Consider the following 258,286-nt stretch of genomic DNA (forward strand, 5'->3'; position numbering starts at 1 on the left):
TTGGTGGCCCTCTTGTGGCTGTGGCTGCTCTTGGGGATGCTGCGACTTTTTGGAATGGTGCCGCTCTTGGGGGCACTCTTGGGAATGTTTCCACTCTTTGAAATGGTGCTGCTCTTTGGGTCCCTCTTGGGGCTGTGGATGCCTCGGGGGATGCTGCGACTTTATGGTGTGACTTCATGGAAAGGCGCCGCTCTTGGGGATGCTCTTGGGAGTGTGGCCTCTCTTTCGAATGGTGCCGCTCTTGGGGGCTCTCTTGGGGCTGAGGCTGCTCTTGCGGTGCTACGACTTTTGGGAATGGTGCCTTGGCTGCTCTTGGGGATGCTGAGACTTCTTGGAATGGCGCAGCTCCTTGGAATGGTACCTGTCCTAGGGGCCCTCTTGGGGCTGTGGCTGCTCTTGGGAAAGCTGTAGCTTTTTGGAATGGCAACCCATTTGGGGGTGCTCTTGGGAGTGTGGCCGATCTTTGGAATAGCTATTCTTCGGGGAGCTCTTGGGAGTGTGGCGCCTCTGGAATGGAGCCGCTCTTGTGAATGTGGCCGCTCTTTGGAATGGCTCCGCTCTTCGGAGCCCTATTGAGGTTGTGGCTGCTCTTGGGAAAGCTGTAGCTTTTTGGAATGGCAACCCGTTTGGGGGTGCTCTTGGGAGTGTGGCCGATCTTTGGAATAGCTATTCTTCGGGGAGCTCTTGGGAGTGTGGCCCCTCTGGAATGGAGCCGCTCTTGTGAATGTGACCACTCTTTGGAATGGCGCCGGTTTTCTGTGCCCTCATGGGGCTGTGGCTACTCTTGGGGAAGCTGCATCTTTTTGGAATGGCACCACTCTTGGGGGCGCTCTTGGGAATGGTTCCGCTCTTTGGAATGGCGCTGCTCTTCGGGTCACTATTGGGGCTGTGGATGCCTCTGAGGATGCTGCGACATTTGGGAATGGTGCCTTGGCTGCTCTTGGGGATACTGAGACTTCATTGAATGGTGCCCCTCTTGCGGATTCTCTTGGGAGTGTGACCGCTTTTTGGAATGTTGCCACTCTTGAGGGCGCCCTTGGGGCTGTGGATGCTCTTTGGGATCCTGCGACTTTTTGGAATGGTGCAGCTCTTGGGGGGTACTCTTGGGAGTGTGGTCGCTCTTTGGAATGGTGCCACTCTTGGGGATACTCGTGGGTGTGTGACCTCTCCTTGGAATGCTGCTGCTTTTGCGGGCCTACTTGGTGTTGTGGCTGCTCTTGGGGAGGCTGCGACTTTTTGGAATTGTGCCGCTCTTGGGGATGCTTCTGCGGGTGTGACCGCTCTTTGGAATGGCACTGCTCTTGGGGGTCCTCTTGGGAGTGTCGATCCTCTTTGGAATGGTGCTGCCCTTGGGGATACCTTGGGAGTGTGACCTCTCTTTGGAGTGGTGATGCTCTTGAGGGCCCTCTTGGGGCTGTGACTGCTCGTGGGGAAGCTGCAGCTTTTTGGAATGCTGGCACTCTTTGTGGTGCTCTTGGGAGGGTGGCTACTCTTTGGGGTGCTCTTGGTGCTGTGGTTGCTGTGGCTTTTTGGAATGGCGCTGATCTTGGGGGCCCTCTTGGGGCTGTGGCTGCTCTTGAGGACACTTCGGCGTTTTGGCATGGCACCACTCTTGGGGATGCTTTTTGGAGTGTGGATGCTCTTTGGAATGGCTCCGCTCTTGGGGCTGTGGCTGCTTTTGGGGATGCTGCGAGTTTTTGAAATGGCGCCGCACTTGGGGATGTTCTTCAAAGTGTGGCCACTCTTCGGAATGGTGCTGGTCTTCGGGGCCCTCTTGAGGCTGTGGCTGTATTTAGGGATGCTGCAACTTTTGGGAATGGCGCCTTGCCTGCTTTTGGGGATGCTGGGACTTCTTGGTATAGCGCCTCTCTTGGGGATGCTCTTGGGAGTGTAGCTCTTTGGAATGGTGCCCTCCTGGGGGCCCTCTTGGGGCTGTGGCTGCTCTTTGGAATGTGCCGCTCTTTGGGGCACTCTTGGGAATGTTTCCACTCTTTGAAATGGCGCTGCTCTTTGGGTCCCTGTTGGGGCTGTGGATGCCTCGGAGGATGCTGCAACTTTATGCTGTGACTTCATGGAATGGCGCCGCTCTTGGGGATGCTTTTGGGAGTGTGGCAGCTCTTTCGAATGGTGCCTCTCTTGGGGGTTCTCTTGGGGCTGTGGCTGCTCTTGGGGATGCTGTAACTTTTTGGAATGGCACCACTCATAAGGGTGCTCTTCAGAGTGTGGCCGCTCTTTAGAATAGCGCCGCTCTTGGGTGCCTTCTTGGGGCTGTGGCTGCTGTTGGGGAGGCTGCGACTTGTTGGAATGGCGCCGGTCATAAGGGTGCTGTTGCTAGTGTGGCCGCTCTTTGGAATGGTACTGCTCAGTGGGGTTTTCGTGGGAATGTGGCCGCTCTTTGGAATGGTGCTGCTCTTGGGTGCCTTCTTGGGGCTGTGGCTGCTCTTGGGGATGCTGCGACTTTTGGGAATGGTGCCTTGGCTGCTCTTGGGGATGCTGAGACTTCTTGGAATGGTGCAGTTCCTTGGAATGGTACCTGTTCTAGGGGCCCTCTTGGGGCTGTGGCTGCTCTTGGGAAAGCTGTCGCCTTTTGGAATGGCAACCCGTTTGGGGGTGCTCTTGGGAGTGTGGCCGATCTTTGGAATAGCGACTCTTCGGGGAGCTCTTGGGAGTGTGGCCCGTCTGGAATGGAGCCTCTCTTGTGAATGTGGCCGCTCTTTGGAATGGCTCCGCTCTTCGGGGCCCTATTGGAGCTGTGGCTGCTCTTGGGAATGCTGTAACATTTGGAATGGAGCCCCGCTTAAGATTATGGCTGCACATGGGGGTGTTCTTGGGGCTGAGGCTGCTATGGATTTTGCGAATCGAGCTACTCTTGGGGATGCTCTTTGGAGTGTGGCCTCTCTTTTGAATTGTGCCACTCTTGAGGGCCCCCTTGGGGCTGTGCCTGCTCTTGGGGATGCTGTGACTTTTTGGAATTGAGCCTCTCTTGAGGGCCCTCTTGGGGCTGTGGATGCTCTTTGGGATCCTGCGACTTTTTGGAATGGTGCCACTCTTGGGGATATTCTTGGGAGTTTGGCCTCTCTTTGGAATGCTGCTGCTCTTGCGGGCCTTCTTGGTGTTGTGACTGCTCGTGGGGAGGCTGCGACTTTTTAAAATGGTGCCGCTCTTGGGGATACTCTTGGGAGTGTGACCTCTCTTTGGAGTGGTGATGCTCTTAAGGGCCCTATTGGGGCTGTGGCTGCTCGTGGAGAAGCTGCAGCTTTTTGGAATGGTGGCACTATTTGTGGTGCTCTTGGGAGGGTGGCTGCTATTTTGGGGTGCTCTTGGTGCTGTGGTTGCTGTGGCTTTTTGGAATGGCGCCGATCTTGGGGGCCCTCTTGGAGCTGTGGCTGCTCTTGAGGACACTTCGGCGTTTTGGAATGGCACCGCTCTTGGGGATGCTCTTAGGAGTGTGGACGCTCTTTGGAATGGCTCCGCTCTTGGGGTCCCTCTTGGGGCAGTGGCTGCTTTTGGGGATGCTGCGAGTTTTTGGAATGGCGCCATGGCTGCTCTTGGGGATGCAGTGACCATTTGGAATCGCACTGTGGCTACTCTTGGGAATGCAGCTACTTTTTGAAATGGCGCCACACTTGTGGATGTTCTTCGAAGTGTGGCCACTCTTTGGAATGGTGCCGGTCTTTGGGGCCCTCTCCAGGCTGTGGCTGTATTTAGGGATGCTGCGACTTTTGGGAATGGCGCCTTGCCTGCTTTTCGGGATGCTGGGACTTCTTGGAATCAGGCCGCTCTTGGGGATGCTCTTGGGAGTGTAGCTCTTTGGAATGGTGCCCCTCCTGGGGGCCCTCTTGGGGCTGTGGCTGCTCTTGGGGAAGCTGTAGCTTTTTGGAATGGTGCCCCGTTTGGCTGTGCTCTTAGAAGTGTGGCCAATCTTTGGAATGGAGCTGCTCTTGGGAATGTGGCCTCTCTTTGGAATGGCGCCGCTCTTCGGGGCCCTATTGGGGCTGTGGCTGCTCTTGGTGATGCTGCGACTCTTTGGAATGGCGCCCCTCTTGGGATTGTGGCTGACCATGGGGGTGTTCTTGGGGCTGAAGCTGCTGTGGATATTTGGAGTGGAGCTGCTCTTGGGGATGCTCTTGTGAGTGTGGCTGCTCTTTGGAATGTGCCGCTCTTTGGGGCACTCTTGGGAATGTTTCTGCTCTTTGGAATGACGCCCCTATTCGGGTCCCTCTTGGGTCCATGGCTGCCTCTGGGGATGCTGTGACTTTTGGGAATTGCATTGTGGCTGCTCTTGGGGAAGCAGCGACTTTTTGGAATGGGGCCGCTCATGGGGGCACTCTTGGGAATGTTTCCTCTCTTTGAAATGGTGCTGCTCTTGGGTGCCTTCTTGGGGTTGTGGCTGCTCTTGGGGACGCTGCTTTTGGGAATGGTGCCTTGGATGCTCTTGGGGATGCTGAGACTTCTTGGAATGGCGCAGTTCCTTGGAATGGTACCTATCCTAGGGGCCCTCTTGGGGCTGTGGCTGCTCTTGGGGAAGCTGTAGATTTTTGGAATGGTGCCCCGTTTGGAGGTGCTCTTAGGAGTGTGGCCGATCTGTGGAATGGTGCCGCTCTTGGTCTTGCTCATGGGAGTGTGGCCTCTCTTTGGAATAGCGCCGCTCTTGGGAGAGTGGCCCCTCTTTGGGAATGGAGCTGCTCTTGGAAATGTGGCCTCTCTTTGGAATGGCGCCGCTTTCGGGGCCCTTTTGGGGCTGTGGCTGCTCTTGGTGATGCTGCGACTCCATGGAATGGCGCCCCTCTTGGGATTGTGGCTGACCATGGGGGTGTTCTTGGGGCTGAGGCTGCTGTGGATTTTTGGAGTGGAGCTGCTCTGGGGGATGCTCTTGTGAGTGTGGCTGCTCTTTGAAATGTGCCGCTCTTTGGGGCACTCTTGGCAATGTTTCTGCTCTTTGGAATGAAGCCCCTATTCGGGTCCCTCTTGGGTCCGTGGCTGCTCTTGGGGAAGCAGTGACTTTTTGGAATGGCGCCGCTCTTGGGGGCACTCTTGGGAATGTTTCAGCTCTTTCAAATGGCTCTGCTCTTTGGGTCCCTCTTGGGGCTGTGGATGCCTCGGGGGATGCTGTGACTTTATGCTGTGACTTCATGGAATGGCGCCGCTCTTGGGGATGCTCTTGGGAATGTGGCAGCTCTTTCGAATGGTGCCACTCTTGGGGGCTCTCTTGGGGCTGTGGCTGCTCTTGGGGATGCTGTTACTTTTTGGAATGGCACCACTCATAAGGGTGCTCTTCAGAGTGTGGCCGCTCTTTAGAATGGCGCCTCTCTTGGGTGCCTTCTAGGGGCTGTGGCTGCTCTTGGGGATGCTGCAACTTGTTGGAATGGCGCCGGTCATAAGCGTGCTGTTGCGTGTGTGGCTGCTCTTTGGAATGGTACTGCTCATTGGGGTTTTCTTGGGAATGTGGCCGCTCTTTGGAATGGTGCTGCTCTTGGGTGCCTTCTGGGGCTGTGGCTGCTCTTGGGGATGCTGCGACTTTTGGGAATGGTGCCTTGGCTGCTCTTGGGGATGCTGAGACTTCTTGGAATGGCGCAGCTCCTTGGAATTGTACCTGTCCTAGGGGCCCTCTTGGGGCTATGGCTGCTCTTGGGGAAGCTGTAGCTTTTTGGAATGGCAACCCGTTTGGGGGTGCTCTTGGGAGTGTGGCCGATTTTTGGAATAGTGACTCTTCGGGGAGCTCTTGGGAGTGTGGCCCCTCTGGAATGGAGCCGCTCTTGTGAATGTGGCCTCTCTTTGGAATGGCTCTGCTCTTCGGGGCCCTATTGGGGCTGTGGCTGCTCTTGGGGATGCTGTAACTCTTTGGAATGGCGCCCCTCTTAAGATTATGGCTGCACATGGGGGTGTTCTTGGGGTTGAGGCTGCTATAGATTTTGCGAATTGAGCTACTCTTGGGGATGCTCTTTGGAGTATGGCCTCTCTTTGGAATGCACCGCTCTTTGGAATGGCACCACTCTTTGGGTCCCACTTGGGGTTGTGGCTTCCACTGGGGATTCTGTGACATTTGGGAATGGCGCCATGGCTGCTCTTGGGGATGAAGCGACTTTTTAGAATGGTGCCGCTCTTGGGCATGTGGCTGCTCTTTGCAATTGCGCCGGTTTTCTGTGCCCTCATGGGGCTGTGGCTGCTCTTGTGGAAGCTGCATCTTTTTGGAATGGCACCACTCTTGGGGGAGCTCTTGGGAATGGTTCCGCTCTTTGGAATGGCTCTGCTCTTCGGTCTTGGGGATACCGAGTCTTCATTGAATGGTGCCGCTTTTGGGGATGCTCTTGGCAGTGTGGCCACTCTTTGGAGTGGTGCTGCTTTTGAGGGCCCTCTTGTGGCTGTGGCTGCTCTTGGGGAAGCTGCAGCTTTTTGGAAAAGAGCTGCTCTTGCGGGCGTTGTTGGAGAAGTTGCTGCTCTCGTATACACTTCAACTTTTTGGAATGGGGCCGCTCTTGGGGATGCTCTTGGGAGTGTGGCTGCTCTTTGGAATGGTGCCCCTCTTCGGGGCCCTCTTGGGGATGTGGCTGCCCTTGGGGATGCTGTGACCTTTTAGAATGGAGCCGCTTCTGGGTGTGCTCTTGGGAGCGTGACCGCTCTTTGGAATGGCGCCACTCTTGGGGAATATCTTGGGGCTGTGGCTGCTCTAGGCGATGCTGGGACTTTTTTGAATGGTGCCACTATGGGGAGTGTGGCTACTCGTGGGTGTACTCTTGGGGCTGTGGTTGCTGTGGATTTTTGGAATGTCGCCGCTGTTGGGAATGCTCTTTGGAGTCTGGCCGCTCTTTGGAATGGCGCCGCTCTTGGGAATACTCTTGGGAGTGTGGCTGCTCTTTGGAGTGGCGCTGCACTTGAGGGCCCTCTTGGGGCTGTGGATGCTCTTTGGGATCCTGCGACTTTTTGGAATGGTGCCACTCTTGGGGGGTACTCTTGGGAGTGTGGTCTCTCTTTGGAATGGTGCCACTCTTGGGGATACTCTTGGGAGTGTGGCCTCTCTTTGGAGTGGTGATGCACTTGAGGGCCCTCTTGGGGCTGTGGCTGCTCGTGGGGAAGCTGCAGCTTTTTGGAATGGTGGCACTCTTTGTGGTGTTCTTAGGAGGGTGGCTGCTCTTTGGGGTGCTTGGTCCTGTGGTTGCTAAGGCTTTTTGGAATGGGGCCGATCTTAGGGGCCCTCTTGTGGATGTGGCTGCTTTTGAGGACACTTCGGCGTTTTGGAATGGCACCGCTCTTTGGAATGCTCTTAGGATTGTGGAAGCTCTTTGGAATGGCTCCGCTCTTGGGGTCCCTCTTGGGGCAATGGCTGCTTTTGGGGATGCTGCGAGTTGTTGGAATGGCGCCATGGCTGCTCTTGGGGATGCAGTGACCATTTGGAATCGCACTGTGGCTACTCTTGGGGATGCAGCGGCTTTTTGAAATGGCGCCACACTTGGGGATGTTCTTCGAAGTGTGGCCACTCTTTGGAATGGCGCCTGTCTTCGGGGCCCTCTTCAGGGTGTGGCTGTATTTAGGGATGCTGAGACTTTTGGGAATGGCGCCTTGCCTGCTTTTGGGGATGTTGGGACTTCTTGGAATGGAGCCGCTCTTGGGGATGCTCTTGGGAGTGTAGCTCTTTGGAATGGTGCCCCTCTTGGGGGCCTTCTTGGGGCTGTGGCTGCTCTTGGGGAAGCTGTAGCTTTTTGGAATGGTGCCCCGTTTGGCGGTGCTCTAAGGAGTGTGGCCAATCTTTGGAATGGTGCCGCTCTTGGTCTTGCTCTTGGGAGTGTGGCCGCTCTTTCGAATGGTGCAGCTCCTGGGGGCTCTTTTGGGGCTGTGGCTGCTCTTGGGGATGCTGTGACTTTTTGGAATGGCACCACTCATAAGGGTGCTCTTCGGAGTGTGGCCGCTCTTTAGAATGGCGCCTCTCTTGGGTGCCTTCTTGGGGCTGTGGCTGCTCTTGGCGATGCTGTGACTTTTGGGAATGGTGCCTTGGCTGCTCTTGGGGATGCTGAGACTTCTTGGAATGGCGCAGCTCCTTGGAATGGTACCTGTCCTAGGGGCCCTCTTGGGGCTGTGGCTGCTCTTGGGAAAGCTGTAGCTTTTTGGAATGGCAACCCGTTTGGGGGTGCTCTTGGGAGTGTGGCCGATCTTTGGAATAGCGACTCTTCGGGGACCTCTTGGGAGTGTGGCCCCTCTGGAATGGAGCCGCTCTTGTGAATGTGGCCTCTCTTTGGAATGGCGCCACTCTTCGCGGCCCTATTGGGGCTGTGGCTGCTCTTGGGGATGCTGTAACTCTTTGGAATGGCGCCCCTCTTACGATTATGGCTGCACATGGGGGTGTTCTTGGGGCTGAGGCTGCTATGGATTTTGCGAATCGAGCTACTCTTGGGGATGCTCTTTGGAGTGTGGCCTCTCTTTGGAATGCGCTGCTCTTTGGAATGGCACCACTCTTTGGGTCCCACTTGGGGTTGTGGCTTCCACTGGGGATTCTGTGACATTTGGGAATGGTGCCTTGGCTGCTCTTGGGGATACTGAGACTTCAATGAATGATGGCTCTCTTGGGGATGCTCTTGGGAGTGTGGCCGCTCTTTGGAATGGTGCCACTCTTGGGGGCCCCCTTGGGGCTGTGGCTGCTCTTGCGGATGCTGTGACTTTTTGGAATTGAGCCTCTCTTGGGGGTGCTCTTGGGAGTGTGGCTGCTCTAGGAGATGCTGCGACTTGTTGGAATGGTGCCGTTCATAAGGGTGCTATTGCAAGTGTGGCCGCTCTTTGGAATGGAGCCACTCTTGGGGGTTTTCTTGGGAATGTGGCAGCTCTTTGGAATGGTGCCTCTCTTGGGTGCATACTTGCGGCTGTGGCTGCTATTGGGGATTCTGTGACTTTTTGGAATGGAGCCTCTCTTGGGGATAATCTTGGGAGTGTGGCCTCTCTTTGGAGTGGCACCACTCTTGATTGCCCTCTTAGGGCTGTGGCTGCTCTTGGGGAAGCTTCAGCTTTTTGGAATGTTACAGCTCTTGCGAGCACTTTTGGGGATGAGGCTGCTCTTGTGTACATTTCGGCTTTTTGGAATGGTACAGCTCTTGGGCATGCTCTTGGGAGTGTGGCCGCTCTTTGGAATGGCGCCAGTCTTGGGGGCCCTCTTGGAGCTGTGACTTCTCTTGGGGAAGCTGCAGCTTTTTGGAAAGGCGCAGCTCTTGGGGATGCTCTTGGGAGTGTGACTGCTTTTTGGAGTGGCGCTGCACTTGAGGTCCCTTTTGGGGCTGTGGCTGCTGTTGAGGAAGCTACAGCTTTTTGGAATGGCACTGCTCTTGGGGATCCTCTTGGGAGGGTAGCCGCTCTTTAGAATGGCCAGGCTCTTGGGGGTCCTCTTGGTAGTGTGGCCGCTATTTGCAATGGTGCCACTCTTGTGTATACTCGTGGGAGTGTGACCACTCTTTGGAGTGGCGCTGCACTTGAAGTTCCTTTTGGGGCTGTGGCTGCTGTTGGGGGAAGGTGCAGCTTTTTAGAATGGCACCTCCCTTGGGGACGTTCTTGGGATGGTGGCTGCTCTGAGGATGCTCTTGGGGCTGTGGTTGCTGTGGCTTTTTGGAATGGCGCCGCTCTTGGGGCTGTGGCTGCTCTTGGGGAACCTACAGCTTTTTGAAAGGCGCCACTCTTTTGGGCGATCATGGGGATGACTACTCTTGGGGACGCTGCGACTTTTTGGAATGGCGCCACGTTGGGGGTGCTCTTAGGATTGTGGCTGCTCTTGGTGTTGCTCTAGGGGCTGGGGCTGCTCTTGGGGATGCTGCGACTCATTGGAATTAAGCGGTGGCTGCTCTTGGGGATGCTGCAACTTTTTGGAATGGCACCGCTCTTGGGGATCCTCTTGGGAGGGTAGCCGCTCTTTGGAGTGGCACTGCTATTGAGGACCCTCTTGGGGCTGTGGCTGCTCTTGGGGAAACTGCAGCTTTTTGGAATGGCGCCGCTCTTGTGAGTGTGGCTGCTCTTTGGAGTGGCGCCGCTCTTGAGGGCCCTCTTGTGCCTGTGACTACTCTTGGGGATGCTGCAACTTTTTGGAATGGCACCGTGGCTGCTCTTGGAGATGCTGCGACTCTTTGGAATGGTGCCACTCTTGGGCATACTCGTGGGAGTGTGACCACTCTTTGGATTGGCGCTGCACTTGAAGTTCCTTTTGGGGCTGTGGCTGCTTTTGGGGGAAGTTGCAGCTTTTTAGAATGGCACCGCTCTTGGGGATGCTCTTGGCAGTGTGGCAGCTGTTTGAAATGGCACCGCCCTTGGGGGTCCTCTTGTGAGTGTGGTCGCTCTTTGGAATGGCGCCTCTCTTGGGGATACTTTTGGGAGTGTGACAGCTCTTTGGAATGCTACTGCTTTGGGGGCCTTCCTGGGGCTGTGGCAGCTCTTGGGGATGCTACTTTTTGGAATGGTTCCACTCTTGTGGATGCTCCTGGGAGTGTGTCCACTCTTTGGAATGTCGTCGCTTATGGGGATGCTCTTGGGACTATGAATGCTCTTTGGAATGGCGCCACCCTTGGGGATATTATTGGGAGTGTGGCCGCTCTTTGGAGTGGTGCCGCACTTGAGGGCCCTCTTGGGGCTATGGCTGCTCTTGGGGAAGCTGCAGCTTTTTGGAATGGCGCCATTCTTGGGGGTGCTCTTGTGAGGGTGGCTGGTCTTCGGGATACGTGGGGTTGTGGTTGCTGTGGCTTTTTGGAATGGCGCCACTCTTGGGGGCCCTCTTGGGGCTGTGGCTTCTCTTGGGGAAGCTGCAGCTTTTTGGAAAGGCGCCGCTCTTGGGGATGCTCTTGGGAGTGTGGCCACTCTTTGGAATGGCGCCGCTCTTGGGTATACTCATGGGAGTGTGACTGCTCTTTGGAGTGGCGCTGCACTGGAGGTCCCTTTTGGGGCTGTGGCTGCTGTTGCGGAAGCTACAGCTTTTTGGAATGGCACCGCTCTTGGGGATCCTCTTGGGAGGGTGGCCGATCTTTAGAATGGCCAGGCTCTTCGGGGTCCTCTTGGTAGTGTGGCCACTCTTTGGAATGGTGCCACTCTTGGGTATACTCGTGGGAGTGTGACCACTTTTTGGAGTGGCGCTGCACTTGAAGTTCCTTTGGGGGCTGTGGCTGCTGTTGGGGGAAGGTACATCTTTTTAGAATGGCACCGCTCTTGGGGACGCTCTTGGGATGGTGGCTGCTCTGGGGATGCTCTTGGGGCTGTTGTTGCTGTGGCTTTTTGGAATGGCGCCGCTCTTGGGGCTGTGGCTGCTCTTGGGGAACCTGCAGCTCTTTGAAAGGCGCCACTCTTGTGGGCGATCGTGGGGATGACTGCTCTTGTGGATGCTGCGACTTTTTGGAATGGAGCCACTTTGGGGGTGCTCTTGGGATTGTGGCTGCTCTTGGTGTTGCTCTAGGGACTGGGGCTGCTGCGACTCATTGGAATTAAGCGGTGGCTGCTCTTGGGAATGCTGCGACTTTTTGGAATGGCACCGCTCTTGGGGATCCTCTTGGGAGGGTAGCCGCTCTTTGGAGTGGCACTGCTATTGAGGACCCTCTTGGGGCTGTGGCTGCTCTTGGGGAAACTGCAGCTTTTTGGAATGGCGCTGCTCTTGTGAGTGTGGCTGCTCTTTGGAGTGGCGCCGCTCTTGAGGGCCCTCTTGTGCCTGTGACTGCTCTTGGGGATGCTGAAACTTTTTGGAATGGCGCCGTGGCTGCTCTTGGGGATGCTGTGACTTTTTGGAATGGCGCCGCTCTTGGGGATGCTCCTGGGAGTGTGGCCGCTCTTTGGAATGGCGCTGCTCTTGGGGGCCTTCCTGGGGCTGCGGCTGCTCTTGGGGATTCTGGGATTTTTTGGAATGGCGCCACTCTTGGGGATATTCATGGGAGTGTGGCCGCTCTTTGGAGTGGTGCCACTCTTGAGGGCCCTCTTTTGGCTGTAGCTGGTCTTGGGGAAGCTGCAGCTTTTTGGAAAGGTGCTGCTCTTGCGGGCATTCTTGGAGAAGTTGCTGCTCTCGTATACACTTCGACTTTTTGGAATGGGGCCGCTCTTGGGGATGCTCTTGGGAGTGTGGCTGCTCTTTGGAATTGTGCCCCTCTTCGGGGCCCTTTTGGGGATGTGGCTGCCCTTGGGGATGCTGTGACCTTTTAGAATGGAGCCGCTTCTAGGTGTGCTCTTTGGAGTGTGGCTGCTCTTTGTGATGGCACCTCTTGTGGGGGCCCTCCTGCGGCTTTGGCTGCACTTGGGGATTGTGAGCCTTTCCGGAATGGTGCCTCTCGTGGGGGTGCTCTTGGGAGTGTGGCCGCTCTTTGGAATGGCGCCTCTCTTGGGGAATATCTTGGGGCTGTGGTTGCTCTTGGGGATGCTGGGACTTTTTTGAATGGTGCCACAATGGAGAGTGTGGCTACTCGTGGGCGTGCTCTTGGGGCTGTGGCTGCTGTGGATTTTTGGAATGTTGCCGCTGTTGGGGATGCTCTTTGGAGTCTGGCTGCTCTTTGGAATGGCACCGCTCTTGGGAATACTCTTGGGAGTGTGGCTGCTCTTTGGAGTGGCGCTGCACTTGAGGGCCCTCTTGGGGCTGTGGATGCTCTTTGGGATCCTGCGACTTTTTGGAATGGTGCCGCTCTTGGGGGGTACTCTTGGGAGTGTGGTCTCTCTTTGGAATGGTGCCACTCTTGGGGATATTCTTGGGAGTGTGGCCGCTCTTTGGAATGCTGCTGCTCTTGCGGGCCTTCTTGGTGTTGTGGCTGCTCTTGGGGAGGCTGCAACTTTTTGGAATGGTGCCTCTCTTGGGGATGCTTCTGTGAGTGTGACCGCTCTTTGGAATGGCACCGCTCTTGGAGGTCCTCTTGGGAGTGTGGATCCTCTTTGGAATGGTGCTGCCCTTGGGGATACTCTTGGGAGTGTGGCCTCTCTTTGGAGTGGTGATGCACTTGAGGGCCCTCTTGGGGCTGTGGCTGCTCGTGGGGAAGCTGCAGCTTTTTGGAATGGTGGCACTGTTTGTGGTGCTCTTAGGAGGGTGGCTGCTCTTTGGGGTGCTCTTGGTGCTGTGGCTGCTGTTGAGGACACTTCGGCGTTTTGGAATGGCACCGCTCTTGGGGATGCTCTTAGGAGTGTGGACGCTCTTTGGAATGGCTCTGCTCTTGGGGTCCCTCTTGGGGCTGTGGCTGCTTTTGGGGATGCTGCGAGTTTTTGGAATGGCGCCATGGCTGCTCTTGGGGATGCAGTGACCATTTGGAATCGCACTGTGGCTACTCTTGGGGATGCAGCGACTTTTTGAAATGGCGCCGCACATGGGGATGTTCTTCGAAGTGTGGCCACTCTTTGGAATGGCGCCGGTCTTCGGGGCCCTCTTGAGGCTGTGGCTGTATTTAGTGATGCTGCGACTTTTGGGAATGGCGCCTTGCTTGCTTTTGGGGATGCTGGGACTTCTTGGAATGGCACCACTCTTGGGGATGCTCTTGGGAGTGTAGCTCTTTGGAATGGTGCCCCTCCTGGGGGCCCTCTTGGGGCTGTGGCTGCTCTTGGGGAAGCTGTAGCTTTTTGGAATGGTGCCCCGTTTGGCGGTGCTCTTAGGAGTGTGGCCGATCTTTGGAATGGTGCCGCTCTTGGTCTTGCTCTTGGGAGTGTGGCCTGTCTTTGGAATAGCGCCGCTCTTGGGAGAGTGGCCCCTCTTTGGAATGGAGCTGCTCTTGGAAATGTGGCTTCTCTTTGGAATGGGGCCTCTCTTCGGGGCCCTATTGGGGCTGTGGCTGCTCTTAGGGATGCTGCAACTTTTTGGAATGGCGCCGCTGTTGAGGATATTCTTGGGAGTGTGGCCGCTCTTTGGAGTGGCACTGCTGTTGAAGGCCCTCTTGGGGCTGTGGCTGCTCTTGGGGAAGCTGCAACTTTTTGGAATGGCGCTGCTCTTGGGGGTGCTCATGTGGCTGCAATTGGGGGTGTTCTTGGTGCTGTGGCTGCTGTGTATTTTTGGAATGGCATTGCTCTTGGGGATGCTCTTGGGAGTGTGGCCACTCTTTGGAATGGTGCCACTCTTGGGGGTGCTCCTGGGAATGTAGCCGCTCTTTGGAATGGATCCGCTCTTGGGGGCCATCCTGGGGCTGTGACTTCTCTTGGGGATGTTGTGACATTTTGGAATGGCGCCGCTCCTTGGAGTGCTCTTGGGAGTGTGGCTGCTCTTGGGTGTGCTCTTTGGGCTGTGGCTGCTCTTGGGGACGCTGCGACTTTTTTGGAATGGCCCCTAGGTTGCTCTTGGGGATGCTGTGTCTTTTTCGAATGGCTCCGCTCTTGGGAGTGTGGCTGCTCTTTGGAATGGTGCCACTCTTGGGGACGCTGCGACTTTCTGGAATGGGTCTGCTCTCGGGGATGCTTTTGGGCATGTGTCAACTCTTTGGAGCCCTCTTGGGGCTGTGGCTTATCGTGGGGAAGCTGTAGCTTCTTGGAATAGTGTCACTCTTGGGTCTGCTCTTGGGAGGGTGGCCGCTTTTTGGGGTGCTCTTGGGGCTGTGGTTGCTGTGGTTTTTTGGAATGGCGCCACTCTTGGCGGCCCTCTTCGGGATGCTGCTGCTCTTGGGGATACCTCCGGTCTTGGGGTTACTCTTGGGGCCACAATGGGTCACTGAGCATGGAACTACTCGCTTGAGATTCGAAGTTGGAGCTCTGCAGAGGCCCTGAGTAAGACGAGCTCTTGGAATCCTCATGGAGGCCCAGCCAGGAGGACAAGGTCTGGAGTGGAGCCATGTAAGACTGGGACCTGGAGGGCCCTGAACTTGAAGTCTCCGATGGTGAGGCAGCCTGGCAAGGGCAGGGGGGGAAGAGTCATGCCGGGCCTCTGGGCCTGTGCCCAGCTGGCCTGACTGTCAGTCTCAGCCTCCCTATTACCTTGGACCGGTTTAGAATGCTGGAAATAATGCTGAAGAGGGTCCAGATGGTGATGCTGGGCTGCCCTGGGGGGATTTGGGACCGGGTTAGGCCTCTGGAAGAGCCACAAGCCAGAGAGCGGGGGAGCAGCGGGGGTGGGGGTGGCAGTCCTTTACTTTCCACTTCCACTATGCTCCCTGAGATGCTTCTCCTGAAAAGTCTGGGCTCTGATCTCGGGAAGCAACCCACGGGACTCTGGTGTGCTGGGTGTCCCGGACCAGCCCTCCCTCTCCTCCGCAGCCGGCGTGCCTGCCCCCCCTCCACCCCTTCCACTAGCACGCTTGGGGCCAGCCCCACTTTTGCTCCTCTACTTTCCTGACTGGGAGATTCTGCTAGGACCTGAAGGGCATGGCGGTGGCGCCTGCTCTCAACATCACTTCCGGGAGGACCGGGGCCGGTCGCTGGTCCATCAGTTGGGAGAGTTGCCCGGGGTAGCGCAGTGCTTTGTCCCAGGTCCAGCCTGGGCTCTCCTTGGTCATTGGGACGGGGTACTGGGGAGGGAAGGCCACCTCCTTCTGTTTTGGGGGTCCTCTGTGGAGGGACCAGAAGGGCCTCAGAAACCCAGAGCCCAGACGGAGGCTCCAGGGCAGGAGACAGGAGGGTTTTCTCACCCGCTAGGGACACTGGGGCACTCTGGTCCTGGGGGAGAGTAAGAGTGGGGGTCACGGGCCGCCTGTGCCACCTGCCCGGGAGTCAGAAAGGGCTCCGGGCGGCACTCACCTGGCCCCCCCCCCCCCCCGGCCGCCTCCCAGCCCTCCTCCCATCTCATCTCCTGGTCCTCCTCCCAGCCCGGCCCACTGCCCTGCCTGTGGTCACCTGAAAAAAGTTACTCTTGAATATGGACATGAGGGGCCCAAGGGTCGGGTACTTGCTCTCCGCCACGGCTCTCTGCAGCAGGCCAGGCTTGGGGAAGCACGATGGGAAGGAAAACTCAGCTTCCGGCAGGTGGAGCTCTCTGTGCGGGACAACTGCGAGCAGGGAGGAAGCAAGCCTGAGCTGGGAGCTGGCCGGCCCCTGCGGGCTCCCCTGCAGCCCTGCAGCCCCCCAGGCCAGGGCCCCACCTGGTGAGGGTTTCTGGGGTTTCATTGGGCTCAGGGAGTCTCGGTGAGCCTGAGGATCAGGGCTCCTGGGGTCGGGGGGGAGGGGGTTGCTGGAGGAGGGCCAGAAGACTCTGCAGGTAGGGTAGACTGGCTATGGCTCTCTGGGACAGCTGAGCTAAGAAGTGGAAGCCTCCTAGGCGGGTAACAAAGCCAGGAGGTCCCCATTATGACCTCATGCATGGGTCAGGAGGGTCAGGTGGGGCCAACTGGCAGCATTCCCTGGGTCCCATGCAAGGCAGGACAAGGAAGAAGGGGGCAGCACCCCCAGAGGAAGGCCCTCTAGAGCCCCTGGCCATGACCGGGTCGGGGGGACACTCGAAAGTTTGGGCCTGTCTCAGGAGACACCCGGGGGCCTTTGCCGCAGAGCTCAGAGCCAAAGCCCAAGGCCCGCTCCTCAGCTAGCTCTGCAGGGAAAGTGAAGTAGGAGATCCGGGCCCTGAGGGGCCGAGGAAGAAGGCACGCAGAGTATCCTGGGACCCTAGGCCAGTTGGGGAGAGGGAAGGACAGGCAGCCCACATTCTAGGCAGGGGCTCTGGGGAAGGCTCTGAGGTCTTTGAGCAGGGCTGTAGCTTGAGGCTGTTGCAGCCTCCCCAGGCCCCCTTCGCCTTTTCAAGGGAACCTCCAGGAGCCACCAAGGCCCCCTAAAACGGGACTCTGGAGAGCCGGGCCACAGGCTGTTGCCCTCCCTGAGGTGACTTTGGCTCAGCGTTGATCTCCATGCTCTGGGCCTGACTCTCCCTGACTAGTCCTGGGCAGTGAGAGGGTTAGAGTGCATCTGGAGCCCCGGAACCCTTGGCTTACCCTAGAGGTGTGTGAACCTTAAAAATTCTCAGACCCTACTTCATAAGTTTAGGATTGTAAACCTTAAAAAAATTCCCAGACCCTACTTCATAAAGGTTGGTCCATTCCCCATTGGGACCATTCACCATTTGGGCAGTGAAGGTACTTGATCAGGAATGTGAGAACTCTACTTCACCATACTTAAGCATGCCTTAGGAGAAGATAAAGTTGTAAACTCTTTGCTGAACAATGAAAAGTACTTAAACCCATACTTATAGTAAGACAAAAAGTTCTTAAGCTATGCCTATTTTTGGATCTAATACAAAAGGGTGCTAAGTACCTATAAAGGTCAGGCAACTTGTGAATTTACAAGGAGCAAAGAGGTGAGAAACTTAGAAGTTTTCTGGTGTGAACTTAATAAAAAATTTAAGCCTTCTTAGGTATGAACTAAGAATGGTCTGTCCTTTGAAAAATGTCTACTGTGATTGGTAGATGGAAGAACTTAGGGGAGGTGACATAGGAGAAAATTGCCTTTAAATAGGAGCTCAGAGACATTCAGATTCAGGACTGAGCTGGTGAAGTCAGCTGAGATGAAGCTGGCCTGATGTCACTAGAATCCTTGCTTGAACAAATCTTGTGGTGAGTGATTAAGGACTGACTGATCTTTCTCTTAGGGCTTAAGGCCTAGGTTGGCCAGGACTGCCCAGGGCCGGCCTATCCTTTTCTTATTATTTGCTTTTTCTCTCTTTCTTTAATTCCTCATTGTATGAATTATGAATTAATACCCAGTTGACTTGGGTATATTTCATAATTGGGAATATTTCCCTGGCGACCACCTTATACATTTGATTTTAAAACAAGGCACTGTCTTGAAACCATATTTTCTGAGGTCACAATTTACTCATCCACTCTTATATCTACAACAATTTATGTCTTCCACTATTTTAATCTTACAATTTATGGCTGACCACAAGGTTGGTGAGAAAACCCTCAGAAAGTTTCGGTGAAATCTTTTTCCTTTATCTCTTTGATTTATTACTTGCTCTATCAGTCAGTTTTGCTTTCTTTTTTAACTTGGCTTCAAAAATACAGCTGCAAGAACAGGGAAGTAAAAAACCTTTTTGATTCTCCTTAAATTAAGCTGTTTTAGATCTTCGCAACAGTGCCCAAAGGTCCTGGCTAGCAACTGCCTAAATTAGGACTAGAAAAACCTGGGAAAGCTTTTGGCCTTGTCCTGATTCCCACGTGTTTACTTTAGAAATATGTGGTTACAGCCAGTTCACAACATACTTAACAACTGGCTATTCAGCTCCATGACCAAGCTCATAAAATTCGCATGCTTTGTCTCTCTGAAATTTCTCATACCATGGGACTTATGGCAAAATATAATCGACACAGTACTCCCCCTTGGGATTTTGATTGTTATAGCTATAATATTGTTATTTCCTTAAAAAACCCACTTCTCAGTCAAACCAACGGAATGTTCCTTCTACCACTCAACAAAATGCAGAACTAAATACTCGGCTTGAGGTTATAGAGGAAAGTCAGGGAGAGATTGTAGCTTTCATAAGAAATATTAAGAGAGTTAAGAACATTATCAGAATAATCTCTGTCCCAACTTGCTCTGGACATTAACCCTCCTAGCCAACCCACTGCTCCTCCTGCTAACTCTACCTTAGAACCCTCTGCTCTTGACCAACCCACCCCTCCTCCTGCCCCATCAGCATCAGAAAACCCTACATCTAATCAAACCATCCCTCCCCCTGTCCCACCGGCCTCAGAAAACCCTACTTCTAACGAACTCACTCCTCCCACTACTCATGCTTCTGACCTCACACCCTCAACTCTAAGTACACACCCCACTCATGCTTCCAACCCCTCAATTCTAAGTACATACCCCACCCACGCTTCAGACCCTACACAATCCACTCTAAGTTCACACCCTACCCATACTTCTGATTCTAATGCCTCCACTTCACACCTTACTGATTCCTCCAATCCTAATACCTCTGTATCCTTTTACACTTCTCCCTTGGCTCCTCCTTCCCACCCTGCTCAATTCAATTCTCAGATCCTTCCTACCTCTGATCTTTCTGGCACGATGGGACAACAAAAAACCCTCTCCCTCAAGGTGCCCAACTCTTCTATTTCTCATACTTACCCCACTGAGAATGGAGCAAGAAGCCTAGAAACAGGAGTACCAAATAATTCAGATAGCTTATTTCCTTTAAGGGAAGTACACAGTTTTAATAAAAATAGAAACTTGGTATCTGTAAGACATCATACACCTTTTAGCTCTGAGGACTTAAATAAATTGAAAGAAGATATGCCATCATTTGAGGAAGATCCAATATTAATTATAAAAAAATTAGAGAACATATTCAGAACTTTTGACCCCACTTGGATGGATGTTGAGAATTTATTAGAAGCATTTTTGACAAAGAGAGAGAAAAATAATATCGTCTCTCTGGCTAATCAAAATCGAGGTAAAAAAGGACATTATTGGCCAACTGAAGATCCACATTGGAACCCTAATGTTGAATTAGATCACACAAAACTAAACCAGGCCAGAGAAGCATTCATTGACAGCCATGAGAGCTTGCTTGAATAGACCTGAAAAATGGTCAGAATTTGAAAGAACCCAACAAGATATTGATGAAACACCCTCCCAGTTTATGGACAGACTTATTGACATAGGGAATACATATATGGACCTTGATTTATCCAGAGAAAGAGACATTAGACAAATATGTAGGCAATTCGTTGAGAATTGTTGTTCAGTGGTAAAAGACTACTTTAAAACTAGCTGTCTAATTAGGACTCTTATGGACCTTGAAGAATTGAGGAGAGTAGCAACCTATGTTTATAAAGGATGTGTAAAAAGACCTGAGGAAGGCAATACGTTAGTGGAAGATTTAAAGAAGGAAATTGAAATGTTAAAGAGACAATTGAAAAATAAGGGAGGGACTGTAGCCCCTTTGCAGGAATTCACAAATAAATCACTAACCTGCCACTTCTGTGAAAAGAAGGGCCACAAAATGATGGAATTTAGAACCTTTCTTAAAATGATCGGAAGGAATACACAGTTTAATAACAACTTTATGTAGCATTCCAAGCATATACACATCTATGAAATATAAATGATTGTATGATTACTGTGTCTTCACACACAAGGTAATACTCTGATATTTGTGAGTGGAATCTTGACCCAGCCACATGGCTGTTGCCTAAGACAAACTCATTAACATTTTGGCTCGGAGTCGAAAGCGCAGGTTGATATGTACACGCCTATAAAGGTGGAACCTTCACCTTGCCATCCAATCTGAATTATCTATGCTTTGTATCGTGAGTGCTACGTGCTTGAAAGTGCTACGCACCTATACCCTACAATAAAAACAGAAGGCAGCCCCATGAATTTTCTCTTGTATCTTCACTCTGCACTAGGAACCTCTCTCTCTCTCTCTCTCTCTCTAGTAAAACTCCGAGGCTCTAGCCCCTCTCGGCTTGCATTCTCTGCCTTAATCTCTTCCTCTACCTCGTGTTCCATTGACTCTCATATTTTCCTTCCAAGGAGAATATCATAGGGGTTTGCCTGCCCTATTTAAACACTGATTTGTCTGTGTCTGTCATTCTTCACCCTGGTTCTCAGATTCCCTGCCTCTCCTTGGGTCCCTACCACAAAGGAGAACCCCTTCCCTTGTGGGCCCTGCAGATCTGGGACCCCACACGTGACACCCTGTAAGTGGGAGTAACAATCCTTTGTTACAGGCATTCGAGTGCGCACAACTCGAGATTCCTTCATCGAGGTACGGAGTCAAAAAGACGGACCCTGCAGGTGGCCTCTGAGGGTAAGAACTGCCTTTTATTTCAAATTTCTTATTTAAGAAATATTTTAGAACCTTGGATCAATCAGCCTCATCATATTCCTGTTATATCAGATTCTTAATGTCACTTATTGAAAAGAAAGGTGTTAAGATCTCTGAAGCTAAGATAAAAGTGTTGATTAAGCTAATAATGAAAGCATATCCCGAATTTCCAGCAAAGGGAGTGCTGAATGTGCAGGAATGGGATCTGATTGGTGACAAAATGAGGCAGTGTCAGAAAGAAGGAAAGAAAATATCACAAATCAGTTGGAACACAAAGCCATTTCAGCATTCTGATGATAAGGTAGAAAAAGCTTTACAAATTCCAGAGGATGTTACTTCCTCAAAGGCTTTTAGCTCTCTCCAGCCACCTTCATGCTTTAAGGCTTCTTTTCTTATGCATCCTGCCCCCTCCCCCACAGAACTCTGCTGACCAAAATAGCATTAAGGAGGCTACAGATAGTCCCTACATTACAGAAGCAGGATTTCTAACTTGTGCCATAGCATGCAAAACTATTGGAAGCTCTCAGCATTATAGAGCTGATTAAGACTATTTATCAGCAAATTTTTGACACCAGATGATTGGAAATTAAGAAAAATATTACCTGGGGTTAACAGCAAATGAATTCTAATGAAAATACTGCATTAAATGTGAAGAATTGACTTCTCTCTTAGTCTTTTGCCCTTCCTTTCACTAATGATACTAACAATATATTTAACTCACTTCCTTTAACTGACTTATCTATCCTTGCTATCTTTCCCCTGTCTGTTGCTGCAGAAACAGACAGAAATATTCAATGTCAACCTCTGCCTCCACCCATACTTAATGTAATATTATGATCATTTTAAATTTATAGAAATAAGCAGGTAGAAATGTTTCTCCTACAAAACTTAGAAATGATTCAAATAGTATAGACTCAAATTTAATTCAGGCTATGGCCATTGAAATCCTGACTTCTATAAAAATTCAAAGCAGAGTAATTCACTATGTTAATCAAGCTTCTAGCTAAAGGATACGGGGCTAGATAAGACTAAAACCAACAAGTCCTACGGCCAAACCATTCTTATCAATTAAATATAAGTTTATTACAAGAAATTTCTTTACTTAAAAATTGCTTATTTCAAAAGTTGTATAAGGAAGAAGCCAAAAATCATAAAGGAAACTCATGTGTCATAATTCTGTGTTATCTATCAAACATTACCTGGCACAGGTAAATTGTGAAAGCTTAATAAGCAATGCTTAAACTTAGAATAAACCTTAAATCACATTAGGCTAGCAGCTTAAGGTTAAAGAGTGCTTTGAGGGACTTCCAGGTAAACATGGCTGCAATCTAGACGCGACTCGCTTCCCTTCCCCGGCACTGAACGAAATAGACTACCTCAAAAGAGCATAAAAATCACCTTTGGAAGAACAGAGGGACTCACTATTACCCCACAGAAACGAAGGTACGTGTGGTTTGAACATTTCCACACTATAAGGAGGAGGAAAAGCTCGCACAAAAACTTGAACTGAACTGCCCCTACCCCCCCCCCAAACCAGAGTAAGCTATAAGAGTGCTCACTGGGACAGCGAGTGAGTGAGGAACCATCTCTGTCTGGGGGGGCACACCAGGGTCCTTGGGATCTAAAGACTGCAAGGAAACGACCTCTCAGGATGGTTTCACGGGAAAATCCTGCACTGAGCAAAGGGACGGCCGCGCTGAGCAAAGGGGAAACCATGCTGAAAGGCTGCACTGAGCAAAGGGGTGGCTGCACTGAGAGGCTGCGCTGAGCAAAGGGGCGACCATGCTGAGAGGCTGTGCTGAGCAAAGGGGAGGCTGCGCTGAGAGGCTGAGCTGAGCAAAGGGGAGCTGAGAGGCTGTGCTGAGCAAAGGGGCGACCGCGCTGAGAGGCTGTGCTGAGCAAAGGGGAGACCGCGCTGAGAGGCTGCGCTGAGCAAAGGAGCTGCCGCGCTGAGCACAGGGGCCTGCATTCTAAGAAACCTCGGAGGAAGGGAAGAACTAGTCTGAGGCAACCTAAATTCACAGAAAACCCTCCCACATCACCCAGACCCTAGACCAAAAAAAAAAAGGAAAGTAGAATAAAACCACCAAAGGGATGGCTCACATGTCCCAAAATCAAGCCTCCAAGAAGAAAGGGGGGGGGGAGAGTATTGAAAACTTTTATGGAGGGAGTACCTAAGGAAAAGAAGAGAATGAGGATGAAATCCAAACAAAATCAGAACATGCCTCCCAAAATGGAAACTATCCACAAGCTCTGGAAGATCTCAAACTGGAGCTTACCCAAAAGATGGAAACCTTTTGGAAAAAAAATGGGAGAAAGATATCATCAGTCTGATAGACAATACTTCACAATTGGAGAAGGAGCTGGAAGCATCTAATAGAAGGGCAGACAAAGCTGAAAAGCAAAACCAGTCCCTAAAGACCAGAATTAAGCAACTATAAGACAGCAAGTATGCCCAAAAGATGTAAACCTTTTGGAAAGAAAAATGGGAGAAAGAGATCAGCAGTCTGATAGACAAGACTTCACAATTGGAGAAAGAGCTGGAAGCATCTAATAGAAGGGCAGACAAAGCTGAAAAGCAAAACCAGTCCCTAACTACCAGAATTAAGGAAATGGAGGACAGTGAGATTACAAAATAGCAAGAATCAATAAAGCAAAGCCAAAAAAATTAATGAATAAGAAGAAAACATGAAATATCTCACTGAAAAGGTCACCAACTTGGAAAACAGAGGAAGAAGAGACAACCTCAGAATTATTGGTCTCCCAGAAAAACCAGAGATAAACAAAAACCTCGATGCTATTCTACAGGAGATTATAGAAGAAAATTGCCCACATGTTCTGGATCAAGGGGGCAAAATAGAAATAGAAAGGGTTCATAGAACACCCTCTATACTAAATCCCCAAAAGACAACTCCCAGGAATGTAATCGCCAAATTCAAGAGCTTCCAAGAAAAGGAGAAAATCCTACAAGAATCCAAGAAGAGGAGCTTCAGATATAGGGGGGCTCCCATAAGGATCACACAGGACTTAGTGGCTAAAACACTAAGAGACCGCAAAGCATGGAACACGATATTTAGAAAGGCAAGAGAGCTGAGACTCCCACCAAGAATCAACTACCCAGCAAAATTGACTATATACTTCCAGGGGAAAGAATGGGCATTCAACAAAATAGAAGATTTCCAAGCATTTGCTAAGAAAAGACCAGAACTTAGTGGAAAATTTGACATCCAATCACAGAAAGCAAGAGAAACATGAAAAGGTAAATATGAAAGAAAGGGAAAAGGAGATAAATCTTATTTTTTCTTTAAGTCAAACTCTCTTCTATAAGGACTACATTTATATCAAATTATATATATTAATATGTGGGGAAAATGTATTGTTTAACTCTCAAAAATTGTATGCATCATAAGAGTAGTTAGAAGAATCATGCATAGGGAAAGGTTGGGGCATCAAGAAGATTTGGTGAAAGGGGGGGAAATGAAAGAAAAAGGGAGGGGGGAATCGTCGATAATACTAACATTTACTTCAAGAAATGGGGGGGGACTAAATAGAATAATCTTTCCCATATAAAGATACACATGGGAAGGGGAGGGGGAGAACTCTCATATGAGAAGGAGGAAGAGAGCGTGAAGTGATATTACTTAAATCTTACTCTCAGTGAAATCAAATCTGAGAAGGAAGAACATCTAGATCCAGTGGGATCCTGAATTCTATCTTATCAATCAGGGTAAGAAAGAAAGGAAAATCAAGGAGGGGGAGGGTGGAAGGAGTATAAAAAGGGAGGGAAGGAGAGAGGGGAGGGGAAGGGAGCATATCAAGGGAGGGGACAAGGGGGACTGACCTACAGTAAATCACTGGTTCAAAAGGATATAGCTAAAGAAGAAAGGTCAGAACTAGGGGAAGTTATCAAAATGCCAGCGAATCTGCAAGTGACAATCATAACTTTGAACGTGAATGGGATGAACTCACCCATAAAACGTAGACAAATAGCAGATTGGATTAGAACCCCAAACCCTACCATTTGTTGTTGTCAAGAAACACATATGAGGGGGGTTGATACTCACAAGGTTAGAATTAAAGTTTTTGGGCCTCAACTGATAGAAAGAAGGCAGGAGTTGCAATCATGATATCGGACAAAGCCAAAGCAAAAATAGACTTGATCAAAAGGGATAGGGAAGGTAAATACCTCCTGATAAAAAGGGAGTATAGACAATAAGGAAATATCACTAATCAACATGTATGCACCAAATGGCATAGCATCTAAATTTTTAATGGAGAAACTAGGAGAATTGAAGGAGGAAATAGACAATTAAACCATATTAGTGGGAGACTTGAACCAGCCACTATCAAATTTAGATAAATCAAACCAAAAAATAAATAAGAAAGAGGTAAAAGAAGTGAATGAAATCTTATAAAAATTAGAGTTAATAGACATATGGAGAAAAATAAATAGGGACAAAAAGGAATACACCTTCTTCTCAGGACCACATGGCACATTCACAAAAATAGATCATAAACTAGGTCACCGAAACATAGCAAACAAGCAATAAAAATATTGATCAGAAAGGGTACATGGAGAGCCAAATCAAAAATTAATTGGAAAATTAAATAATATGATACTCCAAAATCGGTTAGTTAGAGAAGAAATCATATAAACAATTAATAATTTCATTGAGGAAAATGACAATGGTGAGACATCCTTTCAAACCTTATGGGATGCAGCCAAAGCAGTACTTAGAGGAAAATTCATATCCATGAGTGCATATATTTACAAATTAGGGAGGGCAGAGATCAATTAATTAGAAATGCAAAACAAAAAACTTGAGAACAAACAAATTAAAAACCCCCAGAAGAAAACCAAACTAAAGATTCTAAAAATTAAGGGAGAAATTAATAAAATCAAAAGTGATAGAACTATTGAGCTAACAAACAAGACTAGAAGCTGGTACTTTGAAAAAAAAAGACAAAATAGACAAAGTACTGGTCAATCTAATTAAAAAAAGGAATGAAGAAAGGCAAATTAACAGCATCAAGGATGAAAAGGGGGACCTCACCTCCAACGAAGAGGAAATTAAGGCAATCATTAAAAACTACTTTGCCCAACTATATGGCAATAAATATACCAACCTAGGTGATGTGGATGAATATCTACAAAAATATAAATTGCCTAGATTAACAGAAGAAGAAATAGATTTCTTAAATAATCCCATATCAGAAACAGAAATCCAACAGGCCATCAAAGAACTTCCTAAGAAAAAATCCCCAGGGCCTGATGGATTCACCAGTGAATTCTATCAAACATTCAAAGAACAACTAACCCCAATACTATACAAACTATTTGACATAATAAGCAAAGAGGGAGTTCTACCAAATTCCTTTTATGACACAAACATGGTACTAATTCCAAAACCAGGCAGGCCAAAAACAGAGAAAGAAAATTATAGACCAAGCTCCCTAATAAATATAGATGCAAAAATCTTAAATACGATACTAGCAAAAAGACTCCAGCAAGTGATCAGAAGAGTCATTCACCATGATCAAGTAGGATTTATACCAGGGATGCAGGGCTGGTTCAATATTAGGAAAACTATCCACATAATTGACCACATCAAAAAGCAAACCAACAAAAATCACATGATTATTTCAATAGACTCAGAAATATCCTTTGATAAAATACAACACCCATTCCTATTAAAAACACTAGAAAGCATAGGAATAGAAGAGTGGTTCCTAAAAATAATAAACAGTATATATCTAAAACCATCAACTAATATCATCTGCAATGGGGATAAACTAGATGCATTCCCATTAAGATCAGGAGTGAAACAAGGATGCCCATTATCACCTCTATTATTTGACATTGTACTAGAAACACTAGCAGTAGCAATTAAAGAAAAAGAAATTGAAGGCATTAAAATTGGCAATGAGGAGACCAAGTATCACTCTTTGAGGATGACGTGATGGTCTACTTAAAGAATACTAGAGATTCAACCAAAAAGCTAATCAAAATAATCAACAACCTTAGTAAAGTTGCAGGATACAAAATAAACCCACATAAGTCATCAGCATTTCTATATATTTCCAACACAGCTCAGCAGCAAGAACTAGAAAGAGAAATCCCATTCAAAATTACCTTAGACAAAATAAAATACTTAGGAATCTATCTCCCGAGACAAACACAGGAACTTTATGAACACAACTACAAAACACTCTCCACACAACTAAAACTAGACTTGAACAATTGGAAAAACATTAACTGCTCATGGGTAGGACAAGCCAATATAATAAAAATGACCATCCTACCCAAGCTCATCTGTCTATTTAGTGCCATACCCATGGAACTTCCAAAAAATTTTTTTACTGATCTAGAAAAAACCATAACAAAGTTCATTTGGAAGAACAAAGGATCAAGGATATCCAGGGAAATAATGAAAAAAAAATACAAAGGAAGAGGGCCTTGCAGTCCCAGATCTCAGACTATATTATAAAGCTGCGGTCATCAGAACAATTTGGTACTGGCTAAGAGACAGAAAGGAGGATCAGTGGAATAGACTCGGGGTAAGTGACCTCAGCAAGACAGTATATGACAAACCCAAAGATCCCAGCTTTTGGGACAAAAATCCACTATTTCATAAAAACTGCTGGGAAAAAAGTTTTTGTACAAACAAAACCAATGTAACTAAAATCAGAAGGGAAGCAACAAATTGGGAAACAATCTTCATAAAAACCTCTGACAAAGGTTTAATTACTCAATTTTACAAAGAGCTACATCAATTGTACAAAAAATCAAGCCATTCTCCAATTGATAAATGGGCAAGGGACATGAACAGGCAGTTCGCAGCCAAAGAAATCAAAAGTATTAATAAGCACATGAAAAAGTGTTCTACATCTCTTATAATCAGAGATGCAAATCAAAACAACCCTGAGGTATCACCTTACACCTAGGAGATTGGCTAACATGACAGCTATGGAAAGTAATGAATGCTGGAGGGGATGTGGCAAAGTAGGGACATTAATTCATTGCTGGTGGAGTTGTGAATTGATCCAACCATTCTGGAGAGCAATTTGGAACTATGCCCAAAGGGTGATAAAAGACTGTCTGCCCTTTGATCCAGCTATAGCACTGCTGGGTTTGTACCCCAAAGAGACAATAAGTAAAAAGACTTGTTCAAGAATATGCATAGCTGCGCTCTTTGTGGTGGCCAAAAATTGGAAAATGAGGGGATGTCCTTCAATTGGGGAATGGCTGAACAAATTGTGGTATATGTTGGTGATGGAATACTACTGTGCTAAAAGGAATAATAAAGTAGAGGAATTCCATGGAGACTGGAACGACCTTCAAGAAGTGATGCAGAGCAAAAGAAGCAGAACCAGGAAAACATTATACACACAGACTGATACACTGTGGTACAATCGAAGGTAATGGACTTCTCCATTATTGTCAATGCAATGTCCCTGAACAATCTGCATGGATCTAAAAAACACTATCCACAAGCAGAGGATAAACTATGGGAGTATAAACACCGAGGAAAAGCAACTGCTTGACTACAGGGGGGAAGGGGATACAACTGAAGAGAGACTCTAAATGAACACTCTAATGCAAATACCAACAACATGGAAATGGGTTCAAACCAAGAACACATGTGATACCCAGTGGAATCGAGCGTCAGCTATGGGAGAGGTAGTGGGAAGGGGGTGGAGGGGAGGAAAAGAAAATGATCTTTGTTTCCAATGAATAATGTTTGGAAATGACCAAATAAAATATTGTTTAAAGTGAAAAAAAATAAACATACATAAATTGATTACCATAAAAAAAGAAAGAAAACGAGCAAGTGACTAATAAAAAATTGATAAGATAAAATAAATAAATAAAATAAAGAGTGCTTTGAGAAGATAAACCCTCACAAAAGGACTATAAGATCATATCAAAGCATGAAAACTATTCCTCAAGAACCTAAAGGAAGACCCATTTAAAAAGGAGAGCACATGTTTGCCTTACCTAGAAAGCAAACAGACATTTTTTGAGAGCAAAAGGCTTTTTTATCAGCAAACCTCTCTACTAGTTTAGCACATCTAAAAGAAACAAGCTTTTTGAAGCACGGCCAGAAAATGCAAGAGGACTATTATTTAAATGTAAAGGTATAAACCTGATATGTTCTTCAAACAGATATTTGCTAAGAGATGGCATTAATATGAAGCAAGATTTAAAAATTAAATTGTATTAATTTGGATTGGACATGGCAGAATTATATAGGAAGGTCTAATTGTATTTCTTAAAAGGTAAAGCTAGAAAGTTAAAAATCTTTCTCTGACTTTTGTCATATGCTACAGAATATTAAGACAAGAGATATTTTATCTGTAATATTATTTTAAAATGAATTATAGTATAACTGTAGGTTAAATACCAAGGTATCAACACTATCTTTTCAAGGCTTTTAGAGGTAAATCCACATGGACTCTTGGGACCATGTGACCAAAACTATTTGGATCTGGAAAGGAAAGTTAATCCAGCAGTTTCATAAATTGATCCTGCCACATGGAGGGCAATACTCCTACACCTCAGGTTACAAGTTTTTATGACAAGTATTGAATATTATCAAAAGGAAAATTAATACTCAGTGCAATTGGTTAAATGACAAGCATGAATTGGTATATGCTCTAGAGAAATTTCTAATATATTCAAATTTTAAATATGTAGCAATCATTAAATTTTTAAACAGGACATAAAGTCAGCAAGGGTAGAAATTAGCAGACATTATTTAAAAACCTGAATGAAGTTCAAAAACTGTATGTAAGGCACATTATTGCAACTTTATCCAAAATGCAAATTATCTATAATTATTCAATCTCAAAATAATATAGCATCAATTCTAAACATGAGGCACATTCTCCGCATTGCCTGGCTTCAGAGTGAACACAGGGCTGGAAGGATTCAAATTGTTCATCAGTAGTCAATTATTAAGGTGATTAATTAATTTGTTAACCAGTAACAGTGACTTATGTGTGGTTTAGAATTGGCAACACTACCACTTACTCAAATGGCATATATTGATCCTGATCTTGTATCAGTCTAAAACCAATGATTAAGATACAAGCTCAAATATCACTTGCACAATATCTATGTTGGCAATGGAATTTGGCAAAACTTGTAGGAACAATTGATAGTTCCATTCACATTATCAAAATCTTTTCAATCATGAATTTAGATATGATAGTTTAAAAATAATAACATCAGTGCAATTGCTTCATAATGCTGTGCGTACTTTTACTGCATAAGACAGTACTGAAATATTAATGATTGCACAGAATAAATTCTTACAAAAAGCAAAATTGCATACAGATAGGCAAATACTTAAGAACACAGCACAAATTGGTAAAATCAAATGTGATTTATGGTACAATATTTTTATGATTACTGGTTTAAAAAGCAAATGGCCTTGAGGACTGAACAATTCTCAACGAATTGCCTACATATTTGTCTAATGTCTCTTTCTCTGGATAAATCAAGGTCCATATATGTATTCCCTACGTCAATAAGTCTGTCCACAAACTGGGAGGGTGTTTCATCAATATCTTGTCGGGTTCTTTCAAATTCTGACCATTTTTCAGGTCTATTCAAGCAAGCTCTCATGGCTGTCAATAATGCTTCTCTGGCCTGGTTTAGTTTTGTGTGATCTAATTCAACATTAGGGTTCCAATGTGGATCTTCAGTTGGCCAATAATGTCCTTTTTTACCTTGTTTTTGATTAGCCAGAGAGACGATATTATTTTTCTCTCTCTTTGTCAAAAATGCTTCTAATAAATTTTTAACATCCATCCAAGTGGGGTCAAAAGTTCTGAATATGTTCTCTAATTTTTTTATAATCAATATTGGTTCGTCGTCAAATGATGGCATATATTCCTTTAATTTATTTAAATCATCAGGGCTAAAAGGTGTATGATGTCTTACAGATACCAAGTTTCCATTTTTATTAAAAGTGGGTTGGCTAGGAGGGTTAATGTTTTTCATAAAAGCTATGAGCTCCCCCTGACTTTTTTCTATAAGCTCAAGCCAAGTATTTAGTTCTGCATTTTGTTGAATATTGGAGGGAGCAATTGGTTGGTTTGACTGAGAAATGAGTTCTTCAAGGAGATCCAATATTGCAACAATCAAAAACTCAGGGGAAGGTAGTATGTCGATTAGATTTTGCCATAAGTTCCATGGGATGAGTCCTGTCAGAAAGACAAGGAATTCTGTATTCATAAGATTGGTCGTGGATCTGATGAGCCAGTTGTTAAGTTAGTTGTAGACCAATGCTTGTACTAAGAAAAGAACAAAGTATTTACTGAAAGGCCATTTGTTAACTAAGTTCTGAGCTGTCTGTAACTCCATAATTCTAAAGTAAACACGTGGGAAGCAGGACAAGGCCAAAAGCTTTCCCAGGTTTTTCTAGGCCTAATTTAGGCACTTGCTAGCCAGGACCTCAGGGTCTTGTTGCTAAGATCTAAAACAGCTTAATTTAAGGAGAATCAAAATATTTTTTTACTCACCCACTCTTGGAGCTGTGTTTCTTCAAGCCAAATTAGCAATGTTTAAAAAACAAACAAACAAAACTGACTGATAGAGCAAGACAGAGCAAAAAGAGAAAGGAAAGAGATTTCACAGAAACTTTTTGAGAGCTTTCTCACCAACCTCATTGTCAGCCATAAATTGTAATGATTAAACTAGTTAAGGTCAGAAACTGTAAGAATTAAAATAGTGGAAGACTAAAATTGTGGCCGCTAAAAGAGTGGATGAGTAAATTGTGACCTCAGAAAATATGTTTTCAAGACAATATAAGGTAGTCGCCAGGGAAATATTCCCAATTATGAAATATACCCAAGTCAACTGGGTTTTATAGAGATTTAATTAATATAAATGAGGAATTAAGAGAGAGAGAGACAGAGAGAGAGACAGAGAGAGAGGGAGAGAGAGAGAGACAGAGAGAGAGAGAGAGAGAGAGAGAGAGAGAAAGGAAATAATGAGAAAAGGATAGGCCCAGGGCAAAGCCTTAAGAGAAAGATCAGTCAGTCTTTTATTACTCACCACAAGATTTGTCCAAGCAAGGATTCAGAGGGACAGAGTCTCCTCAGAGGGAGTTCCAGCCAGAGTCAGCCTCCCTCAGACTGTCTTCAAGAGACTGTCTCAAGACACTGTTTTTCAACAGACTGCTTTTCAACAGACTGTCCTCATTAGGAGACTGTCATCTCCTTATAAAGGGAATTTTCTCCTATGTAAGCTCCCCTAAGTTTTCCCATCTACCAATCACAGTAGACATTTTTCAAAGAACAGATCATTCTTAGTTCACGCCTAAGTAGACTAATCTTTTGAGTAATTCACACCTGAATAGACTAGAATCTCTGAGTAAGTTTTCACCTCTTTGCTCCTTGTAAGTTCACAAGTTGCCTGACCTTTATAGGTACTTAGCACCTTTTTGTATTATATTCAAAAATAGGTATGGCTTAAGAACTTTTCTGTCTTACTATAAATATGGGTTTAAGTATTTTTTCATTGTTCAGCAAAGAGTTTACAACTTTATCTTCCCCTAAGGCATGCTTAAGTATGGTGAAGTAGAGTTCTCACATTCCTGATCTAAGTTACTTTCACTGCCCAAATGGGGAATTGGTCCCAATGGGGAATGGTCTTAACCCAACCTTATGAAGTAGGGACTGGGAATTTTTTTAACATTCACAAGTCTGAGAAATTTCAAGATTCACAAGTGGGAGACCCAAGCCTTCCTCTATCAAATCTAGATAAATCAAACCAAGAAATAAATAAGAGAGAGGTAAGAGATGTGAATGAAATCTTAGGAAAAATTAGCATTAATAATTGTATGGAGAAAAATAAAAAGGGACAAAAAAGAATACCTTCTTTTTTAGCAGCACATAGTACATTCACAACGACTGGCCAACAACTAGGAAATAAAAACATTTCCAACAAATGCAAAAAAGCAGAAATAATAAATGCAACTTTTTAAGATCATAATACAATAAAAATTATAATTAGTAAGGATACATGGAGAGACAAATAAAAAATTTAACTGGAAATTAAATAATATGACTCTCCAAAATTGGATGGTTAAAGAACAAATCATCGAAACAATTAGTGATTTCATTGAAGAGACCGACAATGAGACAACATATCAAAATCTATGGGATACAACAGCCAAAAGCACTTCTCACGGGAAAATTTATATCCCTGAGTGCATATATCAACAAATCAGAGAGGGAAGAGGTCAAGAAATTGGGTATGCAAATTTAAAAAAAATAGAAAGGGAACAAATTAAAAAGCCCCAGATGAAAGCTAAATTAGAAATACAAGAGTGAAAAAGAGAAATTCCATTTAAAATCAACCTAGACAACATAAAATATTTAAGAAATTATTTGCCAAGACAAACACAGAAATTATATGAATACAACTACAAAACATTTTCCACAGAATTAAAACTAGATCTAAATAATTGGAAAAACATTAATTTCTCATGGTTAGGATGAGCTAATATGATAAAAATGACAATCCTACCCAAATTAATTTCCTTATTTAGTGCCATACCTATCAAACTACCAAGAAACTTTTTTACTGAATTAGAAAAATTATAACAAATTTCATCTAGAAGAACAAAAGATCAAGAATATCAAAGGAAATAATGAAAAAATGTGAAAGATGGGGGTCTATGTGAAAGGGAATGTTTTAATCTTAACTTATTCAAGTATTTGAAGTGCTTCACCCTTTTAATCCAGTCAGTCAGGAGCTTGTGAATCCCTTCAATGTAAGTTCACTCCCTCAGAGCATGGGAGGTTGATCCCACAGGCACTGCCCACTGGGCATAGCTTAGCTTTGGCTATGCTATCTTCTTGGCACCACCTCCCCAATTAATCCTTCTTAACCAAAAATCCTTTCAAAAGATCACTCATCCCAAATGGGAAGGGGCTGCCTTGGCAGGTGGACCATCCTCTTCAATGGCCAAATGCAAGAAAAATTTGCCTTGGTATTAGCAGAGGATTTGCACACAAAATTCAGGTCTAATTAGAAGGTTGACTAGATGACTTTTGTGATTAGCTTCAGGAATGTAAATCTGTAACACTGTTTTAAATTTTCACCTGAAGCTACCTGAAATAGAAGAGAGACAATTTCAGGAGCAAAAAAGTAAAGTCACAGCCTCCCATTACAGAATTCAAAGACTTTTTAAAGATTAAAATCAGGCAGGAGAACCCTGTGCAGAGATCAGCACTTTTGCTTTTTTAATCACTGACAACTAATCACAATACTCTACAAACTATTTGACAAAATGAGCAAAGAAGGAGTCTCACCAATTCTTCAAAATCATTTTATGACACAAATATGGTACTGATTCCAAAGCCAAGCAGACCAAAAACAGGGAAAGAAAACTCTTGACCAATCTCTTTAATGAATATATGCAATTTTTTGCAATCTTTAATGAATATGCAAAAACCTTACGTAAAATACTAGCAAAAAGACTACAGTAAGTAATCACAAGGATTCTTCACTATGACAAGGTGTCATTTATATCACAAATGCAAAGATGGTTTAATATTAGGAAAACCATCCACATAACTGACCATCTCAACAACCAAACCAACAGAAATCACATAATTATCTCAATAGATGCAGAACAAGCCTTTGACAAAATACAACATCCATTCCTACTAGAAAGTATAAGAATACCTGGGACCTTCCTCAAAATAATAAACAATATAGATTTAAAACCATCAGCAAGTATCATCTGCAATGGGGACAAGTTAGAAGCCTTCCCAATAATATTAGGAGTGAAGCAATTAGAGAAGAAAAAGAAATTCAGGTAGGCAATGAGGAAACTAACCTATCACTCTTTGTAGATGGTATCATGGTATGCTTAAAGAATCGTAGAAAACCAACTAAAAAGCTAGTAGAAATATCAACAACTTTAGCAAAGAGGCAGGGTACAAAATAAACCCACAAGAAATCAACAGCATTTCTATATGTTTTCAACACAACTCAGCAGTAAGAGTGAGAAAGAGAAAATCCATTTAAAATCACCTTAGACAACATAAAATATTTGGGAATATATTTGCCAAGATAAACACAGGAATTAGATGAGCCCAACTACAAAATCATTTTCAGACAATTAAAATTTGATCCAAACATTGGAAAAACTTTAATTGCTCAAGGGTAGGACAAGCTAATATGACAAAAATGACAATAGTATCAAATTTATTTAGTCAATACCGTCAAACACCAACAAATTTTTTATAGAATTAGAATACATTATAACATCTGGAAGAACAAAAGATCAAGGCTGTCAAGGGAATTAATTTTTCAAAATGTGAAGGAGGGTGGCCTGGCAGTACCAGGTCTTAAACTGTGCTATTAAGCAATGATCATCAAAACAATATGGTACTAGCTAAGAGAAAGAAGGATCGGGGGATCAATGAAATAGACTTGGGGTAAATGACCTCAGTAAGCCAGTGTTCCATAAACACAAGAATCCCAGCTTTGAGGATAAGAACTCACTATTTGACAAAAACTGCTGAGAAAATTGGAAAACAGTAGGGGGAAAATTAGGTTGAGATCAACATGTGCCAAGATAAATTCAAAATGGATAAATGATTTAAATAGGAAGAGTGAAATAAAAAATAAATCAGGAAAATATAGAATAGTATACCTGACAGATCTATGAGAAAGGAAGGAATTTAACCAAACAAGAGATAGAAAATATTACAAAATGTTAACTGAATAATTTTAATTACATTAAATTAAAAGGGATTTCTACAAAGAAAACCAATGCAACCAAATTTGGAAGGGAAGCAAAATCTTTAGAACTGAACCCTCTGACAAAGGTCTAATTTCCCACATATATAAGGAAATAAGTCAACTGTGCAAGAAATCAAGCCATTCCCTACTTGACCAGTGGTCAAGGGACATGAATAGGTACTTTTCAGATGAAGAAATCAAAACTCTCAATAATCACTAGAAAATGTGTTCTAAATCGGTCTGAGAGAAATGTAAATCAAAACAATTCTGAGGCATCATCACACACATAGCAGATTGGCCAATATGACAGTAAAGGAAAGTAATTAAGTTGGGAGGAGATGTGGTAAAATTGGGACACTAGTACATTGTTGGTGGAGTTGTAAATTGATCCAACCATTCTGGAAGGCAATTTGGAATTATGCCCAAAGTACTTTAAAAGACAGCATGCCCTTTGATCCAGCTGTACCACTTCTGGGTTTGTATCCCAAAGAGATAATTATGAAAAATGTTAGTAAAAAAAATGTATATCTGTGTTTGTTGTGGTGGCAAAAAATCAGAAAATGAGGGGGTATCCATCAATTGGGGGATGGCTAATCACACCAAGGTATCTGATGGCGATGGAATATTATTGTGCAATCAGGAATGATGAACTGGAGGATTTCTAGATGAACTAGAAGAATCTCCAAGAACTAATACAGAGTGAAATGAGCAGAACCAGGAAAACACTGTACACAGTAGCTGAAACCATGAGGGACGATCAAATACAATCTATTTTCCTACTAGCACCAGTGTAATGATCCAAGACAATCCTGAGGGACTTGTGAGAAAGAAGATTGTCCACATCCAGAGAAAGAACTGTCAAAATAGAACCTCCGAAGAAAAATATGTGATTTATCACATGGTTCTATGAGTATATGATTGGGGTGTGGGTTTTAAAAGATCACTATATTACAAATGTGAATAATAGGGAAATACATTGACATTTAATTTTTAGAACAGTTAAAATTAAAAAAAGAAACCAAAATGAAAATATTGAGAAAGCAATAGATTAGATAATCTTGTTAGGTTCAAGGTAAATGATTTCAATAGGAAAAGGAGAGACCTAAAGTTTCTGAATGTTAAGTGCACTCTAAGTTCCTGATAGTTTAATGATCATTTGAAAAGCAGACTTTTCATCCTCCCCTCCAATTCCCATCCTTTTTCTCCCACTAAAAACACACCTTTTCCTCTCTGTGCCCTCATCTGATCTTACCCCAAACTTCTTCCAAAGCCTCCCTGGCAGGCTTGACTGACCTGTCTGAACCCTAGAACCTGGAGATCAGGAGCAGAGACTTTCCCTAGGGCATCCTGGAATGGTAGGACACATGGCCATCCCCCTCTGATGGAATCTGTCCCACTCAAGGCTAGATGAATAAATGACTGCCCTGGGCCTGTCTCTCTGGAACCTCATCCAGGCAGGGGCTACATGTAGAGGCCCTGGAAACCCCCCAGAACACAGTTGTGTGATAAAGGATGGAAAGGTTTGCAATTTGCAAAACTGCAAAAACTGAAAAGTGCAAACCTAGGTATGATGGACAGTGACATGTGACCAAGGGTCACATGGGAGTCTGGAAGGAGGATCTGGGAAGACTCCATCTTGCCCCAACGGACTTTTCTTCTGGTCTCCTGAGGAAGTCAAGAGGAAAGTCTGAAGAGGATTTCCCTGTGTTGACCTGAGAAAGGGCTCCTGTATCCAGCTGCTGGCTGCCTTCACTCTCACTTGGACATCAGGACTTGCTTGGACATCTAACAACTACAGATCCTGGCTCTAACTGGTTTTGGACCCCTGCTGGGATATTTGGGTGTTCTGTTAAGTTCTTGTAGTTTAGTTACCTAGTTAGTAAGTTTTTAAAATAAGAATAAGCATAAGTAAATCTCGAAGCCCTTATTCCTTCCCCTTCCAAATAAAGTGGATTCTTATGTTTTTCCCTCTTGTGTTTTCCTTAGCCAAAACCCGATCCTAACAGTTGGGAATGTGGGTGACCGGTGAGGCCTCACTGACAGCAAGCAGTGATGGCTTGGGAAAGGAAAAGGTCTTCTTAGTTCCTGGGGGAGCTTGGCCAGGGCTGGGGATGGACCGCACTCACCTGGGAAGGGCGCCTCTGGGTCCCGGGGGCCATTCCCTCTGGCTCCAGGGTCTCTGCTTGGGCCAGACTGTGGTCCCTCAGGGGGTGGGAGCCCCAAGGTGGGGAGACTTCCTCTTGTGCACCTGTGGGGCATTAGAGAAGGGGAGGGACCAGAGGAGACCCCAGCGCCCCCCCTACCCGCAGGGGAGACTCCCCACAGGCGGGGACAGGGAGCTTCAGGCTTGGAAAGGACCTGGCCAGGAAGAAGCCTCCCCACCCCCTCTGCTGCTCTCTTTGGCTTCATTCCTTTCAGAGACTGCATTGGGAGGACAGGGTGGAATGGAGGAGAGGTTATGGGGAATGGGGGGCGGGGGGGCCCGGAGACGCTGGACGAGGGGAGGGGGCATCAGGCCGGGGTTGCGGGAATGTGTTGGCATTTGTCGGAGCTCCTTCCATGGCCGGTGGGCACGGGCACCCACCTCCCCCTCCCCAACCAGGCTCGGATTGGCTGCTTCTCCCCTTGGACCTTTGGGGAAGGACCTGGACCAGCCCCGCCCCCATCCTGTCACCAGTCGCACGCCCATCGCCCAGCAGAGGAGTGGAGGTGGGGGAGAGGAAAGGTGTGTGGGGGGGCATTCTTTTCTCTAGGGGAGGGCAAAGGCCCGCTATGGCTCCTGGTTCAGACAGAGCCGCCCCGCCTCATAGGGGCACCTCCGTATTTCTCCCTTTTCTAGGGTCATTGAAAGCGTTGAACAGACACAGACACACAAACAGAGACCTCGCCCTCCCCCAAACTCACACCGCCCCTGCCCCCTCTCTCTGGTCCAACGAGCACCGGAGCTTCCCCCTTCCCCCAGCCTGACTTCCAAGTTCAGTTACCCGCAACTGGTCCACCGGGATCTTCTCGCTCCCCAGGAGTTACAGAAAAGATGGTCTCCACTGCGGAAGCCTCACAAGAAGAAAGTCCCAAAAAGGATACCAGTGAGCTCTTCAGGAGCAGAGACAAGACCTCAACGGATTCCCAACATGCCCTGAGAAGGCGCAAGGGGCGGTGTCAAGGCTTGGGTGAAGTCAGGGTCCAAGCATTCTGGGAAATGGAGTCTTCCACCAGGAGAGTGCCAAAGCTTGCGGGACGTCATGGCAGAGGCATTCTGGGAAATGGAGGCTTACTTCCTATGTAGGCGGGGCCACGCACCAAGTGTTCCCAAGCTGTAGACCTGTCCTTTTAGTTTCTTCCCTTTCTGGTAGTTTTAACGTTCATCCTCCTCGGCCTTCTTCCTGTCATATGGGAAGTGGCTATGGAAAGAAAGATGGGGAAGTAATAAGTGTTGGAGGGGATGTGGTAAAATTGGGACACTAATATATTGTTGGGGGAGTTGTTAATTGATCCAGCCAACCATTCTGGAAGGCAATTGGGAATTCTGCCCAAAGTACTTTAAAAGACTGCCTGCCCCTCTAATCCAGCCATAGCACTACTGGGTTTGTACCCCAAAGAAATAATAGGGGAAAAAAAGGTGTACAACAATATCCATGGCTGCTTTGTCCTTCAATTGGGGAATGGCTGAACAAATTGTGGCATATGTTGGTGATGGAATACAATTGTGCTCAAAGAAATAATAAAGTGGAGGAACTCCATGGGAACTGGGCTGACCTCCAGAAATGGATGCAGAGTGAGAGGAATGTAACCAGGAGAACAGTGTATACAGAGACTAATACACTGTGGCACAATCAAATGTGATGGACTTCTCTACCAGCAGCAATGCAGTCATCTAGCACAATTCTGAAGGACTTATGAGAAAGAACAACACCCACAGCCAGAGGAAGAACGGTGGGAGTAGAAATACAGAAGAAAAACAACTGCATGAACACATGGGTCGATGAGTTTATGACTGGGGATGTAGACTCTAAATGATCATTCTATTGCAAATAATAATATGGAAATAGGTCTTGATTAATGACACAAGTAAAACCCAGTGGAATTGTTCCTCAGCAAGGGGGTGGGGGTGTAGAGGAAGGAGGGGAGGGAAAGAACATGAATCATGTAACTGTGGGAAAATACTCTAAATTAATTAAATGAAAATTTTCAATTAAAAAAAGAATAATTGGGTTTCTGAAATAAAACGCTCAACAGTTTTTTTTTAAGAAAAAAAACAGAAGCATTTCTGAGTAGAACACAGATTTCAGGTGAGAAAGGATCCAAGAAGCCCTGAGCTAGATCTCCTCATTTCAGGGAGGACCAAAGGGAGGCAGACAGGCTGGTCCTTGTCCTGAATGAGGAGCCAGAGGAGGGATGGTTCCGGTGCCATATTGATCCTAATAACAGGGCCCTGGAGCAGAAAAGCCCCAATTCCTATATTTTAGGAACAATGACTATGTATTTCTCTGTCAGACCCAGCTCTGAGATGCCATCTATTCTATGGCTTTTTGCACTTCCTTTGCCTTAAGCATCCCAAAGAACTTATTCCTCTTCAAGGGAGCAAAGAGGGTTTTCAGGGCTGAGAGCGAAGCTTCCCAAGTCCCCCTGAGTGTGACAAGGGCTGAGGGCTGGCTGGCCCATCTCCTCATCAGGTTTTCACCTGTTAGGGGTGTCTCAGGGTGCTCCAGGGAGGGGATGAATAATAAGCTCCTCAAAGTCTCTGTTATATCGCCTGAGCAAGCTCTGGGGTCTCTGGTCACTGGGGAGGTCCCTTACCTCCATGGCCCATCCCAGGGCTGATGCTGGGCTGACTCAGACACTGATCTAACCCAGAAACTGATGCATCTCTCCCCAGGTCACTCTCACGTGACTTCAGTCCCCCAGAGGAAGCAGTGGAGGTAGTTGGGAGCCCCAGTTTGCCAGTGCTGAGCCTGGCCCTATCCCTCCTAGCTCCTGCCTTCCTCTCCTCTTTCTCCAACATCTGTTTGCTTTAAACATGAAGCCAAACCTATACCAATAGGGTATGGATGGAGTGTCTTGTCCAAGTGTCTCAAGGGGGATTCCATGTCAGATCTTCTGTATTCCATCGATATTTCCCTTCATGGGGTTCAAATGAAGGCCATGTGGTTTTGAACCTGCTCTTGATAGCACCTCATGGAATGGCCCTCATTGTAAGTATCTTTGGACTGGGACAGTTACTGGTCTGAAGAGGGGGATCCTCAAGGTACAGACTGACATCCAACATTCAGGTACAGGAAAAAACTGAGGACTTATAGTTAAATCATCTTGTTTCCTTATGAGCTATAAGAGCAATTAAAATTTTATCCTCTTCTCCTTTATAACATCTTATTGGTTAGATGGACAGTAATTATTAGGAGTAATTAGGACTTTGTTCAATTGTAAAATTGGAGATTTGAACTTAGGACTTCAATCCCCAGAAGTCCTTGCTCTACTTCCCAGGATGCTTTGTAATCACACTGAATTCTCACCTGGGCGAGATCACAAATTATCATTAAAAGGAGTTCTCCTCCTACAGAGGGCCCTTTTCCTACTTCCACTTCCCAGCAGATGCATCTCTGATGATATGAGTGAAACTGAATTGGGCCTCTCAGCCCACCTAGCACCTTTCTTACTTATATTTTCCTAAATTCTCAAGCTTTAATAAAACTCTAGAAAAATAATACTCCTTGCAGAGAGAAACTAATTTCTACTTTGCCTCAGTTCCCCAAAATTTTAATCTTTACACAATTTGTACAACTGATTTTTTTTTTTGGCATTTAGACTTTAACCAATAAAAAAATATGTAGCTGCCTGCAGCCACAATATAATGGACTGAACAGTAGAGTGTTCAATAAACCCAAAGATCCTAGATTTTGGGACAAAAACTCAAAACAAAAACTGCAGTGAAAATTGAAAAACAGTATGGGGGAGCATAGGTTTAGATCAGCATCTCATACCCTATACCAAGATAAGTTCAAAATGGGTGAATGACTTAAATATAAAGAATGAAATAATAAATAAATTAGATGTATAACTGTCAGATGTAAGGGAAAGGAAAGAATTTAAGACCAAACAAGAGATAGAGAACATTACCGAATGTAAAGTGAATAATTTTGATTATATTCAATTAAAAAGCTTTTGTATAAATAAAACCAATGCAACAAAAATTAGAAGGGAAACAACAAACTGGGACAACAATTTTACAACAAAACCATCTAAAAAGTTTTAATTTACCAAATATATAAGGAAAAAAGTCAACTGTACAAGAAACCTCTTTTTCACTCTTGTGGTTGAGTTATGTTGGAAATATGTAGAACTGCTGATAATTTATATGAGTTTATTTTGTATCCTGCTACTTTGCTAAAGTTGTTGATTATTTCCACTAGCTTTTTAGTGGATTCTCTAGGATTCCTTAAGTAGATCATCATATAATCTCTAAAGAGTGATAGTTTATACTCCTTATCACCCATTTTCATCCCTTAAATTTCTTTTTTTCCTCCAGTTGCTACCAGTAATGTTTCTAGTACAGTGTTCAATAATAGAGGTGCTAATGGGTATCCTTGCTTCACTCCTGATCTTATTGGGAAACCTTCTAACTGATCCCTATTGCAGATGACAGTTGCAGATGGTTTTAAATATATGCTGTTAATTATTTTTAAGAATGGCTTCCCCTCCTATACTTCCTAGTGTTTTCAATAGTAATGAGTTATATTTTGTCAGTTTTTTCTGCATCTATTGAGATAATCATGTGATTTCTGTTGGCTTGGTTGTTGATATGGTCAATTCTGTGGATGGTTTTCCTCATATTAAACCATCCTTGCATTCCTAGTATAAATCCCACCTGATCATAGTAAATCATCCTTGTGATGACTTACTTTAAGTTCTTTGCTAGTATTGTATTTTAGGTTTTCGCATCTATGTTCATCAAGGCAATTGGTCTGTAGTTTTATTTGTGTATTTTTGGTCTGCCTGGCTTTGGAATCAGTACCACATTTATGTCATTAAAGGAATTTGGTAAAACTCCTGTGCTTATTTTGTCACATAGTTTCCATAGAACTGGGATTAGTTATTCTTTACATGTTTGATAGAATTTAGTTGTGAATCGATCTAGTCCTGGTGATTTTTTCTTAGGGAGTTCTATGATGGCTTGTTCAATTTCTTTTTCTGAGATGGGATTGTTTAAGTATTCGATTTCCTATTTTGTTAATCAAGGCAATTTGCATTTCTTTAAATATTCAGCCATTTCACCTAGATTGTCATATTTATTGCCATATAATTGGGCAAAATAGTTCCCAATAATTACCTTAATTTCCTCTTCATTAGAGGTGAGGTTGCCCTTTTCATTTTTTATACTTTTAATTTGACTTTCTTCTTTACTTTTTTTTAAAAATTAGATTAACTAGTATTTTACCTATTTTATTTGTCTTCTCAATGTACCACCTCCTAGTCTTAGTTATTAATTCCATAGTTTTTTTGCTTTCCATTTTATTAATTTCCCCTTTGATTTTCAGTATTTCTAATTTAGTTTCCATCTGGGGCTTTTTAATTTGTTCTGTTTCTAGTTTTTTAAATTTGTATGCCCAATTCATTGACCTCTTCCCTCTCTGATTTGTTGATATATGCACTCAGGGATATAAATTTTCCCGAGAAGTGCTTTGGCTGTTGTATCCCATAGATTTTGATATGTTGTCTCATTTTCGGTCTCTTCAGTGAAATCACTAATTGTTTTGATGATTTGTTCTTTAACCATCCAAATTTGGAGAATCATATTATTTAATTTCCAGTGAAAATTTTTATTTGTCTCTCCATGTATCCTTACTAATTATAATTTTTATTGTATTATGATCTTTAAAAGCTGCATTTATTATTTCTGCTTTTTTGCATTTGTTGGAAATGTTTTTATTTCCTAGTTTACAGCCAGTCGTTGTGAATGTACTATGTGCTGCTAAAAAGAAGGTATTCTTTTTTTGTCCCTTTTTATTTTTCTTCATACAATTATTAATGCTAATTTTTCCTAAGATTTCTTTAACATCTCTTACCTCTTATTTATTTATTTTCTGGTTTGATTTATCTAGATCTGATAGAGGAAGGTTTGGGTCTCCCTCTAGTATAGTTTTACTATCAAGTTCTTCCTTAACTCCAATAGTGTTTCCTTTACAAATCTGGATGCCATACCATTTGGTTCATACATATTGAGTACTGCTAGTTTTTCCTTGTCTATACTTCCTTTTATCAGGGTGTAATTACCTTCCATATCTCTTTTAGTCATATCTGTTTTTTCTTTGATTTTGTCAGATATCATGATTGAGACTCCTGCCTTCTTTTTCTTACTTGATGTCCAATAAATGTGACTCCAGCCTCCTACCTTTAGCCCATTTGTGGCTACTTGCATCATGTGTGTTTTTTGTAGACAACATATGGTTGTATTTTGGTTGCTAATCCACTCTGATCTCTGCTTCTGTTTTATGCCTGAGTTGATCCCATTCACAATGTAATATTGACAAATTAATATTATACCAAATGTAATATTTAGAAATTGGTTTGGAAATATAATAATAATAAAAATTGGTGTGGTCACCATTTACAAATAATTAACCCTTAAATCCTGTGGATGATAGGTTTTAACAATTTAATTTTAATATATAAGAAAAAAAAAGAATGAGGGAAAGAAATAGAAAAATATTTCCTAGCCTGCCACCCTAGTCCACATGAGTGTCTTCTGCCCAAGCTACCAACGCTGCATTGCAGACAAGCTCCCAGCCACAATTCTCCAGAGAAAAAGCCCAGCCTACTCTATGGTCTCATTTTTATCTTCCTCTTTTTTCCACATCACATCCTTTTCCTGTGTGTTCATCTAGCACATCTCAAGAACTAATCAAACTCTCCGGATCTTTCCAGCCAAGCTCATGTGAATGAGCAGAAAGTTCAGGAACCAAAGAGGAAGGTGTTCCTTTCACACAGAATTCAGAGTTACGATTCCCACCTGTGTATTCCCCATCATTTTGATTTCCTCTTTTAATCTTGCCCTTTCTTCTTCCAATATTTCCATCTACACCCATGTTTTGTTTTTAAGTAGTCCCACTATTCACCACCCTTATTTTCCTTTCCTTCTTATCCCCTCCCTTCTTATTCCCCTCTTATTTTTCTTTAAGGTCTATTTGATACTTCCCCACTAGTTTTCCTTCCCTTTTATTTTTTTAATTTTAATTTTTTTAAACCCTTACCTTCTGTCTTGGAGTCAATACTGTGTATTGGCTCCAAGGCAGAAGAATGCTAAGGGCTAGGCAATGGGGGTCAAGTGACTTGCCCAGGGTCACCCAGCTGGGAAGTGTCTGAGGCCAGATTTGAACCTATGACCTCTCATCTCTAGGCCTGGCTCTCAATTCACTGAGCTACTCAACTGCCCCTTTCCCTCCCTTTTAATATTCCCTGTCCCACTTCCCCTCTTGGCTTTTCCCTCCCAAATTCCTTGTTGGATAGAATCGAATTCTATATCCATTAGATCTGGCTGCTCTTCCCTCTTAAGAACTGATTCTACTAAGAATAACATTTAAATATTACCTATTACCACTCTCATCCTCTTTTTATAATAGTATTCTCTCCCTCCCTCCCCTGATTCACCTCTTTATGTGGAATAATTTTTCCAGTTTTTCTTATTCCTTCAAGTTTCTTTTGGTGTATTTTCTATCCCCCACTTTTTTTTACACATAATCTAAAACAACTTAGTACTCCAATCTTTGCCTATCCATAATTATTTTATCCACTATGATTATGAAAACAATTCTTGAGACTTACAAATATCATTTGTACATATAGGAATATAAACAATTTGACCTTACTTAAGCCTTAAAATGTTTCCCCCCATCTTTTTCTTTATCTTTTCATGTTTCTCTTGAATTTTGTATTTGGTCATCAAATTTTCCATTTAGTTCTGGTCTTTTCTTTAGGAATGCTTGGAAATCTCCTATTTTGTTAAATGCTCATTCTTTCCTTTCAAAGTATATAGTCAGTTTTGAGGGTTACTTGATTCTTGGTTGTAGACCCAATACTTTTGCTTTCCTGAATATCATATTCCAAGCTTTGAGGTCCTTTATTGTGAAGGCTTCCAGAACCTGTGTAATCCCGACTGCGGCTCCTTGATATCTGAATTGTCTCTTTCTGGCTGCTTGCAATATTTTATCCTTGGCTTGGAAGCTCTTGAATTTGGCCATTACATTCCTAGGGGTTGTCTTTTGAGGATTTAATGTAGTGGGTGCTCTATGTCCTCTTTCAATGTCTATTTTACCCTCTTGTTCAAGAATATCATGGCTGTTTTATTGGATAATTTCTTGTAATATGGTGTCAAGACTTTTATTTTATTCCAGGCTTTCAGGTAGAACAATGATTCTCAAATATTCTCTCCTCGATCTGTTTTCTAGGTTAGTTGTCTTTTCAATGAGGTATTTTATGTTTTCTTCTATTTTGTTATTCTTTTGACTTTGCTTTATTAATTCTTGCTGTCTTGTGAGATCATTAACTTCTAGTTGCCCAATTCTTGTCTTTAAAGACTGGTTTTCACCTATGATTTTTAAATTTTCCTTTTCAGTTTGGTCTATCCTGTTTTTTATGGCTTTCAGGAGGTCCATTCTGATCTCCAACTTCCTTATTCCTGTGATTTCTGTGCTTCTTTTTCCAAGTTGGAAATTTTGTCTTTTAAACTGTTATTTTCTTTTTGAATTACTTTAATTTATTTTCCTCGTTTTCCTTCTATCTTCCTTACTAGGTTCTTGATCTCCTTTTTTAGTTCTTTGAGAACTTGTGACCAATTTCCATTATTTTAGAAGTTTGGATGTATTTGCTTGTTTGTCACTCTCTGCTGTTGCTTCTCTATTTTGTAGTTTTTCACCATACAAATAATCCATGTTTTTTTCTGTTGTAGCTTATTTCTTTTGGTACTTGTGGATTGCAGTTCCTTTGTGTTGGTGGCCATTGCTATGCCAGTTTTATTTTTTCCTCTTTATTATCTTCCTTTCCCAGATAGATGTAATAAAAATATGGGTAATGTGTGGAAATATTTCTGGTTATAATAACTGCAGGTACTCTGGTTTGTTGCTAGAGAGAGCTACTAGGGAACCTGCCTATTGATTACTGCTGATGAATAATGTATTGATACTTTTCCTACCCTCCTCCTCCCTCAATGCCACCCTTCACCTTCTCGTTTTCACCCAGGCCTTCCTGTCTCTTTTCCCCTCCCCCCTATTGGTCAGCCACCTTTCTATGTAACTTAAAGGTGAACTTTAAGGTTTAGAGAGGATAATCTTGTTCTCTTTCTTAGGTAAGGAGGTTTATTGGAAAAGATAGGACAGGATAGAAATTGAGGTAAGATTGAGGGGAGAGGGATAGGGATGTCCCTAGCCTACAATGAGAATTAGGAGGGTTTGGGAAATGTCAGTCTAGACACAGTTGTGACTCAGAGATGATCAGAGAGATGGAGAACAAGTATTTTTCTTCTTTTCTTCAGTGAGATTATCTCTGCTTGAGTAACTCAAGTCCACACTCTGTCAAAAACCACCAAGGTCTCTCTGCCTAGGTCAGGAAAACTCAGTCTTTCCCCTTGTTCAGCAAAAACCAAGCCACAAGGTTCAGTCAGGGACAGAAGCTAACAGGGATCAGTTCTCAGCTTCTTCCCTCTTCATCCAGAAACCATCTTGGTCAGTCACCTCCCCAGAGAAAAAATCTCCGTTCATCTCTCCTCTGGCCAGGCTCCAACTGATTTTCTGGGAACATTCCATTTGGAATCTTCATTTCTTGATTGACAGATCATGTCACCAGCTTTGTTTTTCCAGCCTGAAATTCTCTCTTTCTTCATGCCTCTTCCACATAGAAGTCTGAGTGAATAGTCCAGGCAGCTCTTTGTGTAGTGAACTATCAAGTGTTTTGCCCTGAGGTTATTTTCCACTCTCTGTTGCATCTGTTGTAGGGAGCCTGGTTCTGCCCTATCTCAACACTCAGGCTCCATGCTTTCAGCCTTAGGTCCCAAGTCTCACTGCCAAGGTCTTGCACTGGCCTCTGGGATAAGTCTGCAGTGCCCTCAGTGAACCGCAGAGAGTTTAGAGATTGTTTTAGCCCTCCCTCTGACTCTGGCATGGTAGGTGGTGTGGTGGAGGGGTGATCAGTTCTGGCTTTGGTTGGTATCATCTTACCCTCTTATAGAATGGAATTGTCCAAACACTGCCTACTTTCAATGTTGCACCCCATGGCAGAGCCCCTTCATTCTTCTAATTTTGATTTTTGAGATGCTTTGTAGTGATCGGTTGAGGAGAGTCTGGACAATCCAGCTACTCTTTGGCTATCTTAGCCAGGAAGTCTTCCATATTGTTTTGATGATCACTGCTTCATATTACAGTTTAAGATCTGGTAATACTAGGCCACCATCCTTCACATTGCCTTTCATTGGTTCTCTTGATAATCTTGATGTTTTGTTCTTTCAGATCAATTTCATTATTATTTTTTCTAACTCTATAAAATATTTCTTTGGTAGATTGTTAGGTATAGCACTGAATAAGCAAAGTAATTTAGGCAGTATTATCATTTTCATTACCTCACCCTATCCAAGAGCAATTAACTTTTTTTTCAATTATTTAGATCTAGTTTTATTTGTGTGAAAACTGTTTGGTAGTTGTGTTCATATAATATAATTCCTGTGCTTCTCTTGGCAAATAGATTCCCAGATATTTTATATTGTCTAGAGTGACCATATAAAAAGCTTGGAAATTATAAGTTCTTTGAAAACTGGAAATCAGTATGGGGAAATTAGTTATATGTAGTTATATGGGGAAATTAGTTATACCCTATATTAAGATTAGTTAAAATGGACATGTGATTTAGACCTAAAGGTTACTGTTATATGTAATTTCAGGGAATATAGAATTGTTTACATGGCAGAGTTATGGAGAAAGGAAGAATTTATGACCAAACAAGAGATAAAGCATATTATATGAGGACTCTCAAAGGGCTAATAAAATGCATACTTTTTCATCCAGTAATAATAGTCAAAAAGAGTCCAAAAGAGATCAGAAAAAAAGGGAAGGGGTCTACTTGTAGGAAAATATTTGTAGGTGCTCTTTTGGTTGTAGCAAAGAAATGGAAATTGAAGGGATGTCTGTCAGTTGATGATTGGCTGAACAAATTGTGGTATATGAGGGTGATGGAATACTAATGATGAACAGGATGATTTCAGAAAAAGCTGGGATGACCCCTGTGAATTGATGCAGTATGAAATAAGCAGAACCAGGAGAACATTCTACACTCTAATAGTAATGTTATGGAATGTTCATCTGTCATAGCTTGGCTACTTTTAATACACTGATCCAGTACAGTTCTGAGGGACTTATGACAAAGAATGCCACCAGAGAAAGAGCTGTTGGAGTTGGAATGCAGATGAAAGCATACAATTTTTCACTTGTTTATTTGTTTTGTTGTTTTAAAGTTGTAGTTTTATAGGATCATTCACTTCTAAAATTAAACAATATGGAAATGAAATTTACAAAGATGTATGAATCTGTAGCTCACAGCCCCTAATTTTACCTAGTCTAGCAAGTTTATTTTATTCCTGCTTCATTCTTTCCTCGAATTCTAAGCCTGCTGATAAGATGAAAGTAAAGGCAATAAGCATTTAAAAATACCTGCTCTATGTCCTCTACTGGGTAAAGGAGATCAGGATTATTAACTTCATAACATCCCTGTGAAATTGATACTCTTATTATTCTTGATTCATAGTTGAGGCCATTGAAGTAACAGGTTAAATAACTTACCCTGGGGCACCCACTCACCATCTCTTTCAAGTTTTATTAAATTTGTTTTTTTGACTCCAAGTTCTGACCTCTTACCCCATTAATACCAACTGTGTTTAATTTCTAGATAATGGGGGTTGTGGAATGTGCCTATCCTTCCATTACAAAGAGGTAAATCAAGATGGAATTTTCTGATTGCAAATGTGTTCCATAATCTCTACCCTCCTGAGATGTCCCAACACTGAATACAAAAGAAACCATCCTTTAGGCCATACTTGAATGCCCCCTTGCCATTAAGAGGACCAAATTTTTTATTTTTCTCTCCTGATCCCTTCATTCTTCCTTATGCTCACAGCTTCTAGTTCTAAGAGAAAATTTTATCTCCTGTTTTCAGTGAGAGGAATTACCACGACTGCTAGAGCAAAAAGGCCCAAAGTTGTCCTGTCCAAGGGAGTGAGGTGAAAGCAGGCATATAAGGGATTTTACCCCAAAAGACTTTTATCTGTTGTAGTGAAAGGAGGGCTAGACTTGGTGCTGGCAGACCAACCCTGAATTATAGTTTATTTCCTAAGAGATGGACAGTGGATTCAGTATAGAGTATAAGACATAATATATGGTAGGTTGTAAAATAAGATGAATATTGACTATGTCTACACTGAATGGCATATCTTTGTATCTGTTGAGAGAGGAAGAAATCTAATATTCCACTTTGAGAATTACTGCACGAGAGTTGAAATGAGTGAAGTTCTTTCTTGGCTTAGCAAATGAATTATACCAAGAAGGGCCATGTGATAGTGTTTCCAAAATGATGGGAATGGAATATCTGGAAAGTTACCTGAGATTGACAAAATTATAATATTAATAAAAGAGTGGCTTTTAATAGAAATACAGAAAGGGCAATGGATAAAGATTATTCAATACTATGAGCAGAATGTTCTTAGGCCCAGGGTTTGAGTTCTAGTGCACTTGCAAAGAAGTTGGTCAGGTCACTTCTCCATTGTTTACTTATGAAAAGAGTTGTGAAGAATGATGAGAACCTTGGTCCTGTCTTTGTCACAGATCCATTTTGAGGGTTCGTTGTTATTTATTGTGAAAGTATTTCTAAAATGTTCCAACTTGCAGTTATGACCAAACGGTGTCTCCAAAGTCGGGTTCTGATTGTTTAAGTTTGAAAACTCCTTTTGTCCTTGGGAAATAGAATAAAAATCTATTTACTTATTACCATCAGAGGAAAGAATTTATATTGCGTGTGTGTGTGTGTGTCCTTTCCATCTGTATTTATATCATTTGTTTTCTTCAGAAGCAGAGACTAATCTTGAAGTGAAGGAGATGTCTCCAAAGCTGAGCTTTCTTGTGGAGTGATCTGGTCCTCAAAGAGGCATGAATAAGGATCTCTGTGACTTCAATTTCAGAGAAATCTGAGACTTTAAAATCAAGGTAAATAAAAATCCAAAGAATGACTATGAATTTGATGAAATTACAGAGAAATTCATCCACCATTGAGGCCTAAATCAGTATATGAAATTGAACTCAGGAAATTACTATTGTTGGGATAGTGAATACATCAAATGCTTTTCGGAAAAATTGGGATTTGAACAGACAAATGAGAAACCCGAAAAGTCCATGTACCAGTGTAACCTAAGGAGAATCTCTTATTGCTCAAGCTTCAACCTCAGAAGACATCCAAATAGTAAAAATACAGAGATGCTTTCTGTGAGTAATAAAGGAGTGAGATCGATCTTTCAGTCAGAATTCTGAGCTTGGTTCATATAAAATAATCCACTCTGAAGAGAGACCTTATGAATGTAAACAGTGTGGAAAGTCTTTCAAATGGAGGGGAAATCTTGCTCAGCATGAGAGAATCCACACTGGAGAGAAATGTCATGAATGTACACAATGTGGAAAGACTTTCACATGGAGTACCCACGTTTCTTCACATCTGAAAATCCACACTGGGGACAAATCTTATGAATGTACACAGTATGGAAAGACTTTCATACACAGGGAGAGTCTTGCTGCACATCAGAGGATACACACTGGAGAGGAACCTTATGAATGTACACAGTGTCGAAAGGCTTTCACACAGAGGGGAAATCTTGCTAAACATTAGAGAATCCACTCTGGAGAGAAACCGTATGAATGTAAACAATGTGGAAAGGCTTTCACACAGAGGTGCTCTCTTACTGCACATCAGAGAATCCACACTGGTGAGAAACCTTATGAATGTATACAATGTGGAAAGGCATTCAAATGGAGGGGGGGGCATCTTGCTGACCATCAAAGAATCCAGTCTGGAGACAAACCTTATGAATGTACACAATGTGGAAAGGCTTTTACAGAGAGGGGCTCTCTTGATAAGCATCAAAGAATCCTCTCTGGAGAGAAGCCTTATGAATGTAAACAATGTGGAAAAGCTTTCAGACGGAGCAGTCATCTTGCTGTACATCTGAAAATCCACACTGTAGAGAAACCTTTTGAATGTATACAGTGTGGAAAGGTTTTCACACAGAGGGGTGATATTGTTAAGCATCAGAGCATCCACGCTGGAATGAATGTAAACTATGTGGAAAGGCTTTCACACACAGGATGAGTTTTGCTACACATTAGAGAATCCACACTGGAGAGAAACTTTTAACACATATTAAAATAGCCGAAACCTCAAGTCTCACACATGATCAAGTCATTGTGTTTTCTTGTGCAGAATGTCATCAATCCCTGTAGTATTGCCTGGGTTTCTTTTACATTTTTAAGCTTGTTTGGCACTTTGTGGGTCAAGTTCTGTACTCCTTTGTTGTCAGTTTCTCCTTGGATTACACATACTGAACGAGCAAAAGTCTCATAATAGTTAAATAACTGGTGGCGGGTTGCCATAGTCCAAAGCTTTTTTGGGGGAATGCTTTTCATCTTAGCTTATTCTACTGCAAAAAGTCAAAATAGTAGAAATAAATGCTTGTTCAATACTAGTGACATGTTTCAAAGGCAAAAAAAATTAGAAAAGAAGGGGAAAAAATCAAATACTGTGTGACACATGTAGGAAGAAAACAAAATATAAAAATTGTGTATATTTCACAATTACAGAGGTAAAGCAGAGAGACTAGTTTCCAAAAAATAAAATTCATTTCCTCTTTGATTTATGATCCTCATTGTGAGTGCTAATGAGGTAGACAAAACAATGCGAGTGCAAATGAGGTTGATAAAGCAATAACACATTCAAAAAATACAAAAAAATACTTTAAAAGTCACAAAATGTCAAAAAAGGCACACCAGGTCAATAAAGGTCACTCATACAGATTTTCTTCTTTGAGTTAGTATATGTGTTTCCCTACAATGGAATTTGTGCAAATACAAGGATCAACCAAATAAAGTGCAACAAAATAGTACAAATCTAGCAATAAAGAAGTCTAATCACATTTAGTAGTCAAATACATTCAGTACAAGCAAGTATTCAACATCAACAAAAGGCACTCGTTTTACATGACTATAATGACTCCACGAGTCCCTCTCTCCAATTTTATGGCTGTTGGTGTAGTTACTGGGATCTGGAATGGTCCATCATACAAAGGTTAAGTCGACCCAATACATTTGAAATTCTTTATGTACACACTATCACCTAGGTTTAAATCATGAAATGAGAAGTCTATTGGCCCTGCTTGAACAGCAGCTCCAGAGTCATGGAGTTCTTTTTATTTTTGTTTATAATTGTCTGATATATGTAGCAATGGTTGTATCCCCTCCTTATAGTGAGGTGTAGGCAGGGGTAAATGGTTGTGCCTGAATAGGTGGATGTCCAAATAGCATCTCAAATGGTGAGATGTGTAAATCACCTCTGGGTCTGCTTCTGAGATAAAATAGGGCCAAAGGTAGAATTTCAGGCCAGTTTAAATGACTGTCCTTGCATGATTTGCCAACCATGGTTTTAAGTTCTTTATTCATTCATTCAAATTGACGAGCTCTGGGGATGATATGATGTATGAAATTTGGGAGTTATTCCCAAATATGAATAAATTTGAGATAAGCCAAAATCAGTGAAATGAGTTCCTTTATCCAAATCAATACATGCTGGCAGGCGAAAACATGGAATTATTTCTTTCAAAAGGACTTTGTCAACAAAAGCTGCTATGGCATGAGTAGTAGAAAATGTTTTAGGCTATCTGGTCAGTTGATTGACTATGATCAGACAAAATTTATACTGTCCAGCTTTTGGCATAGAGATAATATCAATTTGTGTATAAGTGAGAGGATGTCCCCCAAAAGCTTTTCCTTGAAATATGTATTCATTAAAGGCTTAGAAGGTAGAAGTTGTACATACTTTGGAGGCAACTGTAGTCATTCCAAGTGCTATCCATGCTCTTTTATCAGAATCTACAATGCCTTGGGTGCCAAAATGGCATTGTTCATGAATGTAGTGACAAATCTGTTTCTAGAAAGCTCTAAGGAGCAGAGATTTGCCATCTATTGATACCCATACTCCATTTATCTGTTTTGCTTTAAATTTCTGCTTCCAGTTTTCCTTATAACTTGTCGTTATAAGAAAGGAATAGATCCAAATTATCAGTAATTGTTAGTGGAATAATTAATTCAGGGCCTTCTAAGGCTGCTATTTTGGCTGCGATATCTGCTTGGCTATTTCCCCTGGAGAAAGAATCAGTGCCACCTGTATGTGTAGAGCAGTGAATGACAGCTATAGCTACAGGGAGCTGGATGGCAGAAAGAAGTTCAGTAACAAGGTTTGCATTGACAATACATTTTCCAAGGAAATAAAAGGAAAAGAGAACAAAACCAATTATTATTGGGTTGACAAAAAGCCAATTTGGGGGCAGTTCCCTTTTGCATAAGTGATTTCTCTATTGCAAGGCATCCACTGCTGACAAAATCCTGTTGCTCCAAAAATTGCCCTCAATTGCTTTTTAGTGGTAGGAGTGCTTAACTTTTGGATATTTTCTATATGCTTGGGAGAAATTAAATGGGACCCAGGAGTTAAAATGAAGCCTAAATATTGTACCTTGGGGGGACACCACTGAACTTTGTCTTTGGAGACCTTGTAGCCTCTCTTATGTAGCTCCAAAAGAAGATGTTTGCTATCCTCTTGGTACAATTCAGAATTTGGTGAAGCCAAGGGAAAATCATATACTTAATTAAATGGCTGCATTAAAATTTTTATGGCATCTGTATCAGCAGTTAAGAATTGTGTGAACAACGTAGGACTCTCCATGAAACTGTGAGGCAAAGGAGCCCATGTCCACTTAGAGCCCTTCCATGTGAAAGCAAAGATATGCCTGGAGTTCTCATGTATAGGCATTGAAAAGAAAGCTGAGAACAAGTCTACTATTGTAAAGTATGCAGCTGTGCTAGCAATAGAAGATATAATGGTATTTATTTTGGAAACTACAGGGTGTCTCTTTATAATGTGATTTTTCACAGCTCTCAGAATCCTGGACAAATTGATAGAGATGCTTGCCATGGGGCCCCAGTTTGGGCTTTTTAACAGGGAGGATGGGCGTATTGTATTCTGATTTACAGGGTATTATGATGCCTTGGTTAATCAATGAATTTATTACTGGTGTAATGCCATCAATAGCCTTCTTCTAAAGAGGGTACTGAGGAATGGAAGGAGGTAGGCTAGATTTTGTTTGATTTAGGGCAGGGACAACCAATTTAAGTAGACCAACAGGAGAAGATGATATGGCCCAGAGAGACTCAGGTCTATCAGTTGGGATCTCAAAAATAGGAGTCTCCTTCATCTCATGAATATCTGAGAGATGTACAAGGAGAAAAGTTGAGGATTCCTCAGGCAATTCCATTGACATAGAACCATCTGGAGAACAAGTTATTGTGGCCCTAAGCTTGCATAAATGATCTCTCCCCAGCAGATTTATGGGGGAGCCAGGCATTAAGAGGAAAGACTGTTTCACAGCAAAAGGTCCTATGGACACTATTCTAGGGGAAAGCTTAGGAACGTTTAGGGGTGTCCCTGATACCGCCATGACATTTATTGAGCAGTAGCACCCAGGGTGGTTTGGGGACAAGCTCTACTCAAGGTAAACTTCTGGGGGGTGGGGAATGAGCTGCAGAGGAGTTCTTAAAAAGCTCTCAGTTCAGATCCTTTGGTGGTTGCCAAATTGTAAAAACTAATATACAATACTCCCAAGTCTTATATTTAATACTATTTATTAAAATCAACTTAGAGCATAGGGAATATAAAAGCCAGCTGCTCCCTACCTCCACTTGCTTACAGCCCCAAGAGAACTAGCCTATGTGAACTTTAGATTACTCCACCCCACTTAGTCTAACAAAAACAGGAATGTCTACCCCCATACTTAAGGATTAAGTATTTAAGAGGATGACAGACATGTGCTAGAAAATGACAAATCAGAAACAACTGACAGACCCCTGGGCTTAAGCTACCATTGGTACATGTGAGACACAGGAAAGTGATGTAAAAATCTTCTATATATTTTGTGTCACTTCCTCTCTCTGGCCTCTTTGGCAGTGGAGAGGTGGCTGGCAGCAGCATGCTGAGGGTTTTGGCATGTTGGCATGGCAGCTGCTATTGTCCGGATTTAACAGTGTTTTCTTGGATACCATACTGGAGGGAGCTGAGTAACCTAGTTCAGGTGAGGCATCTTTACTGAGCTCTCTCATAGTTTAGGCTGATTCTTTCTCCTTTACCTTCAAAACACTATCCTCTTAGAAAGCCACAATCTTCAGAGACCTCGTGGAGGAGGACTTTGAACTCCCCCTGGCACAGACCAGGTGGGAGAAATCCTATGCTTTTTCCCTCTCTCTTCTCCTTAATTCCTTCCCTCTATATTAATTAAACCACCATAAATTTCCAAACTGACTTGGGTATTTTATTTGGGATATTCCCTGGCGACCAAAATTAATTTAGATTAGGTCTGCAATCATCTCTTATTGCCAAGGCGGAATTCCTTTTGGCTAGAAATCTTTTTCCTGTCATGAGTGAAGAGAGATATTGAAAAGGAAAGTCCAGAGCTTGTTCAGTATGATAAAATGTCTTCTGAACAGATCAGTTCCAGATGGATTCCCTGTAGGAAGGCTTTCAGTCTGAGATCATCTCTTCATATCAGGGAATTCATAGTGAAAAAAATACCTAATTGATGTGCTCAAGTTTATGTGTTTTCCTTAGGTGGAGGGTGATCACTATCATTTGAAGAAATGCAAATGATAACAAGTCTGAGGGTCCAGCCCACATCTTTTAGATTGGCTATTATGACAGAAAAGTGACAAAAGTTGGAGGAGATGTGAGATTAAAAAAGGAATGAACTTTGCGGTTGTGAACTAATTCAGCTTTCTAGAGAGATCAGTTTGGAACTATGTTTAAAGGGCATTAATAAACCAAAAGGAAAAGGACATCTATTAAAAGGTGCTTTTGGGGGGGATGATGAATCAAGAATTAAAAGGAAACTCAAAGTCACAAATGGCTGGGCAAATAGTGGTGTATGGTTATCATGGAATCCTTTTATTTTTATCAATGTGGATTTTGAAAAGACTACATGTTGGTATTACCTTCTCCAGCATGCCCCAAGATTCTCTGTCCCCTACTTCCAGGCATTGGTTTGGTCTATGAGAGGACCAATCTCACACTAGGGAGGGATCTGTAAAAATTAAAATTTAATCTCAAATAATAAAATATTATATTTTAGGAGATTTATTCATGATTATTAGAAATCAAGGAATAAAGAGGACACAAAATAAAGACCATGTCCCCATGGCTGATCAGCCAGTTCAAAAGCTCGCCTTACCACCACCAAGCTTGGGACAGGACGTAGAGAGGCAGGACCCTCCGTGTCCCCACCTAAAATCCCTTGTCTACAGGAAGTATGTAATGACAGGAAGTCGATGGGCTCCCGGGAAATGTAGTTTTTTTTAGGGTAACAGATTTTTAGTTATACATTCAACCCTGAGATCCATTGAAGACTAGTCTCTCCAGTGGATCTTGTAAACATAACCAACTTTGAAATTACAATAATTTGGGGATTAAAGGAAAAGAGAACAAAACCAATGATTGCTAGGTGCATTTACAGAAAGCAAGTTAGGGGGCAGTACCCTTCAGCATAAGAATATACATACAAAACAAATGTATTCAATACCACACAGTTCAAATCACCACATCCCAAAGTTCACTCTGGATCTTTTGGTGCAGTGTGTGGTCTGTGAAGGCATCTTAATGGTGCCTTCTCCAAACAGTTCACTTTATGGATTTGGCAAGGTAGCATATTTCTTATCCTAAAATTACTCTCAAAAAGAATTTATATTTTGAAATTCAGAGTAACAATAAAAATACATCCCCCTCCCACTGTGTCAGGCTGTGTCAGGCTCAGAATGTCCAACACAGGTGGAAGGGAGTCAGCTGGAGAGAGATCGAAGAGCTGGCAGTCTGGGTGGCTGGGTCCTTCCATTTGGCTCCAGACTTACAGAGGTTTTTGTCTTGGGCCACATCTACCCCAACCCAGCTGAACTTAATCCCACCAGGAGTCCTCAGAGCTCAGAGAGGCCAGGACCCCTCCCCCCAGAGTGCTGGGCCTCCAACAAGGACAGGAACCTCTGGGTAGGCAAAGGCACTGGACTAGAGGGTGTACCGTGCTGGCAGGGCTGTGCCAGACTCAGACCATCGAACACAGGTGGCAGGGAAGCAGCTGGAGAGAACTGGAGAGAGCCTGGGCGGCTGAGACCTTCCATTTGGCTCCAGCCTTCCAGGAGGTTTCAGTCTCAGAGCACATACAGTCTAACCCAGCTGAAGTTAATCCCATCAAAAGCCTCCAGAGGACAGGGAAGCTCAAACTCCTCCCCCAGAGACTGCTCCAAGAGGGGAGACTGACAGCCCCAAATCCAAAAAAATGAGAGGAGCAAGAGCACAGACAAATATGGGAAGCAAAGAAGGGGCAAATATGAGCAAACAGCAGAAAAAGGAGAAAGAAATTACAATAGACACCTTCTACACAGCCAACAGAACAGAGAGGAAGGGATCAGCAAACGATAAATCAGAAAGCCTAGTGAATTGGATACAAGCTGTGGAAGAAATCAAAATGCAATTCAAAACACAATTAAGAGAGGCTGAATACAATTGGGAAAAGAACTTAAAAATAAGAAAAGTCATTTGGAAACAGAAAATAGTGTCTTGAAAGCCAAAATCAACCAGTTGGAAAATGAGGCAAAGGAGATTAAAGTTGAGGTGAAGAAGATGGAAAGATGACCTCCAAAGAAAATCAGACCAGAAGGAAAAGGACGACCAAAAGCCAGGGAAGAAATCCAGTCTTTAAGAACCAGAATACAACAACTGGAATTAAGTGACCTCACAAGGCAGCAGGACACTATAAAACAAAACCAAAAGAATGAAAAAATTGAGGAAAATATGAAGCATCTCATTCACAAAACAGAGGATTTAGAAAATCATTTGAGGAGAGACAATTTAAGTATCATTGGTCTACCAGAAGACCACGACAAAAGAAAAATCCTGGACATAATACTACAGGAAATTATTCAAGAAAACTGACCCAATATCCTAGAACAAGAGGGAAAAGTGGAGATTGAAAGAATCCACAGATCACCTCCTATACTTAATCCCCAACTGACAACAACCAGGAATGTTATAGCCAAATTCAAGAACTATCAGACCAAAGAAATATTACAAGATGCCAAGAAGAAGTCATTCAGATATCACAGAGCCACAGTGAGGATAACGCAGGATCTGGCTGCATCCACATTGAAGGACCAAAAGGCATGGGATATGATATTCTGGAAAGCAAGGGAACTAGGTCTACAACCAAGAATCAACTACCCAGCAAAACTGACTATATTCTTGCAGGGGAAAGTATTTAAAGTCATTAAACAAAATGGAAGAATTCCAAGAATTTGTAAAGACCAGACCTGAATAGAAAATTTGATGTCCAAGCACAGAATTCAAGAGAATCATCCAACGGTAATTAAAAATTAAGGAAAAACGAAAAACAAAACAAAACAACACACACACACACAAATTTTAAGAGACTCAATAAGTTAAAATCATATGTATCCCTATAAGAAAAGTCATTGGCAACTCTAAAAAACTGTTGTTATCACCTGGGTAGCTAGAAGAATTACACTTAAAGGGAACAGTGACAAACTGTATAGGATGAAAGGACAAGACATAAATAGGTATATAGATATATCCATACATAAATACATATACATGTGTGTGTATATATATGTGTGTGTATGTATATAAAATTAGAACTAAAAAGAGGTTAATACTAAAAGAAATGGGAAGAGAAACAAATGGGGGTAAATTTGTACATCACAAAGAAGCTCATGGCAGAAGGGGGGAGAACATTGATACACCGGAAGGGTAAAGAGTTGAGAGATAGGAAATACTCAACTCTTATGTGCCTTGAAACTGACCCAAAGAGGGAAGAACAATCCAATCCATGGGGCAGAGAATAGATTTGTGCCCTATGGGGAGTAAAAGGGTAACAAAAGGACTGGTGGGGAGGAAAGCAGTACAAGGGAGGGAGAGGGTGGGGGAATAATTTCAGGAAGACTACAGGGAAAATAAGGGGGGGAATAAGAAGGGAGCGGTGTAGAAAGGGAAGTAAAATAAGGGTGGGAACTAGGGGGACAATTAAAAACAAATATTGGTGTAGAAGGAAATACTGAAAGAAGAAAAGGACAGACCAGGAATAGAAATCAAAATGCTGGGAAATACACTGCTAGTAATTATAACTCAGAATGTGAGTGGAATGAACTCACCCATAAAACGCAAGCAAATAGCAAGAGTGGATTAGAATCCAAAACCCTACCAATATGCTGTCTGCAAGAAACACACAAGAAGAAGGTAGATACGCATAGGGTGAAAGTAAGAGGATGGAGCCAAATCTATTGGGCATCAACTGATAAAAAGAAGGCAGGAGTCCCAATCATGATATCTGACAAAGCCAAAGTAAAAATAAATCTAGTTAAAAGAGATAGGGAAGGTAATTACATCCTGATAAAAGGCAGTATAGAGTAATTGACTTCTCCATTAGTGTCAATGCAGTGATCCTGAACAATCTGCAGGGATCTAAAAAATACTATCCACAAGCAGAGGATAAACTGTGGGAGTAAAAACACCAATGAAAAGCAACTGCTTGACTACAGGGGTGGAGGAGATATGACTGAGGAGAGACTCTAAATGAACACTCTAATGCAAATACCAACAATATGGAAATGGGTTCGAATCAAGAACACATGTGATACCCAGTGGAATCGTGCATCGGCTATGGGAGAGGTGGGGGGAGAGGGGGAGGGAAGAAAAGAAAATTATCTTTGTTTCCAATGAATAATGTTTGGAAATGACCAAATAAAATAATGTTTAAAAAAGGCAGTATAGACAATGAGGAAATATCTGTTCTCAACATGTATGCACCAAATGGCATAGCATCCAAATTTCTAAAGGAGAAACTAGAGAAGCTCAAGGATTAAATAGAAAAATTATACTACTGGGAGATCTGAATCTTCCTCTATCTGAACTAGGTAAATCAAACCAAAAAATAAATGAGAAAGAGGTAAGAGAAGTGAATGAAATCTTGGAAAAATTAGAGTTAGTATACATATGGAGAAAAATAAATAGGGACAGAAAGGAATTAACCTTCTTTTCAGCCACACATGGTACATTCACAAAGATTGACCATGTATTAGGGCATAAAAACATTGCAAACTGTAAAAATGGAGACTTGAATTCTGGACTCTAAACCCCAGGAGTCCTTGCTAGCTCCCAGAATGCCCTCTAATCTCACTGAGATTTCCACCTGGGCGAGGTCAAGAATTTCTATTTAACCTGGCTGTAAAGGCTATTGGCCCTCTTTCCTACTTCCACTGCGGAGCAGACATGTCTCATGATGTGAGTGAAATTTGAATGGGCCTCTTGGCCCACCTAACACGTGCTTCTCTTACTTGTATATTCTTAAATTCCTTATTTTAAATAAAACTCTAAAAATATAATACTCCTTGCAGAGGGAAACTAATTTCTACCTGTCTCAGTTTCCCCTAATTTTAATCATAATAGTTAATTTTTAACTGTTACAGTTTGGCTTACCACGTCAGAAAAATGAAATACTCTCAACCTTCAGATTCTTTTCTTTACTGATCTTTAGTTCAGCTTTTAATAGCTAGTGCCTAGAATTTTTTTTGGTCCACGTTTCTCTGGCCGAGGTTTTTTACCCTTGCAAAGCTGCTGCTTGTTCCAGCCATTGGATAGCTCACTGACTCCCAGCCTGGCCCTTTCCTGCCTGCCTGCCTGCTGCCATCCGCTTCGGACTTTCTTGAGCCTTTCCTGCTGGCCCAGCTGTACTCCCTTCTCACCTGGTGCCCACTCTCCTGGCCCTTCCCACTCTGGGTGCCCACTCCAGCTCCCAGCCCTGCTTGCCTGTGTTCCTGTCCCAGCCCTGCCCACCCCAGTGCTCTCTCTCACTCACCCGGTCCCTGCTTAATCCAGATCGAGATTTGTGACCTGCCTGCCCAACAAACTCTAGCCTTGGAGCAGATCTCTCAGGACTCATTTCTACCAGTTGATAACAAATGGGGTAATTTTCCCTTAGGCTAAGCCTCCATGTGGGCAGATCATAGGAGGGGAGAGAGAAAAATGGAAAGAAGAAAGGTTTTTTTCCAAGCAGAAACTTAAAAACATGCTATTGTACAAGGATATCTTTTAATTGCATTGATCCTTTTATTGACTTCACCTGCGTGTCAGGGGGAAAATTCAGCTCTGTACAACCTTTTAGCTAACTTTGGGGAGGCAGCTGGTTGTCTCAGTGGACTGAGAGCCAGGCCTAGAGATAGGAGGTCTTTGGTTGGAATCTGGCCTGAGACACTTCCTGGTGGTGTGGCCTTGGACAGAGCGCATAATCCCCATTTCCTAGCCCATATCAATTTGCCTTCTGACAATAGACACCTAAATGGATAAAAAACCCAAGGAACTTTAAAGAGACTGGAGGTTTAAGGCATTTCAGACTCAAATGGTTTATACAAATCTCTGTATTCTATTGCATTTTACTGTTTGCTTTGTTTAAGGTTTAACTTTGTGATTTTAAGTTCATATATTACTGCATTCAATATTATTCTGTTACACTGAATCATTTTAATGTACTGAGTTTTGACTACTGTTAAATTCTGTTGCTGTTCCCCTATAACCATACTGAACAAATATCATTGTAATTAAGCCCATATATGAAAAAACAGCTTTTCTATTTTGACTTTGTAAATTGTCACATAGAGGATAGATGGACTTATTCAGAACTGGTTACAATTGCTATAACAACCTTTGGAAAATTTAATGTGCTAAATATCTCAATTGATTTTAAGGGTTTTAAAAAAAACATGATTTTTAGAAAAAAAATTTTTAACAATCTTTGGTCATTTTTGCCTACTCCTAACATGAGGTGTAAGGCCCATTCTAGTAGCTGAAGTGAAATACATTTATAACCCACAACCTTCCCGAATTTCTAAATATGTGAATGAAAGTTGGGGCAGTTAATCTCAGGGCATCTGTATCCTTAAAAAGCCTCCAAAAAGGAGCACCCCTTATTTATACTCTTCAGCTCACTACTTTACTTCCACCAGAATAATATCTAGAATTCTTAATGATGTTCTAAACCCAAAATGAGTTTTACTTTGCTTAAACATGTTTATTAGCAAGGTTGAAAGAATTGCTATGTCTGTAAAAACTTGTGACAAGTATCCATTTTAAAAAATGCCATACAGCAACTTATGTGAAATATGATATTGTGCTTGTTTGCTAATGTAATTAATTGGACTATTGAGAATTTTGGGGATATTGATACCACATATTTGTACTACTGCTCAATTCATTTGCTCATACTTACAGTTGATCATGGCCAGATATGAAGAAGAAATGGATCTCATTTTTGGTGAGAAAGCCTTGTATTCTACATTTTCTTAGCTGACACAGTGTTTCAATGATTATAAGCTACGTTTTTATTTTTAAAGCTCTTTTATTATATTTTTCTTGCATGTGCAATATACTTCTTCTGTTTTTTAAATTTTTCTCTCCTTTTTATATTTGAAGCACATGTCACCAGTATTAAGATTTTCTTTAACTTTTTGATTTTTCTGTAATATAAGTTTAAAATACATTTGCTATAATGTCAATGCATGCCCTAAAAGCTCCAGACTATAAAAATGATACCACTAATTATTTAAAAAAATTATGGGACTCTACTTAATAATTTTGTCTGCTTCCAGGACAAGATACATACAAAAGAGCCATTGCATAGGGCCAATGATAAGCCAATCCAGGATGGATTGATGCACTTCTAAGCCAATACTAAGGACTTGAACCTAGTGTGAAGACTCGAGGTTACTGTGTTTAACATTTGTTAAAACATAGGTTTTCCTTGTGTCCACACTTACTCTGAAATTACTCACAGACGAGTATCCCCAAACTTGGCACTTACTTAGCTTTTATAATCTTGTCCCTTTTCTCTCTTTCATAGTGTGGTATCTTTCTGTAGTCCTGGCTACTGACTGGGTAAATGTATCATTGCTTCAATCATTTTAATTGGGCCCTGATTCAAGGACCTGTTATAGATTTATTTTTCTTTTACTTGGAGTTTTTTACACATAAGACTTTGATTGTCTATATTTTCATCCAGTATTATCTTTTTTATTCAGATTTTTCTGATGTCTTTTTAATTTATCTTACCAATTGATTCATATACCTCATAACTCAGCCATGCATCCCTAAGTGATCCTGTGTTTTTCAATCACCCTGTTAATGGGGGAATGTAAAAATAATATTATTTAAATTGCAAAGTTTAAATTCCTTTTAAGAAGAATTTTAGGTAAAGAAGATGCTATCTCTCTGAATCCAGAATCTGAACTGTTGGAGAAGACACCATGAATAAGCCTCCAGACCACAAGCTGCACAAGAATGAACTCTGGATGTAGTTGATTGAACATTTATTTTGTATGTATACTTTCATACCAAAGGGGACTGCCCCCTAACTGGCTTTTTGTCAATACGTCCAGCAATTATTGGTTTGGTTTTTTTTTTCTTATCCTCAAATTATTGTAATCCTTAAGTTGATTATGTTTTCATGACCCTTTGGGGAAAATCTTTTTCCCAAACGCTCAAACAGGGAAAGGTAAAAATGGAGACTTGAACTCTGGACTCCAAACCCCAGGAATCCTTGCTAGCTCCCAGAATGCCCTCTAATCTCACTGAGATTTCCACCTGGGCAAGATCAAGAATTTCTATTTAACCTGGCTGTAAAGGCTATTGACCTTCTTTCCTACTTCCACTGCGGAGCAGACATGTCTCATGATGTGAGTGAAATTTGAATGGGCCTCTTGGCCCACCTAGCACGTGCTTCTCTTACTTGTATATTCTTAAATTCCTTATCTTAAATAAAACTCTAAAAATATAATACTCCTTGCAGAGGGAAACTAATTTCTACCTGCCGCAGTTTCCCCTAATTTTAATCATAACAGTTAAAGTTTAACTGTTCCAAAACAAGTGAAAAAAAGCAGAAATAATAAATGCAAACTTCTCAGACCACAATGCAATGTAAATAACAATTAGTGTACATGGAGAGGTAAATCAAAAATTAATTGGAAATTAAACAATATGATTCTCCAAAACCGGTTAGTTAAAGAGCAAATCGTGGAAACAATAACTTCATTGAAGAAAATGACAATGGTGAGACATCCTTTCAAAACCTATGGGATGCAGCCAAAGCATTACTTAGGGGGAAATTTGTATCCTTGAGTTCATATATTAACAAATAAAGAAGGGCAGAAGTCAATGAATTGGGCATGCAAATTAAAAAACTAGTAAGCGAAGAAATTAAAAATCCTCAGATGAAGACTAAATTAGATATCCTAAAATCAAAGGAGAAATTAATAAGAAAGTCAAAGAACTATTGATTTAATAAATAAGACTAGAAATTGGTACTTTGAAAAAACAAAATAGACAAAGTACTAGTCAGTTTAATTAAAAAAAGGAAGGAAAAAACCTAAATTGACAGTATCCAAGATGAAAAGGGAGACCTCACCTCCAATGAAGAGCAAGTTAAGGCAATCATTAAAAACTACTATGCCCGATTATATGGCAACAAATATGGCAATCTAGGTGATATGGATGAATACTTACAAAATATATATTGCCTAGACAAACAGAGGAAGAAATAAATTACCTAAACAAACCCATATCAGAAAAAGAAATTGAACAAGCCAACAAAGAACTCCCTAAGAAAAAATCCCCAGGTCCAGATAGAGAAATTAATTCTATCAAACATTCAAAGAACAACTAATCCCAATATTATACAAACTATTTGACAGAATAAGCCAAGAAGGAGTTCTACCAAATTCTTTTTATGACACAAACATGGTATTAATTCCCAAACCAGGCAAGTCAAAAACAGAGAAAGAAAACTATAGTCCAATCTCCCTAATGAATATTGATGCAAAAATCTTAAATAGGATACTAGCAAAAAGACACCAGCAAGTCATCACAAGGGTTATCCACTATGACCAAGTAGGATTCATACCAGGAATGCAAATATGGTTCAATATTTGGAAAACTATCCACATAATTGATCATATTAACAAGCAAACTCACAAAAATCACATGATAATCTCAATAGATGCAGAAAAAGCCTTTGATTAAATACAACACCCATTCCTATTGAGAACACTAGAAAGTATAGCAATAGGAGGGCCTTTCCTAAAAATAGTAAACAGTATGTATCTAAAACCATCAGCAAACATCATCTGCAATGGGGATAAACCAGAAGTCTTTCCAATAAGATCAGGAGTAAAACAAAGATGCCCATTATCACCTCTATTATTTAACATTGTACTAGAAACACTAGCAGTAGCAATTAGAGAAGGAAAAGAAATTGAGGGAATTAAAATTGGCAATGAGGAGACCAAGCTCTTACTCTTTGAGGATGATATGATGATTTACTTAAAGAATCCTAGAGAATCAACCAAAAAGCTAGTCGAAATAATAAAAAAATTGAGAAAAGTTGCAGGATATAAAATAAGCCTGCATAAGTCATCAACATTTCTATATATCTCCAACCCATTTTAGCAGCAAGAATTAGAAAGAGAAATTCCATTTAAAATCACCCTAGACAATATAAAATACTTAGGAATCTATCTGCCAAGACAAACACAGAAACTATATGAACACAACTACAAAACACTCTCCACACAATTAAAATTAGATCTAAACAATTGGAAAAACATTGATTACTCATGGATGGGATGAGCTAACATAATAAAAATGACAATCTATCCAAATTAATTTACTTATTTAGTGCCATACCCATTGAACTACCAAAAAACTTCTTTACTGACATAGAAAAAACATAAAGGTCATTTGTAAGAACAAAAGATCAAGGATATCCAGGGAAATCATGAAAAAAATGCAAAGGAAGGAGGACTTGCAGTCCCAGCTCTCAAACTATACTATAAAGCAGTGGTCATCAAAACAATTTGGTACTGGCTAAGAGACAGAAAGGAAGATCACTGGAATAGACTTGGGGTAAATGACCTCAGCAGGACAGTCTATGATAAACCCAAAGATCCCAGGTTTGGGGACCAAAACCCACTATTTGATAAAAACTGCTGGGAAAATTGGAAGACAGTATGGGAGAGATTAGGTTTGGATCAACATCTCACACCCTACACCAAGATAAACTCAGAATGGGTGAATGACCTGAATATAAAGAAGGAAAGTATAAGCAAATTAGGCAAACACAGAATAGTATCCTTGTCAGATCTTTGGGAAAGACAAGACTTTAAAACCAAGCAAGAGCTAGAAAAAATCACAAAATATAAAATCAATAGTTTTGATTACATCAAATTAAAAAGCTTTTGTATAAACAAAACCAATATAACTGAAATTAGAAGTGAAGCAACAAATTGGGAAACAATCTTCATTACAAAAAGCTCTGACAAATGTCTAATTACTCAAATTTATAAAGAGCTAAACCAGTTGTACAAAAAATCAAGCCATTCTCCGATTGATAAATGGGCAAGGGACATGAATAGGCAATTTTCAGTTAAAGAAATAAAAACTATTAATAAGCACATGAAAAAGTGTTCTACATCTCTTATAATCAGAGAAATGGAAAACAAAACAACTCTGAGGTATCACCTCACACCTAGCAGATTGGCTAATGTGACAGTAAAGGAAAGTAATGAATGCTGGAGGGGATGTGGCTAAGTCAGGACATTAATTCATTGCTGGTGTAGTTGTGAATTGATCCAGCCATTCTGGAGGGCAATTTGGAACTATGCCCAAAGAGAGATAAAAGGCTGCCTGCCCTTTGACCCAGCCATAGCACTGCTGGGTTTGTACTCCAAAGAGATAATAAGGAAAAAGACTTGAACAAGAATATTCATAGCTGTGCTCTTTGTGGTGGCAAAAAATTGGAAAATGAGGGGATGCCCTTCAATTGGGGAATGGCTGTACAAATTGTGGTATATGTTGGTGATGGAATACTATTGTGCTAAAAGGAATAATAAAGTGGAGGAATTCCATGGAGACTGGAACAACCTCCAGGAAGTGATGCAGAATGAAAGGAGCAGAGCCAGGAGAACATTGTACACAGAGACTGATACTATAACCTGCCAGTCAGTGGCTATTATAAAAAGAATTTTCCTTTGTGGGTTGGGGCTCGAGAAGGAGTAAGGAGTCTGAGAAAATGGGTGAAGAATGAAGGAACACAGACAAGTCAATATTTCTGATAGGGCAGGCGTGAATCCCTTATGACATTTTCCTTGGAAGAAGAATTAAAGGAAAATGTGAAAGTTTGCAGACACATGGAAGTAAGGATTCTGAGATAGAAAGCACATGGCCAAGAGAGGCCTTAGAGAAAGACAGTAGTGAGAACTTCAAGGTTGCTGGAACACGAAGGAATCATGCCTTTACCCCAGGCTTTATTGAGGATTGCCAGGATCAATGAATACGTAACAAAGCATAGATAATTCAGATTGGATGGGATGGTAATGATGACACCTTTTGGACCTGTTGACTTCGTAGGAATTTGACTCCACACAAAATGTTAATGAGTTTGCCTTGAACAAAGGCAGCATGGCTAGGTCAAGAGTCTGCCCACAAATATCAGAGTTCAAACCTTGTGTCTGAAGACACAATATCCATACATCAATTATATTTCTTAGATGTGAATATGCTTGAAATGCTACAGATACACTGTGGTACAATCGAACGTAATGGACTTCTCCATTAGTGTCAATGTAATATCCATGAACAATCTGCAGGGATCTAGGAGAAAAAACACTATCCACAAGCAGAAGACAAAAGGTGGGAGTAAAAACACTGAGGAAAGGCAACTGCTTGACTACAGGGGTTGAGGGGATATGATTGAGGAGAGATTCTAAATGAACATCCTAATGCAACTACCAACAACATGGAAATGGGTTTGGATCAAGGACACATGTGATACCCAGTGGATTCATGCATCGGCTATGGGAGGGGTGGAGGGCCGGGGGGGGGGGGCAGGGAAAAATGATCTTTTTTCCAATGAATAATGTTTGAAAATGACCAATAAAATAATGTTTAAAAGGGGAAAAAAGGAATGCATGGTTGAGTTATGAGGTATATGAATCAATAAAAATATGAAATTTTGATATGAATACAAAATATGAAAAATTAAAATATGAAAAATAAAAAAATCCAAATAAAAGAGAAAATAATTTGTGTGTGAAATATAGACTCTCAAAGTCTTATGTGTAAAAATTCTAAGTATAGAAAATTTAAACCTATAGCAGGTCCTTGAATCAGGGCCGAATTAAAATGATTTAAGCAATTATGCATTTACTCAATCAACAGCCAGAATTGGTTGGTCTCTTTGACCTTGCTCTATTGACACTATACAGTTTAGCTTTGTGCTTCTTTAGCACTGTGCAATAGCTCTTTTTGTATTCCCTTCTCCTAGAATCAGACAAAATTATTAAGCAAAGTCCCATAATTTCTTTAAACAGTCAATGGCATCATTTTTATAGTCTAATGCTTTTTGAGTATGCATTAATATTAAAACAGATGTATTTTAATCTTATATTATTGCAAAGTCAAAAAAATTATGGAAAAATCTTCTAAATACTGTTGACATGTGCTTCAAGTACAAAAAGCAGAGAAAAAATAAAACTCAGATACTATATTGCACATGCAATAAAAATTTGTTTTTTACAAATATATAAGCTATAATATATAGCTTAAAATTGGTGACATACTGTGTTAGCCTAGGAGAGGTAGAATACAAAGGTTCTTCTCTAAAAAATGAGATCCATTTCCTTTTTAAGTTGAACCACAGTGTGGGTACATTATGATTTTCAGAATAAAACAGTAATACAGTAGATAAAGCACATTCACAGAAGTTCCAAAGTCCCCAAAATTCACAGTAGTCCAGTTCATTACAAACAAACCTCCTATCATATTTCATATAAGTATCTTTGTCACACACACACAAAAAAACCCCTATGAACTGGTGGATATATGTCACAATTTTTACAGATGTAGAAAATCTTTCAACCTTGGCAAATATATTTTTAAACAAAGTAAAACTTATTTGGGTCTAGAACATCACCAAGAAATCTAGATTGTTCTGGTGGAAGTAAATTAAACTGAAGTGTTTTGCAGGAGTGCTTTTTGGCATCCTGCTTCATAGAAACACCTTGGTAGGGAACATTTCTTTGTTTCTCTACCTTTAATACAACAGTCTTTATAATATGAATATTTTTTAAAATCATCCATTTTTAACCCACTAGTTAATTAAAATTACTTCTGAAGACCCCTTAGAATTACCATTTAAATTCTTAGCTCATTAAATTTTCAAAGGTTGTTAGCCTGGTTGAATCCATTCATCATCTATATGACAATAAATGCAAAATTGGGGAAAAAACTGTTTGTGGTCTTTTACATTATTTTGTTCAGTAGTCATAGGGGAAAGGTAACAATATATCTAATAGTTAAAACACAGTAGATTAAACTGATTCCATGTAACAGAATAGTATTGAATACATTCATATGTGAACTTAAAACAACAAAATTATATCTTAAACAATCAGGAAAATAAAAATAATGGAGTCTTAAAAGCTTTAAAATTTCATCTCCAGACTCTTTAAAATTCCTTTCTCTATCCATTCAAGATTCTTTTTATCACATTTCTGGAATCTCCCAAAGCAAGGGAGAACATGTTTTTGAGGAATCTCAAACTGGATGAACATTAGAGAATGGGCAGACCCAAATGGCAAAGGGTTTTAGGGAGATGAATTTCTCCCCTGAATCTCAAGCAAGATAAGTTAAAGGATTAGTGCACTCATGAATGTTAGAAGCTGTTTGAAATAGGCAAGGTACTGCTCTTTCATAGACTATGCCATGCTTGTAATTGACTTCTTGTTTGGAAGAGTAACTTCCTTCCCTTGCCCTGAGGTAAAACACTAGTTCCCCCAGCCACATAGAGAGTTAGGAAGCTAATCATTGCCTAAGGAAAATGCACCCCAGTTTTTACCACTTGCCCAGAGATCTGCTCCAAGTTTGTGAGTTTCGAAGATACAGCAGCAGCCCTGTGGGACTAACAATAGCCACTGGGGCCAAAGATCTGGGGCTGGGGTCAAATCAGGAGGATGAGCGTTTGGGATCAATAAGATCAGGAGCCTGAGCAGGAGGAGGAGCAGGAGCAGGCAGCAGCAAGGAATGAGGAACACAAACAAGGGCTCAAGAGGATGGGCAAGGGTTTTCAAACTAAAAAAAGCCAGGCCTATAGGGAGGGTGACCAGGCAAAAAGTAGGGAAAGAAAAAGGCAGCAACTCCAAAGAGAGTTTGGAGTTCTCTAGGAGTTTGCGAAATTTTGTAAAAATTAAAATTAAGTCTCAAATAATAAAATGTTATATTTTAGGAGATTTACTAATGATCATTAGAAATCAAGTAATAAAGAGGACACACACAAAAAAAAAAAAAAAACATGTGCCCATGGCTGATCAGCCAGTTCAAACACCCGCCTTACCACCACCAAGCTTGGGACAGGAAGGAGAGAGGAGGTATCCTCCACGTCCCCGCCTAATATGTCTACATATTACTACTAGATTACATACTACATCCAATACATAGACAGTAGTCCCTATCTACAGAAAATATGTAATGACAGGAAGTCGGTGGGCTCCCAGTTAATATGGTTCTTTTTTAGGGTAACAGATTTTCAATTATACAGACCATGCCCCTTTAATTCCTGGCATGGGATTGGTTATGAGTGGATCAATCCCATGCTTGGGAGGGACCACTCCCCCTTAATTTCTTGAATGGGATTGGTCTTAAAAGAACCAATCCTGGGCCAGGGAGGGACCTTTGAATCGGACTTGTTTCGGGGTTTGAGTGGAGGTAGTCAGTTTCAGTCTGGTAGAACTCTGGTTTTGCTTTAATAAAAGTTTTGTTAGATCAAAGATAGAGCATTTTCTTTTTTATGTCATCTTTAATGAGGAGAAGCTCAGAAAGATCTGGGAAGACTTGAGAACTTATGCAAACTTTTTATTTTAATCTAATAAAAATTATATAATTTATATTTTGTAATGTTTGATATCTTTTGTTTGCTGCATATAAGATTTAAATTAGTGTCCAACAACGCCAAGTATTAATTTTATAAAGTTTATTAATAATCACTAAAAGTAGAGGAAAAAAAGGAAATAGAAGTATAAAAATATAATAATCTAAGGAAATTAAGACCATGTAACTAATTTTTCCTTGCCAAGTCAAAAAGCCCAGTCCAGCAGCCTACATCGTGGGAAAAGAGCAAGGAGGGCTACGCAATTTATATCCTCCCTACGTCAACATGTAATGTGAGAAGGAATGTGGGATGCTGGGAATTGAAGTTTTAGGGTTCAGAAATTAATTACACAACCCCCATGTGATTTTCATGGGAAATGAGCATGTGGAAATTTCTTAGCTTTACATACCTAGTTTCCCCATTGAATCAGTATAGGTAACCAACATATCTCTAAAGATCTTTAACTTGAGGTACATATAATATTCCATTTTCTAAGTTGAAATGACAATAACTTGGGGATAAGAGGGACATAAAAAAGAGAACAAAACTAATGATTGCTGAGCACATTGACAAAAAGCCAATTGGGGGCCGTCCTCTTTGGCATAAGACTTTACATTCAAAACAAATGCATTTAATCCCCTATAGTTCAATTTCACTATATCCCAAAGTTCATTCTGTATCTTTTGGTGCAGGGTATGGTTTCTTCCGGCATCTTAATGGTGCTTTCTTCAAAGAGTTCACTTCATGGATTTGGGGAGGTAGCAGGTTTCTTATCCTAAAATTACTCTCAAACAAGAAAAATTTTATAAATGTACAATTATATTCCAATTATGCAATCTCCCCTAAAGATAGTGTTGACAAACACATGGATCACTCAGGGATACAACCAGGCTGAGTTATGAAGTATGTGAATCAATTGTTAAAAGGAAGTCATAGAACAACAACAAACAAACAGAAGAAAAGGAGAAGAAAAAGAAATCAAAATTAAATAGTATATAAAAATTCTGAGCAAGCAAGAATAAGCCCATAACAGGTCCTAGAATCAGGGCCCAATAAAGTGATTTATGTCCCATAAGCCTAGAGGAATATTGCAGCAATATGCACTTACACAATCAGCAGCCAGGGCTATAGAAAATTGCTACATTATGAAAGACAGTAAAAGGACTAGATTTTTGCAGCAATGGGAAATAATATTTCCTGGTCTGATTTTAACTTCACTTACAGGGATAGGTAAGCCATAATTGTATCCAAACTGAGGTACTTGATCTGAATCTGGCATGTGGAAATCCTGCATCTGACATTGTCACACAGCTACTTCCTCAAACCCTAAAACAAGTCCTCTGTCTTGAGGTAGATTCTCATTAATCATACCAGGATTGGTTAGTCTCCTTGAAAAGTCACTTCATCTCTGCCTCACTTTCTCCATCTGTAACTGGTGCATCAATCCAGTAAGGTGCTTGTGATGAATCCCTGAGGTCCATAGAAACACTGACTGTGAGGATTTCCTTTCCTGTGGAATGAGGGATATAAAAATACTGCCTGAAATCCAGGGAGAAGAAACAAGAGTGAAACTGGGCTCTAAAATGAAGCAGTGGACCGAGGGCCAAGCAGGACAGGGCTGCTTGGGACCAGGAAGGACTAGATGCCAAGGGCCTTGGGGTCAGGGGATTAGAAAGAGGATTGGAGGGTTTGGGGTGACCTGCTGGCCCCTCTTTGACACCTCTCTGACCTTCCCACCTCCTCATGGTCCCCCACCAGACACCCCTAGCCTTACCCTTTCTCCCCTTCCCCCTCCTATGTGTCCTGTTCTCCCCCCTACCCTGGAGCTCTTCTGAGGGAATCCCCAGGCTCCCTTTGTCCCCCCATTCCCAGGGAGTGGCCACCCTCCCTTTGTACTGTCCCTCCTCCCCAGGTAGGCCACCCCCCCCTCAGAAGGGGTCTCTCCTCCTCCAGACCAGGGAGGGGGTTGGACACCATCTCCAAGAAGAGCCAACATTTAGAGAAGCTTCCTGGGTGCAGGCAACGTGTTGAGGGCTTTACAATTCCCATCTCAGTGACCCCAGGCCAGTCATTTCACCTCTCCTCCCTGATGTTCCCTCTCTGCACAATGGGGTCACAGGAGCAGCTCTATCTCATTACTGAGGGGAGGATGGAGGGAGAAAATCTCTGTAAAATGCTGGGCCAGCCTTCACTCCCTGCGCATATGCTGGCTTCTGCAGGGAGGATTCTTCCTGGCAGTGCTCGTGTGCACTGAAAGCAGATGGAGAAACCCTGTTGGGTCTGGAGTGGCTTCATGTTTAATGCAAAGAGATGTTGGAGAAAGAGGAGGGGAAGGCAGGAGCTGGGAGGGGTCAGGCGGGGCTCAGCACTGGCCAACTTGGGCTCCTAACTCCGTGGCTTCCTCCTGGTAGGATTGAAATCTAATGAGGGAGTGATCTGGGGTGAGTCGGGTCAGTTTCTGGGTTAGATCCGTGTCTGGGTCAGGCCAGCATCAGGCCAGGCCAGCCCTGGGACCGGCCATGGAGGTCAGGGGCCTCCCCAGTGACCAGAGACCCCAGAGCTTGCTCAGACAGTTTAGCAGAGACTTTGAGGAACTCATTATTCATCCTCTTCCTGGAGCACCCCGAGACACAGAGGAGACGGTCCAGGCAGCCCTCAGTCCTTGTCATACTCAGGGGGACTCAGGAAGATTCCCTCTCAGCCCTGAAAACCCTCTTTGCCTCCTTCACTGAGTCACCAAATTCTATGGAAGAGGAAGTTCTTTGGGATGCTTAAGGCAAAGGAAGTGCAGCAAAACATAGACTATATGGCATCTAGGAGGCCGGTTTGACAGAGAAAAACAGTCATTGTTCCTAAACTACAGGAAGTGGGGCTTTTCAGCTCCAGGGCCCTGCTATTTGGATCAATACGGCACCGGAGCCAGCCCTCCTCAGGCCCCTCATTTAGGACAAGGACCAGCTTGTCTGCCTCAGTTTAGTCCTCCCAGAAATGCGGAGGTCGTGCTCAGGGGCTTCTTGGGTCTCTTTTCTCACCCTCGGTCTGTGTTCTCCTCAGAAATGCTTCCATGTTTTTTTCCATAGCGCCCTCCTATATCACAGGAAGGAGGCCCAGGAGGATCAAAGCTAAAATTATCAGAAAGGAAAGGAAAATAAAAGAACCCGGATGCAGCCAGGGATCCTGGTTACACTTGATGCGTGGCCCCTCCTCCACCAGGGATCCAGACCCACAGATCCAGAAAGTAAGACTCCGTTTCCCAGAATGCCTCTGGGAGGACGTCCTCCACGCCGTGGAACTTCCATTTTGGAAGACTCCATTTCCCAGAATACGTGATTCATGACGTCACACAATGGTTGGCACCTCCCCTGTGTTGTTCCAGGGCATGCTGGGAATTTCCGGGCTGTCTATTCTCCTAGAGTGCTCACAAGTGTCGATTTTGGAATTTTGTTCTTGAGAGAGGAGGAGACGGCGTCAATACAAAGGTTGCAGCTGGAGCTTCAGCAGAGGAGGCTTTCTTTTCTCTAACTGCTGGGGAGCGAGAAGACTCGGGTGGACTTATTAATTTCAGGTAACTGACCTTGGAAGTTGGGTTCGGGGGTGGGGGAAGCCCCGGTGCACATGCAACCAGAGAGGCGGGCCAGGAAGGGATTTAGGGGGCTGTGAGTTTTGCTGGGGGACCGGAAGGTGTCTGCTTGGGTCTCTGTGTCTGTTCATCGCCTTAAATTACTATAGATGGGGGACAAACATGTAAGTGCTGGTGTCCGCCGGGGGCAACTGTGTTTGGAGTAGGAGCCTAGGTGGGGCTTTTCCTTCTCGGGAGGAGAATGGGCCTCTATCGTTCCCCCACCCCAGCTGGGGAAGGGGCGTGCAGTCACCGGATGGGGGCAGGACTGGTCCGGGTCCTTCCCCAAAGGTCCTAGGAGAGAAGCAGCCTACGTGAGCCTGGTTGGATTGGGGTGATGCTGGTGCCCACAGGCCATGGAAGGAGCTTTGATGTTGGGCACAGAACAAATGCCAACACATTCCCCCAATCCCAGCTGATGCCCGTCTCCCTGTCCAGCGTCTCCTGCCCCTCCCCCCCATTACCCATAACCTCTCCTCCATTCCATCCTGTCCCCCCAAAGCAGTTTCTGAATCGAATGAAGCCAAAGGGAGCAGCAGAGGGGGTGGGGAGGCTTCTTCCTGGCCAGTCCAAGGTCCTTTCCAAGCCTGAGGCTCCCTGCCCCCTCCAGTGAAGAGAGTCTCCTCTGAGGCCAGGGAAGGGCCCTGGGAGCCCCTCTGAGCCCTCCCCTCTCTAATTCCCCGCAGGTGCACAAGAGGAAGTCTGCCCACCTTGGAGCTCCCACCCCCTGAGGGACCACAGTCTGCCCCAAGCAGAGACCCTGGAGCCCGAGGGAATGGCCCCCTGGACCCCGAGGCCCCCTTCCCAGGTGAGTGCTGTCCATCCCCAGCCCTGGCCAAGCTCCTTCCAACTGGAATCCAGCAGAACTCAGACCTGTGTCTTTCCCAAACCTCCAGGGGGGCCATCACTGCTTGCTGTCAGTGTGACCTGAAAGGTCACCCCAATCCCCAGCTGTCTTCTGGGGGGTTTTCCAGGGCCTCTGTGGCCCCTGCGTGGATGAGGTTCCAGACAGACAGGTCCAATTGCAGATGAATAAATATTCATCCATCCTCCAGTGTGACAACCTCCATCAGAGAGGGATGCCTGTGTGTCCCACAATTCCTAGAATGGCCAGGGTCAGTCTCTTCTCCTGATCCCCAGATTCTGCGGTGTCAGGCCTGCCAGGGAAGCTTTGGAAGAAGTTTGAGGTGAGATCAGGTGAGGGCACAGAGAGGGAAAGACGTGTTTTTAGTAGAATAAAAAGGATGGGAATTCTGGGTGAGCGCTAAAAGGTCTGCTTTTTAAATATTATTAAACTCAGGAACTTAGAGTGCTCTTATCTTATGGAATCTTTAGATCTTTCTTTTTCCAATGAGAACCTGACAGAATGATCTAATCTGTTTCTTTCTCAAAATTTTTCTTTTTGTTCCATTATTTTTTTCTTTTTTAACTTTTGAAAAAATGTACTTAGAATATTTTTTCTATGGTTGAATGCTTCCTATTGTCTCCCTCCCCTCTTTCCCTCCTGGATCTGCCAAACAATTCCACTGGGTCATCCATGTATTATTGCTCAAAACATATTTCTATAATATTCATATATAGAGCGATCTTTTAAAACCAAAACTCCCAATCACATATCCATAAACCATGTAATAAAATATATGTTTTTCTTCTGAGTTTCTCCTTCCACAGTTCTGTCTCTTCATGTGGATAACCTTTTTCACAAGTCCCTTAGGATCATCCTGGATCATTACACTGCTATTAGTAGCAAAGTTGATTACATTTGATCATCCCTCATTGTTTCAGCTACTGTGTACAATATTCTCCTAGTTCTGCTTATTTCACTCTGTATTAGTTCTTGGAGGTCCTTTTAGTTCATATAGAAATCATCCAGTTCATCATTCCTTGCTGCACAATAATATTACCAGTCCCAGAGATGGGAGATCCTGGGTTCAAATCTAGCCTCAGATACTTCTAGCTGTGTGACCCTGGGCAAGTCACTTAACCCCCATTACCTCACCCGTACCACTTTTCTGCCTTGGAACAAATACATAGGATTGATTCCAAGACGGTTGGCAGGGTTTATTTTTATTTATTTATTTTGGGAATTTTATTTAATAAATTTAGAACATTATTCCTTGGTTACAAGAATCACATTCTTTTTCTCCCCTCCCCTCACTTCTTCCTGTAGCCAGGGCACACAATTCCCCTGGGTTTTACATGTGTCCTTGATCAAAACCTATTTCCATGTTGTTGATGTTTGCACCCATGTGATCAAGCAGTTGTTTTTCTTTTTTGTTTCTACTCCCAGTTTTTCCTCTGTTCTTTCTTGTAAATCCCTCTGAGTTGTTCAGGGTCACTGCATTGCCACTAATGGAGATTCAGTTGTGCCAGAGTGTATCAGTGTCTGTGTACAATGTTCTCCTGGTTCTGCTCCTCTCACTCTGCATCACTTCCTGGAGATCGTTCCAGTTCACATGGAATCCCTCCGGTTCATTATTCCTTTCTTGAACACAATAGTATTCCATCACCATAAGATAACTACAATTTGTTCGGCCATTCCCCAATTGAAGGGCATCCCTTCATTTTCCAATTTTTTTGCCACCACAAAGACTCTGGCTATGAATATTTTTGTACAAATATTTTTCTCCATTATCTCTTTGTGGTACAAACACAGCAGTGTTATTACTGGATCAAAGGGCAGACACTCTTTTATCGCCCTTTGGGCACAGTTCCAAATTGCCCTCCAGAATGGTTGGGTCAGTTCACAACCGCACCAAAAATGAATTAATGTCCCGACTTTGCCACATCCCCTCCAGCATTCATTACTTTCCTTTACTGTCATGTTAGCCAATCTGCTGGGTGTGAAGTGATACCTCAGAGTTGTTTTGATTTGCTTCTCTCTGATTATAAGAGATGTAGAACACTTTCATGTGCTTATTAATAGTTTTGATTTCTTTAACTGAAAATTGCCTAGTCATGTCCCTTGCCCATTTATCATTTGGAGAATGGCTTGATTTTTTGTACAATTGGTTTAACTCTTTATAAATTTGAGTAATTAGACCTTTGTCAGAGGTTTTTGTTATGAAGATTGTTTCCCAATTTGGAAATATTTCACTCTTTTCTTAGTATTAATTCCCACCATCCAATACAAAACCTGACACACAGAAGGTGTTTAATAAATAGGTGATATGTTGATCTCTCTCTCTCTCTCTCTCTCTCTCTCTCTCTCTCTCAATCTCTCTCTCTCTCTCTCTCCCTCTTCCCCTCCTTTCTCTCCTCTCTCTCTCTCTCTCTCTCTCTCTCTCTCTCTCTCTCTCTCTCTCTCTCTCTCTCTCTCTCTCTCTCTCTCTCTCTCTCTCTCTCTCTCTCTCTCTCTCTCTCTCTCTCCCCCCCCCCCCCCATAAGCAGTGTCTGGATTTTTACCATCCACATTTCATTTCATATCCTCTTTTCCTTATCCCTCCCTGCATCTTGCTGTCTTCTCTAGCTTTCTGCAGCTGTCTCTCTCCTGGGATTCTGAGTTTGGTAGGCACAGGGAAAAGAGGAAGGACTTTGCACTGTTGGGGGTTGGGAGTGGGGACCAGCAAGGTCACACAGATTTCAGCAATCATAAGGTTTTGTCCTTTTTTTTAGGCCAAAAAAGCAGAGGCAGCTATCCCTGACCTTAGCAGGGATCAGTTTAAAAAAACCAAACAAACCCTTACTTTCTGTCTTGGAGTCATTACTGTGTATTGGCTCCAAGGCAGAAGAGCAGTAAGGGCTAGGCAATGGGGGTCAAGTGACTTGCCCAGGGTCACACAGCTGGGAAATGTCTGAGGCCAGATTTGAACCTAGGACCTCCCTACTCTAGGCCTGGCTCTCAATCCACTGAGCCACCAGCTGCCCCCTACTTTCTAGTATTTTCGAAAAGAATGGTTGTTGTATTTTGTCAAAGGCTTTTTCTGTATCTTTTGAGATAATCATGTGATATTTGTTGGTTTGGTTATTGAGATAGTCAGTAATGTGGATCCTTTCATTCCTGGTATAAATCCCACCTGGTCATAGTGAAAAATCCTTGTGATGACTGTAGTCTCTTTGCTATTTTATTTAAGGTTTTTGCATCTGTGTTCATTAAGGAGATTGGTCGTTAGTTTTCTTTCTCTGTTTTTGGTTTGACTTTCGAATCAATACCATATTTGTGTCAAAAAAAAAACATTTGATGAGACTCCTTTGCTTATTTTGCCAAAGATTTCGTAGAGTAGTGTGATTGGTTGTTCTTTGAAATGTTTGATAGAATTCACTTTTGAATCCATATGGCCATGGGGATTTTTTCTTAGGGAGTTCTTTGATGGCTTATTCAATTTCTTTTTCTTCTAAGATGGGCTTATTTAAGTATTCTATTTCCTCTCTTGTCATAGGAGTCACAATAGTGATTGGATAAGAATAAATGGGCTTACCATCAGGACAAGCGGATATTAGGGCTCAGGTGGTGGATTTCCCCCTTTGATGGCAAAAAGAAGTTTGCCCAAACCTCATTAAGAAATCTAGGATTGAAAGACTTTCATCCTGAGCTAGTAATGGATCAGGCATTCTCACCATTATATTCACTTAATATATCAATGAATAATGGAGTTAACAAGTTTTCATCAAGTAAATTAACCATAATAATAATAATAATGTCTGGCATAACAATTCTCATTGTACACAGTGATGTTCCAGTATCAATTACATCAAAACATTTACAGGAAATAACATTAGGTAAAGGAGAGTTTTATTAGAGATTATGCACTCATTTTCTGCTTCTTTCCCCACACCATCAGGATGAAACAACTTCCATATTTTGATTCCAGTTTTTAGCCTGAGTCTCAACCCATGTTATTGCTTGTTTGTTCCCAAAATCATTCCTTTCCAGATCTCTCTTTTTCTTAAATCAGTCTTGGGCATTATGTCCTCTGATTCTACAATAGTAACCACATCCTATCAAATTTATTCTACAATTTTGAGGTATTTGTTGCACAGGGACTAAGACTATTTTAATCTTTTGACCAGACTGTAATGTTACCCCCTTATTTTTCCCCTCATACACACAGAAAGCAATTGCCTTCAGCTCCCCAATATTCTTTTCATGCCATCCAGGACAGTATTTTAAAAAGTATTCCTTGATATTTGGAAGTGACTGATTTATAAAGGCAGCATTAATTATTCTAGAATCATTGGGTTATGTGAATCCTAAAAATTCTCAGACCCTACTTCATAAGATTTGGTTAAGACCATTCCCCATTTTAAACAATGAAGGGACTTAGTCAGGAATGTGAGAACTCTGCTCCACTCATACTTAAGCATACTTTAGGGGAAGATAAAGTTGTAAACTCTTTACTGAACAATGAAAAAGTACTTAACTCATACTTATAGTGAAGCAAAAGCCTTAAGCTAGGTCTATTTTTTGATCTAATACAAAAAGGTGCTAAGTACCTATGAAGGTCAAATTAATCACTAAAAGGTCAAGCAACGTACAAACTTGCAAGGGGCAAAGAGGTGTGAACTTACTTAGAAGTTTTAGTCTACTCAGGTGTGAATTAAGAATGGTCTGTCCTTTGGAAAACGTCTACTGTGATTGGTAGATGTGAGAACTTAGGGGAGGTGACATAGGAGAAAATTCTCTTTAAAAGGAACTCTCTCTGAGAGAACTGGGTGGCTGGCTGAAAATTCAGTTTGCCAAAGCTGAATTGGAGCTCAGACTAGTTGGAGTAGCTGGGTCTCTCTGAACACTAGAATCTTGCTTGGGACAAATCTTGTGGTGAGTGGATTAAAGACTGACTGATCTCTCTTAGGGCTTGGGCTGAGGCTGGCCTAGTCTGGCCTGGGCTGGCCTACCCCTTTTCTCATTATTTCCTCTTACTCTCCCTCTCCCTTTCATTAATTCCTTAATTTGTATTAATTAAAATCTCCATAAAAACCTAGCTGACTTGGGTATATTTCATATTTGGGAATTTTTCCCTGGCGACCACTTTATATTTGATTTAACTCAAGACAATATCTTGAAACCATATTTCTGCAGTCACAGTTTATACCAACCACTCTTTTAATTGTTACAGTTAATGGGATCCAATTTTGCAAACCTCTTAGCACTCTTGCACCATCTATCGTAAATCTCCTAGGGGTCTCATCTTTGTCTTCTGTGGTCTTTTGGAACTTGCTATAATTCTCTGGTCTATCTGAGAAAAGCTCCATTCTTCTAGTTAGGTTATCTCTAGCGTCTCTTAACTGAAATCTCATATCTCCTACAATATTAGGGTCCTATAGGGGTACTTCTTTGTTATTAGTTAGGCTTTCCCTAACTGGGAGTTATTTATTAAAAGGAAAGCAGAGGTTGGGATTGATTTCTGTTCCTCATTTCTCTCCTTCCACTGATCCTTCTTGGGCTTGTCATAGGAAGGAGAAGTCAAAGGGGCAATCTCATTTTTTTCTAGTTGCATTCTTTAAAAATCATAATAGGCAATTCTTTCTAATAAACCAAGTATTTTTACTGTTCCCATTTTTTTTGGTTAGTCCTTTCTAGAAGAGATTTTATTTTTTTTAAGAATACAAAGGCTAAAACTTCCACATTTAGTCCAAAAGTTCCTAAGAGTCTTACACCAACTGAAACATTCTATAGCTTTCTTTCTCTCTATTCCTTTACCAACTGGTAAATTCTCTTTGTAATTTTTTTTTCCAGTGGAGTCTCTCAGAGAGTCTCTTTTGCTATACCCAGTACTCGCTCTGAGCAGAGTGTCTCCCTGCTCTAGTGAGTGTAAAAATCCTGGAGAAAGGAGAACCTGTCTGGGCCTGACTAGACACTCAGGCCATACTAAAACCACCTTCTTGTTTTGGGGGTACTGAGTTAGACAGCTTATGCAAACTAGGTCAACATCCCTGTTGGCTAGGTCCACTGATGGACCCAAAGACCTTCTCCCTGCTCATCTTCACAGGCAGATTTCACTCTATAACAAGCAGCAGAAAAGCAGAAGTTAAGAGTGCAACTTAATGTGGGACATTCTAAATTTATGCTTTAAAATGAAGCTTAGGAACGAATGCCATATTTAAAATTCATGACTATTTTTAAAGTTTGAGGATAGTAGGATTAAAAAAAGGAAGAGAGAAAGGAGCAAATTTCAATCCACGAGTTTGAAATACACTCACCTGCTTGGATTCAGTCATTTGGTTCAGGTTGGCAAAGAATCTTAGTTCATTGATCTCTCCCTCAGGTAGGGCTTCTATCCAAATTAATTAACTTATTCATTACCATTGGAATCAAACTGCCAATAAAGTTTTTTATAGAATTGGAAAAAATTATAACAAAGTTCATTTGGAAGAACAAAAGATCAAGAATAGTAAGGGAAACAATAAAAAATGTGAAGAATGTTGGCCCAGCAGTACCAGACCTTGAACTGTACTACAAAGCAATGAACATCAAAATTTGGTACTGGCTAAGAGACAGAAGGGAAGATCAGTGGAATAGACTTGGGGTAAATGACCTCAGCAAAATAGTGTTAGATAAATCCAAACATTCTAGCTTTTCATTTGAAAAAAAACCGCTGGGAAAATTGGAAAACAGTATGGGAGAGATTAGGTTTGGTTCAACATCATAGCCTAATTCAGAATGGGTAAATGACTTAAATATAAAGAGAGCAATTATAAGTAAATTAGGTGAACATAGAATAGTATACTTGTTAGATCTATGGGAAAGGAAAGAATTTAAGAACAGACAAGAGATGGAGAACTTTATAAAATGTAAAATGACTATAATTTTGAATGAAAAAATAAAAAATTATAATTTTGATTATTATCAATTTTAAAAGATCTTGTATAAACAAAACCATTTGAGCCAAAATTAGAAGGGAAGCAACAAATTGGGGGGGAAATTTTTATAGCAGAAACCTCTGACAAAGGTCTAATTTCTCAAATTTATAAGGAGCAAAGTCAATTGTACAAAAAAAAACAACAAGCTATTTCCTAATTGATAAATGGTCAAGGGACATGAATAGGCAGTTTTCAGATAAAGAAATCAAAACTATCAATTATCACATTGAAAAGTATTTCAAATGTCATAGAGAGATGCAAATCAAAACAACTCTGAGGTACCACCTCACACCTAGTGGATTGGCCAGTATGACAGTGAAGGAAAATAATAAATGTTGAAGGGGATGTAGCAAAATTCAACATTAATGCATTGCTGGTGGTGGTGTGAACTGATCAAATCATTCTGGAAAGCACTTTGGTACTCTTTAAAAGACTGCCTGCCCTTTGATCCAGCAGTCTCCTGAATCAAAAACCACCATTGGGTTTGTACCCCAAAGAGATAATAAGGAAAAAACTTGTACAAAAAGATTTATCACTGTGTTTTTTATATGGGCAAAAAATTGGAAAATGAGGGGGTGTCCTTCACTTGGGGAATGGCTGAACAAATTTCTGATTCCTACTTTGACTTTGGAGGAAGCTGAGCTGGCAGACTTCTGTCTGAAGATTCTCAGGAAATGCACATGGTGATCAGGACTTAGGGGAAGTCAGTATGAGGGACTGAGCCGGACTTCACCAGAGAAGGGCTGGTAGACTTGTTAAAGGCTCTGACTCATCTTCATTTCCCACTTTCACTCTTTTCTACCTCTTTTTAAATAAAAACTGCTGAAAGTCAATTTGACTTAAGCCTAAATATTTCAAAATTGGTGACCACAATATTACTTTATTACTCTCCTACTGAATCAACAACCCCAATTTTAATCCTTACAAAAGCCTTAATTGTGGTAAATGAAAGCTGGAAATGGCACCTCACCCAGCCTGGAGCGAAGGTCCCATATAGGTGTGCAACAGCATGTTTTATGGTTTTTCACAGATCATTAGCATAAGTCACGAACAGGGCAGGGGACACATAGGATGTTAAGAAACAGGCAGTGGTGTTTGGTAACAAAGTTTTGGAGTATTGATACCATGTCTTAATTTCAGTACAAGGTAAGAAAATGTATTGAATCCTCCAGAAGTATCACAATACTTAGGTTAAAGTAACCTTTCTGGGCTACAGTGATTTGAGAAGCTTCTAGTTGGTAGAAATCCTGAAAGGCTCAAATAATACCTGAAGATGCCAGGGTAGTTTCTGTGTGATCTCATCAAGCCAGCTGGACACTCACCATTTGCAGTGAACCCGGCTCCTTCTGTAGGGCTTTTAGCTTCCTTAGATAACTACGTAGGCCTAAAGCTTTTATTCCTCCAAAAGCACTCATTGCTATTATGTTCTAATACACCAAAGTACATACATCCTTTTCAATATAATGACCAATATTCTACTATTATAATTGATATCTTATACACAATTACTGGAATAACTGAGTCTAACTTTAAAAATTGTAATTTCAGTTCCTTTTCTGAAGAATGATATGTGGTCACTTGTTTCATGATCAATACTATAAAAGTAATAAAACAATTTTCCCTTCAATATGTATCAGATAAAATGTAGGAAATCAAATGAAGATGGATTCATAAACGCTTCTTGCAGAAGATGAGATTTTATTTGTATTCTTTTTTAGTTTAAACTTTATTTTATTTTTAATAACAAATTTACACGTTTGACAAATTGATATGATTTGTATTGTTTCCCTCCTCCCCCCCTCCCTCCCCGGAACTGACAAAGGAAGTGAGATTTTTGTCCAGTCCTAAAGGAATCCACTGAACTGAGGCAGAGATTATAGGGGACAACAGTGAAGGTTGTAGGAGGAGACAGGGAAAATGCAAGGATAGGAGATGGAGAGCCTCTTGTGAGGGAAAAGAGAGAGCCCAGTGTCACTGCATACTTAGGGTATGGAAGGGAATAAGGGGAGAGGAAAATAAGTGGGGAGCTCTCAGGGTGACCAGCCTTGTAAGTGGCTGCCCAGGTGGAAATCAAGCCCTGAGATGGTGCAGATGCCTGGGAGGACTCTAGGGTGAAGAGGGTTCACTCTGCAGTGGCATTCCAGATAATAGAGGGCTGACCTTAGGGTGGAGAGGCAGGCAGGGTCCTGAGGGCCTGGCCTTGGGTGCCATTGGAGGTCAGCTGTGATCTTGGGACTGCAGAGGCAGGACAGGTGGGGCAGTGACAACTACTAGGACCCAACCAGTGTAGGTGAGTTCAAAACAAGAAGCTGCCAACTCTTCTTGGAACTGAGGTCTCTGCCTTCTTCCCTTTGAGCCCAGATTTCTCTGCTTTCCTTTTGGGCTGAGATCTTTCTGTCTTCTGGTTCTAGGTATGTCTGAATGAGGACCTTTGGCTGCCCTTTCCCTGGGCCTCATCTTTCCTGTCTGAACTCTTTGAATGCCCTTCAGATAGGTCAGGAGCAATTCTCCCTCCCAGCCCTGGCTCCAGGAGCTGATCTCTGCTCCTGCTACTATTGTGGGGGAGAAGTTTTATTGTGTGAGAGGAAATGCTGGTTGTGGCCCAAAAAATTGCAGCTCAGAGTCATTCCTCTCAAGCCGTGAAGGTGTCTACATAGTGTAGCCATAGGGTTGGAAAAAGTTATTGCAGGGGAATGCAATAGCCCCCAGATGTGTGCAGAGGATAGTGGAATGGCCCCTGTACAGTTTCAGGTGGGGAATTGTGTCCTCCCATGCTTGGAAGCTCAGCTTTTCCTCAGACTATTCCTTCCCTAGGTGTGCCAGGGGCATTCCAGGCTGAAAAGTAATGGGTTAGGAAGGGGTAAAATGGAAGTGCCTCCAATACCAGGTGTAGCCTGGATTTTCCATGCAACAGTAGAAGAGTCCTGCCAAGTAGCCTGTTATTGTTACATCTGGCCACTGACTTGTCAGTTATTTCTCAGTCTGCCTCTTAACTTCTTCTATTGACCCTTGTTCCCGAGGTTTCTATAGTCACTGACTTAGGCTTAGATCCTTTGTTTTTCATGAATAAACTTTTTGAAAATTAATGTTGAATTGTGAGATTTTTGTGGAATAAATGTCCCTTTAGCCTGGCCAAGGATAAAACTGCAGACTTTCTGTCTATTTCCTCCCAGATTATGAAACTAGGGGCAGCTTCCCTTTTATTGTTGTGATAAATGGGTTAAGGGTCAAACTGGCAAGCCATGGTGAACTTTGACCCATTTTGAGAATGTGCTGGGCCAGCCACAAGACTGGGGAAAGCTTGGACTGACACCTTCCTTGTATGAACAAGGATCTGCTTCTCCTGTGATGAAGTAATGAGGGAGGAGTTGAGGTCTCCAAAGTCCCCCTCCTCAGTGGTTATTTATGAATCTGAGATCTCAAAGGATGTCCAGGGGACAGGTTCAGCTGACCACATTAAATGACTAGTCAATTAATGAATTAATTTAAAATGAAGAAATTTTGCCTCTTGAGAATTCGAGTCATTACACTGTGAATGTGGTTCTTATGAATGAGCTCGACTAGTCCCCAACCACAGTTAATCAGTTGTTATATTTTTTTAAAAGGTGAACACTTGCTCCTTTCCTTATCACACTTACTCTTCTGTAACATATGATTGAATATTTTCTAGTAAGAAATGACATTCATCATAAAGCAAAGACAGGATGTTTGGGCACATCATACCCAATGTTTTGCCAATCTCTCCATATAATAAGAAAAGACTACTCTTCTTCACTTAGCTAGAATCAGTCTGATGCCATATAAAATCTATGTAATCCTCTTTAAAATCTATGTAATCCTCTTTATGCTTTCAGCTGGATAAAAGTCAGCCTTTTAGGAAATTAAGTAGAGAATTCCTTTTTCTTTGTTTTCTCCTTATTAATCATTGGTCATATTTTCTCCCCAATTATGCAGTTCTTGCTATCTTCTCACAAACTGAAAAATATGTTCTTACTAGATGAATTTTGAGAGTTGTGATGAGGAGGGATTTCAGATCGCCTTCCTCCCTCAGAGAGCACTTATCCTCTCCCTAATTCCATAGGGGAAAGCATTTCAGAGTGAGACACTTCTCCAGTCTTTAGTCTTCCAACTTGATTCTCACTTCAGACACAAAATGTCTTTGTCAGTATTCCAATGGGCTCTGAATGACTGGTGTCTAGTGTTGGCTTTGATACTCTTCAAGGTGAAGAAATTGGGGTGAGTCCCTTGTATGCTTCAGTTTCCTCCAGTCAGTTGAGGAGGGCTGGACAAGATGGATTCTGCAGGCTGAACTCTAAATTTTTTGACTTTTGCTGGTTTAGGGGTCAATAACATTCAAGGATGTGGCTGTGGACTTCACCCAGGAGGAGTGGTGCCTCTTGGACCATGCTCAGAAAGAGCTGTACAAGAAGGTGATGCTGGAGAATGTGCAGAATCTACTCTTCGTGGGTAAGGATCATTTCCTCAGTTAACTGAATCTGCCATTTGAGGGAATGTCTTCATTCCATGTCAAAGGAGCAGGATTTTAAGCCTTTGTCAGTGATTAAAAAAACAAAGCTGCTGATCTCTTCACAGGGTTCTCCTGCCTGGTTTTAATTTTTTAAAAAATCTTTGAATTCTGTAATGGGAAGCTGGGGCTTTACTTTCTTGCTTTTGAAATTGTCTCTCTTCTATTTTAGGTAGCTTCAGGTTAAAACTTAAAACAGTGTTACAAATTTACATTCCTGAAGCTGATCATAAAAGTCATCTCATCAATTTCCTAATTAGACCTGAATTTTGTGTGAATTTTCTTTTTTTTTTTTTAATTTTATTTGGTCATTTCCAAACATTATTCATTGGAAACAAAGATCATTTTCTTTTCCTCCCCTCCACCACCTCTCCCATAGCTGACGCACAATTCAACTGGGTATCACATGTGTTCTTGGTTCGAACCCATTTCCATGTTGTTGGTATTTGCATTAGAGTGTTCATTTAGAGTCTCTCCTCAGTCATATCCCCTCCACCCCTGTAGTCAAGCAGTTGCTTTTCATCGGTGTTTTTACTCCCACAGTTTATCATCTGCTTGTGGATAGTGTTTTTTAGATCCCTGCAGATTGTTCAGGGACATTGCATTGCCACTAATGGAGAAGTCCATTAACTTCGATTGTACCACAATGTATCAGTCTCTGAGTACAATGTTCTCCTGGTTCTGCTACTCTCACTCTACGTCACTTCCTGGAGGTTGTTCCAGTCTCCATGGAATTCCTCCACTTTATTATTCCTTTTAGCACAATAGTATTCCATCACTAACATATACCACAGTTTGTTCAGCCATTTCCCAATTGAAGGGCATCCCCTCATTTTCCAATTTTTGGCCACCACAAAGAGTACAGCTTTGAATATTCTTGTACAAGTCTTTTCCCTTATTAACTCTTTGGGGTACAAGCCCAGTAGTGCTCTGGCTGGATCAAAGGGCAGAGAGTCTTTTATCGCCCTTTGGGCACAATTCCAAAATGCCCTTCCAGAATGGTTGGATTAATTCACAACTCCACCAGCAATGAATTAATGTCCCTACTTCGCCACATCCCCTCCAGCATTCATTACTTTCCATGGCTGTTATGTTAGCCAATCTGCTAGGTGTGAGGCGATACCTCAGAGTTGTTTTGATTTGCATCTCTCTGATTATAAGAGATGTAGAGCACTTTTTCATGTGCTTATTAATAGTTTTGATTTCTTTGGCTGAGAATTGCCTGTTCATGTCCCTTGCCCATTTATCAATCGGAGAATGACTTGATTTTTTGTACAATTGATGTAGCTCTTTGTAAATTTGAGTAAGTAAACCTTTGTCAGAGGTTTTTATGAAGATTGTTTCCCAATTTGTTGCTACCCTTCTGATTTTAGTCACATTGGTTTTGTTTGTACAAAAACTTTTTAATTTGATGTAGTCAAAATTATTTATTTTACATGTTGTGACTCTTTCTAAGTCTTGCTTGGTTTTGAAATCTTTCCCTTCCCAAAGGTCTGACAGGTATACTATTCTGTGTTCACCTAATTTACTTATAGTTTCCTTCTTTATGTTCAAGTCATTCACCCATTCTGAATTTATCTTGGTGTAGGGTGTGAGGTGTTGATCCAAACCTAATCTCTCCCACACTGTCTTCCAATTTTCCCAGCAGTTTTTATCAAATAGTGGGTTTTGGTCCCCAAACCTGGGATCTTTGGGTTTATCATAGACTGTCCTGCTGAAGTCATTTACCTCAAGTCAATTCCAGTGATCTTCCTTTCTGTCTCTTAGCCAGTACCAAATTGTTTTGATGACCACTGCTTTATAGTATAGTTTGAGATCTGGGACTGCAAGTCCTCCTTTCTTTGCATTTTTTTTCATGATTTCCCTGAATATCCTTGATCTTTTGTTCTCCAAATGAACTTAGTTATGGTTTTTTCTAATTAAGTGAAGAAGTTTTTTGGTAGTTCAATGGGTATGGCACTAAATAAGTAAATTAATTTGGATAGATTGTCATTTTTTATTATGTTAGCTTGTCCCACCCATGAGCAATCAATGTTTTTCCAATTGTTTAGATCTAGTTTTAGCTGTGTGGAAAGTGTTTTGTAGTTGTGTTCATATAGTTTCTGTGTTTGTCTCAGCAGATAGATTCCTAAGTATTTTATATTGTCTAGGGTGATTTTGAATGGTATTTTGCTTTCTAATTCTTGCTGCTGAAATGGGTTAGAGATATAAAGAAATGCTGATGACTTATGCGGGTTTATTTTGTATCCTGCAACTTTGCTAAAGTTGTTGATTATTTCAAGTAACTTTTTGAATGATTCTCTAGGATTCCTTAAGTAAACCATCATATCATCTGCAAAGAGTGATAGCTTGGTCTCCTCATTGCCAATTTTAATACCTTCAATTTCTTTTTCTTCTCTAATTGCTACTGCTAGTGTTTCTAGTATAATGTTAAATAATAGAGGTGATAATGGGCATCCTTGTTTTACTCCTGATCTTATTGGAAAGGCTTTGAGTTTTTCCCCATTGCAGATGATGTTTGCTGATGGTTTTAGATATATACTGTTTATTATTTTTAGGAAAGGCCCTCCTATTCCTATACTTTCTAGTGTTTTCAATAGGAATGGGTGTTGTATTTTATCAAAGACTTTTTCTGCATCTATTGAGATAATCATGTGATTTTTGTCAGTTTGCTTGTTAATATGGTCAGTTATGTGGATGGTTTTCCTAATATTGAACCATCCTTGCATTCCTGGTATGAATCCTGCCTGGTCATAGTGGTTGACCCATGTGATGACTTGCTGGAGTCTTTTTGCTAGTATCCTTTTTAAGATTTTTTGCGTCTATATTCATTAGGGAGATTGGTCTATAGTTTTCTTTCTCTGTTTTTGACCTGCTTGGCTTTGGAATCAGTACCATGTTTTGTGTCGTAGAATGAATTTGGTAGAACTCTTTTTTGGCCTATTCTTTCAAATAGTTTGTTTAATATTGGGATTAGTTGTTCCTTGAATGTTTGATAGAATTCATTTGTGAATCCATCTGGACCTGGGGATTTTTTCTTAGGGAGTTCTTTGAAGACTTGTTCAATTTCTTTTTCTGAAATGGGGTTAAGGTAATTTATTTCTTCCTCTTTTAGTCTAGGCAATTTATATTTTTGTAAGTATTCATCCATATCACCTAGATTGCCATATTTGTTGCCATATAATTGGGCATAGTAGTTTTTAATGATTGCCTTAATTTCCTCTTCATTAGAGGTGAGGTCTCCTTTTTCATCTTGGATACTGTCAATTTGGTTTATTTCTTTCCTTTTTTAATTAGACTGACTAGTACTTTGTCTATTTTATTTGTTTTTTCAAAGTACCAGCTTCTAGTCTTATTTATTAAATCAATAGTTCTTTGACTTTCAATTTTATTAATTTCTCCTTTGAGTTTTAAGATCTCTAATTTAGTCTTCATCTGAGGATTTTTAATTTGTTCACTTTCTAATTTTTTAATTTGCATGCCCAATTCATTGACCCCTGCCCTTCTTAATTTGTTAATATATGAACTCAAGGATATAAATTTCCCCCTGAGTACTGCTTTGGCTGCATCCCATAGGTTTTGAAAGGATGTCTCATCATTGTCATTTTCTTCAATGAAGTTATTGTTTCTATGATTTGTTGTTTAACTAACTGGTTTTGGAGAATCTTATTGTTTAATTTCCAGTTAATTTTCGATTTACCTCTCCATGTTCCCTTACTAATTATTATTTTCATTGAATTGTGATCTGAGAAAGTTGCATTTATTATTTCTGCTCTTTTGCACTTGTTTGCAATGTTTTTATGCCCGAATACATGGTCAATTTTTGTAAATGTACCATGGGCTGCAGAAAAGAAGGTCTATTCCTTTTTGTCCCTATTTATTTTTCTCCACATGTCTACTAACTCTAATTTTTCTAAGATTTCATTCACTTCTCTTACCTCTTTCTTACTTATTTTTTGGTTTGATTTATCTAGTTTGGATAGAGGAAGGTTCAGGTCTCCCACTAGTATAGTTTTTCTATCTATTTCGTCCTTGAGTTCCTCTAGTTTCTCCTTTAGAAATTTGGATGCTATGCCATTTGGTTCATAAATGTTGAGTACAGATATTTCCTCACTGTCTATACTGCCTTTTATCAGGATGTAATTACCTTCCCTATCTCTTTTAACTAGATTTATTTTTACTTTGGCTTTGTCAGATATCATGATTGCGATTCCTGCCTTCTTTTTGTCAGTTGATGCCCAATAGATTTGGCTCCACCCTCTTACTTTCACCCTATGTGTATCTACCTTTCTCATATGTGTTTCTTGTAGACAGCATATGGTAGGGTTTTGAACTCTAATCCACTCTGCTATTTGCTTGCGTTTTATGGGTGAGTTCATTCCATTCACATTCAGAGTTATGATTACTAGCTGTGTATTTCCCAGCATTTTGATTTCTGCTCCTTTTCCTGCCTTTTCTTCTTTCACTATTTCCTTCTACACCAATGTTTGCTTTTGAACAGTCCCCCTTGTTCCCACCCTTATTTTACTTCCCTTTCTACACCGCTCCCTTCTTATTCCCCCCCTTATTTTCCCTGTAGTCTTCCTAAAATTATTCCCCCACCCTCTCCCTCTCTTGTACTGCTTCCCTCCCCACCAGACCGTTTGTTACCCTTCTACTCCCCTATAGGGTGCAAATCTATTCTCTTCCCCCAATGGATTGGATTGTTTTTCCCTCTTTGAGTCACTTTCAAAGCACATAAAAGTTGAGTATTTCCTGTCTCTGACCTCTTTACCCTTCCAGTGTATTGATGTTCTCCCCTCTCCCACCATGAGCTTCTTTATGACATATAAATTTACCCCCATTTGTTTTTTTCCCATTTCTTTTAATATTAACCTATTTTAAGCTCTAGTTATATATATGCATATTCATGCATATGTATTTTTGCATGCATATATCTATATACCTATTTATGTCTTGTCCTTTCATCCTATACAGTTTGTTGCTGTTCCCTCTAAGTATACTTCTTTTTGCTGCCCAGGTAAAAACAACAGTTTTTAAGAGTTACCAATGATCTCTTTTCTTATAGGGATACATATCATTTTAACTTATTGAGTCTCTTAAAAATTTTTTTTCCCTTTTTCCCCCTCTTTTTAAATTACCTTTTGATGATTCTCTTGAGTTCTGTGCTTGGACATCAAATTTTCTGTTCAGGTCTGGTCTTTTCTTTATGAATTCTTGAAATTCTTCTATTTTGTTGAATAACCATACTTTCCCCTGTAAGAATATAGTCAGTTTTGCTGGGTAGTTGATTCTTGGTTGTAGACCTAGTTCCCTTGCTTTCCGGAATATCGTATTCCATGCCTTTCTTTTTTTCAGTGTGGATGCAGCCAGATCCCGAGTTATCCTCACTGTGGTTCCTTGGTATCTGAATGACTTCTTCTTGGCAGCTTGTAATATCTTTTCTTTGGTCTGATAGTTCTTGAATTTGGCTATAACATTCCTTGGTGTTGTCAGTTGGGGATTAAGTACAGGAGGTGATCTGTGGATTCTATCAATCTCCACTTTTCCCTCTTGTTCAAGGATTTCAGGGCAGTTTTCTTTAATAATTTCCTGTAATATAATGTCCAGGCTTTTTCTTTTGTCATGGTCTTCTGGTAGGCTAATAATTCTTAAATTGTCTCTCCTTGAACGATTTTCTAAGTCCTCTGTTTTGTGAATGAGATGCTTCATATTTTCCTCAATTTTTTCATTCTTTTGGTTTTGTTTTATAGTGTCTTGCTGCCTTTTGAGGTCACTTGATTCTAGTTGTTGTATTCTGGTTCTTAAAGACTGGATTTCATCCTTAGTTTTTGGTCGTCCTTTTCCTTTTGGTCGGATTTTCTTTGGACGTCATCTTTCATCTTCTTCACCTCATCTTTTCATCTGCTTTGCCTCATCTTTCATCTCCTTTGCCTCATTTTCCAGCTGGTTGATTTTGGCTTTCAAGACACTATTTTCTGTTTCCAGATGACTTATCTTAGTTTTTAAGTTCTTTTCCCAATTGTCTTCAGCCTCTCTTGTGTTTTGAATTGCATTTTGAGTTCTTCCAAAGCCTGTATCCAATTCGCTGGGATTTCTGATTTTTCCTTTGCTGGGTCCTCCCCCTCTGTTTCATTTGCTCTTTGCTCATTACTTGTGCAGAAGCTGTCTATTGTAATTTCTTTCTTCTTTTTCTGTTGTTTGCTCAAGTTTAGCCCTCCTTTGTTCCCAGTATTTGGCTGTGCTCTTGCTCTTCTCATTTTGTTTTGGTTTTGGGGCTGTCAATCTCCCCTCTTGGAGCTTTGTCAGATCTCTTGGTACAGTCTCTAGGGGAGGAATGTTAGCTTCCCTGTCCTCTGGCGGCTTTTGATTGGATTGAGTTCAACTGGGTCAGTCTGTATGTGGTATGAAGCTCTGAGGCTCTGAAGACTCCTGGAAGGCTGGGCCACCCAGGCTCTCTCCAATTCTCTCCAGCTGCTTCTCCGCTGTCCGCAAGTGCCTTTGGTTTATGTGGATTTTGTTTTTAAAAGTCTGCTCTATTAAAAATGAATAATATAGAAATAAGTTTTGAGTGATAATATAGGTATAACCAAGAGCAATTGCTTGTCAACTGCAGAATGGGGGAGGGAAAAGGGGATGCAGACAACATGAATCATAACCATAGAAAGAAATAAAAAAATAAAATTTAAATTAAAAAAAAGAAAAGAAAAACCTGGATAAGATCTTCCTGGAAAGAACTGAGAGAACTCTATACATAGTAACAGTAATTTTGTATGATGGTCAAATGTGAAAGACTTTGCTCTACTCTGTAGTACAATGAGCCAAGAAAATTCTTAGGACTTGTGATGAAAAATGCCATGGACCTTTAGAGAGAGAATAAATGGGGTCTGAATGCATATCAAAGCACACTGTTTTTTACTTTATTTTATTTGTATGGGGTTTTATTTTAGGGCTTTAGCATTAGAGTGTTCTCTCACAATATGACCAATATGGAAATATGTTTTGCGTGATCATACATGTGTAACCTGAATCAAATTGCTTATCTGAGGGAGAAGAGAAGAAAGGGAAAGAAGGACACAATTTGGATCTAAAAAGGATTCATTTTACATCTTGCAATGTTCTCTCTCTCGCTTCATTTTAAATACTTCCCTTCTCCATTGATCTGACAGGGTTCCTATTTCTTGTTCACCTGTTTTTTTTTACTTTTTTCTTTTTTTAAAAATGTAAATATTATTCTTAAGTTTCTTTCCATAGTGTAATAAATGAGTTTTTTTGTGTGGGAAACTTCTTTATTCGAGAGAGAGAGAGAGAGAGAGAGAGAGAGAGAGAGAGAGAGAGAGAGAGAGAGAGAGAGAGAGATCACTTCTCCCCCCCCTCAGCTATAACTGCCCTTCACTCAGACTTGAGTCTCTTAAAGTTTGATAACAAGTTTATTCTAAAGCAACAGAGATGAAGGATAAGGTTGAAATGGCTGGTAGATTAGGGTCAGGAGGGAATAGGGAAGAAGGGATTCCTAGCTAGCTAAACCCTTCCCCTCAAAGTTAGGTAACTCAGGTTACCCGAGTCCCTGAGGGGTTCAGAGTGGTGAACCCTGGCTTTTGGCACAGCATCGCAGGTGTCTCAAGTCATGGTGAAAGGGAGATTGTGATAAGTCTTCTTGTGGACTCCTTTTCTCTCCAGGTCTCTGTCTACTCATTTTGTGGGATTGTGATCAGTTACAGGGAAGGAAAGATTTCTTGGATCAGGATCCAATCAAAAGTGAACCTTCTCCTTGGCAGTCTTAAACAGAGAGAGAGCAGACCAACTGACTCCTAGTAGGTTGTTCCCTTTCCCAAGGTTCCAAACCTCAGCCCATCCCCCCACTGCTGATGGAATTTTTGCAGTCTTTCCTTTTTTCATTTCAAAGGTCTCTGGATTTTTTCCCTCTCTCACAGTAGTTATATGATTCATGTTGTCTGCATCCTCTTTTGCCTCCCCCATCCTGTAGTTGACAAGCAATTGCACTGGATTATAATTTGATCATTTTTGTAGTAAAGCAATCTTTTAAAATCAAAACCAGTGATAAATCACATGTCTTATTCTGGATTTCTACTCCCACAGTTCTTTTTCTAGATGTGTATAACATTCCTTCTCATAAGTCCTTTGGAATGTCCTGGATTATTGCATTGCATTTAGTAGAAATTCCGTTTCTTTGTACAATGTTCTCCTGATTCTGTTTATTTCAACCCCCTCCCTCCCCCTATCAGTTCATTTTGGTCCTTTAAGTTCTTATAGAAATCAAACCATTCATTATTCCTTTTAGCACAGTATTATCCTATTGCCATCATATGGCACAATTTGTTCAGCTGTTCCCCAGTCAAGAGACACTCCCTCATTTTCCAGTTATTTGCTACCAGAAAAAGTGCAGCTATAAATATTTTTATACAAACAAGTACTTTCCCTTTTTAAAATAATTTGGGGATACAAGCCTAGTGGTATTGCTGGATGAAAGGGCATGCATTGTTTTAAAGCCCTTTGGGCATAATTCCAAATTGCCTTCCAAAATGTTTCGATCCATTTACAACTCTACCAGCAATGCATTAGTGTCCCAATTTTGCCATATCCCCTTCAACATTTATTACTTTCCTTTACTGTCATATTGGCTACTGTGCTACCTGTGAGGTGATACCTCAGACTTGTTTTGATTTGTATTTCTCTATTCAGGAGGGATTTAGAACATTTTTCATGTGATTATTGATGGTTTTGATTTTTTCATCTCAAAACTGCCAATTCCTATCCCTTGGCCATTTGTTAATTGGGGGATGTCTTGGTTTTTAATAAATTTGACTTAGTTCTTTGTATATTTGAGAAATTAGATATTTGTCAGAGAAATTTGTTATAAAAATTTTTCCAGTTTGTTGCTTCCCTTCTATTTTGATTGCATCGGTTTTGTTTGTACAAAACCTTTTTAATTTAATATAGTCAAAATAATTCATTTTATATCTTATAATGTTCTCTGTCTCTTGCTTGGTCTTTACTACTTCCCTTCTGCATAGACAGAGTTACTACTTCTCATTCACCTAATTTATTTATGATATCACTCTTTATGTTAGTCATATACCTATTGTGAACTTTTCTTCGTATAAGGTGTCAGAAATTGATCTAAACCTAATTTTTTCCATGCTACATTCTAATTGTCAGGAAATTTTGTGCAATATTGAGTTCTTATACCAAAAGCTGTGATCTTTGGGTTTGTGGAACACCAGATTGCTGACATTATTTACCCAGAGGGTATTCCATTGATCTGCACCCTTCTGTCTCTGAGCTAATGCTATATTGCTTTGTTGATCACTGCTTTATAGTACAGTTTAAGATCTGGTACTGCTAGGCCACCATCTTTCAGGTTTTTCATTCGTTGTCTTGATATTCTTGATCTTTTGTTCCTATGTATCAATTTTGTTATTTTTTCCAATTCTATAAAATGTTTTTTTGTTAATTTGTTAAGTATGGAACTAATTAAGCAAATTAATTTAGATAATATTGTCATTTTTATTATATTAGCTCATCCTGCCCATGAGCAATGAATGCTTTCCCAGTTGTTTAGATATAGTTTTATTTGTGTGAAAAATGTTTGGTAGTTGTGTTCATATAATTCCTGTGCTTCTCTTGGCAGATAGATTCTCAAATATTATATACTGTCTAGAGCTAACTATATAAAATGCTTGAAAATTATAAGAGCTTGGAAAACTAGAAAACAGTATGGCAAAAATTAGGTATAGACCACTAACTCATACCTTATATTGTGATAGAGACATGAAGAGAGAGAGGTTTTGCAGGACTTGTGGGCCAAGATGCAGGGTTGGAGATCTAGCTCTAGCTGTCAGTCAAGAGAAGATTCCAACAGAATGTTCCCAGGAGTGGGAGTTGGGGGTTTCTGGCCACACTGAGGGGAAGAAGCAGGATCTAAAAGGCTTTTGGACTTTGTCTCTGTCTTTGGACAGTTGAAGTGGACAAGAAGAAGAAACTTGGCTTTTGAGTTGGTGGTCTATTTGAGAGTTGAGCTGGCCAGGAGAAACTGAGAGACTTTGAACTTTGTTTTTCTCTGGGGTTAAAGCTGAGAAAGGAGACAAGCCATGCTGATTTTTGTGAAGAAGAAGAAGAAAGAAGATTTTGAACTGCTGTTGTCCTCCATCTCCCTAACTGTCTTAGAGTTACAGTTTATGATCGAACTACTTCCTCAAACCTTCCTAAAATTATCCCCATAGTTTAGGGAAATCCTCATCCCTCTTACCTCAGTTTCCCATCCTGTTATCACAATAAACCCCTTACCTGAGAAAGAAAACTCATATCTATTATAGTTCACTCAGGGCGGGAGGGACGAATTGGAAGGAGAGGGTAGCAGGAGGAAGTGGGTTGGTTAAGGGAGAGGGTGAGGGAGGAAGGAGGTTAGGAAATAGATTGATCCATCAGCCATCAGTAGAGATCAGTAGGCAAACCCCAGAGCAGACCCTAGAGCATTCCCTTGTAGGCAGTTCCCCTGTGAACCACAATCCCTATGTGGCAGTATCCCTGAGTGGTGGCATCCCTCAGCATTTCTTATTCCTACCTCCATTACAGATAAACAGCTTCAGGTTCCTGTAGCAGCTCTCTCTAGTCAAAGCCAGAGAACAGCAGTCATTGCAGAAGAAACAGTTTCCCTCAATTTACATTCTCTGTTTCAATAAGAAATAAGTTTCCTCAGTTTATTCTTCTATTTCAAGATCAAGATATGGTCAAAATAGACATATGATTTAGACATTTAGGGTGATGTGAGTAAATTTGGGGAACATAAAAGTGTTTACCTGGCAGATCTATGAAGAAAGAAAGAATTTATGACCAAGCAAGGGCACTTAATACCTTGCTATTGGATTTGTGAACTGATCCATCCTTTCTGGAGAGCAATTTTGAATGACTCTGAAAGTGCTACAAAATAATGCATACATTTTTTATCTTGCCATACCACAACTAGTTCTGTGCCCCGAAGAGAACATTAATAAAAGGGAAAGGACCCACTTAGAGGAAAATATTTGTAACTGCTCTTTTGGTGGTAGGAAAGAATTAGAAATTGAAGGGATGTCTATCAGTTGACTAATGACTGAATAAATTATGGTATATGAAGTTGATGGAATATTATTGTGCTGTAATAAATGACGAATAGGATAATTTCAGAAAGAGCAGGGATGACCTGCATGAAGTAATGCAGAGTGAAATAAGCAGAATCAGGAGAACATTGTACACTGTAGTAGTAATGTTATGGAATGTTCAAAAGTGATAGCTTTGGCTACTCTCAGGAATATATTGATCCAGTACAATTTTGAGAGACAAAGAATGTCTCCAGAGAAAGAGCTGTTGCAATTGCAATGCAGATGAAAGCAAACAAATTTTCACTTGTTTATTTATGTTTTTGTTTTGAGGTTGCTGTTTTATAGGATTATTCACTTCTAAAAATAAACAATTTGGAAATGAAATTTAAAAAGAAGTATGAATCTAAAGATCACAGCCCCTAATTCTCCCCTGTCTAGCAAGTATATCCTTATTCCTGCTTCATTCTTCCCTCAAATTCTAAGCCTGCTAATAGGAATGAAAGGGAAGGCAATAAGCATTATAAAAATACCTGCTCTATGTTCTCTACTGAGTGAAGGAGTTCAGGATTATCATTAACTTCACAACATCCCTGTGAGTTTGATATTCTTCTTGATATAGTTGATATAGTTGAGCCAACTGAAGTAACAGAGGTTAAATAACTTGCCCTGGAGCACCCACTTAAAATCTCTCTCAGGCTGCATTAAGTTTGTATTTCTGACTCCAAGTTCTGACCTCTAACCCCATCCCTATCAGCTGCCTTTAATTTCTAGATAATGGGGGGTGTGAAATGTGCCTATCATTGCAAATGTGTTCCATGATCTTTACCCTCCTGCAGATGCCCCAACAATGAATACAACAGAAACCATTCTGTAGTACTTGCTTGCAGGCCCTCATTTCATTAAGAGGACCAAATTTTTTTTCTCTCCTGATCCCTTTATTTTTCCTTATGCCCATGGCTTCTAGTTCTAAGAGAAAATTTTATCTCCTGTTTTCAGTGAGGGGAATCACCATGGCTGCTAGAGAAAAAAGGCCCAAAGATGTCCTATCCAAGGGAGTGAGGTGAAAGCAGGTGTATAAGCGCTATTTCCCCAAAAGATATATAAAACTCTTAAATGTAGTGAAGGGAGAGCTAGGCTTGGGGGCTGACACACCAACCCTGAATTATACTGTTTATTTCCCAAGAGATGGATGATGGATTCAATATAGAGTATGGGACATAATATATAGTAGATTGTAAAATAAGATGAATATTGAGTGTGTCTGCACTGAATGGCATAATATCTTTGCATCTGTAGAGAAAAGAAGAAATCTTATATTTCACTTTGAAAATTACTACTTGAGAGTTAAAAATAGTGAAGTTGTTTCTCAGTTTAACATATAAAATTTACCAAGAATGACCATGTGATAATGTATCCAAAATGATGGGAATGGAATATCTGGAAGGTTACCTGAGATTCACAAAATTATAAGATTAATCTAAGAGTGACTTTTAAAAGAAAGACAGAAAAGGCAGTGGACAAAGATTGTTCAGTACTATGAACAAAGTGTGCTTAATCACAGGATTTGAGTTCTAGTCTACTTACAAGGAAGTGGGTCAGGTTACTTCTCCATTGTTTACTTATGACATGAGTTGTAAAGTATGATGAGAATCAGGGTCCCATCTGTGTCATAGATGTGTAGTGAAGTTTCATTGTTATTGTATTTCTAAAATGTTCCATCTTGAAGTTATGACCAAATGGTGTATCCAAAGTCTGATTCTGATTGTTTAAGTTTGAAAACTCCTTTTGTCCTTGGGAAATAGAATAAAAATCCATTTAATTATTGCCATCAGAGGAAAGAATTTATATTGTGTGTGTGTGAATGTCCCCTTTCCATGTGTGTTTATATCATTATTTGTTTTCTTCAGAGGCAGAGACTAATATTGAAGTGAAGAATATGTCTCCAAAGCTGAACCTTTTTGTGGAAGGATCTGGCCTTTCAAGAGGCATGAATAAGGATCTCTGCGACTTCATTTTGAGAGAAATTTGTGACTTTAATATCAATGTAAATAAAAATCGAAAGAGTGACTGTAAATTTGATGAAATTACAGAAAAATTCAGCCACCATTCAGTCCTAAATCAGTACATGAAAGTGACCTCAGGAAGTAACTATTGTCAAGATAGTGAATACACCAAATGCTTTCTTGAAAAAGTAGGATTTGAGCAGTTCCATGTGAAACCTCCTGAAATGCCCATGTATCAAGGTAACCTAGGGAGAATTGCCTATGGATCAAGTTTAGACCTCAGAAGACATCCAAAGAGTAAACATGTAGAAATGCTTTCTGTGAACAATAAAGGGGTGAGACCTTTCAGTCAGAACTCTGAGCTTGGTTCATGTCAAATAATCCACTCTGGAAAGAGACCGTATGAATGTAAACGGTATGGAAAGACTTTCACACAGAGGGGAAATCTTGCTGCACATCAGAGAATCCACACTGGAAACAAATCTTATGAATGTAAACAGTGTAGAAAGACATTCATAAGGAGGGATCATTTTGCTTTGCATCAGAAAATCCACACTGGAGAGAAACCTTATTTGTGTATACAATGTGGAAAAGCTTTCACAGAGAGAGGCTCTCTTGCTGCACATCAGAGAATCCACACTGGAGAGAAACCTTATGAATGTAAACAATGTGGAAAGGCTTTTACAGAGAAGGGACATCTTGCTAAGCATCAGAGAATCCACACTGGAGAGAAACCTTTTGAATGTAAACAATGTGGAAAGGCTTTCACCGTACAGGACAATCTTGCTGTACATCAGAGAATCCACACTGGAGAGAAACCTTATGAATGTAAACAATGTGGAAAGGCTTTCGCTGTGAAGGGCAATCTTACTGTACATCAGAGAATCCACTCTGGAGAGAAACCTTTTGAATGTACACAGTGTGGAAAGGCTTTCACAGACAAGGGTTCTCTTGCTAAGCATCAGAGAATCCACACTGGAGAGAAACCTTATGAATGTACACTATGTGGGAAAGCTTTCACGTGCAGGGGTGATCTTCATAAGCATCAGAAAATCCACAGTGGAGTGAAATCTTATGAATGTAAACAATGTGGAAAGGCTTTCACAGAGAAAGGCTCTCTTGCTGCACATCAGAGAATTCACACTGGAGAGAAACCTTTTGAATGTACACAATGTGGAAAGGCTTTCACAGAGAGGGGCAATCTTGCTAAGCATCAGAGAATCCACACTGGAGAGAAACCTTTTGAATGTATACAATGTGGAAAGGTTTTCACAGTGAGGGGTTCTCTTGCTAAGCATCAGAGAATCCACACTGGAGAGAAACCTTTTGAATGTAAACAATGTGGAAAGGCTTTCACAGTGAGGGGCTCTCTTGCTAGGCATCAGAGAATCCACACTGGAGAGAAACCTTTTGAATGTATACAATGTGGAAAGGCTTTCACACGGAGTGGTCATCTTGCTGCACATCAGAGCATCCACACTGGAGAGAAACCTCATAAATGTACACAACGTGGAAAGGCTTTCACACACAGGGTGAGTCTTGCACATCAGAGAATCAATCCTGGAGAAAAACTTCATGAATGTAATAAATTTGGATAGCCTTTGTCTTAATGCTCTACAGTTGCTTCATGTCAGAAAATCCCCACTTTATAGAAACCTCATGAGTAAGGCTGAGTTTATAGTTGCCACTCTTAGCTTATTTAACAGAAGACGATCCATACTAGAGAGAAACTTTAGGAATATGGTCAATGTGTTAAGTCTTTCAAGCAGCAGTCATATTTTATTACCAAAGGGGAATTCGTTTTGGATAGAAATCTTATTTCTGTCATGAATGAAGAAAGACATTGAAATGGAGAGTCCAGAGCTTCTTCAGTATGAGAAAATGTCTTCTCAACAAACCAGTTCCAGATGGATTCCCTATAGGAAGGCTTTCAGCCAGAGATCATCTCTTCATATCAGGGAATTCATAGTGGGGGAAAAAAAACTAATGGATGTGCTCAAGTTTATGTGTTTTCCTGAGGTGGAGAGTGATCAGTTTCATTTGGAGAAATGCAAATTATAAATGTCAGGGACCAGCCCACATCTATTAGATTGGTTATTATGACAGGAAAGGAAAGTGACAAAAGTTGGAGTAGATGTGGGAAGACTGAAAAAAAGAATGAACTTTTGTGATTGTGAACTAATTCAGCATGCTAGAGAGATCAATTTGGTCCAAAGGGCATTAAAAAACAACAAACAAAAAAAGGAACTATATATATTAAAAATAGAAAACATTTAATGGTGCTCTTTTTGGGGTGACAAAAAATAGGAAATTAAGAGTTAATTTATCATTTTGGAAATTGCAGAACAAATGGCATATGATTGTAATGGAATCCTATCATTTTATCATTAATGAAGAAAAGGAGGTTTTAATATAATCACAATTATGCATTTTACATTTTGTAATGTTCTGTATCTTTTGTTTGAGATGTATTAGATTTAAATTAATGCCCAAGAATTGCAAGTATTAATTTTATAAAATTTTTAATACTCAAAGTAGAATAAAAGGAAATAGAATTGTGAAGATGAGATTAACTCTCCCCTTACTTCTAAATTAAATCACTATAAGTGTATACACCTTACTTGGTCTCTTAGACCTCATGCTTCTTAGCATTGTGCCGTGGCTCTTTTGTGATTCCTTCTTCTGAAATTAAAAACATTTATTAGTTAACTTTTCCATAATATTTAAATATTAATACAGGTTTCCATAGTCTAAAGCTTTTGGCTATGCACTGGTATTACATATTGTAAACTTATCCTTCAAAATAAAAACCAATACTGATTCTGTGTACTTAAATTACAAAAAAAATAAGACGAAATGAAAAATGAAATATCCAATTGCAAATATAAAGAAAAACAATTATAAAAATTATAAAAATCAGGAATTCCTGGTTCTGAACAGACAGTAATTTTTCAGCCAAACAGGCATAATACAAAGATATTTTTACTCAAAAGCAAGTTCTATTTTCTTTGTAACTTGGCCATGATCCACAATGTCAGTGTGCATTATTTTTTCACCAGATGAAAGCTTTTTATAAATAGTAGCACAGCTAAAAGCCAAAATGCAGTAACTGGAAGTGACATACATCATCCAATAGAATATTTTAGAGTAGATTAATATGTAAACTTATAAACAAAACTGAATCTTAGAACTGTTAGGAAATAAGTCCAGGTCATAGAGATGAGCAATTTGAAAAAAAAAATAAAGTGAAAAAGTCAAAATTTCCAAGTCAAGGCAGTAAGTTTTTATTGGAAGAGGGCCAAAGAAAACTGGACTGTTGCATCATGAGGTGCATGAGTTTTATCATAAGACATAGCATCATTTAGACCTTCTTAGGAAATGGTTACCCAACAAAGCTGATTGGTTAGTTCATTTAGGAAACCCCATATTTATCCAAAGGTTAAATCAGAAAGCAATAAATAACCTTATTAAGAGAAATAATAATGACTATTACCTAAGAGTCGTCTGATCTGGGGGTAGAAGGATATTACTTGTGGTTAATTCCAAAAAGGGAAGAGGCATTTGAACCATATCTCAATGTGAAACTCAGAGGGTCAGCATCTTATGACTAAGAGAAGTGCTTACTCTGTAATAAGGGAGAGGCTGAAAATCCCTTTACAAGCAGTTTTATACTTTAGAAAACTATAGTTAAAAAAGCCTTATAAAAATCATGAATTTTAATTGCAATTATGATTGTGATGGGATTATGCTAATCACTTTAGAATCACAATATTATTTTAAATATCACTATCACTTATTTGGATCCAATCAAGTATAAGGAGGTAGGGGTCTGTTTCTTCCACACACAAAAAAATAAGCAGCAATTACAATATATGTAACAGGATACAGCAAATCTGTGTCAATAGAAGGTACATGCTTTATGTGTGAGAAATGAATCCAAAAGTCCTTTTCTCCAATTTTGATAGCTGTTAGAGTAGTCCACAGGAAATTAAATACACCTTGTATTTAAAATTGCCTTAGAGATTTCTCCATTATGGGGAGGGGAACAAAATGAAACAGTTAATATCAGTAAGACAGTGGGGTCTGAAAGGGCTTAAAATTCACCTCCAGTCTCTTTGAGTTCCCTTCCCCTCCCGAGTACCATCATTCATCTAGATTCCTCTGGAGTCCCCCACACTTAAGGGGGTTGCCACACTGAGCACAATGAGGACAAACCACATATTGGATGTTTTGGTGTGGATTATGATTTGCTCTATTATAATCACTGATCCTGTTAGAGGATCTATTATTATTATTATTCCTCAAGCTTCTATTTTCCTGATTCCTCTTCCAGCAATTCATAGCCACATGACCTTCCTTTCCACAAAAATTACATATTAGCGGTTGCTTTGTAGATTGCTTTACAGGGGTGACCACCTGCTTTAATTGCTTTTTCAACTTTTTCCTTTAATGCATTTATTTCCTTCTTTAATGTTTCGTCTAATTTCTCCACTAATTTAGCATTCTATCTTTCCATGGCCCTCAAAAATGTAAACTGACACTCTTTAATTTATTGAGGTCCATAGAAGACCAGTTTGGACATGTAGTCATAAAATAGTTCTCAACCACCTTGCAGCAGTTGTTTTGTTTTTACAAATTGTGTCCTTATGTGTCTAACACCTTTTCCCCTAGAAAGATCTAGGCCCAGATATCTGCATTTCAGCTCAATAAACATATCAATAAACTTGAGATGACTCCTCCACATCCTTCTACCATAAATCTTTAAATTTTGTCCAAATACCTGGTCTGACAGAAAAAGTTTCTCATTGCATTCCTAGCCTAACAGAGTTGTAAGAAATCTTCCTCTGAATTTGGGTCCCATTCAAGCCTAAGGTTGACCAATGAATCGCCCCCTCTCCCTGGGCCTGATTAATAAGAGAAAGAACCTCATTTCTTTCTCTTTCCATTAAAAGAGCATGGAACAGATCAGTCACCTACTTATTCATGCCTACAATGGGCTCATCTTCAAAGGAAGGGGTTGTTGTTTTTTCCCCTTTGAATCTCTCAATGTCTGGTGGAGGGAAAGGTGCTTGGTGTCTAATGTTTACTAAGTTCCTTTTTTTATTATAAGTGGGAACATCCCTTAGAATAGGCCTTTATTTGAATTGTCTGTGATTACTACTGCTTGACTTGTTGCTCTGGTTGAGGCTAGTCAGGAGATGGGGAGGCAAGGCAAAAAGGGGGTAGAGGCATGAAGGAGAGGGGAGATCAGGGTTGGGGAGGGGAGGAGAGTGGGCAGAGAGAAAGGAAATTGAGCAGAGGTAGACATGGGGAAGAGAAGACTATATAGGATGGGTGGGGTTGGTCAGGGAAAGGATAGTAGGTAGGTAGAGGAATGGTGGAGGGGGGAGAAGGATGGTTGGGAAGGTGGGTGGGCACTGGGTAGTGGAAAGGGAGAAACTATGAGGTGAGGGTCAGTTGGTAAGGTACGGTACAGAGGTGGGTTGGTAGGAAAGGAGATGGGAGTGGGGTCTAATGGGGGAGGGACAAAAGGAGTCAAATCTTGGCCTGGGTTTAGAGAAAGAACCTTCTGACTGGAAGGCAATGAATGCACTTTGTGATGGTTTTCGTAGTCAGCCAAGCTATGTTCAGTGGGTTTGGTTGAATTTTCAACCATACTTGCCCACAATTACCAATAGGCATAGTCTTTAGAATTCTTATGGCCAATAGTTAGTTTTAGGTATTTCAAAACTTTAAAATCAAAAAGAACCATACCAGCTAAAGGACTTTTGTGTCCAGGCTTTGTACCATTTCTTTGCTTCCTTCTTTGACATATCATGTTCTTTAGGAAAATTAGGTTAGGATTGCTCCAAGAATTTAATAGTTTGGGCAGAGGTGCAATATTTCCCATAATTTCTAGGCTTTTTGTCCTGATCTGCCTCGGAAAATTCCTGGTCCTTTATATATATATGAATGAAGTTTCTTTAGCTGCAATTGTTGGGGAATTCAGTAGCTCTGATACAAGTATATTCTCAGTAAGGAGATGTTCTGACTTGCAGAATGGGCAATTTAAAAAATGAAAGGAACCTAAAACAAACAAAAAGACAAAATTTCTTTCAAGTTTTATTATAGAAAGCTACTATAGTAGAGCTAAATAAGAAACCAATGCAAGGCAATAGTACCAATAATAAATATAAATCATAATAATAATTAACATTATTGCTGAGAAGAAATATGATGTTTGAAATAATGAAGGATTGAATTAGTATATTAGATTAATTACTATTGCATTGAATTACATTTGCTTAATTTTATTTTCTTTGATTTTATTAATTTGGTTTTATTAATATTTATTTAATTTAAATTTTATTCCACATGATTTAATTTGATTTGATATATTAACTTATCTTTAATTATATTCATAAATTTATTAATTAAATTCCTAAATGCCTGCAGCTTTACTTCCTGTCTGTGGATGGTGCTACTCTAGTGTGTACTGGCTAGGGTCACCCAGGGCTAGAGAATGGGACATCCAAAAGATTAGGAAGGAAAATGGTGTGAGTGTAGGCATGCCGTAGTTTGACAGAATTTAAATATGGAAGGTTTGGGAGGGAAAAAATATTAATAAAAATCAAAAGCTTTTTATTTAAGGCAAAAGGACACACACACACACACACACACACACACACACACACACACACACACACACACACACACATACAACTTCCTTATAGGCAAAACCAACCCCCCAGGGAATGCCTGAGTTGTAGCTAAGATGTTAGGAAGACCTTTTTCCCTTCCCCTTCCCAAGGGCAAAAAAGCCAGTCACCACGTGCTTCCAGGTGGGATTACAGGGTTGGGGGATTGAGGCACTAGTTCTTAGAGGCTGGACCCTAAAGCTTTTCTGGGGAGTGGCTTGGCAGAGAGCCACTTCACTGAGCAGCCCTGGGTGGGCAAAAGGCATAGAGAAAGCTGTTCTGGGAATGTAAAAAGCCTGGATGAAGAGCTCAGGCTCTGGCCAAGGTCTCCTTCAGGGATTTTACCCTGAAATTCTCCTCAGGGTCAGGGGAGCAGAAGTTGAAGTAGCAGGGTCCTAGAACCCCCATAGTAATGAGGCAGCTTTGGGGATCTTGTTGCTGCTCTACCTAATTCTTCACTTTCCACATAAGCTAATGCTAGAGGCACTTTGGGGATCAGAAGGGAGATTGGAGCCTTAAAAAAAAAAACAAAAAACAAAAAAAAACGGGCTCCCAGGAGCAAGATAATCTCCTCTAAATGGCTAGAGACTGGAGATATGGGTTACACCTGTTTTTTTGGGTTAAGCGTTCCAAGTGGTCACTGTCTGGCAATCAGAATTTATTAATTCCCAAAATCTGCCTCTTTTGGGGAAAAAAACTAAAAGTTAAGTTTGCTACCCTCCCCCAATACTTAATCACTTTTCACCAGTCTGGAGCTCTGAGCCATGAGATTGTAGCTTTGATGAATCCTGATTGCTTGCTTTGGGTTGGAGTCTTGTTAACTGTTAATGACTTAAATTCATCCCTTTCATACAATGAAAAGGAAGTGGAAAATGGAAGCAAAAAAGTAAAGCTGAGCAGATAAATGGAGTATGGGTGCCATATGAAGGAAAACCCCTGCTCCCTAGAAGTTTTTAAGACCAAATTTGCCAACCCATACACAAAAATGGTCACTTTGGTACCCAAGACATTGTGGATTCTGTTAAAAGAGTATGGATAGTTCCTGGCATAACTACCATAAACTCTAAGGTATGTACAGCCTGCTGTACCTGCCAGCCATTCAATCAGCACTCCCTTCATGGCAAAGTTTTTGGTGGGCATCCTTTGGCTTACAGATCTTTTGAACACCTACAAATTGATTTTATCACTATGCCAAAGGCAGGACAATATAAAATTTGTCTAGTCATAGTGGATCAGTTGACCAGATGGCCAGAAGCATTTCCTACTACCCGGGCCACAGGGGCTTTTGTTGCGAACGTGCTCTTAAAAGAGATTATTCCTCACTTTGGTCTGCCTGCATGTATTGATTCAGACAAGGGAACTCATTCACTGATTCAATTTTATTTCAGATATATTCTTTTTTTTAAAAAACCTTACCTTCCGTCTTGGAGTCAATACTGTGTATTGGCTCCAAGGCAGAAGAGTGATAAGGGCTAGGCAATTGGGGTCAAGTGACTTGCCCAGGGTCACACAGCTGGGAAGTGTCTGAGGCCAGATTTGAACTTAGGACCTCCCATCTCTAGACCTGACTCTCAATCCACTGAGCTACCCAGCTGCCCCCTCAGATATATTCTTATTTAGGGATAACTTCCAAATTCCATGTACCCTATCATCCCCAGAGCTCAAATTGAGGGAATCAGTAAAGGCCTCAAAACTATGATTGGCAAACTGTACAGAGACTCATTTAAAAAATGGCCTGCCATTCTCCCTCTGACCCTATTTCATCTTAGTAGCAGGTCCAGGGGAGCTCTACACATCTTACCATATGAAATGCTTTTTGGACATCTCCCTATGCAGGCTAAGTCTTTCCCTCCTGCATATACATCATTGCGATTGTAATAGTTATACAAATTGTTGAGGATTGAAGAGGGAAAAGGGATAAGGAAGGTTTTGTAACAGGGAATGGAGGGATTGAAAGGAGAGAGGGAATATGGATGCTGGTGAGGTAAAAGGAGAGAGATGCCCTCTGCCAAGAAGCTATTTTTGAAAATTGGGGTTCCCGAGAAATGGGCCACCTATGATAGCCTGAGGGGTCTATCTTCTCTATTGATGGATGTTGAAGATACCCTGAGGAGATAAGAACCAATCCCCCTGAGGGACAAGCCTCCCCCTGGACCAAGGTCACCCAGCAAGGGTCTGATTAGGACCATTTATGGTTGAATAGCTGTCCTTGGGTTCAGCTCCCTCTATGTCCCCCTGAAATGATAGTCCTCTTACCTGACTGTGGTTATTTAAGTAAATTTGAATTTTAATAACAAGTTCAAATTGGGGAGGTATCAGGGAAGAGGGAATCAGGATTTCCCTTGATTCAGTTTGAGTCTCTCTTAACTTTCGAGTTGAGGCCAGGCCTCCTAGACTGGTGGAAGGTTTCTTTTATTCCTGTCTATGCTAATCTGTGCTAGCTTTCTTAAGTTCAAAGTCTTAACAGTAGACAGCGAGAGGAAGAAAAGGTTCTGACTTTCAGAGCTGCTTGGGCCTGTCTCTTCGGGCTGATGAACCTAAAGTCCAGCCTTACAGTTCAAACTGCTCCCCTTTAATCCTTTTGTTCAATGACATGATCACAGGAATCCAGGTAGAGCACGCAATTGGGGAAATCCAGGAATAGAGGCCCTTTTATCCCGAGTCAGGGAGACAGGCTCCTTCCAGTCCGAGGGACAGATAAGAGACAGTCCATCACGAGAGCAACTGACACTCCAAGTTGCCACTACTCCCTACCAACTGCCATTGCTGTCCATCAATTTCACTCTCACCTTCCAACTGCTGTTTGCTCCAACTCAGTGGCAGAAAGTCCAGAACTTGCTACAGTTTTCCTTTCCACACTATGGGGAGACAATCCTATTGCCTCATCTATACAGGATTTGCAAGTCAAATTGTGAGAACTCCATGAATATGGAGCTGCTATACAAGCAGGTCCTACAGATTTCTCGCTTCATGACCTACACCTAGGAGACAAGGTAGAGTGTAATAAGTAGAACCAGGAGAACATTATACACAGTAACTGAAACATCATGGGACAATCCGAGGTAACAGACTTTGCTACTAACAGCAATATAATGATCCAGAACAATTCTGAGGGACTCATGAAAAGGATGCTATCCACATCTAGAGAAAGAACCATTGGAGTGGAAATGAAGAAGAAAACATGATTTATCACTTGTTTTTATGGGTATATAATCTGGGGTTTTGATTGTAAAAGATTGTTCTATTACAAAAATGAACAATATGGAAATAGGTATTGAGTGATAATATGTGTAAAACCCAATGGGATTGCTTGTCAACTATGGGAGAGGGTTGTCAGAGGGAAAGGAGACAACATGAATCATGTAACCTTGAAAAATTTATGTGAAATTTTGCTAATGGAATATAATAAAATTTTAAATAAAATATTCCAATGGGGAAAATTGATCATGTATTATTATAGCAATCCTCCAGAAAATTTCAAGAAAAACGAATGCTTATTATATCCTTTACAAACCATAATGAAATTAAAATATATTCACAGATTGGTTATTAAAGAAAATTTTTAAATTATTTTTTCTTATGTCAAGAGTGAATCAAACTTTGTCTACCAATCAGCAACTTTTAAATTAATCAGTCTAAAACTTAAACACTCAACATTAAGTAAAAGAGTTTGCAAGTCACTTGCTAAAGTCAATGACAACTCCAAAGGCCACTGCCCTGCCCTTGGGAAGTACTAGGCAAATTGAAAGACTGTAATTGGTTCCTGTAAAGTGGAGGAAGGGACAGGAAGTGGTGTGGCAAAAGGACTATAGAAAGTCCTGAACTTTCTGTCTGGGGATTTTCTACCTTGGCTCTTGGACTGCTTCCTAAAGGACTGCTCCTGGATCTTCTCCTGTGCACTTTGGTGTTGGAGGTCTTCTTTGGAGTTTGTCTTGGGTGAGTGAGTAGCTGACCTTCATTTCCTGGCTTCTGGAGAGATTGGTTCTTGAGATTCCTGCCTTGGCTTTGAAGGAGGCTGCCTTGGTGGAACTCTAGCTGAAGACACCACCAGATATGGAGAAGCCCCTGTGAGGCTGAGCCTCACTTCACCCGAGAAGAGCTACGCGTCTAATGATGGTAATTGAGAGGATTGAAGTGGTACAGAGGATAAGGGAGGGTTTGTAACAGGGAATGGAGGAGTTGAAGGGTCCGAGGGAATATGGAGGCTGGTGAGGTAAAAGGAGAAAGGTATCCCTTGCTGAGAGACTGTCTTTGAAATTACCTCACACTCGACCATAGGTGAGCTACCCTTGGGTAAGGTTAGGTTAATGATTGACAGGACCAGTGTCCTTGAACTTTGGGGACTAGGGGAGATTACTTAGCAAGGCTTAACTAGTAGTTGAACCCCAGGGGTTCCCCTTATCTGGCAAACAGACTGTTACTGTTGGCTCCCATTGTTTCGCCTAGGCTAATGGCTAGGCTTAGCCACCAGCCTCACGTTCTTTGTTCTCCCTTCAATATGAATCTGACTGCGATTTTTTATGTATCAACTAGTTTAATAATTATAGTAAATCAAGAAAGGGGAGAGGTTTGAGGGAAGAAGAGACTTCAACTCATCTATCTTCTTAGCTACTCAGCGTCTCTCTCCTACCTTAACAAGTGGCAAGTGTACTTCTTGGGAAGGTCAAAGGATGGAAAAGATCTGACCCCTTGAAGTTAAGGGATCAGCCCCTTAGAAGCAGCTGTTGCTGTTTTTACTTCCTCTAATGGATGCTCTCAAACATAGAGGAACCTTCTTTTTCTTCTAGGTAAGGGAAATGAAGGCAAGGTTTTTCCTCAAGTTGGGATCTAGAGCTCCAGGTCTTTGCTCCACACTCAAAAGAGTTCAGAGGGCAAAGGCCCTTCAGTTAGCAGTTTTTCCCACAATCTTCTTTTCTCACTCCAACTGCCACGCCCCCTCCTAATCACATTCCAACCACTGTGCTCCACCTCAGTGGACAGAAATTCAAAAGCTTGATTCACAGATATCCTTTCCACAGTAGGCTTGTTAAAACCTGTCTCTAGCAACCTTTTTCCATTTCCACTCAAAGCTACCAAAAGCTATTTTTGAACTGTTATAATGTCTTTAGAGCAACAACCACAATATTACTATAGAATTCTCATATTTAACATAAAACCTAAATTTATATTCTCACATTTAATACGGCAATACTACAGAATTGTGTAAATGCAAATCAGAAGAACAATAGACGATTCCTTCAAAAAATAGCAATATTGAGAGATCTAAAGTTTTAGGAAGTCAGTGTGGTATTCAAAAATAAATTCTTATCTATGAACATTCACAAAAAAAAGAAAGATCAGATTAGTAAAATGGACATACAACAAAAACAGTCATAGTAACAAAAATAGAAAGTCAAACCATTCCAATTAAACTTCAACTGAAAATGGCATATGTGTGTATTTATATATATATCATAAAACTAGTTTAAAAATTGCTAAACATTAACTAGTTTCATGTATCAAAAAGGGGAAATCCAGATTGTTGGCATAAAGAATGAAAACAGAGAATTGATAACAAATGAAGAACAAAGAAAATTATTACAAATTATTTAAACCAATTATAGGCCAATAAAACAAAAATATTAAAATAAAAAAGGAAAGAATTGCTTTTTTTTCCCCTCTGGCACATAGTAAGCTGGTACTTGTTGACTGTTTTATTTCTGCCCTGGTATGCCAGCACCTGGCCCAGTACCCAGCAGATCAAATGATTGTTGGATTGGATTCAGTGGCTGCTGACCTCCAGGTACTTTACCTTATTACTATCCACTCTAGAGTGGATTCTAGAAATCACAGATTCACAGAATTTCATCTCAGGCCAGAGAGTAGATTGGCTCAAGTGGCCACTTGGATGCTGTTTCCAGCTGGGCTCATAAGGTGACCCCCCAGGTGCCCTTGGCTTGGCATGTCAGGAACAGCTGGACCCTGGTACTGGGGTTTGGGCTGCATTTAGGGCTGCAGGCCTGAATGCCCCCCCCCCCTTCCGCCCAGGATAAAAGGCAGGAAAATGGGAGGAGGGGCTGGAAAAGAAATTTTAAAAGACTTGAGTGGTGGGAAGTTTCTAACTATCAGGGCTCCTCACCACCAGCCTTAGCTGAGGGGTAGTGGCAGAGCCACCAGAGAAATCTGACCTCCAGAGTGAACTGACTGGGATTGCTGATCACTCCCAGAGGCCCAGCTAACCAGGTAGACCCCTGTTGGCCAGGGGGAAGAAAATCTTGCTGCTCTACTCCAACCTGCCTTTCCTAAGCTAAGGCTGCACCCACACGGGGACTCTAAATGGCTCCCAGGAGCAAGATAATCCCCTTTAAAAGGAAATAGAGCTTATTTTAGCAGTAGCATTGGGGGGCCTAGAGCAAGTTTACTGGGGTCAGGTGGGGAAAAAGAAAAAGGAAAAATTCCTGCTGGAATTTGGGGGCTGCAGGCTTTATTTAGCAGTGCTGTGTGGTCACTATCTGGTTACCAGAGCTTGTTCCTCACAATCCTTTGGTTGGAGCTCTGGGCTTTGTGACTGATTTTGGTGTGGTTGGTTATTTGTGGTTGCAGTGGGGCTGGGGGTGGCTCTGATCACTGGCTCTGGTGTCCCTGCATTTCAGCTAATCTGACTTAATTTCTAAAAAACTACTCTTTACAATAATTTAGAGAAATTAAAAGAGTGAAGAAAATAAAAGTATTCTCCCTAGGTATCATGATCTGCCAAACATTTAATAATGAAAAATTATGAGAATGGCTTAGTCAGAAAGATCCCATTTCTGCGGAGGCTGAAACTGCCTCTCCAACCCTGTTATGAGTGTTCACCTGTAACAAGTCATATTCCTCTAAATGCTTCCTATTTCCTTCTCTTAAATGATGTTTTAATCATCAGACAGCCATTTCTGAACAGCTTTTCCTCATCAGCTCAGAGAAGTTCTGCTCCTCTTTGTGTCAGTTCCACTATCTATACATCTCCAAGAACCCAAACAAACTTTTTCTCATTCTGCAGGTTTACAGTAGGGATATTTGCCCTTTTAACTTTTAATATGCTACAGATTTAACTGAAAATATTTCTCTAAAACAGTTACTGCTTATATTTCTTAGTCCCTTCAGGTATCATTTCTCCTTGCTATTTGTATTGGCTTTAAAAGCCCAAATTACCAATCTTATTAATAACTACACTATCCCCATAAATACTATATCTTTTGCGTATCTTCATATCCAAATTTATCTCAAACCTTATTTTTAGCTCACAATATGAATAAAAAATCCTTTGCAAGTAAACAAAATCAGATTGGACTTAAACACATGGTCACATTAAATACACACATATTTTAGCAGCTATTTTACCTATTTTGGCAATAATTAACAGCACATCCAAAAGTAAAGAATGGGTGTGTGAAGTTGGTTAACTTCACAAACTCTCATTACTTTACATTACATTATGTTATGGTATACAATACATTAAATTAATTTAACTGAAATTATTTTAGTTTTTAGGGCCTGAGGCTCCCTTTCATAAGAATTTTCCTCGTATTAGGAAAGGAGATAGTTCTTAAATTCCAAAAAAGAACAAATACAGACTTAGATAAGAGATTCTTACACTTTACAGTTGTCAGATCTCTTTCTGGAAACTCCAAGTCTGCCCCTAGTCCTTCAGGAAATGGCTTTGAGGGAACCACCTCTGACCTGACCTAACCTACCTCTGAACTGAACAATAGACTTCAAGGTTCTTAAGAATTCCAGTTTAGAAAGGACTAATAGTCAATCAAGCCTTAGGGATCCTTATTTAGTATTAAAAGTTCATCAACCTTAATGGGGTAGTCCGACCTCTGACTGGAAACATCTTTCTGCAGCTAGTACAAAGCATCAGGCTCTTCCTGTCACCCAAGCCCTGGGCTCCTCCTCTCCTTGTATGCAGTGTAGAGCTAGTGTTGTGTAATTTTTTTCTAACCACAAGTATGTAAATGATAAGCAAAATATCCAAGCCATAAAGAAAGAGATTTATGGGTGGGCTGGTCCCACAACAATGCTGGACCAACCAGAGGATGCCCAGCACTGAGAGAGACCTTTTTTACCCCAAAGAATCAGGCATCCTGATGTAGAATGGATCACAAGTTAGGGTGCCTGATAGAGCAACTTTGAAGGGTGATGCTGGCAATAAGGCCTTTCAAAAGCAGTTATTTCCTTAATCCAAAACAATTTTTATTCCAGAATATTCACAAAAGCCTGCTACACTCACGACTTATGCTAACTATCTTAGAATTACAACTATGATTATCTCAAGACTACTGATAACATTAAAATCTAATCTTCACATACGGGGATAGGGGGATTTTTCTCTCACGTTATCCCTCCTCTGATCCAAAGAAACATGTGAGCAGGTTTCTGCTGGATCATCATAATCTAGGGGCAAAACAATTTGGAACCAGCACAATAGTAATGCAAGTGAGTGAGTTCAACTTAAGTAAAGAAACAACATACCATCTCTATGTACAATAACAGAAAGTACAATAGGACCTTGTTAATGTTCCAGAAAATGAAAGTTATTGATTTTACAGTCTAGGTGAGGTTAGACACATGACCAGCATGTGAGCAAAAGGTAAAGTTCATTGTAGCTGCAAGCTAGCTCAGAAAAGTCTGTTCCAAGGGCTGGAGATGAAAGACTTGTTTGTAGGGGTGCCTGTCGCCAGCTGAGGTGTTCCATTCATGGTCTTAGCTTCTTCAGAAGGACCAACAATACTAGGAGGCAGGGAACTCCACCAGTCACTAGAGTCCGGGGAGTCCTTGCACTGTGTTCACTTCCTGCAGATGATTTGCATTCTGAGGGGCTCCATGTTTGAACAGAGCCATAAACTCTGCCCAAATTCTACTGTTGTGGATCCAGTATTAAACAATACGAGTAGTGGAATAGTAGTGGAATAGGAAGATATTAGAGGCATCTTTGAAAGTGTTCATGCCTGAAAAACAATCTGTAATATGTGCTCAGGATCAAGCTAACATTTAGATAGAGTAATACAACAGTTTATAATTATAAGAATAATACTTTTTTAAAATGAGGACCCATTTTAGAATGAATTACAATAAGCCACCACTATTAAACCATGCGGCTGTTCATGATGATTCCCAGCTAGATGTAATATCCTCATTTATATGAGTGTGTTGTGCTATTTACAAAGGATCATTTCATACCCACATGAGCAGAAATTTGTCCTGCAGTTACAGAGTACCAGATGTATATAATAGTAGCTATTATATTCCGAGCCAATCCCTCAAATTAAAAGAATGATTTCCTTACAGAATCTATCACTGGTGTCATTCTGAGTTTTGGAATTGTAAAATGGAGATTTGAACCCCAGACTTCAATTCCCAGAAGTCCTTGGTACTTCCCAGAATGTCCTAAAATCTCACCAGAGTCCTTACCTGGGCCGAGAACAAAATGGGTATTTAAACTGACTGCACCACCTACTTGTGCTCTCTCTCGGCTTCTGCTTCTAGGCACACATGGCTCTCTACCTAGCAGGCAAGATGTAGGTCACACATGCTTTCTTATTTTGTATTTTCTTTATTGCTTAATTCTAATAATCTTTAATAAACCTCATAAAATATAATACTTTTAGTAGAGAAACTAATTTTAACTGTTACAGTTTTGGCTAACCACCTTGGTTGTGACAAAATACCCTCAATCTTAACTTTCCTAAATGTTTTCTCTACTATTACTAAGTTCAGCTACTGCCTATATTTTTTTAAGCCAAGTTTCTCCAAGACTTTTTAGCAAGCCTCTTGACTCATCTCATTCCCGACCCCGGCTCCCTGCTCTGGCTCCTGCTCCTGGCTATTGCTGCTCACCTTGTCCGAGCCCCGGCCCAGCAATTCTGGATCATCTCCCCAGGCCCAGGACTCACTTCCACTGGCTGGTAAAAGCGGAGGTGATTTTTCCTTAGGCTACGATTAGCCTCCACGTGGACTGGGAGCAGGGGATAGCAGAGGGGGAGAAGGAATGAAGGAAGAGACTTTTCCAAACCAGAACTAAACCATAGCTACTTTAAAAGGATATCTTGTGACTGTATTGATTCTTTCATTTATCTCATCTGGGAGTCAGGAGAAAAATCCAACTCCATGCAACTCTTTAGCCAAATTTGGGGTTCCAAAAACCCACCCTCACTATGGGAGGGCAACTCAGTGGCTCAGTGGATTGAGAGCCAGGTCAAGAGACGGGAAGTTCTTGGTTGAAATCTTGCCTCAGACACTTCCTGGCAGTGTGGCCTGGGGCAGGTCATTTAACCCCCATTGCCTAGTCCTTACCAATCTTCTGCCTTCTGACAACAGGCATCTAAATGGATAAAAAACCAGGGAACTTTAAAGAGACTGGAGGTTATATTTTTAAGGCATTTCAGACTCCATTTTATAAAAATCTCTGTATTTTATTGCATTTTGCTGATTGTTTTAAGGTTTAACTTTGTGATTTTAAGTTCATATATTACTGCATTCAATACTATTCTGTTACACTGAATCAGTTTAATGTACTAGGTTTTAACTACTGTTAAATTCTGTTGCTTTTACCATTGCAAACCTTAAAATTTCTTAGACTTATGAATGTTGGAAATTTCCCCATTGGGAAATTTCATACTTGAAAAAATGTCCTACTGAGAGTAAGAACTCTATTGGAATATGAAACTCCTTGGCATGGGAGGATCCTTCTCCTCCCTACTTAAGACTACTTTAGGACAGAAACCTTTTGCTAAACAATGGAAAGGGCTTTGACCTATGCTTAAGCATAGAACAGGAAGTTCTTTGAGTCATGATTGATTTTAGAATTGATACAATAGAGATACTTGGAATGACAGAACCAGGTCTTGGAAACTACAATCTTCACCCTACTCAGAGTAACAGGATTTAGGAAGGGCTGCAGCAAAGATCAAGATTTAATTATTTGAGAATATGACCTTCAACAGACATGTGTAAAGGGGACAGACCTCTGGGCGGTCCTGGATTAAGCTAGAGCCACCATTGGCACAGGGGAGACATGGACAATGATTGGTAGATGGGAGAACTGAGGGGAGGGAACTTAGATTTTTGCTTAAAGATAGCGAGGTCTGAGGACTGGGGAGGAGAGAGGTGGATGCTCTGAAGGAGGGCTGAGAGGAGAGAGGTCCTGGAGGGAGAGCTCCTGGAGAGGTCTTGAAGGAGGCTGTGGAAGGAGAACTCAGGAGGAGTCAGGAGGAGAATTCTCTGGAAACATTTCTTGAAAGGAGGCTCTCTTGAAGGTGGAGCCTGAGGTTGGCATGAGAAGCCTAACCTAGAGAGATCTGGGGTGAGTGATAAAACCAACTGACTGATTTATCTCTTAGGACTAAGGTCTAGGCCTTATTGGCTTGAGGCCCTTCATTCTTATTCCTTTCTTACTTTCTCTCTTTTTCTATTGATTAATCAGTGTATTATAAATTAAATTTCTCTATAAAACCCAGTTGGCTTGGGCATATTCATAAATTGGGAATAAATATATTCCCTGGTGACCATCTTATATTTATATAAAACCAAGACACAGTAGAAAACATTTCAGCGCTCATAATTGTTATATATTTCCTTTGCTCCCAAACATTTTGATTATCACATTTTATGGCTCCCACTCTCTTATCTACAACTATTTAATGCTCAAAACTATTTTAACTCTAACACCCTATAACTATACTGAACAAACATTACTGTGTAGGCCCATATAAAAACAGCTTTTCTAGTTTTTACTTTGTAAATTGTCACATAGAGGATAGATGGACTCCATCAGAAAATTGCTATAACAATCTTTGGAAAATTTAATGAGCAAAATATCTCAAATTGATTTTAAGGGTTCGTTAAACATTATTTAAAAAAAAATTTTTAATCTCTGGTCATTTTGCCTGTCCCTAACACAAGGTAAGGCCCATTTTAGTAGCTGAAGTGAAATACAATTAGAATCCTAACTCCCGCATTTATAAAAATGTGAATGGAAGCTGGGAAGTTAATCCCAGGGCATTGTACCCCTAGAAGCCTCCCCCCCCAAAAAAAGGGAGCATCTCTCATTTATATTCTTCAGCTCACTTTACAGAAGTTTGAGTTTTTCCTAGACTCCTCTACCATGATTTTGTAATGATATCTAGATTTCTTGATAATGTTCTAGTCCCAAAATAAGTTTTACTTGGTTTAAAAATATTTTTACGAAGGTTGAAAGTATATATCCATCAGTTCATAGGTTTTAAAAATGCCATACAGAAACTTGTGTGAAATATGATAGAGGGTTTGTTTGCTATTGTAATTAACTGGACTATTGAGAATTTGGGGGATATTGGGGACACATATATTTGTACTACTTTTATATATATATATATATAACTCTTACCTTGTAAAATTCATTTGCTTGTACAGATATGAAGAGGAAATGGATCTCATTTTTGGTGAGAAAGACTTGTATTAAGCTACATTTTTGAATTTTTAAAACTCTTTTATTATATTTTTCTTGCATGTGCAATATACTATTTCTGTATTTTTTCTCTCCTTTTTATAATTGAAGCATGTTACCAGTATTAAGAATTTTCTTTGACCTTTTTGATTTTGTAGTAATATAAGTTTAAAATACATTTGCTATAATGTCAATGCATGCCCCAAAAGATTGAGACTGTAAAAATGATGCCACTAGTTGTTTAAAAAAAAATTATGGGACTTTGCTTAATAAGTCTGTCAGATTCTAGAACAAGATATACAAAAGAGCCATTGCACAAGGCCAAGGATAAACCAATCCAGGAAGGATTGATGCACTTCTAAGCCAATACAAAGGACTTGAACCTAGTGTGAGATTTGAGGTTGCGACACTTAACATATGTTAAGATGTAGGCCTTCCTTGTATACACACTCACTCTGAAAATACTTACAGATGAATATCCCAAATTTGACTCCTATAATCTAGTCCCTTTTCTGTCTGTCATAGTGTGGCAAACTTTCTGTAGTCCTGGCTACTGACTGGGTAAATGCATCATTGCTTAGATCATTTTAATTGGGCCCTGATTCAAGGACATGTTATAGATTTACTTTACCTTTACTTGGAATTTTTACACATAAGACTTTGATAGTCTATATTTTCATCCAGAAATTTTCTTTTTTATTTGGATTTTTCTGATGTCTTTTTAATTTCTCTTGCCAATTGATTCATATACCTCATAACTCAGCCATGTATCCTTAAGTGATCTTGTGTTTTTCAATCACCCTCTTCAAGGGGGGAATGTAAAAATATTATTATTTTAAATTGCAAAGTTTAAATTCTTTTTGAGAAGAATTTTAGGTTAAGAAACATGCTACCTCTCCAATCCAGAAACTGAACTGTTTGGAGAAGACACCATGAAGATGCCTCCAGACCACAAGCTACATGAGAAGATCAAAAATGAACTTTGGGTGTGGTTGATTGAATTGAAATGGGGGCAGCTGGGTAGCTCAGTGGATTGAGAGCCAGGCCTAGAGACAGAAGGGCCTAGGTTCCAATCTGGCCTCAGACACTTCCCAGCTAGGTGACCCTGGGCAAGTCACTTGACCCCCATTGCCTAGCCCTTACCACTCTTCTGCCTTGGAGCCAATACACAGTACTGACTCCAAGATGGAAGGTAAGGGTTTAAAAAAAAAACAAAAAAACAACTAATGTCATGTTCGACATCCTGGACATGCTGCAGACTGATCAGGAAGATGACATTCTCGATGCCATTCACACCTGTAGCTGACTCTTTGGGGCCCTGCTGGAACAAGGGGAGCTCTTTTTGGGTCATCTGCCTGAAGAGGTGGCAACGATGGCAGTATGTGGTGGAAGGCCTAATTCCAATGGAGGCTGATTCATCTCTGCTGATCTCCCGGTTCCAGGAATACCTGGAACATGATGATATTCGTTACCATATGATGCAGGCCACTGTGGATCTGGTGGCCAGGGTCACAGACACATACCAGCAGGGGGTGCCCCCCATGTTCTGGAACAACACCTTCACCCTGATCTCGGCTGTGAGCCTACCCCTCCAGCAGAGTGACATCTCTAATTTTTATGTGAAACACAAAGAGATGCTGGAGACGTGGAAGGTCACCCAGCTAAAGGAGCACAAGCATGTCTTCGAGAAGATGTGGTTCAGTTTTCTTATTTTCTATTTTCTTTATGTCTTAATTCTAATAATCTTTAATAAAGCTCATAAAATATAATGCTTTTAGTAGAGAAACTAATTTTAACTGTTACAAAATCAACACCTAAAAATTCATACACAAAGCTACTTCCATGTGCTGCTACTGGATTAGAATTTTACCGAATAGAACTCTTTTTTCTATGTCCTCATACAACTAAATGTCTTATAAAGCTGACTCTTATCAAACCTGCATGATTCTGTATGGTCACAGTATGGATCAGATAAGCTACTCCACAGGTGCCATCCTAACCTGAGGGAAGAGAGGGAAAAGCTTGACCAAGACAGACAAAAAAATTGCCCGCGGTTACTAATCGGCAGGATTATTGTTTGGGTTGTAACTGACGGTCACAGAAGTCAAATTGGTTCTCCTTTTTCCTGAGATATGTATAACAGCAAAGCTTAAGCAAGTCAAACTGCTTCCTGGAGGGACTTCAAAGCTAAAACCTAAATTAATGGTAGATGGAAGTCCTCTACCTAGACATTTACAGAGTGAAACTTGGTAAAAGACTCAAAACATTCAGAGGAGAAATTCTGAAAAGCTGACTTAAAATGGACATAATTATGGCTACTAAGAAACCTGCATAATGAGGCATAAATGGCATAATGAGGCAAAAAGACCAAAATATGTTCAGTTTAATCCAAGTATTGAATGGATTCTCCTGAACTCACAGGGACTGCCGCTCATTTCTGTGAACTCTTTTGGTGGGTTGATTAATAAATCTAAACAACCTGAGGGCACATCCCATTGCCTTTACACAACCTGTGACCTCATAAAGTGACTAGAAAGTCTCTCATTTCTATGTGCTCATGACTAAAGTGAGGGCTCTGTATAAGATGGTGGGATGCTCATATGGTACAGTTTAGCCAGGTGTAAAAATAAAATTTTAAAAATGATGAGCTACCCAAAATAAAATATTTATATGGAAAAACTGTTCCAATATAGGTTCAAAAGTGTTTGGATACTTTCAAATACTTTTGATAGAGGTAAACAAAAGTATCCTCAGTGATAAAGTGAAGCTCAAATATGAACTTCCCTTCAAGGCCAGGCGCAAGGATGCTAAAAAGACTCATTAGAAACATTAGAAAATATTTATTGAAATATATAAGGATAAATAAAGGATTTCTAATTCTGAGAGATTCTAAATCCACCCAAATAAACTCCCAGGATCCTCAAGGAACTGCTTCTCCTGTGTTTTACAGACTACACTACTCCTCCCTGACCCGACTAACCAAAATTTATACTATCTAAGTAAAACTACCATTATTATCCTTATAAATCTTAACTTCACCTTCAAATTATAAAATAGCAAAGGCTGCTGGTTGAATCTCAACAAGAATCCAGTTAGGGTTAGGGTTAGGGTTTTTCTTTGGTCTTCTCAGAGTTAAAACCATCTATAAAAACCACAATAGTCACTAGTATTTCCCAAGTTGGGAAAGGAAAACACTGAGTTCCTTCACATCTTTCCCTCAGACAGAGAGAGGCAAAGATGTTACCTCTATAAAAATTAAATTTAGTCTCTAGTAATAAAAGTATTATATTTTATGAGGTTTATTAAGGATCGTTAGAAATCAAAGAATAAAGAAAATACAAAATAAGAAAACCACATGCCTAAGGCTGTTTAGCCCATTCAAAACCCCCGTACCCACTAAATCACTGCAATGGAAGAGAGAGCATCTGAGGCAGAGAGCCAAATACTCATTGTGATCTTGCCCAGGTGGAGACTCGGGTGAGATTATAGGGAATTCTGGGAAATACCAAGGACTTCTGGGGATTGAAGTCTAGGGTTCAAATCTCCATTTTACACCTCCTCCTTCCCGGAGAGAGAGTCTCTGAGTGTGTCTCTACCAACTGCCAGAGAGAGTAATTGACACAGAAAATCGGTTATAACTGTCACATCTGAAATTAACAGTCTCTCTCAGCTCTGTTTCAAACTCCGATTCTTTCTCAACCAGCCACTTTATTTCTTATCCCTAAATTAATAAAACAATATTTATTTTCTAATATCATCCTTACACAGGAAAGCCTGAACACCCCCCAATGAATACTGTCCAAAGGCTGAACAATCTATTTTCATGTAGAATGTATGTCTATTACATAGTCCTGGATGACATAATTCATGACAGCACTTGGGAAATGCGTACCTTGGCATGTTCAGAAGCTCAAAATGTCAGAGAAGATCTAGGCAACAGGCTTTCTGATGTGTGGGAGGACAAGGAATCGATTTTCATTGGATAGTCCTAGATTTCATATCCTGATAGAGATATTCATCCTCACTATTTCTTTTACTATCAGTTTTCCCATTATCAATATCTAAAACATTGAGTTCACAATATGTTCCTGATTCCCTATTGATAGTCAAAATAAGATTCTCTTCTGTAATAAGTTCTCGCTCTATAGGTACTATATTCTGAACTACGAGTCTATTACAGAGATTTGGTATATTCCTTCTCAGTGCAGCAATGGGAAAATCCCTAAAACAAAGGAGAAACATCACTGACTTAACATAATTATCAAAGAAATCCACATGAAACCAGAAGTTTTACTTTTTCTAAAAGATGGAGGAAGCACAATCTCCTCTTTCACACTCCCATTGCTCAGCACTTACCACTGAGGCTCTCTTATAGCCAGAGGGGAATGGTTGTCAAAAGTGAATTTTGGAGGGAACAAAGTTGACTGCTTTGGATGCTACCTTTGGGATTATTATAGACCTTCTTAACAGACCTTCCTAATTCCAACTCTAAATTCTCATCCTTTTTCTTTCACTAAAAAGGTGACTTTCCCTCTCCAGGACCCTCAGCTGACCTGACCCCAAACTTCTAAGTCTCCTTCCCAGGCCTGACTGATGTATCCAAACCCCAAGTCATGGAGGTCATACTTTGAGTTCATTCTGACAGCAAGCAGGGATGGAGCCCTCAGAGGAGTTGGGGGGAGAGGGAGTGGGAGAGAGAGAGAGAGAGAGAGAGAGAGAGAGAGAGAGAGAGAGAGAGAGAGAGAGAGAGAGAGAGAGAGAGAGAGAGAGAGAGAGAGAGAGAGAGAGAGAGAGAGAGAGAGAGAGAGAGAGAGAGAGAGAGAGAGAGAGAGAGAGAGAGAGAGAGAGAGAGAGAGAGAGAGAGAGAGAGAGAGAGAAAGAAAGAGTGACAGAGAGAGGAGGGGGGAAGAGAGAGGTGGAGAGAGGGGAGGGTGGGAGAGAGTGGGAGAGAGAGAGAGAGAGAGAGAGAGAGAGAGAGAGAGAGAGAGAGAGAGAGAGAGAGAGAGAGAGAGAGAGAGAAGAAATCCCCAAATGGGGTCACAAAGGGGCAGGCACACCTGTAAGGAGTGAACAACAATCCCAAAATACCAACAAACAGAACAGGGGATCTCTAGAAGCGGGGGACCCAAGTGTCCATCACCCACCCAGCACATGGGTCACCCTCCTGAGTGGACACAAAAACAGCCCAGGGCTTGTCTGGCTGTCCCCAGCAGTGTCAACCTTAGAAGCAGACAATTCCATGCTCTATGGGAACCCTGGACACAAGGTCCCTGACAAATATCCCCACAGGACTAAATACCATCATACTGAGAGGGCTGGTGTCTCAGAGCAGACATCTAACAGTCAGCTTTGAACCCCCTTTTCCAGGCCTTCCTGCCCTTCACCTCCTCTCTGACCAGGCTCACTGGCCTCCTGGATCATCCCTGGCCAAGACCCTCCATCTCCTCACATTCTGTCCCTTTCCAAGCTTTTTCCTGGTCCTCAAAAGAGCAGATTCTGACTTCTACTTGTGTTTCTCTCTCCTGGGGCCTCAGTGTATTCTTCTGTGAAACAAAGGAGTCAGCCCAGGTGACCTGCAGCATCCCTTCCATGTCCAATTCAGTGACCCCAGGAGATGGCCAGAGTCCTAACACACACAGCCACGTCCACTCTCATCCTCATTATATATTTGGGAACTGGCAGAGTGCAAAAGCAAGATCAATGGGCTTAGACTAATTAGTCCTGGGTTCAAATTCTGTCTCTGTCTCTTATTATTGCCTAACTAAAGACTGGCAGGATGGCAGGCAGGATGCTACACATGGAACAAGCTTGGCTAAATATTCTTTCCCCAACATTTCATGGTTTTATTCCCGTAAAATGAGGGGTGCTAGCAAGAGTAGGTTGGAGCCCACCGGGCCTTGATCTGAACCCCTGGAAGAAAGGGAAATAGGGATGGAATAAAGATCTGAGGTGGAATTGATATGGGACCTTATATCCCCCCGTAGTGAGAGCGGGCCCCAATAAAACCAGAGCCATCAGCTAGCAAGAGCCAGGCACGTATGATCTCTCCCAAAGCACCTGACAAGTTCAGGCTGTCCCTGGCTGTCTGAGTCCTTGTTCTACCCCCCGAAGCCCACCATTTCCCTGAGAATCGGGACTAGATGGTTACACGTTACCTGTGATCTATAACCTGTAGAAACTCCTGCTGAGAATCCCTGAAGTAATTCAGATCCATTATCCTTACCTTGTAAATCATTACTCGTCAGTGTTTCTGTATGACGCTTACCTAGTCCCTTTCCATATGTCAGATAGCCGATAAACTGTAGACCCCAACTCATTAAACAGCGTCACTGCCCAGCAAGAGGATGTCTGCGGGGAATTTCTGGGTCAAGATGGCTCCAGAGTAAAAGCAGGGCTCTACCTCTCTTCTCCATGTAAAATTGAGATTTGAACTCTGGACTTCAATCCCCACAAGCCCTTGCTACACTTCCCCAAAATGCTTTGTAATCTCACAGGAATTCTGAGGTGGGCCAAGATTGAGGAAGGATTTAAGCTGGTGGCAAAGGTTTTTGGGTCTTTTTTTGGACTTCCGTTTTGGAGCAGATGCGTCTCTTCCATGCTGTGAGGTTATCTGGCTTAGGCCTCTGGCCTAGGCACGTGTTTTTTTCTTATTCTGTATTTTCTTTAATCTTTAACCTTTAATAAACCTCTAAAAAAAAATATAATACTCCTTGCAGAGAGAAACTAATTTCTACCTGCCTCAGTCTCCCCATATTCCTAAATTTTAACTGTTACATCTACCAATCAAGACAGAGTGCCTCAAAACGACAAAACCAAAACCAAACGAGCGAAGGAGTTCCACGCTAGGACACAACACAGAAGGTAGGCAAAATTAGGGCATTTCCAGACTAAAAGCAGGCGAGCTCATCACCCCTCCTCCACTTCACCTACCTTTCCAGAGTCTGAGCAAGCACGGGACAAACTTCTAAGTTCTAGGAGGAAGTCTGGCTGAGATTAACACAGACTTACCTCTAAGAGAAACTAGACTCAGAACACTGGGAGGCTGAGGAAATGTAGAGATAGGGTATTGCAGAGCTTGGGGAGAGGGGGCAGCTCACAGTAAAATACCACAGAAAACCCCCAAAAAGCCCTCAGGCTAAAACCTCTCCAGTGCTCAGTACAGAGACTTCCCTACACTCCACACCCAGACCTCTTTCAGGCAATCTAAGTTCTTAGGGGCTGGAGGTGCCCTAAGAACAGCAAGGCTAGGGACCCCAGGAGGCTGAGGAAATGTGGAGATAGATAAAACAATAACAAAGTTTATTTGGAAGAACAAAAGATCAAGGATATTCAGGGAAATAATGAAAAAAAAGTGAAGGAGGGTGGCCTAGCAGTACCAGATCTCAAAATATACTATAAAGCAGAGGTCATCAAAACAATATGGTACTGGCTAAGAGACACAAAGGAGGATCAGTGGAATAGACTTGGGGTAAGTGACCTCAACAAGACAATCAATGATAAGCCCAAAGATCCCAGCTTTGAAAAAAACTGCTGGGAAAATTGGAGAACAGTATTGGAGAGATTAGGTTTAGATGAACATCTCACACCCTACACCAAGATAAACTCAGAATGGGCGAATGACTTGAACATAAAGAAGGAAACAATAAGTAAATTAGGTGAACACAGAATAGTATACATGCCAGATTTTGGGAAAGATTTTAAGACCAAGCAAGAATTAGGAAAAAATTACAAAATGCAAAATAAATAATTTTGATTACATTAAATCAAAAAGGTTTTGTACAAACAAAACCAATGCAATCAAAATTAGACGGGAAGCAACAAATTGGGAAACAATCTTCATAACAAAAACCTCTGACAAAGGTCTAATCACTCAAATTTTTAAGGAACTAAATCAATTGTACAAAAAATCAAGCCATTCTCCAGTTGATAAATGGGCAATGGACATGAATAGGCAATTTTCAGTTAAAGAAATCAAAACTATTAATAAGAAAATGAAAAATGTACCAAATCTCTTATAAGCAGAGAAATGCAAATCAAAACAACTCTGAGGTATTGTGAGATTTAAAATGGTTGAGGTCTTAAACTGTAGTGGTTAAAATAGTGGAAGATATAAATTGTGATAGATATAAGAGAGGGTGAGTAAATTTGACCGCAGAAATATGTTTCACTACAGTGTCTTGGGTGTTAAAATCAAATATAAGGTGGTCGCCAGGGAAATATTCCCAATTATTCAAATACCCAAGTCAATTGGGTTTTATAGAGATTTTAATTAAAATACAATGAGTAATCAAAGAAAGAGAGAGAGAGTAAAAAAAGGAAAAAGTATGAAGGGCCTCAAGCCAATATGGCCTAGACCTGAGTCTTAAAAGAGAAATCAGTCAGTTTTTTATAACTCACCATAAGATCTGTCTAAGTAAGGATTTCTAATGACACCAGGCCAGCTGCATCTCAGCTGCTTTCACCAGCTCCTTCCTCCATCTGAATGTTTCAGAATCAGTCTCCTCAGAATGAGTCTCTCCAATCTGAATGTTTCAGAATGACTTCCCAGCTCTTCCCTGAGCTCTTATTTTTAAGGGTAAAATCTTCTCTGTTACCTCCCCGAAGTCCTTACATCTACCAATCACTGTAGATGTTTCTAAAGGACCGCCCATTCTTAGTCCACACCTAAGAAGGTGTGGATTTTTGAGTAATTCACACCAGGAAAGCTCTGAGTAAGTTTTCCAGTTCTTTGTTCCTTGTAAATTCACAAGTTGCTTGACCTTTATAGGTACTTAGCTTAAGAAAAGTATGGGTTTAAGTACTTTTTATTGTTCAGAAAAGAGTTTACAACTTTATCTTCCCCTAGGGCAGACCCAAGTAGGTATAGTAGAATTCTCACATTCCTGCTTTAAGTAGAGTTCACTGCCCAAATGGGGAATGGTCTTAATCCAGTCTTATAAAGTAGGGTCTGGGAAATTTTAAGGTTTACAGTATGTAAAAATAAATTTTGCAAGTTATAAAAACAAAATATTTAGATGGAAAAAGTGTTCCAATATAGGTTCCAAACTGTTCAGATACTTTAACTCACCAATCAGGTTCAAACTGTTTGGATAATTTTGATAGATGTAACTTGTGAGGATTTTGTTTCCTGTGGAATGAAGGATACAAAAATACTGCTGGAAACCCAGAGAGAAAAGGGACAGAGAGAAGCTGGGCTCTAGAAGGAGGGAGTGGACAGAGGGCCAAGCTGGATAGGGCTGCTCAGGACCAGGAAGGACTGGATGCCAAGGCAGTGACCAGCACCCTGTGGTCAGGGGATTAGCAAGAGGAGAGCAGGGTTTGGGGTGATTTGCTGGCCCCTCCCTGATACCTCTCTTCGCTTCCCACCTCCTCATGGTCCCCCACTAGACACCCCAGCCTTACCCATTCTCAGAGCTGATCTCTCCTCCTCCAGACTAGGGAGGGCGTTGGGGTCCATCTCCAAGAAGAGCCAACATTTAGAGAAGCTTCCTGGATGCCAGGCAACGTGCTGAGGGCTTTACAATTCCCATCTCAGTGACCCTGGGCCAGTCATTTCACCTGCTTCTCCCTGATGTTCTCTCTCTGCACAATGGGGTCACAGGAGCAGCTCTCTCTCAGGGCTGAGAGGACGATGGAGGGAGAAAATCTCTGTAAAATGCTGGGCCAGCCTTCACTCCCTGCCCACACGCTGGCTTCTGCAGGGAGGATTCTTCCTGGCAGTGCTCCTGTGCACGGAAAGCAGATGGAGAAACCCTGTTGGGTCTGGAGTGGCTTCATGTTTAATGCAAACAGATGAAGAAAGAGGAGAGGAAGGTAGGAGCTGGGAGGGGTCCTGTGGTCTCAGCACTGGCCAACGTGGGCTCCCAACTACCTCCGCTGCTTCCTCCTGGTAGGACTGAAGTCACGTGAGAGAGTCATCTGGGGTGAGCCGCGTCAGTTTCTGGGTTCGATCCTTGTCTGGGTCAGGCCAGCATCAGCCCTGGGACGGGCCACGGAGGTCAGGGGCCTCCCCAGTGACCAGAGACCCTAGAACTTGCTCAGGCAGTTTAACAGACTTTGAGGAGCTCATTATTCAGCCCCTCCCTGGAGCCCCCCTGAGACACTCCAACTGGTGAAATCCTGAGGAGGAGACGGTCCAGGCAGCCCTCAGCCCTTGTCACACACAGGGGAACTCGGGAAGGTTCCCTCTCAGGCCTGAAAACCCTCTTTGCCCCCTTCACTGAGTCACCAAATTCTGTGGAAGAGGAAGAAGCTCTTTGGGATGCTTAAGGGAAAGGAAGTGCAACAAGCCTTAGACTAGATGGCATCTCGGAGCCGGATGTGACAGAGAAATACATAGTCAGTGTTCCTAAACTACAGGAAGTGAGTCTTTTCCGCTCCGGGGCGCTGCTATTACAATCAATACGGCACCGGAACCATCCGTCCTCTGGCCCCTCATTCAGGACCAGCTCCAGCCTGTCAGCCTCAGTTTGGTCCTCCCTGAAATGAGGAGGTCGCGCTCAGGGGCTTCTTGGGTCCCTTCTCACCGTCGGTCTGTGTTCTCAGAAACGCTTCCGTGTTTCTTTCCATAGCAGCCTCCTATATGACAGGAAAAGAGGCCCAGGAGGATTAAAGCTAAAAGTACCAGAAAGGAAAGGAAACTAAAAGGACCTGGCTGCAGCCAGGGAGACCGGGAACACTTGGTGCATGGCCCCGCCTACACCAGGGCTCCAAACCTAGAGGTCCAGGAAGTAAGACTCCATTTCCCAGAATGCCTCTGGGAGGACGTCCTCCAAGCCTTTGTACTCCCATTCTGGAAGACTCCATTTCCCAGAATGCCTGGGTCTTGGTCTTGATGCCTCTCCCCGTGCATGTTGGGTATCCGTTGGGGGCTGTTTCTGCTTGTGGAGTGTTTACTCGTGTACTTTTTGGGACGTTGTTCTTGAGAGGGGGCGAGAGTAAATGAGGTTTCTTCAGTGGAGACTTTCTTCGTAACTCCTGGTTGCGGGTAATTGAACCTGGAAGTCGGGGTTGGGGAAGGGAGAAGCTCCGGTGCTCGTTGGACCAGGCTGGGAGGTGTGGAAGGGTGTGAGTGTGTGTGGTGGGGGAGGTCCCTGTGTCTTAACTGTCCATATGTGGATTCCTGTTTCTCTCTGTGTCTGTTCATCGCATTAAACTACCATAGAAGGGGGAAAAGTGCTGGTGGCAGGCAGCCACTAGGAACCTGGGCGGTGCTTTGCCCTGCACCTGAGGAGAAAATGGGCCCCCACCCTCCTCTTACCCCTCCCCGCTGGGGGAGGGGAGTGTAGTCACCGGATGGGGGAGGGGCTGGGCCGGGTCCTTCTCCAAAAGTCCCTGGGGAGAAGCAGCCTACTGGAGCCTGGTTGGAGTGGGGGGTGCCTGTGCCCGCAGGCCATGGAAGGAGCTCCGATCTCTGGCACAGAACAAATGCCAACATATTTCCCCCTAACCTCCAACTGATGCCCATCTCCCGGTCCAGTGTCTCCTGTCCCTCATTACCCATAACCTCTCCTAGGAGTCTCCCTCAATCCACCTGTGCACCAAATGCAGTTTCTGAATGGAATGAAGCCAAAGAGAGCAGCAGAGGGGGTGGGGAGACTTTTTCCTGACCAGTCCAAGGTCCTTTACCAGCCTGAAGCTCCCTGTCCCCTCCTGTGGGGAAGAGTCTCCTCTGAGGCCAGGGAAGGGCCTGGGAGCCCCTCTGAGCCCTCCCCCCTCTCTAATTCCCCACAGGTGTATAAGAGGAAGTCTGCTCACCTTGGAGCTGCCACTCCCTGAGGGACCACAGTCTGACCCAAGCAGAGACCCTGGAGCCAGAGGGAATGGCCCCCAGGACCCAGAGGCCCCCTTCCTAGGTGAGTGTAGTCCATCTCTAGCCCTGGCCAAATTCCCCTTAGAACTAAGACCTGTGTTTTTCCAAACTCTCCCAGGGTACCATCACTGATTGCTGTCAGTGTGACCTCAAAGGTCACCCACAATCTCCAACTGTCTTCTGGGAATTTTCCAGGGGAGGGCTAAAAAGTCTGCTTTTCAAATATTATTAAACTATTATCATACAGAAACTTTAGGTCTTTCCTTTTCCTATTCAGATCATTACCTTGAACCTAACAAGATTATCTAACCTGTTGCTTTCTAACTATTTTTCATTTTCATTCCTTATTTTTTTAATTTTCAACTTTTCAAAAAATTTATTTAGAATATTTTCCCCTGGTTACATGATTCCTATTGTCTCCCCTCTTCCCTCCCGTGGATTCTACTGGGTCATACATATATTATTGCTGAAAACCTATTTTCATTATATTCATATTTGTAATACAGGGATCTTAAAACCCTCAATTATATACCCATAGAACTATGTGATAAATTGTATAATTTCTTCTGAGTTTCACTTCCACAGTGTTTTCTCTAGATGTGGATTGACTTCTTTTTCCCAAGTCCCTCAGGATTGTCCTGAATCATGTTATCAAACTAAAGCTGATATTGATATAGCTAAAGCTGATATATTGAACTGTTATCCAGGCGGCAGATTGAAGACCTGAGGCAGTTGATCCCACCCTACTTTGTTTATAGTTGAGGTAGGGAGAGGAGATAGGAGACTAGAAACTAGGAATGGGATAGGAAATCTCTTATATCAACCTTATACTACCATGTCTAAATACAACTCACAAGTGTCTTTTTGTTTGCCAAGGCAAACCTCCTTAACTATTCTCAACTATCTTAAAATATTCTCTTAACTAGCTAAACCTATTCTAATTTATTAACTCTTCTTTATCCTCCTTAAATATATATATCAACTTAAATTACTCATGTATCTCTCAGATTCTCTAGACAGAGAATCTGAATTCAGCTCCTCTGTCTCCCCCACTCAAATCCAAAGGTTAACCAGCCTGTCTCAGGTGCCACAGACAGAGCCCTCTGACGCCCCCTCTGGCTCTGAGGGGAAAATCTCTCAGTAAACAGGTTCTTAATTACAAGTAGGAATTTCTCTTTATCTTCTTTAAATCAAAATCTTCTTAACTTTCTTATGTCTCTTTTTCTTCAATCGCCACCAAATGTCAGAGAGAGAGCCTAAACAGCCACCCCTGTCCTCTCCAATTGCCCGAGAAGACGGAGCCCCTAGTTCTTTCCTTCTCACTGGAATTCATGCTATTCCCTTAAGCCCCTAGTTCTTTCCTTCTCACTGGAATTCATGCTATTCCCTTAAGCCCCTAGTTCTTTCCTTCTCACTGGAATTCATGCTATTCCCTTAAATGGCCAGCACCCAGCTTTCTATGTTCCATCTCTTAAAGGGGACAGTGTAAAAGTCACAAACCCTTTCTCTGACCAAAACCCTGCTCATAAGGAGACAACTAATTAAAACTCATTATAATCAACAATCATTACACTGCTATTAGCAAAGTCGATTACATTTGATCATCCCTTATTGTTTCAGCTACTGTGTACAGTGTTGTTCTGGTTCTGCAAATTTCACTCTGTGTTAGTTCTTGGAGGTTCCTCTAGTTCATATACAAATCCTCCAGTTCATCATTCCTTACTGCACAATAGAATTCCATCCCCATCAGATACCACATTTTATCCAGCCATTCCTCAATCAATGGACACTCCCTCATTTTCCAATTTCTTTACATCACAAAAAGCACAGATATATTTTTTTTGTACAAACATTTTTCATTATTTTCTCTTTGGGCTACAAACCCAGTAGTAGTTATAGCTGGATCAAAGGGCGTACAATCTTTTAAAAACATTTAAAAAATTTTTAGTTTAGTTTAATAGTTTTTAAATTTTCTTTTCTTTAATATTTAATATTATATATTCATTTTGTTTTCTGTTTTAATTAATTTTATATTATATAAGCATTAATATATTATGTAAGCTTTTAACATTTTTATGTATTATATATTTATTTTTCTATTTTATTTTAAAATTTTTAATTTAATTTAGAATATTTTTCCATGGTTATATGATTCGTGTTCTTTTCCTTTCCTCCATCTTCCCTCTTCCCGGAGCCAAGGAGCAATTCCGCTGGGTTTTATATGTATCATTGCTCAAAACCTACTTCCATATTATTATTTGCAGCAGAGTGATCATTTGAAGTCAACATCCCCAGTCATATCCCCATCAAACAATGTGATCAGTCTTATGTTTTTCTTCTGCCTTTCTACTACCACAGAACATAGATCTAGGGTTAGATGGGACCCAAGAAGCCTCTGAGCCCAACTTCCTCATTTCAAAGAGGACCACCCTCTGCCATATGGATTCTAATAGCAGGGCCCCGGCGTGGAAAAGCCCCACTTCCTGTAGTTTAGGAACAATGACTATTTCTCTGTCAAACCCGGCTCCGAGATGCCATCTAGTCTATGGCTTGTTGCCCTTCCTTTGCCTTAAGCATCCCAAAGAACTTCTTCCTCTTCTACTGAATTTGGTGACTCAGTGAAGGAGGCAAAGAGGGTTTTCAGGCCTGAGAGGGAACCTTCCCGAGTCCCCCTGAGTGTGACAAGGGCTGAGGGCTGCCTGGACCGTCTCCTCATCAGGCTTTCACCAGTTGTGGTCTCTCGGGATGCTCCAGGGAGGGACTGACTAATGAGCTCCTCAAAGTCTCTGTTAAACTCCCCGAATAGCTTCCAAAGAGGTTAGGCCCCAAGGAAAGGCAACAACCAGCTTATATGGGGTTTGATATGTGCTGAGGGTATGGCTGAAGGTAGGGGACAGAAACAACAGTCTGGACTGGAGACAACTGGCCATCCTTGTTTAAAAACCAGAGGAGGAGAACCCAGACACTTCTAGGTCAGGACAAAAGGGAGGAGTGAGGCAGAGAGGACTGTTGAGGGGGAGTAGGAGGTGGTGATGGTCCTGGGATCCAAGGCCAGAACCCAGCAGAGGAGGGAGGGGGACAGGGGGAAATACTGGATGGGCAGTAAATAGTTTGTATGAAGGGAAACTATCAGGCAAGAAATAGAGATGGAGGGAGAAGGAGGGTTTAGCTCTGAGGCCATTGTTACAGGCCCATTTCTACATGGCAAAGCTTAAGATTATGCTTCTACAGCTTACGTCAGAGATCTAGGTAGACTGCTCATTTCTCTCTCTCAAATAAATAATTATGAATTTAATATGTTTTCAAGGTTAATTATAATAATATGGGGAAACAGGCTTTCTTGGACACCCCAAGTTTCTAAAGACGTCCCATTTCAAAGAATACATGAGGAATTCCCCTGCAGTGCTGCCTGAAAAAAACCAACCTTAAAGCAACAGAAACTATATAACAGAAGGAGTTTCTGAGAGATAGTCTGTCAGCCTTTCCCCAAGCTTTTGGTAAGCATCAACTCTAGGTATTCTTAGCTGATAAGCCCAGATATATCCCTTCCATTTACAATCCTTTCCTTGTCTTTTAGAATCAATATGAAGTATGGTTTCCAAGGCAGAAGAGTGATAAGGAGTAGTCAACTAGGAGGACAGATTTGAACCCAGGACCTCCCATCTCCAGGCTTGGCACTTTATCCATTGAGCCACTTATCTCCCCCTCAGAGATCTTTCTGTGCTTCTCTTTTCTCCCTAGGATGCTCCCCCTCTTGCATCTAGTGGCTTCCCTGCCTTCTGCTTTCACTCAGATTCCATCTTTTATGAGGAGCCTTTTCCAAGACCTTCTCTCTTCTAGTAACTCCCCTCCATAATTATTTCCCATCATTCTTTACTGGTATTTGTGGGCGAGTTTGCTTCTCCATTAGATCATATGCTACCTGAGGAGACACTTTCTTTTACACCTCTTGTATCCCCAATGTTTAGATCAGGGCTGGCAAAGCATGATGCATTTGAGTGCAGTTTGAGATTATGCTAGACCAGCCACCAGGAGGATTGGTCAAGAGGAATTCTGAAGGCTCAGCTTTGAATCTTGTGACTTTTGCTGGTTTAGGGGTCATTAACATTCAAGGTGGTGGCTGTGGACTTCACCCAGGAGGAGTGGCGCCTGTTGGACCATTCTCAGAAAGAGCAGTGCTTAAAGATGATGCTGGAGAATGTGCAGAATCTGCTTTCTGTTGGTAAAGACAATTTCCTCTGCTAACTTTGTTTCTTCCATTAACAAAGCAAGTGCTTTTCTCTGCACAGGTTCCTTCTGCTGCCTCGTTTTCATTTTTAAAAATGACTTTGAACTCTATGATGGGAATCTGGTACTTTACTTTGATGCTCATGAAATTGTCTCACTTCTAATTTAGGTAGCTTCAGTTCAAATCTTAAACCACAGTTACAGATTCCTATTCCTGAAGCTAATCTCAGAAGTCATCTAGTCTACCCTCTAACTGGACCTGAATTTTGTGTGCAAAATCTCAGTTAATACATACGCAGACAGCTTTTCCTTTCAGATGGGCATCAGAGTCAACCCTGTACCTGCCAAGGAGCCTCTTGTCTCTGGAAGATATCATTAACCAAAGTGGGAAATTCTTCACTGCCTAAGGAACTATTAAAGACTTTTTAGGTGTGACTCCTTGGATATCATCCTAAACTTCCAGAGGTTTCAGAACTGTGAGTGAGAAAATACCCCTATTGTCTTATCCATTAGATTTTAATGTAGTAATAGTTTTAAGATAATTATAATTATAATTCTAAGATAATTAGTATAAGTCATGATTTTAGAAGGCATTTTACATAAATATATATATATATATATATATATATTTTTTTTTTTTAACCCTTACTTTCTGTCTTGGAGTCAAGACAGAATTGTATTGGCTCTAAGGCAGAAAAGTGGTTAGGGCTAGGCAGTGGGGGTTAAGTGACTTGTCCAGGGTCACACAGCTAGGGACCAGATTTGAACCCAGGATCTCCCATCTCTAGGTCTGACTCTCAATCCACTGAGCCACCCAGCTGCCCCCTTTACTTATATTTTTGTTAAGCTTTAAAACTGTTTAACTTAGGCCTTAGTGATTCTCACCTTTCTCTTAGTTCATGTAACATGCACCCTTACTTGAAGGAGAAAATCTCTGTAAAATGCTGAGCCAGGCTTCACTCCCTGCACACACGCTGGCTTCTGCGGGGAGGATTCTTCCTGGCAGTGCTCCTGTGCACGGAAAGCAGATGGAGAAACCCTGTTGGATCTGGAGTGGCTTCATGTTTAATGCAAATAGATGTTGGAGAAAGAAGAGAGGAAGGCAGGAGCTGGGAGGGATCCTGTGGTCTCAGCACTGGCCAAAGTGGGCTCCCAACTACCTCCGCTGCTTCCTCCTGGTAGGACTGAAGTCACGTGAGAGAGTGATCTGGGGTGAGCCGCGTCAGTTTCTGGGTTAGATCCCTGTCTGGGTCAGGCCAGCATCAGCCCTGGGACGGGCCACGGAGGTCAGGGGCCTCCGCAGTGACCAGAGACCCCAGAACTTGCTCAGGCAGTTTAACAGACTTTGAGGAGCCCATTATTCAGCCCTTCCCTGGAGCCCCCCTGAGACACTCCAACTGGTGAAAGCCTGATGAGGAGATGGTCCAGGCAGCCCTCAGCCCTTGTCACAGAGGGGGTATCGGGAAGGTTCCCTCTCAGCCCTGAAAACCCTCTTTGCCCCCTTCACTGAGTTACCAAATTCTGTGGAAGAGGAAGAAGTTCTTTGGGATCCTTAAGGCAAAGGAAGTGCAAAAAGCCATAGACTAGATGGCATCTCGGAGCCAGGTTTGACAGAGAAATACAGTCATTGTTCCTAAACTACAGGAAGTGGGACTTTTCCAGGCCAGGGCCCTGCATTTAGGATCAATGGGGCACCAGAACCATCCCTCCTCGGGCCCCTCATTCAGGACAAGGACCAGCTTGTCTGCCTCAGTTTGGTCCTCCCTGAAATGAGGAGGTCAAGCTCAGGGGCTTCTTGGGTCCCTTCTCACCCTTGGTCTGTGTTCTCAGAAACACTTCCATGTTTCTTTCCATAGTGGCCTCCTATATCACAGGAAGGAGGTCCAGCAGGATCAAAGCTAAAAGTACCAGAAAGGAAAGTAAAAGGACCCGGCTGAAGCCAGGGAGACTAGAAACACTTGGTGCGTGGCCCCTCCTCCACCAGGCTGCCAAACGTAGGAAGTAAGACTACATTTCCCAGAATGACTGGGTCCTGACAGCACCCAAATCTTGACATCTCCCTCTGTAGTCCCAAGGCATGCTGGGAATCTCATAAGGGCAGTCTCTGCTCCTAGAGTGCTCTCACACATCTGCTCTTGGGGACTTTCCTCTGTGAGAGGGGGCAGGGAGGAAGTCAATGCAAAAGGTGGTCCCGGGTTCCCCACTCAGTCAGAGAAGACTTTCTGCTCCCTAATTCTTGGGGAGTGAAGAGACCCTAGTGGACTAGTTGTGGGTAAGTAGGCCAGGAAGTCAGGGTTGGGAAAAGGAGAAGCCCTGGGGCTCCTGCAACCAGAGAGGTGGGGGAAAGAATATGTGTCTTGTGAGGGAGGGGTGCATTCACAGAGTTGTGGGCAGGATGGTGTTGGCCCTTCCCTGAAGGTCCAGGGGGAGAAGCACCAAACATGAGCCTGGTTGGGGAGGGGGGGGAATGCCAGTGCCCACAGACCATGGAAGGAGCTCTGATCTCGGGCACAGAACAATTGCTAACACATTTCCCCCCATTCTCCACCTGATGCCCATCTCCCTGTCCAGGGTCTCCTGCCCCCCATTACCCAGTAATCTGTACTCCTAGGAGTCTCCTGCATTCTACCCTATGCACCCAATGCAGTTTCTGAATCGAATGAAGCCAATGAGAGCAGCAGAGGGGGTGGGGAGGCTTCTTCCTGGCCAGTCCAAGGTCCTTTCCAAATCTGAGGCTCCCTGTTCTCTCCTGTGAGAAGAGTCCCCTCTGAGGCCAGGGTAAGGATCGTGGGAGCTGCCCTGAGCCCTCTTCCTCTCTCATTCCCCATAGGTGGATCAAGAGGAAGTCTTCCCACCTTTCAGCTCCCACCCCCTGTAGGACCACAGTCTGGCCCAAGCAGAGACACTTGAGGCAGAGGAAATGGCCCCCAGGACCCAGAGGCCCCCTTTCCAGGTGAGTGAAGTTCATCCCAAGCTCCCCCAAGGCCAGGTGTGGCATCATTGCTTGCTGTCAGTGAGACCTCAAAGGTCACCCACAATTGCAGACAGGCCCAAGTGCTCTCATTTATTCATCCAACCTTGAGTGTGACAGATTCCATCAGAGGGGAATGGCCATGTATCCCACAATTCCAGGGATAGCCCAGAGACAGTCTATTCTCCTGACCTCCAGGTCCTGGGAGTTGGACAGGTCAGTCAGGCCTGCTGGGAGTCTTTGGAAGAGGTTTGGGGTGAGATCAAGTGAGGGCACAGTCAGGAAAAGGTGTCTTTTTAGTAGGAGAAAAAGGATGGGAATTTGAGATCTGCTTTTCAAATATTATTAAACTCATGAACTTAAAGTACACTTACTATACAGAAATTTTTGGTCTTTTACTATTCAAATCATTTACCCTGAACCTAATAGGATTATCTAACCTGTTGCTTTCTCAATATTTTCATTTTGGTGCCTTTATTTTATTTTTTTTCCTTAACAAATTTGTTTAGAATAATTTTCCATGATCACATGAATCCTATTCCCTCTGTCCCCTCTTTCCGCCTCCCTCCCAGAGCTGACAAACAATTCCACTGGGTTTTATCCATGCATTATTTCAAAACCTATTTCCATATTATTCATATTTGGAATAAAGTGATCTTTAAAAACCAAAACCCCCTATCATATACTCATAGAACCAGGTAATGAATCTGATTTTTCTTCTGGGTTCCTACTCCCATAGTTCTTTCTCTGGACGTGGATTGCCTTCTTTTCACAATTCCTCTGAATTGGCCTGATCTTACACTGCTATTAGTAGCAAAACAGATTACAGGTGATCAGTCCACATTGCTTCAGTAATATTTTTTCCCCAGAATACATAGTACTTGCTACCTTCTCACAAACTTCAAAAAAATGTTCTTACCAGAACAATTCTGACACTTATGATGAGGAGGGATTTCAGAACCCCTTCTCTCTTCTCCATGGAATCCTTTGTCCCTCAAAGAGCACATACCCTCTCCCTAATTCCATAGAGAAAAGCATTTCAGAGTGAGACACTAGTTCAAGTTTTACTCCTCCAACATGATTCTCACTACAGACCCAAAATGCCTTTGTCACTATTCCAATGGTCTCTGAATGACTGGTCTCTAGTGTTGGCTTTGACACTCTTCAAGGTAAAGAGTTTGGGGTGAGTTGAGTCCCTTGTGAGCTTCAGTTTCTTCAAGTTAGTTGATGAGGACTAGATTGGATGAATTCTGTAGGCTCAGCTCTAAGTCTTGTGATTTTTGCTGGTTTAGGGTTCAATAACATTCAAGGATGTGGCTGTGGACTTCACTCAGGAGGAATGGTGCCTGTTAGACCATTCTCAGAAAGAGCTGTACAGGGAAGTCATGCTGGAGAATGTACAGAATCTACTCTCTGTGGGTAAGGACCATTTCCTCAGTTAACTTTGAATCTGCCATTAAGGGAATGTCTTCATTCCATGCCAGTGGTACAGGACTTTAAACCTTTGTCAATGATGAAAAAAAGCAAAACTGCTGATCTCTGCACAGGGTTCTCCTCTTGCTTGATTTTAATGAGAAAAATGAACAAACTGAATTCTGTAATGGGAAGCTGGGACTTTCCTTTCTTGCTCCTGAAATTGTCTCTCTTCTGTTTTAGGTAGCTTCAGGTGATGAATTAAAACAGTGTTACAGATTTACATTCCTAAAGTTAATCATAAAAGTCATCTAGTCAGCCTCCTCATTAGACTTGAATTTTGTTTGCAAATTCTCTGTTACTATACCAAGGCAGATTTTCCTTGCAGATGGCCATTGAAAGGGAAATGCTACTTGCCATGGTAGCCCTTTCCCATTTGGGATGTGTCTCATCTTTAGAAAGGATTTCTTGTTAAGAAATACTCATGGGAGACACAGTGCCAAGAAGGCAGCATAGCAGAAGCAAAAGCTGGAACCATCCTCAGAATCTCAGATGAGCCTTAAAAGAGTGCTTCTAAAATTCTAGTCACAGAATGAAGAAGGATCAGAGTAAGGTGAGCCTCTTGAGGAAAATAAGTTGAAAGGTAGGCAGAAAGGGTCCTTTTCTAAGGACAAAGAGGAATTGGAAGTAAAACTGGGCAAAGGGGAGTGCATAAAATCCATCCTCTACACACTACTCCATATCCCGTACCTGGGCAGAAGCCAACTTCTGTGAATTTCAAAACTATTCCACCCTAATCAGACAATTCTTTAGTAGATGTGATTTAGGTATTTCCTGATGAGTAACAATCAAGCTAAGTCCTCATTGGTACAAATGAGATGTAGAAAAATGATGTAAAAAATGTCCATATAAGGCACGGCACTTCCTGGCCCCTCTCTCCTTAAATTAGATAGAACACAGCTGTTTTAAATCTTTGCAAAAGGGCCCTAAGCTGGGAGAGGTCCTAGTTGGGAGAGCTTATTCTAAATCTCCTTTCCCTTAGGAAACAACTGCCTAGATTAGGAGTAGGAAAAAAAGTGTAGAAAGTTTTGGCTTTGTCCTGCTCCCCACTTGTTTTGTGAAGACCCTTAGAAAATAATTACAAAATATATATATAAAAAAGAATACTACATTCTTCTACATTTATATGGCAGTTGAAGAATTAGGGACATTGAGGAATACAGCATACCTCCAATTTTTTATATTAATAGGTAATGTCATTTTTGTACTCCTTAATACTGTATTTAGAGATGCTAAAATAAAAAAAAAATTGAGGATAAAATGCAAGCCCAATTAGAAGATTTTAAATGTTTCTTACAGGATCAATTGACAAACATCCACTCTACCAGAAACAGACCTGTTTCTGAACCTTTGAATGAGGAAATTTCCTTTCCTGAAATAGAGATGGAAAACATCTTTCCTATAGCTCAGCTAACAGACTGCTTCTCTCAGCTAATAGACTACTCCTCTCGTGGTCTGCAAATTTTGGCTGAATTTAATCCCCCAAACCCTTCCCAGTTTCTTATGTTCCTTCTCCTACACAAAACCAAATTCCAGCCTAAAGGAGATCTTGACCTCCTAGAGAAACTCTTCCTAGTTGAACTGACCCACAAGTACAAAATTCAACTAGAGGCCTGTTTCCTCTAAGAGAAGTACCTGAAATAGGACAACTTGTTCAGCCATTCCCCAAATAATGGATATTCCTTCAGTTTCCAGTTCTTTGCCACCACAAAAAAGAACTGCTATAAATATTTTAGAATATATAGTTTCTTTACCTTTTTCCTTGATCACCTTAGGAAATAAACTTAATAGTAGTATTGCTGGGTTGAAACATATTTTTATTATTTTAGGAAGGAAAGTGTTAAAAAATTCAGTTGAATGAATCCTTTGTACTTTGGATATTCTATATGTTATTCCATGTATTAAATTAAACAATTATGGATTAAGCTCCTACTATGTACATGACACTGTTATAGGTGCCAGGATTTCAGAGAGTCAGGAGGGAAAAGAATATCCCACCTTTGTAATACCTGAAGATATACCAGAGTCTCTTTGGGCCATATCTTCTTCCGATGTAGGCTTACTCAAGTCGGCTGTTCCTGTGCAGATGAAAACTAAATCTAGCCCACCTCCTTCCATTCCTCAGTATCCCCTCTCAAAAGAGGCAATTGAAGGAATTACCCCAGTAATTAACTCATTAATTGCACAGGGAATAATCCTTGTAAATCTAAATACAACACGAATATCCTGCATGTTAAAAAACCAAAAAGAGAGCCTGATGGCAAACACCTCTATAGATTCCTACAGGATTTGAGGGCTGTGAACAATCACGTTATAAAGAGACACTCCGTAGTTAACAACATCAATACTGTTATTTCTTCTATTCCTAGCACAGCTACATAATTTACAGTAGTAGACTTGTGCTCAGCTTTCCTTTCCATACCCATACATGAGAATTCCAGGCATATCTTTGCTTTCACCTGGCAGGGCTTTCAGTACTCCTGGAGTCATCTTCCTCCACAAGGTTTCGTAGACAACCCAAGCTTATTTGCGCAAATTTTGAGTCAAGTTACAGATAATATAAAATTTAAAAACAACAAATTAATCAAATGCGTAGATGACCTACTATTGGCTTCAGATGCAGAAGCATGTCAGGAAGATAGTAAACACCTTCTTTTGGAATTGCACAAAAGAAGGCATAAGATCTCGAAGGATAAGGTTCAGTGGTGCCTCCCTAAAGTAGAATATTTGAGGTTCATCCTGACCAAGGGTGCCCGCTTTATTTCTCCCAAGAGAATTGAGAATATTCAAAATTTAAGCTCTCCTACTGTAAGAATTAAAATTGGAAGGGAAACTGATGCAGGTAGAAATTAGTTTCTCTCTGCAAGGAATATGATATTTTTAGAGGTTTATTAAAGGTTGAGAATTTAAGAAAAATACAAGTAAGAAAGGCACATGCCAGGTGGGCCGAGAGGCCCAATTCAATTTCACTCACATCATGAGACATGTCTGCTTGCCAGCAGAGACAGGAAGAGAAGAGAACCCCAAAAGCCTTTCCAATCAGGTTAAATACCCCATCTCGATCTCGGCCCAGGTGAGAATTCAGTGATATTACAAAGCATTCTGGGGAAGTGGAGCAAGGACTTCTGGGGATTGAAGTCCTGGATTCAAGTCTCCATTTTTACACTACCACTAAGAAACAGTTGAGAGCAATTTTGGGAGCAACGGGGTTTTGTAGACAATGGATTCCTTGCTATGGGGAAATTACTAAACCCCTTATAGCACTAACAAGGGATTCGGTCCCTGAGCCCCTAAAATTAGAGCCAGAACACCTGTCAGCGCTATCAGATCTAAAAAAGGATATCCTGCTCTAGGCATCCCAAATTACAACAAGTCATTTAGTTTGTATATACATGAGTGAAGAGGGGTAGCTTCAGGTGTTTTAACTCAGGCTTTGGGGCCTTCTCAGTGCCCAGTTGCTTATTATTCTGCCTAACTGGACCCAGTAGCATCAGGAGCACCATCATGTCTTAGAGGAGTAGCTGCTACAGCCTTACTAGGGACAAAAACTGTTGATCTAGTATTGGGATGCCCATTAACAATTATGTTCCCACATGAGGTAGAAGCATTGTTGTTAAGACATAGAACACAGGCATTTTTCTGATGAACGAATTACAAGGTATGAAATAACCTTATTAAACAATGAAAACATTACCTTGAAACTCTGTTCAACCTTTAACCCTGCCACCTTGCGTCCAGATTTACCAACTTCAAGAGAACCATTACATAGTTGTGAAACACTAGTGTCCATGGCAGAAAAGCCTTGAGATGATCTCTTGGACACTCCCTTAAACAACTCAGATCTGGTCTTATTTACTGATGGTTCTTCTTTTATGAGAGATTGTATACGCTACACTGGAGCTGCTGTAGTCACAGAATTTGCCACTGAGTGGTCAGCTTCACTGCCCTCTAACATTAGCAATCCAGGGGAAGAACTCATAGCTCTGAAACATGCCGGTACAATTGCCAAGGGTAAAAAGGCAACAATTTATACGAATTCTAGATATGCTTTTGGTATTTATCACTCAGTCGGGATGCTATGGCTCCAGAGAGGATTTTTAACCTCAGCTGGAAAATACATAGCTAATGCAGAAATTATTAATGAAGTTCTTTCTGCTCTCAAACTGCCTGATGCCCCAGCTGTAGTTCATTGCTCTGCCCATACAGGTGGCACTGACCCTGTCTTTAGGGGAAAAGACAGAGCAGATACTGCTGTAAAGCTAGCATCCATAGAAGGGCCTGAATTAATTTTAACATTAACAACCACTGATGATTTAAATTTATCACTTTCCTATAATGAAAAGGAAGTAGGAAAATAGAAACAAAAATTTAAAGCAAAACAGATTAATGGAGTATGGGTGTCATCTGAGGGAAAACCCCTGCTCCCTAGAAGTTTCTATCACCAAATTTGCCAATCTGTTCATAAAAATGGTCACTTTGGTACCTAGGGCATCGTGGACTCTGTTAAGAGAGTATGGATAGCCCCCGGTATAACTACCATAGCCTCTAAAGTGTGTTCAGCCTGCTCGACCTTCCAGGCATATAACCAGCACGCCTTTCATGGAAAAGCCTTTGGTGGGTGTCCTCTGGCTTACACATCTTTTGAGCACCTACAGATAGATTTCATAACAATGCCAAAGGCCAGACATTATAAATTTTGTCTAGTCATAGTAGATCAACTGATCAGATGGCCAGAAGCATTTCCTGCCACCTGAGCCACAGAGGCTTTTGTTGCTAAGGTACTTTTAAAAGAAATTATTCCTTGTTTTGGTCTGCCAGCATGTATTAATTTAGATAGAGGAAGTCATTTTACTGATTCTGTCTTAAACCAAATATATTCTTGCTTGGGGATAACTCCCAAATTCCGTGTTCCATATCGTCCCCAGAGTTCAGGCCAAGTTGAAAGGATGAATAAAGAAGTTAAAACTATGGTTGGCAAATTATGCAATGAGACCCATTTAAAATGGCCTGAAATTCTCCCTCTGGGTCTATTTTATCTTAGAAGCAGGCATAGAGGAGACCTACACATCTCACCATTTTAGATGCTTTTTGGACATCCACCTATAAACAGGCTAAGCCTTTCTCCCCGGCATATACATGACTATTAGGGGGAGATACTACTATTGCTTCCTACATACAGGAATTACAGCACAAACTACGTGAAGTCCTTGAATCCGGAACTGGAGTACAAGTCGGACCACTAGACTTTTCTGTTCATGACCTGAACCCAGGAGACAAGGTGTATATTAAGAATTTCCAGCTTACTGGAGCAACTCAGTCTTCCTGGAAAGGACCATTCCAAATATTGTTAACTACTCCAACATCTATAAAGGTTGGAGAGGACTCTTGGATTCATTGCTCACATGTAAAGAGAGCATCTTCTGTTGAGACTTGATTGACTGTATCCTATCACATGCATTAAAGATAATAATCCACTGACAAGTGGATGCTATTTTTCAAGAACACATTGAATTCCTGATTTTTTTCTTTTTCCCTTATTTTTTATTATTGCTTTTTTATTTTGATTAGAATGTTTGATTTTTTCCCCTCTTCCTCATTTCTTGAACTAAAGTACATACAATTAAATATGTTTTTTCTCTCTCTGCAATAATATAAGTTTAATATATATATATATATACTTGCTATAATATCAATACATACCCCAAAGCTTTAAACTGTGGGAACCTGCCATTAATTGATAAAATGTTATGGGACTATGATTAATGTTTGTGTCTGATTCCAGGAAAAGGGATAAAAACAAGGAGCACAGACTTAACCTGAATAGTGCCAAAAGAGGACACAGGAAATACTAATGTGGAATCGAGGTTGCGATACTTGACATATGTTAATTCGTAGGACTTCCTTGTATCTACACTCTTTGTAAGGTACTCATACAAGTACCAAAATTTGCTGGCTCCCTATATCCCTGAAAATGACTAAAAATCAGACCAGGGAATGATGCTTCCCTATCAAAATAGAATTCTGGTTCCTTTCCTTCTTATAGTATGGCTTGTAGTCTTGGCTGTAAATGGGTAAGTGAAATATTACTGCATTCTGTCCTACAGACTTGTGGGATAGAAATTACTTTAAATTGGACCAGTATAAAAGGCCCATTATGAATTTATTCTTGCTTACTCAACATTTTATATACATAGATTTTGGTATTTTGATTCTGATTTTGAATTTTATTTTTTCTTTCTCCCAAAAGTTTAACTTTCTTCCATATTTTTCCCTTTATATAATTTTGTTTTGTTTTTTGTTTTGTTTTTATTGCTTTTGAATTCTTTTAATAACTAACTCATACACCCCCATAACTGAACAATGCATCCTGAGCTGAACTAAATGTTTTTTTTTAATAAAAATTCAAGATTTTGAATTTTTTTTTTGTTCGAGAAAGATCTTCAAGGAAGAAGCTTGCTAACTACTAAATCCAGAGAATGAACTGTTGCAGAAAGATGCAAGAAAACCTACATTACATCAAGATCAAGAATGAACCTTGGGGTGTGGTTGATTGAACATTTATTTTGAATGTACACTCTTCTGCCAATGGGGACTGCCCCCAATTGGCTTTTGTCAATGCGCCCAGCAAAACATTGATTTTGCTGTCTCTCTATCTCTCCTATTTCCCCCTTATCTCTAACTATTGTAACTTCATAGCTGGTATGTTTACAGGACCCATCAGAGAGACTAGTCTTCCTCGGGCCTCAGGGAGGTTTTGTGAATTTCAAAACTATTTCACTCTAATCAGACCATTCTTTAGATGATGTGATTTAGCTATTTCCTGATCAGTAACAATGGAGATACTTGGAATAATAGAATCAGGTCTTGGAAACTCAAGATTTAATTATTTGAGGAGATGGTCTTCAATGACATGTGCAAAAAAAAGGACAGACCTCTGGGCTGTCCTAAGTCAAGCTAAGTCCTCATTGGTACAGATGAGATACAGAAAAATGATGTAAAAGACATCCGTATAAGGTACGGCACTTCCTGGCCCCTCTTTCTCTGGAGAGATAACTCTGGTTGGCAGCATGCTATGCGTTCTGACATCTTGGAGTGTTGGATGGTGAGTTTTGCCCTTTTGCCCTGGAGCTGATTTCAGGTTTGGGCATCTTAGCTGAGCCCCTTTGGAGGTCAAGCTGATTCCTTCCTCCTTCATACTCCAAATCCTTACTCCCTTGTCTCCTGATTTCCCTGGCAGATACTAATCAGGTGGGGGGAGAGGGAGAGAAAAAAATCTACCCCTTCTTCCTTCTTAATCTTCTCCACTATCAATTAAATCACCTTAAAATTTGGCAGCTGACTTGGGTATTTTATTATTTCGGATTTCCCTTGGCAACCACTTAAATTTAGATTTTTTTCAGTCTCAACCATAATTTCACTCTTTACACTTCATGACCCCAGACACTTCTTAAGCCTTCATTAACTCATCCCACATTTACCCCATGAAGGTAGAAATAAAGAGAGTAAAGGAAGGGATAGAGGAGAAACTGTTGGGCTTCAACTAAAACAAGAAAAGCAGGAATAGCAATTATGATCTCAGACACAGGTAAAGCAAAAACAAATCTGATTAAAAGAGATAAGGTCAATAATTACATCTTGATAAAAGATAGTATGGACAATGAATCTATATTGGTTCTTAAAATATATGCATCAATTGTAATAGCCTCCAGATATTTAAGGTAGAAAACAAAGGAAAATATGGAAAGAGGAATAAGAAATAAGGAAAGGGGAAAGTGGAAATAGGAAGAAAATATGGAGGAGAAACCAATTAAACTATACTTGTGGGGGATTTCAATCTTCCCCTATCAGAACTCTCACCAAAACATAAGCAAGAAAGGAATTGTATGAAAATTTAGAAACATTACATTTAATTGATATCTTGAGAAAACTGAATGGAATAGTAAAGGAATATATCTTCTTTTCAGCTGCACATGAAAAAAAAAACACAAAAGACCATGTTCTGTAACAGTTAAAATTAGTTTCTTTTCTAAAAGTATTATATTTTATGAGGTTTATTAAAGATTATTAGAATTAAGAAATAAAGAAAATACAAATTAAGAAAAGCATGTGCCTAGGCCCAGAGCCCATTCACAACCACTTACTCTACATCTTGCCTGCTAGGTAGACAGCCACATGTGCCTAGAAGGGGAAGCAGAGCGAGAGCTGAAGTGGGTGGAGAGTCAGTTTAAATACATTTGTGTTCTTGCACTCAGGTGAGGACTCAGGGTGATATTATAGGGAATTCTGGGAACTACCAAGGACTTTTGGGAATTGAAGTCTGGGGTTCAAATCTCCATTTTACAGTTATGGGGTATAAAAACTTCACAGTGAAACGCAAAAAAGCAGAAGTAATAACTGCACCCTTTTAGATCAAAATGCAATAAAAGTATCAATAAGAACTTATGGATAGAAAAATCTTAAATTCATTGGTTAAAAGGGATGGGTCAACAAATAAATGATGTCAAAAGAAATGACAGTGAGGAGACAACATATCAAAAGTTGTGGAATATAACCAAAGCAGTACTTGAGGAGAAAATTTATATCCATGCATACTTATATCAATAAAATAGAAGGAAAATATGAAAAAAAGCAAATTAAAAATCCTTCAAGTAAAGACTGAATTGGAAATCCAAAAAAATATCAAAGGCGCAATGAATAAAATTGAAAGTAAAATCTTTTAAACTAATAAAATAGATTACGAGTTCATTAAAAAAAAAAAAAGCCAGTACGATAGAGCATTACTCTACCTATGATTTTAATGATTTGGCAAAATGGGAAAAGGAATCCTAAGAAATTTTTAGTGTAATGCAAATCAGATGCTGATGAATAACGGGGAGGAAAAGCAGAGACAGAAAACTATAGGCAAATTTCCCTAATCAATCTTGATGCAAAAATCTTAGATAGCACATAAAGGTTATTCTCTATGACCAGGTGGAATTTATACCAGGGATGCAAGACTGGTTTAATATTAGGCAAACTATCAGCATAATTAACCATATCAGTAAGCAATCTAACAGTATAGTGACCCCCCTCGGGAGTCCTATAACATTTGTCTGTAGGTAATGACCTGAGGTGGAAAGAGGAGGCTAAGGAAATGGGAGAATAATAATGACTCAAAGACAAAAGTAGAAACACATGGGGAGTAATGTGAACTCCGAGGAATAAGAGAACAGGTGGGGAGTATCTACTCCTTGAAGAGAGTCTGCTTTGGGGGCAACAACGTAGCTAGAAAAGATGGGAGTTGCAACTCCTGGTGCCTCCTCTAGCAATAGTAGGCACTGGGGTGACCACATCGCTAGGAAAAGGATATAGTGAGGCAAGAGAGTAAGCAGAGAGGAGGGAACAGAGGGAGAGAGGAAATGAAGGGTGAGAGAGCTAGTAAGAAAGAGCTGGTAAGAGAGCGTTAATAAGAGTGAGTTTCACACTGGCTCTCCAGTATTTATTGAAGGTTTTAGGAACGTATATGTAACATGACATAGGTTTTAACATTGGTTGAATTGATAATGACGAGATCAAAGAGGTGGAGTTTAATCCATCCCACACTTTGCAAATGAGTGTACTCTGCGCTGAGGGCTCTAATAGAACCGCGCTATGTTAATGAGCACTCTGAGCTGAGGCAGTGTGGCCCTGAGGCAGTGTGGCCAAGACCCAGCTCATGAATTTGCCCGTCCTTTGCTAGTGTTTCCGCCTGTCCCTTTTCATACAATAACCATCAAGAGGTCTGACCATGTGTCTGGTAATACAATATCAGTACATCAATCATACTTCCCAGATGCCAACATGCCTGGTATGCTACAAACAGAAATCAAATGATTATCTCAGTAGATGAAGAAAAGACCTTCAATAATATACAATACACATTCCTCTTAAAATCACTAGAAAGCAAAATAGTAAAAGGGCCATCCTTTAAAATAAGTAGTAGTTGTTTAAAACCCATCAGCAGGTATCATATGCAATGGAGATTAGTTAGAAGCCTTCCCAGTAAGATCAGGATTGAAGGAGGGATGCACATTATCATCACTATTATTTAATATTGTACTAGAAATGTAAGCTTTAGCAATGAGAGGAAAAATACTTTTTTCCTCTAATTGCATGTAATAATAATTTTTAAACTTTTCTTCAACATTTTGAGATCCAAATTTTGTCCTTTGGTTCAAGTTATACATGTATGATCATGCAAAACATATTTCCATATTTGTCATGTTGTGAGAGAACACTCCTATAAAGCTTAAAACCCTAAAATAAAAACACATACAAATAAAATAAAGTGAAGAACAGTCTGCTTTGATCTGCATTCAGACCCCATTTGTTCTTTCTCTGAAAGTCTGTGGCATTTTTATTACAAGTCCTTCAGAATTTTCTTGGATCATTGTACTATAGACTAGAGCAAAATCTTTCACAGTTGACCATAATACAATATTACTGTTACTGTGTATAGAGTTCTTCGGTTCTTCTCATGTCACTTGTATCAATTGATGTAGACCTTTCTAGGTTTTTCTTTCTTTTTCTTTAAAATTTTTTTATTTCTTTCTATAGTTATGACTCATATTGTCTCACAACTATAAAGGTTAAAAGTATGGTTGAGATTGAAAAACATGTAAATTTAAGTGGTTACCAAGGGAAATCCCAAATAAATACCCAAGTCAGCTGCCAAATTTTATGGTGATTTAATTGACATAGTAGAGAAGATTTTAAGAAGGAGGAAGGAAGGGGCTAGTACCGGGCAGGAAGATAGGAGATCTAGAAAGTAAGGTTTTGAGTGTGAAGGAGGAAAGAATCAGTTTGATCTTCAAAGAGGCTTAGCTAAGGTGCCTGAACCTGAAATCAGCTCCAAGGCAAAACTCACCACTGAACACTCTCAAGATGTCAGAATACTTAGCACACTGCTAGCCAGAGTCATCTCTCCAGGGAAAAAAGGAGGGGCCAGGAAGTGCTGTGCCTTATATGGATGTTTTTACATCATTTTTCTGCATCTCGTCTATACCAATGAGGACTTAGCTTGACTTAAGACAGCCCAGAGGTCTGTCCTCTTTTTTTTTTTTTGCACATGTCTTTTGAAGGCCATCTCCTCAGATAATTAAATCTTGAGTTTGATGCAGACCTTCAAAATCTTGTTAAACTGTGTAGGATGAAGAATGTAGAGTTTCCAAGACCTGATTCTGTTATTCCAAGTATCTCCATTGTTACTGATCAGGATAAAGCTAAATCATATCTTCTAAAGAATGGTCTGATTAGGGTGGAATAGTTTTGAAATTCACACTCCCCTCTTTCCCCATTCTGGTGAAAATTACTGCATGAGAGTTAAAAAGAGTGAAGTTGTTCCTTAGCTTAGCATATAAAATTTACCAAGAATAACCATGTGATAAGGTACCCAAAATGATGGTAACAATAGCTGGAAAGTTAGGAGAGATTGACAAAATTATAAGATTAATCAATGAGTGATTTTTAAAGGAAAGACACAAAGGACAATGGATAAAGATTGTTCAAAGAATGCTTAGGCACAGGGTTTGAATTGTATTCTACTTGCAAGGAAGTGGGGCAAGTTACTTCTCCATTCTCTACTCATGACATGAGTTGTGAAGGATGATGAAAATCTTCATGCTGCCTGTTATAGATCCATTGGGAGGTTTCATTGTTATTGTATGTGAAAGTATTTCTAAAATGTTCCATCTTGTGTTGATGACCAAATGGTGTATGCAAACTCTGGTTCTTGATTGAGTTTGAAAACTTTTTTGATCTTAGGAAATAGAATAATAATCCGTTTACTTATTGCCATCAGAAGAAAGAATTTATATTGCATGTGTATGTATGTCCCCTTTCCATCTGTGCTCATATCATTATTTGTTTTCTTTAGAGGCAGAGACTAATTTTGAAGTGAAGGACATGTCTACAAAGCTGAGCCTTTTTGTGGAAGGATCTGGCCTTCCAAGAGGCATGAATAAGGATCTCTGTGACTTCGTTTTGAGAGAAATCTGTGACTTTAATATCAATATAAATAAAAATCAAAAGAGTGACTGTGAATTTGATGAAATTGCAGAAAAATTCAGCCACCATTCAGTCCTAAATCAGTATATGAAAGTGACCTCAGGAAATAACTATTGTCAGGATAGTGAATACACCAAATGCTTTCTTGAAAAAGTAGGATTTGATCAGTTCCATGTAAAACCTCCTGAAATGCCAATGTATCAAGGTAACCTAGGGAGAATTGCCTATGGCTCAAGTTTAGACCTCAGAAGACATCTGAAGAGTAAACATGTAGAAATACTTTCCGTGAGTAATAAAGGAGTGAGACATTTCAGTCGTAACTCTGAGCTTGGTTCATATCAAATCCATTCTAAAGAGAGACCTTATGAATGTAAACAATGTGGAAAGGCTTTCACAGAGAGGGGCTATCTTCCTGCACATCAGAGAATCCACACTGGAGAGAAACCTCATGAATGTAAACAATGTGGAAAGGCTTTCACACAGAGGAGTAATTTTGTTAGACATCAGAGAATCCACACTGGAGAGAAACCTTATGAATGTAAACAATGTGGAAAGACTTTCAAACAGAGGAGCCATCTTGCTAGACATCAGAAAATCCACAGTGGAGTGAAACCTTATGAATGTAAACAATGTGGAAAGACTTTCAAACAGAGGAGCCATCTTGCTGGACATCTGAAAATCCACACTGGAGAGAAACCTTATGAATGTAAACTATGTGGAAAGGCTTTCACATGGAGTAGTGATCTTGCTAAGCATCAGAGAATCCACACTGGAGAGAAACCTTATGAATGTAAACAATGTGGAAAGACTTTCACACGGAGTGGCCATCTTGCTACACATCACAGAATCCACACTGGAGACAAACCTTATGAATGTAAACAGTGTGGAAAGACTTTCAAACGACATAGCCATCTTGCTGTACATCAAAAAATCCACAGTGGAGTGAAACCTTATGAATGTAAACAATGTGGAAAGGCTTTTACATGGAGGAGTGATCTTGCTAAGCATCAGAGAATCCATACTGGAGAGAAACCTTATGAATGTACAGAATGTGGAAAGACTTTTACAGAGAGGGGCACTCTTGTTGTACATCAGAGAATCCACACTGGAGAGAAACCTTTTGAATGTAAACAATGTGGAAAGGCTTTTGTACACAGGGCAAGTCTTGTTGCACATCAGAGAATTCACACTGGAGAGAAACTTTATGAATGTAATAAATTCGTACAGCCTTTCTCTTAATGCTCTATAGTTGCTTCAGGTGAGAAAGTCCCCACTGGAGAGAGACTTCATGAGTGAGGCTGAGCCTATCATTTCCACTCTTAACTTATTTAACAGAAGAGGATCCACACTAGAGAGAAACTTTAGGAATGTGATCAATATGGTAAGGCCTTCAGGTAACAATCATCTCTTATTCCCAAGCAAGAATTTTTTTGGATAAAAATCTTATTTCTGTCATGAATGAAGAAAGACTTTGAAATGAAGAGTCCAGAGCCTGTTAAGTATGAGAAAATGTCTTCTTAACAGATCAGTTCCAAATGGATTTCCTGTAGGAAGGCTTTCAGCCAAAGATCATTTCTTTATTTCAGAGAATTCATAGTGGGGGAAAAAACATAATGTATGTGCTCAACTTTATGTGCTTTCCTCAGGAGGAGGTTGACCACCATCATTTGGAGAAATATAAATGATATCAAGTCTGAGGGACCAGCCCACATCTATTAGACTGACTGTTATGACAGAAAAGGAAAGTGTCAAAAGTTGGAGGAGATGTGGGAAGATTGAAAAAGGAATGGCCTTTTGGGGTTCTGAATTAATCCAGCCATTCTTGAGAGATCAGTTTGGAACTATATCTAATGGGCATTAAAAAACAAAAAGGAAAAGGGCTTAAAATATATATTAAAAATGCAAAATATTTCAAGGTGCTATTTTGGGAGTAACAAAAGAATTGGAAATTAAGAGGAAACTCATCATTTGGGAAATGGCTGATCAAATGGTGGAGTATGATTGTAATGGAATCCTATTATTTTATCATTAATGAGGAGGGGGAGCTCAGAAAAACCTGGTGTAAGATTTAAATAAATATCAATAAATGCCAAGTATTAACTTTATAAAGTTTATTAAGAACCACTTGAAGTAGAAGAATTAATTTTTAAAAATAGAAGTACAAAACCTAATTATCTAGCTAAAGTAGGACTACATGAGTAAATTCTCTGGCCTGGCTCAAAGCCAGCTTCCACAGCCCCAATCAGGGAAAGAGAGAAGCAGGTTCACATCAAAACTTTATCCTGTGTACTTATGCGCACAGTGTATGCATTCAACATGAGTACACAAATGGGATACTGGGCAAGAAAGTCCTGGGGAACACATTCTATGCACACACTGGAAAGACAAGAACTGATGCAGACTTTTTAATTTAATATAATCAAAATTATTCATTTTGCATTTTGTAGTGTTCCGTATCTTTTGTTTTAGGTAGGACAAATTAACCTAAACCTAATTTTTCCCTTATGTTTTCTGATTTTCCCAGCAGTTTTTGTCAAACAATTGGTTCTTGTCCCAAGAGCCGGACTCTTTGAGTTTATTGAACATTAGCTTGCTGAGGTCATTTACCCCAAGTCTAATCCATTAATCCACTGATCCTTCTTTCTCTTAGCCAGTACCATATTGTTTTGATGATCACTGCTTCATGGCACAGTTTAAGATCTGGTACTGCTAGGTCACCATCCTTCACATTTTTTTTAAATTAGTTCCCTTGATAGTCTTGATCTTTTGTTCTTCCAGATCAACTTTATTATAATTTTTTTCTAGTTCTTTAAAAAAGTTTTTGGTAGTTTGATAGGTATAGTACTGTATAAGCAAATTAATTTGGGTGGAATTGCCATTTTTATTATATTAGCTCATCCTGCCCAAGAACCGTGAATATTTTTTCCAGTTGTTTAAACCTAGTTTTATTTGTGTGAGAAGAGTTTTGGCAAAAAGATTCTCAAATATTTTATATTGTCTAGAGTGATTGTAAATGGAGTTTCTTTTTCTAATTCTTGTTGCTGATTTTTGTTGGGAATATATAACAATGCTGATGATGTATGTGGGTTTATTTTGTATCCTCCAGTTTTGCTAAAGTTATTATTTCTATTAGCTTTTTAGTTGATTCTCTAGGATTCTCTAAGTATATACCATCATATCATCTGCAAAGAGTGATAGTTTAGTTCTGAATCCATTTTTGTTCCCATCCAAAGGCCTGATCAAATGTTTTGTGTTCATTCAAATCACTCTAGATGTATAAAGTATAAGAGTTTTATGATCAATAGTGAACAACATTCTTTCTGGAATGAATGGGTATACAGGGAATGATTACAGGAAGAGCTTCACCTTGAGCTCATACTTGAGTATACACTGGACACATAATGCTGGAGATAAGATTCAGTGTCTAGGAAAGGTGTTTTGTTGTAACCCAGTCTTCATCTACTGTCCCACAGAGAAGCCATCATTAAACACTCCAAATTTCATACTGTAAAAAAAAAATACTGCAATGATAAGAACTTTTTCTCTGGAATCCTAATTGTCGGAGTCCAGGCATATACTAATCTTGATAATATTTTAGGGGTGCTCAAAAGCTGACTCTTATGATATTTCTAATGATTGGTTTCTATAACCTTGAGTTAAGTTCTTAACCTTGTCTAATTGCAACCCAGCCTGGGAGCTACATGTGTATGACCAGTTATCTCAGTCTCTTTGTCTTACCAACAACAACCATTTAACATATCAGGTCATAGGAACTCCTATTCTGGGCATTGACTACATCTATTGTTTTAGGACCTGGTTACTGTATTTTGTGATGATTGCCTCAGAATGTTACCAATCTCCTGTTCCCCCTTTTCCTTTTTGTTACCTCCCAATGAAAATCAGTATGCCCAACCACGAGGAAGCCCAATTCCACCTAGAACCTACTCCCTGTAAGGCTTGCTACAATTCTCATGTCCCCTCACTCTTCTATCCAAACCCCATCAACGATCTTTGCACATCTCCAACTTCCCTTCCCTACTTTGTGGCCGCTGGCAGCTACACTAATACTCATCATTCTTCCTCACTATTTATTGGCATTCATCTAATACAGTTTTCTTAGCCATTGTCTAGTGTGACAGAGGCTGGCCCTAGGGGGAAAGTGCCAGGCTGAAGAGTGTATGGATCTGATCACTTCGATGGGGAAGGGGCCCCAGGAGGATGGAATCTTGAGGAGCCAGGAAGGTTCCCTCTAAAGAGCAATTCGTCTCTCAGTCTGGACAAGCTGAAGAGGGAGGGGTGAATAAGACTTTCTTCTGAGGGTTACCCATCTTTTTCCTGCTTGTGACTGGAAATCCTTCCCCACCACATTTCCCAGGTGAAAAGACTATTGAAGGTTTCTACCTGAGAAAGGCATTTTGAATCTTTGTCAGCTCCTGGTGCCCTGGGTCTGAACTGTGGCCAAGGGGCCAAACCCAGGGTCAGACAACCTGACTATCTCTCGGGGGGCTTAGGCTGCCAACCCCCCCCCCCCAACTCGAGGAGGGAGGAAACAGCGTTTTAGATAGAGACAGGGACGCCCTTTCACCCCACTATCTGTTCCCATTCTTCCTGTCAGTTATTCCTTTATATTACCCTGATTGAGTCAATTGACATTAAAGTAATTATCTTTTCCCCAAATTTTGAATCAGGTGTGAGTGAACAGCTTCAAGGGGGAAAGACATCTTAAGAAGAAACATCTCAGTCTCTAGTAGTGAAGGGGGGACGAGAGCAAATCTGGGAGAGCAGCCATAGCTAAGGAGGAAAATCTTCAAACCCCTCTCCTCTCTTTGAGCCAACCCTAACCATCAGCTGTCTCCTAGATCCTGTTTGCTTTTACCAACCCCAAACCGTTTCTCCGTTACACTAGTTAACTGGCACTCACTAGTTTCCTGGTTTTTTGCTCGCACATACAGGTCTGTCCAAGGACTCGGGCTCATGATGCAGTTGGCTGATTTCTGAAACTGAGCAAAAGTTCCACCCCTTTGATGAGGGAGGATTTGAGGTGTGCAAGTGCACTTTGTCTCTCAAAATATCAACACAGGTTTTTAAAAAAAAGTTAAAACTAAAAATTTAAAACTTCAGATTTCTTAACCCTTTCTGGCTCAAGAAAAAAGAAAAAGCATATGAATTGGGAAACATCCAACAAGTATTATTAGTTTTTTGCTGAATTTCTTAACTATTTTGTAATTCTTTTTATTGGAATTCAAGAACTATGTGTTTCTCACTAGGAAAAGGAAAACATTGGAGGGGCTGAAAGGGAACAAGTCGATGTCCCTGAAAACTCCCATTTAAATAAATTGATAGTCTGGGGTAAAATCCTATCAATGAGATCCAGTGTAGAGTATTGAGATTCTATGTGTACTAAAATATGGAAAGAGAATAAAGAAAATAAAAAGTGGGTGATTACTGCATGGAAAGGTTAAAGGGGAAAACTTTTTCTCTGTAAACTTATGACTAAGAAGTCAATTGAGTGGAAAAAGCAATCAGACTTGCCAAACCAAATCTTGTTTGGGTTATAGGATTTCTAAATAAGGAAATGATATCATTAAGGATGTATTCATTTGACTCTGGTGCTGCAATGATTCGTAAGAATTAATCTTTATTCCAGGATGAATTCTAACTTAAAGAAAATAAAACAATAGAATGAAATCTCTGTGAATCCTGGAAATTTTTTTGCTCTAAGCTGTGAGTGGTAAGATTTGCCATTTGAGGTAAAAGTTTTTGGGGCTGCAACTAACATTTCGAGTCTTGAGTTCAGATTTAATTGTCTGATGGATCACTGATCATCAAGTCAGTAATATACCTTTCCAGAGAAAAGCCACCAGTTACTCAGAAGAAATGTGATCCCAAGCACTCAGAAGTGGAGAGCTTTATCTGGCAGAAGTCAAAGGGATAATTCTCAGTTCATGTAGAGTAGGATCCCTTTTTGATTCAGAATCTCCACTATTTTCACATTTGAATGTAGTCAACAAGATGTACGACCTACTATGGGCAACTCAACAGATATACAGTTGTCTATATACAATAGGAAATTATTGCAGTATTTGTACCCTATCCACATTTTTGTTTTAAAATGTGAGAGAGAAAATCCAAAGACTTTTGAAATTAAAAGTCTGGAGAAACTGCAAGGATTCCATCAGCAGTGGGGGGATGGGCTGAAAATGTTTGGAACCTTGGGAAAGGAAAGAAAAAAAAAACAAGATGGGAGGCAGTTAGTCTGCTCTCTCTTTCTCTCTTTGAGACTGCCAAAGAGAAGGTCCATTTTATTTTTAAACCCTTACCTTCCGTCTTGGAGTCAATATTGTGTATCGGCTCCAAGGCAGAAGAGTGGTAAGGGCTAGGCAATGGGGATTAAGTGACTTGCCCAGGGTCACACAGCTGGGAAGTGTCTTAGGTCAGATTTGAACCTAGGACCTCCTGTCTCCAGGCCTGGCTCTCAATCCACCGAGCTACCCAGCTGACCCCAGGTCCACTTTTTGACTGGATCCTGATCCAAGAAACCTTTCTTTCCCTGAAAGTCTCTGGATTTTCTCTCACAAACTGGAGCATAATTGGTCTCTTGTAAGTTAATTCATTTGTGGAATCACTGCACCTGGGAATAGAGAAATCTATTCCCCTAAAGGCATTATTGCTTAGATTTATATCTATAGGACTAGAACCCTAATTACATCTCATTCTTCTAACAGAATAAAGGAACCAAAATGAAAAATATTGAGAAAGTAATAGTTGAGATAATCCTGTTAGGTTCAAGGTACAGGATTCTAATTGAACAAGGGAAGAATTAAAGTTTCCATTTTGTGAGATTTAAAATGGTTGAGGTCTTAAACTGTAGTGAGTTAAAATGGTGGAAGATATAAATTGTGATAGATATAAAAGAGGGTGAGTAAATTTGACCGCAGAAAATATGTTTCACTACAGTGTCTTGGTTTTTAAATCAAATATAAGTGGTCGCCAGGGAAATATTCCCAATTATTCAAATACCCAAGTCAACTGGGTTTTATAGAGATTTTTAATTAATAATATAATGAGGAATTAGAGAAAGAGAGAAAGAGTAGGAAAGGAATAATTATGAAGGGCCTCAAGCCAATATGGCCTAGACCTGAGTCTTAAGAGAGAGAATCAATCAGTCAGTCTTTTAATACTCACCACAAGGATTCTAGTGACACCAGGCCAGCTCCATCTCATCCGACTTCACCAGAGAGCCTTCCAGCCAGAAACTGTTCCAAAAGGCCTCTCTCCAGAGCCTCCAGAGGGACAGAATCCCCTTAGAGGAGCTCCAGCGAGACCTCCTTAGAGATTGTCCTCCAAGAGCTTCCCTTCTCCAGAGCCTCTCTCAAGAGATTCTTCCCAAGCGATCCTCATCAGAGATCCTCCAAAAGGAATTCCTCCAAAAGGATATATCCTCAAGAGATTCTGCTTTTTCTTATATAGGGGTTTTTCTCCCATGTCACCTCCCCTATGTCCCTACATCTACCAATCACTGTAGATGCTTTCCAAAGGACTGCCCATCTAAATTCCTGCTAAGTCGACCAATCTCCTCAGTAAGTCTGAATCAGAAAAAAATGCTGCTGTGTCGACCAATCTCCTCAGTATGTCTGAATGAGAGAAAACACAGCTGAGTCAACTAATCTCATCAAGAGAAAACTTGCCCGACCCTTTTAGGTACCTAGCATCCCATTGTATCAATTCTAAAAACAGACCTGGCTCAAAGAACTCCTTGCTTTATCATAAGCATGGGTCCAAGTACTTTCATTGTTTAGTAAGGCGTTTTCTCTCCTAAAGCAGTCTTAAGTACTGGTAGAGTAGGGGTCCTCCCATAGCAAGGAGTTTTCTCCCCTAAAGCAGTCTTTAGTATGGGTGGAGTAGAGGTCCTCCCATTTCTGATCCTGGCGAGTTCTCACATCAAAATGAGGAATGTTTCTCAGTAGGGAATTTGTTCCAATTAAGAATTCCCCGATGGGGAAATTTTTAACATTCACAAGCCTAAGAGATTTCAAGATTTACAATATGTTAAGTGCATTCTAAGTTCCTGATAGTTTAATAATATTTGAAAAGCAGACCTTTTTTACCCTCACCCAGAATTCCCATCCTTTTTCTTCTGCTGAAAACATAACTTTTCCTCTCTGTGCTGTCACCTGATCTCACCCCAAATGTCTTCCAAAGCCTCCCTGGCAGGTCTGACCGACCTGTCCAAACCTGAGGTCCTGGAGATCAGGAGCAGAGACTGTCCCTGGTCCAACCCTGGAATGGTGGGACACACAGTCATCCTGCACTGACAGAAGGTATAACAATGGAGGGTGGAAGAATAAATGACTGTACTTGGGTCTATCTGTCTGGAACCTCAGCTGACTCATCTAGGCAGGGGTTACAGAGGCCCTGAAGAACCCCCAGAACACAGTTGGGGATTGTGTGTGACCTTTGAGCTCACACTAACAGTAAGCAGTGATGGCACCCCTGGAGGCTGGGAAAGACAGAGGTCTTAGTTCCTGGGGGAGCTTGGCCAGGCCTGGGGATGGACTGCACTCACCTGGGAAAGGGGTCTCTGGGTCCTGGAGGCCATTCCCTCTGGCTCCAGCTTCTCTGCTTGGCTCAGACTGTGGTCCTTCAAGGGGTGGGAAGACTTCCTATTTGTGCACCTGTGGGGAATTAAAGAAGGGGAGGAATCAGAGGAGCTCCCAGGGCCCTTCTCCCAGCCTCAGAGGAGACTCTCCCTACAGGAGGGGACAGGAAGCCTCAGGCTTGGAAAGGACCTTGGAATGGTCAGGAAGAAGCCTCCTCACCCTCTCTGCTGCTCTCTTTGGCTTCATTTCATTCAGAAACTGCATTGGATGCACAGAGTGGATTGAGGGAGACTGCTAGGAGGAGAGGTTACTGGATAATGGGTGGGGGGACACTAGAGGGAGACGGGGATACATTCTCTCCTCTGGGGGAGAGCAAGGCCCCTTGATGGCTCCTGATATCCAGACAGAGTCAACCCACCTGACCCAGGAACTTCCCTTCTTGTCCTTTATTCCTCAAAAGGTATAGAAGACCCCAAGTTCTTCAGTTCCTTGGAAAATCCCCCTGGGAGTTGCATGTTCTCAGAGACAGTGTTGCCAGAGTCCCAGAGCCTATCTCTGTGTGGAGGCCAGTAGAGCATTGTCTTCATTGTCCTGTTTATATACTTGTTCTTTCTAACTACTTAAGGGTTTCTGTTTTTTTCAAGGTTGACAAATGTTTGGTGGAAGCTTTGATTGGGAGTTTAGCCATTGTATTGGAGTGAGGTTGTTAAACCCAAGACATTTCATCTAATTTTCGACCACTGCTTTGGACCAATTAAAATAGAGAAAAACTCCACATGGCATGAAATGCTACAACTTGGGGGGTTATGGTTTTAACTGTTTGTAAAAAAGCTTCTCATAGATGCTTGAGAACTTGAGCTCTGCTTTTGTTCTTGATTTTGTCTACATTGTATTTCTGGTGTGTTTCTTAAATTAACATTTCTCTCAAACTTCATTGCTTGCAGTTTCAATGTTGGCCGATAAGGTTTGAAGTTGTACTAACTGTTGATCCCCCAAGCTAAAAATTGAGGAGATTGTGATCTGGGTGTCAGCATCTTCAGAGGGAGCCAAAGGAAAGGCCCAGGATTCTTCCCTTTATGTTTTAGTGTTTTCCTTTACAATTCTGACATGGTGAATGGGACAAATGTGAATAGTAGTTAAGTTTTTAACGATCCCAGTAACAAGATGTGTTTTTATTCTACTTATTAATGCTTTTGACTTGATCGCTGTGATTTCACATATTTTAAGTGTGAATTTTAAAACTATTCCACCCTAATCAGACCATTCTTTAGAAGATCTGATTTAGCTATTTCCTGATCAATAACAATGGAGATACTTGGAATAACAGAATCAGGTCTTGGAAACCCACATTCTCCACCCTACTCAGTGTAACAAGATTTCAAAAGGTCTGCATTAAACTCAAGATTTAATTATCTGAGGAGATGGCCTTCAACCGACATGTGCAAAAAAAGAACAGACTCTGGGCAGTCCTAAGTCAAGCTTGAGCCACCATTGGCACATGTGAGACACAGGAAGTAAAGTAGAGAACAGTCTCTGGAGTTCTTGTGACTTACTGGGGAGAGGGCTAGAGTTCAGTTTGATCCTGGAGCTTGAGCTTGGAGGAGCCCCGCAGACAGCTTTCCTTCAGACCGGTCATGTGAGTGATAAGGACTGGCCCCTGACCCCTTTCTCTGCCTTGGCTCTCCAAGTCCTTAATGCCTGCTTTGGCTCAGCCTGAGCCAGAGTGGTTCTGAGTTAAACTCCTTTCTTTCTCTCCCTCTTTCCTTCTCTCTCTCTCTCTCTCTCTCTCTCTCTCTCTCTCTCTCTCTCTCTCTCTCTCTCTCTCTCTCTCTCTCTCTCTCTCTCTCTCTCTCATATTTTCTTCATCCTGTTGCAATTAAATCACCATAAAATTTGGCAGCTGACTTGGGTATTTTGTTATTTGGGATTCACCCTTTACATAAGTTATTACGTATTCTTTCTAGAGAACATTCACCTTTTCTGATTAACAAGCATTGCTTCTGGTGCATGAGAATCTAATTGGAGTTTGGTAAGTTGCAGACCTGACTGGATATTGAAAATGAACAAGAAGAATTTGGGGATATGCCTTGTGATAGATGCAGAAGGGTCTAAGCTTTTTCATTGAACAACCAAAGTTCCACTTGGAAGTTGGCTTCTGTCTTAGCCCAAGAGAGAGATGTTTGGAGTGGAACTGCTTCTAATGCCATCTTTTCTTGGAGCCATTGGTGAGAGTAGAGTGAAAAGACAAAATATGGGGATGGACAGCCTTTGTAATGGAAGTAATCTATTGAGATTTAAAGGTCATCTTAAGCTTTTCCTTACTAATCCTGTTAAGTTTTTGTGTTTTGTGAAAATCCTTATGGATTCTGCTTTACTAAGAAGAGGAACCACTCATTGCAGCCCAATTTTGGGAGATTTTAATGTAAATTTCCAGAGTACAATCATTGCAGAGATAATTGTTTTTGTTTTTAAAGACTATTAAAACCTGATGACTGCCTTTTTGTATTGGATTCCATTCATCTCTTCCTCTTTAAGTCTGGTAGTGGCATGGGATTCAGGATTCTCCCAGGATACCTCAAAATCCCAAAGGTATCCCAGGTCAAAAAATACACGAGGAATTCCTTTTCTCCTTGCATTTGTGAAGTGTTGACTCTAGAAAGGTGACTTTGAGCTGAGAGCAACACTCCCTTTGTCCTCTCCCAAATTTTTGATAAGCACAGTTAGGCACCTACCAGTTTGCTTCTAAGAAGCATATGTTTTGTATCTCAGATCTATCATCTTCCCCTGAACCAGATAGTTCACTCCCTTTTTACTTTGAGGCATAGGGTATAGCCAATTGACCCGATCTCAGAGCATATATTCCCTAAAAACATCATCCTATCACCCCATCTCTGGTCATGTAATATCACATAATTCCATCACCCCATCTCTACTCATGTAGGCCCTGTTATCAGAAAGGTATAAGAATCCTTTTTGCTCTTCCTTTCATTCCCTTTTAGATTTTTCCCTGAGCCGAATCTAGAAGCTGTAATTTGTAATTCCCCTGGGAGTTCTAATGGTACCAACACTGAGCAAGGTCCATTTTAAGACTGGCAAAAAGCTAGTCCTCTCTCTAACTAGAAGAGAACAATTTCACCTAAGTTGTGTTTTATTTTGTTAGCAGTTTTAATATAATATCTGTCCATTTGAATATTTTCAATAAAATTTCTAGAGAGCTTTTCTAAGTTTACATAACTCTTATGTTCAGTATCTATTTCAAACTGAAGAATGTAATTATTTCTCAAGGTGATTTCAGGAGCATTTAGAAATGGTGCAGCCTTCAATCAGGATTACACAGGATCTGGCAGCTCCACACTAAAATCCACAAGGCATGGAATATGATATTCAGAAAGGCAAGAGAATTGGGTCTACAACCAAGGATCACCTACCCATCAAAATTGACTATATACTTCCAGGGGAAAGTATGGGCATTCAACAAAATAGAAGACTTCCAAATATTTTAAAAGAAAAGACCAAAACTAAACAGAAAATTTGACATCAAAATACAAAAACCAAGAGAAACATGAAAAGGTAAATAAGAAAGAGAGGGGTCTTTTTCTTTAAGGGCCTCAATAAGACCAAATTGTTTATATTCTTATATGGAAAAATGATATTTGTAACTATCAAAAATTATATTCATTATTATAGTAATTAGAAAAATTATCCATAGGTAGAGATTGGAGTACTAAGTGGTTTAAAATCATATATAAAAGAAGAAGAAGAAAGAAAGGGGGGGATAAGATGGCACCAAGAGAAACTTGAAAGAATAAGAAAATTAGGATAATCTATAATACCCAAAGTAGGAGGGGAGGAATACAACTATAAGAAGGAGAGGAAGAGAGTGCTAAAGGATAATACTCAAACCTCACTCTCAGTGGAATCAATTCTGATAGGGAAAAGAATCTAGATCCATTGGGGTATCAAATTCTATCTTATCCTATAGGGAAATTTAAAGTGGAAAACTAAGGGGGAGAGTTAAAAAAGGGGAGGGAAAGAGAGGGGAAGGGAATTTAATAGACCCTAAAAAATAAAAAGGGAGGGGGCAGAAAGGGAGGATGGGGAAAGAAGCAATATAAGGGGGGGATTGTGGGGGGTATCTTAAAAAGACCCTAAAAGAAAAATGAAAGGAATAAGGGGGAGAAATAAAAGAAAGTAAATAAGGGTGGGGATTAGAAGGACTGATTAAAAACAGAACACTGATGTAGAAGGAAATAATGAAAGATGAAAGGGCAAGACAAGGAGAGAAAAATCAAAATGGGGGTGAGTAAACATATAGTAATAATAACTTTGAATGTGAATGGGAAGAACTCACCCATAAAGCAGAAGCAAATAGCAGAGTGGATTAGAAACCAAAATCCAACCATATGTTGTCTACAAGAAACACAAATGAGGAAGGTAGATAAGCATAGGGTAAAGGTAAGTGGATGGAGAAAAATCTATTGGGCATCAACTGATAAAAGAAGGCATGAGTCACAATCATGATATCTGACAAAGCCAAAGTAAAAATAGATCTAGTTAAAATAGATAGGGAAGGTAATTGCATCCTGATAAAAGGCAGTATAGACAATGAGGAAATATCTGGACTCAACATGTATGCACCAAATGGCATAGCATCCAAATTTCTAAAGGAGAAACTAGTGGAGCTCAAGGATGAAATAGATAGAAAAACTACACTAGTGGGAGACCTGAACTTTCCTCTATCAAACGAGATAAATCAAACCAAAAAAAAATAATAATAAAGAAGTAAGAGAAGTAAATGAAATCTTAGAAAAATTAGAGTTAGTAGATATGAGGAGAAAAATAAATAGGGACAAAAAGGAATAGGCCTTCTTTTCAGTAGCACATTGTACATTCACAAAGATTGAAGATGTACTAGAGCATAAAAACATTGCAAACAAGTATAAAAGAGGAGAAATAACGCAAACTTTTCAGATCACAATGCAATAAAAATAATAATTAGTAACGGTACATGGAAAGACAAATCAAAAATTAATTGGAAATTAAATAATATGAAACTCCAAAATTGGTTAGTTAAAGAACAAATCATAGAAACAATAATTTCATTGAAGAAAATGACAATAATGAGGCATCCTTTCAAAATCTATGTGATGCAGCCAAAGCAGTACTAAGGGGGAAATGTATATCCTTGAATTCATATATTAACAAATTAGAGAGGGCAGAGGTCCATAAATTGGGCATGCAAATCAAACTAGAAAGTGAACAAATTTTAAAAACCCAGATGAAAACAAAATTAGAGATCCAAAAAATTAAAGGAGAAATCAATAAAATTGAAAGTCAAAGAACTACTGAATTAATAAACAAGACTAAAAGCTGGTACTTTGAAAAAAAAAACAAATAAAATAGACAAAGTACTAGTCAATCTAATAAAAAAGGAAAGAAGAAAACCAAATTAACAGTATCCAAGATGAAAAAGGAGACCTCATCTCTAATGAAGAGGAAATTAAGGCAATCATTAAAAACTATTTTGCCCACTTATATGGCAAAAAATATGGCAATCTAGGTGATATGGATGAATACTTACAAAAATATAAATTGCCTAGACTAACAGAGAAAGAAATAAATTACCTAAACAACCCCATATCAGAAAAAAATTGAATAAGCCATCAAGAACTCCCTAAGAAAAAATCCCCAGAGCCTGATGGATTCACAAGTGAATTCTATCAAATATTCAAAGAACAATTAATCCCAATCCCATACAAACTCTTTGACATAATAAGCAAAGGAGTTCTACCAAATTCCTTTTATGACACAAATATGGTACTGATTCCAAATCAAGGTAGATAAAAAAACAGGGAAATAAAACTACAGATCAGTCTCCTTAATTGCTGGGAGCCATGAGGAAACAATGCCTTGACAAAGTCATTCGTGGTAACCAAAAGGTCACAAAGTGGCTTATTGGCAGGATGGACTTGCCCACTAAGCCCCCTCTGCATGACATCTCTCATTAATATCCCTTACTAATGGAATTGACATGATTGTTATCCCTTCCCTAGCCTCAGACAGAATAATATAAGAGCAAAATACTTGCACTCTATTTCCCCAAAATATCACCAAAAGATCAGACTCCAAGATCCAAACCCCAAAAGATTATCATGAGTTAACTTTTGCCCTGGTACCTCATTCTCAGCAAGATAACCACAAACCTTGCCCAGAATGTCCCTACTCCCCCTTCATAGAAACTTGTGAATCTTAAAACTGCTCAGACTCTACCTTCGAACATTTGGTTAAGGCTATTTCCTTATTGTAACAAATGGAGGTACTTGATCAGGAATGTATTGGGAATTTTAACATTACTCCACCCATACTTAAGCATACTTTAGGGGAAGATAAAGTTGTAAACTCCTGATGGAACAACAACAAAAAAATCCCTAACTCATACTTATAGTAAGGCTAGAACCTTAAGCTAGGACTATTTTTAGATCTAATACAAAAGTGTGTTAAGTACCTATAAAGGTTAAATTAATCACTAAAAGGTCAAGCAACTTACAAAAGGCAAGCTTACCAAAAGAGGTGTGAAGTTTTAGACTATGCAGAGAAGGTGAGAACAAAAGAAGATGTGAACTAAGAATGGACAGTCCTGGGGGAAAAGTCTACTGTGATTGGTAGATGTGAAAATTTAGGGGAGGTGACATAAGAGAAATTTCTCTTTAAAAGGAGCTGGCTCTCTGAACTTAGCTGGAGTTTTGCTTAGGACAAATCTTGTGGTGAGTGGATAAAAGACTGACTAGTCTCTCTTAAAGCTCAGGCCTAGGCCCCTTCCTACTATTTCCTCTTACTCTGTCCCTCTCCCTTCCCTTAATTCCTTCATTTGTACTAATTAAAATCTCCATAAAAACCCAGCTGACTTGGGTATTTCATATTTGGGAATTTTCCCATGCCGACCACTTATTTTTGATTTAAATCAAGACACTAAAAATTATTTTTACAGTTTTGGCAATTCACAGTCTTGAAAACCATATTTTCGCGGTCACAAACTTATTTTCCTAAATCCAGTATATAAATCAATCATAAAGGCTCATACAAAATGTACAAGTACACCAAGCTTTACCATGCCTCAGTGACTCAATTTCACTAACAAGAAACTCCCCTTGGTAGAAACTCCCTGCTAACCCTGAAAAATGATCAGCCTAATAGTTAATTTGAATTGTGTTCTAAATGCCTATCTGATCTTTCAACCTCAATGTTATGACTGTTGAATTGTCTTTAAGAATTTCTGATTGATTAATTTTTTATTAAAAGTCATAGTAAATTTCCTTGATTATTTGTAAGCTCAAGCTCCTCATAGGTTAATGAGAAAGTTAAGCCACCTGTGATGAAATCATTTATCTTAAGTAGAACTTTTATTCATTCTGTCAAAATCTATAATCACAATACAGGAATTTAGAATGATCTCAGAATGTTAATCAAGTGATTTGTTAAAAGTTTATGTATCACTTTTCCAATTATCTTTGCTTGTATACGTGTGTTGAAAGATGTATCTGTGTGCCAAGAAAATGGATATAAAAATGGACCTTGCTCATGGCACTTAATGAAAATAGATGCAAAAATCCTAAGTAGAGTACTAGCAAAAAGACTCCAGTAATTGATAACGAGGGTTATTCATTATGATAAGGTAGGATTTACATCAGAAATGCAAGAATGGTTCAATATTAGGAAAACCATCCACATAATTGACCATATCAACAAGCAAACCAACAAAAATTACATGATTATCTCAATAGATGCAGAAAAAGCCTTTGACAAAATACAACACATTCCTATTGAAAACACTAGAAAGCATAGGAATAGATGGGCCTTGTCTAAAAATAATAAACAGTATATATTTAAAACCATCATCAAGCATCATCTGCATTATTAGATGAATTAGAAGCACTCCTAAGAAGATCAGGAGTGAAACAAGGAGGCCCATTATCACCTTTATTATTTAACATTGTACTAGAAACACTAACAGTAGTAATTAAAGAAGAAAAAGAAATTAAAGGGATTAAAATAGATAATGAGGAGACCAACTCTTTGTAGATGATATGATGGCCTACTTAAAGAATCCTAGAGAATCAACTAAAAAGCTAGTGAAAATAATAAACAACTTTAGCAAAGTTGCAGGATACAAAATAAACCCACACAAATCATCAGCATATCTATATACTTCCAACTCATTCCAGCAGCAAGAGTTAGGAAGAAATATTCCCTTTAAAATCTCTATAGACAATATAAAATACTTAGGAATGTATCTGCCAAGACAAACACTGGAACTATAAGAACACAACTACAAAACACTTTCCACACAATTAAAAATAGATTTAAATAATTGGAAAAGCATTTATTGCTCATGGGTAGGATGAGCTAACATAATAAAAATGGCAATCCTGCCCAAACTAATTTATTTATTTAGTGCCATACCCATCAAACTACCAAAAAAACTTTTTTACAGAATTAGAAAAAACAATAACAAAGTTTATTTGGAGGAACAAAAGATCAAGGATATCTAGGGAAATAATGAAAAAAAAAGCAAAGGAAGGTGGCCTTGCAGTACCAGATCTTAAACTATACTATAAAGCAGTGATCATCAAAACCATATGGTACTGGCTAAAAGACAGAAGGGAGGATAAGTAGAATAGACTTGGGGTAAGTGACCTCTGTAAGACATTCTATAATAAACCCAAAGATTCCAGCTTTGGGAACAAAAAATCCACTATTTGACAAAAACTGCTGGGAAAATTGGAAAACAGTATGAGAGAGATTAGGTTTAGATCAACATCTTACACCCTGCACCAAGATAAACTCAGAATGGGTGAATGACTTGAACATAAAGAAGGAAACAATAAGTAATTTAGCTGAACACAGAATAGTATACTTGTCAGATCTTTTGGAAAGGAAAGATTTTAAGAACAAGAAAGAGTTAGGAAAAATTACAAAATGCAAAATTAAAAAAAATTGATTATAAGAAATGGTACAACCTGACAAATTTTATGGATATTATTAACAACAGGAGACAGTTACATTCTAAACATGATTAGAGATTTGTAAATGAAGATTTTGAGAAGTGACAAATTCATCTGCAAAAGGAAAAGGAGCTCAGAACTTTGTGAAACACCAGTCAACTGAGATGGGAAGAGAGAGAGACCTTTGTGGTTTTTGACAGAGTTTGGACTTGAATTACTCAAGCAGAGATTATCTGATTGGAAGAAAGAAGATTTACCAGCTGTCCTCCATCTCTCTGATTGTCCCTGAGTCACAGCTGTAACTGGACTGACATTTTCCATAATACTCCTGATTCTCCTTATAGATTAGGGACACCCCTATTCCTCTCACCTCAATCCCCATCCTGTTGTTCCCAATAAACCCCCTTACTTGAGAAAAGAAAAGAAATGAGTTTTTCCTCATAAATTTTACAGTCCATTCAGGGGGAGGGGTGAAGCCAAAAGGGCTTCAAGAAGAGGGTGGTGAAGGGAGGAGTTGAAGAGAGGAGAAGGGTAGGAAATATTTTGATCTATTAGTTATCAGTAGTGATCAATAGGCAACCCCAGAGTACCTCTCTAGCAGCATCTCTCTATCTCTCATTATCTCTATTACAAGTAGGCACCCCCAGGGAATCCCCTAGCAGTTTTCTAGTCACTGCCAGAGTATCCAGCTACTGCAACCAGAAATAGTTCCACAGATTATCTTTTTCTAATACTCTATTTAGACCTGACATTAATTAATACTTCTAATTGGGGGAACACTTCTCATTTACTGTTGTCAGGTCCCTTTTTTCTCTGTTAGGGCAAGTTTTCTATAATCATGAAAGGTCAAAATTCTGAGATAGGCTAATGCTGAAATAGATGGGAATTGAAGATGCAGATATGTAGAATTTTAGCCATTGAAACAATCAAGTGGATGAATATTGAGTTTTACTTTCTCTGGAGTTGGGTAGCATTTTTCATCCTATGTCCTTCAGAACTGCCTTCTATTACTGTAATATTGAAAGTAGCAAAGTCATTGACAGTGTGAGAAGGAAATTAACCTCCCTTTGTGTTAATTTAATTAATCAGGGACCTGGAGGACTTTTACTGTTGAGATGTGCAGGAATACATATGCCCACAGTGAAAGAAAGTTGGAACCAAAGAGGCAGAAAATTGATCCCATAAGTATTGCCCCCCTGGGTGGTGCCAGGCAAATTAAGAAACTATGATTGGTTCCTATTGTGGAAGAGAGAAAGTGAGAAAGCATGAAAGAAGGCAGGGATGGCTGAGACTGATGACCTGTCATTCAAACAATAGTATTCTGATTTGGAATCTGACTGGGAGAAGCAGTTGGAGGCAAACCAACTAATGGCTGGAACTTTCTGGCTTGAAAGAGGGAAGGAGTCTGTTCTCTTGATGTTGGAAACTAAAGACTCTCTCTCTCTCTCTCTCTCTCTCTCTCTCTCTCTCTCTCTCTCTCTCTCTCTCTCTCTCTCTCTCTCAGTTGCCCTGTTGTGATAGTGACTGAACTTCCAGACCTATCATCCATTTCTCTCAATTGAACTATATTTCACCATCCTCCAACCTAAAACACATTGCAGTATTAGGGAAATCCCCACCTCTCTTACCTCCATTTCTTATCCTTTCCTGTCTTCCCCAAATAAACCCCTTACTTAATATAAAGAAGAGAAAGAGTATTTCATTTGAGACATCATAAATTCACCCTGAGTTTATTTAGAAGAAGAGAGAAGGGAGGAAAAAGGAGGCTAAAGGGAGGAAGGAAAGGGGAGGAAGGGGGGGGAAGAAGTAGGTAACAGTCTGATCTTTAGTTATCAATTACCAATCAAAATAGTCCCTTATTACAAAACTCTGGTAAAGATAAGGTGTAGAAAGGCCATTTCTCTTATAATCTGGATGCTAGATTATGAACTAAACTTTTAAGAAGGTAAAAAAAACATACATTTTGGAAAATTTATTAATTTTATCTGCCTTGTTAATTATGTGTTTTAATCATAGAATTTTAATTTAATCTTCATATTGTGAAGATTAAATTTAACTCTCCCCAATTGTGAAAATGAAATTAACTCTCCCCTGATTGTGAAAATTAAATTAACTCCCCTGTGCATTTTTAGATGTAATCACCAAAAGTGTAGACACGCTACTTACAATTGAGTGGAGAGATCTGCCCATTTTTAGATCTAGTCACCAAAAGTGTAAACATCCCACTTACTCATTTACTGGCAGAGGTCTGTGATCTATGTGTGCAATCGTGGGTGACGAATCAGAATCAACTGACTGCATCCTGGGCAATTCTAAGAAAGGCTTTAGACTATGATTTGTCCATGTAAAAAAGTGGAGGAAGGCACAAAATGTGATGCAAAAGAAAGTGTCTTTAAAAGGAATTACAACTTTCTGTGAGAGAGAGTTCTTCATTCTTTGGAGTTGAGACTGGTGAGGAATCTGCTGACTGGACTTGAGACTTATTGGAGTGACTGTTCTTAAATCTCTCCCTCTGGACTGACATGTGGTGAGTGAAAAAGGCTGACTCCTTTCCTGTATTTTCCTAAGAGACTGACCTCAGGAGGGACCTATCCCCTTAAGAGAGGCTCCCTGTATCCATCCCCAGGTCCTCAGCTACAAAGGCCAAGGCCTCTCTGGGTAAGGACTAAACTCCCCTGCCTGATTTTGAGCCAAGGGTTGGAATTAATTTACTTAGTGCTTAGGCTAGATATCTTACCCTATCCTCTCTCTGATTTTCTAACTTCATTCTTTCTATATTTTATAAATAAATCTCATTGGAATAAATTAAATTACTGGAGACCCTATATTAAAATAATCCAGTCCAACCTTTTATAAATTAACCCCTTTTCCCCCTTACAATATTGATGGATTTTTTTGCTATCCTTATGAAAATTGTGCCCGAGAAAATATGGGTTTCAAGACTGTGAATTGCCCACATTGTAAAGATAATTTTTAGCATCTTGATTTTATATCAAAAATAAGTGGTCGCCATGGGAAAAATTCCCAAATATGAAATACCCAAGTCAGCTGGGTTTTATGGAGATTTTAATTAATATAAATGAAGGAATTAAGGTAAAGGAAAGAGACAGAGTAAGAGGAAATAGTAGGAAAAGGCTAGGGCCTAGGCCTTTCTCTTTAAGAGAGAAACTAATTCAGTCTTTAATCACTCACCACAAGATCTTTCCAAGCAAAACTCTACTGTTCAGAGACCCAGCAGCCTCCTCTGACTCCTGACCTCCAATTCAGCTACCAAAGCTGAACTAATTCCAGAGCCCTCCAGCTCCTTCCTTTTAAAGAAAATTTTCTCTTGTGTCACCTCCCCTAAATTTCCACATCTACCAATCACAGTAGATGCTTTTCCTAATACAGTCCATTCTTAGTTTTTAGTTCTCACCTTCTCTGGGTAGATTATATCTTCTGAGTACTTCACACCTCTTTGCTAAGTGTGCCCCTTGCAAGTTGCCTGATCTTTTAGTGATTAATTTGACCTTCATAGGTACTTAGCACCCTTTTGTATTAGATCTAAAACTAGACCTAGCTTAAGGTTTTGGCCTCTCTATAAGTATGAGTTAAGTACCTTCATTGTTCACTAAGGAGTTTTACAACTTTATCTTCCCCTAAAGTATGCCTAAGTATGGGTGGAGTAATTTTAAAGTTCCCAATACATTCCTGATCAAGTACCTCCATTGTTTAAATGGGGAATAGCCTTAACCAAATGTTCCAAGATAGAGTCTGAGCAGTTTTTAAGATTCACAAAATGATAAAATAGTTTGTTGGGTTTTTAAATAATTTTAACAATATTGCATCACTGATTGTAATATATTGTATAATATAGCATTACAATACAAATTATATGACAATTTTTAATAAAATTATTATATAATATTATTTTTAACATTCTACTATATTGATAATGTTAAAAAACAGTCAAGTATTTAATTGGCTATATTTGAGAGGAAAAAATTGATATATAGTTAAATCATCTTGTTTCCTTATGAGCTATAGAAGATTAGATGGACAGTAATTATTAGGAGGAATTAGAACTTTGTTCAACTTATTTTATACAACTTTTTTTTTTGTAGCATTTCAACTCCCTTGAAAACAAAGGGCAACACACAATCTTTATTCTTGGAGGGCTGGTGAAGGAGCCTCATTTTCTGTTCATTGGAATCTCATGCCCTTGTTAATAAACCATGATACCCTTGGAGAAGTGCCTTCATATTTTTATATTGATTAAAGTGTCTGAGGCCAGACTTGAACCCAGGACCTCTATTCTCCAGGTCTGGCTCTCTATCCCCTGAGAGACAGATAGGCAGACAGAGACAGAGAGACAGACAGAGAATAGAATGAAAGTGAGACAGAGACAGAGAGAGACTGGGCCAAGGCCACAATGCTCTTTGCCCTCCCTGGCCTGGGTCTCCTCTCTACTTCTGGTACCTGATTCTACCCCCCCCCCCTTTTTTAACTCTTACCTTCTGTCTTAGAATAAATACAATGTATTGGTTCCAAGGCAAAAGAGTGAGGTCTAGGCAATGGGGGTGAAGTGACTTGCCCAAGGTCACAAAGCTAGGTGTATCTGAGTCCAGATTGGAATCCAGGACCTCCCATCTCTAGGCCTGGCTCTCAATTCACTGAGCTACCCAGCTGTCCCCATGACTTTCCCTTTTTCTAAAAAAACATACACAGACACACACACAGACATATGCAGTCACACAGCTACACACAGACATGCAGACACACAACATAGGTACTCTCACATACAGATAGACACAAACACACATACACACTGGAGACCACAGGGAGGAAGTTCTCACAGGCTGGATGGAGGATTGGGAAACTGGCTGGGCCTGACCCTACCTCTAGTCTTTGCCTCTCAGTTGTTTTTTAAAAATATTTGTACCCTGGGGACTAATTTCCCAGCATTCTTTACTTTTCCCGGGGTTCCCTTGTTTCATGTCCCTATGTTGAGCCTTCTAGTTTTCAAGCAGATGTTTTTAAGCTGAAGCTGTTTATAAATTTGCTGAAATCCAGGCTTCAGGGGATTTGGGGCTTTTACTTTGACTCATGAGTGGCAGGCTTGTGGTCTCTGGCTCTTTGCTCTGCTCACTCGTGGAAGGAACACTCTTTCTCTCTCACTTTGTTGTTATTAAATCCTGTAAATTTAAATACTTGGAGTATTTATTCATTTTTAGTCTTACACAGTCTTCACCAAATCCTGGAACCACCATATCCCCATTGGCCATTATCTTCTGAGCTTGGGGACGTGGGAAGGAGATCTGAGCTTCTGCAGGGTCTTGGGAGCCTCCCAGCTGAAAGAGCCACCAGAGACTGAGAGTTCCAGCCTTCCTGGTACTGTTCATGCCATGTAAAGAAGTGAAGCCTGAGGGTCAGAGAGAGTAACTGACTTCTTACAGGTGGGGCAGGGACTGGAAAAGAACCCATGTCTTCTGCCCAGCTGGCAGTCCTCAACCTCTAGGATTTCTCCCTCTTTCTTCTCAGCATTTAGCAAAATACTGGTCCATTTGTTATTGTTGAGTTGTTTCAGGCATGTCTGACTTGCTGTAATCCCATTGGAGGTTTTCTTGGAGTGGTTTGTCATTCCTTCTCCATCTCCTTTTATGGAAGAAGAAACTGAAGTAAACAAGGTTAAGTGACTTGCCCATAGTTACACAGTCAGTGTCTAAAACTGGATTTGAACTCATGAAGTTGAATCTTCTCAACTCTAGATCCAACACTATCCACTGCACTGCCTACCTGACCAGTGTTTGTTGTCGTTCAGTCATGTCTGATTCATTGTGACCCTATTTGGGGGTTTTCTGGGTAGAGATACTGGAGTGGCTTGTCATTTCCTTCTTCAGCCCATTTTACAGATGAGGAAATTTAGGCTAACGGAATTAAGTGACTTGTCAAGGATCACAGAGCTAATAAGTGTCTGAGGTTAGATTTGAACTCAGGAAGACTGTCACAGATTGATAACTCTGGGTCCATCTAAGATTAAGGCCTGAGAACCCTCGTCAGAGGTTGACATCTCATGGTCTGTCTGAGAAAAGAATCTTAACTCCACAAATGCTTTACATATTATTAAGGACCTTGGCAAAGAGCCGCTGGTCATGATAGACAGATTGTTCCGTGTTTTACTTCCAATGCCTTCCCCTTCCCCTCCTTGAGGGTGAGTCCCTTACTTGTGATTCTTTGATGCATGAGCTCCACACTAGTTGTTTTGTCACTGAGGTCCCTGTCCTGGGGTCAAAAATGTTAATGCCCCAGAGGGTGTTAGGACTGGTACCAGAGTTCTGCAGGTAAGGTTGGGGAAAATAATAAGAGGAAATGCAAAGGTAGAAATTAGAAGGGCCTCTCCTGTAGGTAAGGATGAAGGAAAAGATAAAAATCAAAAGATAACAGATGCAATGTAGGGTCAAAAGGGTTCTGGTTGCAGGTGAATACAGTTTATTGCAAGTTGGTAATAACTTTTAAAGGTAAAAGCCACAGGAATTAAAAACAATTACCCATGAGGAAAGTGTAACAAGAATGTAGATAGGGCAGCTGGTAGGATAATGGTTGATGCAAGATAATAGTTCCAGGATTCATCCAGGGTTCGTGGGCAATGTGGTGTCCAAAAGGACTACCAGAGAACCCAGGAGCTTTTGGGAAAGGGTGGGTGTGGGGGTCTGAGATGAGGGTCGAGAGTGATGGGGAAGGGGGTCCTTTTACAAATGAGTATTTAAATTTCCTTGTTTTTGTTTCTACCAACCTGCTTTCACTAGATCTCTACTTGTGAGTGTTAGATTAAAATTAGTATTTCCAAGTTCTTATTTTCCATAAAGTTTATTAATAATAACTCAAAATGGAAAAGATAGATAAACCCATATATTTAAAGTCTCTTTCCTACTCTAAGTCTGACCACATGTAGCTCATCCTGCAGGATTCTCTGTCCATCTCACCTGCCTGCTCAGGGAAGTGGAGAGCCTGGTGTGGTCCACCCACACCCTTTTATTTACATTGATGGATGCAGAACTGGCATGTAAAAAATGAGATGAAATGGGTCAGCAATCAAGGAGGGGGAGGGGATGAAATCCCCTCTTCACAATCCCCGCTGTGATCCTTGGAGCTCCCCAATGGATCATTTAAACATAACTATCTTATAATTCTAAAGATCTTCCACCTAAAAGTATGTACAATATTACACATTTTAAGAGGAATCTACAATGGTTAGAAATAAGAGGAAAATTAAAGAAGAGGGAGAGAGCAAAACCAATGTTTGCTAGGCACATTGACAAAAAGCCAATTAGGGGGAAGTCCCCCAGTTCACCTCATTTTTTACATGCAAGCATTGTGTCCATGAACGTAAATAAAAGGGTATGGGTTGCTCTCTCTAATTCCCTGAGCAGGCATGTGAGACAGATGGAAAATAAGAACTTGGAAATATTAATTTAAATCTAACAAGGTTTCTCTCCAGTGTGGATTCTCTCTTGTGCAGCAAGATGGACACTCCGTGTGAAAGCCTTTCCACATTGTTTACATTCATAAGGTTTCTCTCCAGTGTGAATTTTCTGATGTTTAGCAAGATTTCCCCTCTGTGTGAAAGCCTTTCTATATTTTTTACATTCAGGTCTCTTCCAGAGTGGATTATTTGATATGAACCAAAATTAGAGTTCTGACTGAAAGGTCTCACCCCATTATTACTCACAACTGTCCAGTGTGCTGCTACACTGGCACCTCCCACTACTATCTGATTCAAGTCTCTGTTCAGAGGGTGAGATACCCCCAATCCTTTCAACTCCCTACCCCCAACATGGGCTTTCAGACTGTCCTGGTGGTTTTTTTTTTACAGTGTGAAATGAAACTGCACTATTTCACCCCCACCCCTTCTAATTTTCAAGCAGATGTTTTTAAGCTGAAGCTAAAGGTTTGTTGTTGTTGTTTTTTTTTTCCCACAGGGAGGGCAGTTAGTCCAAATCAGTGGATTTAAAGTCAGTTTTGGAGAATAAGCCTGCTTTTTCCTTCTTTCTCTTGACCCAAAACATCAAGGAGGAGTACTCTTTCTCTCATATGCAAATACACTATTGTTGTCCCTCACAGTTTTGCCCCTACAGTAGAGAGCACAGGAAAATAACTCTTAAAAGCCCTTTAGCAAAAAACCCTTAAAAAAAAGTCTCTACCTTCCAGGCAGTCTCCTTTTGTTTAACCTAACTCACACAGCCAGTGTCTAAAACTGGATTTGAACTCATAAAGATGAATCTTCCTGACTCTAGACCTGACACTATCCACTGCACCACAGAGCTAATAAGTATCTGAGGTTAGATTTGAACCCAGGAAGATGAGTCATCCTGATGCCAAGTCCAGTGCACTAGCCCCACCTGGCTTCCCCTACCTGGCCTAGAGAAAGCACTTAGTCTTTTGACCAAGGCTTTGGTGGGGTGGATGTGTTGACTAATGTGATTGAGATCTTCTCTGGCAGGATTGTGGCTACATCAGTGGATTAGAGTCCAGGAGGGTGAGTGTTCCTCACCCCCAGCCCAAAGTTCCCCTGGACCCTTATGGAGGCCCAACATAGACTGAACAGAGTGAGTTGGGCTAGGAGGATAGTCCAGCAGCTGGGAGGAGCTCACTGACCTCTAGCTCTCACCTCTGCCAGGGACACTAACCAGACCCAGCCTCAGGCCAATCCAGGACCTATGATCCCTCAGAAGAAATCTGTCATCATCAGGTACAGGGATTTCCTGGGGCTGAAAAGTATCTTCTGAGGAGAGGAGGCTCTCAGGACAGAGACGTGTCCACAGCTGGGACAGAGGCCAAGCTCCCCATCTCTTCTGGGACTCCTGACACATTGAGGTGTTACCACTGCCTCTCCATAAACCAATCTCATTGGTCAAAGCCCAGTGAGCCCTTGGAGCTAGTGATGGCAGGTGGGAGCAGATCCCCAAGCACAGCTCAGTTTCTCCTCCAGGACGGGCCTGGGTCTCCTGCTGTATAAATGGATTTTGAGCCTTTGGACTTTATCCCCTAGAAGTCCCTTAATATTTCCCCAAATTTCACTTTCCTGCATCCTCACATTTTGCATGTTTGTATTTAAGTGGTTGTAACTCCTCCCTTTTCCTCTCTTGGACCTGCAACCAGGCTGAAGTCAGGCAGTTCTTTTTATTATTATTATTAATAAAACTTTATAAAATATATTTAGTTATTGATTATTAATTTTAAAACCCACACTGCACAGTCTGTCCCATCCCAACCCCTCCCCCCCTGCCTGGCTCCCAGAGACCTCTCATTGGAATATAGACTTGTAATATAATACAGGCAATCTATGTGGAACCCTAGCATCTATGTGGAAGACTGGAGGGGCACTTGCTGGCAGAAGACAGAACTATCTACTCTGGGTGGGGAGGCCAGATGGTATCCACCCCCCCACCCCTGAGATAATGGGGAAGGAAGAGGGAAGGAATAATCCTGACACCCCTGCAATAGCCTCCCAATATGGTGGGCACTGTAGGGAATGGTCCATCTGCCCCAGGCTGGTAACAGCTCTAGTCCTGGGCTTCCCCTCCCTGGTTCAGCCTCTCTCCTTCTTTCCAACCCTTAGCTGAGGCTGGTCCTTCCTTAGGGAATCAGAGCCCACCTTGGGGATGGAGAGGAGTTAGCCCTCTCAGCCTGGGCTCCCTGGGATGGGGAGAAGGGGTCCTACCAGTTCTTGTGTCCCTCTAAGCCAGATCAAAGAGAAAGGAGCCATAGCTGCTCTTTTGCTTGTCAGAGTTCTGCCGGTGCAGTGTGCCTGGAAGGGAAGGTCAGACCCACTGTCATTGAGGTCTCTTCCTTTCCCAGATGGGTAGGATAAACCCTCCCTCTCAGCCCTGCCCAGCTTAGAGGAGGTCTCTGGAGAGAAGGTTACCCTCCACTGTTGCTCCCAGCAGTGGTTTGAGAAATACAGGCTCCGCGATGAGGTTGGGGCCGTTTCCAAGAGCCAGGGAGGCTGGTTCCAGGCTGACTTCCTCATCCCTGCAGTCAAGGCTGCTCACCAAAGTTTGTACAGATGCCACAGCCTTCACAGAGAGGCTCCCTATGAGTGATCAGCCCCCAGTGATTCCCTGGAGCTCAGGATCAGAGGTGAGGGAGCTCCAGTCGAGGGCCCATTAACTTAAAGGGCAATATGGTGGCCAGAGGGACTGTCCCAGGGAGCCCGGGAGCCTTTGTGGTAGGGACAGGGTGGGGGTTTGCAAAAGGGAGGGGAGTTTGGGGATGTGAAGGGATGAATTGTGTTAGGTCAGTTTCAGAATATTATCTATGGTTTGGGAAGGCCAACCAAACCCAGGCAGGCAGAGCCTAGTCTGAAACTACACACACAGACCACTCAGTGAAATGGGAAAGTAGGTTTAATTAAGGAGAATAGATAAAAGGTAATAGGTAAAAGGGGCATGGGATAGCTTTAGGGTTAAAGCTAAATTTCTAACACCCCAAAGATCTAATGTCTCCATTAGAAGATTCTTCAGAGTGCTTTCTCTACACTAATCCTCACCTCTCTGAGCTAAAGAAAATCCCAGTCCCTGCTCTACCTAAATCTTCACTAATTCCCCCCCACTCCAGCCCCCTTAGGTAGTATTAGGGGTAGCAGTCAAATGGCAGTTAGGCAGGGCCCAAGAAAATATCCGGGATCCAAAAGGATCCCAGACCTGATCTTACAGTCAGGTTGTTCAGGATCAACAGGAAACGCAGCAAATAACAGAAAGGCAGCAAGGTGAGATGGAAAATCAGGGTGGGAATGAGGATAGAGTAAGCCACCAAGGACAAGCAGCTACACTCCCAGATATCTCAAGAGAGAGCCGACAAGACCCAACTCTCTCTCTTAGTAACAGCTTAACCCTTCCTGCAGAATCTTTACTCTGCTGTCCCATATTTCTGACCTCTGCAAAACCCAACTCATCTTTTCCTTATAACAGGTCCAAGGTGAGGGTCAAGAGAGTAATGGGGGAGGATGTCCTTTTACAAAAGAGTGCTTGAATTTGTTTTTGTTTCTACCAACCTCTCTGCTTTCACTAGACCTCTACTTACATTACATTCTCCATAACCATTCCACTTAGAATTCTTTTTTTTGCTTCTCAGCCCTTAGGGACAAGTCTAAGTGGGAGTCATCAAAGAACAGACTCGACCAAATGACATATTTATCTAGCCCTGACCACAATACCTGGAACAAAATAAGCATTTAATAAACACTTATTCCAGTTGTGCTCTAAGATTGTGATGGTGTATTATTAAGTTTTAAGAAACAAAGAGCAGCAAGATTAGGAGAAAGCAGAAAATTTGGGAAAATATTTTATAAACAGGTTATGATAGAGGTCTCCCATCTAAAATATGTAGAGAACTTTATCAAATTTATAAGAACAAGAGCCATCTCTCAATTGAGAAACAAACAAAAGATATGAGTGGATAATTTTCAGGGGGAAAAAAATCAAAGCCATATGCAGGTAAAGGGAAAAAATGCTCTAATTCACTATTTGATGTGGGCAATGCTAAATGGGTCTTGTCCAAAGAAGAAATTTATGGCTCAAGTGGACTCTGATGCGGGAAACAAGCTTTATTATAAGAGAATATCCTAACAGAGTAGATGGTATAGTGAGTAAAGATAAAGATTGTGAAAAAGGAATTATATTCCCTTTATTTTCTTTAATATAATCAGTTAGAAACTTGAAGATCCTTTAGTATTGATTGCAAGTACAGAAATACCCTCATCTGAACTGCCTTCCTGGGTGGTGCCAGACAAATTAAGGAACTATGATTGGTTCCTGAGATGTGATATGGGAGGGCAAGGGTAGAGAAAACTGCTTATAAGCCAGGGACCCAACCATTGCTCAGTAGCTCTTTTGCTGGTGGCCCTTGCTGAAGGGACTTTCAGACTTGGATTCAGATTCTTGCATTGTGACTTGGGCTGAAGGGAGACACTTAATCTGGGGACTCTTGCTGAAAAGTGTCTCCCATTCTTCTTACTGGAGACTGGAACTTTGTTAGGGGCAAGCATTTCATCAGATTGGCAAGATATTTAGCTAAGCTGCTCCCTACCTCCTTCCTACATTTCCCTCTCTTTACTATCTCTACTTTGCTGTAATAAAGCTACTAAAGCTAATAAACAGCCTCATAATTTAATTTTTAATTATTATAACTGGCAACCACCTTTTAAAAATTATAACAAGATAAAAATAAGTAAGAATAAGATTAAAGTAAGAGTAAGAGTGGGTGGTGGCTCTTAGAAAGGCTTTTGATTTATCTTGGTTAGTCACTGAGGAAGGGGTCATTTGCTTTGGCAGTTGTTGCTGTTTCCAGGAAACTTGTAGTTTTACCCACGGTCCATTTTGTTTGATCCCTAAGTTACAACTGTAATGTAAATGGGATTACATGTTAAATACCCTGGGGTACCCTTAGGTCAAGGTTTGCTCTTTTCTACCCAACATCTATGAAAGGCAGTGAGTGTGGAAATGGAGCATTATTGAATCTAGTCCTTTTTGACTATGAAACTGAACCACCTTAACTTGCTATTCAGAGACTCCAACCAAGGACCAAGATTGTATCTAAAGATTAATGAGAAGAATTTTCTCATAATTCTAAATGTAAACAACTTACATGTCTTATATGAAAGTTAGCCCCGTTCTAATCAACTAATCTTTTGATAGTGTACAGCTACTTGGCAGGGTCTGTGGGACATTTCAGTCCCCAACCTATGAATTACAGAAATTCAAGCAAATATCAATCAATGAGATATCATCTCATACCCATCAGAGTGGCTAAAATGATAAATATCAGAGGGGATGTGGAAAAATGGGAACATTAATACACTGTTGGTGGAGCAGTGAACTGATACAACCATTTTAGAGAGCAATTTGGAATTATAGAATTGCATTTACTCTTAGAGCCAGGAATACCATTGTGGGATCTATTTCCTAATGAGATTAGGAGAAAAGGGAAAGAACCTAGATGTCCTCAAATATTTATAGCGCTCCTGTTGTGCTGGGAAAGAATTCAAAATTGAGGGGAATGGCAAGCAATTGGAGAATAGCTGAACAAACTGTGGTATATCATTGTAATGGAATACTACTGCCCCATAAGAAGTGAGAGGCAGGCTAATTTTGAAAATCTTGGAAAGAATTACACAAGATAATGAACAGTGAAATGGGGAAAACCTAGAGAACATTATATACAGCTACATTATACACACTTCCTTAGTGTGGGGGACTCCAGAGTTATGGCCAGAGGAATCTAGATGAATGATGGTTCTCAGGAGGGGAAGGGACCTCAAAGAGTCTGGAGGTGAATTTTAAGCCCTTTCAGAATGCATTGTCTTACTGATATTAACTGTTTCAGTTTGTTCCCCTCCCCATAGTGAAGAAGTCTCTGTAAAGCAATTTTAAATACATGATGTTTTTAATTTCCTGTGAATTACTCCAATAGCTATAAAAATTGGAGAAAAGGACTCTTGGATTAATTGCTCACATGTAAAACAGGTACCTTCTATTGACATTGATTGACTGTATCCTGTCACATTTATTATATTTGTTTTGTTAGGGAAATAGTTCCCCTACCCCCTTATTCTTGATTGGATTTTCATGATAGTGATAGATTTAACATAATATTGTGATTCTTATCTATAGTTTTCTGAAGTACAATACTGCTTGCAAAGGGATTGTCAGCTGCTCTCTTGTTAGTTAAATACTTCTCTTAGTTATAAGATGCTGACCCTCTGAATTTCATGTCCAGATATGGTTCAAACGCCTACACTCTTCCTTTTTTAGAATTAGCCACAAGTAACATCCTTCTCCCCCCAGATCAGATGAGTCTTAGGTAATAGTAATTTTCTCTTATTATATATATTTCTCTTAATAAAGATATTGTCTTTTGATTTAACCTTTCAACAAATATGGGGTTTCCTAAATGAACTAATCAGCTTTGTTGTTGGGTAACTATTTCCTAAGATGGTCTAAATGATGCTATATCTTATGATTAAACTCACACACCTTGTATTGAAATATTCAGTTTGTTATTGTAAGACTATTTAAACTGGCCTCAGCCATTTTGACTTGTTTTTTGAGGTGGATTAACAATGTAATGCAAGTCTGATTTTCTTGGAAGACTTGGCTCTCTTCCAATAAAATTGAACTTATTACTTTGATTTGGAAATTTTGACTTTTTTATTTTATTTTTTCAAATTGCTCATCTCTGTGAGGTGGATTTATTTTCCAACAGTTTTAAGATTCAGTTTTGTTTCACTTTCAGTTACTGTATTTTGGCTTTTACCTGTGCTACTGTTTGTAAAAACCTTTTACCTGGCGAAAAAATTATGCACACTCACACCATGGATCATGGCCAAGTTAGAAAGTAAATAGAACTTGCTTTTGAGTAAAAAACCTTTGTGTTGTGCCTCTGTCTGACTGACAGATTTTCATGTGGAATGTGAACTATGAAGTACATAGAATCAGTATTATTGTTTTTGATTTTGAAGTATAAGTTTACAATATCTATTAGCTCTAATACCAATGCACACCCAAAAGGGGTAAGACTCAGGAGGGTTGGTGGAAATCAAGTGCCCAATGGTGTCTTTATTGAGAGGGAAGGGATGATACTTATAGGAAACTTGAGTCATAATGAAATTTAGCAAACCATCATACTGAGTTGTTACCCCAAACATACCCATCCACATGGTTACAGGCAAAACAGGTATCCATAAGACACATGAACACAAACTCAAGGTGATATCTCTTCTGTCAGGATCTCCATTAGGATATGATACACAAACCTGGAACTCGGTTCTGTAATATATGAAGGTACTAGAGAGGACTGAAGAGATACAGAGGATAAGAAACGGCTGGTAACAGGGAATGGATGTGAATTTTAGATTTACTCTACCCTGCTTAGTCTAACAAAACAGGTATATCTACACCTCTTCTAAGGATTAAGTGTTGAGGAGGATGGCCTATGACCAACATGTGCTATCAAGTGACAAATCAGAAACAACTGACAGACCCCCTGAGCTGTCCCAAGTCAGGCTTAATCTACCATTGGTATATGTGAGAAGGAAGTGATGGTAAAGTGATGTAAAAAAAAAAAAGTCTATATATTCGTGGCACTTTCTCTTGCCAGCTCTTTTGGCGGAGAGGTGGCTGGTGGCAGCATCTTGGCATGGCTGCAGCTATTGTTCGGGTTTGGCGGTGAACATCCTTGATACAGTAACTGGGAGAAGCTTAATATCTTAGGTCAGGTGAGGTGTCTTCATTGAGCTCTCTCGGAGTTTAGACAGATTCTTTTTTTTCCTTTACCTTTCCTAAAAACGCCATCTCAGAGAAGGCCTCGTGGCTGGAAGGTCTCTGAACTCCCCTTGGCTCAGGCAAGGCCGGAGAAATCTTATACCCCTTTTCCTCTCTCTTCTTCATAATTCCTTCCCTCTATATTAATTAAATCACCATAAATTTCCCAAACCGACAAGTATTTTTATTGGGATTTGAATTAATCCCTGGCAACCAACTAAATTTATATTTCACTCAAAACCCCCTAAATTTACCCCTTACATGGAGGAGTTGAAGGGGCAGAGGGAATATGGCTGCTGGTGAGGTAAAAAGAGGGAGAGACTGTCTTTGAAATTTCTTCTTTTCTCTCAACCCACAAGAGAGGTTATCCCTGGGTAAGGTTAGGTTAAGGATGACAGGACCAATGTTTCGAGTGACTTCTGGGAAATAAGGGAATTTACTCCTCAAGGCTTGACTGGTAGTTGAACCCCAGAAGTCCCCCTTGTCTGTCAGGCAGATTGTCACTGTGGCTTTCATTGTTTTATGCTAGGCTAAAATCTAGCTTAGGCACCAGCCTCTCTTTCTTTGTTCTCCCTTCAAAATTACTCTGATTGCAATCTTCTATTTTTCTGGTAGTTTAATAATTAGTGTAAATCAAGATGCACCAAGATGGATCAGCTTCAGCTTTCTTTGTCTTCTTCCTAGCTAGTCACTATCTCTATCCCACCAAACAAAAGGGGAGTGTCTCTTTTGGGAAGGTCAAGGGTTGGAAAGGATCTTCAGAGTGACCCCCTGAAGTCAAGGGATCAGCCCCTTTCAGCAGCTTACTTTTGTCTTATTCTTCCTCTAATGGATGCTTTCACACAAACAGGAGCCTTCTTCTCTGGGGTAAGGGAATGGAGGCAAGGTTTCCCATAGGTTGGGATATAGAGCTCCTGGACTTTGTTCCACATTCAGCTGAGTTCAGAGGGCAAAGACCCATTAGCAGTTTTCCCCACAATCCTCTTCTCTCACTCCAACTGTCACTCTCCATCCCATCACCATTCCAAACAGTCTGCTCCATCTCAGTGGACAGAAATGCCAAAACTTGATTCAAAGTTTTCCTTTCCATAGTTCACACCTAGGTCAGTCAGGCTATTCAATGTACTATATTCCTTTATGTAGGACCCAGGGGTCCAGCAACTCAGGGGTCTATCAGATGGGGAGGGAGTCAATGCAAAAGGTGCAGCCAGGGCTCAGGAAGAGGAGACGTTCTGCTCCCTGACTCCTGGGGAGTGAGAAGACTCAAGTGTACCAGTTACAGGTATCTGATCCTAGGAGTGTGGGTGATGGGGGAAGGGGAAAGGGGGAAGCTCAGGTGCATGTACAAGAGACCAGGCAAGGGCTGTGTGCTGGGGTGTAAATGTGTGTTGTGGGGAGAGGGTGATGCTTCTGTGCGTGTCTGAGTGTTGCTGTCTCATGTCTGTCCATTGGTTTAAAGGACCACAGAAAAGGTACAAATATGGAAGTGCCTGTTACAGGCCACAGAGGCTCTGTCTAGACCAGGAGATATGGCAGGGCTTTGCCCTCTTGTAGGGGAGAGAATGTTGCCCCCTTCAGAAAATTCCATCATTATTTACCTCTTGTAATAGCAGGATAGGCACATTCCACAATCTCCATTATCTAGAAAGTAAATGCAGACAAAGGTCTAATTTCTCTAATTTATAAGGAGCTAAATCAATTGGAGAAAAAAAATCAAGCCATTGCCCAATAGTAGTGAAGGGGTAAGAGGTCAGAACTTGGAGTAAAAAAAAAAAAACAAATTTAATGCAGCCTGAGAGAGAAGGGAAGTGGGTGCCCCTGGGTAAGTCATTTAACCTCTATTTGCCTCAATTGCCTCAACTATGAATTGAGTACAATAAGAGTATCAAACTCACAGAGGTGTCGTGAAATTAATGATAATTATGAACTTTTTTACCTAGTGGAGGATATAGAGAAGGTATTTTAAAATGCTTATTACATTCCTGTTCATTCCTATCACCAGACCTGTAATTTGAGGGAAGAATGAAGCAGGAATGAGGATAACATGAGGCAGAATTAGTGGCTATGAGCTACAGTTTCATACTTCTTTTCAAATTTTAATTAAAATGACAATACTACCTGAACTAATTTACTTATTAAGTACTATACCTATCAAACTACCAAAAAACATTTTTATAGAATTAGAAAATAATATAACAGGGGGCAGCTGGGTAGCTCAGTGGATTGAGAGCTAGCCCTAGAGATGGGAGGTCCTAGGTTCAAATCTGGCCTCAGACACTTCCCAGCTGTGTGACCCTGGGCAAGTCACTTGACCCCCATTGCCTAGCCCTTACCACTCTTCTGCCTTGGAGCCAATACACAGTATTGACTCCAAGACGGAAGGTAAGGGTTTATAAAAAAAAAAGAAAGAAAGAAAGAAAATAATATAACAAAATTCATTTGAAAGAACAAAAGATCAAGACTATTAAGGGTACTAATGAAAAAAAAAGTGAAGGATGGGGGCCTCACAGTACCAGATCTTAAATAATACTATAGAGCTGTGATCATCAAAACAATATGGTACTGGCCAAAAAACAGATGGGAGGATCAATGGAATTGAAATTGAGTAAATGATCTCAGCAATATAGTATACAATAAATCCAAAGAGCCCAATTTTGGGGACAAGGACCCACTATTTGAGAAAACCTGCTGGGAAAACTGGAAAATAGTATGGGAGAGATTAGGTTTAGATCAACATCTCATACACTATACCAAGATAAATTCTTGGGTAAATGAATTAAATATAAAGAAGGAAATATATGTAAATTAGGGAATATAGATTAGTATGCCTGTCAGATCTATGGAAAAGGAAAGAATTTAAAACAAAGCAAGAGTTAATAGAATATTACAAAACATAAAATGAATAATTTTAATTACATTAAATTAAAAAGCTTTTATACAAACAAAACCAGTCCAACCAAAATTAGAAGGGAAGAAACAAATTTAGGAAAAAAATCTTTATAATAACAATCTCTAACAAAGGTCTACTTTCTCTAATTTATAAGAAGCTAAATCAATTGGAGAAAAAAAAATCAACCCATTGCCCAACTGATAAATGGGGAAGGGACAGGATTAGGCAGTTTTCAGATAAAGAAATTAAAACTATCAATAAGCACATGAAAAAGTGTTCTAAATCTCTCTTTTTTTAAAACCCTTACCTTCCATCTTGGAGTCAATACTGTGTATTAGTTCCAAGGCAGAAGAGTGGTAAGGGCCCCAGTGACTTGCCCAGGGCCATACAGCTGGGAAGTGTCCGAGATCATATTTGAACCTAGGACCTGGCTAGGACCATCCCTAGATCTGGCTCTCAATCCACTGGGCTACCCAGTGTAAAGATTAAAATTTTGGGGATACTGATAGAGGTAGAAATTAGTTTCTCTCTGCAAGGAGTATTATATTTTTAGAGGTTTATTGAAGATTAAGGATTAAAGAAAATACAGGATAATAAAGCACATGTCTAGGCCCAGGGATCTAGACAACCTCACCTACATTATGAAAAGAGGCGTGTCTGCTTGCAAGCAGAAACAGGAAAGACCCCGCAAAAGCCTTTCCAATCAGGTTAAATACCCCTTCTCAATCTCGGCCCAGTTGAGAATTCAGTGATATTACAAAGCATCTGGGGAAGTGGACCAAGGACTTCTGGGGATTGAAGTCCTGGATTCAAGTCCATTTTTACACAGCTGCACCCCTAAATCTCTCTTAGAGAAATACAAATCAAAAGAACTCTGAGGTACCACCTCACACCTAGATGAGGAGCCAAAATGACAGCAAAGGAAAGTAATAAATGTTGGAGGGAATGTGGCAAAACTGGGACACTTAACGCATTGCTGGTGGAGTTGTAAATTGATCCAACCATTCTGGAAGGCAATATGAAACTATGCTAAAAGGATTTTACAAGAATGCTTGGCTTTTGATCCAGCCATACCACTTTACCTTTATACCCCAAAGAGATAATAGGGAAAAATATATGCACACAAAAAAATGGAAAATGAGGGGGATGTTCATTGATTGGGGAATGGCTTAACAAATTATGGTATCTTGATGGTGATGGAATACTATTGTGCTGAAAGGAATGATAAACAGCCTAGGTTGAAAGATTGACTAGATCTGGAGAACTTGTGACAAGTATCCATGAGCTTCAAAGGTTTGCTTTTTTTTTTAAGCCACACAGGAACTCATGGGAATCCTATATGATAGCAGGTTAGTTTGCTATTGTCATTAACTGGGCTCTTATGGTTTTGAGGATTTTGGTACTTCTTGGAATGTGCACTGGCTGCTATACTACTGTTTTGAAAAGCTGTTATCTGGCATAAATCATTTGCGCTCACACTGTGGATCACAGCCAAGTTAAAAAGGAAATGGAGCTCATTTTTATTGTGTCTCTCCTTGGGCAAACAATTCTCAGCGCAATAGAGTATTTTTCTTTTTTTCCTCTCATTTTTTTGTACTTGAAGCCCATGTTATCAGTATTAATAGTTTTTAATGCACACCCAAAAGCTTTAGACTATGGAAACCTGTCATTGATTATTTAATATTATGGGACTGATTAATGATTGTGTCTGATCCAGGAGAAGGGATCACAAAAGAGCCATTATAAAATGCCAAGAAGCACAAGGTCAAGGAGACCAACCAATCCCATTGGGATTAATGAAAATCTGCCCCAAGAAAGAGGACTTGTTTTGGGGTTCAAGGAAATGGCTATGTGATGTCAGATGCAGGATTTCCCCATGCCATATTCACACAAAGTACTTGAGTTTGGCTACAATTATGGCTCTTCTATCCCTATAAATGAAGCTAAAATCAGTCCAGGGAACCCATTTGCTGCAAAAATCTAGTCCCTTTTCTGTCTTTCATAATGTGGCAATTTTCTGTAGTCCTTGCTGCTGATTGGGTAAGTGCATATTGCTGCAACAGTCCTACAGGCTTGTGGGACATAAATCACTTTATTGGGACCTGATTCTAGGAACTGTTATGGGCTTATTCTTGCTTACTCAGAATTTTTATATGCTATTTAATTTTGATTTCTTTTTCTTCTTTTTTTCTATTTAATTTTTTTTTGTTTCCTTTGAACAATCGATTCACATACCTCATAACTCAGCCATGAATCCCTAGGTGATTCATATGTTTGTCACACCGTCCTCAAGGGAGATTGTATAATTGTCATATAATTCTAGATTTATAAAAATGTTCTTGTTTGAGAGTAGTTTTAGGATAAGAAGCCTTCTACTTACCTGAATCAAAAAATGAACTATTTGAAGAAGGCACCATGAAGATGCCTGCAGAAACCACATACTGCACCAAAAGATCCAGAAGTAACTTTGGGATGTAGTGAACTTGAACTGTGGGGAGTTGAATGCATTTGTTTTAAATATAAACTCTTATGCCAAAGGGGACTGCACCCTAATTGACTTCTTGTCACTGCACCTAGCAATCATTGATTTTGTTTTCTTTCTCTTTAATTTCCCTCTTACCCCCAAGTTATTGTAATTTCCCCTTAGAAAATGCAGTATTGTATGTACCTCTAGTTAAAGATCTTTAGAGATATAAGTTGGTTATGTGTACAGATTCCATGGGGAAACTAAGCAGGAAAATCTGGAAGATTTCTATATGCTCACTTCCCATGGGAAATCATAGAAGGGGGTAGTATAATTAATTTCTGAACCCTAAAATGTAAATTCCCAGCATCCCACTTTCCTTCTGACGTTACATGCTCATGTAAGGAGGATATAAATTTTGTGTAGGCACTCCTCTCTTTTTCTGTGATCAGATGTTGCTGGGGCAGGTTTTTGAGCTGGTAAGAACTTAGTCACGTGGTCTTAATTTTGTTACAGAATTATATTTTTATATTTCTATTTCCTTTTTATTCCCTCTCCTTCAAATAAATGTAAATAAACTTCACAAAATTAATACTTGGACTTGTTGGACATTAATTTAAATCTTACACACCTCAAACAAAAGATACAGAACATTACAAAACGTAAAATGTATAATTTTGATTATACTAAAATAAAATATCTGCATCAATTCTCAGGTCTTTCCAGGTTTTTCTGAGCTCCTCCTTCTCCTCATTAATGATGAAATGAAAAAAAAAAAGAAAAGAAAACTATCTCTGATCTAATAAATCTTTTATTAAAGAAAAAGTGGAGTTCCATCAGACTGAAACTGACTCCCCCCTTCCTTCAAACCCCAAAAGAAGTCTGATTGAAAAGTCCCTCCCTGGCACAGGATTGGTCTTTTATACACCAATCCCACACCAGGAAGTGGAGGGGGGGATGGTCCCACCCTAACACAGAATTGGTCCACTCATAGACAAATCCAATGTCAGTAAGTAGGGAAGGAGGGGATCATGGGAAATATAGTTCCAGCATGTAGTCTTTTCAAAACCCACATTGATAGAATAGGATTCCATTATAATTATATGCCACCATTTGCTCAGGCATTTCTCAAATGATGTTTCCTCTTAATTCCAGATTCATCATCCCCAAAAGAACACTTTTAAGTATTTTGTATTTTTAATATATATGTCCTTTCCTTTTGGTTTTTTAATGCCCTTTGGACATAGTTCCAAATTGATCTTTCTAGAATGCTGAATTAGTTCACAACCCCAAAAGTTCATTCCTTTTTCAATCTTCCCACATCTCCAACTTTTGACACTTTCCTTTTCTATCATAATAGCCAGTCTAATAGATGTGGGCTAGTCCCTCAGACTTGTTATCCTTTGCATTTCTCCAAATGATAGTGATCACTATCCTCTTCAGAAAAACATATCAACTTCAGCATATCCATCATTGTGTTTCACTATGAATTCCCTGATATGAAGAGATGATCTCTGGCTGAAAGCCTTCCTACAGGGAATCCCTCTGGAACTGGTCTGGCCAGAAGACATTTTTTCATACTGAACAAGCTCTGGACTCTCCATTTCAATGTCTTTCTTCATTCATGACAGGAATAAGATTTCTATCCAAAAAGAATTCTTTATTTTTTTTTTAATAAACCCTTACCTTACATCTTGGATGTATTGGTTCCAAGGCAAAAGAGTAGTAAGGGCTAGGCAACAGAGGTAAATTTGCCCAGAGTCACACAGATGGAAAGTATCTGATGCCCGATTTGAACCTAAGACCTCCTGCCTCTAGGTCTAGCTCTCAATCCACTGAGCTATGCAGATGTCCCTCCAAGAGGAATTCTTGCTTGGGAATAAGATGATTGTTGCCTGAAGGCATTACCACATTGATCATATTCCTAAAGTTTCTCTGTAGTGTGGATCCTCTTTTGTTAAAGCTAAGAGTGGCAACTATGAGCTCAGCCTGACTCATGAGGTTTCTCTCCAGTAGGGTTTTTCTTACATAAAGCAAAACTGTGGAGCATTAAAAGAAAAGCTATCAGAATTTATTACACTCCTAAAGTTTCTCTCCAGTGTGGATTCTCTGATGTACAGCAAGATTGCACCTCACAGTGAAAGCCTTTCCACATTGTTTACATTCATAAGGTTTCTCTCCAGTGTGGATTCTCTGATGTTTAGCAAGATTGCCCCTCACGGTGAAAGCCTTTCCACATTGTTTACATTCATAAGGTTTCTCTCCAGTGTGGATTCTCTGATGCTTAGCAAGATTGCCCCTGTCTGTAAAAGTCTTTCCACATTGTTTACATTCATAAGGTTTTTCTCCAGTGTGGATTCTCTGATGCTTACCAAGATTGCCCCTCACTGTGAAAGCTTTTCCACATTGTTTACATTCATAAGATTTCACTCCAGTGTGAATTTTCTGATGTACAGCAAGATGGCTCCTCCTTTTGAAAGTCTTTCCACATTGTTTACATTCGTAAGGTTTGTCTCCAGTGTGAATTCTCTGATGCTTAGCAAGAGAGCCCCTCTCTGTGAAAGCCTTTCCACACTGTGTACATTCATAAGGTTTCTCTCCAGAGTGGATTCTCAGATGCTTAGCAAGAGAGCCCCGTTCTGTGAAAGCCTTTCCACATTGTGTACATTCATAAGGTTTCTCTCCAGAGTGGATTCTCAGATGCTTAGCAAGAGAGCCCCTCTCTATGAAAGCCTTTCCACATTGTTTACATTCATAAGGTTTTTCCCCAGTGTGGATTTTCTGATGTACTGCAAGATGATTCCTCTGTATGAAAGTCTTTCCACATTGTTTACATTCATAAGGTTTCTCTCCAGTGTGGATTCTCTGATGTGCAGCAAGATGAGTCCTCTGTATGAAACTCTTTCCACATTGTTTACATTCAAAAGGTTTGTCTCCAGTGTGGATTCTCTGATGTGTAGCAAGATGGTCCCTCCGTGTGAAAGCCTTTCCACATTGTCTGCATTTATAAGGTTTCTCTCTAGTGTGGATTCTCTGATGCTCAGCAAGATTTCCCCTCCATGTGAAAGCCTTTCCACACTGTTTACATTCATAACGTTTCTTTCCATTGTGGACTGTTTGATATAAACCAAGCTTAGAGTTATGACCAAAAGGTCTCACCTTTTCATTATTCACAGAAAGAATCTCTACATGTTTACTTTTTGTATGTCTTCTGAGGTTTAAGCTTGAACAATAGGCGACTCTTCCTAGGTTACCTTGATACATGACCATTTCAGGAGGTTTCTCATGTGACTGATCAAATCCTACTTTTTCAGGAAAGCATTTGGTGTATTCACTATCCCCACAATAGACATTTCCTGATGAAAATTTCACACACTGATTTAGGATTGAATGTTGATTGAATTTCTCTGCAATTTCATCAAATTCACAGTCACTCTTTGGATTTTTATTTACCTTGATTTTAGAGTCACAGATTTCTCTCAAAAGGAAGTCACAGGGATCCTTATAGCCTCTTGGAAGGTCAGATTCTTCCACAAAAAGGCTCACCTTTGGAGACATCTTCACTTCAAAATTAGTCTCTGCCTCTGGAGAAAACAAATAATGATATAAACACAGATGGAAGGGGGACTTATACACACATGCAATATAAATTCTTTCCTTTGATGGCAATAATTAAATGGATTTTTATCCTATTTCCCGAGGACAAAAGGAGTTTTCAGATTTAAATAATCAGAACCAGACTTTGGATACACCATTTGGTCATAACTGCAAGATGGAATATTTTAGAAATACTTTCATGTACAATAACAATAAAACCTCACAATAGATGTGTGACACAGATAGCACCAAGAGTCTCATCATACTTCACAACTGATGTCATAAGTAGACAACGGAGAAATTACCTGACCCACTTCCTCACAAGTAGACTACAACTCAAACCCTGTGCCTAAGCACATTTTGTTTATAATATTCAACAATCTTTGTCCGTTGCCCTTTCAGTCTTTCCTTTAAGAGTCACTCTTGGATTAATCTTATAATTTTGTCAAATTAAGGTAACCTTACAGATATTTCATTCCCATAATTTTGGATATACTATCACATAGTCATTCTTGGTAAATTTTATATGTTAAGCTGAGAAACAACTTCACTCTTTTAAAATCTCATGTAGTAATTTTCAGAGTGGAATATAAGATTTCTTCTTTCCTCTACAGATTCAAAGATATTATGCCATGCAGTGCAGACATACTCAATATTCATCTTATTTTACAATCTACCATAGATTATGTTTCATATTCTATACTGAATCCAGCATCCATCTCTCAGGAATTGAACAGTTTAATTCAGGGTTGGTCTGCCAGCCCCCAAGCCTAGCCCTTCCTTCACTTCAACAGATAAAAGTCTTTTGGGGTAAGAGCCCTTATACACCTGCTTTCACCTCACTCCCTTAGACAGGATATCTTTGGCCCTTTTATTTCTAGGAGCCATGGCGGTTCCCCTCACTGAAAACAGGAAATAAAATTTTCTCTTAGAACTAGAAACCTTGGGCATAAGGAAGAATAAAGGGATCAGGAGGGGGGAAAAATAGTTCTCTTAATGGAAAGGGGGCATGCAATCAAGGCCTACAGAATGGTTTCTTTGTATTCATTGTTGGGACATCTGCAAGAGGGTAGAAATCATGGACACATTTACAATAAAAAAAAAAAATTCATCTTGATTTACCTCTTGTAATAGAAGGATAGTTACATTCCACAACCTTCATTATCTAGAATTTAAAGGAAGCTGATAGTGATGGGGTAAGAGATCAGAATTGGGAGTCAGAAAAACAAATTTAATGCAGCCTGAGAGAGATGGTAAGTGGGTGTCCCAGGGTAAATTATTTAACCTCTGTTTCTACAGTTGTCTGAACTATCAATTGAGAATAATAAGAGTATCAAATTTACAGGGATATTGCGAAGTTAATGATAATCCTTAACTCCTTTACCCAATAGAGGACATAGAGCAGGTATTTTAAAATGCTCGTTGCCTTTCCTTTCATCCCTATTAGCAGACTTAGAATTTGAGGGAAGAATGAAACAAGAGTAAGGATAAACTTGCTAGACAGGCAGAATTACTGGCTGTGAGCTACAGATTCATATTTATTTTTAAATTTCATTTCCATATTGTTTATTTTAAGAAGTGAATAATCCTATAAAACCACAACCTCAAGACAAAACCCCAAATAAACAAGTGAAAAATTGTATGCTTTCATCTCCATTCCAACTCCAACAGCATTTTTTCTGGAGGCATTCTTTGTCATAAGTCCCTCGGGGGCAGCTGGGTGACTCAGTGAATTGAGAGCCAAGCCTAGAGATGGGAGGTCCTAGGTTCATATCAGGCCTCAGACACTGCCTAGTTGTGTGACCCTGGGAAAGTCACTTAACCCACATTGCCTAGCCCTTGCCACTCTTCTGCCTTGGAACCAACACACAGTATTGATTCCAAGACAGAAAGTAAGGGTTTTTAATTAAAAAAAAGTCCTTCAGAATTTTACTGGATCATTGTATTGCTGAGAGTAGCCAAAGCTATCAAGTTGAACATTCTATAACATTGCTGTTATAATGTATAATGTCCTCCTGGTTCTGCTTATTTCACTTTTCATCAGTTCATGGGGGTCATCCCAGCTCTTTCTGAAATCATCCTGTTCATCATTTTTATAGTACAATAGTATTCCATTCACCCTCATATACTATTTGTTCAGCCATTTGTCAACTAATAGACAACCCTTCAATTTCCAATTCTTTGCTACCACCAAAAGAGCAGTTACAAATATTTTTCTACAAACAGGTCCTTTCCCTTTTTTTCCAATCTCTTTGGGGTACAGACTGTTATTACTAGATCAAAAGGTATACATTTTTCTTAGTCTTTTGGGAGTCATCTTATAATGTTCTTTATCTCATTTTGTCATAAATTCTTCCTTTCTTCATAGATCTGCCAGATAAACAATTATATGTTCCCGAAATTTACTAACATCACCCTTTATGTCTAAATTGTATGGTCATTTTGACTACATCTTGATATAGGGAATGAGCTATTGGACTAAACCTAATTTGAATCATGTAACCATGGAAAAATATTCTAAATAAAAATAATTAAAAAAAAGAAAACATTGGAATAAATGTAGTTTTCATTTTTAAAAAAGTGAATAATCATATAAAACTACAACCTCAAAAAAAATCCAAATAAACAAATGCAGAATCGTTTGCTTTCAATCTGCAGAATTGTTAGCTTTCATCTGCATTACAACTCCAAGTGCTCTTTCTCTGGAGGCATTCTTTGTCATAAGTCTCTCAGAATTGTACTGGATCACTGTATTGATGAGAATAGCCAAAACAATCACAGTTGAACATTACATAACATTACTCTAAAGTAAAAACACGTAAAAATAAAATTAAGTGAAGAACATTCTGCTTTGATCTGTATTCAGGCCCCATTTGTTCTTTCTCTGAAGGTATTTCTCATCACAAGACCTTCAGAATTTCCTTAAATCATTATACCACAGAGTAGAGTGAAGTCTTTCACAGATGACCATCATATACTATTACTGTTACTATGTATAGAGTTCTCCTAGTTCTCCTCACTTCACCTGTATCAATTCATGCAGATCTTTCCAGGCTTTTTAAAAATTTATTTAAATTTAATTTTTTGATTTCTTTCTGTAGTTATGATTCATGTTGCCTACCTCCCCTTTTCCTTCCCCCACCTTGGGGCTGAAAAGCAATTGCACTTGGTTATACCTATATTATCACTCAAAGCTTATTTCTACATTATTTTTTTTTTGTAATAGAGCAGTCTTTTAATACCAACATCCATATAAACCAGTGATAAATCACATAGTTTTATTCTGGATTTCTACTCCCACAGTTCTTTTTCTAGATATAGATAGCATTCTTTTTCGAAAGTCTCTTGGAATGTCCTGGATCATTGCATTGCTTTTAGTAGCAATTCATTTTCTGTGTACAATGTTCTCCTGGTTCTGCTAATTTCGCTCTTTGGTCTTTTGACTTTTTATAGAAATTAATCTATTCATTATTCCTTATAGCACAGTGTTATTACATTGAGTTCCTCTTTGTCCTCAGAAATGACCTTTTCTGCCTATCTTTCAACTTATTTTCTTCAAGAGGCTCACTTTACTCTGACCTTTCTTCGTTCTGACTCTAAAATTTTAGAAGCATTCTTTTAAGGTTCATTTGAGATACTCAGGGTGGTTCCAGCTTTTCCTTCTGCTATGCTGCCTTCCTGGCACTGCCTCCCCCATGAATATTTCTTAACAAGAAATCCTTTCTAAAGAACAGACTCATCCCAAATGGGAAGGGGCTGCCTTGGCAGATTGAATGTCCCCTTTAACGGCTCTATGCAAGGAAAATCTGCCTTGGTATTAACAGAGGATTTGCACACAAAATTCAGATCCCATTAGGTCTACTAGATGACGTTTGTGATTAGTTTCAGGAATGTAAATATGTAATATTATTTTATGTTTTCACCTGAAGCTATTTAAAATAGAAGAGAGACAATTTCAGGAACAGGAAAGGAAAGTTCCAACTTCTCATCACAGAATTCAAAGACTTTTTAAAAATTAAAACCAGGCAGGAGGAGAACCCTATGAAGAGATCAGCAGTTTTGCTTTTTTTAACCATTGACAAAAGCTTAAAATCCTGCACCTTTAGCATGGAATGAAGACATTCCCTCAATAGCAGATTAAAAGTTGACTGAGGAAATGGTCCTTACCCACAAAGAGTAGATTCTGCACATTCTCCAGCATCACCTTCCTGTACAGCTCTTTCTGAGCATGGTCCAACAGGCACCATTCCTCTTGGGTGAAGTCTACAGCCACATCCTTGAATGTTATTGACCCCTAAACCAGCAAAAGTCACAAGTTTTAAAGCTGAGCCTAGAGAATTCATCTTGTCCAACCCTCCTCAACTGACTGGAGGAAACTGAAGCACATAAGGGATTCACTCCAAACTCTTCACCTCAAAGAGTGTTAGAGCCAGCTCTGGAGACCAGTTTTTCAGAGTCCATTCCACTATCCTCTGTACCCATCTGGAAGCTATGCTACTCCCCTGCAATGGCTTTTTCCAACCCTATGGCTATACTATGTAGACACCTTCATGTCTTGAGAGGAATGGGTCTGAGTTGCAATTCTTTGGGCCAGAACTAGCATTTCCTTTAACACAATAAAACTCTCTTCCACAAAAGTAGCAGGAGCAGAGAGCAACCCCTGGAGCCAGGGCTGGGAGAATTGCTTCTGACCTATCTGAAGGGCATTGAAAGAGTTCAAACTATGAATCTTAAAAACTACTCAGACTATACTTTAGAAGATTTTATTTAGCTATTTTCTTATTGTAACAATGGAGATACTTGGTCTAACAAGAATCAAGAATGTCTTGGGAACTTTACATTACTCCACCCATACTTAGACATACTTTAGGGGAAGATAAAGTTGTAACCTCCTGATTGAACAATGAAAGTCCTTAACTCATACCTTATAGTGAAGCTAGAACCTTATTGGGTCTATTTTTAGATCTAATACAAAAAGGTGTTAAATACCTGTAAAGATTAAATTAATCACAAAAAGGTCAAGTAACTTACAAAAGGCAAGCTTAACAAAGAGGTGTGAAGTACTCAGAAGATATAATCTAACCAAAGAAGATGAGAACTAAGAATGGGCAGTCCTGGGGGAAAAAGCATCTGTGATTGGTAGATGTGAAAATTTAGGGGAGGTGACATAAGAGAAAATTCTCTTTAAAAGGAGGTCTAAGGAACAGTTCAGAGGGAGTTTGGAGCTGAATTGAGTTAGATTCTGAACTTAGTTCAGGAGATTCAGTGGAGGACTGGAGCTTGCTTGGAGATGGTCTTGTGGTGAGTGATAAGACTGACTCCCTCTCCCTTAGGCTCAGGATAGGCCTTTAAATACTGCTTGGTTCAGCCTGAGCCAGAGCAGTTTAAATTAATTCTCATTCTCTGTCTCTCTCTCCTTCCCTTAATTCCTTCTCTCTTTATTAATTAAAATCTCCATAAATCCCCTGGTGACTTGGGTATTTTCATATTTGGGAATTTCCTATGGTGACCACTTATTTAGATTTTAAGTCAAAACACTAAAATTATCCTTTACAGACAAGAAAGATGAAGCCTAGGTAAAGGGCAGTCACCACCATTAGCAGGAGCGGCCAAAGGTCCTCATTCAGACATACCTAGAACCAGAAGGCAGAAAGATCTCAGTCCCAAAGCAGAGAAATCTGGGCTCAAAGTGAAGAATGCAGAGAGACTTCAGTTCTAAGGAGAGCAGACAGTTTCTTGTTTTGAACTCATCTACACTGGGTGGGTTCTCATAGCTCCCACTGCCCCTCCTATTCTGCCTCTGCAGTCCCAAGATCACAGTTGTCCTCCAATGGCACCCAAGGCCAGGACCTCAGGACCCTCCCTGCCTCTCCACCCTAAGGTCAGCCCTCTATTATCTGGAATGCCACTGCCATCAAAGTGAACCCTCTTCATCCTAGACTCCTCCCAGGCACCTGCACCACCCCACGGCTCGATATTCCACCTGGGTAGCAACTTACAAGGCTGGTCAACCTGAGAGCTCCCCATTTACTTTCCTCTCCCCTTATTCCCTTTCACACTCTAAGCATCCAGTGACACTGGGCTCTCTCTTGTCCCTCACAGGAGACTCTCCAACTCCAAACCCTGCATTTTCCTTGCCTCCTCTGCCTCTTCTCTCAGCCTTCACTGTTTTCCCCTTTAATCTCTGCCTCCTCAATTCACTGGATTCCTTTAGGAATGGACAAAAATCTCATTTCCTTGGTCAATTCCAGGAGGAGAGTAGGAGGGTAAGAAGGGAGGGAGACATGATAAATTTATCAAATTTATGTGTATTAAGGTAGGATTAACTCTCCCCTTGCCTACTTTTAAATTTAATCAAACAAAAGCTTAGACACTCCTACTTAATACTAAGTAGGGGAGGTTCAAAAACCAATTACTAAAGTGAGTGACAACTGATCACCCCTTGGGCAGTGCTAAGCAAATTAAAAGACTGCAATTGGCTTCTATAAAGTGGAGGGACAGGAAGTGACATGGAAAAAGGACTTTTAAAAGTGCTGAACTTCCTGTCCCAGGGAGCTTACACTTGAATTTGGAGGAGCTTCACTTGGGACTTTGGCTCTTGGACTGTTCTGGTAAGACTGCTCCTGAATCTCCCTTTGTAGTTTGGCTTGAGTGAGTGAAAAACTAACTCTTTTCCTGACTTCTGGAAAGGTCAGTGAGGTTAGTTAAGGAGAGGCTTTGCCTTCTTGGAGAAACCCACATTGATCGAATGCTGGAACCCTTGTTTGTCACCGAGCTCTCCAGTCGGGGATAATGAGCCCTGCTGGAGTTGAACGGGTGCTAGAGCAAACATTTAGTGTGATAGGATAGACATCTTCTCTACCCTCTTTTTCATTTCTCTACTTTCACTCTTTCCACCTTTTTTTTCGTAAATAAAAGCTGCTAAAAGTCATTTGATTTGAGCTGTATTAATTTTAAAGTTGCCAACCACACTATTATCTTATAATTCTCATATATTTAGTCATAACCATAAATTTAATTTCTTACATTTGTAAATTTGTTATTAAAAATAAAGATTAAGATAATAAAAAGATAAAAATAAAATCTCATCTTCTACAAGAAATGTTTATGAATCCATCTTCATTTGATTTCCTACATTTTATGATACTTATTCAAAGGAAAATTGTTTTATTGCCTTTACATTATTGATCATGAAACAAGTGACCACATATAATCCTTCAGATAAGTAACTGCAATTAAGAGTTAGACCCAGTTATTGCAGTAATTGTGTATAAGATATCAATTATAATAGTAGAATACTGGTCATTATATTAGAAGGGATGTGCTTTAGTGTATTGGAATATAATAGCAATGAATGCTATTGAAGTCTTCTTTTGGAGGAATAAAAGCTTTAGGCCTATGTAGTTGTCTAGGGAAATTGAAAGCCCTGCAGAAGGAGCTGGGTTCATTGGGAATGGTGCGTATCCAGCTGGCCTGATGAGATCACACAAAAACTACCCTGGCATCTTCAGGTATTAATTTAGCCTTTCAAGATTTATGCCAACTAGAAGCTCCTCAAAGCACTGTAGCCCAGAAAGGTTACTATGACCTAAGTAGTGTGACGCTTCTAGAGGATTCAATACATTTTCTCACCTGAACCTTGTACTGAACTTAAGACTTGGTATCGATATTCCAAAACTTTGTTACCAAACACCACTGCCTGTTTCTTAACATCCTATGTGCCTTCTTCCTTGCTCATGACTTATGCTAATTATCTGTGAAAAACCCATAAAACATGCTGTTACACACCTATATGGGACCTTTGCTCCAGGCTGGGTGAGGTGCCATTTCCAGCTTTCATTTACCACAATTAAGGGCTTTGTAAGGATTAAAATTGGGGTTGCTGACTCTGCAAAAGAGTTATAAAGTAATATTGTGGTCACGGATTTTAAAATATTTAGGCTTAAGTCAAATTGACTTTGAGCAGTTTTTATTTACATAGAGGTAGAAAAGAGTGAAAGTGGGAAATGAAGATGAGACAGAGCCTTTAATAAGCCTACCAGCCTTTCTCTGGTGAAGTCTGGCTCAGCCCCCCACAGTGACTTCCCCCAAGACCTGATCACCATGTACATTTCCTGAGAATCTTCAGCCAGAAGTCCACCAGCTCAGCTGCCTCCAAAGCCAAGGCAGGAATCAGAAATTTGTTTAGTCATTCCCCAATCAAAGGACAACCCCTTATTTTCCTTTTTTTTTTTTGCCAGTATAAAAAAATGCAGCTATAAATATTTTTGCACAAGTATTTTTTTCTTATTATCTCTGGGGTACAAACCCAGCAGAGGTATTTCTGGATCTAAGGGTATGCATTCTTTTAAAGCCCTTTGGGTATAGTGCCAAATTGCCTTCCAGAATGTTTGGATCCAGTCACAACACCAACAGAAATGCAAAAATATCCCAATTTTGCCACATCCCCTCCAACATTTATTATTTTCCTTTACTGGCATACTGGCCAATCTGCTAAGTTATGATGAGGTGGTACTTGAGTTGTTTTGATTTGCATTTCCCTAATTATGAGAGATTTGGAACATTTTCCACATGATAATTGATAATTTTGACTTCTTTATCTGAAAACTGCCTATTCATGTCCCTTGAGCATTTATCAATTAGAAAATGGCTTGATTTTTTTCATACAATTGACTTTGCTCCTTATACATTTCAGAAATTAGACCTCTGTCAGAAAACTTTTTTCATAAAAATTTTTTCCCAATTAGTTGCTTCCCTTCTAATTTTGATTGCATTGGTTTTGTTTGTAAAAAATGTTTTAATTTGGACTTCCGGTTAAGATGGCGGCTTAGAGAAAGCTAAAGTTCAGATCTCCGGAAAACCCTTCCCGACCGATCTCAAACTATAAGCTCCTAAGGCGCCGAAATTCAAAACGATCAACAGCACAGACCCTGGGAACCCTCCTCCTGGACTTGGACCCGGTTCAAAAGGTACGGCCCCACTCAAAAGCCAGAACCCGAGATCACTCGGACCTCAGGGGTAGGAGCGCAGAGTCCAAGGCTCCCGGAAGCCACAGCCCGGCCCGGCTCAGAGAGCAGGGTCCTCGGAACAACAACCCTCAGGGCCTTCTACCCGAGTCCCAGTGAAAGTTATTGCCTGGGGCTCCCGCTGCAGAGAGCGGGGGTCGAAACAACAGCAACCCTCAGGGCGGGCAAGACAGCCTCACCGGCTGGATCCTGCTATCCAAGTCTCAGTGAAAGTCCTTGCCCTCGGAGCTTGGGGAAGCTGCAGCCCATCCCCCGCAGGCCGACGAAACAGCCTCACGGCCAGCGATTCTGAAGGCAACTTCCGGAAAGCGAGCCGGGGGAGAGTGTGGCCTCGTGGTCCGACCCTTCCATTCCAGTTCCAGTGAGGCATATTCAGTTTAACCCAGGGAAAGCTCATAGAACCAACATCTGCCCAGGACTAAAGCCTCTGAACACCAGACAGAGATAAGAAAAGCTAATCCTCCCCATTCAGAGATGGCAAACTCCACAGAAGCACAGAAGCCCCAAAATACCAAGAAAAATAAGAAGAAAGGGGCGACTTTGGACACATTCTATGGAGCCAAAATACAAAATACAGAGCAGATAGAAGAAGATATACAAGAAAATGCTCCAAAATCTTCCAAAGGAAATAGAAACTCTCCACAAACCCATGAAGAATTTGAATCAGAAATGACCAAAAAGATGGAAGCCTTCTGGGAGGAAAAGTGGGAAATAATTCAAAAGAAATTCACGCATCTACAAAACCAGTTTGACCAAACTGTAAAAGAAAACCAGGCTTTAAAGCAAGAACTAATAAAGCAAAGCCAAAACACCAAGAAATTAGAAGAGAACATAAAATATCTCACCGACAAGGTGATAGATCTGGAAAATAGAGGGAGAAGGGATAATTTAAGAATAATTGGACTCCCAGAAAAGCCAGAAATAAACACCAAACTGGACATGGTGATACAAGATATAATCAAAGAAAATTGCCCAGAGATTCTAGAAAAAAGGGGGCAATACAGCCACTGACAGAGCTCACAGAACACCTTCTACACTAAACCCCCAAAAGACAACTCCCAGGAATGTAATTGCCAAATTCCAAAGCTATCAAACAAAAGAAAAAATCCTACAGGAAGCCAGAAAAAGACAATTTAGATATAAAGGAATGCCAATCAGGGTCACACAAGACCTTGCAAGTTCTACTCTGAATGATCGTAAGGCATGGAACATGATCTTCAGAAAGGCAAGAGAGCTGGGTCTCCAACCAAGAATCAGCTACCCAGCAAAACTGACTATATACTTCCAAGGGAAAGTATGGGCATTCAACAAAATAGAAGACTTCCAACTTTTTGCAAAGAAAAGACCAGAGCTCTGTGGAAAGTTTGATACCGAAAATCAAAGAGCAAGGAATACCTGAAAAGGTAAATATTAAGGAAAGGGGAAAAATGTTATCTTCTTCTTTTACTCAAACTCTCTTCTATAAGGACTACATTTATATCAATCTATGTATACTAAAATGTGGGGAAAATGTAATGTATAAATAGGGGGTAAAGAAAGACCAAATAGAATAATGGTTCTCACACAAAGATTCACATGGGAAGGGGAGGGGAAGAAAACTCCTATAAGAAGGAGAGGAAGAGAGGGGGGTGGGGTTACTTAAACCTCAATCTCAGGGAAATCAACTCTGAGAGGGAAAAACATCCAGATCCATTGGGATCTTGAATTCTATCTTACCCAACAAGGGTAAGGAGAAGGGAAAACCAAGGGGGGGAAGGGGGAGAGGGAGAACAAAAAGGGAGGGAAAGAGAGGGGGGAGGGGGAGGGAAGAAAAAGGGAGGGACTAAAAAGGGAAACATCAAGGGAGGGGACAAGGGGGACTGATTCAAAGTAAATCACTGGACTAAAAGGTAGAGCCGAAGAAGAAAAGGTTAGAATTAGGGAAGGCAATCAAAATGCCAGGGAGTCCACAAATGACAATCATAACTTTGAACGTGAATGGGATGAACTCACCCATAAAACGTAGACGAATAGCAGAATGGATTAGAATCCAAAACCCTACCATATGTTGTCTTCAAGAAACACACATGAGGCGGGTTGACACCCACAAGGTCAGAATTAAAGGATGGAGTAAGACCTTCTGGGCCTCAACTGATAGAAAGAAGGCAGGAGTGGTAATCATGATATCTGATAAAGCCAATGCAAAAATAGACCTGATCAAAAGGGATAGGGAAGGTAATTATATTTTGTTAAAAGGGACTCTAGACAACGAGGAAATATCATTAATCAACATGTATGCACCAAATAATATAGCACCCAAATTTCTAATGGAGAAACTAGGAGAATTGAAGGAAGAAATAGACAATAAAACCATACTAGTGGGAGACTTAAACCAACCATTATCAAATTTAGATAAATCAAATCAAAAAATAAATAAGAAAGAGGTAAAAGAAGTGAATGAAATCTTAGAAAAATTAGAATTAATAGACATATGGAGAAAAATAAATAGGGATAAAAAGGAATACACCTTCTTCTCAGCACCACATGGCACATTCACAAAAATTGACCACACATTAGGTCACAGAAACATAGCACACAAATGCAAAAAAGCAGAAATAATGAATGCAGCCTTCTCAGATCACAAGGCAATAAAAATAATGATTAGTAATGGTACATGGAAAACCAAATCTAAAACCAATTGGAAATTAAACAATATGATACTCCAAAACCGTTTAGTTAAAGAAGAAATCATAGAAACAATTAATAATTTCATCAAGGAAAATGACAATGGCGAAACATCCTTTCAAACCTTTTGGGATGCAGCCAAAGCGGTAATCAGAGGCAAATTCATATCCCTGAAAGCTTATATTAACAAACAAGGGAGAGCAGAGATCAATCAATTGGAAATGCAATTGAAAAAACTCGAAAGCGATCAAATTAAAAACCCCCAGCAGAAAACCAAATTAGAAATCCTAAAAATTAAGGGAGAAATTAATAAAATCGAAAGTGATAGAACTATTGATTTAATAAATAAGACAAGAAGCTGGTACTTTGAAAAAACAAACAAAATAGACAAAGTACTGGTCAATCTAATTAAAAAAAGGAAGGAAGAAAAGCAAATTCACAGCATTAAAGATGAAAAGGGGGACAGCACCTCCAATGAGGAGGAAATTAAGGCAATCATTAGAAATTACTTTGCCCAATTATATGGCAATAAATACACCAATTTAGGAGAAATGGATGAATATATACAAAAATACAAACTGCCTAGACTAACAGAAGAGGAAATAGAATTCTTAAATAATCCCATATCAGAAATTGAAATCCATCAAGCCATCAAAGAACTTCCTAAGAAAAAATCCCCAGGGCCTGATGGATTCACCTGTGAATTCTATCAAACATTCAGAGAACAGTTAATCCCAATACTATACAAACTATTTGACATAATAAGCAAAGAGGGAGTTCTACCAAACTCCTTTTACGACACAAACATGGTACTGATTCCAAAACCAGGCAGGTCAAAAACAGAGAAAGAAAACTATAGGCCAATCTCCCTAATGAATATAGATGCAAAAATCTTAAATAGGATACTAGCAAAAAGACTCCAGCAAGTGATCAGAAGGATCATTCACCATGATCAAGTAGGATTCATACCAGGGATGCAGGGCTGGTTCAACATTAGGAAAACCATCCACATAATTGACCACATCAACAAGCAAACTAGCAAGAACCACATGATTATCTCAATAGATGCAGAAAAAGCCTTTGATAAAATACAACACCCATTCCTATTAAAAACACTAGAAAGCATAGGAATAGAAGGGTCATTCCTAAAAATAATAAACAGTATATATCTAAAACCAACAGCTAATATCATCTGCAATGGGGATAAACTAGATGCATTCCCAATAAGATCAGGAGTGAAACAAGGATGCCCATTATCACCTCTACTATTTGACATTGTACTAGAAACACTAGCAGTAGCAATTAGAGAAGATAAAGGAATTGAAGGCATCAAAATAGGCAAGGAGGAGACCAAGTTATCACTCTTTGCGGATGACATGATGGTCTACTTAAAGAATACTAGAGATTCAACCAAAAAGCTAATCAAAATAATCAACAACTTTAGCAAAGTTGCAGGATACAAAATAAACCCACATAAATCATCAGCTTTTCTATATATCTCCAACACAGCTCAGCAGCAAGAACTAGAAAGAGAAATCCCATTCAAAATCACCTTAGACAAAATAAAATACCTAGGAATCTACCTCCCAAGACAAACACAGGAACTATATGAACACAACTACAAAACACTCGCCACACAACTAAAACTAGACTTGAACAAATGGAAAAACATTAACTGCTCATGGATAGGACGAGCCAATATAATAAAAATGACCATCCTACCCAAACTTATTTATCTATTTAGTGCCATACCCATTGAACTACCAAAATACTTCTTCACTGATTTAGAAAAAACCATAACAAAGTTCATTTGGAAGAACAAAAGATCAAGGATATCCAGGGAAATAATGAAAAAAAAACACATATGATGGGGGCCTTGCAGTCCCTGACCTATAACTATATTACAAAGCAGCGATCATCAAAACAATTTGGTACTGGCTAAGAAACAGAAAGGAAGATCAGTGGAATAGACTGGGGGAAAGCGACCTCAGCAAGACAGTATACGATAAACCCAAAGATCCCAGCTTTTGGGACAAAAATCCACTATTCGATAAAAACTGCTGGGAAAATTGGAAGACAGTGTGGGAGAGACTAGGAATAGATCAACACCTCACACCCTACACCAAGATAAATTCAAAATGGGTGAGTGACTTAAACATAAAGAAGGAAACCATAAGTAAATTGGGTAAACACAGAATAATATACATGTCAGACCTTTGGGAGGAGAAAGGCTTTAAAACCAAGCAAGATATAGAAAGAATCACAAAATGTAAAATAAATAATTTTGACTACATCAAACTAAAAAGCTTTTGTACAAACAAAACCAATATAACTAAAATCAGAAGGGAAACAACAAATTGGGAAAAAATCTTCATAGAAACCTCTGACAAAGGTTTAATTACTCATATTTATAATGAGCTAAATCAATTGTACAAAAAATCAAGCCATTCTCCAATTGATAAATGGGCAAGGGAAATGGATAGGCAGTTCTCAGATAAAGAAATCAAAACTATTAACAAGCACTTGAAGAAGTGTTCTACATCTCTTATAATCAGAGAGATGCAAATCAAAACAACTCTGAGGTATCACCTCACACCTAGCAGATTGGCTAACATAACAGCAAAGGAAAGTAATGAATGCTGGAGGGGATGTGGCAAAGTAGGGACATTAATTCATTGCTGGTGGAGTTGTGAATTGATCCAACCATTCTGGAGGGCAATTTGGAACTATGCCCAAAGGGCGACAAAAGAATATCTACCCTTTGACCCAGCCATAGCACTGCTGGGTCTGTACCCCAAAGAGATAATGGACACAAAGACTTGTACAAAAATATTCATAGCTGCGCTCTTTGTGGTGGCCCAAAACTGGAAAACGAGGGGATGCCCATCAATTGGGGAATGGCTGAACAAACTGTGGTATATGTTGGTGATGGAGTACTATTGTGCTAAAAGGAATAATAAAGTGGAGAAGTTCTATGGAGACTGGAACAACCTCCAGGAAGTGATGCAGAGCGAGAGGAGCAGAACCAGGAGAACATTGTACACAGAGACTAATACACTGTGGTATAATCGAACATAATGGACTTCTCCATTAGTAGTGGTGTAATGTCCCTGAACAACTTGCAGGGATCCAGGAGAAAAAAACACCATTCATAAGCAAAGGATAAACTATGGGAGTGGAAACACCGAGAAAAAGCAACTGCCTGAATACAGAGGTTGAGGGGACATGACAGAGGATAGACTAAATGAACACTCTAATGCAAATACTATCAACAAAGCAATGGGTTCAAATCAAGAAAACATCTAATGCCCAGTGGACTTACGCGTCGGCTATGGGGGGTGGGGGGGAGGAAAAGAAAATGATCTATGTCTTTAACGAATAATGCTTGGAAATGATCAAATAAAATATATTTTTAAAAAAATGTTTTAATTTGATATTATCAAAATTATTCATTTTACATTTTGTAATATTCTCTGTTTCTTGTTTGGTCTTAAAATTCTTTTCTTTCCCATAGACCTGACAAGTATACTATTCTAATGTTAACCTAATTTACTTATAATTTCCCTCTTTATATTTAAGTCATTTACCCATTCTGAATTTATCTTGGTATAGACTGTGAGATGCTGATCTAAACCTAATCTCTCCCATATTGTTTTCCAATTTTCCCAGTCATTTTTTTTCAAATACTGAATTCTTGCCCGGAAAAGCTAGAATCTTTCGATTTATCAAATACTATCTTGCTGAGGTCATTAACACAAGTCTATTCCACTGATCTTCATTTCTGTCTATTAACCATTACCAAATTGTTTTGATGATCAGCGCTTTGTAGTACAGTTTAAGATCTGGTACTGTTAAGCCAACATCCTTCAGATTTTTTTTCTTCCCTTCACATTCTTGATCTTTTGTTCTTCTAAATTAATTTTTATAACTTTCTAATTCTATAAAAAAAATTATTGGTGGTTTGATATGTATGGTACTGAATAAGTAAATTAATTTGGGTAGAAGCTTGTCCTACCCATGAGCAATTAATGTTTTGTCAATTATTTAGATCTAGTTTTAATTGTGTGGAAAATATTTGGTAGTCGTGTTCATATACTTCTTATGTTTATCTTAGCAAATAGATTGCTAAATATTTTTATATTATCTAGGGTGATTTTAAATAGTTTTTCCCCTTAACTCTTGCTGCTGAGTTGTGTTGGAAATATAAAGAAATGCTAATGATTGTGAAGATTAAATTACTCTCCCCTATCATTATTATCAAAATTAAATAAACTCTCCCCTATCAATTTTTAGATTTAATCACCAAAAGCGAATACACCCCACTCACACTTGAGTTGGAGAGGTCTGTGATCCACAAATGTGATATTGGGTGACGAATCAGAATCAACTGACTGCCCTCCTGGGCAGTCCTAAGCAAAGCTTTACCTGTAATTGGTACAGGTAAAATGGAAGAAAGTCACAGGAAGTGATGAAAAGGAAAGGTCTTTAAAAATGCCAAAAGCTCTTTCTGTGAGGGCAGCTCTTGGGTCTTTAGTCTTCAATTTGACTTTGGAGGAGCTTGGGCTTGAGATCTCTGACTGCTTCCCTTTGGACTGACACATGGTAAGTGAAAGGCTGACCCCCTTTCCTAGATTTTCTTGTAGCATACCAGGCATGTTGGCATCTGGGAAGTATGGTTGATGTATTAGATACTTGATCAGATCAGTTAATGATCAATGTATAGACAGTTCAAAGGGCAGGAGAATTCCTGGGCCTAAGCCACAAAGGCTTAGCTCTCACCTGGTCAAACCACATTCCTTTGAAAAGCGCATGTCAGGTGAATCCCCACCTCCTCTGATATTGTCATTGTCTATTCAACCAATGTTAAGACCTATGCTATGTTATGTATTCATTGATCACCTCTCAATCCACAATAAATGCTGGGATGAGGGTCGCTATTACTCCTCTTGATTCCTGCATCCTCAGAGTGCTTCCTCCTATCTCTCCTTATCTTTCCTAGCGACACTGTCGCCCACGTGCTTTCTATCTCAGAATTCTTACTTCCACGTATTTTTTTATTTCTCATGTTTTCCTGTAATTAATCTTCAAGGGAAAACATTATAAGGAGATCTCGCCTCTCCCCATATCTTTTAACTTGTCTTTGAGTCTTCATTTATCACCCATTTTCCTCACGCTCCCTTCTCCTTCTCAAGTTATAACCCACAACAAAATTTATATAGCAATCGCTGGACGATTGTTATATTTCTGAAGGGACTAGCCTAAGGAGAGACCTACCCTCTTGAGAGGTGCCCTGCATCCCCAGGTCCTTAGCTACAAGGGCTGAGGCCACTCTGGCTAAGGACTAACTAGTCTTGCCTGAGTTAAGCCAGGACTGGAGCAAAATACTTAGTGTGTAGTCTAGATATCTTATTCTATCCTCTCTCTGATTTTTCTTACTTTCACTCTTTCTATATTTTATGAATAAATTGTAAAAGCAAATCTCTTTGTAATTAATTAAAATGTTGGCAACCCTATTCTTAAAATAATTCAGTCCAACCTTTTATAAAAACCATACACATTTTCTACTGGCTGACCATGGAGGTTGTGATGAATGCCCTCAATCTTACTAACTTTTCTTGACTTTTTCTTACTATCCCTAAGTCAGCTTTTAATAGCTTGTTTTGAGTCTGTATTTCACAGCTGCTAAAGGTAAGTTCAATTTTTTTTCCTTTTTCCCCTTAAAAATAAATATAACACAGATGTTTTTAATATTAGGGGCAGGACCTTGGGGCCCCACCTAGGGAAGCTGTTCCCCACCCCACCCCCACCTCAAACAACCCAATTAGCCAACTCTCAGGTGTTCACCTAGGGAGAATTCTACCTTTCCAATACCAGCAGTAGGTTGGCTGGTTTGTTTCTTAACTAGCTTTGAGGACCAAGTCTGGGGAAAAGCTTTCACTCCCTCTCAGAGCGGGAAAGTAGTTCTGCTCTGCCCCAACAGAATTTCATCTCGCAGCCTAGTCTCCAAGAAAGCAAAACAAGACAAATAAAACTGCAGTTGATTTTTTTATTGAGTGATTAAGTTAAAATTAACAAAGTTTTGGTTTTGTCTACTCCTGAAAATCTACTTTTTTTTCCCCCAAAACCCCACTGTCTCTAGGGTTAACTTAAGTGAGAAGTAAAACCTGGGGAGATCAGTCAGGAAGAGCAGCATTAAAGTAATAACAACAATAACCACCACCACAACAAAAACTGGTCGATTTTACCCTGAGAAGCTTTTACAGCCCAAATAAGGTAAAAGATAATTTACAAAAACCTTTTTGTCTCAGGCCAACTCAGAAAAGCAATCTGGAAGCTGCTCTTTGGAAGGACATGGCAGAAATACGTGGTTCTAGCGATTTACCCTGAAGGGGGAGGCAGCTGCCTCCTGTTGCTCCTCTACAAAAGGTTTTCTCTCCTGCCTTCCAACCAAGGAGTTAACTAAATCAAGGTGTAACATCCTTAAAGGGACCACACCCTTACCTTTAATTTTTCACACCCTGACTTTAACCACTAGCCAATAGCACCATCTACTGACAAAATTCAGAATCACAAGCAATTTAATAAATTAAAAAATATATATGTCAAATCTTGTTTACATCTTGACCTTAAGCCTATTATCTGTATAAATGGAGATTTTGAACCTTTGGACTTCATTTCCCAGAAGTCCTAGTAGTTCCCCGAATTCCCTATAATCTCTCCTACATCTCCATGTTGGCAAGATCATGTTACTGGTATTTAACTTGAGGTAACGCCTCCGACGCGCTCTTCTTACATGATGCAGCAAGTATGGTGGTAAGCTAAGTGAGGGTATTTTAACTGGGCTAATCAGCCATGGGTGCGTGGTTTTTTATTTTGTTTCTTCTTTATTCCTTGATTTCTAATGATCCTAAATAAACCTCATAAAATATAATATTTTTATTATTAGAGATATAAATTTAATTTTTACATTTTTGGCAACCACAAGTCAGACGAGAACTTCTCAATTTTTTTTTTTAAATAGCCTAGTTGTTTTTTTTAAGCCATGTTTCTCCTGCCAAGGCTTTTTGCCCACTCCACCCACCCTTGCAAGCTCCAACTCTCTTTGGAGCTGCTGTGTTTTTCTTTTCCTACTTTCTGCCCAATTGCTTGTTGTCCCTACTGGCCGGGCTATAGTTAGCCAGGGGGCTCTTTGTGAAGAAGAAATAAACCACTTCTCTTGCCCAACTGCTTTAGTCCTCGTTCCTCATTCCTTGTTCCTCACTGCTGACTCTGGTGTTGCTGATACTGCTTCATCCAGCCCCTGACCCCAATTGCTCATCAGGCCCCCTGTAGCATCCCAAGCATATTTACATCTATGAAATATAAATGATTGAATGATTACTGTGTCTTCAGACACAAGGTTATACTCAGATATTTGTGAATGTAATCTTGACCTGGCCATGCGGCCTGTTGCCTAAAATAAACTCATTAACATTTTGGCTTGGAGTACTCGGAGAAAGCGCGGGTTGAAATCTACATGCCCCAAAAGGTGTTCCCTCTACATTGCCACCCAATCTTAATTGTCTACACTTTGTGATGTGATTGCTACCTGCTTGGGAGTACTGCCCAAGCACGACAGGATTAAATTCAGAGGCAAACCCATGAACTTCCTCTTGGATCTTCAATCTGCTCTAGCAATCTCTGTCTCTCCCTCTCTAAAGCCTCTCCCTAGGCTATGGCCCCTGTCGGCTTACATTCTCCACCTTAATCTTCTCCTTTACCTCATGTTCCATTGATCCTCATATTTTCCACCCAAGGGGAAAATCATAGGGGTTGCCTGCCCTATTTAAACACTGACTTGTCCGTGTCTGTCATTCTTCACCCTGGTTCGCCAATTCCCTACTTCTCCTCGGGTCCCTACCACAAAGGACAACCCCCTCCTTGTAGACCCACTTATTGGGCTCTACGCCCCCAGTCCCAGGCCCCCAGCAATTCTCTCCTGATCTCCAGTCTCAGACCCAGATCACTCATGCAACCCCAGGGTCAGCCCCAAGACCCAGCCTGCTGGTAGCTGCCTTTGTGTCTTTGGCATCACAAACCAACTGGTAAAAACTAGGGTGTTCTTTCCTTAGGCAACAATTAGCCTCCACATGGCTGGGGAAAGGAGGGTGTGGGGGGGGTGGTGAAGGAAGAGACTTTTCCAAACAGGAAGTTGATTACAAGCATGGCGTATTCTATGAGAGAGCAGTGTATTACCTATTTCAAACAGCTTCCAGCTTTAGGATGTTTTTTTCATGAGTGCAATGATCCTTTTACTATCTTACCTGAGATTCAGGGGAGAAATTCATCTCCCTGCAACCCTTTGCCATTTGGGCCTGCCCAGTTTGAGATTCCTAAATCCCATGTTCTCCCTTGTTATGCTGGATCCCATAGTACTGACAAAAGGAATCTCAATGAATAAAAAAAAAACTTTAAACAGACTGGAGGTGAAATTTTTAAGACTTTTCAGACTCCAATGTTTTATAAAAGCCTCTGTATTTTATTGTATTTTTTGATTGCTTTAAGATTTAATTTTGTGGTTTTAAGTTTATATATTAATGTATTCAATACTATTCTGTTGCACTGAATCAGTTTAATGTACTTAGTTTTAACTACTGTTATATTCTGCTGCTTTCCCCCTATAACTATACTGAATAAATATTATTGAATAAGCCCATATTTAAAATTTTTTTTTCTATTTTGGCTTTGTAAATTGTCACATAAAGGATGGATGGACTTCATCAAACTGGTTACAATTGTATAAAGACCTTTGGAAAATTTAATGGGCTAAATATCTCAAATTGATTTTAAGGGCTCTTGAAACATACATTTTTGATTTTTTTCAACAACTGATCATTTTGCCTGCCTTTTAGTTATTTGTAACAAGAGGTAAGGTCTATTTTAGTAGCTGAAGTAAAGTACAAGTATAATCCTCACCTCCCGATGGGACATTACAGTCTCATATCAAAGGAGCTGGGAAGTTGATCCCAGGGCATGGTACCCCTGAATGGCTCCCCAAAAAGGAGCATTTCTCATTTATAACTCCTCAGCTTCACCAGGATGATCTCTAGATTCTTGGTGACATTTTTAGACTTAATAGCAACAGTATAGAAGTTTGCTTTTTCTAGACCCCTCTGCCACATTTTTGTAATCTCAGCCAAGGTTGAAACATTGCTACATCTGAAAACTTGTGGCAAGTATCCATTTTCTTTAAATGTCATACAGCAGGTTCATGTAAAATATGATAGTGGGTTTGTTTGCTATTGTCATTAAATGGGCTATTATAACTTTGGGGATTCTGATACTTTTGAATGTGCATTACATGTTGTACTATTGTTCTTTATAAAAAACTGTTACTTTGTGAAAATCATTTGCCTGTACTCATAGTGGATCATGGCCAGGTTTGAAGAGGAAATGGGACTTTTGTATTCTACTTTTCCTTAGCTGACACAGTGTGTCAATGATTATAAGCTATATATTTTTGATTTTGAAACTGCATAGTGCCAATCGAGCACAAGGTCAAGGACACCAACCAATCCCAATGGGATTAATGCTGAGCCCCCACATCCCCTTTTTCCCCTATAACAAGAGAATCAGACAAGGAGTAGAGGAATACTTTTTTGAACGAGATAATGAGATAGGCACCCAAATGCTAACTCCTAGTATTTTAGCACAAACACAACCAGCCCTCAATCCCTCATTGCAGAGGCCTTGGAAAGGTCAGTCATAATAACAGATATTATTTACCATCCATTGTGATGATTTCTATACTTTCTAGCTTCTTCAGCACTTGCATCATTAATTAAGATCTCCCAATGTGGAAGATTTATGTTCATTCTAATTTAATTTTAACTGTCTTTCATCTGACACTGTGTCATCAAATTTCTGGGCATAAAAAAAAGGCCATCTCCTCAGGCTGGGGGTCTGTGGACTTGGTCTTCAGAGTCCAGCTTTCTCGCTCAATAAACCTACTTCTTTTTGACGTGAAGACTTTGTTTCTCTTATTAGCATTTCTGCTAATAGAATTTTCCCCACAAGGGTAGTAATCTAACCTCTAAAGAAGAGGAATTTAAGAGCTACTTTGCCCAAACTATATGGCAATAAATATGACCTCTAGGTGAAACAGGTCAATATTTACAAAAAATATAAATTGCCTAGATTAACAAAAGAGGAAATAGAATACTTAAACAATCCCATCTCAGAAAAAAAAAAGAAATTGAACAAGCCATCAAAGAACTCCCTAAGAAAAATAAAACCCAGGGCCACATGGATTCAAAAGTGAATTCTATCAAACATTTAAAGAACAACTAATTCCAACTATACACACTAGTTGACAAAATAAGCAAAGAGGGAGTATCACCATATTCCTTTTATGATACAAGTAGGGTACTGATTCCAAAGCCAGGGAGACCTAAAAAAGAGAAAGAAAACTACAAACAAATCTCCTTAATGAACATAGATGCAAAAACATTAAGTTAAATAGTAGCAAAAAGACTACAAATTAAGTCATCACAAGGATTTTTCACTATAAACAGGTGGGATTTATACCAGGAAGGCAAGGAAGGTTTAATATTAGGAAAACCATCCACATAATTGACCATCTAAATAAACCAAACCAAAAGAAATCACATGATTTTGTCAATAGATACAGAAAAAGCTTTTGACAAAATACAACACTTATTCCTATTGAAAACACAGAAAGTAGAGGAATAGCTGGGCCCTTCCTCAAAATAATATACAGTATATATTTAAAACCATTAGCAAGTATCATCAGCAATGGGGACAAGTTAGAAGCCTTCCAATAAAATCTTTGCAGACGATATGATGGTATGCTTAAAGAATCCTAGAAAATCAACTAAAAAGCTAGTGGAAATATTAACAACATTAGCAAAGTTGCAGGGTACAAAATAAACACATAAAACGTCAGTATTTCTATGGGTTCCAACACAACTCAGCAGCAAGAGTGAGAAAGAGAAACTCCATTTAAAATCACAGTATAAAATATATGGGAATATATTTGCCAAGACCAACACAGGAATTATATGAACACATGTAAAAAATAGACTCGAATACAGGACTACAATCCCCATGAGCCTTTGCTCCACTTCCCCAGAATGCCTTGTAATCTCACCTGGGCCGAGATCGAGAAGATATTTAAGGAAAGGCTTTTGAAGGGCTCGGTTTTTTTGGACTTCCGTTTTTGGAGCAGAGGTGTCTCTTCCATGATGTGAGGTTATTTTGTCTAGGCCTCTGGCCTAGGCACATGTTTCTTACTTGTATATTCTTAATCTTTAACCTTTAATAAACCTCTAAAAAATATATATTCCTTGCAGAGAAAAACTAATTTCTACCTGCCTCAGTCTCCTTCTCTCCCCTAAATTTTAATCTTTACAGTTTGGCTAACCACTACGGGAAAAAGAACTTTCAGTCTTCTGATTTCTTTTCTGATCTTAAATTCAGTTTTAATATCTAGTACCTAGAAAAAAAAAATTTTTTTTTTGAGCCATATCTTTCTGGCCAAGGTTTTCTACCCTCCCAAAGCTGCTACAGGCTCCGGACTTGCCCTGCCGCTTCCTGCCTGCAACCTGCAGCCCTGATCGTCCTCACCTGGTGCCCGAGCTGCGCTCTGGCTCCCGGCCCGACCCACCCTGGCGGTCTGTCTCTCACCCATCTGGCCTCCAACCCAGACGGCTCATCACCCCAGCCCCAGACCCACGAACAAGCGTGACCCCAGCCGGCTCATCACCCAGATCCTTGGAGCAGATCGCTCAGGACTCATTGCGACCAGCTGGTAACAGTATTGGCCACATGGGCGGAGGGGAGAGAAGAGAGGGAAAGGAGACCCGGTAATTTTCCCTTAGGCTAAGCCTCCACGTGGCTGGAGGTATTGGCCACAGGGTGATCAGAGGGGAAAGAGAGAAAAGACTAGAGAGAAGAAACAGACTTTTCAAACAGAAACCTAAAAAGCAATGGGCTGTTTTAAAGGATTTTTGACTCTTCTGGCAATTTCATTGATTTTACCTGCCTGTCTGGGAGCAGACTCAGCCCAAAGATTCAACTTTAACTTTGGGGAGGAAAATGGGTGGCCCAGCGAACTGGAAGCCAGGCCCAGAGACGGGAGGTCTCTAGTTAAAATCTGGCCTCCGATGCTTCCCAGCTATGGGGCCCTGGACGGATCCCTTGAACCCCGTAGCCTAGCCTTTACTACTCTACCTTCAGACAATAGACATTTAAATGGATAAATAAAAACAAACAAAAAAAAAACCCCAAGGAACTTTGAAGAGACTAAAGGCTATATTCTAAGGCATTTCAGACTCCAATGGTTTATAAAATTATCTGTATTCTATTGCATTGTTTTGTTTAAGGTTTAACTTTGTGATTTTAAGTTCATATATTACTGGATTCAATATTATTCTGCTTGAACTGAAGGTTGATTGAATGTATTTTGAATGTACTGAGTTTTGAAATTCTGTTGTTTTTCCCCTATAACTGTTGAACAAATATTGTTGTGAATAAGCCCATATATGAAAAAACAGCTTTTTCTATTTTGCTGAGGATAGATGGACTTCAGAACTGGTTATAATTGTATTAACAACCTTTGGAAAATTTAATGTGCTAAATACCTCAAATGATTTGATTTTAAGGGTTTTTTAAATATGATTTTGGGAATTTTTTTTTAACAGTCTGGTTATTTTTGCCTGCCCCTACCACGAGGTAAGGCCCATTCTAGTAGCTGAAGTGAAATGTATTTTATAAACCCCAACCTTCCCACATGTGAATGGAAGTTGGGCAGTTAATTTCAGGGCATTTGTACCCTTGGGAAAAGCCTCCAAGAACAAGGAGCACCCCTTTATTTATGCTCTTCAGCTCACTATTTTACTTCTACCAGGATGATATATAGATTTCTTGATTATGTTCTAAACCCAAGATGAGTTTTACTTTGTTTAAAAAATATGTTTATTACCAAGGTTGAAGGATTGCTACATTTGTAAAAATTGTGACAAATGTCCATCAATTCATAGGTTTAAAAATGTCATACAGCAACTTATGTGAAATATGAAAGTGTGTTTGTTTGCTATTGTAATTAATTGGGCTATTGAGAATTTTGGGGATTTTGATATCTACATAGTTGTACTACTGTATTTTTAAAGATGAAAAAATTGTTAACCTTGTTCAATTCATTTGCCTTCTACTCACAGTGATCATGGCCAGATACAAAGAGGAAATGGATCTCATTTTTTGGTGAGAAAGCCTTGCATATCTCTTGCCAATTGATTCATATACCTCATACCTCAGCCATGCATCCCTAACTGATTCTGAATCTTTCAATCACCCACAACACGGGGGAATGTAAAAAATATCATTATTCAAATTGCAAAGTTTAAATTCTTTTTGAGAAGAATTTTAGGTAAAGAAGATGCTACTTCCCTGAATTCAGAAACTGAACTGTTGGAGAAGCCACCATGAAGAAGCCTCCAGACCACAAGTTGCACAAAATTGAACTTTGGGTGTGGTTGATTGAACATTTATTTGTATGTATACTTTTATGCCAAAGGGGACTGCCCCCTAACGGCTTTTTGTCAATGTGTTCAGAAATTATTGGTTTTATTCTTTTTTCTCTTATCCTCATACTATTGTAATCTTTTAAGTTTATTATGTTTTTATGATCCTTTTGGGGAAAAATTAATTTTTCCACAAATGATCACACGGGGGGGATGTAAAAAATAGACTCGAATACAGGACTACAATCCCCATGAGCCTTTGCTCCACTTCCCCAGAATGCCTTGTAATCTCACCTGGGCCGAGATCGAGAAGATATTTAAGGAAAGGCTTTTGAAGGGCTCGGTTTTTTTGGACTTCCGTTTTTGGAGCAGAGGTGTCTCTTCCATGATGTGAGGTTATTTTGTCTAGGCCTCTGGCCTAGGCACATGTTTCTTACTTGTATATTCTTAATCTTTAACCTTTAATAAACCTCTAAAAAATATATATTCCTTGCAGAGAAAAACTAATTTCTACCTGCCTCAGTCTCCTTCTCTCCCCTAAATTTTAATCTTTACACACAACTACAGAAAACTTTTCACACAATAACATTAGGTTTAAACAATTGGAGAAAACATTAATTGCACATGGGTAGGACAAGCTAATATAATAAAAATTACAATCCTACCCAAATTAATTTACCTCGTCAGTGCCACACCTATCAAACTACCAAGAAACTTTTTCATGGAATTAGGAAAAAAAAAATTATAACAAAGTTCATCTGGAAGAACAAAAGATTAAGAATATCAAGGGAACTAATTTTAAAAAATGTGAAGGATGGTGGCCTAGCACTACCGGATCTTGAACTGTGCTATGAAGCAGTGATCATCAAAACAATCTGCTACTGGCTAAGAGAAGGAAGGATCAGGGGATCAATGGAATAGACTTGGGGTAAATGACCTCAGTAAACCAGTGTTCTATAAACACAAAGATCCCAGTTTTTGGAACAAGAACTCACTATCTGACAAAAACTGCTGGGAAAATTGGAAAACAGTAGGGGAAAAATTAGGTTGAGTTCAACATGTCACGCCCTATACCAAGATAAATTCAAAATGTATAAAAGAGTGAAATAAAAAATAATTAGAACATAGAAAAGTAGACCTGATAGATCTATGGGAAAAGAAGGAATTGAAGAACAAACAAGAGATAGAAAACATTGCAAAATGTAAACTGAATAATTGTGGGGGCAGGGCAAGATGATTACAACTTTGACTTAAGGTCAGAGTAAAGGAGAACATTGGTTGGAAAACAAAGGTTTCTTGAAAGGAAATTGACCTGGAGGAGAGCTTGAAGGAATTCTGGGGATTCTGACCTGGTGTTGGACATGATAGGACTGGTTTTGAGGGGCTGAGGATTCACCGAAGCCACCTGAGAGGATCCAGTTCCTAATTTCAACCATAAAATTGGCCTTTCACCAATTTGATTCCTCCCACCACCTCACAACAGAGAAGATGATATCCCAAACCCCAAAAAGGGGGAGCTGTGGATTCTCAGGGAGAGAGCTCTGATCCCTGCCCTTCCAGCCTCCTAGCACCTGTCCCCTTGTACTTGCTTAGGCCATTTAGTTACATAAATAATAAAGGGATTAATTAGTTTGGGAAGGGTCGAAGAAACTTGAGGTAGTGAAGCCTTCACTCCCCAAGTGATGGATCAGGTAGTGAAATACTACTAGGGTGACCTCTCCCTATCTTCCTTCACCCAGCTTACCTGAATTCCTTTATTAAATCCTTCAAAGTACTCAAATATTTGTTAAGCCTCTCAATATAGCTTGAAAGGTTTCCGATACAAAACCAAAGACAAACATCTAAAAGAGTGCCTGAGGTTATCTCCTCTGAGGTGAGGCCCCTTTGCTTGGGCCTACCCCAAGATCCTCTCAGAGAGAGAGACACTGAAGTCATCCATAAGTGTAGCTGATTGGGGAGAGTGCTTCAGATATCCTTCAGCCATTCCTTCAAGGGACACAGAGTGATAACTGACAATCTTTTATTACAAGGCAGAGGGAGAGAGACAGGAGCCAGACATGCATTACCTTAGGCTCCTTCCCTCTCACTCTGTTCCTGTTCCCAAAGCCTTTTCCTCCCCTCACTGATACACCTTCATTATCAATGAAGAACCTTTATTATAACATCAAGAATATCCATTTTTTACATATCTATGCTTTTTGTGGTGGCTAAAAATTGGAAAATGAAGGAGCGTCCACTGATTGGGGAATGGCTGAATAAAACTAGTATCTGATGGTGATGGAATATTATTGTACAGTAAGGAAAGAGGAACTGGAGGGTTTCTAGATGAACTAGAAGAATCTCTAAGAAGTAATATAGAGTGAAATGAAGAGAACCAGGAGAACATTGTACACAGTAGCTGAAACAATCAGGGAAGATCAAATATAATTGACTTTGCTACCAATAGCAGTATAATGATCCAGGACAATTCTGAGGGACTTGTGAGAAAGAAGGTTATCCACATCCAGAAAAAGAACTGTGGAAGTAGAAACACAGAAGAAAAACATATGATCTATCACATGTGCTACAAGTATATGACTGGGGGTTTTGGCTTCAAAAGATCGCTATTACAAATATGAACATTATGGAAATAGGTTTTGAGCTATAATACATATATAACCCAGTGGAATTGTTTGTCAGATCCAGGAATGGGGAGGGAAAAGGGGAGGGAGATAATAGAAATCATGTAACCAGGGAAAAAATATTCCAAATACATTTTTGAAAAGTTAAAAAAAAATAAAGGAACCAAATTGAAAAATATTGAGAAAGCAACAGGTTAGATAATCCTGTTAGGCTGAAGGTACGTGATTCTCATTGGACAAAGAAAGACCTAGCTTACATATATTAAGTGCACTCTAAGTTCCTGATAATTTAATATTGTTTGAAAAGCAGACCTTTTTACCCTCATCCAGAATTCCCTTTCTTTTTCTTCTGCTGAAAACACACCTTTTCCTCTTTGCGCCCTCACCTGATCTCACCCCAAATGTCTTCCAAAGCCTCTCTGGCAGGTCTGACCAACCTGTCCAAACGTGAGGTTGGAGATCAGGAGCAGAGACTGTCCCTGGTCGAACCCTGGAATGGTGGGACACACAGTCATCCTGCATTGACAGAAGGTATAACAATGGAGGGTAGAAGAATAAATGACTGTACTTGGGTCTATCTGTCTGGAACCTCGGCTGACTCATCCAAGCAGGGGCTACAGAGGCCCTGGAAAACCCCTAGAACACAGTTGAGGATTGTGTGTGACCTTTGAGGTCACACTGACAGCAGTGAAGCCTAGAGGCTTCAGAAAGACAGAGGTTTTAGTTCCTGGGGGAGCTTGGCTAGGGCTGGGGATGGATTTCACTCACCTGGGATGGGGGCCTCTGGTCGGAGGCCATTCCCTCTGGCTCTAGCATCTCTGCTTGGCTCAGACTATGGTCCTTCAGGGGGTGGGAAGACTTTGTGCACCTGTGGGGAATTAGAGAGGGGGAGGGCTCAGAGGGGCTCCCAGGGCCCTCCCACCCCCCCCCCCCCCGCCCCCAGAGGAGACTCACCCTACAGGAGGGGACAGGGAGCCTCAGGCTAGAAAAGGACCTTGGACTTGTCAGGAAGAAGCCTCCCCACCCCCGCTGCTGCTCTCTCTGGCTTCATTCCATTCAGAATCTGCTTTGGGTGCACAGGGTGGAATACAGGAGATTCCTAGGAGAGGTTACTGGATAATAGTGGGGAGGAAGACGGAGACAGGGTTGGGGGGAAACGTGTTGGCATTTGTTCTGTGCCGGAAATCGGAGCTCCTTCCACGGCCTGTGGGCACCGGCATCCCCAGCACCCCAACCAGGCTCATGTTGGCTGCTTCTCCCCTTGGGCCTTTTGAGGAAGGGCCTGGACCAGTCCCGCCCCCATCCTGTGACTGCACCCACCTCCCGCAGCCTAAGACAGGGAGGAAGGTGGGGGCCCATTCTCTCTTCCGGGGAAGGGAAAACCCCGCCAAGGCTCCTGGTCCACAAAGAGGACCTGCCTCCACCTAATACTAGCACTTACATATTGCTCCCCCTTCCATAGTAGTTTAAAGAGAGGAACAGACACCAAGACACAAATAGAGACGTACAGACAAACAAAGACCTCCCCCTCCTCCCAGGAAGCACACTTAAACCCACCCAAGACCCGCCCCCCGCCCCGCCTCTCTGCTTGCACGTGCACCGGAGGTTGCCCCTTCCCCCACCCCAACTCCCAGGATCACTTACTCTCAACTCGTCCACCCGGATCTTCTCTCTCCCCAGGAGTTAGGGAGCAGAAAGCCTCCTATGCCGAAGCCCCGGCTGCAGTTTTTGCACTGACTCCCTCCCTTCTCTCTCAAGAAGAAAGTACCAAAACCGACACTTGTGAGCACTCCAAGAGCAAAAACCGCACTCAACAAACTCCCAGCATGCCCTGGGACGGCACAGGGGGAGACTTGGGTCAGGACCCAAGCACTCTGGGAAATAGAGTCTTCCATGATGGGTGAGCCTTTACTTGGAGGACGTCATACCAGAAGCATTCTGGGAAATGGAGTCTTACTTCCTGAACCTCTAGGTTTGGAACCCTGGTGGAGGAGGGGCCACGCACCAAGTGTTCCCAGTCTCCCTGGGCTGTAGCCGGGTCCTTTTACTTTCCTTTCCTTTCTGGTATTTTAGCTTTGATCCTCCTCGGCTTCCTTCTTGTGATATAGGAGGCGGCTATGGAAAGAAACAGGGAAGCATTTCTGAGGAGAACACAGACCGAGGGTGAAAAGGGTCCCAAGAAGCCCCTGAGCGCGACCTCCTCATTTCAGGGAAGAACAAACTGAGGCGGACAGGCTGGTCCTTGTCCTGAATGAGGGGCCCGAGGAGGGATGGTTCCGGTGCCGTATTGATTGTAATAGCAGCGCCCCGGAGCGGAAAAGCCCCACTTCCTGTAGTTTAGGAACAATTTCTATATATTTCTTTGTCAGACCGGGCTCCGAGATGCCATCTAGTGATAACAAGGTTTAGTTGACTCGTTGGTACCCTACAGGGAAAGGGTCTATGAGCCTCCTCACAGGACCAGTACACTGCTCAGACTCTCAGACAGATTTCAAACCAGGACTGGGTTTATTTTGAACCAGTGTAAAATGGAAGGAAGTATTAAGGAATTAGGTGTCCCTAAAAGTAAGGGTTCTTAGCTAAATTCCTGCCTCTCTGACTATCTGAAGCTGTTAATCTTCCCAGGCAAATTTTGGTAAGCTATATAGTCCTTCAGAATAGTTTTAGGGTGAACCTTTTATGGCAGTGTTCAACCCTATCAGGGTTAGGCCTATGATGGCTTCAGGCCTTTCCACCACAGACAGATATACTGGCTTGCCAGCACAGATCTTCAGAGCAAAAGGGAACAGTCTCTCAGTAGGCAGGAAACACTTTTGGATCTCAAGGGATGCTGGATTTCTCCAAACAGGAATACCAGAGTTGTTCAGGGGTAGGTAATCAAAACCTCTCCTCAGCTCAAAGACGTAGGGAGCAAGAGAAAGTATCAGCTTCAACCTACTATATCGACAGGAAGTCAAAGAGAGCCACCCCCCCCCCCTTTTTCTCCTAACCTCATACATTCCACCCTTTTGAACAAACCAAATTTCATTTTGAAAAAATGTTTTGGTATTTGTTCACCAATGAATTTAAATTCCCCTTATTATATTCATATTCTAATATTCTTACCCCAAATAACAAATATTCTACACTCACTTACTTTATCCTAGACTTAACTACCTTACACTAAGGAATTGAACCATGGAAAGGAAAAGAAAGGGAAGAGATTTAAAATAAACTGTTGCAAAGATCACAACAAAGTGTGAACATTTTGAAAAATGAAACAAGCAAGAAAATTCCAAAATACAGCTACAAAATGCAAAGTATAAAAGAATGCAGTACAAATTCAAAATCCAAACTACAAAAAACTTTTGCAAAAACAACCTATGATACTAAACCAATACACAAAACAATCTGATCTAAAAAATATTAGAGCAATGTATAAAAATGGAAAAACAGAAAAATACAAAAAACACAATGTAGCATAAGCTTTTACAAAAAACAACTATCTGACTAAAAAATAAACTTTTGCAAAATGCATTAAAAACATCTAAGTTGAACAATTCAAAACAAAACCTTTGCTATAGTAAATTCCATTGCTATTATGTAAAACAAAACTATCTACATAGAACTTTGAAACTGAATATCTTATCTTTAGATTCTAAGTTTTTGCAACATTTTAAATATGCACACATCTATTTTATTTAATCTATACATATTTTTACACAGATGTATTTACATATGTATATATGCATATATACATATTTGTAAAAACCATTTGGCATTATGCTAACTATGGATATTGACATTTACATTATCTTACAACATATATAGAATATATAAGAACACACATACATAGATATACATCTATGTATATTCCCTATATTACAATTATATTATCTCAATGTATATTACAAGTATATATGTATTTACAGACCTATTTACATATGTGTAATGTGTACTACAGATCACCAACCTTTTGTGAATCTTAACCTTAATCTCTGTGGCATTTAAACGAGTGGATGCCATAAACTGTAAGAGTTTAAATGGTTGAGGTTGTAAACTGTAGTGAGTAAAATAGTGGAAGATATAAATTGTAGTAGATATAAGAGTGGGTGAGTAAATTGTGACCACAGGAAATATGTTTTCACTACAGTGTTTTGTTTTTAAATCAAATATAAGGTGGTCGCCAGGGAAATATTCCCAATTATGAATATACCCAAGTCAACTGGGTTTTATAGGGATTTTTAATTAATTAATACAATGAGGAATTAAAGAAGGAGAGAAAGAGTAAGAAAGGAATTAGTATGAAGGGCCCTAAGCCAACATGTCCTAGACCTGAGTCTTAAGAGAGAGATCAATCAGTCCTTAATCACTCACCACAAGATCTGTCCAAGCAAGGATTCTAGTGACACCAGGCCAGCTCCATCTCAGCTGACTTTACCAGCTCAATCCTCTGAAATATCCCTGAGAGAGTCTCGAGAGAGACCCTTCAAGGCAGCCTTTCCCAGCTGACTGTCTTTAGAGAGAGCTTTGCGTCTCCTTTTAAAGGGCATTTTCTCCTATGTCACCTCCCCTAAGTTCTTACATCTACTGTTACAAGGTAATCACTTTAAAAGACTGATATATATTAATTTAAGGTCGCCAAGGAATCAGCTATGTAATTCCTAAATGAAAAACTCAAGTCAGCCATCAGCCTTTTTGGAGTTTAATTACAATAGGAGCAAGAAAGGAATTAGAGATATATATAGAGAGAGAAAGGGGAGAGAAGGGAATAGGGCTTAAATACCCCTTCTGTTTAGGCTGGGCCAAAAGGCCCAAGCCCTTAGATAGCTGGGGCAAAGAGAAGAGATCAGTCCCTTTCACTCACGTGTCCAAAATGGAGAAACAGTCTCAGAGGCCCCCACCTTCAGCTTCCTTCAGAGCAAGCTTCCTCAGAGCCCAGGAACCACACCGACCAAAAACTCAAATCCCCTTCCAGTCTCCAGACCCTCCTATCTTTAAGGACACCATCCAAGTTGCCTCCCCTCAGTCCTCACATCTACCAATCACTCTTCATCAATTTCCCTGTCAATGGAGGCTCTCGCTTAACCCAGGACCGCCCAGAGGTTTCTGGCTTTTGCACATGTCTGTTGAAGGTCATATTTTTCAAATGATTAAATCTATACTCCTTTGCTACAGCCCTTTCTAAATCCTGTTAACTTGAGTATGGTAGAGATTGGAATAATTAAATTTTGATCTAGGCTGCAGCCCTTACTCAATCCTATTAGGACTGAATAGGGTGGAGTATCTCCATTGTATCAATTCTAAAATCAATCAAGACTCAAAGAAATTCCTGTTCTATGCTCAAGCATAGGTCAAAGTCCTTTCCATTGTTCAGCAAAGGGTTTCTGTCCTAAAGTAATCTTAAGAAGGGAAGAGAAGGAACCTCCCATGCCAATGGAGTTCCCATTCCAATAGACTATCAGTAAGAAATTTTCCAAGTATGAAATATCCCAATGGTGAAATTTCCAACATTTATAAGTCTAAGGAATTTTGAGGTTTACACTACCAATCACAGTAGACATTTTTCAAAGGACAGCCCATTCGGAATTCACAACTGAGTAGATTAATCCTTTTAGTAATCCACACCTGAGTAGGTTAGAATCTCTGTGTAATTTTTTTCCTCTTTGCTCCTTTTAAGTTCACAAGTTGCCTGACCTTTATAGGTACTTAGCACCCCTTTGTAATTAATTCTAAAAATAGGCATGGCTTAAGTGTGGATGTAAGTATTTTTCATTGTTCATCAAGGAATTTTCTCCCCTAAAGCAGTCTTAAGGATGGGTGGAGTGGAGGTCTTCCCATTTCTGATCTAAGTAGAGTTCTCACATTTTAGATCTAAGTAGCTTCATTGTTTAAAATGGGGAATGATCTTAACCAAATATTCTAAGGTAGTGTCTGAGAATCTTTTAACATTCACAAGTCTGAGAAATTTCAAGATTCACATCTCTACATATCTCCCTGTATGTTGTCTGATGTTACCTAAGCAGAATATCTCAACTCAGATCTTCTATTTCTTATTGAAAATAATGTGTATAGCTAATCTCCTAACCAATACCTATGGTATCCCTTTATCTACATGGATACTCCTCCTTAATAATGATCTTATAACTTTTAGTGAGAAATGTATCCTATATGTTCATATTGGATATAATTGTACCTACCAAAATCTTCTTTGGGGTGTATGGGGTGCTTGGGGGGGTAGTATCTCTGGTATGGAGGACTTGTCATGCCCTCTTAGGGCAGCTCTCCAGCCTCTGACTGTAAAGATTAAAATTTAGGAATATGGGGAGACTGAGTCAGGTAGAAATTAGTTTCTCTCTGCAAGAAATATTATATTTTTTAGAGGTTTATTAAAGGTTAAAGATTAAAAAATATACAAGTAAGAAATATGTGCCTAGGCCAGAGGCCTAGACAAAATAACCTCACATCAAGCAAGAGATGCGCCTGCTCCAAAACGGAAGTCCAAAAGAGCGAGCCCTCAAAAGCCTTTGAATCAGCTTAAATACCTTCTCGATCTTAGCCCAGGTGAGATTACAAGGCATTCTGGGGAAGTGGAGCAAAGGCTCATGGGGATTGTAGTCCTGTATTCGAGTCTATTTTTTACATGACCCTCACTTGACACCCAACTCTCACTTGTGGTTCCCAGTAGCTGCTAGCATGCAGCAGCAGCCACACCCCAGGCAACGGCTTCGACAGGCCGGCTAAACATTGTGAGGGTAGCCATCAGGTCACAGACCCCTGGTGAACCAGGGCTTTGCTCACCCAGCATGTGAAGACTGCTTCAGCTGAACAGACGGAAGAAACCAATAAGAAGGTTCAATGGCTGAGATGGCGACGCAGCAAAGCACTGTGGAGTGCTTAGGGCGTGTTGGAGCACAAAAGACAACACAGCCATCCAATGCAGCTGAGGAAGTCTCCAGGTGTAACGATTTTTCGTGCCACTGGACCCAGGCTTCCAACGCCGAGAGAGTGGGATTGTCTCTGTGCAACAACTTTTCCACTTAAATCTCCATCCACAAGTGTCTTTGTGCGCACTCATCTATACACCATAGATGAAAATGCACAAAGACAATCGTCATCCTCAGTCACCGAGAGACTACTACTACTACTACTACTACTACCAAAATCTTCAGTGTCTCTTCTTGTGTTGCCTGTTGATTCTCTTCTGCCTTCACAATTCTTGGTAACAATATGCAGTGTTGTATGTAACAAAAGTGGAAATGTACTATGTTTAATGATGTAGTATCTCACAGTCTTGTGTCCATTAACTATCTGTTCCTCTTCTGTGCAGAAATCTTGTAATGTCTTTGTTATCCTGTCATTTTCAGGTCAGCTGCTTTCTGTCTGCTTCTGCTGTCATCCTAAGATTAGCTTCTATGCTATTATCCTCTTGTCTACTTGAATCATCCTCTTCCACTGGATTTGTCCTCTCCTTACTGAACTTTTTGACTGCAGACTCATTTTGCCGGATGGAATCTCTCAGTTCTCTTCTATGTAACTGTTTTCTATCTCTGCTTCTCCTTCTCCTATATCTATTTCTATTCTCCTTCTTCTCTATCTTCCCTGTGAGCAAGTTTTATATGTGAACAATGAAACCAAGAATCTTTCTCTAAGACCTTAACCACTGAAGGTGAAAGTAAAATTACATTGTAAGGACCAATCCAATTTTCCTGTGTGGCATATGTTTTTGTAAATTTCTTAATATGGAATGAATCTCCTGGTTTTATATTGTGCAAAGAATAGACCAGAGGACTGGACTGAACTAACACTCCCATGTCATTTAGTTCTTTTATTCTCTCTTACAAAGCAACTATGTAGTATGCAATTTGCATGTCCCCTCCTAACATTGAAGCATAAGCAGTTTTGCAAGTTTTGACTTGGAAAGATGGATGCCTAACTAGCATTTCATAAGGTGATATATGTAAATCATCATGAGGTCTAGGTTGTAGGTAGAATAATACTATTGGGAGTATTTCTGACCATTTTAGATGAGTCTCTGTACAATGCTTTCCCACCATGGTTTTATTTCTCTATTTAGCCTCTCAACTTGTTCAGAGCTCTGTGGAAGGTATAGCACATGAAAATTTGCTGTTATCCCTAGATTTTCATACACTTGATTTAATATTTGATTCATAAAATGTGATCCTCTGTCTAAGTCTATGGAAACTGGAATTCCCATATCAAGGAATAATCTCATTTAGCAATTCTTTCACTATAAAATCTGCTGTACTTGTTGAAGATGGAAATACTTAAGACCATCTTGTTAGCTTATCCACCAGCACTAAGCAAAACTTGTATTTCCCTGCTTTAGGCATGCTAATGTAGTCTATCTGCAAATTTTCAAGTGGAGAGTAGGCTAGAGGTCTCTCTCCTAAACCTTTCTTTCTAAATGCTTTCAGGTTGAATCTGTGACAGAACAGCTAATATAGACCCTGCTTTCAATGGTACTAATTCCTGGGGAAATTCATGTTTGTTTTATTGAATCTACTAATGCCTGAGTGCCAAAATGTCCTTTGTGATGGATGGCATGATATATATGATAGTAAAACTCTATTGGCAAGATTGTTTTTCCAGTATCTGTGACCCATATGCCATTTACTTCTCTAGCTTCAAACTTTTTCTTCCATGTTTGAATCTCAGACTTCTGATAAGCTTTTTTTAGATCTGTTGATTTTATGATGGAAAGATTCCTAACTTAGAATGGAGCTTTTCTGGCAGCATACTTCACTGTTATATCAGACCTATAGTTTTCTTTTGACACTGGATCCCTCCCCAAAGTATGTCCTCGACAATGTTTCACAGCTATCTGTTTTGGCTTCTGGATAGCTGCTAGAAATTCTGTTATTACTTGTGCATGTAATATTTGTTTTCCCCAGCTGTTATGAATCCACGGTTTTTCCAAATTACACCCATTGCATGTCAGATCAAAAAACGCATATTTTGAGTCAGTGTAGACATTAGCTATTTTGCCCTCTTCAAGAATGCAGGCTTGCTTCAATGCAATGACTTTGGCCTTTTGTGTGCTTATGTATTTGGGTAGTGAGGCATATCATAGAGTCTCAAATTTTGTGACTACTGCAGCTCCTATGTAACAGATACCATTAAAGCATGTAAGAAGAAGCATCAGTGAAAATAATTAGTCAGGATTTTCTATAGGTCTTAAGTCCTGCATCAGTTGTTCTACCAGTTTTACTACTTCTTCACATTTATGCAATGGCTTCCCATATGTTGGTAAGTCAGATAGTAGTGTTGCTGGATTTAACACACTACACCTCTTTAGCTCTATGCTCTCATTACCCAAAAAAATTATTTTGTACCTAGAAGTTCTCTGGTCTGAAAACTCTTGGGTATGAAATTTCCTCATAAGTGACTCAATTTGACAAGCACAATCAACTGTCAATGGGCATTCCAAAACTAAACCAACTAACTTCTGCACTAACAATGAAGCTTCTGCTACTCCTCTGAGACAAGGGACTGTCCCTTTGGCTATTGAATCAAGTTGGCAACTGTAATAGCCTATAGGATGGTAATTTTGTCCCAGACTCATATGTGAGCACCTCAGGTGCAATCCCTTTGCATTCATTTACAAAAAGCTGAAATGGTTTTGAATAGTTTAGGATCCCAAGTGCTGGGGCAGAAAGAATAGATTCTTTTAGCTTTTCCATGGCTTGCAGATATTCTGGTTTGAGCTTTAAAGGTTCAGTTCCTGAGTTTCTTGTCAAGTCAGTAAGACACTTAGTTACCTTACTGAACCTAGGGATCTATTGACGTCAGAATCCCATTGTTCCAAGAATTGATTGCTCTGGGTTGCTTTTTAGTTTCAAGTACACTCAGTTTTTGGATATCTGCAATTCTTTTCTGTTTAATACTTCTAGAACCTCCCAATAGTATGAACCTTAAATACTCAACCCTCTGCAAGCACCACTGTAGTTTTGCTTTGGAAATATTATGTCCATGCTAATATAATTCACATAAAGGAAATTTGCTGTTCTTCAGACAAACTTTTGCATTCCAGAAAGATAGCAAAAGGTTGTCCACAAAATGCACTAGGTTGCTCCCCCTAAATTTGGTTGTTTTAAGGTCTTTATTAAGGATTTGGGAGAAGAGGGAAGGGCTTTCCAAAAAAAGAGTCCACGTATATTGGGATTCTTGACTCTTCATAAATAAGAATTGAAAAGAAAGCTGAACATAAATCCATTTACTATATTGTATTGATATCAGTAAGGTTTGTGCAGGGCAAGATTGGTTTACTGCCACTTTAAGATTTTAAACTGCATTTCATAGGAAAAAAGCCTCTGCAGTGAACATGAAACCACTCCAGTGCCAACAGGTTTTCTCCATCTGCTTTCTGAGCACACAAGCACTGCCAGGAATAATCCTCCCTGCAAAAGCCAGCATGTGTGCAAAGAGTGAAGGCCAGCCCAGTATTTTACAGAGATTTTCTCCCTCCATCCTCCCTTCAACCTTGAGGGGGAGCTGCTCCTGTGACCCCATTGTGCAGAGAGAGAACATCAGGGAGAAGCAAGTGAAATGACTCACCCAGGGTCACTGAGATGGGAATTGTAAAGTCCTTATAGTACCTGGCACCTAGAAAGCCTTCTATAAATGTTAGCTCTTGGGGAGGAGGAGTCAAGATGGTGGCCTAGAAGGAGCAGAAGTTCAGACCTCTGAATACCCTTCCTTACTGATCACAAACTGAATGCTCCTAGGGACTGAAAGCCAAACCTAACAACAAGACAGAGCAAAGGAACCCTCCTGCTGGACTCAATTCAAAAGGTATGTCCCTCCCAAAAAAGCCAGAATATAAGAACACTTGGGTTTAAGGAAAAGACAAAAGTAAGATACAAAGACACCCCCCCACGCCCACCGAGAGCACTGAGACTCCAGCGGCATAGGGAACTTCTGGGTGGGCAAAGGTGCTGGTCTGGAGGGTGTACCTTGCGGGCAGGGCTGTGCCAAGCTCAGAGCATTGAACATAGATGGCAGGGAAGAAGCTAGAGAGTGAGCATAAATCGGGCAGCCTGGGCAGAGCTGTGGAGATCCTCCATATTTGCTCTAGCCTTCTAGGAGGTGTTGGCCTCAGAGCACACTCAGCCCAACCAAGCTGAAATTAATCCCATAAAAAATGTCTTCAGAACTCAGGGAAGTCCAGGCTCCACACCTCTCCCTCATTGACTGCTGGACTTTAATCCAATCAAGAGCCTCCAGAGGACAGGGAAGCTCAAACCCCCAACAACCCTTCCCCAGAAACTGCACCAAGAGATCTTCTGTCAAAGCTACAAGAGGAGAGACTGACAGAAGCCCCCAAAACCAAAAAAAAATGAGAAGAGCAAGAGCATAGACAAATACGGGGAGCAAAGAAGGGGTGGATATGAGCAAACAACAGAAAAAGAAGAAAGAAATTACAATAGATAGCTTCCATACAGTGAACAGAACAGAGAGGTAGGGATCAGCGAACAATAAATAAGAAATCCCAGTGAATTGGATACAGGCTTTGGAAGAACTCAAAATGCAATTCAAAACACAATTAAGAGAGGCTGTAGACAACTTAGACAGCAAGATAAGTCATCTGGAAACAGAAAACAGTGTCTTGAAAGCCAAAATTAATCAGCTGGAAAATGAGGCAAAGGAGTTGAAAGATGAGACAAAGAAGATGAAAGGAGAGGCAAAAGACATGAAAGATGAAGTAAAGAGGATGAAAGATGACCTCCATAGAAAATCAGACCAGAAAGAGAAGGATGACCAAAAAGCCAGGGATGAAATCCAGTTTTTAAGAACCAGAATACAACAAGTAGAATTAAGTGACCTCACAAGGCAGCAGGACACTATAAAACAAAACCAAAAGAATGAAAAAATTAAGGAAAATATGAAGCATCTCATTCACAAAACAGAGGATTTAGAAAATCATTTGAGGAGAGACAATTTAAGAATCATTGGTCTACCAGAAGACCATGACAAAAGAAAAAGCCTGGACATAATACTACAGGACATTATTAAAGAAAACTGCCCCAATATTCTAGAACAAGAGGGAAAAGTGGAGATTGAAAGAATCCACAGATAACCTCCTGTACTTAATCCCCAACTAACAACACCCAGGAATGTTATAGTCAAATTCAAGAACTATCAGACCAAAGAAAAGATATTGCAAGCTGCCAAGAAGAAGTCATTCAGATACCATGGAACCACAGTGAGGATAACGCAGTATCTGGCTGCATCCACACTGAAGAACGGAAAGGCATGGAATATGATATTCCGGAAACCAAGGGAACTAGGTCTACAACTACCCAGCAAATCTGACTATATTCTTACAGGGGAAAGTATGGTCATTCAATAAAATAGAAGAATTCCAAGAATTTGCAAAGAAAACATCAGACCTGAACAGAAAATTTGATGTCCAAGCACAGAACTCAAGGGAATCATCAAAAGGTAATTTAAAAAGAGGGGAAAAAAGAAAAACAAAACAAAGCAAAACAAAATTTCAAGAGACTCAATAAGTTAAAATGATATGTATCCCTATAAGAAAAGGGGTCATTGGTAACTTAAAAACTGTTGTTATCACTTGGGCATTTAGAATAATTACACTTAGAGAGAATAGTGACAAACTGTATAGGATTAAAGGACAAGACATAAATAGGTATATAGATATATGCATGCATAAATATATATACATGTGTGTGTATATATTAGTTAGTGGTAGTCGCTCGGTGACCGAGAATGACTATTGTCTTTGTGTAGTTTCATCTACAGTGTACCCTCATGTGGCTTTGGAGTCCAAAGGCTGAGGCGCAAAGTTTGTGGCACATGGGGCATGGGACATCAGTTGTTACGGGAGGTGCAGTTGTGGGGTGGTGTCGGGGGCAAGACATTGACATCGTTCATCTTCAAAGGTGGTGGCGACATGGTTAATGTGGGTTCGCAAGCTGCTTCTGTCAGAGGCAGCAAGTTCTAGTTGCTTTGGTGTAATGCCAGCCCACTTCAGGTTTGACTTCACCTGATCCTTGAATCTTTTCTTTGCTCGGCCTTGTTTCCTGAGTCCAGCTGACAGTTCACCATAGAATACCTGTCTTGGTATTCGCTGTGGGTCCATGCGGATTATGTGTCCAGACCATCGTAGATGGGTTTTGAGGACCATTACTTTGATGTTGGTGGAGTTGGCTCTGTCGAGGACTTCCTGATTGGTGATTCGATCCTGCCATCAGATCCTCATGATTGACCGGAGAGAGCGTTGGTGGAATTGCTTCAACTGCTTCATATGCTTCTGGTACAGTGTCCATGTCTCGCAACCATACAGGAGCGAGCTGAGGACCACTACGTTGTACACTTTGAGCTTCGTCACAGTGCTTACACCACTGTATTGGAGGACTTTGGAGCACAGCCGCCCGAGTGCCTGGATGGCCTTTTGTATCCTGGCATTGATCTCATGGTCTAGGAACCCATCGTTGGCGATGGTGCTGCCCAGGTACTCGAAAGTGTTGATGTTAGAAAGCTGTGTGCCATCGATTGTAATGCACAGCTGGTTCGTTGGCCACCCTGGTGCAGGTTGAAACAGCACCTCTGTTTTGCTGAGGCTGATAGTCAGGCCAAACAGTTTTGTTGAGGTAGAGAACCTGTCCACAATGGTTTGAAGATGATTTTCTTGGTGGGCCATGAGAGCACAGTCATCTGCGAAGAGAGCTTCCAAGATGAGTCTTTCTGTTGTCTTTGTTTTTGCAGTCAGGCGGCAAAGGTCGAATAGTGAGCCATCCAGTTGGTATTTGATGTAGACGCCCAGGTCTAGATCCATCACAGCATGTCATAATACTTGGGTGAAAAATAGGTTGAATAGTACCGGAGCAAGGACACAGCCTTGTTTCAAGCCATTGGAGATGTTGAAGCGATCAGAAGTCTCTCCACCAGATAGGACTTACCCTGTCATGTCGACATGAAAGAGCTGGATCAGTTTGACGAATTTTGCTGGGCAGCTGAGCTTGCTGAGGATCACCCACAATGCGTTCCTGTTCACTGTGTCAAACGCCTTTGTCAGGTCTATGAACACAATGTAGAGACTTAGGTTCTGCTGAAGGCATTTTTCCTGCATTTGCCTCACCGTGAAGACCATGTCGATGGTGCTGCAATCTGGTCGGAAGCCACATTGTGATTCATGCAGGTTCTGCTCTGAAACAGATGACAGGAGTCTGTTGAGTATAACTCGGGCGAGGATCTTTTCAGCAGTGGAGAGTAGTGAGATGCCTCTGTAGTTGTCACAGGCTGCTCGTGAGCCTTTGTTCTTGTATAGGGCTATGATGGAGGCATCTCTGAGTTCTGGGGGCATGTCTTCCTCTTCCCATATGCTGGTCAGCACTATGTGGAATGCCTGGAGCACCTTTCCATTTAAGGTCTTGTACACCTCGGTTGGAATCCCGTCTTTACTGGGTGCCTTGCCTGCACTCATTTGTTTAATGGCTTTTTGGGCTTCCTCTATTGAAGGAGGGATATCAAGTTGTTCAATGGAGCGGTTTTGGGGGATCTGGTCAAGGGCACTTTGGTCAACTGAAGAGGGTCAGTTGAGAAGCTGACTGAAGTGTTCTTTCCACCTGTTGCTGATGCATTTTTTATCTTTTATGAGGGTGTCACCGTCAGAGGATAGCAAGGGAGTGGTGGTGGGTTTTAATGGCCCAAAGACAGTCTTGAGGGCACTGAAAATTTGTTTGTAGTTTTTTGTATCAGCAAAACGCTGGATTTCTTCTGTCTTTTTTTCCCACTATTGGTCTTGCATCTTCCTGATCTCATGCTGCACCATGGCTTGAAGAGACTTGAATCTGTCCTTTTTAGAAGCAGTTTGGGTTATTTTGCCACTCCATAAAGGCTTTGTTCTTTTTGCTCAATAGGTCTTCAATAGCAGTGTTGTTCTCGTCGAACCAGTCCTGGTGGTTGCGTTGTTTGGGGCCTAGGACTGCCTTTGATATTTCCTTCACTGCGTCTCTGAACTGGTTCCATTTCTCGGTTGAGCTTCCAGTGAGTGGTCCCTTGGCAGACAGCTTGTTGTCCAGGCAGGACTGGAGTGTTTGCAAAAAAGATGGATCTCTAAGACAACTCACGTTGTAAAATGCGTGAACTGTCTGGGTGCGTTTTGGATGGCGAGGAGCAATGCACATTTGAAGAGTTGCTCTAACCAATTGGTGGTCTGTCCAGCATTCAGCTCCTCTCATGGCTCTGGTGATCTTTATATCCCGGATGTCTCGCCGGCGTACAATGGTGTAGTCAATGAGATGCCACTGTTTTGATAGTGGGTGCATCCACATTGTTTTATATTTGTTCGCCATTCTGAACACAGTGTTTGTGATGATGAGTTCGAACTCTGAGCATTTGCTGAGTAGCAGTAGGCCGTTGTTGTTCATTTTGCCCACGCCGTGTTTGCCAAGCACTCCTTTCCATCTTTCATGGTCCTGGCCAACGCAGGCGTTGAAGTCTCCCAGTAGTATCAGCTTGTCATTTGTGGGCACTGGGTGCAGGACGGCACTCAGGTCAGAGTAGAACTGCTCAATGGTCTCCTCTGTGCTGGTCAATGTTGGGGCATATGCACTGATGATTGTGGCATACCAGTCTTTGCTGAGAGGCAAACGGATCTTCATGAGCCTCTTGCTGATGCCCACAGGCAAGTCTGGCAGCTGTTTGAGCAAATTTGTCTTGATGGGCAGGCCAACACCGTGGATTCTGTCTTCATTTGAGGCTCTACCTTTCCAGAAGGTGTATCCAGTGGTGGGTTCGCTGAGTGATCCCTCTTCTGGTAAGCGTGTTTAGCTTAGGGCTGCGATGTCGATGTTATATCGCACCAGTTCTTTACCGATTAGAGCTGTTCTTCTCTCAGGTCTTGGGGTATTCTCTCTGTCAGGTAATGTCCTGATGTTCCATGCTCCTAGTAGGAGTTTCTTTGTATTTTTTCTTTGATTTCAACCGCTTAAAGGGATGACCCACCAGCTGCGAAGTGCTGACTGGGTGTTTGTAGGGCAGGCAATGTTTGGGACACCTTTTCTAGTCCCCGTCCTTGATTGAGCAGTTCTGTCTTAGAGAGGGCTGCTCAGTTGCCCAGGATGCTGCCAAACGTCCCTGCTGCCCACAGGGCCGAGCAACCACTGGTCTGTGGGCCGCCTACGTGCAGGATCATGACTACAACTGCCAGTGGTCACCTCCACCTGTTGCGTCGCCACTCCCCCACTGCCGCAGGTCTTGAAGAGGGTGGACGGTGTTAGGATAGATGAGTGTGCACAAAGATACTTGTGCGTGAAAGAGATTTAAGTGGAAAAGTCGATGCACAGAGACAGTCCCACTCTCTTGGCGTTGGAAGCCTGGGTCCAGTGGCAAGAAAAATTGTTATGTCTGGAGACTTCCTCAGCTGCATTGGATGGCCGTGTTGTCTTTTGTGCTCCAACATGCCCTAAGCACTCCACAGTGCTTTGCTGCGTTGCCCTCTCAGCCATTGAACCTTCTTATTGGTTTCTTCCGTCTGTTCAGCTGAAGCAGTCTTCACATGCTGGGTGAGCAAAGCCCTGGTTCACCAGGGGTCTACGACCCGATGGCTACCCTCACAAGGTTTGGCTGGCCTGCTGAAGCTATTGCCCGGGGTGTGGCTGCTGCCACATGCTAGCAGCTACTGGGAGCCACAAGTGAGAGCTGGGTATCAGGTATGGATCAGAGGCTGGAGAGCTGCCGTAGGAGGGCACGACAAGCCCTCCATCCCAGAGATACTACTCCTCCCTGGAGCACCCCATACACCATATATATACACATATATATATATACAACTAGTACTAAAAAAGAGAGGTTAATACTAAAAGAAATGGGAAAAGAAAAAATTGGGGTAAATTCATATGTCACAAAGAAGCTCATGGAGGGAGGGGGGGGAGAACATCAATACACTGGAAGGGTAAAGAGGTTGGAGATAGGAAATACTCAAGTCTTACATGCTTTGAAATTGACCCAAAGAGGGAAGAACAATCCAATCCATTGTGGCAGAGAATAGATTTGTGCCCTATAGGGGAGTAGAAAGGTAATGAAAGGACTGGTGGGGAGGGAAGCAGTACAAGGGAGGGAGAGGGTGGGGGGTAATTTTAGAAAGACTACAAGGAAAATAAGGGGGGAATAAGAAGGGAGGGGGTAGAAAGGGAAGTAAAATAAGAGTGGGAACTAGAGGGACTGATTAAAATCAAACATTGGTGTAGAAGGCGATAGTGAAAGAAGAAAAGGCAGGATCAGGAGTAGAAATCAAAATGCTGGGAAATACACAGCTAGTAATTATAACTCTGAATGTGAATGGAATGAACTCACCCATAAAACGCAAGCAAATAGCAGAGTGGATTAGAGTCCAAAACCCTACAATATGTGGTCTGCAAGATACACACATGAAGAAGGTAGATACGCATAGGGTGAAAGTATGAGGATGGAGCCAAATCTATTGGGCATCAACTAATAAAAAGAAGGCAGGAGTTGCGATCATGATATCTGACAAAGCCAAAGTAAAAATAAATCTAGTTAAAAGAGATAGGGACAGTAATTACATCCTGATAAAAGGCAGCATAGACAATGAGGAAATATCCATACTCAACATGTATGCACCAAATGGCATATCATCCAAATTTCTACAGGAGAAACTAGTGGAGCTCAAGGATAAAATAGATAGAAAAACTATACTAGTGGGAGACCTGAATCTTCCTCTATCTGAACTAGATAAATCAAACCAAAAAATAAATATGAAAGAGGTAAGAGAAGTGAATGAAATCTTAGAAAAAATTAGAGTTAGTAGACATGTGGAGAAAAATTAATAGGGACAAAAAGGAATATACAAATATACCATCTTTTCAGCAGCACATGGTACATTCACAAAAATTGACCATGTATTAGGGCATAAAAACATTGCAAAGAAGTGCAAAAGAGCAGAAATAATAAATACAACCTTCTCAGATTACAATGCAATTAAAATAATAATTAGTAAGGGTACATGGAGAGATAAATCAAAAATTAATTGGAAATTAAGAAATACGATTCTCCAAAACCGGTTAAAGAACAAATTGTAGAAACAATTAATAACTTCATTGAAGAAAATTACAATGATGAGACATATTTTCAAAACCTATGGGATGCAGCCAAAGCAGTACTCGGGGAAATTTATATCTTTCAGTTCATATATTAACAAATTAAGAAGGTCAGAGGTCAATGAATTGGGCATGCAAATTAAAAAACTAGAAAGCGAAAAATTAAAAATCCTCAGATGAAGACTAAATTAGAGATCCAAAAAATAAAAAGAGAAATTAATAGAATTGAAAGCCAAAGAACTATTGATTTAATAAATAAGACTAGAAGCTGGTACTTTGAAAAAACAAATAAAATAGACAAAGTACTAGTCAGTCTAATTTAAAAAAGGAAAGAAAAAAACCAAATTGACAGTATCCAGGATGAAAAGGGAGACCTCACCTCAAATGAAGAGAAAATTAAGGCAATCATTAAAAACTACTCTGCCCAATTATACAGCAAAAAACATGGCAATTTAGGTTATATGGATTAATACTTACAAAAAAATAAATTGCCTAGACTAACAGAGGAAGAAATAAATTACCTAAACAACTCCATATCAGAAAAAAGAAATTGAACAAGCCATCAAAGAACTCCCTAAGAAAAATGAATTATTTCAAACATTCAAAAAACAACGAATCCCAATATTATATAAACACTTTGACAGAATAAGCAAAGAAGGGTTTCTACCAAATTCATCTCACGACACAAGCATGGTACTGATCCCAAAGCCAGGAAGGTCAAAAACAGAGAAAGAAAACTATAGATCAATCTCCTTAATGAACATAGATGCAAAAATCTTAAATAAAATACCTGCAAAATCACAGCAAGTGATCATGAGGGTTATTCACTATGACCAGGTAGGATTCATACCAGGAATGCAAGGATGGTTCAATATTAGGAAAACCATCCACATAATTGACCATATTAACAAGAAAATCAACAAAAATCACATGATTATCTCAATAGATGCACAAAAAGCCTTTGATAAAATACAACACCCATTCCTATTGAAAATGCTACAAAGCATAGGAATAGATGGGCCTTGTATAAAAATAATAAACAGCATATATCTAAAACCATCAGCAAACATCATCTGCAATGGGGATAAACTAGAAACCTTCCCAGTAAGACCAGGAGTGAAACAAGGATGCCCATTATCACCTCTATTATTTAACATTGTACTAGAAACACTAGCAGTAGCAATTAGAGAAGAAAAAGAAATTGAAGGTATTAGAATTGGCAATGAGGAGACCAAGCTATCACTCTTTGCAGATGATATGATGGTTTACTTAAGGAATCCTAGAGAATCAACCAAAAAGCTAATTGAAACAATCAAAAACTTTAGAAAAGTTGCAGGATACAAAATAAACCTGCATAAATCATCAGCATTTCTATATATCTCCAAACCATTTCAGTAGCAAGAATTAGAAAGAGAAATTCCATTTAAAATCACCCTAGACAAAATAAATATTTAGGAATCTATCTGCTGAGACAAACACAGGTACTATATGAACACAACTACAAAACACTCTCCACACAATTAAAACTAGATCTAAACAATTGGAAAAACATTGATTGCTCATGGGTGGGACGAGTTAACATAATAAAAATGACAATCCTACCCAAATTAATCTACTTATTTAGTGCCATACCCATTAAACTACCAAAAAACTTTTTTACTGAATTAGAAAAAAACATAAGAAAGTTCATTTGTAAGAACAAAAGATCAAGGATATCCAGGGAAATCATGAAAAAAATGCAAAGGAAGGAGGACTTGCAGTCCCAGATCTCAAACTATACTATAAAGCAGTGGTTATCAAAACAATTTGGTACTGGCTAAGAGACAGAAAAGAGGATCCTAGGAATAGATTTGGGGTAAATAACCTCAGTAAGACAGTCTATGATAAACCCAAAGATCCCAGTTTTGGGGACCAAAACCCACTTTTTGACCAAAACTGCTGGGAAAATTGGAAGACAATATGGGAGAGATTAGGTTTGGATCAACACCCTACACCAAGATAAACTCAGCATGGGTGAATGACCTGACTATAAAGAAGGAAACTATAAGCAAATTAGGTGAACACAGAATAGTATACTTGTCAGATCTTTGGGAAAGGCAAGACTTTAAAACCAAGCAAGAGCTAGAAAAAAACCACAAAATGTAAAATCAATAATTTTGATTACACCAAATTAAAAAGTTTTTGTACAAACAAAACGAATGCGTCCAAAATTAGAAGGGAAGCAACAAATTGGGAAACAATCTTCATTACAAAAACCTCTGACAAAGGTCTAATTACTCAAATTTATAAAGAGCGAAACCAGTTATACAAAAAAATCAATCCATTCTCCAACTGAAAAATGGGCAAGGGACATGAATACACAATTTTCAGTTAAGGAAATCAAAACTATTAATAAGCACATGAAAAAGTGTTTTAAATCTCTTATAATCAGAGAAATGCAAATCAAAACAGCTCTGAGGTATCACCTTACACCTAGCAGATTGGCTAACATGACAGCAAATGAAAGTAAAGAATGCTGGAGGGGATGTGGCAAAGTTGGGACATTATTTCATTGCTGGTGGTGTTGTGAATTGATCCAACCATTTTGGAGGGCAATTTGGAACTATGCCCAAAGGGTGATAAAAGACTGTCTGCCCTTTGATCCAGCCATAGCACTGCTGGGTTTGTACCCCAACGAGATATTAAGAAAAAAAGACATGTACAAAAATATTCATAGCTGCGCTCTTTGTGGTGGCCAAAAATTGGAAAACGAGGGGATGCCCTTCAATTGGGGAATGGCTGAAGAAATTGTGGTATATGTTGGTGATGGAATACTATTGTGCTCAAAGGAATAATAAAGTGGAGGAATTCCATGGGGACTGGAACAATCTCCAGGAATTGATGCAGAGTGAGAGGAGAAGAACCAGGAGAACAGTGTACACAGAGACTGATACACTGTGGTACAATCGAATGTAATGGATTTCTCCATTAGTGGCAATGCAATGACCCTGAACAACTCAGAGGAACCTATGAGAAAAACCTCTATCCACATCCAGAGGAAACACTGCAGGAATAAAAACACCAAAGAAAAACAACTACTTGAATACATGGGTTGAAGGGATATGGTTGGGGATGTAGACTCTAAATGAATATCCTAGTGTAAATAACAACATGGAAATAAGTTCTGATCAAGGACACAATACCCAATGAAATTGCCAGTTGGCTGCAGGAAGAGTGGGCGGAGGGGAGGGAGGGAAATAATGTGATTATTGTAACCAAGGAATAATGTTCTAAATTGACTAAATAAACTAATTCAAATGGAAATAAATAAGTAAATAAATAAATGTTAGCTCTTCTTGGAGATGGATTCCAACCCCTGTCCTGGTCTGGATGAAGAGTGAACCCCCTCTGATCATGAGGGAGGGGAGAAAGTACCTGCCTGGGGAGAAGGGACAGTGCAGAGGGAGGGGTGGCTCCCTGAGGATGGGGGGGGGAAAGGGGGCCTGGGGATCCATTCAGAAGAGCTGCAGGGTAGGGGAGAGAGTGGGACACATGGGAAGGGAAGCGGAGAAAGGGTAAGGATGGGGTGGCTGGTGGGGGGACTATGAAGAGGTGGGAAGGGCAGAGAGGTATCAGGGAGGGGCCAGAAGGTTCCCACAAACCCTCCACTCCTCTTGTTAATCCCCTCATGCAGGGTACTGGTCACTGCCTTGGCATCTAGACCTTCCTGGTTCTGAGCAGCCCTGTCCAGCTGGACCCTCTGTCCACAGCCTCCTTTTAGAGCCCAGCTTCTCTCTGTCTCTCTTCTCTCTGGGTTTCAGGCAATATTTTTGTATACTTTATTCCACAGGAAAAGAAATCCTCACAGCCAGAATTTCTATGATCCTCGGGGATTCATCACAAGCACCTTTATAGGTTGATGCAACATTTTACAGGTGGGGAAAGTAAAGTAGAGATGAAGTGACTTTTCCAGGGTCACACAGGCACCAAGTGTCTTGGGTGTGTTTCTGTTGTAGGGTGCTAGAGATAAAACCTCTGGGTCTGGAAGGGTAGGAACCATTTCAAGAATTTAAGGCTCCATGACTTAATTAAGAAATAAAAAGATAGGAGGCAGCTGGGTAGCTCCGTGGATTGAGAGCCAGTCCTAGAGATGGGAGGTCCTAGGTTCAAATCTGGCCTCAGACACTTCCCAGCTGTGTGATCCTAGGCAAGTCACTTGACCCCCGTTGCCTAGCCCTTACTGCTCTTCTGCCTTGGAGCCAATACACAGTATTGACTCCAAGATGGAAGGTAAGGGTTTTAATTTAAAAAAAAAAAAGATAAATTTATTCATTTAGAATTCATGTTGAATTTGGCTGGGAGGACAGCATAGATGGAAAGCTGCCTTCCAGAGGACATCAATTCTCTTGTAAGATGTAGGTCTTCATCCTCTTTACAACAGGTGATAGGTAACTTCAGGAGGGATTGCACTCAGGCAAAAGGGGGGGGTTATCATCTGACTGGGGTCAGTCTGAAGACATAGGGGGTGATCCCTATAGTGAAGGGGACAAATAGATGTCTTATATACAACCTGAAGGTATCAAAGCATAGCCTGGAGGAGTATATCTGTGTCCTTCTTGAAACCTAGGGGACGCTCCAAGGAGTATAATTCTCTCAAGGATCTTTCATATCATTAGCCATTGAAGTCCAGGCCAACCCTTTCTTTAGCCTTAACTGGAATGCAAGGAAGCAAAGGAATTTTCCTGTGTACAATTTGGCCTGAAACAATTCTATAATTTGGGGGGTGTGAAGTAAACCTAGGGTCCTCTCAAGGTCTGCTCCACAAATTATTTGTTTTGTGGGTGAGTTCATTCCATTCACATTCAGAGTTATAATTACCACCTGTGTATTCGCCATCATTTTGATTTCCTCTCCTAGTCCAGCCCTTCCTTCTTTCTCTATTTCCTTCTTCAACAGTGCTTTGTTTTTAATCAGTCCTACTAATCCCCACCCTTATTTTAATTCCCTTCCCACCCCTTGTAAAAAATGGAGACTTGAATCCAGGACTTCAATCCCCAGAAGTCCTTGCTCCACTTCCCCAGAATGCTTTGTAATATCACTGAATTCTCACCTGGGCCGAGATTGAGAAGGGGTATTTAACCTGATTGGAAAGGGTTTTGGTTCCCTTTTTTCCTACTTCCACTTGGGAGAAGATGCATAGCAGGCAAGATGTGAGTGGTCGTGAATAGGCTCTCTTTCCTAAGACACGTGCGTCTCTTGCTTGTATTTTCTTTATATTTTAATCTTCAATAAACCTCTAAAAATATAATACTCCTTGCAGAGAGAAACTAATTTCTACCTGCCTCAGTTTCTCCAAAATTTTAATCTTTACACCCTCCTTTCTTATTACCCTATTATTTTCCTTTAAGATTTATTAAATTTCCTCCCTCCTCTTTTTCCTTCCCTTTGGACATTCCCCGTCCCACTCCCCCCCCCCCACCTTTGTTTTTCCCTCTCAACTTCCCTGAGGGTAAGGTAGTATTTGATGCCCCAATGGATCTAGCTGCTCTGTTCTTCCCTCTCAGAACTGATTTCGCTGAGAGTAAGGTTTAAGTATTACCTATTAGCATTCTCTTCCTCTCCTTCTTATAATAGTATTCTTTCCCTCCCCTTCCCTTGTTCCTCTTTATGTGGTATAAATTATCCTTTTTCTTACTCCTTCTAGTTTCTCTTGGTGCCATATTCTATTTTCGCCCTCTTTTATTTTCTTAATATATCATCTTAAATCACTTAGTACCCCAACCTCTACCTATGGATAATTCTCATAACTTCTATGACAGTGAATGTAGTTTTTGAGAGTTACAAATATCATTTTCCATATAGGAATATAAACAATTTGACCTTACTGAAGCCCTTAAAAATTTTCCCCCTTCTTCCTTGTTTACCTTTTCATGTTTCTCTTGGGTTTGGTATTTGGACATAAAATTTTCCAGTTAGTTCTGTCTTTTCTTTACAAATACTTGGAAATCTTCTATTTTGTTAAATGCTCATACTTTACCCTGGAAAGATATAGTCAGTTTTGATGGGTAGGTGATTCTTGGTTGTAGACCCAATTCTCTTGCCTTTCTGAATATCATATTTCAAGCCTTGAAGTCCTTTAGTATGGAGGCTGCCAGATCCTGTGTAATCCTGATTGGTGTTCCTTGATATCTGAATTGTCTCTTTCTGGCTTCTTGCAATATTTTCTCCTTAGCTTGGAAGCTCTTAAATTTGGCAATTACATTGGGGGGGGGGTGAGTTAACTTTTGAAAATTTAGTATAGAGGATAATCTATGGACTCTTTCAATGTCTATTTTGCCCTCTTGTTCAAGAACATCAGGGCAGTTTTCTTGGATAATTTCTTGTAGTATGATGTCAAGGTTTCTGTTTATTTCTGGGTTTTCAGGTAGATGTAAGATTCTGAAGTTGTCTCTTCTCGATCTGTTTTCCAAATCATTCATTTTCTCAATGTGATATTTTGTGTTTCCTCCCATTTTGTCAGTCTTTTGACTTTGCTTTATTAATTCTTGCTGTCTTGGGAGATCATTAGCTTCTACTTGCCCAATTCTAGTCTTTAAAGACTGGTTTTCCACTATAATCCTTTGATTTTCCTTTTTGGTTTGGTCCATCTTGCTTTACATGGCATCCAGCAGGTCATTTCTGGTCTTCAATTTGCTTATCATTTCATTTGATTTCTGGACTTCTTTTTCCAAGTGGAAAATTCTGTTTTTATAAACTGTTATTTTCTTTTTGAACTATTTCCCACGTTTCATGCCAAGTTTCTCCTAGCTTTTTAACTTGGTTCTCAAATTCCAGCCTGATTTCTTGGAGAACTTGTGAAAAATTTCCATTTTGGGGGGAAATTTTGGATGTGTGTGCTTGTTTGTCATTCTCTGCTGTCTCCTCTGTAGTTTGTTTTTTCTCTAAATAGACTCCTTCTTTGCTTATTTTGTAAAATAGTTTGTATAGTATTGTTCTGTAAATGTTTGATAGAATTCACTTGAGAATTCACCTCACCCTGGACATTTTTTCTTAGAGAGTTCTTTGAATAAATGTTCAATTTTTTTCTCTGAGATAAGATTGTTTAAGTATTTTATTTTCTCTTTTGTTAATCTGGACAATTTATATTTTTGTAAACATTCACTCACTTCACATAGATTGTCATATTTATTGCCATACAATTGGTCAAAATAATTCTTAATAATTATTTTTATTTCCTCTTCATTAGAGGTGAGGTTGCCCTTTTTATTGTTAATTTTATTTTCTTCTTTCTTTTTTAAAAATTAGATTAAGCAATACTTTATCTATTTTATTTGTTTCCATACGATGAACATTAAGTAATCTGACCATGTGTCTGGTGAATGAATATACAGGATACAATATCAATACATCAATCATACTTCCAAGATGCTGACATGCTTGGTATGCTACATCTTCCTATGATAAGGGAGGAGGCTATGGAAAGGAACATGGAAGAATTTCTGGGAACACAGATTTAGAGTGTGGAGAGTGAATCAAACTCTCTTTGTCTATCAATCAGCAACTTTTAAGTTAATCAATCAAAACTTTAGTACCTCTACTTAGTACCCTACCAGTTACTTGGTATGAGAGTTCACAAGTCAGTTTTCTAGAGTAGGTGACAACTCCAGAGTCCACCGCCCCACTAGGCTAATTTAAAGACTGTGACTGGTCCCTATAGAGTGGAGAAGGGACAGGAAGTGATGTGGAAAAAGCACTATAAAAAGTCTTGATCTTCCTGTCCAAGGAACTTCTCCTTTGGAGTTCATCTTTGGGGTCTCTCTGGGCCTTTCAGCCAGCCTAGAGGAGGAGACTTTTCCCCTGAATCCTGTGTTGGCTTAGATCTAAGGCAAAACTTCAATGGTGCTTACCAAGAGTTCAGTATTTGGGATTTGTTTTATCTGGGGGTGCTAGAAGCATTTCCCAAAAATGTATAGCAGACATCCAGAAGCTAAGTGCCCTAAAGACTAAAAATTAGCTAAGAGTTACACTGGGGACTACAGTATTCTGTAGACAATGGATCCCTGGGCCTTGTGAATTGGACCAAATCACTTACAGATTTAACAATAGATACAGAACCTGAACTGCTCAAATTAAAACCAGAATATCTACAAGCAATAAAAAAAAAACTTAAGGAAGCAATTCTTTCTGCTCTAGCACTTAGGATCCTGGATTATGAAAAACCTTTTGTGGTATTTGTTCATGATTGGAAGGGGATAGCTTCAGGTGTTCTTGCACAGACTTTAGGGCCAAATTATCACCCAACTGCCTATTACAGTGCATAGTTAGACCCTATTGCAGCTGGGATAGCTCCAAGTTTGTGTGAAGTGGTTGCTGCTGCATTGTTAGTGCAGAAGTCTACAGACTTAGTTCTTGGGTGCACATTGGCAGTATTTTGTCTACACCAAATTGAAGCCCTTATGTTAAAATATTGCACTAAGGCTTTTTCTGACCAATGTGTAGCCAAATATGATATAGTTCTTCTTGGGAATGAAAACATACAAATTAAAAAGTGTAGTGTTCTAAATCCAGTCATACTATTACCTAATTTGCCAACAAATGGAGAACAATTGCATGACTGTACTGAAGTGGTCTTATATTATATTATATTATATTATTAATTGAACAACTGAGGCAGGATTTGAAAGATACACCATTGGACAATCCTGACCTTGTGCTTTATACAGATGGTTATATTTCATTTCGAATGGTATCTATTTTACAGGGGTCACAGTGGTCACTGAATTTGAGACACTATGGTATGGTTCATTATCCAAGAATATGAGTGCACAAGGGGCAGAGTTGGTAGTTCTGAAATATGCCTGTAGGTTAGCTGAATGCAAAAGAGCTAATATTTATATAGACTCCTGTTATGCATTCTCTATCTGCCATGCAACTGATTTCATCTGGAAACAGAGAGGTTTTATTTCATCAGAGGGAAGACAGATAGTGCAATTGGAGATTATCACAGAGTTACTGGTTGCTATTCAAACCCAAAAGAATTGGCTGTAATACACGCTGAAGTCATTCTTTTGGCAGAGATCCAGTTTCTCGAGGTAATCATCATGCTTATGTTATTGCCCATTATGCAACACAAAATGCCCTAGATTACATAATGAATTTCTCAGTCATAGAGTCTGAAGATCTTGAAAGAGAATATCTAGACTCAGAAATTCAAACATGTCAGCATAGTTTTGGAGCTAGGAAAGAGAATGGCATATGAGTATCATTAACTGGAAAGCTAATACTCCCAAAGACATTTTTCAATCATATTTGCCAGGTTATTCATGACAAAGGCCATTTTGGGACACAGGTTTTGGTTAATACTATAAAAGGGTGTGGTTACCTCTAGGAATTATCACTGTGGCAAACAAAATTTGCTCCAGCTGTTCTATTTGTCAGAAATTCAATCAAGGTATTTTTAAGAAAAGAAGTTTAAGTGAAATACCATTAGCTTACACATCTTTTAAAAATCTGCAAATAGATTATATTACTATGCCCAAGGCAGAGAAATATAAATATTTCTTGATATTAATGGATAAATTTACAAGATGGCCAGAAACATTTCCATCTGCTCTGAACACTTCAGCATTTGTAGTTAAGATCTTGCTGAGGGAGATTGTTTCAAGATTTGGAGTTCCAGTTATAATAGACTTAGACAAAGGGATCCATTTCACAAATGGCATTCTAAAACAAGTGTAAGAGAACTTGGGAATCTTGGCAAAGTTTCATGTCCCGTACCATCCAAAAAGTTTGGGTCAAAGAGAAAGAATAAATAGAGAAATAAAAACTATGACAGGGAAACTTTTGTACTGAGATGCATCTGAAATGACCAGATATCTTACCCCTAGTGTTAGTCTATATCCATACAAGACTGTTATAATTAAATTTAATATATCTACCAGTTATTATTTTTAATAAAGTTTATTAATAGAAAAGCAGATAAGCATGGAGTTAAAGTCTCTTTTCCTTTCTCTAAATTCAGACCACATGTTCTATTCTATAAGCATCTTTCTCTCTTTCCCTCACCTGTTTGCTCTCTCCTAGAGTCCCTTCCAAAAGGCCCAGGTGAGCTCTGCCCCTTTTCTTTTATTGACATTCAGAAAGCAACTGTGGTATGTGTGGAATGTTGATCAACCAGTGGGCCTTCCAGGAGGGGGAAGGAATGAACTTCCCTCACCACAAGACTGATATCCATGTTTCACCATTTGAAATGTAAAGGTTAATCTCCTGAACAGTGATAATTGGTTCAGAGGAAGCTGTTATGGTTGACAGATGCATGAGGTAAGGGAGGGGTCAAGATGGAATGACTGCCAGTTGTTCTCCCTATCTTACCACTCTGGGCTGAGGCAATAGAGGTATATCTCAGTATAGTGACAGCCTGCAGTTCCTATATAATTTGCTTGTGGGTGGTGACTGAGAAGGAGAATAGAGACTAGAGTAAAATGGATGAATAAATAATGGAGATAGAGGGAGAAATGCCAGAATAAAGACTCAGAGACAATAAGTTAAAACAAGTGGGGTGTAGCGAACTGCGTAATAACTCTCTTGAGCAAGATAAGAAGAGGAGTAATTAGAAGTATGAGAAACAAGAGAACATGTGGGGAGCTGGGAGCTCTGTAATACTTTCCATGGGCCTGTGAGCCAAAAGATTAATGAGAAGCATGTAGGGCAACAGCGTTGCGAGAATCAAGCAGACATGAGGAGCAATATAGGCAAGACCAAGAGATGTAAGAACAAGAGGTGCAAGAGGCAAGAGGCAAGAGTAAGAGAGCGGCTCATACAAGTTCCCCAACTTTTTTTGGAGATTTTAGGAATGTGAAGATAAGGTCCAGGATTTCACCCACCACCAAAGAAGTCCGGACAATGTAATCAATCAAGGAGAAAGCCTTTATTGGGAAAACTGATACGTGCATCAGTGGGAACTTCTACCATCAGAGTTCCGAGTTGCTTCTGACAGGCTGGGCTTTAAATACTTTTCTGTAAGCCCGGTTTTCCAGCCCCTTATCTACTATACACCATCCTTGGAATTTTGCCTGCATGTATGGCTCTTATCTGCTTCCTACTGTTCTTGGAACTTTGACAATTCTATGTTATTGGGGTCTTCCTGGCCTGTTGTTTGACATATTTATTGCGGTCTTCCTGGCCTTTATCTGGTACCTACTGCAGCTGGAGGTTTGGCATATGTATGGTTCTGACAAACTCCCAGGCCAGCCAGCTGTATTTTCAAGGCTGGTCAATTTCACCTCCCTCAACATGACATAGGTTTTAACATTGGTTAAATTGACAATCACAAAATCAAAGAGGAGGAGATTAATCCAACAAGTGCCTTGGAAAGGAATGTGGTCTGACAAGGTGTGAACCAGGACCCTGTGGCCAGTAACTCCCTGCTTAGGAATTCTCTTGTCTTTTGGATTGTAAATAATAGACTTGAATACAGGACTACAATCCCCACAAGCCTTTGCTCCACTTCCCCAAAATGCTTTGTAATCTCACGGGAATTCTGAGGTGGGCCGAGATCGAGGAAGGATTTAAGCTGGTGACAAAGGTCTTGTCGGGTCTCTTGGACTTCCACTTTGGGGCAGGCGTGGCTTTTCTTCATAATGTAGGTGAGGTTGTGTCTAGGCCTCTCTATGGCCTGGACACGTGTCTCTTATCCTGTATTTTCTTTAATCCTTAATCTTCAATAAACCTCTAAAAAATATAATACTCCTTGCAGAGAGAAACTAATTTCTACCTGCCTCAGTCTCCCTGTATTCCCTAATTTTAATCTTTACAGGACTGAAGATTTAGAAATGCAATAATCAATAGTTAACATGGCCATGAGTCTGGCATATGAACACATATGATATAATATCAACACATCAATCATACTTCCAAGATGCTAACATGCCTGGCATGCTACACTCAGAAATACAGGGATTTCAATGAACCTGTGCTGGTATGCTGGAGGGAGATTTTCCCTATTGAATGGTGGTGGGGAAACTCCAAAATAGCCAATCACTGACCACCTAGATGTACAAGCCTCCCCTCTGTTCACAGGCACAGCACAGCAGGGGCCTGACCAGCACCTAGTAATGGCTGATCGATTGCCTCAGGGTACTTGCTTCCTCTATGCCCCCTGAACAAAGTCATTCCCTTAATCTGACTGCGATTTTGAATAAGTATTTAATAAATCAAGGAATTTGGTGGTGAGGGGGTTGGGTAGAGGATAAGAGATGTCCCTAGATTCTTAACCCGGAGGCCCTTCTTTCTGGAATCCCTGGGGCTAACCAGAAATTCTCCTTCCCTTTCCCAGTTATTGTTTTAATCTAAGGAATTAAGGTATCAGGACAGGAATAAGGCAGGTACTGAAGGGCTTTAGGGGGGCCCAACTCAAAGGCCATGGAGTTCATGGCCCCTCAGGTATGATAGGACTTGAATGTCTCCTCTGATGTTGAGGAAGATGTCAAGCAACAGCAAGTCTTAAACTGGGAAACTTCAACGCTGATTCTCTGGGCAAGGCACTCTGCTGGCTCTTGGATGATCTCAAGCAAGGCAAGAAACCACCTCTCACCCTTATATCTTAGGTACTAAAGCCCCTACTTCTCCTGGGATCTCTCACAGGTTCCATTGCTCCCCCTTTCCAACAGTCTTCACTTGTCAGTCAAATCAGCCTGAACATTCCATCCTCTCCCTTGCATCCTTCTGTTGCAGAAATGTTGGTGATCTACCTTTACAAGAGTCAACATGGAAATCTAGGGATCCCCAGTTTATTTAGTTTGAGTGTAGAAACCCCAGGTTTTGACCTTATCACAGGAGAGTTTCCCCCTGAGGGAAGGTCTCTCTTCACCAGACAGTGAACTTCCTGGTAGTTTGGGTGGGAACAGCTAATCCCATCCAATATTAAGCATCCCCTTTGTCCCAATGGTTTCTCCCCCTAGGCTAAGGTCCATGACCAAGGTGACCCAGCCCTGGGCTGAGTCTTTCCCTTTTGTGTCCATTGTGGGGCATCAGCCCCTCACTATTATTCCTGTCTGGAACTCTTCATTTTCCTTTCTTACCATTGTAAAGTCAATCAACTGTCCCTCTAATCCCAAAGTCCCCAGGTCACCTAGAGTGGTATATAGGCTCCCCAAGTTCTTTTGTTCCTCGGAGTCCATCCTGAGTCCCTGGCACTCCCAGGGGCTGGTGACCAGGGCGTCTTGACTCTGTGCAGTCTTGGAAAGCAGCTCTGTTGTCCTATTAGTAGCGCTAACCCCTTTTCCCTTGATTAAAGAGTAATTTTTGACTATTTAATAGTTCTGCGTTTTTTCTAGTTGACATTAATGGAGGCACCACCGAGACCCGAAGTCCCCGCGGCCTGAGCCCTCCTGCTGACAAGGACCCCAGACTTGAGGTACCTCACACAACCCGTTTGGGGTTGGGTCGGGAGTCCAGTTAGCAGGGCCAGGTAAGCGGCTCTCTCGGAGGTAGGACTCGCATCTCGTGTTTGGGGGTAACTCGCTCTTTAATTAAGGGATCCTTAGTCGAGCGTCTGTAGGGTACACAGCCACATGGTCCGTAGCCACCCGGGCGCTATTGGACATGGGTAACAGCTTGTCTGCTGTCCCAAAATTTGGTGGGGGCGGTCAGCAGCCCAAAGAACCACCTAGAAGTACGGCCTCGAGTTACAGGGATTCGAAGTATGGACCTGATGCAAGCAAGTAATTAGAGAAGCGGCAAACGATGACAAAGGCCAATCCAAAGGTAAGCTGGCCAAGGTGGGGTTCATTTAATGAGGAAAAGATATTGTTTCTATAGTCTGTTTTAAGCAAAGCAGGTCGAGAGATTGAAGAAGAGGAAAGAGAAGTCTTCAACCAAAGGCTCGAGGAAGGCACCGGAAGAAAAACCAGGTCAGAACGGTCCATAGACCAGGAGAAGGGTAAGAACCAGAGAGAGGTGAGGGCCAGGAGAGCTGGTCAGAGACATGAGAGGCTGACTGAAAGCTTTGAATGGGAAACTCGAGTTTGGAGTGTGAGAGCCTGAGTGTTCAATAGAGAGTCTGAGTAACTGCTTTAAGTTGATTAAAAGAGAGACATTTTCTTCATGAATTGCAATGTCATGGCTTAAGGTTTAAATGGTTATAAAGTTTTAAAAAAAAGAAAGAAAGAAAAAGCTCATAGAAGCTTAAGAACTTGAGTTCTGGATTTCTTCTCATTTTTCTGTGGGCTTTTGCTTGTATTTTATGTCTAATGGATTTCTAAGGCGGAGACTTCGCTAATAATCAAATGCTGGTGATTTAAAAGTTAGCAAATAATGTCTGAAAGTTTTTAACAATGAATTCCTCCCAAAAGTTATAAGGCAAAATTGAAGCTGGAGATCTAGATACGTGAATATCCCGCAGGAGGCAAAAGGAGGTGCAGAAATTCTTAACTTTAAGGTCTAATTTTTCTTTCCAAAGTTTTGGTCTTGTTAATGGGTGAAATATTGTGTATCAAGCACAGTTGATATTAGTAACAAGGTGCATTTTATTCTAGGTACTAACCAGATTATTTGAGTGCTATAACTTCACATTTTTTCAAGCTGTTAATTGTTTTCAAATAGCAAGGTGTATGAGTTCTGGAGTAAAGAAAGTTCATTTTAGGATGGTCAACTACAGACCTGACTGGTCATTGAATTGGTGTAAATGACAAGAAATAATGGGGAAAAAAGGCATTGCTTTAAATCGTAAGGAAACCCCAAACATTTTAAACTGACCCAACAAATTTCCTCTCTACAGTGGCTTTAGCCTTAGGCCAAAGTGGTTTGAGGCAAGGATAAGAGAAAGGGAAACTTGGAGCCAAAAGTAAATTAGAGCAAAAAAAAAAAGGAAAGGAAAGGAATTGTAGAGGTCTTCAGAGTTAAAGGTAATTTTAAAGCTTTCTTAGTAATCCTAAATTTTGTGTTTGGAAAAACATGTTACTGGTTTTAGATTCTGAAAAAGTAAAAGGATCATAAACTATAAACTGATTTTTGAGTTTTTAAGGTAAATTTCCAGAGTGCAACCATTACAATAGATTTTTGTTTTAAAAGACCAGTGATTACTGATAACTAATTTTACTTTTAAAGTGGAGAGAACTAATGGTTTTGTGATCCATTATTTCTGATGATCATTGGCACATGATAGCTAATAGAGAAGGGAATTTCTCACCTGGGAAACTCCAAAATTTCTAGGAATGTATTTGCCACCCCAATTCTGGAGTGTGGGTGAAGTGATTAAAACTTATTAAAGTTTTACCTCAAGACATTTCTTAGGAGCCAAAGCCTGGACAAGATTTTCCTGCAGCCTAGAATCTGAAGGATTCCTGAAGAAGACATCTCTATGAGAAATCCGAAAGAGCCCCAAGATATTGGATCCGGATAAGTATTGTGTCTCATCATTTTCATTGATTAGAAATGTTTCTGTAACAGACATAAAACTGACCATTTTATTTCCCCTGAAGATTCTATTTATCCTGAGCAAAGTCCCTTTAAGTAGAGAACCTAAAAAGGACAGAGCTATTCCCCAAACTTAGTTGAAATAGGAAAAGTTTAAAATGGGAACATTTTTACCTGACTAAGGTTTAAAAGTAACATCTGTTAATTTGAGAAGTTGCAGCAAAGATTCCAGAGTGCTAGTTTGTCTCAAAGTAGTATCAGAAGAAGTTAGGAAGAACGATGGAGCCTAGAAATAATTGTTAGTAATAGAAGATAAATTTATTTTAAATCCGGAGCCTGGTTATGGTTAAGTAGCTAAAAGGAATGAAATCAATTCCAAAATCCCTAGTATTTCAACCTCCCTAAAGGGGTGTGTGTGAGTTAAGTGTGTATAAGGTTTTAAAATTAAGGAAAATTAAAAGCATTTTTAATAGTGAGAGTTTTTCTGCTTTTACATTTCTACAGTTTGTAGGATTTTTATATTTTGGTAAAGTAAGGCAATCTTTCTGATTAAGCAGGTAAATTATGCGATTTTATAATTTGTGGAAAAGATATTACTAAAATTAATGAGATGTAATTGCAGATTTAAGGTTAGTAGCATAAGCGTATAGGGAGTTAATCAAGTCCTGTTAAAGAATGTGTTTATGGGTTTCTCTTAGTTTTCTCTTGCAGCAGCGAGGAAGCTGGCTGATACCAAAGGAGGAGCCTGCAGGAGGACAGAAGTCTGCCAGAGAGGAGGCTGAAGGCATCATCAGGACCCACCAGAAGTAAAAGACTTAAGACTTTGGGAATTGGGGTAGTGTTTTGTTAGTTAGTTTTTGGCCAAAGGCAGACTGCCTGCCTTTCTGGCTCAATTGTCAATGCACCCTGGCATTGGGGAATGCCCCCAAATGCCAATCACCAATATCTGTGTCCCTAGACTTTCCCACCAGTAGGGGATGGAGTCCAATCCCATGTAGCATTACTCATTTGTGCATTTGTTTGGTCAGCGAAGTTTGGTCTTGACCAAAAGGGGGTGTGTGTGTCAACATGGAAATCTAGAGATCCCCAGTTTATTTAGTTTGAGTGTAGAAACCCCAGGTTTTGACCTTGTCCCAGGAGAGGTTTCCCCCTGAGGGAAGGTCTCTCTTCACCGGACAGTGAACTTCCTGGTAGTTTGGGTGGGAATAGCTAATCCCATCCAATATTAAGCATCCCCTTGTCCCAATGGTTTCTCCTCCTAGGCTAAGGTCCATTACTAAGGTGGCCCAGCCATGGGTTTGGTCTTTCCCTTTTGTATCCATTGTGGGGCATCAGCCCCTCACTATTATTCCTGTCTGGAACTCTTCATTTTCCTTTCTTACCATTGTAAAGTCAATCAACTGTCCCTCTAATTCTAAATCCCCCAGATCATCTAGAATGGTATATAGGTCCCCCAAGTTCTTTTGTTCCTTGGAGTCCATCCTGAGTCGGTGGCACTCCCAGGGGCTGGTGACCAGGGCGTCTTGACTCTCTGCAGTCTTGGAAAGCAGCTCTGTTGTCCTATTAGTAGCGCTAACCCCTTTTCCCTTGATTAAAGAGTAATTTTTGACTATTTAATAGTTCTGTGTTTTTTCTAGTTGACACAAGCAACGAGTTGTAAAACTGCTTTTGCAGAAGCCTCTCCCATGGTATCCCACTCTCCTTCTGAGGATGGAACTCAGGACCTTCAGCTTACAACACTGACACATTGCCTGCTGCACTAAAGAGTCACTTGGCTTGGGCTTGTCCTCACAAGACAGGGATTGTCATTTATCTTAGGGTCCATTATTCAGTCTGAAACTGCTAGCCTGAGATTCCCTTCAGAGTGGATTCTCATAGGAACAAGGAACAAGTACAAGCTTTGGGGTCTCCAACTTACAAACTAGTTCTAAAACTTGGGGTTCATCAGATATTACTAGGCTACAAGTTTAGGGTTTCTAGATTCCATTTTGACAACCCAATGCCGTTTCTGAATGGAATGAAGCCAAACAGAGCAGCAGAGTGTCATCCAGGCAACTCAAAGAGAGGGAGTGTGCTCCACTGAACGTTTATTATACCTTTTCAGCACTGGGAATTTTTGAGGTGTCCATGGAACAAAGGAAAGGACAAAAATTTTAACATAATATTAGTGTCCAATTACAAAGATAAAGAAAGGAGGAGTAACACAAGTGTACAGCCAGGTGTCCAGAAAGAGCAATTTGCAAGTCTTTTCTGACTAGTGAAAAAACTTCTGTCTCCCAGGAATTCTGGTTGAAACCTTTTTCAGAGTCCAACTAGTTTTTCAGATGTTAAGTGTGAGTCTTTGACACTCCAAAAGACTTTTACAACTTGTTTGCTAACCTTTAGACTGCAGATAATAAGAGAGGCTTAATTTTTTAAGTTCAACAAAAATTTAACTCAATCCAGTTTGCTCATTGGAAGATCAAATGATGAAGACTATCAAGGTAACTAATGAAAAAAATGTGAAGAAGGGGGGCCTAGCAGTACCAGATCTTCAACTGTACTACAAAGCAGTGGTCATCAATACAATCTGGTACTGGCTAAGAGACAGGAGGGAGGATCAGTGCAATAGACTTGGGGTAAGTGACCTCAGCAAGACAGTCTATGACAAACCCAAAGACCCCAG

At 40.6% G+C, this 258,286-nt stretch overlaps 4 protein-coding genes and 1 long non-coding RNA gene across 15 annotated transcripts; 2 read left to right on the forward strand and 3 right to left on the reverse strand.

Annotated features, from left to right (window-relative positions):
• Positions 1 to 14,372: 14,372 nt before the first annotated feature.
• Positions 14,373 to 75,105, reverse strand: LOC107649199 (translation initiation factor IF-2-like). Of its 4 annotated transcripts, XM_056825833.1 has the most exons (7): positions 74,814 to 75,104; positions 73,153 to 73,291; positions 38,702 to 38,827; positions 38,411 to 38,562; positions 37,553 to 37,674; positions 15,727 to 15,878; positions 14,373 to 14,784 (listed from the first exon to the last, which is right to left on the reverse strand). In XM_056825833.1, the coding sequence occupies exons 5-7, from the start codon at positions 37,583 to 37,585 to the stop codon at positions 14,373 to 14,375; spliced, it is 597 nt and encodes a 198-aa protein (XP_056681811.1). In that variant the 5' UTR covers positions 37,586 to 37,674; positions 38,411 to 38,562; positions 38,702 to 38,827; positions 73,153 to 73,291; positions 74,814 to 75,104. The 4 variants fall into 4 exon arrangements, 3 of the variants coding, with proteins under 3 accessions (XP_056681811.1, XP_056681812.1, XP_056681810.1); XM_056825834.1 differs by having other exon boundaries at positions 38,411 to 38,809; positions 74,814 to 75,105; XM_056825832.1 differs by lacking the exons at positions 38,411 to 38,562; positions 38,702 to 38,827; positions 73,153 to 73,291; positions 74,814 to 75,104 and having other exon boundaries at positions 14,642 to 15,441; positions 37,553 to 38,384.
• A 22-nt stretch (positions 75,106 to 75,127) lies between these two features.
• On the forward strand, positions 75,128 to 107,532 carry LOC100029598 (zinc finger protein OZF-like). Of its 2 annotated transcripts, XM_007492607.3 has the most exons (4): positions 75,128 to 75,346; positions 76,087 to 76,208; positions 87,541 to 87,667; positions 100,735 to 107,532. In XM_007492607.3, the coding sequence occupies exons 2-4, from the start codon at positions 76,176 to 76,178 to the stop codon at positions 102,426 to 102,428; spliced, it is 1,854 nt and encodes a 617-aa protein (XP_007492669.2). In that variant the 5' UTR covers positions 75,128 to 75,346; positions 76,087 to 76,175; the 3' UTR covers positions 102,429 to 107,532. The 2 variants fall into 2 exon arrangements, with proteins under 2 accessions (XP_007492669.2, XP_056681798.1); XM_056825820.1 differs by lacking the exon at positions 87,541 to 87,667 and having other exon boundaries at positions 75,148 to 75,346.
• A 9,740-nt stretch (positions 107,533 to 117,272) lies between these two features.
• On the reverse strand, positions 117,273 to 129,492 carry LOC103105374 (uncharacterized). Its single transcript, XR_466717.3, has 3 exons — positions 129,355 to 129,492; positions 129,020 to 129,079; positions 117,273 to 117,849 (listed from the first exon to the last, which is right to left on the reverse strand). It is a non-coding gene; the product is annotated as an uncharacterized LOC103105374 (long non-coding RNA).
• Positions 129,493 to 130,670: 1,178 nt separating this feature from the next.
• Positions 130,671 to 154,583, forward strand: LOC103105498 (zinc finger protein 501-like). Of its 2 annotated transcripts, XM_056825831.1 has the most exons (6): positions 130,671 to 130,939; positions 131,686 to 131,807; positions 136,308 to 136,467; positions 138,822 to 138,944; positions 140,255 to 140,381; positions 152,329 to 154,583. In XM_056825831.1, exons 4-6 carry the CDS (start codon positions 138,912 to 138,914, stop codon positions 153,696 to 153,698), a joined length of 1,530 nt encoding a protein of 509 aa, XP_056681809.1. In that variant the 5' UTR covers positions 130,671 to 130,939; positions 131,686 to 131,807; positions 136,308 to 136,467; positions 138,822 to 138,911; the 3' UTR covers positions 153,699 to 154,583. The 2 variants fall into 2 exon arrangements, with proteins under 2 accessions (XP_056681809.1, XP_056681808.1); XM_056825830.1 differs by lacking the exon at positions 136,308 to 136,467.
• Positions 154,584 to 191,507: 36,924 nt separating this feature from the next.
• On the reverse strand, positions 191,508 to 225,046 carry LOC103106358 (zinc finger protein OZF-like). 6 transcript variants are annotated; one of them, XM_056825827.1, is made up of 5 exons: positions 223,787 to 225,046; positions 223,097 to 223,254; positions 222,911 to 223,010; positions 198,479 to 198,605; positions 191,508 to 194,298 (listed from the first exon to the last, which is right to left on the reverse strand). In XM_056825827.1, the coding sequence occupies exons 3-5, from the start codon at positions 222,956 to 222,958 to the stop codon at positions 192,797 to 192,799; spliced, it is 1,677 nt and encodes a 558-aa protein (XP_056681805.1). In that variant the 5' UTR covers positions 222,959 to 223,010; positions 223,097 to 223,254; positions 223,787 to 225,046; the 3' UTR covers positions 191,508 to 192,796. The 6 variants fall into 6 exon arrangements, with proteins under 6 accessions (XP_056681805.1, XP_056681804.1, XP_056681803.1 ...); XM_056825826.1 differs by having other exon boundaries at positions 223,097 to 223,241; positions 223,787 to 225,042; XM_056825825.1 differs by lacking the exon at positions 223,787 to 225,046 and adding an exon at positions 223,584 to 223,691.
• Positions 225,047 to 258,286: the final 33,240 nt, after the last annotated feature.

This window comes from Monodelphis domestica, chromosome 4 (assembly GCF_027887165.1).
Source record: "Monodelphis domestica isolate mMonDom1 chromosome 4, mMonDom1.pri, whole genome shotgun sequence".
Lineage (NCBI taxonomy): Eukaryota > Metazoa > Chordata > Mammalia > Didelphimorphia > Didelphidae > Monodelphis > Monodelphis domestica.

Bases quoted from the DNA above. Each gene is read 5' to 3' on its own strand.
- LOC107649199 (XM_056825832.1), bottom strand. From the start codon at position 37,853: ATGCAGTCTCTGAAAGGAATGAAGCCAAAGAGAGCAGCAGAGGGGGTG. The intron at 15,879-37,552 runs GTGAGTGCGGTC...CCCTGCTCGCAG, and splicing joins CCCAGAGGCGCCCTTCCCAG to TTGTCCCGCACAGAGAGCTC. The intron at 15,442-15,726 runs GTGACCACAGGC...GTCCCTCCACAG, and splicing joins TCAAGAGTAACTTTTTTCAG to AGGACCCCCAAAACAGAAGG.
- LOC100029598 (XM_007492607.3), top strand. From the start codon at position 76,176: ATGGCCCCCTGGACCCCGAGGCCCCCTTCCCAG. The intron at 76,209-87,540 runs GTGAGTGCTGTC...TTGCTGGTTTAG, and splicing joins CCCCGAGGCCCCCTTCCCAG to GGGTCAATAACATTCAAGGA. The intron at 87,668-100,734 runs GTAAGGATCATT...TGTTTTCTTCAG, and splicing joins GCAGAATCTACTCTTCGTGG to AGGCAGAGACTAATATTGAA.
- LOC103105498 (XM_056825831.1), top strand. From the start codon at position 138,912: ATGGCCCCCAGGACCCAGAGGCCCCCTTTCCAG. The intron at 138,945-140,254 runs GTGAGTGAAGTT...TTGCTGGTTTAG, and splicing joins CCCAGAGGCCCCCTTTCCAG to GGTTCAATAACATTCAAGGA. The intron at 140,382-152,328 runs GTAAGGACCATT...TGTTTTCTTTAG, and splicing joins ACAGAATCTACTCTCTGTGG to AGGCAGAGACTAATTTTGAA.
- LOC103106358 (XM_056825828.1), bottom strand. From the start codon at position 222,958: ATGCTAGAGCCAGAGGGAATGGCCTCCGACCAGAGGCCCCCATCCCAG. The intron at 198,606-222,910 runs GTGAGTGAAATC...TTGCTGGTTTAG, and splicing joins ACCAGAGGCCCCCATCCCAG to GGGTCAATAACATTCAAGGA. The intron at 194,299-198,478 runs GTAAGGACCATT...TGTTTTCTCCAG, and splicing joins GCAGAATCTACTCTTTGTGG to AGGCAGAGACTAATTTTGAA.